At 43.5% G+C, this 244,499-nt stretch overlaps 3 protein-coding genes and 2 long non-coding RNA genes across 19 annotated transcripts; 2 read left to right on the forward strand and 3 right to left on the reverse strand.

Annotated features, from left to right (window-relative positions):
- Positions 1-1,598: 1,598 nt before the first annotated feature.
- On the forward strand, positions 1,599-3,385 carry CEBPB (CCAAT enhancer binding protein beta). Its single transcript, XM_065849780.2, has one exon. It carries the CDS (start codon positions 1,875-1,877, stop codon positions 2,859-2,861), a length of 987 nt encoding a protein of 328 aa, XP_065705852.1. The 5' UTR covers positions 1,599-1,874; the 3' UTR covers positions 2,862-3,385.
- A 12,821-nt stretch (positions 3,386-16,206) lies between these two features.
- Positions 16,207-150,150, reverse strand: LOC136108152 (uncharacterized). 3 transcript variants are annotated; one of them, XR_011741621.1, is made up of 5 exons: positions 149,910-150,150; positions 145,002-145,145; positions 142,771-142,832; positions 22,064-22,281; positions 16,207-17,666 (listed from the first exon to the last, which is right to left on the reverse strand). It is a non-coding gene; the product is annotated as an uncharacterized lncRNA (long non-coding RNA). The 3 variants fall into 3 exon arrangements; XR_010652364.2 differs by lacking the exon at positions 145,002-145,145; XR_011741620.1 differs by lacking the exon at positions 149,910-150,150 and having other exon boundaries at positions 145,002-145,426.
- On the reverse strand, positions 148,113-149,896 carry LOC139829228 (uncharacterized). The gene is made up of 2 exons (XR_011741622.1): positions 148,490-149,896; positions 148,113-148,409 (listed from the first exon to the last, which is right to left on the reverse strand). It is a non-coding gene; the product is annotated as an uncharacterized lncRNA (long non-coding RNA).
- Positions 150,151-150,184: 34 nt separating the features above from the next.
- On the forward strand, positions 150,185-188,860 carry PTPN1 (protein tyrosine phosphatase non-receptor type 1). 2 transcript variants are annotated; one of them, XM_065849733.2, is made up of 9 exons: positions 150,185-150,394; positions 175,499-175,589; positions 176,962-177,062; positions 178,818-178,916; positions 179,550-179,687; positions 180,068-180,277; positions 180,939-181,100; positions 182,903-183,132; positions 185,655-188,860. In XM_065849733.2, exons 1-9 carry the CDS (start codon positions 150,221-150,223, stop codon positions 185,860-185,862), a joined length of 1,413 nt encoding a protein of 470 aa, XP_065705805.1. In that variant the 5' UTR covers positions 150,185-150,220; the 3' UTR covers positions 185,863-188,860. The 2 variants fall into 2 exon arrangements, with proteins under 2 accessions (XP_065705805.1, XP_065705804.1); XM_065849732.2 differs by having other exon boundaries at positions 150,186-150,394; positions 182,897-183,132.
- Positions 188,861-189,566: 706 nt separating this feature from the next.
- Positions 189,567-242,015, reverse strand: RIPOR3 (RIPOR family member 3). 12 transcript variants are annotated; one of them, XM_071815675.1, is made up of 27 exons: positions 240,952-241,195; positions 236,005-236,147; positions 233,321-233,401; positions 233,160-233,228; positions 229,331-229,433; positions 226,538-227,001; positions 220,213-220,341; positions 216,152-216,298; positions 213,068-213,146; positions 212,333-212,356; positions 212,150-212,203; positions 211,276-211,425; positions 210,772-210,835; positions 210,337-210,380; positions 209,528-209,653; positions 207,289-207,434; positions 200,348-200,477; positions 198,792-199,376; positions 197,997-198,136; positions 197,032-197,164; positions 196,173-196,281; positions 194,591-194,752; positions 194,270-194,428; positions 192,961-193,163; positions 192,631-192,714; positions 191,599-191,689; positions 189,567-190,553 (listed from the first exon to the last, which is right to left on the reverse strand). In XM_071815675.1, the coding sequence occupies exons 7-27, from the start codon at positions 220,311-220,313 to the stop codon at positions 190,453-190,455; spliced, it is 2,832 nt and encodes a 943-aa protein (XP_071671776.1). In that variant the 5' UTR covers positions 220,314-220,341; positions 226,538-227,001; positions 229,331-229,433; positions 233,160-233,228; positions 233,321-233,401; positions 236,005-236,147; positions 240,952-241,195; the 3' UTR covers positions 189,567-190,452. The 12 variants fall into 12 exon arrangements, with proteins under 12 accessions (XP_071671776.1, XP_071671775.1, XP_065706249.2 ...); XM_071815674.1 differs by lacking the exon at positions 226,538-227,001; XM_065850177.2 differs by lacking the exons at positions 226,538-227,001; positions 233,321-233,401; positions 236,005-236,147.
- Between the last annotated feature and the right edge of the window lie 2,484 nt (positions 242,016-244,499).

The raw sequence follows: 244,499 nt of genomic DNA on the forward strand, positions 1-244,499 counted from the left end.
GATCAGAATGCAGGATAAAGACACAGAATGAGGGAGTAAACAGCCAGAAGAACAAGCCCTGGCTCACAGCAACTTGCCAGTATTTGCACCCAATACAGATGTTTGTATTTATGAAGGTATGGGCTCCAACTACAACCTCCAGCCCCAGCTCTCTGGCCAGGCCCAGCTCCAATTTAATCTCTGGTGCATGCACCAAAGATTAACTTGGTAGATAAAGATGGAACTAGAAATATTTGAAGCCTGAAAACCTGTTAGAGTACTTTTGTTATGGAAAGAAGAAATCCTTTTAAAACATGAAAAGAAAAAGCAAATGAAAAAAAAAAATAAAGTCGTATGATCCACTGGCTAATTCTTGAATTCTTCCTCTTTTCAAAGTTTTGAGGTTTGAACATTATGGACAGTTGACTGTTTGAATCGTATAATGCAATACCTGTTCCTCTGGCTTAACGTTACAATATTTCCCACACCGCAGGATTGCTTCACATTATTCTAAGAGGCAGTGTCATTTTCCCTGCAGTGCTAGGTCTTCTTTACTGAGGCGAAGGACACTCCTACTTCCTTTAATTATATGTTTTGTTTTAAATTAATGTCCTTTATTCTGGGCATGAATCACCAGCTTGTAGACAGGTAAATGTGGGAGTAAGAGAGTGAAAATTTAAGTTTAATTCCCAAGGTGGGTGTCTTCAATTAAAACGGACATCAAGATTCAGTCTTCCTTCCCAAACTTACCCCACAATTCGAAAAACATTTGCATTCCATGTTTCTATGCACGTATCTCACTTTCCTTCTGAATCATGTCACATATGGTCTCCTCTGGTTTCAGCGCACAGATTCCCTATCGCTTGTGTACCCTGATAGCTGCACCATATCATGTAAAGTAAATACACCAAGACAAACCTTAAGGCCATCATCCCCGCATGAAGAGACGGGGAGGGGAGCAGGGTTTGCTGGGCTCCCTGGCTGCCTGCAGGCGCAAGAAGGAGGCCTGGAGCAGCGCCGTGCCCACTCCACTCGCCGCTGTACGGCTCTGCGCAGATCCCTATGGACACTTCTGCTCGCCAGTGGGATTTACGTAGCCAAGCACTGGACGGAGAATAACGGGATCTGTCTTTTATTTGCAGCTTTCTCCCCTGCCTTGGCAAAAGGACTTGGAAAAATCGCTCCTGCCTCGATTTCCCCAAGGGTAAAACGTGCCCCAGGCGGGATCTGTGCCCCAGGCGGGATCCGTGCCCACCTCCGCACGGCACCGTCAGCCCCAGCACCAAGTCCCGCTCTCGGGTGAAAAGCCGGAGCCCGGGCTGGCACACAGGCGGCAGCACCGCCCCGTCCCCCGTGTCCCCGCGGCCCCCCGGGCTGAGCGCGGCCCCCGCCCCGTCCCCGCTGCCCCGCACCTGCGGGCCCTGCCGCCCGCTGCCCTCCTGCCCGGCAGAGCCCGGCTTTATTGCGGCCGGCTCGGCGGGGCACCGCACCGGCACACCCGCCCCGGGTGCCTCCTCCGGGGCCGGGGCCAGCACTCACCGAGCGTGCAGCGTGGCAGGCGGCCAGGCGGTGACGCGCCTGTTGCTATGGGATCCACCGCCCCTATAAATAACTGAGGAAAGGAACTTTCCTAAGTCAGAGACTTTAGGACACGGGACCCAGAACCAGATGGTCCGGAGGAGCCGCGCCAGCTCCCGCCGCAGCAGCCGGAGCGGTGAAGCCCCGCGGCGCCGCAGGAGCTGATCCGGCCCAGGTGGGCAGCGCAGCCGGGGCCGTGCCCAGCGCCAGGGACTGAGGCAGGGTCCGGACCCCCCCACCGCAACGGCGGCAGCTTGATCCTCTGCCGGGGGGGGCCCCTGCGTCGTTTTCTCCTCCCCGCATCCCCCTTTGCTTTCATGCAACGCCTGGTGGCCTGGGACGCAGCATGCCTCCCCATCCAGCCGCCCGCCTTTAAATCCATGGAAGTGGCTAATTTCTATTACGAGGCGGACTGTCTGGCTGCTCTCAACAAGCTGCACCCGCGGGCGGCCGGGGGCCGCTCCATGACCGAGCTCACCGTAGGGGACCACGAGCGAGCCATCGACTTCAGCCCCTACCTGGACCCCTTGGCATCCCAGCCGCCGGCCCAGCCGCCTCCTCCCGCAGCAGCAGCAGGGGGCAACTTTGAGCCTCCCTGCAGCAGCGGCGCCGGCCAAGATTTCCTTTCCGATCTCTTCGCCGAGGACTATAAAGGCAGCGGCGGGAGCAAGAAACCCGACTACACCTACATCAGCCTCCCCCGGCACAGCCACCCCTGCGCCAGCCAGAGCCACAAGCCGGGGGGGCTGCCGGGCTGCTTCCCGCCCCAGATCGTGGAAACCAAAGTGGAGCCGGTCTTCGAGACCCTGGACTCTTGCAAAGGGCCCCGTAAGGAAGAAGGGGGAGCCGGGCCGGGACCGGGGGGCATGTCCTCACCCTACGGCAGCACCGTGCGCTCCTACCTGGGTTATCAGTCGGTGCCGAGCGGCAGCAGCGGGAACCTGTCCACCTCGTCCTCCTCCAGCCCCCCCGGCACCCCCAACCCCTCCGAGTCCTCCAAGTCCGCCGGCGGCGGCGGGGGCTACTCTGCCCCCCCGGCGGGCAAGAACAAGCCCAAGAAGTGCGTGGACAAGCACAGCGACGAGTACAAGCTCCGCCGGGAGAGGAACAACATCGCGGTGCGCAAGAGCCGCGACAAAGCGAAAATGCGCAACCTGGAGACGCAGCACAAAGTCTTGGAACTGACGGCCGAGAACGAGCGGCTGCAGAAGAAGGTGGAGCAGCTCTCCCGGGAGCTGAGCACCCTCAGGAACTTGTTCAAACAGCTGCCCGAGCCCCTGCTCGCCTCCTCGCCTCGCTGCTGACCCCCGGCCGGGCGGAGCCGCCGGTCCGTGCGCTGCTCAGCGCTTCTCTCGGGCCGGGGCGCGGGGGGAGCCCGGGGACGGGTTGGTTGGTTTGGTTTTTACTTTTTGTTGTTGGTTTGGTGTTTTTTTTGGTCTTTATTTACATGTTGGCGGAAGGTCCCTCCGCCGCGCGGGGACCCCAGCGGGGCCGGGGGCTGTGACCGGGGGCTGTCCCGGGGGCCCCGGGCGGGCTCCGCAGGCTGCTGGGCGCTGGGTTATTTAAAAGAGCGAGAGGAGAGCAAGGGCGAAGTGATGCAATCCTTTAAGCATGGCTGGGAATGCTGTGTACATGATGCAATCTCGTGTAACTGTCAGTCATGAATTGAGTAATCTGTTAAAGATGTTCCTACAGTTTTTTTTTTATTATAAAGAATAATCTATTTCTATAAGAAAATACATATGTATATTTTGGGATCTATGCATTCTTGCTACATTTGAAGCATTAATGAACAATTTTAATAAACTTTATGACTAGGTTAAAAACAGCAGCTTGTTTTGTTTTGAAGGCATGTTTAAAGTTAGATTAAATGCAGGGTTGAACTTTTAGCTGAATCTGGCTCAACGGTGTGATCGGGGATCAGGATTTCTATTGGTCTCTTGAACTTTCTCTGTGACTCAGAGAAAGGAAAAACAAAAACAAAAACAAAACCCCCAAGAGAAACCCAGCAAAGAGCAGAGCTGGAAGCTTTAGCCAGTTCTCGTTGCCTCATTTTATTTCCTCTAATCACTCGCTTTAGCTGCCGCTTGGGTGTTGTTTGGGGAGGAGGTGTTTGTTTTGGGTTTTTTTTTGCACTTCTTGCTGTTCTGAACGCGTAGAGCGAGATGTGCTATCCAAACCATGACCAATCTTGGGCAAGTAACGCCAAGTCTGAAGTTGGAGGGAGGAAGAAAAAATAAGGGAGGAAGCCTGAAATGAGTGTTTGTTTTTTCTTTACAGAGTTTCTATTCTCTAAGTTATGATTCAGCATTTCTTATGTTTGTAGTTTACAGGAATAAACATGAGAAAGTAGCGTTTCTGTTGGATGTCGGTAATTTCGGTCATTGCTCAGGAAGCTCTCATGAAACCCGGCCAGGTGAGAGGCATGTGAACAACTCCCTTACCTTTGCCTTGAGACATTTCTCTACAAGCTGCAGTCAGAGTTTCTCTGCTGAGAGGTGTTTGTTTCTGCGTGCATGTGTGTTTGTTGGGGGCAAAAACCAGATACAGGGGGGTGGCAGAGGAGGAGGAAGTTTGTAGAGGCCATAGCTTTGTTTTTGACGGAGCTGGGGCTCTGCCTGCCCGTGGAACACGCCGGTCGGGCCGTGTCCTTTCCCCGCTGGACGCTGCTGTGTCCAGTCTGTGAGAAGTGAACAGTCTCAAGCTGGTTACGTGGAGCAGTTGGGCAAATGATCAGCTCTTACTCAGCATTTTCCATACTCCTCTCGGGCCAAATTGAAGTGTTAAGTTTTTAGATCCAGATTCCTGGTGCCCCAGAAGAGAAACTCCTTAATCATCTATGCTCTGTTTGACAGCTGAACACAGGATGGGTTTTCAGTATTAAGATAGTGGACTTGAATTTGCTGCTGTACATTCCAATACAAACAGATTGCAGAAGGGCAAATATTCAATTTGTTGCTTATTTCTAGTGTTTCTTTAAGCAAAGTGTGTTTTCTTCTTTAAGAAGTGTTCTGCTTTTTTTGACACTGAAGCTCATAGCCTCCTGCAGGGGAATCTCCCAGAGCTCTTATGAAATCGGTTACGCGCTCCCGTTCCCGCAATGCCTCCATAGCTCCTGCTAGGAGCTGGGAAGTAGTACGTAGCGGAGTGTTAGTCCTGCTACAGATTTCACCCATCTGCTTTTTAATTCGTACAGTGCAGTTAAGTTGTTTTTATGAGACCCTAAGAATAGATTTTCTTGGGTGAGCGAGCTCCTGCACCAGCATGACTCAAGGTCTTGCAAGCAAGATAGACTTTAGATCTTGTCTTGACTGTCCCTCGTGACGATGATTACTCCAGCCTCCTGTGGCTGTTTGTTCTACTATTCTTCTAGTTACGAAACTTATCCACATCGTTAGATCCTATTTTCTTCTTGTGCTGTAGGCCATGTAATGTTACCCAAACTTAAAAGCAGCGTTCCCAGTCAGAACCCAGCGCTGCTGAGGGTGGAATTGCTTGGGGACTGAAGATGTCCTCAGATACATTTATCTTTCTTTCTCTTTCTTTCTTTCTTTCTTTCTTTCTTTCTTTCTTTCTTTCTTTCTTTCTTTCTCTCTCTCTCTCTCTCTTTCTCTCTTTCTCTCTTTCTCTCTTTCTCTCTTTCTCTCTTTCTCTCTTTCTCTCCCTCTCTTTCTCCCTCTCTTTCTTTCTTCCTCTCTCTCTTTCCCTCTCTCTTTCTTCCTCTCTTTCTTCCTGTCTTCCTCTCTCTTTCTCTTTCCCTCTCTCTTTCTCTCCTTCCCTTCCTCCCCACAGAAGTTCAGTTTGTGGGGGCTAGAAGGCAGGGTAGATTGAAAGATAACACATACCAAAGGTATTTATATTTGTTTAAATTACAGCCCAGTTTTGGAGACAGAGCTCTACCAGGCATGAATCAGCTAATCCCCGTCCTTAAACTTTGCCTGCCACAGTTCAGGAGAGCCAGGGTAGAGTTGCTGCAATTTAAAGAATGATGTTTAAATTACTGCTGTATTCCAATTTGTCTCTTAATTAGGATTACAGATTTCTTGTTCAGGAAGAAACCTGTGCAGCAATTAGTTTTTGTCAGAAAGATGCAAATACAGACAGAAAAACCAGGGACATGGATGCACCAGTTTTACAGCAGTCTCAGAAGGAAAAAGAATTCCAGAATGCTTCATTCATAATCTTGTATTACCCACATAACTTACATTTTAGGAGCTTTGTAGTGCTATTAAATGCATGAAGGTAATGAAATACCCTACTCTATAAACAAGCAAGTGAAAAAGCCCCTGTAATTAAAAAATGTCCAAGAAAAAGAATAGTCAGACAATATAAGGCACTTACTCCAGGAGTGTTTTGAATGTTCTGGAAGTTTATAAACAGCATTTCATTTGGGCTTTTTTTTTTCCCTTTCAAATTATTTATTATATTGACAGATTCATAAGGGTCTTCCTCATTACTACTAAAATAACAAGAGTTTTTTCCTGTGTAGAAATAAGTAACATCAAATCCCTAGCACTGACATCTCCTTTCCCAAGCGTCTAGCACCGTTTTACCATTTGCTAAGTGTTTGTATTCAGTTGCACTGCAAAAGGAATCATATGTATCATTTTCAAACAAAATATTTTAAAACACAACCATAATTTTGTTAGCAGTTCTTCTATCTAGTAATACAGTTTCTGACACTTCTGCTCTGCGCGAAGCCCATGGAACCCTATGTGGCTCTGACACCGAGCTGTTGCTTTCACACTTTTCCCACTGCCTCCTGTTAGTGCCTTTTGGAGATGCAGGAAAATATACACTTGTTTCTAACCTAATTGTTTCTCTTCCATCAAATAACATCACCCAAACTGCACTCATGCGTCAAAGGGCCATTGGATGGGAGACTTAATCACATTTCACAGAATCCCAGAATGTCAGGGGTTGGAAGGGACCTGGAAAGCTCATCCAGTGCAATCCCCCCATGGAGCAGGAACACCCAGCTGAGGTTCCACAGGAAGGTGTCCAGGCGGGTTTGAATGTCTGCAGAGAAGGAGACTCCACAACCTCCCTGGGCAGCCTGGGCCAGGCTCTGCCACCCTCACCAGGAAGAAGTTTCTTCTCAAAGCTAAGTGGAACCTCTTGTGTTCCAGTTTGAATCCATTACGCCTTGTCCTATCATTGACTGTCACTGAGAAGAGCCTGGCTCCATCCTCCTGACACTCCCCCTTTCCATATTGATCCCCAGGAATGAGTCCCCCCTCAGTGTCCTCTTCTCCAGCTCCAGAGCCCCAGCTCCCTCAGCCTTTCCTCACACAGGAGATGCTCCACTCCCTTCAGCATCTTGGTGGCTGCGCTGGACTCTCTCCAGCAGTTCCCTGTCCTTCTGGAACTGAGGGGCCACAACTGGACACAATATTCCAGGTGTGGTCTCCCCAGGGCGAGCAGAGGGGCAGGAGAACCTCTCTGACCTACTGACCACCCCCTTCTAATCCACCCCAGGTACCATTGGCCTTCCTGGCCACAAGGGCCCAGTGCTGGCTCATGCTCACCCTGCTGTCCCCAGGACCCCCAGGTCCCTTTCCCTTACACTACTCTCTATAGGTAATTTGATAACAGTGTGGTCATTTTCCCTCATTAAAATTCTGAAAAAGCCTTCAGATATTGAAATTACAACCTGAAGAAAATCTTTGCGCACCTTCTTTACCTACAGCCAGTGTCACTGATGAGGATGTGTATAAAATTCCAAAGTTACTCTCATATTAGCTAGTTTTCAAGCAATGTTTCAGTATCTGTGACCAGATATTGCTTAAGATACAATATGCCTTGTCTTGCAATTTTGCTGCCATTCACACCGGCACAAATTGAGTAAGCAAATGCTTAACAGTCAGAATTTCAGGGCAAACCTCATACACTAATGTGAAGTGCGAAGTAAAACTTAAACATGTGCATATAAGTTGAAAGGGTCTTAGTACCTTAATTGGGAAATTCAAAAAAAACTAGGAATATAGTTAACTACTCCCAAGGAAACACTTCTGTTTAAACTCTGAATACTTTTTGTAATCTATCAATAAAGTAAAAATAAAACCATGTGGCCAAAACTGTACGTTAAATATGTGAGGGAATCAGTTCTCTTTTGAGAGACACTTGATGAACAGACAAGTGAAATCACTAAAAGACCGAAGTTCTACTTAACTCTTTGCAACATAAAGCTAAACCTTGGTAGACACCCTACACCTGGATAATACCCTGAGGTTTTCTGAGGTTCCTGATTCTTCCACGTGAACTGAGGCTGTTTCGCCCCAGCCTGGGCAGATGAGCCGCACAATGGTATGCAAACACTTAAAGAGATTAGATACAGCCTCGGACTGACATCAGGATCATGTGCCATTTATGGTGCGGTGGGAGCCTGATGCAAAACTACACAAAAGTGCAAGAGAGTTTCTGTTTGGGACGATCCTGGGAGAGGCAGCACGGCTGCCCGGAGCAGCACCTGGGAGCTCAGGCACAGCTCTCCAGCTCAGAACAGAAATCATTCTTGTTTGATCTGTTGGAAACTCTGTCAGCAACCAAATAGCCTTCTGTCATCGTCGTCCCACCTGCTAAGTTGTTTTGTTTTGAATAAAAGGCTTTCCTCCCCTACTAGAAGTGTTGGTGGTTACATCTGTCTGGATATGAAAAACAATAGGGCTGGAGTTCCAAGTGAGGAGAAATGGGTTAATAGTACTGAAGCTTCCAAACCTTCCAACTGGTTGCCACAATTGCACAGAACAGTGCCAAATCTAACTCCCATTTGTTTTAAAATTGCCATGAATCTATAGAGTTACTATTAAAATTATTAGTAGAATAAATAATAATAAACTCCAATAATGTTTTCCATCTAATTAAAAGCTAAGGCAGAATTTTATCTACATCCAGTTTTCTCCCTTCCCTGCCCTATCTGCTTTCGCCTCTGGGATCCCTGTATCACACATTACACAGCTCCCACAGCACTTTCTCAGAGTTGAGGGTATTTAAATCAGAGATTTTAGTTAGGTCTCATAATTTCATACAATTTGCAGAATAAATCCTGTGAAAACTCACACTGTAGAGCGACTTGGTCAGCAGCCCTGGTTTTGATCGGCTCAAACACAGACACCTCTGTACATCATGTCGATCTGGGTAAAGACCTGAATTTTTGATAGAGGCTCCAAGATGCTACGGTCCCTGTCCCCAGACAAACCAAGCGCAATGGCTTCTTTGTTTTCTATAAATACCTTGGGTTTGCTAGTATATTGCAACAGCAGTTCGTTAAGCCCATGGTAAACAGCTCGTTGATGTTGCCTAGAAATTACAGTAATAGGAATCGCAGTCTCCTTGAAACAACACAAAAATCCCCCTAACACCTCACCTGCTGCATCCCCCTCCTCTCTCAGCTCACCTGGGATCTGGGGCCACAACAGTTTTGTGATATATTTTCTATAAGCAAGTGGAGGAGCTTTGGTTTGAGAAACAAATGTCATGGTGACACGATGGGAAAATATTTCTGCGCAACATGATGAAACAATTACTTGGCTGAAGTAATTCAGGAAGGGAATCACAAGAACAAGAGAAAGTGCCTGGAGCCGGTTGGAGAAGCAGAGGGAGAGCAGCGGTGGCTGCTCACAAAGCCATTGTTTTGCTGATGTCCCCAGTCCCTGCCATCCCACAATAACTCGGGGGTGGGTGTTTCTGACAGTGATTTCCACATGTCTCCAAGCCCAGGTGTCCTGCTCCAAACAGTGAAATAGATATCCTGTCTCTTGGTTTTTTTTGAAATACATAAGGCCAGAAAACAAATATAATTTACCGATACTTAAAAGTGTCTAACATTTACATGTGCAAGGAGCAGGATAAAATCACAGAATCACAGAATCCCAGAATGTCAGGGGTTGGAAGGGACCTGGAAAGCTCATCCAGTGCAATCCCCCCATGGAGCAGGAACACCCAGCTGAGGTTCCACAGGAAGGTGTCCAGGCGGGTTTGAATGTCTGCAGAGAAGGAGACTCCACAACCTCCCTGGGCAGCCTGGGCCAGGCTCTGCCACCCTCACTGGGAAGAAGTTTCTTCTCATATTTAAATGGAACCTCCTGTGTTCCAGTTTGCACCCATTATGCCTTGTCCTGTCACTGGTTGTCACCGAGAAGAGCCTGGCTCTATCCTCCTGACACTCCCCCTTTCCATATTGATCCCCATGAATGAGTCCCCCCTCAGTCTCCTCTTCTCCAGCTCCAGAGCCCCAGCTCCCTCAGCCTTTCCTCACACGGGAGATGCTCCACTCCCTTCAGCATCTTGGTGGCTGCGCTGGGCTCTCTCCAGCAGTTCCCTGTCCTTCTGGAACTGAGGGGCCACAACTGGACACAATATTCCAGGTGTGGAATAATTCTGTGGGATAACTTGGCATAACAAGATGAGTAGAACTACAGAAAAAAAAGAAAGAGTAATTATCAAGGAGTTTGGTTGCTTAAAGGAATGCAAGCTGGACCACGGCCATTTACACTCCACTTGAGCACACAGCCAGCTTGTGTGGCAGCTCTGTGAAGAAAGAGAACTTCTGAGCAGGATGGGCTCCTTGCTGTTGAGTTATTGATGAGCCCTCATGATGGCAGAAAATATTTTTGTGCTTGAAGTCAATAGTGCTGATTGTTGGGTTAAGCACTGTTCTTAACTTTAAGGTAGTCCTTAACTCCTTAACTGAAGGAGTAGAAGAGAAGGCAGAAGGTCTCTATGCATGACTTTAGCTGTTGGGTGCACAGTGTCCCTAACACGTTTACAGCAAATTACACAGCTGCAGTTAATGAGTGCAGAATGCTGACAGAAATTAAGATGCAAGGGATAAATACTGAGCTTAGCACATGAAACAAAGGAGACGGTTTCCAGTCCTGGCTCTTTCACCAGTTTATCATGTATCTTTAGCTTGCCAGTTAGCCCCTAAATATAATAGAAGCCATATACACGTATGTGCATCTCTAGTTATAAGTCCAGTTGCCATAACTGCAGGTGTATTTGCCTATTATATATTTAGATCCTCATCTTACATATGTAGTTCACTTGTAGCTACAGTGATTTCAGTGGAACTATTATTACTCACATGAGTGATGATAAATGCATAGATCTGTATTTACATGCATGTATTTACATGGATCTGTATATACATGGATCGGAGATCACAGTGTCTCTGGGAAAATGTTTGTGCCTTGCTGAGTTTTACAGCATGTGCCCTAGCGAATTCTGAGCACTGTCATTTCATGCATTTTCAAATTGGAGAGAGCCACCCATGCACATGGGCTGATCTGGCTGTCCTTCCTGTGCACAAGGAGATGACAGTGGCTTCAGGACTTTTGCATTTCCCAGGAGAAACAAAGCAGACAACAAAACACCTGACAAGTGGGATACTGCTTGTGTTCTAACAGCCACCACTGCATCCCAGTTCAACATAGTGATACTACTTGAGTGGATGTTATACCTGACCAGAAGCAAGAAATTGCTGAACACAGGCTTCGAAGTTCTGGATGTGCCAAGTGCTCTGCTGAAACACAACCTTCCAGAGCCCCTGGATTACACTGCTGGGATGCTGCTGTGGCACAGGCATACGTCCTGGGAAAGAAAACATGATAGAAAATCTGCCTGTCCAGAAAGATGGTGAATGAGATGCACTCAGTCCAAAAGGAATCCCGATTTCCTCCCGCTGTACTGAGGAGCACATCCAGCCTGCTTGCTGGCCAGCCTGGCAAGCCACGGCCGCAGAGCCTGGTGCTGGTACCTGGCTGCTGATCAAAGGCTTCTTGAGCAATAACCCACTCCACATCAGCAAGAGCTGCTGCCAAGAGCCATGGACTTCCATGGGCTGCAAGACAACTGATAAAGCAGTTGCTGAGAAAAGCAAAGGTGCCTGCATTGGGCAATCTGAACGCTACTAATGGCTACTGGAAAATGTTATTTTTATTTCAGTTCTGAAATTGCATAAGCCTGATTCACTAAATGCTCACAGTGACATGGTGTTTGAACAGTACTTGCTTTTTTTCTTTTTTTTTTTCTCTCCCAAGGCATTTTATTTATATTAACAGATGCTCCTACTTTACAGGGGAAAACCTCTCTTTCATAGCTCTTCCCCTGTCGATAACAAATACACGTCAATGTGCCTTTCACTAGAATTAGCTCCTGTGGATTTGGGCCTTGGGAGGATAAAGCACTCAGAAGAGGCGGGAATGATGCAGTCAAACCTCTTGTAATACTGTTCTGTAGGTTGCAGGGGATACAGTTCATGAGCGAGGCTGGCAGACTGGAAAGGGTTTGGGAAAACGCAAGAAGGCAGATGTTCATGTGGTGAAGAGGCCTTGTAAGAGGGAAGTGATACCAAACAGCACACGGTTCTGGGAAGGCTATTGCAAGCCGTGGCAGTGATGGGAACCGTTCCCAACCCCAGGCCAGGGGCAGTGAACTGTTTTCCCACTGACCTCATGGTAACGTGAAGTGAAAATTCTACTCTCGTGTTTTCTGCTAAGTTCTTAAAGCGAAAACCTCAGCAAATGGCTGCTGCTCCTGCATTAGTTCACTAGCAGGTGCTCTTCTGCACGAGCCCTGCAAGAGCTTTATTACCGGAGGTACACTAACTATTAAAGAGCCTTAAGCTTAACCTGGTATTTACCATAGGACTGTGCCTTTTTATTGCGCAGAGGGAGGAAACTCCCTTCTCAGCCCTCCAGGTGGTCCCTTCAGGGCAGGGTTGAGGCACATTGGCGAGAAGGGGTGGGGTTGGGTGGGAGAGGCTTTCATTGCTGCCCTACCTGTTCTGGGCATAAATTGGAATGATCAGGCTCTAAATCCTGCCAATTAGGCATGCTTTACTGGCATTAGAGTCAGTTTACTACAACAGGTAAAACTCAAATGTTTCTCTTTTTTTTTTTTCTTTTTTTTTGTTGTTGTTTTTTGTTTGTTTGTTTGTTTTTGTAAAAAGAGGAAAAATCCTTCTTTAACATGCGTAACCCCAGCGCAGGGGTGGCAGGGGTGTGCTCCACAGGGTACCTGACCCAACCCAGACAGGGCAGCGAGCTGTGACACAGAACAGCTTGGGGACAAACACCTTAACACGGCTACATCCCCCCTGTGTGTCGGGGAGCCCGCAGAGCCGGGCTGGAGGATGCACTCTGTGGTCCCCTGCAGTAACTCCGCTTTAGTACTCACGGCAGCATTAGATGTGGAGAAAAAAAATAGTGCTAAACCTTCCCTAGGCTCCAGCTGCCAACAAAGCTCCACCTGCTTGGGTGAGGAAAATGAGATGCTTGTGATAAGACTATGAAACTGCTAATCAAGGTAGTACCTGTGCTCTCAAGTTAGTACCTTCCTAATCTTCTGATCAACAGACTCCTATGATGGAGAGGGCAACATGGACCTCTCAGGCCTATTACTTGTTTGTTTCTGCAGACTGAGGCAGGCATTGCTGTTTTTCACACACTGCTCCCACTCTGAGCATTTTCTTGGTTACTATAAAGCCCAGAAATGACGGGGTTGGTTTTCTTTCTCAGAGAAAAGCTACCTTCGTAGCATGTGCTTCTGCCTGTGAAAATATAGCTATGCTGTGCTGCCACGCTGCCATGAAGCACGAGGATTCATCCTCACCTGCATTCGAAGAAGAGGGTGAAGAGCATCTCCCAACAGCCCTGTATTGCTTTTTTACGAACCGTTCTCACAACTTCAACATTTAGAGTCTGCTGGTCCAAAATAAGCATTTCTGATATCAGCATTTCAGACCTCTGCAACCCTCACTTGCTTCAAAACAGGCTTTGTTCTGAGAAGAGTTTGTCTGTCGCGCTTGGGTATGTGGAAGGTTTTTTTAGGAAGTGAAGAGGACAAATGGGAAAATTATTGTAGATGTAAAAAACATTTCATATTGCATACAGCTCGCCTGTGAGGATTGCTGCCTTTTACTGTCCTGTGTGCTGGGACGTCTGACGGCCTCAGCCTCCTGCACCCACAGCATCCACTGTACAAATCCAGCGCAGAACAGCCCATTTATTATAAACTCCTTTGTGAATGCAACACTAAGTTCTCCCTCTCCCTGCCCACCACCTTGTCTTGAGGGGAGAAGGGAGGTGAATGTGACCTCCGAATAACCACCTCTCTCAGCTAATTTGCACTCTCTTCCAGCCTCTCCCCCAGGACTAAACATCAGCTGGAGATGCCGGAGGGCTCTGGCCGCCTTACACAGCCCAGTGGAGCTGGCACAGGGCTGGGGCCGCTGCACTGCTCCTGTCCTAAGTGTTAAGCCCAGGCGGTCGCTTTTCAGGCTCTGCTGAAGAGACCCTGCCCAGCATTAACTAGGCAGGAGCGATGAACTAGTGACTCTGGAGTAAGGAAAGCAAAGTCCTGTATCTGACCGCGCTGCAAACTTGTTTCGGGATCTCGGGCAAGTTACTTCACCTTTCTTTACCTCTGTTCTTTTATCTGCAGAAAGGTACTTCCTTGATTTGGGAGAAGAGAAGAGGGTGTCTCAGGTATTATTTGTTTAAAAAACTGTGAAATACGAGATAAAAGATCTTGACAATACCATACGTTATTTAAAGTTTATACTAAAAGTTAAAAATATGAATGAATTCAGCAGGAAAAGTTTTCTGGTGAAAATGACTGGAAGCACCATTGTCCCTCACTCCAAACACTTCCCAGGCAGTGACATGACCACAAAAGAGTTTGGCTCATTATGTATGTAAAACAGACAGATGCTATTAGAAAGTAATTTTTTTCACCCAGTGAGCAGAGAAGCCTTTCCCTCATGACGAAATCCTCTTCAGGGGCCATATTTTTATAATGCCTCACACTTCTCAAGGTATTTGAAATCACCCTCGAAGTTGGATACTATCTTCCCTTTCTGCTCTGGAGTCTGAGCTCTGAGTTCACAGAATTTCACTGAGTCCTCAGTGTTTTCCTTTCCAATTCCCTTCCCTCTGACAGTATGTAATTCCCGACGTTGGTGGGTATCATTGCCGTTTTATTAAGTATGTAATAACACACTGTTCAGGGACAACATGTCATGATAACAAACCATGTAATTAGGCCTGATTTGTTAATCAACATGGAAAAGGACTAAATGGAGTTCATAAAAGCACCTCTAAGAGGCTGATGGAAACGTTTAAAGAAAAAAGAAGTTAGCAGTGTTTTGTGTCGTTAAGTATTCTGCAGAGCAGAAAATTAATTAGCACTGGAGAGAACACACTCTCCTGGAAAGCCCATGTGTGGCTCATTACATCCCGTTTTGCCCTCTGAGTCATCCCTGCGCAGCCACCGATTCCGTGCGAACAGGAGCAGCAGTGGGATCAAGTTTAGTGACTTACTCGTGTGAGTAAGCAGCCGTGGAGGGAAGCTTCCCCTTGAGCAGTGGCCAGGGCACCACTGGCAAAAGCTGGGGAAATAACTTTTCCATACAAAAAAATAAAATCACATTTGTGCATATTATTATTATTTATTATTACTTTTTTACTTTTCACTTTCAGAATTTTATTATTTTAGATGAAATGCCAGAAAGGTGTCTCCAGTAAGCTATATAAATCAGAAGACTGCATGTATCCCAGACTGGTGACAGGGCATCTGGTGCTTACTTGAAACCTTCCTGAATGGGAGAAATTGTCCCCATGAAGAAAAAGCACGTTGCCAAGATCTAAGCGAAACAGAAATAACAAAATAGTTCCTGGTGTGCTTAAGCCCCAAAACTGCACAAGCCAGTTACCAAGGCCACATCCCGCTTGGTCCAAGTCTAGGTGAGAGGTCATCCACGAATTAGGAAGCAAACTATTGAGTTACCAGCATTGCAGCAGCAGAATAAACTCTCTCCAGCTGACTGACTAAGACAGTGGGATCTCTCCCCCAGCTATTGGCAACTCTCCCCTCAGCATTAACCTTCATTAAGGTGGTCATCTCCAAACCAAACAATTGCACAGTTAAGTTACTAATACAAAAGACATCAATTAGATTTATATAAGAGTATTGCAAAATATTAAATAATAAAAGCTGTGACCAAACAACAGCAGGAAGATTCATCGCCCTACAATGCTGACTTCTCAAAGGGACCCAGCCGGGCTCTTCTGGGGGAATGACGCCCTGGCTGGTGACACCACTCGCTCTGTGCAGCTGATGTGGGGACAGGGGCACTGCTGGTGTCCCCTGGCTGTCTAAAGCTGGGAGCAAGGCTGAGCTGGGCACTTCACGGGGTGACTCACCAACTACTGAGATTTAAAAGCTTGCATATGCAAATCACTAATTAAACATATTACCATAGTCAGTTACCCAAACTGCAATCTTACTCGTATCTCCAAGTTCGGCATGCAATCACACCCCCATTTTGCAGATTTGCATTTGTGAGCATGGTTTCCCGAGAGCCAGGTCCAGAAATGACTCTAATAACCAATTTTTCCTCATGTAGTTCCAGGAAGGAAGACGAAGAGTGAAAGCATGCTGGGTGGTTTCCTCTCCTCAACAGTGATGGGCAATTGTACCGAACCAGGAACGGATGCGGACAGCTGGGTGACAGCTGAGAGGGCTGGGTGGTGACTTATGCATGCTGTCATTTAATCTACTGCCCATCTTTGTGACTCCTTCGACCCAAACAACGCGGATTTCCCTCTGTTAGCAAATATTCAGACACGGGCAAAGACTATGTGCCAGATTTTTACTTTATTTACATTGAATTACCTGAGATTAGAATCTGAACCTAGAAACTTTCTTTATACAGTTACAAATAGCTATATTATGCAGTTTTAAGGGGTTAAGAAAAGGAGGAAATCATAACCACAGAAGTCATAAAGGCAACTTATCCCAAGCCAAATAGTTTTGTTTCTAACGCAGGGCTTTAATTACAACATGTCATATAATGATGACATAGTGCTATAATAGGCAAATATAATGCATTAATCTGATATTATATTTTGGCTTTAACAATAGGTGCAGCGAACCAGCCTTAGTGGATAACTCATTCAGAACCTATCTGCACACTCCACCTAGATACTTATCTGCCTCTTTAATTAAGTGGAGGGAAACTTCTTGAGGCCATACCCATAAAGCTAGTCTCTGATGATAGCAGTTACTGGAAGCCTTTGGTAATCGCTGACACCCACGTATTGTGGTTAGTTTCCAACTTTGGCTCTTTCCTTCTTGTTTTGGAACCACCTATTTATCCCCTAGTGTAAACCCCCAGTGTTTTTGCACCAAAATGGGTACAAAAGACCTCCAGGGGCTTGTTTGAGCAACGTGTCAGGATATTGTCATTGGCCTCCTCAGGCCTTGAACCAGCCTTCCTAATTGGAGTGGTGAGAAACAGAGCTGTGGCAGATTTTTCACTTACCAGTATACTTCTGGAAACCACAGCAACAGACTGCACCAGCGAACGCGGCACGGCCAGGGCCAGCTTTCCGTAACACAGCTCCCCAGCCTGTCCTCGCACGTGCTCGTGGCAACCAGAGACAGTCCAGCAACAGAATTCAGTGGAAGCAGGATTGGGTCTCGTGAGATAAAGTCATCTTTCCTGATTCCATAGGTCCTATGCAACTCTGCATACATTGAAACCCACCTTTTTTTTTCTTCTTCAAACACAAAGAGTTTGTAGGATTTGCATGCTAAGCTAAAAATAAAATTTTAACTAATATATTAGTTCGGAAAAGGCGGTTTTCCGAGTTGAAGCATTCGTTCTCTACCAGGAATTTTGCAGGGAAACGTCCTGCTCTGAGGCAGCAACATACCAAAATCATAAAGACCAAGCTTGTAAACAGCATCTGAAAAAGCCCAGGGACAGCAACCCCAAGGCCATGGGAGAGGGCTCGGGGAGGTGACAGTAGCGTACAGTCAGTGCCGTGGTCCCACAGCAGAGCAAAGGCCGCTGACAGGAGGCCCCTGCACCTCAGTGCTCGCTCAGCCGTGCGGGATGAGCACAACTAATGCAGCTCCAACGGCTTACCGCCTCCTTTGCCTTTTTCTCTCCTCCTGTGGCTCTCTCCAGTACTCTCCTCCGATCCTTTCCAGTATGAAAGGCTCTGCTAATGACCTTTGAACAGATCATGTTGAGAATGTCACTGCAGAGCTCCTTAATCTTATGGTGGCGCCTAGATAATACGGTGATGGGTACTGAAATGCTGAAAAACAGACAGACAGATAGTTAGATAAGATTAGATATATAAGTAATTCAGTCATCATACAGAGCAGCTGACATAAGTTCATTTGTAAAGCCAACTGCTAAAATTGCTTTAGAAGCCTCTACATTTTAATTCTGCTGAAAGACAGACCTTTGATCTGAATTGTTTTGGTGGCATGAACATTATTTGAATGGAACCTCACCTGACCAGGTAATACCAGACTGGTCATTTCTGGCATACTATTGTCATAGGAGAACAGTGTGCATGCAAATCCATACCTACCGATAGCTCAAGGGCAGACAGATAACTGAGCATCATGGAACAGATATAGGCTAAAAGCATGAGTACCACTTCATGCTGATATGCAGAATGAATCATGGCTAATAAAAGGCTCAAAGAACCATATATATGACTACATGTAACACCAAAACACTTTTAAATTAAGCACGATCAGAAAATAAAAGAAGAAAAATTGACAGATAAGTGTTATTGTTTCTCGTTTTCATTAATATTTATTAATTGACACGGAGGGGAGGTGGAGGAGGAAGAGAAATAAAACAGACCTGTCAGATTCACTACTGTTTATAGACAGTTCCATATTCCAGCTCTCAGGTACTAGCAAAACACTGGGATGTTTGTACTGCATTAATTGCAGAGAAAATGATTTATATTCACACGTTATGTTTTTCTAATTCAGCATTAAAAAAAATTTCAAAGACACTTCCGAGGGCAGTTTATTTTTGAAGTGGGTTATTTGTTTTCACTCTAAATCTGAGGCCACAGTAGTATTCCCCACTATGGAAGGGATAAGAGAGTTATTATGGAAGTGTAGAGTTGGTTAGTCCGTGTGTTCTCCGAGTGGCGTTCACCCCAGCGCAGACGCTCCGCACCACCGAGTCCCAGTAAAGCAAGAACTGCTCAGGGCACGGATGAACCACAGATAAATGGTTGCATGTCTTAATTAGAGATGGTTGAAGCTCTCAGAAGATTCTGTGGTTGAATTAGAATAAGCATTCAAAAAGTTCAAATGGTAATCCAAGCCTCTTTAGTTTATAATGATGGAAGTCGCTCTCTAGAGCTGGCTTACTCATTCTGTTTTTAATATATCCTGACTAAAGCTGGGTTTGAACCACTGCACAAACAGCAGCTGTCACGAAAAGCAGTCCCATCCTTCATGCCCACTCAAAAGCAGTAATTGCAGGTGTGCACAAAATCCAAGTGACTGAACAGCAGTCTCCAGACAGCGCTGGCCACAGCCTTGTGTCCTTCTGTGACTCTTCACTTCTGCATAGACCAGTCCCTAAGGCTTGAAGGCTTGGTTTAATTTTACTGAACTGTTAGAATCCCCGTTTCCTTAACATTTGCGAAGTTTAGCCTCTTTTTGAAGGCACCTGGCTACTTTTGGAAGGTACAGTGAAGGGACTAAACTCCCAGTTCAAGCATCTCATTTATTTGCCTGCACTTTGGAAGGATCAAGGTCCAGTTGTCTTGTGAAACGCCTGATGTTACGGTGTCTCCCTGACCAGTAACCTGTCCCCCACAGCTCGTCCGTTATGGGATGTCTGAGGCCAGCTTTCCTGCACACTGGGGTATTAGAAAGGACTTTAACAGAGGAGACTGGATTCTCTGACCAGAAGTGTTCATATACAACATACTTAGAGCCCGTTTCCCCACTGCCTGAGACTGCGCAGTCAAACCATGGACTGCAAGTCCACAGGGCGTGTAAAATGCTGCCGAGCACATCTGGACAGCCAGGCTGCCCAACTTAAAAGCAATGGAGGATGAGGCCAGTAGTTACAACAATTGTACCTACATGCCTAATGTGTGCATGAGCCAATATCAGGCTTGCTACACATGTATGTAACAACTGCAGAGTTGCCCAGCTTGTGCATAAATGGAGTAGGTGCGCATTTCCCTTGCGCACCGCATGCCCAATATGTGTAAATCAAGCACAAAAGCTGCCATCAGCTGAGACAACCATTCAAAATCGGTATCTAAAAGTATTGCATACTACAGTGCTAAAGAATATTGGGTTAATTTTCAAGATTCCCAAGCAGCAAGCAACTCTTGGTTTTTGTTTGGTTTTTTTTCTGCGAGTCAGACCACTCACGCATTTCTCTTTAGGTTTTGGAACATGATTTTATGTACCAATTTTTTGAGGAAAATTGGTCAAATTGCTAGCTTTTGGCTGGAGTCTTTATCAATAAATCTGTAATTCAACATTCCAGTCCCAGTTGCATACAAAACAAAACCGGGCAGAAACTTGAACAGTATGGTGGTAGTTACACTGGAAGCACTAAAAAGGATTAAAAAGCCCAGTTCAGCAAAAGGGAGAGAAATAGAGAAATGTACTTTTCTGAATGTGAAATGTGTACTTTTGTGTTTGCAGCGATAGCAGCCGTCCTGCTTACAGCATTGTGCACTGTCAAAACTGAATGAATAATCGTAGCTAATGAATAATAGTACCTGTAAATAAAATCTTAATTGCAAAACAAAGGAATAATAAATAAAAGTTGGATTGCTTTTTTTTTTTTTTTTTCCTTTTTAATTCAAAACTTAGAAAAGTTCAGGTTGGAGTTTGGGGTGCAGATTTGGTTGCTGCCTTATCCCCTTTTATCTGAAACAGCTCGCTCAGACCTAATCTTCATCATCTAAACCACATCATTAACACACAAAATAAGTTTGGAGCAAGCCAGGTCCAAGCAGGAAGCTGCAAGTACTATCATGTCTTCATGATATTAGCCAGCAAAATAACTGTGGTTTCTTTGCCTTCTCTTTTTTTTTTTTTTGATTCTCTACCTTTATGTTTTCCTTGAAAGGGGCTTGTGGTTTTGTTTCTTCTTTGTGTTGGAAACGTTCAGATTTACCATGTCCCTCCCAAGGCGAATGCTGAGTTCTCCTGGACAGTCCCCACAGGACTGGGACCGGCTCGGACCCTTCGGACTGGGGTTTGCCAGTCAGAACCAAACCACCCAGCCAGAGAGCACCTCTCCCTCCTGGTCAGGTTTAAAAGAAAGTAGCTATGACTGCATCGTGTAAGGGGACTGGTCCTGCTGGCATGCCTTAGGCTTGTTCAGAATATTCCATCGGAATTGGCCGTCCTGAGAAAACAGACGCTCCTCTACTGCTTGCAGGATCCCAGTGGGTTTTAGGTGGGAACTCTCTACTAAGCTGCTCGGATCACAGCAGTCCTGGGCATGTCTAGACATAAATTTGCTGGGACTGGAAGAAATGTTATCCTGAGCAGGGAGGAACCTTCTGAGTTGTAGGTGCTTAAGTCCTCTTCTGCATCTGGCCCTAACTTGCAAGAGAGGAAGAGCCAAATGCTTAAAGGCAGTTTCCATTTTATGGCTCTAAATTATGCAAAAAACCCCTATGGACTCAATAATTTTGCACCTGCACCTGTATTGGAGGTGAGGGAGAGCCTCAACCAGGCAGGGAGAGGCTGGTTCTCTGCCCCTCCTCTGCTTTGTGGATTCAGAAGGGGAGAGAGGCCTTGTGCCAGCAGCAATCACAGTCCCCATGTGTCATCCACTCCTATGCAAAGCTCCGCGGTTGGTACACTGGGTGCTTGTTGGGCAATGGCATGGAGAAGGCTGGTTTCCTTGGAACACTTTCTGTTCATTGTACTGTTTCTTCCTGGCATTTCACAAACCACCACAAAGAAGATGACAGAAAGGGGGAAAAAAACCTTCTCAAAATGAATTGTGTGCCTCTTCCCTCACTATCCCAACAGCCTTGGCAAGCTCATAGGAGCCAGGCAGAGCTGGTCTCTGCTGGATGTTTGCACAGTTTTATGATAATTTGGGGGAGTTTGCATGATTAAATGGTGAAAACACAAGGAGGGAAGTCAGGACTCTCAGCCTTCATTCCTAGTCCTGCCACCAAGATCCTGTTTGTATTGGGATGACATATACAAACCCTTTTGGTTGCCCCATTGGCATGAACCTTGTTTTATGTATTTGCCGCTTCTGTTATTTCTAGGGTTATCTCAGACTCAAATCAAAACAATAGCAAAGTGCCCCAGTTTATCTGAAAAACAAATTATAAACCTAAGAACTATGACTGCTCTGCTCTGATGCAAAGCCTATTAAAGACAATGCAAAGATATCTGTTGACTCCAGTATACTTTAGATTACAGTGCAAGTTCTTTATAAGATGGACAAGAGAAAGAAGGTCAGTAGAACTCAAGGAAGTGGTGGGAGAACTACAATATATATTAATAGGAAGGAAAAACACCCTCAAGGGATGCTGGAAGCAAGACTTCTGTCAAGGCTTGGCTAGAACACACAAGTTTAGGGACCCAGCTTTTGCAGCTCATCCTAGAAAGAAAACAGCTTCCTGTCTTAACCTCTCAATCTGAGTTCTATATTTGTAATTTGCCATACTTTTCATACCTGAAAGAACATCTCAGTTCTGCTTTCATGGCAAAATTCCCAATGATTTCCTTGTGAGCATGGCACAGCTTGCATCCTCTCATTCTCTGCTCTCAGGTCATCTTCACATCCTTCCAGGCTGTGCGGCTTGACTGCTCCTCTCCCACTCACGCTCATTCTTGGTCTCTGTTTCTTTGATGCAGGTAACGCTTAACTCCATCTAAAGATGACATTCATTTCTGTAGCAAGCAAAACAGAAAAAGAAGACATTGATTCAAACACTGTCTTCTGCATCCATTTAAGACATCTCCTGCTTATAGGGATGTATTTTCTCCTTGCTTGTCATCATGAGGCTCACAGTCAGGTTCAGCTGTTCTCAGATGGGGTGTAAGGAGGAGAACGGGGCAGCTGGCCAGTGCTCACTGCCACACTTGCAGAAGTGGTCCGTAAAGGTAGCTTGTGATCATCCCGAAGCACAAATGAAAAAAGGAAGAATGAACCAAGAATGTGTTACTGGTTTTGAAAATGAGATCTCATGATTTCACTACATATCGCTGCAATTTCAGTGTTGTGACCTTCAAAACAGCACTAACTTTGTGGTCCGTCTCTAAGTACCTGCTTCCCTGGGTCAGTACCTACAACTGCTCTCTCTCTGCCTTTCAAAATCCTCTTCTAAATTAACAAAGTGGTTCACAAAATGGTGGGCTACACATAAAACCTGGAAAGTTTATCTAAAATCAAATTGTTACTAAGTGATTTCAAAGTCTTTATCAAAATAAAACCTGCAAAGATGCATGACCATGATCCAGTAATCACCATGTCGTCTCTAGTCCATCTGGTATCATGGTGTAAAATAGGGGAGCTTGAAGAATATGAACACTGATTATATAAGGAGGTGCTTTGGGCTGTGATCAGAGATGGCTCTTTCTTCCAAAAATATACTAAATTGGATTAACTAGCAGCAGTGACAAAAACGCTGTTTTGGTTCATAAGGAAATGCATGGATTCAAATATTTAATTTTGCTTTAAGAGTTTCTAAAAATATAACCAAGCGCTAAACTAAAATGGAAATTTCAAATCCCAAAGCTAAAACGTTTCACTTAGCAAATGCTAAATTTGTATAATTTGATTTGTTTGGAAGTTCAGGGTGACATAAATAAAGCCGTCAGTTGAAACTGGTTCTAGTTCACAAAACATTTCAGTTTGTCTAGATTTGAACGTTTTGGCTACCATTATCCAATGATAAATAACGGGAGTATATTACTGTACAGAAATAACGTGATCTCAGAATCAGGATTTCAGTATTACCGAACACAGGTCTATAATGGCAGCTTACTCAGTATTTTATCAGTTATATGTACAGACCTCCCAGCTGAAAGGTGGAGGGGGTACAGGAAGGAGCAAGTCGCACATTTTCATTAGGCCTGTCCTCAAAATGAATCCTAGGCAGGTAATCTATTGTTTATCCACATGACGTTTATGCAGAATATTTAATAGTTGCAGTTCATACTTTAAATTAAAACATAACATCAATCCAACAATTTTTGGCAAATAAAAGGCAGCAACGCAGTGTCAAGAATTCAAGAGGACTCCAATGTAATTTAAATGGTGTCGCTCTCAAAAGCTGGCAGCAAGGAGTGCATCTTTTCCAGCTGTTTCTATTAGAAGCTGATGTTTATGGTTGCTCTCAGCTTGGCAAGAGAAACACTCTTCTAAACATTTACATTTCACATTCTTTAGGACAGCTGAAAAATGTTGGCTCGCAGCTCCCCTCACTGCAGAGAAGTTGTGAGGAATGTTATAGTAGAACATTGATAGCCATGTACTTTTCTTGTTCTTTGATTTACTGTGTGGTAGTTTTTATACTAGTTGTGTTCTTGATACTGCCTGTCCTGATTGGGGTTTCACTCAAACAACATGAGCCTAGGTTTATTTTTCTAGCTAATAAAAACAAAGTCCGCTCATTTATTAATAATACTTTGTACCAATGTTATAGTCACCATTTGGAGACTTGCCCATCTGAATATATTCATTATATACTGTTGCAAAACTCCCCAGCAGAATCAGAAAACGAGCATTTTTAAGAGATGCAGCCTGTGAAGAGGGGTTGTTGTTGGCCTGTTCGTCTAAGCCACGCGGCTGTGTCGTGGTTTGCCTGTAACTCCGATCACAGCGTCCAGACATCAGCAACAAAATAATCCTATACCACAGAACCCCTGGTCAGCCCCTCTGCTCCAAGCAGGACGACGGTCCTGGCCGCTGCAGGGCACAGCGCCGCGGGCTCCCACCAACAGTGCCACTACAGCCAGTCCCCATTGCACAAATCACTAAGCTTATGTAGGAATCTGCTTGACAGATAAACAAATTGCTGAGTTACAACTGGCAAATGATGAAGTCCTAACCACTGCTAACTCCAAAGAAGGTCACTGAAAGCTGATGGTACCTAAGAACTACAAGATCAAATAAATACATGGCTGCATCCACACGAACAATTTTCTGTATGCAAACGGTCTCAGTGCAGTGTTGCAAGCAGCGGAGTCCCCAGCGGGACTGCTCCTGTGGGGACGCTCACTCACGCTCTGAGCATCCGCAGAATCAGCCTCGGTGCTGTGTGTTGGATGCTGTGCACTATCATCTTAATTCCGCTCACTAAGGTGTGTACAACCTCTGTTGAAGCACACGTAAGCCACAATCGCAGCGCCATCGAGTCTGGGCCATTTTGCTGTCCATTGAGGATGTGAGACTGATGGAAGCAGCTTGTTCGATAAAAATAAAATTTCCTGTATTCCTTGCTGGTAGTAGTAGCAGAGAACTCAAGGCAAGGGAATTTTACAAATTGTGAATACCAATTGTAGGTGCAAAGCCTTAATTGTTGTTCATAATTAGGCAACAATACAAACAATCTGCACGCATATAATGGCCTTCATTAGAGGAATTCAGGTAACCTAGAAAGTTTATTAAAATCTCATCAAAACACAGAGTTGTCACAGTATTATAAGGCGACCCCTGAAGCAGCCATAAACTGTTTTGTGTGGGCCATGGCAAAGCGCCCGGGCCGTGCGGCTCCCAGCACCCCGGTAGGAGCCAAACCCTGCGCCGCCGGGGAGCCCCGGGCCTGCAGTGCTCGGGAAGGTGCTTTGGTTCCGTAGGACGGAAGCTGGGTCTTGCTGCCTCACATCGAACTGGTTTGGGAATATTTGCAGACTCATGGAAACAAAAGACAATGTCTCTTGACAAAACTTTTTAGTGTAATTCTGTGCAAGAACGCTTTCATTCCAGAATAAAGATGACCACACAAAGACTGACTCAAAACTGCCAGCCTGTAGAAACTGAAAGGCCCATTTGAAAGTTGAGGGCACTTACAAAAAATGCATGTTTTTATTTTGCTTGTTGTTTTGTGTGTGTACATCCCCTAGAGCAAGCACCCAACCCCCAAATAAAGTCAGGGGGATCTCGAGGTACCAGTGACTGTTGCCTCACTTCAAGACAAGCACCCAAATTCAAATAAGGTCAGTTTAACCTCCAGATGCTCAATGACTCCTTTCCAGACAGCCATTAAAAATGAACTATCTTTGACGGGTTTTGAAGATTTTAGCCTAAGTGACTGTGACAGAGGATGAAGCTGAGGAATTCCTGTTCTCATAGACAAGTCCTCTCAGAAAAACTTATCAATCAATAATACCTATCTAGAGTAGCACATACAGGTCTGTACAGGAAGCCACGAACACATCACAAATTGTAACTTAGTGGAATCTGTGCATAACCAGCATGTTGAACTACACTAATAACTGTGTATACAGAAATAAAGGGAGCAGCTCAGAGTGGGTGGGAAGCAGCAGCCAGCAGGCTGGCTGGGAGGAAGGGAGAAATAATAAGACACCTATTTGCCAGGAAGGGCCAGCAGGTCACACACCTTCTGGTCAATTACGTCTAAACCCAGAGGAACCACTGGTAAAATATCCATCGCTGCTGGCTTTGGTAAAAGCCAATTAGAGACACATTTAGAAATATTATAAAACCTAATTTCTGGGGAATAAAAGTGTGCAGAACTTCAAAGAGTTGCCCAAAGAAGGACGGAACATGCTGTATTTTCAGGACTGGGACACGCAGGTCCCAGCGCCTCAGCGTGTGGACGTCCTTTGAGATTCAAGGGGGGAGAGCTAAAAACACTGGCCTCTGCTTGCAAAATTCAAGCCAGAATTGAAATAATATTTTACTTTCTATTTTACTTGTTTGCTTCCTCCCAGTCTAGTATCCGAGTGTTCAGTTTTAATTGTTTCTAGATAAACGCTTCACTAGGAGGCTCATCTGACGGTGGGGGTGAGGGAGATGGAAACAAATCCATGGTGTTACAGTTCCATGGAGATCGCAGACTGAGGCAAAGCAACACGTGTGGGTGACCCTGAGAACCTGCACCTCAGCACAGCTTCATGGGATTCTGCAAGTGGGAGGATTTTGTGCCAGGCTGCAAAGAAGCGGTGTCGGAGCTGGGAACACCAAGTGCCAGGCTGGCAAAGGCACAAACAGCCCTTTGGGAGGCACAGGGAGACACCCAGAGCTTCTCCAAGCCATGGTGCTGCACAACAAGCAGACCAAACTCACACCATGAGTTGGTGACAAAGCGGAAAAGAATCCAGACTGCCAGCTCCCCGTCCTGAACACCACATGTAGTCCTGCCTTCTCCTCTAGGATAAAAGCATAAGGGATAATGTTCTGAGAGCTTTCAAGCAGAAGTGTGGATTTTGCTGTTAAAAGGAGGAAACATTATCAAAGGACCAGAAAATTCCACAAAGTAACACAACAGTTACTATTGCAAAACACTGGGGGATCTCTTCTGTGGTATAGAGTTATTCAGCAGCTCAGATTCACAGCAGTATTTCTTCGTCCTTCACAGTCATAAATTCTTTTTCCTGTTTTGGATAAGTTCAGTAAGCTCAGCTCTTTTGGCTTCAGTGGGAGCCAGACCTTGCCTAAAATGTAATATTTTTATTGTCCTTTCCATAGCACATTTATGCTGTGTTTATCAGGTTCATGTCTTTTTTCATTAGAAGTTAATCACAATGCCATTAGCACTGCTTTAATGTCATGAGAATCACACTCTGTAGGGTGCATCCTATGACTGCCTCAAAAATCTCTCCCTGTGGATATTTTGTCTCTGTGAAATAGTCTGGTTCCAACTATTCATCTTTGCCAAGAAGAACAATGTTAGCAATTATTCCTACAGTGGAAAATAAGTCAGAGCAATCATTTGTTTTCTTGCAGTTGGTTGTACATATCCTTCATCAGAAGAAATAGAGCTATGAATTAGAAAAAGTTCCTTTCACCTTCCCAGCCTCTTCAGTTTGTGCAGGATTCATGGTATGCCTATACATCAGATGAGCTATTTTACCTGGGAGGTAGGAAATGTTCCAAGTTCATACCTGCTCAAGATGTAATTCAGTTTTATGAAGGAGACTGGCATAATGCCTATCTACAAAACATCTCCGGCATTATTATGTAGAGCATAGAACAGTTAACAGCGACCCGGGAAAAGAAATCAAGAATTTGAGGGCGGTTTTGCAGAGAGAAAAGATCTGTCATTAGTGAAAAGAAATGAGGTGAAATTACTGAAAGAACATTCCTGATCGTGCAATCAAGGAACTGTAGAACAAAACTCCAGGGCACAGCGGGATCTGTGAGTACTATGGCGGGGAGAAGGTACTACAGATACGTCTTCAGATAAGGGCATAGCAGAATTCAGTGTCTGAGCTCAGAAACCCAAACACGTTAAAAATACGATCAGTTCATGTTTGTGGATTGGAACATGAGTAGCTGCGGAACTTGGCTCTCAAAATCTGCTTAAACATCAGCTCATAAGAGTAATTTGGATGCGCCATTACCTTGAAGTTATCAGAAGTCAGAGCAGACAGATGCTCAGGTCCTGCACACAGGTACCTTCTGTGCTCACAGCCGGGAAAATCTGGCCCTAAAGGTTTTTTGCATTTATTTTTGACTTTTTGCAGCCGTTTTTGCTTTGTCCCCGAGTGGCAGAGGTGTTGTCCGAGGTGCTGAGTCCTCCTCGGGTCGCCGTGAAGGTGAAGGAAGCTGCAGGTGCTCCATGCCACTGAAAATCACGTCACTGGCTTAATCATCAACACAGTCTCATTAGCAAGACGTGCAGCTGGTATCCAATGAAATCTGAGATAGCAGTTGGAGCCCTAAGCAACCAGTAGTACCAGTTTTTCTAGAAAATTAATAAATGCAAATGTGAACAGTTCTAAATTCCCTTAATAAACAAGTCACCTGGAAAGACTTGTGGTTTTCATTAAAACAGAGAATATAAATAGAAAAGGAAATGGAAGTTCTGATACTTAGTGCCCAATAAACCCCACAATGTGGCCAAGCTCTTGCGCGGATCTCTGGGTATGCAATGAGGTAATTAGCAAACTGTCGTTGTCATCTTCCAATCACTATAAAATACATTTAAATGCTTTCTAAGCATGCAGCCCATTAGTGAGAAAGGAAACAAGTGCAACTGATGGGCTGGATCCTGCACTAACCAAGGCAAAGCAAAGCAGATAAACAGGGTTAAACTGCACAGCGGGCACAGAGGCTGAGAAGCTCCAAGGATGGGATTCTGTCCTCAGGGAGTGAACGAGACTGGCAGGGGACAAACACCCCCAGGTGCCTGACCAACACAGTGAACCTCCATACGTGTCCAGTGCCCATTCACACCCAATGATTTTGAGGCTAAGCAGAGGAATTTGAGATTCTTCAGTGTACAAAACTGTGTTGCACTGAATCCAGGTGTTTTTTCCATTCTTGCCGTATCCCCAGCACAGCAGCTGGCTGGACCAAACCACAAGCAAAAGTCTCGTGTGAGTGCTGAAAAAACTGTGCTCCTCCTGAAGTCCTTGCTCTAGGAGACGAATGTGGATTCCCCTGGAAATCTGCCCAGATCTAAACGCGGGTATGGAAATGGGTGTTATTGCCTGCACTCTGTGTTTGTGTTCAAACTCTCCCTTGCCTGCAGTTTCCAGATTTTTCCTACTGGAACTACTGTGAGATTATAAATTTAAAGGATCTATCAAATAATTAGGTATCACCTTGGTAATGAACTATGGATTGGACACAGGTCTCATAGGCTGAGAAAGTTTGAAAAATTATGCACCTGCCTCCAGAAGAAAAGGAAAAAGGACATATAAGGAGAAGAAAACTACTGTACCACAGGTATAATGTCTTAGCAAAACTAACTCATAGCGTAGATTGCATCCTGAATCTGGACCAAGAATAAGAGCTTCCCAGCTTCTGCAGAGGCCTAGACATGTGTCACCTCCTCCGTTCCCCACCAGTCTCTCAGGGAGCAGCTGGAACGTCCAGCCGCGGTTCCCAGCAGCGAAGCCACCAGGCGCTACCTGGGGAGCCTGGCCGAGCCCACTGGTGACGCTGCTTCACACTACTGTGCGGACTGCAGTCACAACCACCCATCCGACCTCCATAAAAATTAACTGAGTGGCCCTGTTCGAAGCATCCTGCGTCTTCCTGGAGCTGTGCATTGGAAGGGACTCTCTGAGTCATCCTCCTGATCTGCATATCCTTTTGCATCTTGGCAGGAACAGTCAGGAGCCATTGGAGCCAGCTAGCAAAGCCTCATGTTTGTGCTCTCCCATGCAAATATCTCTTCTCCCTATATATTAGTTACTGTGTGTGGGTTTTCTCTCTCACTCTCTCTTGCCATATGTGTGGGAGTTGATGGCATCAACTTTATGAAATCTCAACACATGCCAAGAACAGCTGGAGCAGTTGAAACAAGTTCTGGGTGAGGTGAGTTTCATGGGCAGGGACTGAAATGAGCACAGGTCCGGTGGCTGCTCGCCAGCCTGGAGTCTCTCATGGAGCGCAGGGCTCTGATTGCTCCCCGAGCAGAGTCCCCACGGAAAAAAGGATCTGATTTCATTTAGATAATGAAAATAGCAGAGATGGATCAATTAGAAGAATCTGTTTGCCAGAACAGACCACCTCTGCACCTCTTCCCATGACTGGTTCTTTATGTAAATATAACAATTTCATCATGAGTCCGAAGTAATTAGTAACCTTAGCCAGCATGTAGTACTCTTAATCTTCAAAACGCTTTACTAACATTAATAATCAATCACCACAACACTCTGTGAAGGTTACCATCTTAATCAATGGGTAAACTGAGGCACAAGGATTTAAAGTATCACAGCCCACCCATGGCAGCACTTCCGAGTCCCAGGCTGCTGCTCGGGTGTCACAGTGCGTGGCCGAGCACCTGATATGCTTTGTGATAAGAAGGAACAAACCAAGAGGGCATTCCAGGATGAATGGAATACAACTCCCTCCAGACTGCACACAGAGCAGAACCTGCTAATCACTGCCTGTTCCCTACAGGTCTCTGTGTTCCCAAACCCAGGACGTCTGTCCTCCCCTTGGAACACCTACACGCTTCTGTCCATCTTTCTGCGTGTTCCCTGCAGGCGTCCAACAGCATTCCTGATGTGACAGATACGCTCTGGCCTGAGCCTTAGCTATGACTCAGGTCCTTACATCTTCTTTTCTGGGTAATTTTAGAATATAAATAGCCAATGATACATCTGATGAATTTTAGTGTTATCAATTGTTTAACAACTAGCATTTATTCCTGAAGCAATTTACACATCTCCCTCAGAAGAATTTCCACCTTTTGCTTTAATCTCTTATACAGTGATATTTGAGTCTGGTTCAAAGTTTGGTCTTAAGTGATTAATTTTCTATAACCAAGATTTGTTTAGGCTAGTAAACACAGCTTTGAACTTACCAGTTTTTGCCATTAGTTCTACCTGGACATTTCCACTGGGTCACACGTTATTGCTTAGGTTTGTCATTCCCAGACAAACCTGGGGAGAATTGTGAAAGAAGCAACCTCCCTGCCCGGCTCAGAAAACGAAACTTCAACACAGCCTACTAAATGCTGAAATATGCACGGTACACCTGAAACAAAAGTTTGCTTTTCTTGAGGCTTCACCAGAGAGATCTGTCAAATGTGGCAGGCTGTCATTAAAAACCATTAGTCTAATCAAAAATCCCTTTTCTCTTATTTCTGCCTAGTCAGGTGAATATTAAATACTGGGTTTTCCGGGGGGGCAGAGGGGGAGAGAGGGGAAATCAGCATCTATGTGCATTCAAACACATGTATGAAGGGACAAGTACAGATTTGCCTTCCTGTACCTAAAGTATGCATGTAATTACTATGACTGCACAGGGAGTCATGAGACTTGTATAGCTGACTGGCCGCCTGCATGTCATTCGAGTGCTTGTCTCAATAGTGACACAGCTTGAGCACGCAACCCTGGCAGCCAGACGCATGGAAACACGCATTTTTCTGGCAAAGCGGACTGGTGAGAGTTGCAGGTCTCCTAAGCTCATGCTCCTCAAGAGTTCTGGTACCTGTCAGGACAACGCTTCTCATTGAACGTGTAGATTTTTGTACCTGTTCGATTGAAACTGGTTGCTTGTGATGTCTTAACTCCCAGCATCACCACCGCAAGTACAGGTACAACTCTCTCCTCATCACTCCCAAACCTCTTTCTTGTTTTCCAGAAGTGGAGGAGGCAAAGAAAAACCGTAGTTCCTTTGAGGTGGGAGCTCACCCCAAGGGCGAGGAGAGGGAAGCTGACCTCCAGTGCATTTACTGATCGTATTTATTTTTAAAGGCACTCAGCCATAAGCCTCAGCCTATGGCTCTGCTTCCTGCAGGCACACCCTGCTTGTGGCTGTGAAGGTACTCACTAAGCACCAGTAACACCCAGCATTTATATAGGGCTTTTCATCTTCAAAGCACTTCCCGAACATCGTTTAATTAATGAATCCTCACAGCCCTCTGTAAGGTATGCACAGTTATTACCCCCACATTTTACAAGTGAGGAAAACTGAGGCAGCGATTAGCTGAGGCAACACTGTGGGAATTGGGATAAGAGCTCAGGAGAGCTCAAGAGAGCCTGGACCCCCGTCCCACACGATTGCCAGGCTTCCTCGACGGGGACTGCAGGTGGTGCCTCAGCTCAGCACAGCATCTGGAACATGATCAGTGCTGACCCTTCTGTGCATCAGCAACACCTTTTCCTTCCAGGTTCACGTGGGTTTTGTGTGGAGATCTGGGAAATAAAATATATTCCATCTTTCAGTGTCAACTCCAGACAGGAGATCCAAAGAAAGGACTGAGGGTTCAGAGGAGGACAGCTTCTATTACCTATAGCACCACCTAATAGAGTTTTAGTGCCTTCACAGGATTTTTAAATGACACAGAAGGGGTACTTTCGCCCAGAGATCTCGAGTGCTCCATGGCCAAAGGAAAACGTTGCAATCCCAAGTCACAGTATGGCTCTGTGCAGACTGTCAGACCCACTCGGGCTTGGCGCTGGCTGAAGATCTGATGATTCACGACCCTCAGCCCACATCCATGAAAGTTCATCGAGTTTCACTCACATCCTCCTCAGTCGCTGCGGGTTCCTCCCTCGAGGAGCCGCAGGGTTTCCCGGTTCCCGGCTGACAGGAGGACAGGAGCAGACTTCCTGGCCGTGGTGGTAGCCAGCAGGGTGAGAGAGGGCACTGGTGGTGAGGGTTAAACCTGGATGGTTCAGTCTCGTCAAACTTGAACATCCGAGAGAACCTGCAGGGCTTGGTTCCTTTCCAGCCCTCCAGGGCTCTCACAGCCCTAATTATTATTGTTGTTGTTGTTGTTGTTATAACAAAACATTCATATACTGCCATAAAATACAAACTAGATAATACACGTTCCTTGCTTGGAGAGCTCAGGATTTAAACAGGCTGGACATTCTGAACTGCATCCCTCAAGAGAGATGGGGAAGGCGCAGCCCTTTCAGAGCAATTTCCCCTCTTGGTTCCATGCACTGCGCCTGGGCACTGCAAAGGGACACGGGAGGTGACACCAAGCAGCTGAGCAGGCAGCACTAGAGATACAGCATGTTCCTCCAGCTGTGCCCCTGTGTCTGTTCTGCTGGGAACGGCAGCTGCGGGAGGAAGATCTGTGGCTGGCAGGGGCTGGAGGGGACGGGGTTCATCGGGGGTGCTCTGCTCACACCAGCTGCAGCTCAGAGCTGGGACCTGCCGCTCGCGGAGCAATGCCCAGCCCGCTGCTCCTGCCGAGTTCTCAGAGGTGCTATCAGGGAATTTCTGTCAATCAGTTGATCAGCAACACTGCCTCCGTCTGAGCCAGATGCTGTGGTAGCACCTGCAGAAATGCAGCAGGAGCTGCTTCGTCCTGCTCCTGTACAAGACACCCATCCCACCGGAGCTATTTCAAATGCGCTGTTCGGCTAAACCGAGGCAGTGGAATCGTAGCGCTCAACAGAAAACAGGAGCATGGTAGTGCACAGTGGGCTGACGCCTTTGCACAGCTGACTGTGGAGAAGCACTGGGGAATCTGTGGTTTGTAAATGCTCTTCTGGCTGAGACTGAAGCTTCTCCCGCCTGTGAGGTCCCTTCTGTTCCCTCCTCACAGTGCTTCCCAGTCTAATCTGAAATGCCACGAGATACTGAGCCAAGGGAGAAGTGGAAAATGTCGCAATTCCTAGGCTGCACTTTGAAATGAAATAGTAATACTTGTAATTAATAATAATCTCTAATGAAAAAAAAAAAATCCCTGCTTATTCCAACATAGACACTTTAGGTAGCACTAGGGCGTCAGGCAGGCTTATTCAGCCTCTGGACAGACTCACCCACAAGGCCCAGCATCAACACGCCCTGCGTACACCCAGCAGCATTTTCAACAACAACTGCACCAAAACAAAACAAAGACAAGGAGCACTTCAGGTCTTTCGTGTCTCTACGCACAAGAGAGGGATCCCTGGCTGGTTTTCACCAGCTGAAGGCTCTGAGCCAGAAACTGTCCTTGCATCTATATGCATAACTCATAAAACAAACCAAACCAAAACAACCTCAGCATAATACATTTAAAATGAAGGAAACGTTTGTCAGAAGTGGTGCTGTTTCCATTCCCTCCAGTGCTCCATCTCCCAGCGTTCTAATGTTCTCTGACCATTTTGTGACAAATATATGGAGCATACACTGTCAAAGTTTTTGGGTGCTGACCTATCTTAGACCTAGCATAAAAACGAGACAATATTAAAAATACAAGCACACCCACTACGTTATTGTGGGATATAATGTTAATTTGCTGATTATTATTGAAGTCCATAGCAATTTTCATTGCAGAACTTAAAAGGTAATGGGGAAACCTCACTGGACACCCAGCATAAAGGTTCACATCACCCACTGCCTGCCCCTAAACCACAACACCGCTGCTACTTCTTCCCATTCCTTCTCTCCAGGCTCCTGGTCTAGTCCCAGCCAGGTTCTGCACCATCCCTGGGGGAATTTGTTCATACACGCAGATATGCTGCTCACAGTCTCCATCCTTCCCCAGCTGATCAGCCTCTTGGTGGCCCGTGGCTCCCAGCCTGCGTGTTCTCCCAGCTGGCTCACTGGCCACACCAGTGAACCCCGGCCTTTCTGCCCATGCCCTCCTTCCTCTGCCACCCTGCTCTGCCCATTTCTGGGCCGTCGCCAACAGAACAGCAAAGCATTCCTTGTTTTCCCATCTGCAGAAGGTGATCCAGACAAAACGTGTCATTTCTAAGCTACCTCCTCTTGTTTGATGCTTCCTGCCCTAGCAATAGTTGTCAATCAAGCAGAGCTTAATCTTAACTCAGGCATTAACTTGAACACAATTAATTCTTGGCAGCAGACAGAAAATGCTATGAGCCCCATCTCTCCTGATGGCGATAAGGCTGACTGTCAGGACAGGCTCTGCATTCACTCCTTGACTTTAGCAAGAGTTAGATCAAGCCCATACAGACTAATAAAACAACATTGTTGGCATTAGCAAGTGCAACTCTAATAAAAGAGTCAATTGATGTCTTGTCTCACTGTGCCAACCAGGATTTGCCTTGATTTACAGAGGTGGCTGAGATTTTCCTGTTAGTTTTCACGATATCAGTTCAAATTACAACTGGGAGAGAATAAAAAGCACAAATTTGAGACACGCGGCCTAACCCTAAGGGAAGGTGTTTGACAGACTGCAGCGTTAACAACAACCCTGTGGCCAGACATGTGCCAGATGGTCACCGGTGTGACCTGCTGCCACCCGGGTCAGCCTAACCTCGCCTGCCTTCCTCTGCCTTGCTCCCGCTGCCTCCTTGCACCTTCCGCGTGGCATTTTCAGTCCTGTGTTATCTCATTCCATGTATGGAGCTGACTTGTGTGGCTCAAATGAAACCTCGTTACCTTTGCTGGGGTTCACAGTGATTCAGGTTATGAGATGAGGTGGCCCGGGACAGACTGTCACCAGTTCAAGTTCAACCCAGGTTATCTTCATCTCCAGGTTGAGGAGCCAGCTGGGCCATCATTGTCCCACCCCGCTTCCTTCATTTTTCTGGCTATTTTTCTGTTGTTACCCTTATCAAGGGAAGAACTTAACCAACCTGGCATACCCATCTGATGTACAGAGCAGATTGCGGTGTGACTCAGGAGGGAACTCTTGCTCTGTTTTCATATATAAACACAGCCAGTGGACAAGAAGACAGCGAAAAGGGTACATGGTGCACCATGGAGATTGCAAAACCCTGGGGAGTCAACAGATTGGAAGGTCCCTCACCGAACAGGTCCCCATTCCCCACTGAAATGCCCTGTTCCTTTTTGATTTGAACAGCCTCAAGTGTGCAAAACATCTGAGATTCGTTAGGTTGTGCACAGGAATATCCATATTATCAAAACTCCTGCAAAGTCATATTCTATTAGCAGTATTCTGGCAGCCATCCTAAAGGAGTTATCCATTCACAAAGCAACACATTTGGTGACTGGTGTAAATTACACCACTAATTAAGCTGGAGCAAAGATTTTGAAAGCGATCCATAGGCAAAAACATATTCATATTACCCACCCAAAGAAAAGCATTATATGCAGATATATCTGACCCACGGGATGAAATGGCAAAATCTACCTAAGTGCTAAAATGATGATATTCAAGATGAATTGTTATAGTTCACCAGAATTATAACTTTTGGTAGAATGCTTGGTCAAACGGCCATCTCTTCCCACAGAAAACCAGGAAGAATTTTATTCTGCCCTATGCTGAGTGGAATAAATACATCACATTTCATTTGACTTGTCCTGCAAACACCCCAAGTTTGCATGGTGTATAGTGCCTTTGTGGATCTCCGAGGAGGTCAGGCGGTTGGTGCATTGCACACCACATTGTGCAAGGTGTTGCCTACCTGTAGTTTGCATATTGTTACAAATATCTTTTTCAGCTGACTGAAAAAAACCCATTGATAGAGTCTTAGGGATAAAAAACCTTTAGAACGTATATGGAGCGAAACGTCTTGTTAAGATTTTACAGTGAATAGTCTTGACGACGTTTATTCTAAAAGCTCTGTCTTGCTAAGATTCATATGGATAAAACCCGCACGTTCAGTTTCTAAATTAATTTTGACAAGGTCCAAATGAAGTATGTGCTTGCAATGAAACCGTCAAGTGCTTGGTTCATAGTAAGTGAAATTCTGCAAGCAGCAGTATGGCTTTTGCAGATAGTTACTTCACCTCTGCTGATACAACCAAAGTAAAGATTAACTTACGAAAAAGCTGTTAGGATTAGTCAGTGTTTTCTTTGGCAGAGCAATGCAGGACTGGCCTCAAAAATTAACTTGTTTGTGAAATTCCAAATATATGCAAATAAGTAATTTATCTTATTCAAGAAAATAACTAATTTATGAACACTTACGTGATCACAAAGATGTTTGGGAGACAGTTAATTCTCAAAAACAGTCTTTATATCTAACACATAGTATCTTATTTCAATGTATGAGCCAGATGTATGTGACACATCACATCAAATATCTCTTCTGAATAAAGAAACACCGAAGGAAATCCTATACTCCTTTCATTAAAAGATACCCTCCATGTCTCTCAGAAAAATCACTCCCTGTTACTTCCATAGCTCTTTCACACTGCAGTAGTATCACAAAAAGCTTTCTGTACTCCATCAAGGGTTAACGCTTAACACCAGGAACACAAATACAGTCTAACAGACTAACACCTTCATAGGTCTATTGCCCTTCCACAGACAGAGCGAAGTTTAAATGCAGTATTCCAATATTATACGATATGTGCCCAAGAATGTATTGTAAACAAGCATTTAGAACAGGTTCTGTCAGTGGCAACCATCCCCCTGAACTGAACTCGAGGTGGAAGTGCCAGGACAGCTGTACTTGAACTCCCATCTCTTGAGGAACAAGCCCCCCTGGGTTACACATCACACACCTTTTACTGCCTCCTTAAGAACTGAACTGTGGAGCAGCACAAGGAACCAGTGTTGAGATCTCATGTACTGTATTTGCACCTGGGAATGTATGTGTGGCTGGACGTTCATAAGCAGTTAATGTGGTAGAGCAGCCCAACGTGGTCTTTTACTACTGAATTGCTCTGAGATCTTGTTCATCTTTCAGTATCTCATTTGGTCCTTGTGTGGCTTGGGGAATAACACTTACCTGCACCACTGAAGCAATGAGGTCTGTAACAGTAACTATGAACTGTTTGATAAGAGATGCTACTGAAAGACAAAGGTGTATTATTGCAAAATGTTGTGGGTTGGCAACTTAGCCAGTGGCACTGTACTGCATCCAGAGCCCATTTGGCTCCTCACAATGAAATGAGAGTGGGGGGAGAGGAAATCAGGTCAGAGTTTTTGGCAGCCCCATCCAAGGTAAGCACAATCCAGCTGATTCATTATGTGCTGCAATCCTTGTTGGCAAAGACTCCGAAGTAAAGTAGCCTCCGGCCCTTTTGCAACTCAACCCCCGTGCGTGGGAGTTGATGCTGTACATTAGGGAGGGTGTCACTGGTGGATTAACTTCAGAGGGTGAAGGCTGGCTAAAGGATGCAAAGAACTTCACACAAGCGTGCAATATCAGCATGGAGTGTTCCCTGCTGAGCAGCCCCTCTAAAAATGTTCCTACCTCCAACAAGACAAGGAGAAAACCTTTTGAGAAGACCCTTCTGATGACTAATGCAATCTCCGTTTCGTGAATCATTGGCATTGGGATGTCCTTGTGGCATAATCAGAGCTCTAGTTATTATACTCATTGATAATAAAACAAGTAAATCTTAATGAGTTGTGGGAAAGGAGACAATAGGGCCCTCTGCCAGGTCTCATTTACCTTGACAACACGCCTACAGCCCAAGTACAAAGATCACTATTGTTTATCCTGGTATTTGCGAAGGGGCCAGACATTTCTTCTCATTTCACCCCATCTGATGGTACTCTCTTTATCTCTGCCTTAGCATTTCCAAGGTACCTATCACTGTGGTATCTCAGCACCTCAGCTTTAGTCCAAGGTTAAATTTATGTTAAATAAACCACTTGGACAGCCTTTGAAGGTGAGAAACTGATATACAGTTAAATAGTGGTATATCATTCAATTTATGTAGCGCCTCTTCTTTGACTAAAAGGACAAGCAAAGACTTTGTTGTTCATACTGTAAACAAATGCTGTGTATGATTCAGACACTAAGTAACCGGGTCTGTTAGCTCACTAACACAGCTAAGCCAGCCTACCGTGCCAGTAACACATGCCCAGCGTGAGCTCAGCTTCTGTCCCAGCCGGGCTGTATTTACACCAGGGACTCTTGTCAGCCCAGCTCTCTTGGTCAGGGTTACAACTCATCACACTACTGACCAGAAAAGCTACAGCAGTAGGATTATATAGAAAAGAAAACAGATTTGAGAAAAACAAACCTATTCCACCCAGCAACCTGTCCCCTGTGGGTAGTCCTAGAGCAACTGCAGCCCCTGCCTTGCTGCCGCTGGCTGCTCTTCCAAGCCAAAACCCAGCTGTGAACGGGCCAGGAAAGCTTTCACCTGGTGCATGCTTCATCTGCATCTACAGCCGCTTGGGCATTGTCAACGACAAAGGATTTTTAAACAGAAGAAAGAGATCTCTATCAAGCTATGTTTTTGTGCATATTTTTGGGAGGTGTTTAAGAAAGGCTCCTCAGATGCCAGCTGGATCAGGAAGAGCAGCCCCTGGACAGTCGGTGTCCAGCAGCCGGGCACTCGCTGGGCAGGACCCTCGCTCCTCCTCGTCCCAAACGGCTGCCACAATCACCAGGCTGCTACTTACAATGGCACGGGTGGCTTCTATGGGTTTTGTGCAGAAAGCATGAAAAGATATGAGTTTCAGCTCAGTGTGAACACAGGAACATTCTCGAATTTCTGAGAAGTTTGTCAGGATGGCAAAACACTTCCCATTGAGATCTGGAGATAAGTGCAGATTTCAAGCACGAAACAAAAGACAGACCCTGACATTTAGATCTCAGAGTGAGATCCTTGGGACGGCAAAAAGAGAAAAACATCTTTCTATTTGTGCTGTAACTAAATCAGATCAGTTGCAGATTTATAATGCTGAGTTGGGAGAGCATTAAAAATAGTCTTTTTTTCCCCTCCATACTGCCAGCCACAGGGAATTGTTGCTAAATTCAGGATTGTCTACTGTTTTCCTCTTTTAAACAATTTCTTCTGTTCTCACATGTTCTCGCCCTGTTGGCTTCTTCTGCTCCTGTCAGCTGGAGCGCTGCTCCGTGACTCACCGTGCAGAGCGGAACAACAAACCCTTCCTCGGGACAGGGACAGTGCCACCTCTGAGGCACGGTTGGGGCTGCGGGGCGCACGCCTGGGGCTGCGGGGCGCACGCCTGGGGCTCCAGCTCACAGTCCCCCTATGGTGACCTGAAGTTCTCAATGCGATGTTTCCACTGTTCCGATGTTTAGAGGCAAGTGGCGAGCAGTGAAGAGTGACAAAGCGAGGCACGCACAGTAAAACGGTGGCGATAATCACAGAGCAAAGGTCTCAGTAGGACATACAGAACTCTGTCTTGGTGGGGAAGGTTGCATAATCACGCAGATGCTCTTCCATCACATGGGAACCGACCAGTATAACATGGGAGGGGGGCCCAGCCCTGCCATTTCCTTCCTCTTTCCCTTAAGAAGTCCATCACTAGCCCACACTGCTTAAGGTCATTCCATAGATGGGAGGACTTTCTTCCTGCTGTATCTTTGTGTAAAGAATAATCTCAACTGTGTTCTTTTCACATATCGAAAACAATCATTTACAGATAGAAGACACTCAAGATGTAATAGTTGAGCAGAAGAAGGTCTGAATAAAAGGAACGAGGCTAACATGGACACAAATACATACTGACCCTGTCTGCTGACTTCTCATGGAAGCAATACCCTGAATTCTCTTTTCACTTGCATTGAAGTGAATCAAGCAGCTCAGATAAGATTACATGGCTGCAGAGCTTTCCTAAGTGACAGGAGAATCACATCCATTGTGTAAGCCAGAAAAATAATTTTAGTGCTCTCCCATGGAGCAAAATGACTTTCTGGCTCCTGCCTCGCTCCTTTCAGCCACAGGCAGCGAATGAACACACACAGTTTAACCCATAGTAAGCTTTCAACCCCCTAAAAGCTTCCTTACTCACTCATTACTGACACAGGATTCCCTTTGAAATCAGTCACCAGAAGCTGGTGAGTTTTACCTTTGCGAGAGATGAGTAATTAATAATAATGATGCTTCCCCACCTCATCTCTTTCAATACGCTGAAGGGATAGAAGCAATTTCTACATGAATTCCCCCCTAGGTTACTGATTTGCTACAGATCTTCAGTTTGACCTGCAGGGTGATGAAAAGCTGCAGTTTCATCCATAATCCCATCTGCTTTCTGCCAGCTTCTGCCAGGTAGACTTAATATACAGTTGTGTGGACACTCATGCTGTCACACAGGGTGTTTCACCTTCTGGAAGAAAAGCACCATGAGTTCAAATATTTTGAGGACCTTGTTCAGCTTTCCAAGAAGTTGCGGAGCCCTTGGAGAATCCAGCCATTAGCATCCCCAAAAGAGCTGCAAGGCACTGGTCACTTTGGCACCCAATTACAACTACAAAAGTCTCAGAATGAGAGAGGGGCTGCTGTGAACATGTGGCAAGTGTCAAAACACTGGAAATCTGCATCTGGCCAGTTTTGAAATTGGAATTATTGGTACTTAAGTCCACTTGTCAGCTGGGAGAGAGCCATAGAGCATTAGCACCAACAAGGCTTTTCTGGTCAAAGCAAAAAATGTCCTGACTAAGCCAGAGTAAAAGACCAGCAAAGAACATGAGGATCCTGAAAATCACCATGGGCTAGTGAAACCATGCAAACAGCTCCAAAAACTCCCAGGGGATGCAGCAAAGATCAGGACAGATCTAGGTCATTTCTGCTAATGGACGACTCAGACTTGGGCAGGATTGAATTATATCAGAGGTGATCGGATCATTCAGTGTGATGCTGTTTGCTCCACAGGGACAGATGAGCATATGATGAAGTTCAAAACTCATCACTGCTTTCCAGGGAAAAGGTCAATGTCTGACCAGGCAATGGGGTTGGAATTCAATTTTAGGATAGAGGCATCTCCTGCAGAAAGTTCAGCTGCTTGTGTCCACAGATTGAAACTTTATTCTTGAAGTCTTCTCATGCCAAATACATTCACCAGACTACGTACAAATCCTGAGTTGAGCACTTGCCAATTTGTGCGTGCAGCTGTAGATACATAGTGTGTAATTGCATTTGCCACCGGGGTAATTGTGCATGCAAAATTGTGCAATAAGTATTTTGTACACAAAGTCACGCTTTTAACTTTTTTCTTTTTTTCAAAAAGCACTCACTGAGCAAATACTCAGGTAAAATAGCTAAAATTACTAAACACTATTTTGACTTGCTTTAATTATAAAGTCACAGGTGAACTGCAATACTGTGCACTTCACTGACACAAAGGAGAGACACACCGCATCCCTGCTATGTCATTAGGATCTGTTTGTACAGCTTTTTAACTTGCCTGCAGAAAGATGGATTCCTTAGACAGAAATTAATTTGTCTGGAATCTAAAGCCAATTAAACACTGATCATAGTTATGCAGTCCTTGACTATTAACTTGCTATTTTTGAGGACTTATTTAATGTTATAGTTGGAGAAACCGAAGAAGAAACTCCGCTGACAGAGAAATCACAGCTATTTCACAAAAAGTCCAAACCTATATAGATCTACACCCAGAAACAAAATGCAGCACAACACAGACTGATTCAGCAGATCAAACGAATGGCAATGAATTTCTCAAAGAGAAGAACTCCCATCTCCAACAAGAAACTGCCAGACTGGACGGGGGTGTCATTACATCGCAAACCTGGACTCTCAGCGTGAGCTCCGTAATCCGATGCTATAAGTGTAACTACAAAGCAGGTGAACGCAAACTGTGTAAGCTCTGTTACCTGCACTGGCCCCAGCCGATACCCCTGTTAAAAGCAAACACCGTCAGGAAACAATATACCACGGCCCTGCGTCTGGGAACAGGAGCTACCACCCGGTACCCACAACAAGGCGGCGTCATCATGCAGGAGCAACCAGCGCCACGAAATGCAACACTGCTGAGCTCAGCACCTATCAGATGTGGCCAGGACATCATAACTGCATACTGCAGTACACAGCATAGCGCAGGTAACAATCAGAGTATCATTGCATAAATACACATACATCTATATACACTTACCTCTATATACACATACATCTACATACACACAGTATTGGCTGAAGGGAAGACCAATTTTGCTAAGCACAGAGAAGTGTTTTTCTTTGAAAATTAAATGTTGTAATATAAGATTCTTAGAGCAGTTAAAACAATCAGATACCTAAAAGGCGAAATGTCAACAAAAGGGGGGGAAAAATGTAAGTATTCCAGTTAGGCAATCAGTTCTGTCCTTAAGATGGGTAAGGTGGATTACAGGCCTGTTTAAAATCATAACTTCAAATGTCCCAGTCAAGGCTCCTCAGAGCTCAGGCCCTGTACCTGCTATGCCCAAGGAGTCTGGGATCCTTCTATATACGCATCCCGCTTGTCACAGACAAGATTAAGAGGCACTCTGGCCAGATATCTGCCTGTCCAATGCTAGGCAGCTCCCAGTTGCTTCCAGCTCTTGGGTTGCTACTGGACCTCTGTGTTTAAGCCAATATAAGTTAATAAACTGATCATAAGCCATGCAGAAAAGATACAGCCTTATCTTAATATCTGAGGTATAACTGTATCCAAAGGACACATTGCATTTAGTGCAGATTAAAGAATCCCAGTGTGGGTGGAATCAAAACTGATACCTTCCACTTTTGCAAAGAGTTTGATGTAAATGCAAGTAAAGTTTCAACAAAGCAAGTAGGGCAAAACCTTACTGTTCATCAGAGAACTGTAGTCATCCTGCCCCAGTTGGCAGCTCAGATTTGCAAAAGCTTTCCACTTGGCAGTATTATTTTGCCACTGGTCTGTAGAAAATGAAACAGCATTCCCTGTGATGGAAAAGCACCATCCATCGGTGGGCAAGCACCAGTATACACACAGGAAGCCCACGTACATAGAACCAGCTTCCTGCATAGTCACATGTATAACACACAACTTCCACCAAACACTGCCTTCCAAAGTCACACATAAAGTTACAGATACACCCATATTTATTCAGTGTATGCACACAAACATAGGCATCACACATGTTTATGCACGCACCTGTATAAACACACTTGTGTGCAAGCTCAGACATGCAGCATCCTCAGAAACACACATGTGTCCCATGGATATGAGCACACACCCATGGCTTGCTCAAGGCAGCACCGGGAGCCTATGGCAGCGCCAAACAAACAAACAGAACGACTGCAATGCCAGGAGCTGGCCCTGCAGCTGCAATGACCAGGCCTGTCCTGCGGTCCTTCCCTCCGGAGCGGGCGGGTGCCTGTGCGTGGCATTCAGGCTCAGTTAGGCACACACATGAGCCCAGGCTTGAGCCCAGCCAAACGCCCAGTCTCAGCCCACCCTGCACTTTTCAGCGGTACCATGTACATGCCTCGCTGCCACTCTTCCCTTCTCCTAATCCTTTCTTTCGCACACAGTTCTCTGTATCAGTCTGTTTCATTTTCCAAATAATGCATATTCACTTTTGTTTACAGCCTGGACACTGGGCTTCTTTGAGTCAGCCCCTATAAGCACCTTGGCAAAGCCAGCCCTGCCTTGTTTGTTTGTTTTTGCAGTGACTGTGTAAGGAATAGGGAGGGTGTAGGCAGCCCTACATGTCCCTTCGCCTCTTGTGGGTTTTGGTGCATTCCTTTCATAAATACCCTCTTTCAAAGGCAGGGGACAGGATGCTCTGTTTATATAACCATTGCTGCCTGCTGAGGCTCAAGCCATCCCAACACATCTCTGTCCAGCAGGCTCTTTCGAGGAGGTCCCTGTTTCTGAGGTTCCTATAACACGGACCCTGGGTAACAGCACAGCTTGGAGAGAGGCTGGAGAAGGACCTCACCTCCAACAGAGACATCAGAAAGACCTGGAGCTGGAATGGGACAATTTAGCACCTAATTTTCTCCGTCTTCACCTCAGCTGGCCCCTCAGACGCTTCAGGAAATGGAAGGTTCCCAGGGCCAGCTCTGTCTCTGCCCATTCTCATGACCAGCACCATTGCTGTGAAACCGCTCTTTCTCCTGCAGAGCTTATAGAGCTTCTCAAAGTTGCATCATCTGCATTTGCCGTGAGAAACAAGAGGACCAAAAAAGCCACCATGGTTTGTTCAAGTCCATTCGGACACCAGTGAGATCTGAATTCTGTCTCAGCTCCATTCACTATGTATGGAGCAGCATGCATTTGCAGGCTAAATCATCTTTAATTATTTGCTGCATCTCCTAAAAGACACACATTTTCTTTTTAACCCTCAACTCAGCAACAAGTTGGAATTCCATTCATGACCCAATACAAGCAAGTTTTCAACCACAATACCTTGGCTTGTAACTGCTATGCTCAAGATTCCCAGACGGTCTTCTAACCAGTTATTTCAGGACCACTTAAAGTCCATCATCAGATGAGTTCAACTCATAGACTTGATCTAAAAATAAAAAGCATCGATTCTCTGTATAGACAACGCTTCACTGAGAACAGCAGACACACTAAATCCAACGGGATTTCCGCTATGTGTTCACACTGTGACTGTGAAACCGGCAGAGTTGAAGGCAGCAGCACCACAAGCAGCTCCTAATCTCTGCACTAGACCAATCTTTGATGTTTAAGACATTTCCTTCTTCTAAAATAGATATCAATGGCAACCGAAACAACTACTTGCTTACAAATGGCATAATAAGAAGTGCTTCAGCCAGAAAAAAGAAATTCAAAAAAAGTAATTTAAAAAAAATATCAGTCTTTCCATGTCAAGCACAGACAGGTGGGTTAAAGCCCTTCAGAGTGTGGCATTGCTGCTTTCGACATGACCAATTTTCCTAGTGAAGTCTGCCAACCTCCTAGACCCGTCAAGGAATTTTTTCCAGTTATTACTTTTTCTGAATAAAAGCTTCCCAGGTCTTCATGCATTCAAGACCTATTTCCACTTCCTTTACTCACACCTTAAATGCAAATGTACCTTAACCTCTTTTGTTTTCAAGACTGTGCCCTACCAGTTCCAAGGAAAGGGTCCCAGGACCAGGAATTAGTTTAATTCCATAATCTGTGAAAGAAGGTGCTAAGAAACTGTTTGACTCTCAGTTCTCGTTCTCAATCTGCCCACTCGGACTGCTCCTCACTCTCCTCATAAATGGACTGTGGACATGCACCTATGTCCACTTCCATTAACGCATTTAATTCGCAAGCCTCACACACATTCCAGCTCACCACACCTGCGTGGTCTTTAAATAATATGCTTAGTGTAATAACACAATCAGATTAAAACCAATAACTGGATTGCAGAGGTTTTGGGAACCCTGGGGTCAGTGGGAAGGGATGACTGTCGTGCCATCTGTTTCAGCCCAGCAAAGTTGCCTTGGCGCGTATTCTGTTATTGCGCCTCTTTCTGGAGGCAGGAGCGGGCGATTATCTGCTGCTTGGGTTCTCTTTGTTGCCAGGGCTGCATATGGCAGCACTCAGGCTCTGCTGAGACAACCCCAACGAAAAGCAGCACCAGAGGTCGGCCCAGCCTGTTCCGATCACAGCAGTTCCGCAGCATCCCCCAGGTGCCCAGAGCAGCCTTCTGTAATCACAAACATTAATAATTATCAACTAAACCTACCTATCATTTTCTCTCTTTTCCATAAGAGCTGTTAGCCAAGTCTTACATCCCCACACAACTGTAACAGCCAAACACTTCAGGAACTGAATTTGGCACTCCAAAAAAGCCCATTTTACAGTAACAGAAATTACTTTCTTCCATACCTGCAAAATACAGGTACAGGGTTTAAGGCAAAACTCCACGTCCATCTTTCTTTCTATGCTCGTAATACTCTCTTGTCACATCTCTGATACAAACATTCCAATGACTGCAAAACAGAGGAGCTATGACCACAAGAAAAAGGCTGATTTACACAGTGAGATATTTTGATTACTAAGCAGCTTTTAAAATCTGCTTTAACTTTGGATTCTTTGAGTCCCAACTGGTTATTTGTACTGTTGTCCCCTGCCCGTATTCTTTGACCTTCTGACATACAGTTGCTGCAGTCTGTTGCATGTGTCCCCAAGCAGAAAGCAGATTGGATAGAGATTAGATAACATCGTGGTGTAGGGCTTGGGTACTTCTTTTTTTTCCTACCAGTTTCCTGTTGATAGAATCACACTGATAAGGAGTTTAGTTGGTAGCTGAAGTATGAAACAGCAAAAGGCTGCCTTTTAAAAGACATGTTCCAACTGGGATGTAGATGAGGCCAAAAGATAGTTCGGTGTGTAGCTGTGCTCTGGTGCTCAGACCATCAATGGGAATATCACACAGGAGCAATGAGGAGTCAAGGGGGATCAGTGCGGGTGCACATTTTCAAGCCTGTTTATGAACACGGTTAAAGAAACGCTGCAGAAACAGCGGAAGCTATTTGAGGTATTACTTCATTCTGGCTATATCTTACCACTTTCTTTCAGAAAGTTATTGCTCCACAGTGCTTTAAGGGAAGATGAGTTAGCAGAACAGCGTGCATTTGTCTCATCTGCTTCAGTACAAAGTCATCCAGGTTGCCTCCAACTATCACAAACAGCTTAAAGTGAGGTGGCTGACTTTGCCCCAGTTGGTCCTGCCAGCTGAGTTCCAGAGGCATGAACGGTGGCAGTGATGTGGGAACAGCTTGTGGGCAGTGATGTTTTACATTGCCACAGTTCTACCTGCTATGATCATGCACAGATCCAAGGCCCACGATGCTAACATGGCTTGGAATAAACCTCAGAACAAACCAACTGATCACCCGCACTTCAGCTGGGAGACTTTTGATTTTAAATATCTGGACCTACTTGGCTGAAAAGCTACTGGCTGTATAGAATCTGAAGGTTCATCTTCATCTTCCACAACCTGCAAGAGAAATGAAGAACTACCCGGTGTTCTTGCCGTTAGTGGTTTGTTGGCATCACAGCGTTTTTCAGTTGTCAGGAGGGAGGCTGCAGTTTCCCAGTCTGCGGCACAGCAGCCCCGTCCCTGCGCGCTCGCCGTGCTGTGGGTTGTGCAGCTCTGCTGGTGGCCACAACAGCTGAAAAATCCCTTTGGGTTGACAGTTCAGTTTACCCCATAACCATGGAGAAAGGTGTGCTGATCCAAAACAGAGGCACGGCAAGAACTGGGACAACGAGCTGAGGGCAGAGAAGTGGTCGTTGAAAAAACGGACATGAATTCACAGCCTGAGAAACAGATTGTTCTGGAAGATCTTGATAGGAAAGCTCAGCAAAGAAAGGGTCGGCCTACACATGCAGCTCGCTCTAAGGCAGAAAGGAGTCGCAGATATGAATTCGGGGCTGTGCAAGCAGCAGTACAATGTAAAGCAGATTTTCTTTGATTAGCCATGGCCTCTAATCTCTCCCGTGCCCCCCTGCAGCGAATTCCAGAGTTCAATAGCCCCCAGTGGACTTTCCTGTTAAGGCTCAAATCATTAAAAGTATTTGTTTAGTAAAGGCTAAAGCACTCAGGTCCCGGTGCCTGAGAGCTCTGTGAGGTTAAATGTTGTCAACCTTTTGAACGCAAGCCCTATTCCATATGGTCTCAGTGATTCCCATATGGAAACTTTCTCTCTAGGCTTCACCCTCTACCCCAGCTCATTTCAGGAGTTAATGAAGCTGCTTGGACAAAATGAGCGAGCGTGGTCCTAAACACAATTCAGAGCATGGGCTTAAGCCTGTGCCAGAGCTTGCACACCCGGTGGAGATGTGACCAGCGAGTCTTGTCTGACACCCAAAGAGGGATCTTCAGCTTCACGGCAATGCAGTGTGCAATTCTGCTGGCCAAAACAGGTGTAAGACAGAAAAAATCCTGATGCACCAGGCTCTCTGTCAGGTAACTTTCTCAGATGTGAAATTTCACATTTGAAATCGAGGATTTACACTGCCCTAGGACCAGGTTTCTTTACCCCAACATTTTCTACTGATGATGATGTATTCCACATGAACCAGCAAACACGGTATAAATATTGCAAGTGTGACCCACATCAGTTTTGACTCAACACTGTTGCTTAGGGCAGAAGGTGTTCAAAGACAGGAAGGATCAGTTCCCAGTGATCCAGGATTCAGTTTGTCTGTAACTTCCAAAAGGACGACAGAACACTGCTAGCTACACCCTAAAGGATATTCCTCACCTGGCCTCATCTCAATTTCAAAAGTTACTTCAGTGAAATCACCATGAATTAGTGAATAAATTCACATTCCTGAAAAAAAACGGAGGCTTTGAATAGAAGCTGAACAGGACACGGGGCAGTTGGAGTGTGCACACCTGCCCTCAGGGCGATGGAAGGAGACAGCGGGTGGGAGCAGCCCCAGGCTCGGCGCTGGGAGCCCGCGGGGGTGCTGGTCCCCGTAACCTCCCCGGGGACCCGCAGAGGGTCCCTGTGTCCCCTGCTTAGTGCTGCCCAGGAGCCAGAGATCCCGAAGATCCCGGCAGGTTACGGGAGATCTATTAGTCTGGAAGACCCAGCTTGAAATAGTCCAGTAGAGCTCTAGCAGTCACCTCTACTATCACAGATCCCCAGAAGAGGACAGGCGACAGCCCCAAGATCTGAGGAGCTGCAAAGATGAGTTTCTGGCTTTCAGCTCTGTCTGTCCGTCTGTCCGTCTGCAGGCTCCCGAGGAGCCGGGCGGCTGAGCTGGAAGGAAATCAAGCAGGTTTTCAAACCTGCCTGGCAGGCAGTGAAAATGCTACCTGGTTCCTGTCGGTTTTGCAGAAATGTCATACTCCCCCAAGTTGAGATCAGCAGGAAATGCTTCTCCTTTCCTGTGAATGTATTTGAGATTTCAAACACTTCCCTGGTACCTACTTGCAAAAATTGTTGATGACTTTCACAAACTGAAAATTGAGGGGGAAAAGAGATAGGTCAATTAAAAAAATTTGCTTCAAAACCAGTTGTTTTTTTTCCAAGACAGAACATTCATTGAAACCAATTCTGCACCTCTGAATACTTTCATTTTAAAAATCTGACATATTCAGATGAATAAAATGTCCTGCTAAATAACAACTTTTATTTTGAATGTCTGTCCACGTCATTTAGCTACAACTGAGCATACAGAAAGTTATAAAAACTGGGGGTTTAGAACTTGTACCAGTATTTACGTACAATGTCTATGATACTTGCAAGTAAACAACCTTGAAAGTCTAGACCTCACAGAGGTATCAGACCCTGCAGAACACTTTGCTGGCACTTGGACTTGTCTATAACCAGCAATCCCTTACTAAGAATTTCACATTGAGTATTACCTGGAAAAACAGCTGAGAATAATCCACTGAAGGTCTCTCTCACCCCAGCGAAGTAGGAAGGATTTGTTAGTCATGACCAGTTTCTTTCTGTCACTTTGCCAGGTACCTGGAGAGGCCGCCCCGCTCCACGCCGCAGGGCAGCGCTGCCTTCCAGGCTCCCGCTCTTCCAAACCCTCAAAAATCAGGCTCCAAACCCTCCTGCCTGGCTCGCTTATATCCACGGTAAGGCAGGGGTCTGTAGTGGAAAGCGCTTGCTATGAAACACGCCTCACTGAAGCTTACAGCAATTCAGAATTCCCAAAAAATGAGGTCAGAAACAGAAATTCTTATTAGATTTAAAACCAAATCCGAGTGGTTACATTTAGACAGGGAGACTGTGGTATTAAAGGAAGGTAATGTGCCCTCACCAGGAGACACGATCAAGTTCAACTTCAAGCATGTACATGAGAGAAATTACCAAAGAAATACGCTTTTAACCAAGACCTACTTTTTCACCTCCTCTCCAGCTCAGCCCTGTGAAAGTCTGGAGTACAAGCTAGCTTTTACCTCCCTAAAATATCAGTATGTCTTTGACCTTTACAAACTAACCAAGAAAACAAACCACAGTGTCACAGGCCACGCTTAAACAATGCTTGGGTTTGATCCAGTCATTGCTTTCTGTTTGAGAAGGGAGAGGAGTCGCTGCAAACGCACCAAGCAGCCGTGTGTGTCAGTGCGAGGGGCGCGCACAGCGCTGCCACCAGAACCACCTCCCAGCACACACATGGAAAAGCCGCTTCTCTCTATGACTTGTAGTGGTCACCTACACAAAACAATGAAGCAGCTAATTGTTTATTCTAAAGGGCAAAAATGAGGGTGATGATGTGGTACCCAAAGAGGTGTTACTTGTGCTTCCTAGTCTCACAGTTCTGGTTTTTATCTGGTAGCAATTTGGTACGAGAACCGTCTGAGAAAGGGAGCACCACAGAGCTGGTTGTTTCAGTTGGTAGCTGCAGAAGAGTGACTTCATTGACGTGTGGACAGAACTGGGCTCTTCTATTGTATACTCCAGGGTGGGGTTTTTGCTTTAAGCAGTTGGGGAGAGGAGGAATTACCTTCCAGAGGGCAACTCAAAAGAAATGTATTTCTCTCTGTATGGGGAACCTGACCTTTAGTTCCCAAAGTGGGCACATAAATCTGGGCAGTTTCACATGACTACCTCTCCTCTAGTCATCCTCTGCTGATTTTTGTACAGTTTCTATTTATGGTTTCCTGGATGTGACGGACATCTTATTTGATCTTCTGCATAACACAAGGCCACGGAATTTCTCACGGTATTCAGTGTAATAAGCTCATCTTGACAATGACATGGTGGCCGCTGCGTAACATTCAACAGAAACATGTTTAGAAACACACAGCTAAGGTTCCAGGTGCCTGAGGAGTGGGCTGTCCAGAAGCAAGAACTGCCCACAGATGGTATTTCAGATGGTCGGGGCAGACAGAGCTCAAGGGCCATTGCACAGTCCTGTCCCACACCCACCGCAGCCTTGGGAGTGGACACTGCAATGCGGTCATCGTAATCCTAACGTGGGTCACCGTGGGGAAGCATGAAAAGATTCTCTCAATCAAGCAGGAATAGGCATATAGCATTGGGAGAGACACACTGAACCCACTATCCAGAGCAGGATAACTGCCTGTACAAACAAAGAACAAAGAAGCCTTCCAGAACAAGTGGGGCCCCAGGCACACGGAACACCTGGTGGTTTGGCATACCATTAGAGAGCTTAGATAAACAGCTCTAAAAGTATTCTGGGACCAGGGAGAGGATTCCCAGAATCTCATGTGGCATTTAGAAAGGGATCTTGTGCCATATGTTTGTGTCTAGGGAGACAAAAGTCGCCCTTTCCGAGGGGGGACAGGAACACTCTTCACAGCCGACAACCCGCGCCTGCTCTGTTCTACCTGCAGCGCAAGCAGGGCTCGGCTGGCAGCCAGATACACGGGAGAGATGTTAAACATCAAAACACAACCGTTTTAAGTCAAAAACCCCACAACATTCAAAAGCCAAAACGAATCTGAGCAAGCCAAAGTAATTTGTAGCCTATTTGATGGTGCTTTTACGATTACCATTACTGTTTAACATTTACAGTGTGGCAGTGGTGACAAATAGGTCTGAAAACTCACTGTGCAAACTAGCTACTGTGCCAATAGGGACATATCGGGATGTCTTTGGAGTCATATTCACCCATACGTACATGGATTGCAGGAGATGGTAAAAACATTAACAAGTCAACAAAACCTGGCTCAAAATTACACCCTGAAACCTCCTTCCAAGACGCATACGAATATCAGTGGACTTTCCAGGACTTGTGGTGCAATCAGGTGTTGGTGAGCGGCTGGATTTTGAAGTGGTCAGCTTTTCAAAAAGGACAAAGTGCTCGTCCATCAGCAAACAAAATAAACAAGGCAAAAGCTAAGGCCAGGCTTAGCGCATCTGTGCCATCTGCCCGCTCATAGGGCTGAGCTGGCTTCACCACAGCGGAGCTTTGCCAGGCTAAAACAAAGCAAGCACACAGCTTACGCCGTTCAAGAGGTGTTGAGTATGTGCCCTGCATGGCAGGTACTGCTCCCTGAACGCCGGGCTCACTGAACTGCGCGGTGCGAATGCAGGGCAGGGCAGCGAGTGACAAGAAAGGAGCATGCTGTGGATAGAGCTAACAAGAAACAAAGGGCTAGAGCAGCTGAGAAATGCCTCAAGTGCAACGGGTTGATTCAGACAAACAATACCAAATCTGAGGGAGAGTGAACTCGGGTTTCTGTTCCAAATAGTGAGTTATACTGGACAAATACCTGAGCTGAACTCTGCCTCAGTTTCTGCTTGCACGAAATGGGGAAAAAATCACCTTATAGCTATTTGGATGACGTGTAAGTTAAGTGTACGAGTTTAAAACACAGTTACTTATATTAAATAATTCATTCAGCCAGCCTGTATGTTGCTATTTTCTCCCCACCTTGAGCTCATAGAGGAACATTTTGTAAAACTGGCATCTTGAACAATCAATAACCAAGTTACCCATAAAGTCTCGATTTCGTAAAAGATCGTTGAGCTTATTGATAGTTGGGGAAGGCAAGCAGAGTTTGTTGGGGAAGAACATGTTCGGGGATCAATTTCCATCCTCGCCCGGCCCATATAAAGTTCAGGTTTCCCTGAATTTTGTAGCCAACAAAGAGACCTGTCGAGAACCACAACCCTTGGGGCTGCATAGGAGACACCCATCCAAGTCTCGATGGTGAGCACAGATGAAGAAAACCTCTTTATACATGTTTGACTAACATCTGTCCACTGTCTTAGTACATGGAAGCAACTTAGAAACCACAGAACATCCTCATTAAAAGGAAGGTGAACAGAAAAGCCACCACTTTTTTTGCATTGTCCCTTCTCCTTCCTGCAGGTAAATGTACAAATGCATGTTTTATACAGTTATTCTGCAATGGCGAAACTCTGGGGAAAATATAGACCATACCCTGGGTTCTGAAGGTCAAGGTATTGGGATCACAACATAGCCAAGAAGAAAGAATAAGTAGGGTTTCTTACACCAGCTGGTATCTGGTGTCGTCTTCTTACATCAGGGCAAAACCTAGACTGAAAGGGAAAGCACAGGGATCTACTCACAAACACAGTGATTGCCCCACAAACACGGATCCTCACAGCGAAAACAAAAGTGGAGTCCCCTCCCCTCCCCTCCCCTCCTCAGGAGATGACTTCATGTCTCTGAGAACTGAGAAACTCCTTACTGAACAGAAGCCTTGTCCTAATGGCACCACGTCACACTTTGGTGGAACACAGTCACACTTCGCTGTTACGGCAGTCGGGGGACCCACCACCTTCGCCCCCGCTTTGCCTGCTGTAGCTAGCGAGGTTTGCTGCCCATTCCACACGCAGATCTGAGCTGGGATGGGATGCAACTGATGCTGTTGCTTTCTTATGCTGATCCTCATAACAGACAACCCCAGCTCACTGGGATGGAGACCGAACTGGCCCAGTGCTGCTCAGAATACATCTCCCTGCTCCTCTCTCAGCACCATTCATTTCTTGACCCAGACCTCCGACTTCTTCACATGCTAAAAAATTACACAAGCAGTTGGGAATTCTGTTCCCTCTGTGTTGCAGATTAACCAGCAGCACCCGCAACTATGTGCTCAGGTAGATTGTCATCTATGACATGACCTTGGGATAAGGCTTTGGTGGTCTAGTTTACTGAGGAGAGCTGAACTCTAACTCCGCTATTGTCGTTTGGCTCCCCAAGTCTGCTGGATCTGAACCAGAAAACACTTTTACCAAAAACGACCTTGGAAAAAGCATTCTTCCTTTATCCGGTCAAGAGAAAAGCTAGAAAACCAATAAAATTTTTGGAATGAACCATCACTAGGACACTTCCCAGAGGCCAAATGTGCACAGATGTTACACATCTGCACAACCCAGTCAGCCAGCCCTTCCAGCAATAGCTATTTGTTGATAAAGTACTACAATTACAAAACCAGCTTAAATGATGGAGTTTGTTCTCTTTGATCAGGTTTCACTGCTTTGTTCTAGCTGGCTGTTAAGTCTTCCACATATATGGGCATTTCTGTGGGATTATTTTCTACTTCACTGAAATAGCCCATTTTCTAACCGCCAGGACGGTTTCTTTTCTTTCTCCTGTGCGTTATTCCCAAAGCAGGCAGTGATCTGAGTGAATAAACAAGCACTAGCATTTTTTTCTGGGAGGAGACCAAAGAGCTAATGGCTAGACACTTATAGGTTTCTCGAAGCAGAACTGAAACTCGCATTATCACTGAAAATCAGATCGTACCGGCAGTGATTCATGCCTCCATGCTCAATTTAGAGCTCCCTGTCTCAGATGAACACTATAATTGCCAGGTTGGACGGGTCTTTGAGCAACCTGGTCTAGTGGAAGGTTTCTCTGCCCATGGCAGGGGGGTTGGAACTAGAGGATCTTTAAGGTCCTTTCCAGCCCAAACCATTCTATATGGGCCATGCTCCCCCACCTTTGCAGCTAGCAAGCATCCAAACATGCCACAGAAACCACCACCCGCGGGATATGAGGCTGGAGATGAGGAGGGCAAGGTCAAGCCTGGCAGTTTGCTAGGACGGGGCTTCATTTCACGCTCTGCAGAAAGACACACGCTAATCACAGAGCACAGCGTTGTACTCCAAACGTTGACATGATTCCCATCATAAACAGATATGATCTTCCACACAAAAGACTTTTCCAACTTCCCACGGATTGATTTCTAATTGGAAAATGCAAGATTTTATATCCTTTGCAAAACCCACCTGTCAGCATCAGCTCTGAGCGCCCTGGCAGGACAGGCAGGCATGCCAGCACCATGCCGGAGCTCACAGGGGTCTTGTCACAGGAGCTTCATTACTCATGGAGGAACTGTAACATTTTTATGCCCAAACACTGGAAGTGATGTTTTGTACTTGTGTAGGAGTTCCTAGAGGAATTTACTGGGGTAGAATATCTTAGGCACTTCAGAAAGTTCTGTACTGTTTTCATCTAGCCCACAAAAAATTAGGCACATAAATTTGTGAAGTTAAGAGGCTGGGGTTGAGACCCGATGAACTGTTTGAATGACAGTCTGAGAAATGTCTGTGTGCAAAGGGTAGGAACTACCTGAAAAACAAGTTAAAAAACGCAGTATCAAGAGTTTAATTCCATGTTAGAGCAGAGTTATGTGTTGGCAAGCGGCCCATATGGGTCTTAGGTTTCTGATAAGGAGGAGAACGGGGGAGACCTGCACTGGTATCCCAGAAGTAGAACAACTGGCTGGAGAGAAGAAGCTGCTCAGATAAATTGGACCCGCAACCCCTCACTCTGCTGAGACGCCTCAAGCCAAGGCTGCCTGACACGGGAAACTACGGCCCCGCTGCACCGCAAACAAAGGAGCGAAAAGGCCTCGGGCTGGGTCGTGTCTCATGAAAAGGACAACAACATATTTGCAAGCTAAACAAAAAAAAGAAAGAAAGAAAAGAAAAAGGAACAAGGAAAAGTCAGTTCACCCGCTCAACCATCCCTTCCCACAAAATACTAACAGTATGGAGATGGGGCAAAATATGTTTATTTTTAGTGCTGCTGTTTGCTTATAAACTGCAGCTCCCACAAATATGGTGTCTCTTTTTTTTTTTTCAGAAGAACCCCCATACATATGAAACTTGCTAAACTTGCTTCCCCTTTGGGTCCTGACATGAGCAGAAACTTCAGAGATTTGGAAAGATGGATTGAAATTCTCTCCTTTCTTGAAAGGACCTAAACTCGGAGTCCAGAGGATCTGACAAATCCCCATCTAGACAGCAGTGAGCAGAACTGCTGGATTTACTGGGACCTTCAATACAAAATGTGTGGTGGAGAGCTAAGGGAAGAATGGAAGGATTAAATCCAGATGGACAATGAAACCCTACTGACACTTATCCTGTATCCAAACCAGCGCGGTCAGCAGGACAAGGGCAGTGATCCTTCCCCTGTACTCTGCACTGGGGAGGCCACACCTGGAGTATTGTGTTCAGTTCTGGGCCCCTCAGTTTAGGAAAGAGATTGAAGTGCTGGAGCGGGTCCAGAGAAGAGCAACAAGACTGGGGAAGGGACTTGAACACAAACCTTATGGGGAGAGGCTGAGGGAGCTGGGCTTGTTCAGTCTGGAGAAGAGGAGGCTTAGAGGTGAGCTCATCACTCTCTAGAACGACCTGAAGGGCAGTTCTAGCCAGGGGGGGATTGGGCTCTTCTCCCAGGCAGTCAGCAATAGGACAAGGGGGCATGGGCTTCAACTCTGCCAGGGGAAATTGAGGCTGGAGATTAGAAAGCAATTCTGTGCAGAGAGAGTGGTCAGCATTGGAATGGCTGCCCAGGGAGGTGCTGGACTCACCGGCCCTGGAGGTTTTCAAACTGAGATTGGACGTGGCACTTAGTGCCATCATCTAGTAAACGGACTGGAGTTGGACCAAGGGTTGGACTTGATGATCTCTGAGGTCTTTTCCAACCCAGTCCATTCTGGGATTCTGGGATTTACTGGGACCTTCAACACAAAATGTGTGCTGGAGAGCTAAGGGAAGAATGAAAAGATTAAATCCAGATGGACAATGAAACCCTACTGACACTGAGGGATGCAGAATGAAAAATCTCTCAAGTGTTCAGGTTAGTCTGGAGAGGGACTCACTGCGGAACTGAGATGAGGAGATGAGATGGTCTTCAGCAGCAAGAACATCAGGCACCCTTGGAGGGAGGAGGAGGCTTCTCAGGTGCCACAGGGAAGGATTTGCCTGAATTCTGGAATGATAATAATGCCATGGGGGATTCTGAAAGAAACAAGCTGAACTCTAGCAGGTCCCAGACCTGGGTATTAGGAGCAGATTACACTGAAACCAGTGTTGCCACAAATAGACACACGAATGAATGAGAAAGAGAGGAAAAGAGATAGGCCACAGCTGTCCTGCCAACCTTTGCTGTGACCGAAGCCGTGCATGTGAGCATGGGGAAGGGATTATTGGGCAGACCCTTACCAACACCAGAGTGTGAACAAACAACAGGGTGTCCTCCTCACCGAGCTTTCCCCACCCACTGGAGAGCACAGTTTCAGCCAAGAAACTCAGCTCCGTGTGTGGCAGCATCCACCAAGTCACAGGCTGTATACAGTTGCCCTTCCTTCTCCTTTCCATCTGCTGGAGGCCGCTGCCTTCGCTGAGAAGCCTTTTCCTTCCCTGATTTTTTGAGTTGCTGGCCTAACGTTGTGTTTTGGTTTGGTTTGTTTTTCCTCCCAGTGAAAATATAGCAGAGGAGCAGCCCAAGCCTGACCATGGGGAAGAGGTGTGGGCGTATTACAAGAAACCTCTGTGAGACTCAGACAGTTCCCCCATGACCATGAATCTCCCATGTGACGGTTTCCAAGGGAATACAAAGAAGAAGGTCAGGCGGTAAGGGGTGGGGACTAATGATGAAAATTGGGTTATCGAGGTCTGTGTGGCTTCCATGTGTCTTTTCCTTGGAATATCAAGGGAAGGCAGAGGGAAGATGTACTGCAGTCTGCTACCATCTGCCAAGGCAAAAGGTTCTGCCTGGAGCAGGCGCAGGAAGAATTCCCCTAAGGATGAAGAAAACAGCTTACCTGTAGGAGATCCTAAACCCAATGAACGTGTGCTCACCTCAGTGCTATTGCCTCTCAATGCTCGGACACATAAAAGGAAGGGGGGAAAGGCAAGGTGTGTCTGGCAAAACTGCTACTGCTATGCAGAATGGAATTGAGCACAAAGAACACACGACTGGAAAGCATTCTCACATCACTGAGTCAGGCTCCTGCTATTACCGGCATCACAACATATGCGAGCTAGCTGAAGACTAGTCCTGTATGCCCAGGTACACTTTAGTCCTATATAAATATATATTGCTCCTATATACTCATCAGAGGTCAATTAGTGGTCAGGTGTAAGGACACCACTGCCTTTCCTTTGAGCCCCCCAACAGGAGTGAGAAGCAGTGAACCTGCAGGGCGAGGAGGAAGGATTAGGATTAGGGGGCTCTGAGTGCAGGTCCAAAAACATTGGAAATCATACCCAGCTCAATTTCTAATTTTAGTCAATTTCTGAGGCCATCAAACACAACATACTATTCTGCTCACCAAACCACAAATTTAGGAAGTGGCTAAATCCTGAGGAGAGCACGATACTGCTCTTGTCCGTGTATCCAGCAGTCACACGTACAGCAGGCCGTGGGCTGGGCGGTGGCTTCTGTGAAGGAGCAGCACCAGCAGATGTTACTTACCACGGTCTCATCCCTTCTCCTGCCCACTGCTGGAGTTCCAGAGCAGGCTATGACTAGCAGATATTAGAACTCCCTTATTTGTTTATCTTCCCTTTTGCCATCCTTCAGAACACTGGGAGGGAGGCCACAAACTCTGTCACCCTTACCAATAAATGGCTCTAGAGTGCCAATGACCTTGGGGCCCAGCTGATCTAGATAAAACTGGAATGAGACAACTGGAGCAACTGGGAAAGGCATCATCTGTCATCTTTGGCTTGGGTTTGTCCTGAGCCAAGTTATGCAAACAGCTCATGATCCGAGGCCAGTGACAGACCATTACTCACAGGCCGGTCTCTCTCAGCGCTGAAGCCTGAACTCTTCATTCCTCATCTGCTTTGACAGTTCTTTTTGGTCACATAGAGGAACACTTTGCCACAGGATACTACCATAGTCAGAATTCTCCAGCATCCACACATTAGATACACGTATAAGCGTTAGAAACAGCCTCAAGTCATTAAGAAGAAATAAAAATATTACTGTTCTGCTACAGCACTTACCACTTTCAAGCTAGAGAGACATTTCCTCTTTCCTACTGGGGTAGCTTCACTTTTACCACAGGGTAAAAATAAGCACACAAGGCAAACCACAGCATAGATGATATGCAGCAAGTTCACACCTTACCTTACCTTACCTTACCTCACAGTAACATGTTCACATCTCCATACCCATAGAAATAATTATTTTTAATACTCCCTTAGGAATTTTTAATAATACATTATGCTGTCTAGAAGTTTAAAATAGGGTGATTTATCTCTCTGGTTTAATATGAAGAAAGCCTTTATGCTCAGTGTGTTCCGACTTTCTGACAGTAATGACTACAAGGTAAGTGGTACATTTCAAATACCTCAGTGGCATCCTGCAACGGAATTCTGTGACCTCCAAACAACTCTGGCATTCAAGACATTTTTTTTTTGCAGAGGCAAAAGCTACTTCTAATTAATTCCCCGTGTGGATGCTAATTTGGAATCCACTTTGGAAGTGAGCAAAATTAATTTGCATCACAACACTTATATCCTGGAACAGCATCCATGCCACTGAGAACAGCAACCCATTTAAAATTCATACATAGACTTAAACCAAATTAATGACTCTGTATAAACGCATCATTTTTACTCAGCCACAGGGAGGAAAAACACAAACAAAACCCTACAACAAAAACATAAGTTGTTTCCCAAACTGTTTTCACAGGTAACTTTAACCCTTTTGAATTAGTGAGGCCGGCCACGTCTGCACGGGGCAACAAGAGTAGTGTGGGCAGTACAAACTTGTTGACAACCGTCCATGCAGTCCAATCGCACCCTGGAGCAGCTTCACTTATTCTGGTCCTGGGCTTCTCCTGCTCAGCCCGGTTGTGCTCAGCATGACGCCGCAGGCCCTTTCCCAACTGCAGCCATTCCCATTTCGACACCGCAGCGCCGGACCCCTCCGTTCCAGTTGTGCCCACGGCTGTGCTTCCCCACGGAGCCCGCCAGGCTGGCACTGCAGCACCCATGGGTGCCGGGCCCCAGGGCACACGTAGCCCACTCAGCTGGCTCTTTCTTGGCCCCCCGTCCGTGGCGAAAGCTAAAGTTAAAGCTAAAGTCAGCAGCGGGGGGGGGCGGGGGGGGGGTTAGCAGCAGTCGGCCCAGTGGTGCCTGTGTGAGCCCAGCCCCGTGCTGGCTTTTTTAGGGGATTTCCCTCAGCCCAGCTCCGCTCAGCTTCTTGTAACCAGAAACACATGACTCTGAGTGGTGAGGCTGCTTACTGTTACTGCAATTAAGCCTGTTGGTAACTGGGACTGCATCACCTAATTAGAACAGCACGAAAAGCAACTCCCTACAACGCGACGCCCAAGGCTCAGCCGCTCTGGCAGCCGGAGACAGCTGCGTTTTGCTTCCAGAAAAGATGGTGTTGGCGTCGCAGCTGGGGAGCTGCATCCAGACCTGAACCCTCCCCATCTCCCTCCTCCACCTCTCCAGAGGGCCAGGCTGAGGGCATCGGAGGTGAAAGAGTGTGGAGTGGGCTTCCCTCCTCCTGTTTTTAGGAATGGAGCTGAGCAGAGCCTGTGTGCATGGGCTGGCAGCGGCTGGCACAGGGTCTGTGTCCCCCAAGGGATGCGCTGCTGGGGGCTCTGCTGTGGTCCTGCTCCAGAGGGGACCCCACAGCCACGGTGGGCTCAACGGGGACCCCACAGCCACAGTGGGCTCAGCAGGGACCCCACAGCCACGGTGGGCTCAGCAGGGACCCCACAGCCACGGTGGGCTTAGCGGGGACCCCGCAGCCACAGTGGGCTCAGGAGGGACCCCGCAGCCACGGTGGGCTCAGCAGGGACCCCACAGCCACGGTGGGCTTAGCGGGGACCCCGCAGCCACAGTGGGCTCAGGAGGGACCCCGCAGCCACGGTGGGCTCAGCAGGGACCCCACAGCCACAGTGGGCTCAGCAGGGACCCCGCAGCCTCGGTGGGCTCACCGGGTATTGCAGCTGTGCTGGCGCAGACATTGATTGCGGTGATACACCCACACCTCAACATGGCAAAGTCTGTGGAATTCAAGAGTACGTGTATGCACACACACACACACACACAGAGTTCATCTCTCCTGGATGCGCATCCAGCCCCTGCAGTTGCACGCTCACACCCAGGCTGGCACTTGCGTTCTGCCCCTTCCCATCCACGCAGGATGGCAGCGTTTGTTACTCACCGGAAAACACGAGTCACACATGAGTTCTGGGGCTTTTTGCACTTGTCGGCTGACATCCCCTCCCTGTCCAGACGTGGGAATCTGATGGTACACGTGCTTTCACTTTTGCATTCGACCAACCTACATTGTAAGCAGTCACTTGGAATCACATTGCTTTCCCAGCTGATTTTGAGTCCAGACTTTCAAAACCAAAACAGTGTCTTAATACTTCCAATGGCCCTGCTGATGCCGCATGTGTGCCATCATTCAGGCAAGCCCTTTTACAGAAACCTGCTGTTCTCGTTACACTGATCCTTGACATCAGTTCTGGCTTGGAGCCCGATCATGATGAAAAAAACTATTGTGAGTGTGCCTGCAAGCGTTCGCGTTATCACAAGGAAAGCAGGATGAGGAACAGTTAAATCCAAAATCTGTTCATACTCAAAATGACTGGATTAAGGCACCTTCCAATACTGCACAGTCCACATCTACCGGATCACGAGTCTCGGATGTTCACACGAACATGTGGAATGAACCGCTCGCATAATCAGCTCATCTCAAGTCTGCACAATGGTTAAGTTTAAATGAATAGTAAGCGAGTTAGTAATAAACTGAAGGAGTAGCTTGTTTGGTGACAGTCTGTAACTGCCATAGCTTGGAGCGCTGCAGCATTCCAGAGAAACGCCAGCACAATGTGGGAAGAAGAAACATCTATTCAGCTGGGTATTGTGCGCTCTGGGAGCTGGCAGGGCTTCAGTGCTTGGCAGGAAATGGGAAGAAGAGTGTTAATTTTCGAGTAGTGTTTCCCAAACCATTCGAAAAATCTACCGAGTCTTGCAGTGCAGGCAAATTTCCATAGCAATTCAGGAGCGGTGGAGCTTCAAAGGCAGCCCCTGACCTGAGCAAGCCTCACATCTGCATGTGCCAACAGCACTAACACATACAAAACACAGGCCCAGGTCTTCAGAACTGCATGCTGGCTTTTATGCAGCCAGTATGCACATAAAATTACTGTAATTGTACTTCCATATGAAAGGTATGTACTAACCCTTCTAATTTGTATAGAGATCACTGTTTAATTACCTGCACTATGCTATAATCTAACTTCAAGAAAAAAAAAGTGCTATAACAGTACACACAGCCATCTAAACATTTGTATATAGTGCTTGTAAACATGAGTATTAGCTGGTATATTCAGTGTATGCAAAAAAAAGTAAAGAAGTCTAGGGTCTGCATAGTACTGCATACCAAAATTAAAATAAATTAGTACCCAAATGGAGCCTGCTTTTACAACATATTTATTGTAGGGAGAGTTATGGGGCCTGTGCCACTCAACATCTCTACCTTTTTTTGGTTTTTTTTTTTGTTAGGGAAATTAAAGCTGAAGTAGAGGACACCACTTTTCTTGGCTGGGAAAACATCTCTGTTGTTTTGCACGATAATTCCTACCTGCAGTCATACCCACACATATTAAGTAGAGAATTTCTCTGGTTTGTACAGAAAACAAAAGGCATTTCTGTACTTTACTGTAACAGCTCCATGAAGATACAAAACCCCAGTAACTGCTGATGTCACACTTGGCAAGGCTTGAATTAGAAGGTCACTTGTTTCAAGGTGTGACACTGATGCACCTAAACCACACTGTGGAAAGAATCCCTTATTTTAAGCCCTGCGATTGATACTCGAGTGTCCAAATATTAAACAACCACTTTCTCTATAATCTTTTGGCTTTCTCATCTGAAGTGCTCTGAAACATTCAAGGTGTTCCACACCACTGCGGCAGAGTCACCATGGACAATCTTCTTAGTCCATTCTCAGCACCGAGAGACAGCAATAGGCTCTCACACACCATTCCCAGGCTGCAGCTCTTCTCCTGATGCTCTTTGTTAGCTATTTGGGAACTGAAGGGCAAGGCTGCCTTTCCAGAGCCAGTGACACAGTTCCCACTTCTGAAACGTAAGAAAATATGTATTTTCCATACCGGTCAGTGCTAAACCACAGCACGTCCGATATCCTGCCTCCTCCTGCAGCCCCACACCCAGCCCCTCAGACATCCCCTCGCTCCAGCACCTCTGCTATTGTGCAATGGCACAGACGGGGAAAATAATTCTTTCTTAACTCCAGCAGCTGAACTCTTTGCACTCCACAGCATGAGACTGGATCATACCATTCATTATCTTATCTTCCTCAACTACACATTACTAATGGTCTAAAAATTAGCCAGGCCTTCTGTAAAAATCCACCCACTCAGCTGGTACCTTTGACTCAGTTGAATGGCAGTGTTGGGGTTGACACAATCAAAAACCCCCATATATCTCCCTAGCACAAAAACAAAGCACATGCTTACAGAACCAGTTGATCAGGGACCAATTTCTTAGTCTGTATTTGTACTGCGTCCAGCATGACAGAGTTCTGTCCAACATCTGGGACTCCTAAGCACCATTATAATACATACAGATAATTTAAATGCATGCTTAGGGGGACCGGAGGGTGTTCTCCAGTCTCCACATACAATCATATATGACAACTGGACTTAGCAAGATGCTGACAGCTCCCAATCTGAAGCTCAGCCCTCTGGACTGTGCTGGGAGATAAAGATGGTTTGTGTTCTAGCAGCATGCAAAACTCATCGTTTTTTCGAAACTCTAAGCTGCAAAGGAGTTCATTTCAAACCACAGCCCTTCACCTTCACCTTCAGCAGAGCCCCGTGCGGTGAGCAGGGAGCTCAAGCATAACCTAACACTTCATGATCTGTAAAAACCAGGTTGTTCTTTAGGGCCAAAAACTTAAACAACAGCTCTAACACCAGCAATTAAATACAGCAAGGATTTAAAAGAATTACTGTATTCAGCACAGTTAAATAAAGAAAATATCTAAGAAGGCAATGAGAATAAAAGGTTTGACACTGTTAGTCCTGACAGTGGTTCTCCAGATGTTCCCAGGTCCACTTTAAACATTGTGGTGGCACATACAACAGAAAAAGAAAAAAAAAAAAAGAGTTGTCTACTTTGGATTTGATATTCATGGCACGAGAAAAGCTCAAACACTTGGGCAAAAATACAGCAGTGCATAAAAATCATGTCATTTCAGGCAAAAAATGCAACATCAGATGTGTACATCTGATTATCCTCTCAAAAGTATGGTTGCAGCAGTTACCGCAAACCAACCATACGCAACTTGAACCTCTAGAGGGGGAAAGGTTTCTCATCTTGCTGAGAGGTCCACACGAAGAGATGATTAATACGCCAGAAAATCCCTGGGGTCCAGACGCAATGTGCAAAGAAACCAGGCAAAGGAGGAGAGATTCCTCCAGCACCTTCTTCTTTTGCTAAGCCTGGCTAATGTCTATGTGTAGAGGGCAGTCTGCCCCTTTCTACCTTTTTGTTTAAAGTGAAGTTACCACCTTATTAGTCTCTCATTTAGCAGAAAGAACAGTTTGAATAGGCTGAAAAACTGGTCTCTGGAATTGCCCCCAGGCCTCTGGGTAAGTCACACGAAAGGAATGGGTCTGCAGATTGCTTCACTTTGGACAGAGATACCCGTCATTAGCTGATGCTGAACAACACCCAAACTGCTGTGTGACTGATAAAGACGTCCAAGATGGTAGGTGAGGGGAAAGGGCAGGGCCTGCGCTGTCTGGACAGGGCGGTGGTTGGTCCGCACTGATTTCCTGTAACCCAAAGGGCTCCACTTCTCCTTTCCTTCTCACGGCTTTCATCTAACAGGAAAGCGGCTTCTCTGCCTTGTTTGGACACTGATCGCTGAGCACAGCCCAGTTGCATAAAACTTAAGGGTATCTCTCGTACCTTCATCTGCCCCCTTGCTCATCAGATGTGTACTCATTGCCTCTTTTCCTTCCTCTTCTTCATTTCCTTGCTGTTGCAGAAGAACAAACACTAAGTGAGTGGGGAAAGAGTCCAGAAAGGAACTTCAGACAGGGAAGCATCCGATGGTCCCTCTGCTATGGCTAACATTTACGGAACCTGCTGTTAAACAGAGATGAAGTTTCTCAGTGCAGTGTCATACATCCCCTGTTGCTGCCTATTACTTAATCTTTGCTTCCTCAATTGGCACCCAGAGTTGGGTAACAGCTTTCCTGAAGGTGGCAGAAGCAAGGAAAAGATAGCACTTCAATGATAAAAATAAAAGGTTCATCAACAGGGACTTCGACCCACATCCACCAACGAAAGAAAAAAGAAGCGGTCGAGTAAGCTCCAGTGAATGTGAACTGGATTCAGCAGAACCAGCTCGAGTCTTGCACAGACTCAACCCTTTCAAGGGGCTGATCCTCCTCTTACCTGTCTGCCTTCCCAAGCTCTCCAGACACAAACACGCAAACTTCACAATTAAATGATGCCATTTTTTCCATAAGTGACTACCTATTTTTTGTCAGCTCCACTTTGGGACAGTTGGCTCAAGATGGAGAGTATCAGACAACCACGGACAGGTAATTTTATCCTTAAAAAACTCCACCAAGAACAGGTTCAGCGGCCTGTTTCTTATCACTGATGATAGCATTATGTTATTAAGGACCAGTAAACAGCTGACATCCTTTGTGCTCCTGAACGGAGATTAAAACTTACCAAAAGTGCTTTGACTTGCAGTATGTTATTAATCCATAAAAGTGCTATGTGCAGGTACAAATGTGTCTGATGCAGTGGCTGTAGAATAGGAAGCTCCAGGACTTTCCTGGGTGACATGAACATTCCAGGCAAAAGTGGGTGTTTTCCTTGGTCTATTTGACATTCAAAATGCCAAACCTATTTTCCAGATGAAGTATTAATTTGCTTCAAGTCCCAATCTTAATTCCACCAAAGTCACACTTGTCAAATGATTTTCACCAAGAGAGCGGGGAAGTATGAAAACAACATTTAACCACCTAGGAAGCAATAACATGCACTTTCCTGTGTAGGTTAGGAAGAACAACCAAAAAAATCACTGAAATCCTACGTGGTATTCCCGGGACTCTCTGCTGCTGCCTGCTCTTTTTAGGTTTTCTGTTTACCATCTGACCCTTTTTTTTTAACTTCCTTAGCTTGTTTAATATCAAGGCACTGAGCCTTGGAGGTATTTAGCATGGAGAAGCTAGAGAGCAGTGTGCTAGGGAAAGGGATGGAAGGAGATGCAGCCCATGCAGCCCATGCAGTCCTCCTGTGGCTCCGTGTGCTGTGGACGTGCTGGTCCAGCTGTGCCACGGTTGGCACATCACTGCTCCCCACTGAGCAGGCACACAGGCTGCTCTCTCCTCGTGACTCTACTGTGAATTTTGTGTCTTTTAGGGCAAGAAGAAAAGCTTGTTCTGATAATAGGAGTTTCCACTTCATATTTAGAAGAAAACTGTTGTTTTCACAAGGTTTTCCAGGGCAGTGCTTTGCAGCAAGGCACTGAAATGCTGAGGAAGATCAAGCGCATGAGGTGCACACTCACTAAGGACACAAGCAAAATTTAATTCTTGGCTTTGGAAACACTTGAAGAAAGTGCCGCACTAGAATAGTGGTTTGAAGGACAAGTTAGCTCCTCTGTGACAACACAAGTCAATGAGGAATGGAATGGTACGTTCCCATATGTACACACACAAAGGAAAATGACTGCCAGCAGGGTCAGCATCAAGTGGCTATTGAAAATAAAAAAGAAAGGGTGAATTTTGACCAGATGAGACAGAAAACATTGGAACAGGGTTCATTATTCAGGCCAGCATCCTCAGTGAGTGTTGAGGAAATGGGGAAAGTGCATCTTTAGTCTTCTCAGAACTATGGAAAGGGAAATTCTGAAAGCGCCTCTTCTCAAGACTAACAGTACTGGACCCTGCTCTGTGGAACAGCCCCTGGCTGCCAGCAGCTCTAGGCAGAAGAGGAAAGCATTTGAAAGCACACAGCTTTCGGTTCCTTGCACTAATTCATCAAGAATTTCTTCTCAAGCTTTAGAACTTAGTCTTATAATGGTTTTTATTAGCAAACTTGGAAATAGTGGATTGTATAGAAGCCAAGGCCGCAGTAGAATAAAATAAGTCTTACCAACAGGACTAAATATGAAGTACCCCTACAAGCCAGACACATCGCAGAGCAGGTGTTCATTATTTTTCTTTGGCATGTATTTTTTGAGCTATGAGACACCTTCATCTTCCTGACCCCAAAGAGACAGAAGAACAGAACACACTGTGCCTGCTGTGGGCCAAGTCCTCTGCCGACATAAATCAGATCCTCTCCATTGAAACCAACAGAGCTGTTGCCACTGATGCAGATTCGGACTCTGACATCTCACGCTGGCCTCTCACACATCTAAGACTTGGGTTCCCTTCGATTCGCCCAGCTTCACAAAATAACACAGGTCTAAACAGTTTATAGTCTACAAGGAGGCAGGATCAGTTGCTAATGAGGAAACTACACAAGGGCCTGTGGGTTTTTAAATTAATTTTTAGATTTAGAACAGATTTTCCCAATATTTGACTCTGGGGACACAGCAGTTGGCAATATAACTTGGAATCCAATAAAACTAATCCTTCAAGTATGCGTCTCACTGACAGATTCAGTTGAATCAGTATTGCCTTTAGAATAAGAGAACAACAGAACAAAAGATGTGTATAAACTCATTATTTCCTATACAAACAGGTGGCTATTTTACCTCAACGTCAGCATAAAGACTTCTTAGGCTTAGAAACACAATACACAGATATATTTGTTAAATTCTTGTTGACCAAAGAGGAAGCTGCCAGATTGTTTGTACTTTTATTATTGCTTTTGAAAACACCGAGATCTTGCTTAAGCAGAAGTCGAGTCTCACTTTGAGCTACTGAGAGTCATGCTGCCAAGAATATGAAAAAGAAGAATTACATTTGTGGACAGATATAAGATCTAAAGTGTTCTGGCCTGGGAAGCAGACTGGAAGAGATGGGAAGAGGTCGCGCTGCTGGTCCCGGCAGCGCCGGTCGCTTCTGTGAACGCCTGTTGGGAGCGGAGCCGGTCTCTCGGTGTGCTGCAATCCTTCTGGCATGGTCTTGGCAGCATGTCCAGAGCTATTAATTAGCAGATTACTCACCAGTGGAACCAGGGCACCCTGTAAACTGATGCCCCATTGACCCTGCTGAATTAATTTTCCATAAATAAAATGCAAACCTCACAGATTTTACTGGTCTCCACAGGAAAGGTTTTTTCCCTTCGTTTTCACAGCTAAAGTAACTATTCAAAATGGTATAAAAACACCTTAGCCGGAAAAAAAAAAGGCTGAAAGTGGGTCTTACATAGATTCTTCCATATCACATGTATGTCACTGAAGCAAAGTATCTTAAACACTCAGGCGTTTGCAGGCTGCTGTAGTTTGCTTGCAGCCTTGAACGTTAGAATCCAGTTTGTTTAGAGAGGAAATGTTGACAAGGACACTGGGATTTGCTCCCTGTTTATTTAAAAAAGTAAAAGAGGACTTTTAACTTCTACCTGAAGGGCAGACGGATTGATCTTGCTTTAGCAGAGCGTCTACAGAGCAGCACATACAGCCGAGCAGCACATTCTTTTTACTGCATTGTTAATGCAGCACGGGATACAAACCTGAGCAAAATTTCACTTATACAAGTGGTGGTTAATTCTTTGCCAACAGTAATTAGCTTCTGTAAAGAGTTTATAACACGAAACCACAAAACAGTTTTATTCTGATGAAACGGATGGGAAAATCCATTTGCGTCTGTCCGTGCGATGCGAGCTCCCAGGCTTGGCAGGAGAATTGAGACGCAGACCTTGAGGCCAAAGGGAAAGGATGCTCCGCTGAGCTACAGAGCAGCTCCATTTGTAACACTCACTTGTATTACCGCAGCAGCTCCAGCCCCAGTCCAGGAGCCAGGCTGCTGATATTATGAATACAAGAGTTAAATAGAGGCAGGACCTTGCCCCCAAGCATGCACAGTGCAGGGATCTGATTTTGCAAACACTGGCACTTAAGCTAAGCCTTTTGTATATTTATGCTAAGCAGACTGCTGTCAAAATTAGGTGAAATTTTACAGGACCAGAGTTTTAGCCAATTATTAGTAAAGGAGGTATTAATCAATAGTATCGATCTTAAAAGAGCAGAGAGTGTATGCTTAACACTGCACATGGGACTAGTATTCATTTCAGTGAGACTACATCCATTAATAAAACTAAATAAACTGTTCCTAGTTCGTAGGCGTGGATGAACATCTGCATTCATATTGAGCATATGGGAAAATAATATGGATTCTACTCCATTCTCTTTCTGGCAGCACGTAGAAGCCCCTGTCCAAGTGCACTCCCCTGGGCAGGATCTGCGGGGTGTACGAGCACCCCAAAGGCCGAAACCCCAGTGCTGGGCTGGGCAGTAGCAAGGCGCTGAATAACAACTGAGTAACAGCAAGGTTCGGTATTTTCAGTGCAATCACACAGAGTAACAATCTGCCACGCTAAACAAAAGCATGCTGAGGTTATCTGGATAGACCGTCCGGTAACAATGAAAGCGCAAGAGTAGCTGGTTTCTTTAAGTATTGTGCCTTTGAATGTATTTATGCATCAAAAGCGGGGGAAGGAGTAATTGCAGCAAGTGCTGGTTTACCTGTGCTCGGCTAAAACAGCTTGGTCACAATAGCAGCAAAAACGTGGCAATGTGGGTTTAACAGCCAGAGAGTATCCACTCAGAGTCTTTCAGAGTTTGTAATCTGGTTACTAGCATGTTAAAGACCTCTCAGCTGCCTTTCTGTGGCTGTTATTATCCATGCTAATTAGATTAAGCTAGCAGAGATAATTTTGCACATGCTACAAGCGCACATTAATTCTCCTGGGTGGAGTACGAGTATCCAGGGGATGGTGTGAATTGATATCCTAAGCTCAGATGGGACAGGCTACTTCAGCCCAGGAGCGCAGAAATAAGGAGTCGAGCAGTTCCACGACGGAGGGGCGCACAGCAGCCCATCTCATAATGTTGTGGAATAAGCCCTGTAATTGTAGGAAAGAAAAATCTTAACTGAAAGTTGTAATAACTTTGCCATAACTTCTGGATGTATGCATTTTTCTTACTACAAGAAGGAAGTGGGCAGTGTGGTAAAGTCAATGTATTATTAACTACTCCGGAGGTGTGGGTTCATACTTGGTTTTTCCTGGCCAACCTCTATCACCAGCTCTGTCATCCTATTCAAATTATTTCCCCTCCTCCTACTTTTGTTTCTTTTCTCACTGCTTCTGTTTCATTCATTCATTCATTCATGCTGTAGTTTCTCTTGACATGTTTTGAACAGTACATAGCAACAGGCTCCCAGACTCAGTCTGGGATTTTGGGCATGATGGTAGTAGAAATGCACTAATTCAAACTTGATATTGTTGTTGTTTGGAGTACATGCACTCCCTGCCAATTGAAAAGAGCAAGAAAACAGAGCTTTTGTTTTTCTACAGCCTGGTGTGTCTCAGGAGAGGAGCAGGTGATTAGATCCTTGCATTCTGTACTAGTGCTCGGAGCAGAAAGATCGCACTTGAATACTCCTCCTGAAGACTTGCACCGCTGTTCATGGGACAGCCAGCTCATCCCTGTGCTTCTACACACGGTCAAAAGGAGCACTGCACAATCATTCTAAATTGGTCAGTGTGGCAGATGTATGTCAGCTGTAAACATTTTCTGTCCGACATCCACAATGGCCCTATAAGCTAAGCCTGGAAATGACTTTACGTGACAGCAACGGGGCAGACAGAGGCTGGTCCTGGGCTATTGGTCATTGACTTGTTGCTATCAGACTTTACTAACAAGAGGAGGCACTGGTACCTTGTTGTTCTGAATCTACTGGAAAGTCATTAGCTGTGATTCCAAAGCCAAAACCTACCGCATTCCCTTTTAACATCAGCCAAGCGATTGTGATTAAAAAAGATGTGTAATCAAAGAAGATTTAACAGGAAACTGAAGAGAACCTCTAATCAGTCTAACCCTGAGCTTTATTGCACAGAGAAAATAAAACAGAAAGGTTTTTATCCTTGGTATGTTCTAAACAGCCATTAAATCCGGTCCCAGTGTCACAAGCAAGCAGATGAGGAAAAGAGGATAAGAAGCTGCAAATGAGTCCCCAAAGGTACAGAACAGGCTCCTCCCGTATCTTCAGCTTCCAGGAGAGAGGGAGGGCCCGTGCCCTTATCCTGCATTCTGCCTGTGGGGAGGGAGCATCTTCAGTGCTGTCCCACAAAAGGAACTGCGCTCATCTCCTGGGAGGGATCGTTTTGCCTGTCAGGGAAACATCAGGGTCAGCTCTGGGGAACAAGATCATCCTGCGTCATTCCAGGGAGGCTCCTCATTTGGCCCTCAGAGAGAGGGAGGCTCAGCCCCCTGTCCTGCAGTAACCTCCTCCTTCCCGGGAACAGGAGCACACACAGGCAGAAATCACCAGCCTAAGCACCGATTTCTGTTCCAAAATCATTACATGTTTCCCCAACTTAAAAGCTTGAAATAAACTCCGTGGAGCCACCAGGTTCAGATTCTGCAAGATAAGGGACCACAGACCACGTACGGGCCTGTCTCATGATGTAAATCCAGCACTTATGGCGTATCCCTGTTTCTTGTTGCAGTTACTTGCTGAAAATAACAACAACCAGCCCAGATTCTTTAAAATAATTTCGGAAGAAGCAAAGAGGAGACTGACGCTCAGCAGCCCAGCACCGCTCGACCCGTGCGGTGACCTCCCAGGCTCGGCAGCCATGTAAGCCCCGTCTCACAAGGAGCCATCGTCCCCGCGCCCAGCGCCGGTACGGACGGTCACGCCGGTTGTGCAGAGTGGGCTCCTCGCTGGATTAAACATTATACAGCAGGTTCCAGGGCACCTACACATCTGTGCTGCTTTGTCACGTTGGTGGATTCCAGTGTGAGTGCCCAAACTCCAGACACTCGTTAGGGTTGCCCGCGAGTCAGTCCTCTGTTGATCGCCACTGTGCAGCGTGTGCTGAGGACGTCACTGCTGCATTTTCACTATCCTCTTGCTAAAATGTTTCACTGTGCTTTTGGGATAGATGGGGAATGATGCTGAAAATAATTTGAAAGGGAAAGGAGGCTAAAATATACTGTTGCAATGTTTCTGAGTAAATAAAGATAAGAGTGATGGAAGTTCCTCTCGCAGGCGCGTTAGCAAAGCCCCAGCAAGTTAGTTTAGCAGGAGAAAATTGACATGGAACGGAAACAAGACATTCAAAGCAAGGATGTGCTTTAACTAGGCACAAAGCCCAAGTTACTTAAGAAAAAGAAGCGGAGCTGGTTCCAGAGTAGCTAATTCATTTCTCCTTATCTCCCCTTGGCAGAGCGAGCTGTTTAAAGACCACTTGACGCAGGCCTGCTGTTCCTCCCCTCTCCCCTCGCTCGAGTGCCTTGCAGAGAACAAAAATGAGGTCTGTTGCAAGGAACTCCCGCTCCCCACGGGCTGCAGAGAAACCAACCACAGTTTATTGGGCATGTGTGTGACATCCCAGCGCTCCGAAGCGCAGGGCGGTATTGGCACTTGCTCTAAGTTCAGCCCTATGCTAAAATATTTGCTGGAATACATTCCATTTGTGTGCTGGTAAAAGACCTAGTAAACACAGACACGCTGTCATAAAACCACTCTTCAAGTATAACTTAATTTGCTTAGCAGAACTCAACTGACTACAAATTTTACCACCTGAATCATTATTTTGTGGTTTAAGTACGTTACAAATTTCAGGGAGATATTGAAAACAACAGGTCTGATATCTGCAAGGTATAACATATCTTCTTATTCTCTGGTAGTTACACTAATTTTCTTAGCAGTTCATTTAGTAGAACTAGTATTATATGGACAGAGATACCAGAACATCCTGCTGGACCATTTTGTCATAAAATGGTCTATACTGGTCTATACTGATATTTAACACGAAGTGGTTCCAGTTTATTATACTGTGTCGCTTAATTTCCAAAACAAGCTGGAGTGCAGGATAGGCTCAGGCCAAGCTGGGAATCAAGCTGGGTTAACGTTGCACCTAGATTCTCAGCAGCTATTCCAGGTCTGACCTCTGAGCTTCACAGTGTGTAGCACTGCTGACCAATGTCTTTTCTGTAATAACTTCAAGCTCAGTCCTAATTATCAGCATAGACTAAAGCTGCTGCTGTTATCTTCTTCCTCTAGCTGATGTGTCTGAGGGGATCCTCTGTCAGGTCACCAAGGCCACCATCCCCTTCTGCCTCCCCAGCTGTCCAAATGGAACATCCCTCCTTTCTACCTCCTTCTCCAGCCACCCTGTCCCACCATGGGCAACCTCTGTTCACTTCTTGCTGCAGTGAATTTCCAACAACCTCTCAGGAAACTCTCATGTTCTAAGCTCCTCGCTTATTTTTTTCTCCATTATCACCTTTTATTTTGTAATCTCACCAAACAGCAGACTGAATCTGCTACATTTGTCTAGTAATAAACTGAGTGCATTTCCAGGATTAAATACAACTGAGTATTTATAATCACCTAGGACACGATTTTCAGCATCTTAAGAAAAACAAAGTGGTGGTTACCTCTGAGTTACGACTTAGAGAACTGATGGATTCTGCTACAAAAGCAGCATCCGCGAATGACTCCTCAGTGGAAAATCTGGGTTGTGAGCTTATTGCTAGCATCTGCTACAGCAATGGCAGTGACATTTTAAAATACTCAACTCAGTTGGTAAGTTACTATTTTAGAGCAGATGTATAAATTCAGCACACTTTCATCAAAACCAGAGCACGCATGTAGCAAATTGGAACTTGATGTCAGCGGTAAACATTTGTACAATGAATACAAACACGCAACACGAGAGTCGTGTGTCATTCTCCTGGTAACCCAGCGCTGGAGAGGCCAGGGACAAGAAAAGCTTTCGTACTCGCTTTCTCGACTGAAGAGACAACTTCTTCTCTAGAAAAAGGCCCATGTGTGCAAACCAGAAACTGACAGTGAACTCGCCATCTGAGGTCTCAGGCAGGCAGACTGTTCCATGGTGATGAAAGAGCTGAACTGTGTTTGTTCAGTCCTACAAGCTCTGAAATGTATGGACTGGTAAATGTAAGCAGGCACGAAATCTGTTCAGCTCCATGTCAACCTCATGGCTGCAGTGTTTAGTGCCAGGAACGCTCAAGAACACTCCAGAAGAACACTCCTGCTCAGTTACAGCGCAGTGAGGGACAGGAGCAGCAAACGGCACGGTCACAGAAGCCTCGCTGCAAAACAGTTAAAAATACTTGGGTCTCGTCTTTTCAAGAATCGAAGGACTAGCTGTGAAAGTTGGTATTGACTTCAGGGAACCAGGCTGTAAACAGCACGGCACAACTGAAGGTGAGGACAGTATAATGTATCTGACGGGTACAAATCTCCCACATGGGCAGCATCAGGCGAGGTGCTTGTCAAAAAGGCATCTGCAGCTGTTCCCTTTTCAGGCTGTTTACTCTACAGGAGGATTTACCATCTGTGCAGCACAACAATGCACCCCCAGCCATGGGTGGCTGTCAGATGCAGCCCGGTCTCGTGGCTGAAGCACAGGACAAGCAGTCAGGAGATCCACATTCTATTTATTGCCCTCTTAGTGGCTCCCAGAGCCAATAAGGGGAAATCACTTCACTGCTCTGTGGCTTGTTTTCCTCCAAGATACTACTTTACCTTATTAGTGGTACGAACACCCATTGTTTGTGTTTATAAAGCGCTTTTTGTTCTTTGGATTGCAATGCTAAAGCAAAACAAACCAAGATGTATTTCCACGGGATTTCTAAAGCTTCGGGAATAGCAGCTCAACCTGTTTACTGCAGCAAAGTTAAAGGTCCATACACTATATCACAAACAACTCCAAAGCAGCCCAAAAGACACCGTGCTTCTCCCTCCACCAAACTTAGTAGAGCAGAGATCTTACAGAGATTGTGGCAATAAGAACACTAGAAATACACGGCAAAAGTGATAGATCAGATTTGTTCAGAGGTGAGGCAATAGAAATCAGCACAAACTTTGGGGGATTTTGATATTCTGCCCTGAATTTTTCAGCTTCTTAGTGGCACTGGAAATGGAATGGCATGAAAAGTCAAGGTATCATACAATCATAGATAGTATTCCTTTATATAATACATTTTCTCTTCAGAATAAATCTCCTAGAGTTTTTTTTCTAGAGCAAAGCGCTACAGCTGTGCAGGGCTCAGCACTTCATGTCAGGTTTCTGTGAAAAGCACCGAGTTCAGAGTGTGCAGTTCCCAGCGCCACTGCGCTCTGCAAGCACAAGAACTTCACAGCTTGTCCCAGCAGAGTCATATACAAGTGAGCTCTAGTTCGCTTAAACATTTCAAGAGTTTCCTGGCTTGCCCTCACTCTGGGATTAGCCCGGAGTCTATATCAAAATTAGGAAGGAGATCACGCAATGAGTCTTCACTGATAACACTTTGCTAAAGCCTAATGAAGTTGCTTAACAAAATGCATTTGTGGAGTAAGGCTGAGTATGTAGGATAAAAGTGTTGGCGTCTCACTAGGATCCACGGTGAGTTGTGTTTGTCCCACTAAAATAACACAGCTGCCAAAGAACCATAGTAGTAGAATTCACATTTTCTGAATGTTCTGCCTTCCACTGATTAATTGTGAGATCAGTTCTACTCCTTTCCTATCTCAGTGTGGTTGGTTGTATATATAAGGAAAACAATCTAGCCATTTTTGTGTTTTGTTTAAATTTTCCTGTTGTTATTGAGGCCTAAATGATCTTGTTTTTGTTTCTACTGCTCTGTAATGAGTCACTGGCTTATTTAATTTCATTTTATTGTAATTGTTATCTTTTCATTATTGTTTTTTTCCAGTCAGTTACTCATAAGACCACAAGATATAAACAGGACACTGTTGCTTGGACAACTTCTGAGGGTCATTTTTTTTCCCTGTCACCCAAATCCAAGGCAAGTTCTGAGTGGTCCTCACATCCCAACAACTTTCACCTCAGTCCATGTATATTTTCGCATGTCACGTTTCCATTGATCCTTATGTTTTCCAACTAAAAGTGTCTGTCTGGTTTGGTTGTTGTTTAGAAGCTTTCTTGGGTTTTCTAATCCTGCCTGATCTAAAACTTTGCAGAGACAGAAACAGATTAGATTTTAGTGATAGAAAATCAAGTTTAATTTTATATAATTTCTTCTGCAGCAAACAAATTTTGACATAAACTGGGTTTCAATTGAAAATCTGGAAGAAATAGTTACCCAGTGGAATGTCAGTTTTTCCTTTGGCATCTCTCCCATTTTCATGTGAACTTCATATTTGGTGGAGTTTTCTGCAATGACTCTTTCTTGCTAGACTTCTTATCTTTAACCCGATTTCCTAAGGAAACGGGATTTATATGGTTGTGCTGTGTTTGCATATGTTCCATACATGAGTCTCTTTATCCATCAATTCTTTATAATTTCGAAGCAGCTGGCAGCTTTCCACCAAATCTGGTATCATGACAGAGCTCTAAATTACAGTAAGATTTTATGTTTCGCTGTAGTAGTCAGAGATTTTATTAATGCATCTATGAAGGGAAAAAGCTTCAGTAGAAGTGACCTTGTGTTCAACACCACAGAAAGCAGCTGAGCGAGAACAGTATATGCCCAGCGATGGGGAAACGTCCCCCTGGAGCTCACAGCCACCAGAGCACTCACCGCGGGACACGGGGGCACAGAAACCCCACATTCATTAGTTCCGCTACTTTTGGTACTTAGTTTCCTATGAGGCCAGAAATCCTCAGAAAACTATGACACTGACTGTTTATAAATATGGAACATGTTTGATTAGAATTGGTTCATATTTGGGGGCACAGAAATTATTTAGTGCTCTTGTCTAAGATGATTTGCAGCTTTCAAGCCGTATCCCCCTTGTTGGTACCCAGGGAACTAACAGACCTACAAAGACTTAGACAATTTCAATCTATGTCAGCGTGCCTTTGTTCCTCCTGTTACCTGTGCCACCTGAGAGAAGCTGAGATGTCCCAGTATTTGCCACAATTACACCTTCCAGTCACAGCTTTGGACATACTCTAAAATGCAAATTGTCTGGCATGAAAAACGTAACCTCTGAATATCTATTTGCAGCTTTTACATGAAGTAAGTTTATGGAGTATTCTGTAGCACCACAGAACTTCAATGGCCTCTCTAAATAATCTGCAATAGGCCAGAATTATTGATACAGATGTCACAGAATTGCTAGAGGTATTGGCCGCTGTCCTGCAGCGTTCAGCAGATTGGATATGTCGTACTTCAAAAAGCTTTTCTGATGAGGAACCTTGGAAGAGCCATGACAAGTGGTGGTGATTCTTAGGTAAAGGCTTTGGTAAACTCCAGGTATTGTAGAAGTGGCCCTAGAGATGAACGAGCAGCGATGTCGTGTGAGTCAGCAGCGAGCAGGCACCTCCTGAGGGGAGCAGGTACGGGCTGCTGGGAACGACACCCAGAGACAAGAGCTCCGAGTGAACTTCTGACCAGCCTGATCACCCAGAGATTTGCGGCCGCTTATGCAAGAGTTAACGCCAGCTAACCGAACTCGGATTCCAGCCTGGGTAATTCCGTTCTGCCTCTCTAGAATTCCCCATTTATTTCAAACATGCAATGCTTTTTCACTTCCTCCATTAAAGACTGCCAAGCAGTTTTGTGTGTTTTGTTGAGCACTTTGCTGTGTTCTACCCCACAGGCAGCTAAAACCCCCAGTGAATGACCCAGTGCAGAGCTTTGCTGCATTTTATACTACCTGTTCTGTCTGTTCATATACAGAACAGCTAAACATTTTCCATACAGAGTTGCGGTTTGTAGCAAAGAGCCACCAAAAGCTGACACCAAGAAGGTTTTGTCCCCTGGACAGATCAGTAGAGTGCGAGACAGATGTGACCTCTAGGTTTAGCTCTTCTCTTTATCTTGAGGAGCAACCTGGTCGTGTTCCTTCATGTTCTAGTAAAGCCAAAAAGCACCTTTATTTTACTTCAGAATAAGTTGGCTTGGACCCTTAATTTCTGTGCCTCAGTGCTTGTCAGTAACAGAGGAATAGCAATGCTCATTAATGTCTCATTAATATTTACTAGAATGGATGCTTTATGGTCACTTTCCAAGGGAGATGTATTCCTATTTCCCATTTCTGCTGACACCTAAATTGATAAATGAACAAATCAATCAATTTATACCTTACACAGTGCTAGCCAACTCATACTATTTTATGGCAGTAAAAGGAAACACAGAAGTAAAGCCAGAAACACTGATTAAAAGCATGTCCAGTGAGACAGAACCGCAGCTTGGTCTACACAAGTGTGTGGTAGAGATAATGTAAAAGCAATTACTTAGGCCAAGGCAATTTACTGAAAAATCATTTTTTACTGAGCAGCAACTTACTCAGTTTACACGCTCGCTGCCAGGAAACAGAGCCAATTAGTGCCACTTACACGGGGACACGGAGCCGTGGCCATCTGCCTGCTGAGACTTGCCCCGTGTCTTTCACTGTGCCACATGATTCCTGTGTCAATACGAATACCCTTCCCAGCCTGTTCTCAGCAATATGTATCCTGAATGATGACCCTGCACTTTACTAACGTAATAAACTAATGTGGAATTTATATATATATATATATATTTCATTTTATTTTTAACTGTGCTATGTGACATGCATACACTAGGCTTTACAGTAGTGTGAGATATATTGGTGTACATCTAGCATTGCTCCTCTGATTTCCGAATTGCCACCAGTATAACTGAGGCAAGGATTTAATTCTACAATCACCGTGCACTTCCCGGACTGAAGTTCAGCTAACCCTGCAGTTTACCAACAAACTGGAAAGGTAACTGAAAAATAGAAATGATGGGTGCAGTCAGGTTTCCTTATCACGGACAACTTCGAACTAGCAGTGACATCAAAGTCAATTGGAAGAAAAGATAACCCTCGGTGCTTTTTCTGCCATTCATAGGATTTCTAAAGTCAAGTAACACTGACAAAGTTTTTGTAACAAAAAAGTAAATGTGTAGCCTTTTGGTTGCAATTCAAGTTCTAATAAAACTGTTTATTGAACTCCTTGACCCCTTCCTGGAATCCGCTTGAGCTTCCCAGAACTTTGTGTCATGTGGTTCTCGGTCATTAATAACGAAGGATGACACAGCAGCTGAGACGCAGCAGCGTCTCTGCGCGGGAGCAGGCGCCAGCGCCGGCCCGGAGCGCACAAACAGCCCGGAGCCCGGCCCCGCGCAGCCGCCGGGGCAGCGGCAAAGGGCAGAGGCAGGAAGTGATTCATCGGTACAGTACAGCGTGTGGGACACGATCAAAAAGATCCCAACCTTCAGCTGGGGACGAGCACAGCGCTGGGCAAACGGCTCTGGGCTTCATCCTGGATATTCGATCCATCCCCGCTGTGTTTACACTGAGATCCTCCTCCACCAGCCAGCTGTGCATTAGAAGCAGCATCTGGTGCTAAAGAGGGTCAGTGAATCCAAAGACCTCTCCATGCGCGGCTGATCTGTTCTGTCCACCCACTCAATTACGTTCATAGAGCCCTTCTGGCTTTTGCCTGGAAATCTTTGGCTTTCGAACTCGAGATCTCTCCAGCAGTTCTCCTCCAGCTTCTGGACTGCTTTACTGTTCCCTGAATCTGCTCAGTCGTTTCCCTGCCAGCTCCCAACCCCTCAGCCCTCCTGTTCCACCCCGGTCCCAGGGCTAATTAATCATCTCTTCTTATGACAACCGGACTGTAGCTAAGAACGAAATTCTGAGTGGCCGTTTGCAAAGGGCAGAGCTGTTGTGTCTGCTGCAGCAGATACATTCTAGGTACATCCCGCCTCACCAGTTATTTGCCTAAAAGAACAGAAAAGGGCAGGGATATTGCTGTACGGAGAAGCTCATCACATTCTAGTGTGAGATGCTGCACTTCAGCTACAGTGGGATGAATGAGGCTCATTTTGAATTGATTCAAAACTCATATTTTTGCCAAATTTGTATTTAGTTACACATATTCTTCTCCTATAAACCAAATAAAAAACCTGTATAGACCTGTATAGGTTTAATTTTGATCGAGTTCATTGCAGTGTCAATCACTCTAATTTCACCAGAGTGGCTCAAAACTCGCTGTAGGAACTTGGGTGTTGAGGGAGAGGGAGAAGAGAAAACGGAAATCTCAAATTAAGTGGGAAGTAAAACATCAAGTCAACTTATGGTGTTTCTTTCCTTTCCATTTGTGTCCTAAGCTGCCTCTGCTTACTTCTCCCCAGTTCTTGCCATGTATTTATAATGCATATTTGCAAACACCATTGCTCTGTTCAGTTAAAGTTCATTTGTTAAGGAAACAGAAATGTCCCTGAATCCCTGGAATGAACTCTCCAGTACCTGAAGTCCATTATTATCCTCTGCTCCAAGCACCAGGCATGCTTTGACCCACCTCCTCAAACACAAAGGCTGCATGAGCATGGCATTTTCAACACAAACGGGTCTACAGAAAGAAAAACATCTGCCTGCAAGCCCTGTTCTCACTCCAGGGAGAGGAGGAGAGAACGAACCGCACGTGGCAGCTGTGACTGGTGTTGCCTTACACAAGGCTGGGAGGTGACAGGACGTGTGGTGGTGGGACCGGTATTGACACAGCTCCAGAAAGGACCACTCATTTCAGAGAAATAAAGGGCTCATCTGGACAAGGAGATATTTAATATTTTAGTAGATCTCACTAAGTTACTTTAAAACAAGTTAACACATTCCACATTCCACACCCTGGTCTAGACAAAGCCTAGAAGCAAGGCAAGCAAATGAATGACACATGGAGTAAGGCCTGCATCAGGGAGGAAAGCTGAAGGGAGGCACTGGGAGAGACGCAGCACAGAGCAAGAGGAAGACAATGAAATGGAAAAAAAGAACGCTATCGTTATAATGAACAGGACCAGCTGAGCTTTCGAGGGGTGCTCTGCTTCCTAATCCATAACACATGCTGCTCCTTAACTCCAGTTGTTTGTTTATTTGTTGTGTGTTTTTGTAAAATGAATCACCCTTAGAAAAAAAACGTGGATTTAAATTACAGAGGGCAAAATCTCATTGTACGTCAACTACTCTGGCAAACCCCATAGGTGGTTCAAGAGGAAAAGCTACTTGGGAATTTTCCGATGAAGAGTGTCTCTATTTTTTTTTAAAGTAAAATTACACCATACTGAGCCCAAAACTTTTCATGGGAACGTGGTATTGGAACTGTCCTATTTTGTATAAATATTAAATATGCACTGAATTTGGTCTCCCACATCCCACAGAAGTAGTCTGGCCATTGTGGCTCAAATTTCTCTCTTCATTTAGTTCCAGTGATCTGCTGAATTTTTAATCAAAATAGAATAGCACAAGAAGAGAACCCTAAAGCAACCACTGGTCTGGTGATTAACGCCCTCATGTTAGACTCGGGGCATGAGTTCTACCTCTGGGTTTGACTTAGGAAATCTCTCACATCCCAGCTAATTGGCGATTATTTTGGGGTAAAGCTTGTGTGTTCTTCAAGGACAATGTGGGAAGGTGAACACGGTGATGGTGGCTCCTACTGAAAGCTCCTGAGGACATTGAGCTTTAGTCCTTCATGGCCAGGTGGTCAGACATATTTTCAAGTGACCGAAACAGAACCATTTCCTTGTTATGTTAGTGCGTGAATGTTCTGCCGCGATAGAGACACATTCCGGTCACATAACCTAACCAGAGCATTACTGGTGCATGACTGGATCATCAGAGCACTGGAGCCAGGCACCGGGCTCACCATCTTCTCCCTGAGCACGCGTGTCCGCAGGCAAAGAGGCAGAATTAGGCAGCAGGACACAGGAAGCATCCAGGAAACTTCACTTAACAGTTAAAACATCTACGTGAATGAAGCCTTGAGCCTGTTTTGCTTCAACCAATGTTCCACTCAAAGTATGACTCAACTTTTGGGGGCTGATCCAAAGCCCACTGAAGACAATGAGAGTTTTTCCATCGACTTGAGCAGCCTTTGGATGAAGGTCTTGGTCTTGATCCTGAAAGCCTGACTCACATGAGAAAGACTACTCAAAAAAACATCAAATCCAGAAATCTGTGTTGAGATTGTACCCAACCCTTTCCTAGGTAAGCATTCCAATTTAAACCAATGAAGCCAATTTAGGCTGATTATCTGCTCATTATCCTGAACTTCAAATAGCATTTCATGATCATAGGTATTTATGAGCATAAATCCTTGATCCTACACTTCCACAGAAGTTTTCAGAGTTTTCATATTTCCAGAGCTGATAAACTGTTTTTCTTCCCTCTTGACTTCATTTTGTCTAGGAGTGTTACCGAAATGTAATTCATGAACGATTTAGTATAGACGTCAGTATATGCTACAGAGTTCACGTTAAAGCCTAAGGTCCGGTTATACGTAAAAGTGTCTTCGTTACAGAAAGCTCATTGTAATGTAGGGAAAATAAATGTGACTTACTTTTAGTAGCTAACACTTTCACATGCTGTTTTTTGAGGGCAGGGAGTTTTTTGGTAGAAGAGGTATAACCTTTCTCACCTAGTTTTGAAGATATACCTTATTATTTTTGACCAAGATGTCCTTAAACCCCACTATTCAACCATTAAAGAGTAGAAAGACCAAACAATGCAACATTTGGGCCATGCAACTTCCTCCACAAAGGCTGTATAGCCAAAGCAAATACCGTCTGAAATGATTCTATAAATTCCTATGCATTAGTCTGTACATAAACATAGTCCGACTGTAGCTCTTTGATGGGACAGTTCTCCATTGTGACACCTGCCTTACAAACAGGCAGCGGCACACCACAGTGTGTAGCAACATCTCTTGGATGCTACTGATCATCGGCTCAACTCAGCACGTTTGTTTGGTGCCTGAGAAAGCTTTTCATACAAATACTGTTAAGCCCTTTTCTTCAGTACAGGCTATATAGTATGTAAATAATATTTGATGGTCCTGGTGGAGTTACAACACACAAAGTGTTTTTACTCATATGGTTTGTGTTAACTTTACAAGGGAAATACAGCATATGGGGAAAAGGATTTTTGCTTGTATAACCACGTCTACACCCTGACTGCTGCCACAGAACTGCCTTGGTTAACACACAGAATGACACGGCCTCGATACGGAGATACAGAGACCATAGCAATACATAAGGAGTGTGAACGGGGGGAATGGAGATACAACAGCTGTCACAGCTTTATCTTGTAAAGTTTAACCTTGCAAAGCTGTGCCGCTTCATCTTTAAGCACAGCCCGAACCTCAGATTGCCTCACAGAACTGAGGGCTCCAGGATCCATAAACCTTGTTTCCCAGGATAATCTTTGACTTTTGTTCGAGTCTGTTATTTCCCACTTAATACCCACCACTTTTAAATTGGTTATTATTACTTCTTATTATATTTGAAAACTTTAAGAGTCTCTTAAGAAGCAAAAAAGGGAACATAATTAAAGAAAAATGTAGAGAATAATCCCAATCCAGTGTGACTTTACAGATGCGACAGACAGATTCCTGCCCTTGGGGAGGGAGCCAGGAAGCTGTGGTGGGCCAGAGCTCTCAGCAGCGTTCGACTGCAGCACGTTCCCTTAGGACTGGCTTTGTAAAACACACGCATACAATAACCATTCAGTAGCTCCTGCACGCCAGCTCTGTGACGTAGACTGTACTGTTGCTGTGTTTCAGTTAGGACAATCTTTTACATTATTTTGATGCTAGTGTAATACAACGGATATTTATTTGCTGGATTTAAAAACAACCATTAACCTGCCATATGACTTTAGACAAGTTACTCGTGTGATGTTTTTTGTCTTCTGATAGCCTTGTGGACCTTTAGTTCTTCTTCTAATCGTAAATAAAAGTATAAACAGTAATGACAAGAAAAGGTACAATATGAATACTGTACATGGAGAAGGAAGGGGGTAATACAACACAATCAATTTTCAAAAAGCATCTGCACCCAGACTTGATGCACAATCAGACTAATTTGATATGTATGGTTTCTTTTGCAGCCTGTTTTGAGTGTTTAACTATTTTGATTGGTTTGCTAGATCAGTCCATACACTGTCATTCCAAGTAGTAAGTACAAGAACAAACTCCATCTTTAAGTTAGATTACTATTAAAAACAAAGAGATTAACACCACACTCCTACCATCGACTTTGGTGGGTACGGAGTTCATATAAAGCCAGCATTACTGCATCCTGATTGGTACAAAATTTCATGTGCTGCACTGAAGACTTAATTATAGTTTATCATCATTACTTAAGGACATGCACAGACAGTTCCTTGAATGCCAAATCACCTACTCAGTGGGCTATGCACGACAGCCAGACGCGCTCTATAGTATCTGTAAGACACCCTGATCATACAGTTGATTAAAGTTCAAGCTAGCTTTCAAAATAGAGCGTTGAGACTGAAATGTCACTTATCACGAAGAGGGGATCTGTAAAAACACAAATGGAAAGATAAGGAGGAGGAGACTGGAAAGCACAAAGGGTCTCCCAGTGACTCCCAATGCTGGAACGACCCTCACCCGAGCAATCCGAGATGGCTGTCTTGCAAATAAAAAGGGCAGTCAACGGGAAAAGATCATGAAGGGGAAAAATAAACATAGAGAGCTCAAATGAGACTGATACAGAATGCCACGCACTAGTTGCTGTTGGTGGTTGGTGTCTGTGTGACACATTCACACCACGGCAGGGTGGGTGGGGCTGTTTTGATCCTTCCCTGATTGACGTTAATGACATTCCTCCAATGGCTGTGGCTTTCCTCATACCCCACCCAGGAGGGGTCAGAGGCCTGAGGATTAATGTGAAACAACACATCTTTAGTCAAGTTGTTAAACGATGCCAGGTGCTTGCTCTGATGGCCTTAGCTAGTCCAGCGCAGCCACAGCTCCGGCTGCGCTCCCAGCAGCGTGTCCCGCAGCCGGGATCCACCGCTATCTGCCTTGGACGGCAGCAACATCTGGGAGTGTGGACACAAGCCCAGCACAGTGTTGTGAATCGGCCTGTTTATTTGTGTTGCCTAGAAGCCCCTTTTACAGATCAGGAGTGTGAGTGACGGACATAAAACAAAAGCCATGGAATGGTTATTTACCTCTGTCGCTTTTGTTCCGTCTGCCTTACTCTGCCAGTGAAAAAAAGCACCAAAAATGGAAATGGGCGCAGTTCCACTGCCTCAAATACAGCAGTGTAAGGTCTGAACCAGTCCCCCCGTCCAGATTATCAGAGCATCCTGCAAAATCAAAACCTTGTAACACGCTGATCTCTGAGCTTCTGAGCCCAATTCCCAAGGCCACCGAAAACCTTCAAGTAACAACCAAAAAAGAGAACTGCAGCCTCTTAAGAAAGCAGTCCATGCAAATACATCGCTGGCTTTGCAAGCCGATGTTTCCAGATGCTGTGTACCTAAATAAGAGGTCACACTGCTGTGCTTAACACTCAGAAAGATCCCAGGAAAGCTCATGGCAACTGCTAACGCTCAGAATTCCTGAAAATCAGAATATTTCTGTGAAAAGCCCCTAATTTTAGGAATTTCAGTTTATAAATAATTGATCATGCCACACCTACATTCAATAGTGCCAATGAATGCAGCAAAATCAATGCACTGAAGACTTGCAGAGGCTGTTTCATAAGAGCTCTGCAGGATGTCTGTGAAACCTGTATGCCGTGGTATCCACGCCAGCACCGCGGCCCGGCTGGCGGCGGCGTGTTCCGTCCTGTTCTTTTTGCCACCCTTACAATCTCTCATTAGGATCAGTAACAACCCTGTGGAAGCCAAACACAGCCTAGGCTGGGTTGTTCCAGTGTTTCCAGACGTGTGGCACAGCAGAGGGCTGCAGGCCTGGAGGAGGAGGAGGAGAGATGCCTTCCTCTTTTCTCCCATGTGCGCACAGAGGGGATGGCTGAGCCCACCCGGACCGTGAAGAGCTGGAGGCCGGGAACTGCACGCTGGCTGAACCCGTGTTCTCCCCTAGCAAAGACAAGGGATGGGCATTTTAATGGGAGCCACGGTAAGTACCAAGTGCCATCCACACCGAGCCCTGCACAGACCACAGTCATGCAGACCTCGAGGCTGAGCTCACCTCATGCTGGCAGGTACATCCTTACCTATATACACAACTAGGAATCTTCCAAATACAGAAACTCCTTTAGGATCTGAAAACCTGGCTAAGGGTGTGAGTGCAGATCTACTTTTAGAAAGAGAAACATTCACGTGAACATAGAGAGAAGAAGGCAAATCTTTAAATTAATGAAAACATGCTCTGAAAAGGGGAGATTAAATAGTGAAAAACTTTCATATAGATATTCTGGATTAATTTCCTATATAATATTTTATAGAAGAGAGATCCAAATTAGCCTTTTAACAGCCTGTCTACTTCCAAATTTTGCAAGAACCATTTCAAGTGTTTTTGCATTTCCCTGGTGACCCAGTCACACATATGCATTTTCTCAGGATTACAACAGCGATTCCTTCTTGACGACGGTTCTATTCTGTGCTTTATATTAAGGTTGAACATCGAGGCTCAGAATGCTCATCATGAAAAGAAGAATAACAGAGTAATTAGTGGTTGTTTACAGAGCACTGAAGTTGCTGATCAGCTGCTGAGGATAAATACCAGACAAGAACACACTTCGGAAGAACAAAGCCCTGAAATACTTCAACACAATATATTTCCCTTAACATAGACCTTTGAGGTCACAATCTTTTCTGAAACAAAATGTCTCCCATACAGAACACACTCATTGTCTATGTCAGGCCTTTCCAGAGGAAAATGAGGATGGACACGAGCTTCCCTTGGGCAGCGGGGCTCTCAGTGTAAGGCGCCGACTGCACCGCCACCAAACACCACTTCTGTGCAAACCGTTCCAAGAAGCAGCTGTGTGTGTTTTCACTTACATCATGTCAGTTGATCGTGTTCAATCAATTAAACTAAACTCAAAAAGTAACAGGGGAATTTTGTGTTCATGCATATATTTAAGAAGAAAAAAGAGTTTTTATTATCATTTCTGTGCTAGCAGGATCTACAGGCTGACCAACGACCGGGAGCTGCCAATGACATGTCACGCACACAGGCAGTGCTGAAGAGCTTCAGGCCGCTTTCAGACACACCATCCCAAGCAAAAGGTAGAACAGTTGACAGATTATTATCCACAGGTTATAGCTAGGCAAAATGAAGCACAAAAAGCTAAGTATGTAGGAACACGACACTCTCTCTTTAATTTGTCTTTGAGTTTTTAGTTGTGCTCAGGGTGATGTAGATCTCAGAAGAACAAATTCCAGAGCAGAAGCAGAGCAAGGGCTTGGCATGCCTTCAGATTGTATTGCTGTATGGGCAGGAAAGACACGGAGCACTGAATAGGTAATTTAGCAAGTGTGTGACCACAGGGGGTTTCCAGCTCTCCTGACATCGTCTGCAGTATCTGAACCATAAGACAGTATTTTCGTTTTGGGGCGCAGTCAGACCGCCTGCTCTCCATTCGAGCACTGTGCTACATGAGACTGAAAACACAAATCATTCACCTCCAGCCCGTGGCTTGTTCTGCACACCACAAATCTTTTCTCTAACATCTTTGGTGGAGTCACTTCTAAGCTACATCGATGACAGGAGACTTGGGGGGTTTGTGAACTGCCTCTTCTCATTGCTTTGCAAACCTGAGTCAGTCACAGAAATAAGAGAGAGACAGGAAAAAATAGCAAGGGAGAAGTGGTTAAGGCATTCCTGTGTGACGCAAAAGGCAGTGATGTCAGAATTGGAGACCACAGACACCTCTGCCAAAATGAATGGGATTCCAGCAGGCTCCAGCTGGTCTCCCGGTTTGTGCATTCTGCTTGTTTCCTGGATACCAGCAATTCCCAGCTGTAAACTGAACAACGTTAACCCCTTCCCTGGTGTGCGTTTCCAGGCAGTCACTCAAGGGGAAGTTTTTCCCTTGCTGGTGAAAAATTCCAATATTTCATAACCGGGCATCTTGTATGAATCAATGGCTAGTTCAAAAATGACCCCCTGACCCCAACTGTCTGGGAGAGCCACCAGAACAATGAAAAAGAGAAGCCTTTATGCAACACAACGTTTCTTATCTGATCCTTCAACTGCTTCCCTGTGCCCTTGAGTTCCATTCCCCCTTCAACCATGTGACTTAACTACCTTGCCCAGTTTTCTAGAACCTCCTTTTTCCTTTCCTATTCTTTTTTCTTCTTTTTTCATTCCTCCTTCAAGCTCACTTTTCTTTCCTATCTCTGGAATGAGAAGATGAGGCACGGCTTTAGCTCTGAACCTACACTGGGAATGGATCTGAAATCCTGGGCCTGACATACAACTCCCAGAAATTTTTGTGAGGGAAAGCAGCCAAATTCTTAATCTAGTGGCTGATTCCCTCCTGGCACAAACTGCAAACCTAAGTTTGGATCTCAAGCCCCTGAACTTCCCGAAAGTAAAAAACTAGGCTGAACTGGCCCTCCCACTGCTGGGAGTGAACAAGATTCTGAACCCAGGCCGGATTAAAATAAGCAAACATCTGATTTATTAATTGCTATTAATCAAATTGCATTTCAGCTGCACGGGCAGGTCCCAGAGCTCTTCTCTCTGGGTACTGACTGAAAGAATAGCCGATGAAAAATGTAACACAGGCTGAGACATCGGAGCAAATCTCATGAACGGAGTACTAACCTTGAGAGCTGAAAGTACGAGTTAGTTTGAAAACTGTTGTGCATTCAAGTAGTGAAAACACAAACACATCAGAGCGAGTTAAAATACAATTATTACATTTCTCAACAGGGAGAGGATATGCTTGTCCAAAATGTAAAAATTTAAAGTAGCTCCATATAGAGCTAAGTTCCATTTCTAACCTGATCAGCAGAAACGGTTGCTGCTGGCACCCCGAGCCCCCTGCACTCAGCACCTTCTCTGACGAGAAACGTGGGTCAGTGACTCCCAGGCACTCAGCTCGACAGCCCCGCTCCAGCCACGCTTCACCGCGCTGGGGACGGTGAGGGACGACGGACAATGGGTGAAGGACAAAGGACGGGCACTGGCGTCCCAGGGCCCGGCACTGCCAGGCCAGCAAACCACCTCCGTGCCTCAGACTGCCTTAACCAGCTGAGCTTGAACAGGGCAAAAGTTGGGTTCTTCCTACTTCCTTTCCAAGTTTTGAGCTTTTATGGTTTGTGCATTCAACTTTTCTCTACTAACATGAAAACTGATAATTCTTATATGGCTGGAGAAGCTCAAATAGAATATGCAATGTAGAAACGCTGATCCTGAAACCTCATCTTCCTTGGCCAGAGGTCAGATCCCCATTCACAAAATGGGCCCCAGCCCCTGGAGTGTATCACAGGACCAGTTTTGTGGAAGCCAAGCACAAAGATGACCCTTCTGGCAATGCCAGAGAAACTCTGGGTTCTGCCACTGCTGCTCACCTTCCATAAGCCGAGTGCAGGCCAGCTCACGGTAAGGCTGCAGTACAGTTAGACCCACATTTTTCTTTTCCGACTGGTAAAACACTCTGCACTGGCCCCTTTGATAAGACAAGAGCCAGTAGGTGTTATTCTGTAGAACATTTTATCCACACAGATGGATTATTTACCACAAGCTAAAGCAGGGGGGAAGTGTAATTCCACTCCCTGAAGTCTTCTTCAGAAATAATAAAGGTGAGTTTTCCTCCGGCAAGAGAGTGACACAAGAAAGAAGGTCAGTAAACTTAGCAAAACAAAGAGTGAAAAAGAATATCATTCCTGGCTATGAATATATCAAGAGGAAAATAGGAAAGGAAGGAAAATAACAGTTTAAGCTAAATATTAGTCCTGGTGTAAGGGCAAATGGGCATGAACTGACTACTAATAAACTAAGGCTGAATATTGGAAGACTCCCAATCAAGTCAATAATCTGATTCTCGGGCTGTCCAACATGGGAGCAGCAGAGACCAAACCCCTAGTTTAAGGATAAAAGTGTTAAAGTAGCAAAAACAACTGTATAACGTGATCCTTCTGAGAGGGCACTTAGTCAGCATCCCAAGCAGCCCTTCCTAGGCCTGTAGTTCTGAAAGTTTCCCTTTTCAGCCGCTTTAGCACAGCAGACAAGCATTTCACTTTCATTTCACTTGCAGTCATGTTTTCATTTCTGAGACCAAAGAGGAAGAGGAGAGGTTGTGTTGCAGTCCAGGGGCTGATACGAAACACTCAGCCAGTTTGGCTTGTATTCCCACCTCCTCAGTCTCTCACTCACTAACTTCTTGCATGATACTTGATCATTCTGTTTCCACTCATTTTGACTCAGTTTATACCAGGTCAGACCTAAAAATAGATACATACCTTTATTATTTCTACTTCAGCAGTGCTGCAGAGCCAAACACTACATTTCATATGGAATAAAATACCCATCCTCCAAAGTATTTATTACTAGGTATATATAATAAGCAAATATTGGGAGTAAGCGTAAGTCAGAAGTAGTTGATCCCAATCAATGTGATGAAGCCCCTTATTAGCTTTGAAAAGATCTTTAGGATCTTTGAATCGAGACAAGTGACATCAAAGAGGCAGCTTCAATTATTTCTACAGGGCCTCAGGATGCACATATATAGCACCAATAGTAAAATACTAAAAGTAAATACAAAACTATGACAATGCAAAAAGTATAAAACTCTGAATTGTTGAATCACAGAATAATTTCAGATAGCAGAGCCCTCAGGAGGCCATTAGTCCAGCCCCCCACTTGCAGCAGGCCGGCTGGAATCACCCTGCACAGCACACATCTCCACAGGGCAGTCACACCTTGTCAACCCTACGATCGCCAAAAAACTACAGTTCTGCTCGGCCTCGGCAGCCCCTCAGCCAAAGTTCCTGCGATATTCACCGTGATGTTCACACAGACCTCTGGGTTTCCCAGCTTGGGAGAAATCGATTTCATTTGAGTCTTGCTCTTAAAACCACTGGTTGTCCTATGATAATTATCAACATGGAACCGCATAGGAAGATGCTGCAAAAGGCCAGTCAGATTAGTAGTATCAAGCTGTGTTAAAGAACAGCCAACCCAGCACATCATTATTAGTCACAGCAGAGATTAAACAAACCTGCTTGGCCTCTTTCCCCTTTGCTTTGTACTGATGTTCACAGATAAACCTATGCGGGAGAAGCTGGAAAGAACTGAATGTCCTGTGGGAGCTCTTATCAAGACTGGGGAGTGAATAGCGAATAACCACTCAGCAAGTCACCTTCTCAGTTTAAAAAGCAGCCTGTTGTTTTAAAGTATGTTAGTCATCAACAAATTGGCTGGAATGTTCTTCATTCCCTCAGTTCCCCCTCTCCACTCTCCCTGTGCTGGGATTAGTTAGCTGTTTTTCCTTATACTTTTTTCATAGACAATGCCAAAAAATCTTTTGCCTGTTTTTAGAATCTAACTTGTGTCATCTTGTTTGGAAGGCTAACATACGTTTGTTCTAGCACACGTCTCTTCTTCCTCCTTTGAACTGTAAGCTCTTGGGACAGGGACTTTTTCTCACCCAGCACGTATCCAGCACCAGCACAACCATCTCCATGGGAGCCTGCCCCCCTTCCTGGCACACACACTAACTCCAGGCTACACGGGGATTGCTTCTGCAGTTCGTCAGCACTGGAAACAGGCTCAATCCCTGGCAGCTGGACCCTGGTCAGAAAAGCCCATCGCTCAGGTTGGCCCAGCGTGTCCCAGCAGTGCCTGGCCGGGGGGCGGGATGGAGTTCTGCCGGGCTCTTCTCTCTACACTCTCACTTGTGCACGAAGATGCAAAGACACGTTTCCCAATAGAACACTCAGACACGTTTTCATGTTTCTGTTATTTACAAACAATAGGGCACATGATCTACACAGGACTGACTGATCGAGGCCTCTCTTAAAATGCGGATTAAAAAATACAAACATCAGTTTGTGACATACAGCCAAGCTGACCACAAACAGCCGGACAGACTCTTCCCCACTGCACTGCCCTTACTCCAGCGATTCCAGGATCAGCTTTGCTATTCCCAATTCATTCTGCCTTCGACTCCACAGCAGTAACACTTTCTAGCCTTCCTTAATTTTTTACAATTCCCTCCCCTTCTGACCTTCTTTCAGTTTAAGGCAGAAGAAACTAAAACCTCATTTTTCCTGTATTCTGTCAGGATGCTAGGATGCCCTATATTGTTAGTAACTACTATTATTAATCATCTATAATTTCAGAAGTACGGATGGTTTGCTTTGCAAGTACAAAACATGGAATCAGTTGGGACAGTAGGAGGTAGGAACTTAGCATACACCTCAACTCATAGTTCATATCATGGCTAATTCTTCAGAATAGCTTCTCATCAACACCACAATCACTGAGATACAGCTAGATAGATAGATAGACAGACAGACAGACAGACATTTTTTTTTAGTTTGCCAATGCAGTTATAGCATTTGACTCCAACTTGATCTGAGGATCAGCTCCTCTTAGGGAAAATGCCGCCACTGCCCTCTCCTGTCCTTTCCTTGTCTTCTGTTTTCATTTCTTCTTTTCCCAATTTTTCATTAACTCTGTACCTATCATCTTCTTGCGGATGTGACACAGAATAACGCCTAGGAAATTTTTTATGCATTCTTCTTTGTCGTATTTCGATTCAAGACACAAATTGCCTCTTTTCTGCATTCATTTGTACGGCACCCAGCACAAGAGCTCTTGCCGGGGCACTGACAAGCAGCAGAATGTGCCATCCCCTCCCGTGGTGCAGCACAACCTGCACAGCTCTCCAGCTCTCGCTTCTCACTGCTGCTAAAATCAGTTCAATGCTATAAAGTTAGTAGCACTAGGCTCTTATTCTTCTGGCATTTCATACCAATATCTACTCCTGAACACCTCTTTACTAGGTCACTGAAGAACTGTGGGCAAGCCTGTGTGCTTTGTGGGCAAGAAGAGCATTCTAAGGGTGAAGACAAGATCTTACCCTCTGCGTATGGCGATTTAGCTGTTTGCACAATGAGGTAAAACCCTGTCGTTTTGGGGGAAAAACAAACAAACAAACTGTCCTGGTTTTGTTAAAAACAAGTTTCTCTTTTAGTGAATTTGCCTGAATTTCATATCAGCTGCATTTTCCTGGAGAACCAGATCCATGTTTTGGTGAACATAGCAATGGAATGCAAACTTATTGATAAGCACGGATGGACATCTCGCGAGAGAGGCAGCGAGAAAACAGTGACCAAGAAACTGACCAACTGTGTATAACTTTCCATTTACGTGAATGCTTCATATAAAAGTGGGAGACCATGAGAATCTCGTCCCTTTTTTCCCTTTTCCTTTTCCCTTCTGCTTATGGCGACATTAGGAGAGGACCTTGCTGGTCGTCCCTGTGAACTGAGGCCCAGTGAGAGACTGAATCCAGCTCCGGTTGGCTACAGAGTCTAATCCAGGACTTTGGGTGCCGGCTCTGCAGTTGCTGAGACTTTCCAGATTGGTTTTGTATATTTTGTATTATTTTCTCTATTCTTATCAGTAGCATTAGTAAAACATCTTTAACTTTTCCAGCTCTCTTCTCTCTGTCCTTCTTTCCCTCCCGATTGCCTGTGCTGAGTGGGAAGGGGGGAGAGGGAGGGGCAAAAGGGGGAAGTGGGGGGAGTAGAGGAGGTTAACAACACATGTGCCAGGGTTTGATTGTCACCCCGCAATCATAACCCTCGACAACAAACAAACAACAAAACTCAAACCATTTTGAATATAGAATCAGCCCAACTGATTCTGCTCCTGCTAAACTCTTGTAGTGAGACAGACAGTGAAGTCGCTAGTTCACCATAAACGCCACTAAGACAGCAGCAGGCAGACAAAGTCCAGGTAACAACCCAGTTCCCCTGCAGCTCCGCAGGCCCCTGGGAGCCCCGGCCAGCCCAGAGCACAGCACGAGGTTCTTTGAAGCAGATTACAGGTCCAAACCAGAAGGGAATATTATGGTTCTCCAATTTGACCTGAATATGGAAGCTGTCATTCTTCTTAAGCCTAAACTAACACATGCATTCTTGAAAGGTTATCTAATCTTACTGTAAATGTTCAAAACCTGGTGAAGGTGTTGCTGTGCCCGATAAACAACTACAATGTTTAATTACCTTCACTGCCAGCAACTTGTATATTATTTATTTTAAGGGTTTTTATTTTTTTTTTTACTTTTGATTCTAGCATGAAATCTTGTCATATCTTTGTCTGCACAACTGAAACGCCCTGACCATTGCATGTCTTCCATTGCAAATATCTACACAGGGTGGTCAAGCAATTTCTAAATTCCTCCCTTTGAGATGAATTTAGCTTCCCAAATTTGTTTACCAGCTACTGGATTGTTTTTGTCTTTTCAGTCCCCCTTCGGGATTTTTGCATCCTGCTTTGAATAAGCAGACATCAGAAGAAGCCATTGTGTTTAAATAATAGCATTATTAACATGGAATCATTTTCATTTTTCTGGAGGTCTAATGGCTTTGTAAGCCATGAACAACTGCTCAACTTAACATGGTAGCCTGGCTTTTCAGTCAGTCCTGTTTCCTGAGCCTGTGTGTTTAAATGATGTTGTTTTGGGGAGGTTTTTCTTTTCTTCTTTTATTCTTCTCAGACTTGTGTGCTATATGAAGAGACTCTTCATGAAAAGCTGCAGAACAATCTCCCTTGGCTTCTCTCCAGTTCCTAGAGGTAAAAGCAGTGTTATTCCATAAAACTGACAAATAATCTTTGCCAGATTTTTCCCAATTAGAGCCTATCAATCTTTATAATGAAGTCCTTTATTAGTCCATAAATGAAGTCCAATTATACCTCACCGGGAAAAAGGAGGGACAGGTGCTTCTGCATTCATTCTATGAACACCAGTAAGGTGAGAGAGCTTTGTTTTTAACGGTCTTAACTCTTTGTATGGCGCAGCTGTGTTGCAATATGATAACTCAGGATAACTGACCCAAGGGTGATTGATGACCTCCGACCATACCCATCACCCGGACGGAGAGTATACCCCATCATTTCTAGTGCAATATGCTCCAACAGGTTTTTGGCACCATATAAAGCCAATACCCGTGCAAAGGACAACTGAAAGCATCAACAGGGCAGTTAGAAAATTCTGCTGCTCAGTCGCCACCATGCTCTTCATCAGCAAAGGGAGCCATGGCCGCCTGCGGGGCAGAGGTGCGGTCAGAGGGGGCTCTGCCCTCCCCGGTACCACAGCTCTGGGTGCCATGGGACAACCGGGGCCGTGGGCTCCAGCAAGTGCCCACGGCTTCCCCGAGACTGGCCCGGGACTGGATTTCCTGTGCTCCAACATTCATATTCTAAGGTTATTTATTAAACACATTGTATCCAGAGAGTTTTGTATCTTCATTGTCATATTTTATGTGTAGTATTTATTTCAATGGAGATTGTTCCATTTCGCAATTATTTTCCATCAAGATATAGAGTTACAAAACTTTTTGTGACTATCTTGTGTTCTGTCATTGAACGTGATTCACCGCTCTACTAGTACAAGCCATGATTCATTTGGTCTGTGTTTCTTATTATGAGTTATTTTAGCAGCTTGGCTGTCCTTAATCCATCGGGATTAGATTTGATTACAGAACTAATACACTAGCTGACTATAACCTGTCACATAAAACAACAATCAACCCTCATATTGATAGTGTCGTATTTTATTTCAGTTTATTGAAAGACTACAGTGCATTTTTTCTCACTTTGTGTGTTGTATGCGTCACACTGGAAATAAAAACATTACATTGCATGTGTTATTAAAACAGAATTCTTCTTCTTCTCTCCAATATTCAGAGAGAAAGATATTTCACTGCAAGTGGAAAGTGTTCGGTGTTTCTAAGGCCACAAGTCGATATTACATACATCAAAATGAAAATTGCCCGAGTTCCTCCGGGACTGCAGCAGAGTTGCATGCTAGCCCTCTTCATCTGGACCACACATCTGCCAGACAAAATTAAAACCAGAATTTAAGCAAGTTGTAGCTCCCCAACTATGTAGCTAGAGTTTCCAAAGCGACAGGATGTTGCGTCTCGTCCCTGAAAGCTGTCCCCACCTTGCTGATAAATCACAGTTCTGTACATTCCATCCCATGATGTCCAGTAGTTTGACCAAGAAAATCACAGCAGGGAAACCCAACTTGGCTTCTGGCGACTACAATAAAAGTTGCTGCTCACTGGCTGTGAATGTGCATGTCAAAACGTGTACTACATACGGCGTCTGTGTGACTAGGTTTCTCCTTTTTAAGAAACTAAATATAGATTGAAATGCACTGGGTACTTTATTGAGGCAAAGTAAAAGTGTTCTGGATCAAAAATGGCAATGGAATCGCAAACATATAGCTGTTCCACTGATACGGTTGGATTTCTATTCCTACTGGGTGAGTAAAAGAAGCAGTAAAAGGGAAGTGGTGATGTGCAGGCAGCTCATGTGTTGTTCACAGCCTCATGGCCAGAGTTTACACGAGACTACAGGACTCAGCGTTCTAATTTTTAATGATTAAATGTAGAAGAGGAAAGTGATAGATTGTGTATTTACTTACCTTAGCAAGGGTCTAACAGCCTGGCTTACCTGCTTACCTGCTCAAAACAGTTTGTAACAAAAAACTGAGTTACTCAAGAACTGCTGCCCTAGCAAACACACTGCTGCAACTAAGAAAGGTGTTACACTGCATGACAGCACATCGGGGCCCTGGGCTCTGTAAAAGGTCTGGAGCAGCCTGGATTGCCTTTGACCAGGGAGCCTCAGGAAGGAATGTCTGTACTGAAACAGGAACCGAACATCTCAATAGTTTCATAATTTTGACAACCTACTTAGAAGCTTGAGCACTTTCACAACAGGACTTTGAAATCTGGGCCACAGAGAGAGGTACCAGGTCAGAGGTAACTACAGTGTCCCAGCTCCTGTAATTTCAAGTTTCTAAGAAGCCTTATGTTTTCGCTAAACAATACTGGTGTGGGAAGAAGCAGCGTAACCCAGCGGATCGCATACCAGGGTGGAAGTTGGGAGAGATGTAGGTTTACGGCTACTGCCACCACTGAGCACAACTGAACACGTCTCCTGCTCTTCTAGCCCCATTTCCTCTCCTCGTATTCTAGCAATGAAACAGATGATTGTTTCTTACTCAGTTTTGAACAATGACAAACGTCCTGCCTGAGGACATTCCTGCCTGAATCAGCTGGGGACTCACTGGCATCACAGGACCACTGAGCGAGTTTAATACTAGAGAGGTTTAGCTTTTCCTTCTTGCTGGTAGCCCAGCAGAAGCAGCTGTTCTCCCCACAGCAATAGCAGGGTACAGCTGAGTGGGTTTATCCAAAACAAACAACATTTTGTAATACAACATGCATAAGCTTCCCTTTCTCTTGCCTAATAAAGCAAGCTCAGACTTCATGAGGTTTCCCACTCCTGCCAAAACAAGGTGTTTATACTGGGAATGTTTTCATTTTGTGCAGAATAATGGCAAGACGGTTAAGGGGGTATTGGACCGAAGTGCTGTGTTCCTTCATGACACGACCTGTGCACTGCAGCGTCACACAAGAGCCTGTGAGTAATTCCTACAGACTTCCATATGAAGAGAGAATTTTAAAAGAATCTTCTCATCCGCCAGCACTCTAGGCAAGACTAAGGCGTTATGTGGAGAGGAAGCACACCCATAAAGCAGTCAAAGGATGTTGGGTTTAATCCTGCTTCTGCCATAAACACTCAGTGTGACTTTGGATGAATCATTTCAATCTATTTTTTATTCAGTTTGTTATGGACTCCTGTGACAGCCAGGATCTGTTTGATTTGTTTTCAGTTTATGTGTTATTTTCCTTTAAAGAATAAGTGACTAGGTCTGAAGAAATCCCACGGAGGGAGCAAGAAAATGCTTCTTCCCTTGAGGAGAAATTGAGACTGGTCTGGGACGGAAGCTTCCAGACCAGAAGAAAGAGCCTGACAGACAAATGGGAGCGAGACAGTCCCAGCGAGGAGACGCTCCCGGGAGAGCCCATTGAGCAAGAACGGGGCCCAGAGGTGACGGGCGAGCCCCGCGGGGCCACTGCCCACACAGCGGGCACGGGGACTTGTCTGCCAGTTCTTTTTATTTCTATCCTGTCTTAGCTAGTTATTTGGAGTCTTCTTCATTTAAAATGTGAAGTATTTAAATTTCTATTCTAACACAACTTGGCTTTTTTGGATTTCTTTTGTTGCCATTAGTCTGGGTCACTTGGTAACAAGTTCAAAAAAGTTGCCATAATTTACAGGGTAAGCCCAAGGATTCATTAGCATTGGAGCCACGTCTGAGCTCTGCAGATGAAGGAGCCTGACTCCTCCGGCCTCTGCCTCTTCTGGCGGGTGTACCAACACTCAGTACTGTTCCTTATAAGAAACAGGAGCTTGTATCATGATCAGAGTCTTTGGTTTTGCTTTATTTTCTCTGCAACTGTTGATTATTGGTGCTGGTTTTAATTACTGAGATGACATGAAAAAGTTGCAAGCAGTTTCAGACAGAACGGAGCTGGAGCTGTGCTGGGGGTCTGTGCAGGCTTTAGGAAGCCGCCTGTCATTGCTCTACTTTCCCTTGCTCTTGAGGTCGATGGACTTCCAATAACATGGCTTGGAGCATCCAGGTATGGTTGCCTTCTCATCATCAGAGATAGAAGCCAGCATGTCCAAAGACCTAACAGAATTAAACACTCTAGACACGCAAAATAATAAAGTATTTGTAGGCCAGCTGATGTTAAGTATTTCTCCATGAACTTCAAGTAAATATTCCTATTTAACTGCCTGTGTGAAGTAAAATCTAAATGTCATTTTAGGTGAAAGAATGTAGGCTAGAGGGAAAACCTTTATAAATGCATAAAACCAGACATGCCCACTAAAGTAATTTGCAGCATATAATGGTGAACCGCAAAACAGGCACAGCAGTTTACATATGAAGATGTAACCTGAAGCATAAATAGTTTGCAATAACAAAGAGAGTTGATATCACGCCTACGTCAATATTCCTAGAGGTGTTGGTCCAGCAAAGAAGAGAAACAAACTGAAAGGAGATGCTGACAGCAGAAAGCATCAAAGTCGAGTTATCCAGAGGAAAAAGCCAATTTGACAAGTTTTCATCACTGATGCCAATGCCAAAAGAGTCATCATGTATGAAATATGCAAAATAAAAAAGGCCATATCTTGGCTATCCAATGATAGTACCTGACAGGGAAAGGGCTCTGTTAGGACTAATGGCCAACCTGTATTACTAGATACTTCATTTCAATGAATTGCTTGTTTTTCTTTCCCCAGCTAGAATACCACTCCAGCTACTAAAACCTGTCTTACTCCGAAACCCAAACACAAACCAAACATGATTTCACTACAAAATAAAAATCACACTGTGATAATGTTTTTTTTTTTTTATATTCATTTGCTCTAAATATTCAAAGAAACACATTTTATTTTCCTAAGAGTTCATGAAAAGAATACAATTGGATTTCCACATGGACAAAGATAATTTCTAATTAGAAGTAACTCAAAGGTTTAGGATAGCCTGGGCTAGGTTTACCATGTGCTTAAATCTCATGGAAGTGAACTCTATATAACTTTCTTACAATTAAGCACATGATGAAGCGCTGTCCTGAGCAGCTCAGAACACACTTTGGTACTTTCCTGAATCCGGGCCATGGTCTGTGGGATTTTCTTTCATCAGCTGGTTCCTAAGAAGGTGTGTACACGTAACCGAACCTTCCCCACCGACACATCTGTCAGCAGTTATGAAAACTGGTGTGTAACACTTCACAACACCTGGATAAATAATCTTGCACCGTAAAACCCTTCAACTGTCTTTACTTTATACACCACAGGTGATCGTTTATTTTCTTTGGCACTGCTCTGATTACAGTGGAATCTTGCTATAAACTAAGAGAATAACACTTAACTAGGTTAATTTTTTCCTGAGAACTTTTGTTGGTCCAGACCTGAACCAGCTTCATTGTTAAGTTCTTCCGGAACACAGAACGTTTTGGTTTGTGTCCTTTTAAATGGCCACGGGAAGCCACATGGCATGGGTACTGTGTCTAGGAGGGAGTGTGAGTGTGCGTTTGTGTATCTACCACACCTGACAATACTTCCATGGCTAAGATACTTAACCTTATATTAAGTATAAAATTAAAGTACTATTTTCTCTCCACTCCTTCGACTGGTTTTGCTTTAATTCTATTCAATTCAATTTAAGAGAACTTACTGTTTCATCACTGGGACTCCAAGTACCTGAATAGTTTACTTGCAAATCCTTCATCTGGAACTATCAAGCTCTAAACTGTCTCCACTTCCTCCTCATGTTTAATCTATTCCCACATGACCGCCTCCCACTCCTTCTGAAGTTACCAGCGCAGTTTTAACGAGAACAGGATCTGTATTTTAACTAAGTACACAAGTCAACCTTTGAGCAGTGCCAGAGATCTCATGCAGATCACACTGGGACTGTAATTTTTACTGCCGTATTTTCCTTTAATATAGAAATATCTATTTCCTTTTCCATTTTAAATTCCACTTTACCTTGTTCTGTCCTCCCTAACTGAGGCTAATGAAGCCTTATCTTAATATTCTTGATCTTGAATCACTTCTTATTCAGTGCAGATGCTAAAGCTACCACTTCCTACACACTGAAAATAAGACAGGCCATGTTTGCTTCGTAACTGGCAGAGATTTTGTACTGTTGTATATATGTACATAACAGGCTTTTTCCTGCTTGCCTGAGCAACTTTGCGAGGGATCTTAAGAACTGAGCGGAAATAACTACGACACCAGCTGTTACGTGTCCCTCAGGGAACGTCAGCCAAAAAATCACGGTAGCGGAATAGCCACTGGACATCTCCCAGTCTGGGCCATGTGCCATGTCACTTATTAAATCATGTGTGCTGAACCATCATCCAGGCGTTTTCAGGAAAAGTGATGTAAGGCACAAAAATGCCACATGGCAATAAAGATGATATTAATCCCTTAGTGTTTGGTGTGTGAGACACTTGTAAGTGATGTATTAATACACTATGTTGGAAATTCCTGGTTTTCAGCAGAAAAAAGATTGCAAAATCCTAAATTGGGTACTGGCTCAGATTTGAGGCAAGTGTAGCAAGGAAGCAGCATCCTCTAACAGCCTGAGGGCTGGCTGGGGCAGACCGGAGGGCTGTACTTTGTGCTGCTGCTTACCCTGTCACTCAGGCTGTGCGCCCCAGCCAGCGCCCGGCTGCACAACTGTCGTTCAGCGTGTGCAATACAAGCCCTACGCAATATGCTCTATTCTAAAACCTCACTTCCTTCGCTTTTACAAGGGAATTTTCTCACAAAGTTCTTGAAGGTTTGGTTATCTTACTCATTGATAATGATAACAGTGGAATACATTCTTAACTGGAGTAGATGGACAGGTAAGCTGTTCAATATCTCTAAAGAAATAAACCGGCAGGAACTGCAGAGGACCTCTGGAGGCTACGTCGCCCGTTCTCCTGCTGAAAGCAGGACTATCATCAGTGCTACATCGGCTTGGCTGCGGTTTTGTCCAAGTCTTGAAAACCTCCAAGGATGGAGATATCACAGCCTGTCCAGGTAATGAATCCTGAGCACCTTGTTGGTGAAAAACTTTTTACCATGTCCAGTTTGAACCTCCCAAGCTACAATCTGTGATCATTGCCTCTTCCTACGTTGTCTGTCACTACAGAAGAACGCGCCTCTGCCGTCATCACAACCTCCCTTCCAATAGGTGCGGCTACGAGACCCCCTCACCATCCTCCTCTTTGTCAGGGTCAGGTTGATATACAGTGAATTAGCTTTGCAGGGAAGCCAGCTTTGTGTCTTCTCTGCCCGTTGTACAAACAATCAGTATAATTCAAAATATGGAAACAATAATGAAATAAAACATGTGGTTTGTGGGCTTAACATGTGAGCAGCAAGACATCCTGCCCCTAGGTACAGGTGGGCTGCATTGTAAAGAATGATCGGCAATTATAATCCAACCAGGCCTAACTCAGGTTTAGAGTAACAGAAGGACGCTTTCATTTGCTAAAATGATTCGTGGGAAATTTCAGCTTTGATGACACAGCATTTTCCAATCGCACCCAGCCCCTGTGGCAGTGAACCCTTCTCACGTCACACCCCGCCACGCTCCTGCGGTCAACACGGGCAAAAGAGGCAGGTTGGGTCTGAGGTTCTACCTCTCACAGCTTGGAATGTGATGTCCCGAGCAAGCAGGGAAACCTTGAGCAGAAGCTACGTCCACCATGACTCCAAAGTCCAGCAAAAGCACTGCTCTCCACACACAGCAGAGCCCCAGCCAGGCTCAGTGAGCCTGGGAAAGCGGCATGAATAAGGACCAGCTCTTATCGTGTAAATTAAAGTTAGTGAATGAAACCACAGTAGGGGCTGTTATTTCTTTCTCTCTGTTAATCTGAAGTATGTGGCAAACTGGATAGAGCCTGAGAGAATAGGAAGGCCAAGAAAGTGTTTCCTTTCAGCGGCTGAGCTTACTGAAAAGCATTTCTGCATTCTCCGTGGCAAGCGTGCCAGCAGCGCTTCCTGGCCGGTTATACCAGGTCCCCCAACATCACACTGCTTGATTTCCTACTCGCTCCTTTTATTCACCAAAGTTTCACACTGAATGCTGACAAAGAAACACCAAAGACCACAGAAAAGGAAAAAAATAGAGCTTAACATCTGTAGCTATTCACACAGCATAGAAAGAATAAACCTTTTAACTGCACCAGGGGGCTACGTTAGATGGCATCAGTCTTTCTATTTTATGCACGCAGTTTAATAATGAAACTAACCCAAAGTTTACAAGAAAAGGCTATTGTGTTATTAGCTCATCTGATGTACTTAAGTCCTGTTACAATTTTTTCAAGTGCTTTTTAAAAGACTGAACACTGCGAATACACTGTGTAATCAGGCAGGATAAAATACCAGCAGGTTAAGACTGCATTGAGATCTTCTCCAGCAGCTGCTTGGAAATCGTTCCGTTTACCAAAAACGATTCTCATTTTTCTGCAGCATATAGTGCAGTAATCTGCAGTAATCTCTAGCTTTCTGTGCAATCCATCTACACCCCTTTCAAAGCCATTTTTCCTGTCCAGCAAGCATCAGAGCGGGGCTGCTGTTAACAGCACGGCCAGGGCTGCGCTCTGGCCAGAGATCCTACATTCTTCTGGCACATGGGTATGAAGACAGCATGAGAAATTCTAGCTCCTCAAATCTGCAAATGATTTTGTAATGTCAGAAGCAAAATCAGAGCGAAACATCCAAAGAAGTGACCTCAGGAGAATTCAGCTGCATCACTCCCTGTCTTCACAAGCATTTTATCATGGAATTCGTTACATTCCAGGTTTTTACACCACAAGGGATCTGAGCTGATACTTAGAATACTTGATTTTTTTTTCAGCAGCAGCACTATTAAATGTAGGAGCATCAAAATAACCAACCCACCAAAGAAACAACAAAAAATGGCAGTTGCTGCATAGAAATAAGTGTACTGTAATTTCTAATGCACAAAGTGGCTGTTAACGGTAGCTATGAATTTCTCCACAGAAACACATATCACAGCTTGCTTTCTGAGTAAAGATTTCTTAGATCTCTTATTCTTTTATGCCAAATGGAAGCAAAAACCAAAACCTTCTTGATTAATTACAAAATAGGTCTTGGATAAAATGAAAAGAACTACTGTTTATTCTTTTCTCAAACACCTTTAAATGTGGGTTGATCCCCTTGCACAGCGGGGAACGTTGGACTGTCTGACAGGTGCTTTCACCTGTTATTCCTATGGAACTGCGTAATTCTCATGAGATCTGGAAAAGGAAAGGACGAGCAGTTCAGTCCTATTGGAGAAGGGAAATAGTGCAAAGTAACGTTCAAAGTAACGACTGGTGAAACAGGGGCTGCGAGCAAGTAAAGGAGCAGGCACTTGCACTTGTATTTTATCCATTCCAGCTGAGAAGTGGAATGAATGGATTGTACAGCGCAGGGGAAGATAAACACACAAAAGCAAACACTCCCCTCTTAGCTCTCTCATTCTGTCAGCTAAAAATTTCCATGAAATTCTTCAGTCATCATGTCTTAAGGACAAATACACATTCTAAGCTAGAGTCCGATCCAACACGATTTGTACTAGTCAGTATTCATTATTGCACTTCTGTAACAGATCAGAATGCCTTTCATTCTGGAAATATTTTACAGCAAGGGTGAAAGCAGCAAAGCAGATCCTCAGTTAGAGTAAGAACACCGTGCTCCAGCAAAGTCCATAGAGCTGTGCTGCTTGACGGGCGGAAATGTGGCCACCGCAAAGATACCGTTGAATAATAATAAGATTTTCTTTTTTATACAAGCTATGAGACGACTGAGATCATGATCTTCTAACAGATACGAACAATACTTAAGGATACATCTGCAAAAGGAAGCCATGCAGGCTGATGAGCTATTCCGAGCGTGTGGAACAGACTTGATGATCCCTGATCTTCACTTTCAGTGCCTTCACCCCATGAAGTGCTGCTACTACCTTAAAAGATAGATATATAACATTGCATATATGTGAGTCAGCTAAACGCTAAGGAAAACTATAAAGTTTTAACTTCAGTGCATGTAACCAATACAACATCAAAAGAACTGGATGAAGAATACTGACGTCCCTGTTACAACAGTGCTGTACTGTAAATTTTGCTGAAATATTTCAAGAACGTAACTTTTTTGCTTCCATATTGCTGGAAACTGAAGATGTGAAAGATAATTGTGCATTTTGGGCATATTCCTGTGCAGGGGTCTATGCAGAAAAGGGAACTCTGATGATCCCAGCATCATCAATCCTGGAAAGTCACATTTCTTCATTTGTTTCACAGGAAAACTGCTGCAAAATATTTTCAAGACAAAAGGCTCTATTTTTGTCGTTATCTGGGTCCAAATAACATGTTACACAGTGTAGGGTTTTAGCTTTTGGTGAGAAATATTCCACCTATTCCATCAAGGTAACTGTACAGGATCATGCTCCGAGTGCTCCAGCCTTGCTCTTTGTGTAATTCATTTAAAGATTGTTTTCCAAGTACCTCTTGGGCCATCACTATAAGGGGTGAGAAATTCATTAGAGAGTAAATTCTTACATGCTGTTGTTGAGTTTGGGGTTTAGCTGTAACTAATTGTAATCAGCTGAACAAGACAAAATCGGTATATAATGCAAACCAGAGCCTGGCAAGGAGGTAACAGGCAATAGGGTCAAGCAAATATAAAACCAGTGTGAAACTGACAACCTAAAGGGTTAAACAGCAGAGGAGATGTTGATAAGGCTCATCCCAAACCTGGGGCTGGGGAAAAAATGCTCGGATTTTTGCGGCAGATTCTACTTGGATGAGTTACTCACAGATCTCCTGTCGAGGGCTACTGAAAGCATTCTGAGAAAGCACCAAATGCAACTGCTAAAAACTAAAGGACTAACAATCTAACTGGGACCTAAGATTTGCTTTCACCTCATCTAACTGCCCTCAAGTGAAATTCTGCAGAAAGACACTATTTTCTGTGCCGTATGCTATGTAAAACTTGCTTGCCTGCTTGCAAACCTGGCAAACCCAGTTACATGGAGAAGTATTTCCAGAGGTTCTGCCGTTGTCCTGTGCTGGTTCTATCCATGTGCCAACAGGCTGAGTCCTTGTGTCTCCTTCAGTTTCTTCCCTACAACACATGCTCTGCCCTCCACACTCGTGTGAGTTGCTACATCTTTCCTTTTACGAAATTACATCCTTCCTTTTAAGAAATTTGAGCTCAAGCGCTGGCTTGTCAAAGAAGCCGCGGTTAGAAGTACACAGTCCGTCACAAACCGCTCCCCCAGTAACACAAGGTTGCATCTTTCAAGTACGATGCTCTTCAAATCAGCCTCTTCTTCCCTGTTTCTGGTATTGATTCAGGATGTGGTTTTGCTCTTATCAATTCCTCCATCCTATTACGTATGGTCCAACCAGTCCTCTCATGTTGATTGTTTGTACAATCTTTACAAAAAGGTTTTGCTGACGGAAGGGGACCTTTCAGTGTCCTCTCTGGTCACACCTATGTGGCCTTTCTGTCTGCTACTATTTACAAGCTGCTCCAAACGCGAAAGAGATCTGGTTCTCTGACAATCAACCCTCTTGTCCCGGTGCCTCCTGTCAGTGCTCCAGCACGCTGAGAAAGGGATTCCTTCTTGTCTGCTCCACTTTCATCATTCATCTCTTGGATATATTTACTGTTGACTCAGCCTTATATTTATCTTATTGAACATGGAGATCTGTTTCTAAATTAGACTTCCCCTCAAGCTGTTTTCCTCCCTTAAAAACTCCTTTCCTCTTCTCAAACACTGGCAAGAACTCCCACTGACTATTCTCTCTGATTCCACGCTGAGAATTTTCTAATGGTGCATTGCAACCACACTTAGTGTTTGCACAAAGGCAATAGATGTGTATGTCAACAACCATAAACTTCAGGTGATAACATCTTTTGATTTTCACAGTCTTCTTATCAACACACAGTATTTGTCTACTGACCTCAGAACTGCTTTGTTGTAAACCCCAGCAGTCGGTCACATTTCTGCAGTCTGGTTTATGTTTATCATGTTGCTGGAATTGCATTGCAGCTGGCTCTGTAATTTAGCCAGAAGCACACTGGTCATGGATTAAAGACCAGAACTGCCAATGTGGGGCTAATACCACTGACACCTTCTTTCGCGTTTTGTATTCACTGGTAAAACCTTGGTTTTGGTAAAACCATGTTACAGATAGCCGCATCTTCATGGGACGTTCCTGGACTCCTGGTCATTGTGCCTGCTGCTGCTTTATTTCAGGTGACAAAATATGACAGAATATGATGATTTCCCACACATTTTGTATTGCTGCTGATGAAACAGACATTAATATTTCCACTTTCTAGGCTATTTTCTATGGCACACATGCTGGAACACAGTAGATGCTATAGGATGAAGCTTCTAAAAGGTCCTTACTGCAGTAAGATTCACTGAGATCAAATCTTACACATGCAGTTGAAATATCTGTACCTAATTGTCGAAGGACTTGGCTGCAATTATACATCAAGATAAACACCAGGACAGGAGTCTGAGGCTGAACATTTTGAACTTTGGAAGGCAGCGAAGCTGAAACTTGGGTATATAACTAAATGTAACGTCACCACCAGGGAACAGCTGCAGAAGGCTGGAAACGGGCCAGCGGCTGTGAGCTCTGTAATTACAGTGTAGGGCACCTGTCATCGGTGAATCACAGTCCCCTAAGTGTGAACGTTCTTACTCTGCCCCAAGTGAAACACGTTTGTTGAAGCCATCGGGACAGCAGTCGGGGACCACGGGTATTTTTTCTCTGGTTCAGTTTAGTTTCCTCTTTGTCTCAGTTAGAAGGGAAGAGCTTCCACTTCCATACCGGTGCATTAACCAGTCCCTAATGACGGCCAAGAGCTTGGCACAGCGTTAGCGAAGCCTCCATTCTGGCTTTCTCCAATGAGAAAGGGATCAACCCTGATCATTAAACAAACGATGGTCACAATTAAAATCAAATAACATGTCTTACAGCACAATCACAAGCATCCATTTGTCCTTGTTTGAACCAATCCTAGGTAAACAATTAGAGCATTTGGCGAGGAAGAGGGAAAACAGCAAAACAAAACTGAAGAGGCTTCTTGCACCAGCAATTTATAGGCACAAATCTGATGAAGGAGAGCCACAGAAAGCCTCCAGGGAAGGCCAAGGCAAACCCAACAGGTCACAACAGAATGAGAAAAAATTCATAGAATGCCGTGTGTCTGGTGTGCCTTTTGATTACATTTGCTGTTCTCGCTGTTTGCATCAGCTTATTTTTAATTGCTGGTTGCTGTGTTACTGTGGCTTCAATATGATTTCCCACAAACCAGGATTTCACCTAAAAGTCTTTTTAAGCAGGCAAAGCAGAAGATATTCTATTATAGAAGAAAGAAAAGGAACGATACCATTTTAAGGAAAGGTCTTTCAGTAATTGAAGACAAATGAAGTGTAATTTGGGTGTATGTGAACTACATGTTAAATTATATAAATCTAAATTGTATGAACCCACATGTATAATGAGAAAGCTGTATCAGAGATCAGGATTTAGAGCGTTGGGTACAGTGTGTGTATAAATATCTGTAGATAGGCGTGTATACAAATATTAATATATGCATATCTACACACACCGTATATATTTAAGCAGATATCTGATGACACTTCAGAAACCTATGCTACTTTTTGTCCTTCTGTATTGTCTTAAATTCTGCTTCAAGTTATAACAGTGCAAAGAGTGGATCATATTGTAATATAGGTAATCAAGAACAGACCCTTGCTCTGAATGTCTGTTGCTTGTGATAGCTTTTAATACCATCCTGAAGACAGTAAAACAAAAAGATACATATTGCATCAGTATATCTACTTATACTCTTCCTATTGTTGCAGGTGAGTTTTCAGGAGTGACAGGAATTACTGCAGCAATTTGTGAAGAGGTAAAAACGATACTCAGATTGTAGGCAATTACAAGAATGATGCAAAAGTCAGGAAATTGAGTTTGTTCAGCTCGTAGTTTTGGTCTATCTGCGTTTTGATTCTTAAAACTCCCCCCTCGCCTGTCCAAGTATGGTCAACTGCCAGCAAATCCGGAGGAAGACAGAGGTGTTTGTTCGCTCTTCTGTCTGCGTCTCAGCTTCCAAATCTATCCCACAGCCCCGGTTTCCCAGCGGTTCTGCTGTCCCCCATCACACGCTCCTCTGTGCCTCGCTTGGTTCCAGTAGTCCCCGCCACAGCAGGTGTTGCAATGAGGATGAACACAAAAAGTGATCTCAGAAAATCTCAGTAGGGAAGAGGAGAAGGGAAATGGCCTTGGATTCTGTTTTTCCTTTCTCTTTTTGAAACAAAGTTCCCTTCTGGATGGCAAAGATCCCAGTCTGCCTGTCCTTCCCAACCAGCTGGGAGTTTACCCCAGGTAGGTCTGATACACCACACAGGGCAAAGCTTTAAACACGACCAGTTTAACCAGGTCCAGTCAAATCCCGGCACTCACAAAACAAGAAAATAAATAATGAGCATTTACAGCAGTGCAGTTCTAGAACATTCCCTGGTCTAGAACTCCGTGGATCACAAATGGTGCTGCCGGAATCTCAAACCACCATTTATATTCCAGACATTGAACGTACAGAGTACCTTCAGAAATTTCCCTATCACCGTTTCCATCAGTGTAAATAAATAATGCTTGCAAGAATAAAAATTAAATAAACAACGTTAAAAATAATTTGCAACACATTCTGTGCTAACAAAACCACTTATTTAATTCACTAAGGAATGCAACCAGATGAAGAATGAAGACATAGCACATATATGACTCAAAGCTGATGGAAACAAATTAGTCAAATGAATACTTGCCAGTAGTATTCACCCAGCTCTTGGCCAGATAATTCCTGATTTTGTCCTCAGATTGGCAATATTTTAGTGTTTATTTCTAAACACGATGCCCCAGAAATGTCCAGCCAGTTCTTGGACATGAGCTACTTTGACAATGCAGCTTTGGACATGGAAACAATCCTGCACGAGATCTGTTCAATATGTGACATACACAGCAGGAGCACATTGGCTTCTGCCCAGAAAATGCGTATTTTGCCCATCTTCAGCCAAACCCTGTTAAACTCCTTCGTAAGTCGTATGGCTACTGAGCAACAGAGCGGCCTCTTCTGTCATATAAATATAGAAACTAACAGAAAACCTCATTTTTCCTTTAAAAGAAATCTAGTGTTCATGAATGAAAGGTAATAATTCAAGTCAATCTTACAACTCCAATTACAGAAGGTAAAGAACAAAGACCCATTACTGCTGCCGTTAAAATATCTTAAGGTTTTAAATCCAACCAAAATATGCCGAGCTGGGCCCTTCCAACTGGAGAAGGGCTGACTCCCTGTATTAATCCCTACGTTTGGCTTTATGCTCCTGGTGCAAGAACAAGTCTTGACAGTGGGCTCGGCTGCCCCCGCTGCTTTGCTCTCCTGCCGCCAGCAGGCCCAGGCACGGATTGGTTTTTGTGTACCAAGGGTGGTATTGATGGAAACAAACAGTTGAGGCTTGTGGGACAAGTTCTTCAGGCAGCTTATGGGAAGGTGCTTGGGATTTTCCCAGTTCTCTTCCTCCTCGTGGTTGGGAGTCGGCTCCATTCTCAGCAGAATTTCTGTTAGATTCGATCCATACCAGAAATGCTAATACTCTGCCTACAGGAATTTGGAGGTGGCTTGTGAGACTTATTATTAGATCTCGATCAAAACATGGCTGCTTTGGTAATTTAAAGTCAGATGTTTGTTAAATTGGGTTTTCCCTTTCACCTTGTTAGGATTTCTCTCATTGTAATTCTTTTAGCTGTCATTTCCTCAGAGATAATTCATCCTCTCCCCAGTGAAACTTTTCACATTATGCATTATTTACACCTTTGAATTGTTTTGCTATGAACTCCAGCCTGTAGTTTTATTAGTTCACATTCACATGACTCAAAGACAGAAAGGGCCATCCCTCTTCTAGTCTGACCTTATAAACCAGGGGTCATTTGGTATTACCCCAGTAACCATTTTAATGAGAGCAGTAATGTTGTTTGCTGCAGCGAGCCTTTGAGAAGGGTTCCCAGTGCTCCTCAGACGACAAGTCATTGCGAATCTTCCTTTGCATTTGAGTTTGTTCCAATGGTCAACAGTCACTGGTAAAAAAATGTCTGATTTCACCTTTTACTCAGTTCTTATGCTTTACGTTGCATCTTAAATATTCTGCTACTTACTCTTCGTTCCCTCTAAACTATACATGGTAAACCATTCATTCCTTACATTTTTTTTTTAATCCAAGGATGATTTCTGCAGCACTTTTCTAAAAGCTTCTCACAACACCAAGAGCTATTCAAAATGAAGATACCAGCACTAATGGTATATTCCATTCACAGAGACATTTCTTTTGTACCGTGTTTGGAATCTAGAGGAATAACGTACCACAAAGCAAGAGGGGTAAGTGCACACCAACCAGGCAGCTTTCGAATGTGCTGAATATCCCAAGTAGCATGGAGCAGTAGGATAATCCAGATGTCCCCACATCTGTTCCAGCTGATCACACACCATATGCAGTTTTCCTGAATGCTCACCACAACTCTAGTTACAGCCCTTGTGTAAAATGTTGCCCATACTTAAACACAGACAAGTTTAGAAAGCAGTGGGAACAGACATTGTACTGGTGTGGCCAAGGAAAAATCTGTAAATGTTTAAGGTGCGTGGAGGAATATCTGAAGGACACAGGGAGATCAGCTATTTGACCCCATAAATTAGACATGCCAATAGAAGTATTAGATGCTATTCTGGGGTGATAACCAAGGTGACACTAGAGAGGTTGTAAGCACTGTATTCACATACATATATATCAGTCCTTTGTTGCCTGCTCAGACCCATAGAGCGAATTCCAGTTTAGAGTGTGATCACAGACTAAGCTGAATGCAGACTAATGGGTATGAGGCAGACGAGAGACTTTTTCGTTGAAGTAAATACTGCATCAGTTTCTCATCACACCACCACAGCCCCAGTGTACCCGAGGATAACTGGCTGTGCCGGCTGTGCTCTGGAGCCTGCAGCGGGGCATTACCACACGGACACAACGCTGCCCCCAGAGAGCAAAACATCTACAAGAGTGCACGAAACCGGAGAGAGAGATGCAGAGCAAATGTTTGTTTCAGAAAGTTCTGTTCCATTTTATGCCACAAGGCCACATTGTAAATAAACAGTGAGGACAAGCCAAGGCCATCATTACATGAGTAAAAGTGTATAGAACTGGGTATTTCTATTCATGACCTTACATAACATCACCACCACCACCCCCTCCAAAAGAAGCGCTGCAGCTACTGCTCAGCAGCACAGCTGGCAGTTACCCCCTGTATGGTGTTCCTGTTTTTAATCAACAGATGTTTTATGAATGCTGGCTACAATGCTATTCCACTCCCCAAACTCTAATGGATGTTGATCTTCTAACTGTGGTCAGCAAATGCTACAAAACTTTCCAGCCCCCCAGGACCATGAGGGATGAATCAGCAAAGGAGAGCATCTGCAAGATGCCACATTGCATTTTGTGCTTTCCTCTGCTATGAAAACGTCAAAAGAGCAGGAAAAGCTTAATGAATCTCTTGTCTGCAGTGGTGTGAGGAGTCGAGGGCCTGCCGCGGGTCTGCGGAGTGCTCCACAGCAGCTTCCCGCTGAGGAAAAGCGGCTCCGTGGGGATGAGTGTCCCAGCTGTGCCCCAAACCCACAGGGAACAGCAGCAGCAGGACTCTCCAAAGACACCGACGTGATTTATGTCACCCAGTGCTGTCATATGGCACAGTTACATGGCATGTACAGTGTCACATTGTGCTATCGAACTGTTTCAGTAGTTTTTTGGTGAAAAAGCAAAGGATGTTATTTCCATATGTTAAGTGAAAGAACAGCTCAGGAACTGCAGTTCTGCCTAAAGCCGAGTATTTCCTAAGGAAGAACCTTTGACACAGACACCTTCAGGTATCCAGTACATTCCAACTTTGTAATCTACTTTCATCTGTTCAAATAACCTCTTCCACTGAACGCGCAAAAATGTATTCAACCCACAGGGATAAAAGTAAAGCAGCAAACACTTCAGGAAAACAGATTTGTTCCTTTTTCTTGATTATCAGTTTCAAGGCAGAAGAAAATAGACCAGGAATGAGATTAGCATGGAGGAAAGGAATTCAGAGAACCCATCGCAAGCCCCTGGTTGCACTGGAGAACTCCGTCTGCTCTCAAGTGAGGAGGGACTGAGAAAGGGGTGTCGACTTGGATGTTTTGGAAGGACGGAGCAGCTGCTGCTGCCGTGCAGACCACGTGGATAACCTCGGCCATTCGGGCAAGGTCACATTCAGAATCACTAGAAGCCAGGCTTAGAAGAAAGTCCAAAAAATCAAGTAAAGTGTTAAGATGGGACTGCTTTCCCGTTTACTATCATATTGAGAGAGGTCGTGTGGAGACAAGCTCATTCCAGCTGCTGAGGTGCTTGTCACCGAGCCTGATTATTTACCATTCCTACAGCACAGTATTCTCTGGCAGATGTTTCTCTTTGCTTTGCCCCCCACCCCCTTCCCACCTCCAACAAATTTCCTCTTTTTCACTGAGAACACAGTATCCCACGTTTCCAAGAGCTAATGATTTACACTAAACAAACAGGAGCATGTCACTGAAAATCTTATCGAAAGACCCAAAAAATGCCACGAACACGTCATTGTTGTATGATTTGGAGAATAAGAGATCTGCTTCAATGTTTGGGGCTTTTGGCTCCAACTGTGACCTTAAACAGAGATCACATCGAGTGGTCAGATGACAGCAATGCTGCATGATGCACAGTCTTCGAGAAGGAGCTACAAGCCCTGCCATTTTCCGTGGCGCACTGCTAACCTCAGTAGCCCTTGCCCAGTTCAAGGAGTGCACTTCATTTTATTAACAGCCAACTAATTACTAAATGTCATTTCCCAAACCAAATAAAAATGAATGTTTCATTACGAAATCATCATCACAAGTGTCATGGTTTTTAATCAAGTTTCACCTAGCTTTGACTCCGATCGTCCTGATTAAACTCACGTTAAGAACCTTTGCGACTGGCCTGGAGCTCAGTCTAAGGGAAATCTGAATCTAAGCCTCAGATCAAGATACTCACAAGATTCAGTGATGTTTCACTAGAACCCAGATACACGCGAGGTTTAAGTCGTCTTTCTTCGTTAATGCTCTCTACCAACAACATGTAGGTTGAAACTAACATTAACAAAAGTGATTCGGCTGTTATTATGTGCATGCAATGACTAGAAACTTTTCCTCTGTTTTATTTGTGGTTCCCGTGATCAGATGATAATACATATAATATGGACTAGATATATACATAAAGAAAACACTAAGCTTGCATAGTTTCTCCTTTCGTTCCACTCTTCAGTGGTATCATGAGCCTACACGGTCCCTCTCTGGTACAGCGTTTCTGTGTCGATACTGATGATCACATCCTATGCCATGGGAACACTGGGCTTCTGGACAGATGTTGCCTCAAGATTTACAATTTTACATCAAAACAATGCAAACTTGAAAGGTTTCTCTATGGGTTTTATGTGGCTTCACCATTTTGTTTCATTCTCTTCAGGTTTTCATAATGAATCCTTAACCCTGGTATGTGAAAATGCAGCCAGATAAACAGCTGGAAGTCAGTATTAGCTGTCAGAAATGAAGTAAACAGAAATATTTGTAAACGTGTGTAAGTAATCTTGAAAAGCCAGCTCAGACTGTCTGTATATCTCATACATCAGTCTATCTCGGCTAATGAAATAAACACTTTACAAAAAGCTAGTTAGCCAATCTACCAACCAGAACAAACCAACCAACCAAACCCCCACACACGAAGGGCAAAAGACAGCTAAAAGGTTTCCATTTGACAGCACTAACAATCCATTTCAGTCGCTTGCCCTTCCCTGTGGAGGCAGTTCGAGCTTCTGGCACCTTGCTTTGACAATTTTGGTTCCATCCCCAAATTATTTCTAGATGGTTTTCCTTGAAAACTTATTTTATAAATCAAATACATTAATGTTAAATGACGCTCTGAGCTTCTAGCTGGTTGTGAAGTACTTGCAGATAAGCTCTTGCTATTGAGTCCATAAAACTAATAATACTCATGTCGGAACCTTATTGAATTCATTTATATTTTATTCATTTATAACATCTGAAGAATTTCTATTTTCCAAACCAGGTATCCTGGTTTGCTTTGCTACCTTTGGGCACATGCTGGCTTGGACTCCTGGGTGTGATGCACACAGTATTCCCTTGAGCGGGTCCATTTCTACAGAAAAGGAAGTCCACATTCCCCCAGACATTTTTGATGGCTAGCATCTTTATCACTAATAGGATGAAAAGTAACCATGAAAACAGACTAATTCCTGGGAAGACTCATTTCCTGTGATAACTCAGCACACAGCCTGTAAGTATGGTATAGTACACATTGCAGACACAGTGCTCTTGACCTCTATGACTGGAACAGCTGAGTATCCCTCAGTTCTGGGCGGGATGCAAGGTTCCTTCAGGATGCACAAATAAACCATCAATTCAGGGCAGCTGCCAACTGAATCAGGTTACTAAAGCTTGACTCACCGCACATTCGATATGGATTAATGCACACAAACAGAAAATGAGAGTATGACTCCCTCATCAGCTGTAACTGCCTTTATTTTGCAGTCTTGATGTAGCACTTGAAAGAGGTGGAAGATAGATCAGAGTCTTCTACACATTCTTGTAGGACAAAATGTAATACATTACATGCACCTGCACAACTAGACTGCACTTGCAGGAACCTCTTCTAGACGTTTCTATTCTGAGCATATTAGCAGGTCAAAAGCACATACTGCAGTTACTTAACCTGATCTACTATGTAAAGTAAGCTACTGGATTTCTTTGAATTAATGCGTCCATCAGTAACTGCAATTGAGGTTGAATAGATCTAGTTTAGAAAAATATTTCTAGAACTGTGCAGGTAAAATAACCTAATAAAGTGCTCGGTAATGTTTTTAACTGTTAAAGATGTTTCTTATTGTTCATTGAGTATCTGACCTCAGAACCTGACACTGATTCATATTGAGTATCATATCTATAGTAAGGAGCCCTAAATCAGATCTGAGATGGCCTGGGGTATGTCAAACAGGTAAAGCTCACTTTAGTCCTTTTCTTAGCTTTGAATTCTCTGGCTTTTTTCAATCTACAGCTAGAACAAGAATGCTGACTTTGTATTACAGACACCTTTAGCCTCAGGAAGAGAAATGAGACCAACTGTAGGCTACAAAATAGCTGTTCAATGAAGACTACCATTGAGGTAATAACTGGCAGCTGGATTAGAACTGACGAGCTACATACAAAAAAGCCGCCTAGTCTGCTATCAATACTACTCAGCTAGCTGTTCTCCAGCAGACATCTTACATTTACTCTGTGAAAATATTCTCCTTCCTAAAACTCACTTTGGAAAATGCTTATTTATGAACTGGCACAACTGAAACTGGAACAGGCAAGTTCGCAAGCTGACCATAAAATTGTCTTTAATCAAGAAACTAGCTGAACTCCATATCCAGGGCATACTCATTGCACCTGAGACAGACAAGAGAAACAATTTTAAAGCCACATGCCTCTTATGACAGATAAGCATTTCACTAGAAAGAGCAATCTAGTGTTTCCTTCCTTTGTTCCAATTTCAAACCAGAGCAACACCAGCCCCCAGCTGACACAGCTCCTGCGCTGCGCCTGTACCTGGGTTCTGCCTCAAAAGGATGCCACATCTGACCTCCCTCCTGGGCAGGAAACTGCGCGATGCTTCTTGTGGTTTTGAGTGTCAGATCACACTCTTGGCAATAGAGCAAAGACATGGTGCATTTACTTTTATTTTTTTTTCCAGTCAATGTCCTATTTTCTGTAACAGGGCAGCTGAACAGCTTTACAGAACTTCTGCACTGCAGTCAGAGATGATTACAACGTGAGTTAGCAATTGCAATGGGAAAGCAGAGGCATGAAATTCAATACAACTCCTCATTTGCATACATCCACCAAGTTCCCAGTGTGCTTAGACAATCTTTTGTAAAGTTTATGCTGCCAATCCATCATTGCTGTTGTTTAAAAGTAGCTTAAGCAGGCCTGTACACGTTGTGTTCGTGCCTCTGATATAGTGTAGACATACCCTCAGGGCTTGTTTGAATTAGGATTTCAGTCGTGATTATAGCTGAGTAAAGTCCAAGCATCTAGTGTAGACATGACCTAAAATCGTGCTGTGCTGGCCTGAATTGCTGCAGTTGTCCTGATACAACTCTACCTGCTTGTAAAATGTAGAGCCAGTAACAGAGCATATTGGACATAGTGACCGCTAAAGCCTATTGCAGCGTGGCCTGAGCAGGGACTAAGGTCAGGCCAGCCACCTATGAGTGGTTACAGTGGGAGTTTATTTGGAATAAGAACCACTGTATAAATGCTGACAAACTGGCTGCTTGAGGGGTTTTTTGCTAGAAATAACTTCAGACAATATATTTGGCACCAGATTACTACTCTGCATTTTCTCATTTTCAGAATAAAATTTCAGAAGTACACCAGCATCACACCCTTCCCCCTTTGCTCATAATTCAGTGGAAGAACACTCACTAGTCGTGCCATGTACAGCTCATTAACTTTGTCATTTATGATGCCTCCATGAGCCATGGAACATGTTCAGATTTCCTGCAACACGTAAAGCAAATTCCCCTCTGGAGTGGCAGCCTCCACCAGAGAAGAAAATGCAGAGGATGAGGGTTTGGCAATGCCAGATGAAGACTGCACACAAATCCATGAAGAACGGACAGTATTCAGAGTGTGATCTATAGACAGCAAACTTAGAACACATACCCTGCTTGAATAGGGGTGGGGATTTTTGGCAAATAACTAAGAAAAAGCCAAACCAGTCTAAAAGAAGAAAGAAAATACAACAAGAAAGCCACCAGTTAAGTACAGAGGTACTAACTTCCTAACTATTTGAGTCACATTCTCAGGCTGAGAACTGTACCCTTCTATATCCTCATAGTTCCTCATTTCTCTGAACTATGGCCCCACTCCTATATTATCCCTTGTTGTTACCTCCCTAAATCCCATATTCCTACCTTTCCAATTCCACACTTCTTGTGTCTGAAGAGAATTCCCTTCCCACAAAGACAGCTCACAGTGTATCCAAGGCTACCGCTTCCTTTAGAAGCTATTCTAGCTAATGCACCTCAGCTAACACGCAGTTTAGCTTTTTCCTATGCCTGTAAATTTATTTTCACTACATATTGCTGCTGTTAGCTTCTGAATTCTGGACAGGGCCTCCACATATCTAAGTCAAGGATGCAAGCTGAACCCACCTCTAGTATCCAAGTTCTCAGAGTCCTGGTACCACAACTGTCTGCACATTTAGGACAGCAAATCTTCATCTACTCAGTGGGATATTCTGAATATCCCCCCACAGTTATATTATCAAATGAAACTCCCTCATCATATGTTTTGTGCCAACTGCCCTAGCTCAGCTCATGCTCAGAGCTGTGGCAGTAATGAGTTCAGTGTCCCTTCCTGCCTCGCTCCCAACTGCTGCTTTCTGTCTGTGCCGCCCTCTGTGCTCCAGAACAGGACACGGAGCAGCTACTGGTGAGGGGCACCATTCCCTGAAGGGACTCTGGCAGCAGCTGGGGACACCAGAAGGGTGGGAACAAGTGACCAGGGCAGGGCAAAGGAATCAAAGACCATGCTTTCCGAAGCGAGCAGCGCTGCCAGAACATCGTTCATAATCACTGCATCTCCAGAGTCATAAGAGGACAAGTTGTGGGGAGCAGCTGAGGATCACCATCGCTACAGGAAGAACTCTGTACAACAGACAGGAGAGCTGATTTTTCATTGCAGACTTCTCGATCCTCCTTACAGGTGGCAGAGCAATAAAAGGACCACCAGAGGTAGAATGAAGCATAAATCAGCTTCCTGGAACAAAACACTCTTTCATATACAATCCCTATGCAAAAGTCTCCAGCTAACTCCTCTGAGTTCTACCCAGGACTGTTCCGGATTCTGAATTTCAGGGAATTGAAATGGATGTTAATCCTCGCCTGCGTGCCAGCTGCAAAGTCAGCATAACTGAGGCTAGAGCCCCTTGACCTCTCTGCCTCAGCCCCAGAGCTCGGTCATTGCCAGCCAATGACCCTGAGCTATGGATTCAGAAGAAGAGCTGGAGCACTCTGCAGAACATTCCTATGAATCACATAACCCAAAAAGAATGTGGTTTTACAATCTTTTTTACCAGTGGGGGAAGAATTTACTGGCACCAAACCTCGAATCCAGATGTTTTCATCAGGCATGATTTTGTTTTTCTTCACTTTCTGTCATGACATTGAATACTGCCTACAGTTGCATTAAATTAATGCAGTTACAAACAGGCAACATTCCTTACACATTTTAATCTACTTTGCAATATGCATTTACTTAGTTCCAGCAATACCACGATTCACTCTGGCATCATTTCAGCGTAATAGTTTAAAAAGACTGAAACTAAGCTAATGGTGTATTTACAGCAAAGTCATTTTTCTTGCATTTTCCCTTTATGTAAGCCCTGCTGGTGACCGCATATAGATGTGCCTACACATACAAAGATTTATAAACTCAATAGCCATTTAAAACTCAATTAAAAATGAATTCTTGTTCCAAAATTCAGAAGCTGGCCAGACTTAAGTAGATCTGACATACCAGAACAAGTGACAGTTGTAGGGATTCCTCCTATACAGTAAAACATATATACTATGGCCTGCAAGTTCAGCCCTAAGAGAATAAGCTTCAAATTCCATTTCAAGATCGATCTGCACTAGTAACATTCCATAGAAAATCTTCTCAGGACCCCTTACTGAATAGGCACAAAATGACCAACCAAAAGACATCTAATTACCAAACTAAATTAATTCACAAGTGCTGGGGAAAATGTATGCAAATAGTCCATAGTTTTGGTTCAGCTAGTAAAAAGTCAGGAAAAATGAGCTGATGATAACTAAATAAGTTCTTTCATTTGTGTAAGTGGTAACAAGTGGGAGATTCACTTCCAAGCAGACTCCTCATCTTGTCCACAAGATGAATGCACGGGCATCCTTTTAATTTCACAGGGTAAAGAATAAGTATACAAGATGAAGAAGATAAGCTATCTAAGATCTGCAAGTGAGGCAACTGCCCACGTATTACACATGGGAACAAAGAAACCTCGTAAGAAAGTCACACATATCTGCACAACGGAATCAATTAAAATAAAAATGGATATGAATTGCGGCTGGTTTTTTTTCATGTATTCTTGCCAATATTGGTTTTCTATGAAAAGGTGGTTTTTACCAGTGGGTACTTACCCACATATTAACTGCACCTTCTTGGACAGTTACATAAATTGTCAGGCATCAAGATGATAACTGGAAGATAAGCAGCATAATTGGAACAGATAGTAATGTGAGCCAATCAAGTGATGAGATGGATAATAAATTAAAAGCAACCCTCATTTTAGAAGGCTGATAACTTGTCCATCTTTCATTTGAACTACTCAGCTGCACTTGAGTATGGTTTGATCCAGTTCAAGATGAATTCTGAAGAAGCAAGTTATGGAGCAGGTAACTGCTGCACCAACCTTTTGTGGCATTCTGTAGAAGATGTAACAGATATAGAAGCAGTATCGTTTGCACAGTGATGTAAATCTACCCTGTTTTCTCAAAGATACTGAGAATGCAGTTGTTTCGATGGCTTCCTCCAACAAGTTGCAACCAGTCATTCATGAGACAGAAAAAATAGGCCTTAATAAATCTGGTGTTTATGCAGAAAATAACTTCCCTATTATTCAAGCTGTACCCTGGCTGCTTTGGGAACTGGTCTGTGCTTGCGCTAAATGCACTGAGTGCTAATAAAAACCGTCTTGGATTAGAAATAGGACTCTTTATTCAGCATTCCAAATGGAAACATTCAGTTGACCGAACAGTTCATTTAGCGCTTTGATTTTATTCAGAAATATTTTTTTCCATTGCATGCATTCATGAACTGGCAAAGAACTACATCCCAGGATTGTACAATAATAATAATAATAATGTTTCATTGCTGTTTCATCCATGCCAGCAAAAACTATCTCATAAACAGAAATATCCACAATATACAGTACAAATGGAAGCGTCATCATTTGGCATGCGCTCAGTTGCATCATGGCCTACTTTCCACCACATTAGGATGCCTGATGTATTTGCTGTAGTGGGCAGGGAGAGTGAAGTCAATTTCCTTGAATTTAGCCTAATCTAAACACGAATTTTCCATAAATGCAACATTCTCTATGAGTTTCATGTATGGGTGACAGATCCAGCACCTTCATATGTATATAGAAAAATTTAACCACAACTTTTCCATCATTATGTGAACACTGAGTTGATAGGGTTGTCGATTAGTGTGAGGTAGAAGAGGCAGAGGTGCTTTCTGCTCCTCGGCTCAGGGACGAGGTGGCAGCCACGTGCACGTGTCGCAGCACCTCGCATTGTAGTGCCCTGAAACACCGTTTCTGTGGGTTGGCACTTGGGCATTTCAACACGCCACACAGCAAGCAGTCACGGCAAATCCCATTACACAAAAACCTCCCAAGAAGCATTACTGTCAGAGACTGAGCCCCAAAAGGCAGCGTACCTTGCAGAGTGACTCAGTCACTACGCCGCCATCAAAGCATTTTACACTGCTTAGCAGGTCCTTGTTCGCAACCTCAGAAATACGGTGGCCAGCGAGATTGGGAAGTGCAGGGTCAGCCTCGCAACAAGATTCAGGAGGAATACATGTCACAGTCTAGATTTTGTAAGTCACTAATTCTCAGTACTTCTTTCAAGCTCCAGCACAGGCCTGTGTGGTTCATCAATGCACACAAACCGGGATTACACAAATCGCCCTGGCAGGCAATTATCACGGGCATCCAGGCTACAGAAGGACGCTGTGACTGTATTTCGGAGGAGTGAAGCTTTGAAGTTGATACTCCTTTTCAAATAAATCTCAGCTTGGTCCAAAAGAAGAGGTAATTTTGGCTGACAGGAAAGAGATAATTTATTATCCCTGAGATATCTTCACGGAAAATTTGAGCATCTAACCAAAAAAAGTGCAGGGCAGATAAGACTTAGCCCTTAACATGAAATGAGCTGAAGGAAAATGGTAGAGGAAAACACAGAGAGCAGCTGAACATGGCCAGTGAAGGCCCAAACGGCAGCAGCAAGAGTTGCAGCAACATTTCAAAATGCCACCAGTGGACTTGTTCAGACTCCTTTTCTCATTGAAACCTTGTCACTCCAAAGCAACTAAAAGTATCTCCCAGCTTAGGCAGGAATATTCTGAATAAAGTTACAATGGCTCGCTTTACCATGTGTACCTATAACCACTGCTATTGCTCTCAGCAAGCCCTGTCAAACAGCATTTCCAGCAGTACACCGACTTCTAGAGCCTTGAGTTACACAGTGCAGTGAACTAACTTGTCCTGTTTCAAGCAAGAGGTCCAAACAGCATCATCTCTATTGGTCTCTAAATAAACACTAAATTGACATCTTGAAGTCAAGACAAAACCAAATGTTCATGTATCAATAAAAACAAATATTCATGTGTCAATGTAGCAAAACAAAATTGGGTGGGAAATATGTAAATATGTAAAACCTGAACACAGACTGAAAACGTGTGATCGAAAATATCGCCAGCACCCATCTGTTCTGAGACGGATCTGCACTGTAACTACTTCCAGGCTAACTAGTTTGCAAGCCCTATAAATACAGCACAGATCACCACGATGACAGCAGTGGGTATGAGCACAGTTGGTGGGTAAGGTCACACTTGGCACCAGACCTCGGATACCCAGCTGCTCTTCACTGCACCAAAACCCTTACCAAGCATTTTGAAAATCACCCTGTACTTGCGGCTCAAGGAAATCTTCCCAATGTAGCCCTGTGCTCATTATCATCCTGTTTCTTAAACATTCCCTCCCTCTCAACCTGCGCCCTTTCTCTTCTCTTCCCAGAAGGTACACACCTGTATAACTCTTCAGATAGAACAGCAAAGTAAACAAGCTCCGAGCATCGTGACGGAGCTCTCAGGGTACAGTATGTTCAGCGCTTGCCAGCTCTGACAGTTGACAGGACTTATTTTGGACACATTTGCTGATAAGGATGAATGAGTTTGTACATTCCTGCAAAAACTCCGCGTTCCATTAATAAGCACCTGAGAGGAATGACTGGTCTGGCAATAACCCTGCCACCCCGTTCCACTCCTCAGCTTCTCGATGTACATATTCTAGAAAACTGCCTGGTTATCCCATCAAGATCACACAAATGCTTTGCTTGAATATCTTTGGCGCATTCTCTGGCTTAACACAGAGTTAAAATTTTCATCTTAAAGTGGCATCTGTCATCAGGAGGGGCTGGGAGGTTGTAACACATTTCAGGCATATGCTTTAAGTCTATAAAACTCTCATGCATATATTAAATGACTTCCCATTTTTAACCACTTTATGGACAGGTAGTTTGTGTTTCCATTACATAACTGATATGAAGAGGTAGTAGTTTGAATTGCAATCCCTTCTTTTACATCTCTTATTTCGTCTTAGGCCTTCACAGTGCCACTTCAAAGGAACTTTGATTGCAGAGGAAGCAGAAACCTCCAAAAGTGAGATGTAAGCAGAGTTTGAAAATGGTATTAACAATACCAGTATTAGAATTGACACAGAAAAAAAGGGCCTTATTTCCATGTCACAGTTTTCCACTAAAATTCCTATGTGTGGATGACGTTACTGAATTGACGTGAAACTTGTTATGACTGGAGATAGGTTTGTATTAAATTAATCAAATAATAATGGAACAGCTCCTAAGAACCGGTAATAATAAAGAATACCATTGGGTGGCAGAGTCAAACAGACACGGGGTCCAGCAAGTGTCATTTTTCTCTTTGATCTGTCTGCGTATCCAACACAGACTCCGCAGAAAGAACTAACTTACACGGTGAAGAGATATGCCAAAGACCGTGAAGAGAAGAACAAGGCAGAAATAGTTCATTCAAAATCACTCATGAATTCAGTGGTAGTCAGGAATAATCTTGAATTGTTTTGCATTACACGCTCGTGACACAAAAAAAACATCCACTCGAGATGAAAATCTAAACACTAATCTGAGTTCTGAAATTCCTGTCTTTGGAGATTTTAAAATTAATGCTTATACAATTATTATTTGGATTACCACGCACATTTGTGTGTTCCATTTACATCCTCTGTTACTCAAAACATGATACTAAGATTGGAAGGAGCTGCTGGACTAAGATAAAGAGACTTTAAAGGACCTTTCTGCATCCAGGAGTCAGTAAGTTTCTACCACATTTCCCGTTAAATGTAATGGCTCAAATTCTGTTCCATTTTTACAACAGGATTTGTATATGATTAAGGACTCTCTGACTGAACAAGAAAGCCACATTTTGATCTGTTAAATGCACAGTTACCCAAGTAACATTCCCACCGTAGGTACAATCTGCATGAGAACTCTGCAAAGTCCTCAAAACGTCGAGAAAAATCTGTCACTAGAAGAGATTATGACTTGTGCAGAGGAACCGGGTGAGACTCGGGCGCTGCGCACGCTCTGGCGACCAGCCGGGCTCTGCAGAATGCGCCTGGCACACCTCACCGCCGCCCTCCCAACAGCGCTCAGTGCAACGCCCGCCTGTCCCCAGGGAAATGGTTTGCCTGAGCTCCTAAGTCTCATCCTTTTGCAGACAACACCTGAGCAAAACTTACTCAACAAGGTAAGCAAAACACCCACGTTAAGCCCATTTTTATTCCTTTAGTAAGAGATGGAAAAATATTACTACTGCCAATGCCTCTGTTTCCTGGAAGAGGGTAGCGAAAAAAGACTTTGCAATATATCATCACGCACCTTTTTGTGGGATCGCTAGTCAGATATTACACATACAGAAAGAAGTGGTAAAGAAAGTAGAGAAAACCTGGAAAGAAGCCAAGCAAAACACTATAGTCCAAACATTATTTTACACTACGCAGACAAGGGTAAACCCAAAAGATCATTAACAGTGCTTTCAATAAAAGCATTTCCATCACCTTTTGCTCTGCTTATCAAAATGTTAGTTCCACAGCTAAAATGCCAAGACATGACATAAAATACATCATCAGAGACAACAGGGCAAGGAGAGAGGAGAGGAAAAGTCATTTTCTCTGAATCTGCAATGCAGTTTTGTTCCTGGGGCCACTGGCAATGGTGTGCGTTCCCTCCCCAGCTACAGCTTGGGGCTTCCCCTGCCGCTGCCCTCCAGTCTCACCCCATTCACACAAGTCCCCTCTTAGTCAAGCACATTTCCAACTCTCCAATCACTATACAAATGACTATGCCAGCAATACATTTCCAGTATCAGGCACTTGAAGGATTCCGCTAAACTAAAAAACACTACGAAAAGTCAGCAAGACTCAAAATAAGCTGAAATCTGATGCCCGCTCTAATACAGAAGCACGTATGGTTAAATGGTGGAGCGGGTCCAGAGAAGAGCAACAAGACTGGGGAAGGGACTTGAGCAGGAGACCTATGGGGAGGGCTGAGGGAGCTGGGCTTGTTCAGTCTGGAGAAGAGGAGGCTTAGAGGTGAGCTCATCACTCTCTAGAACGACCTGAAGGGCAGTTCTAGCCAGGGGGGATTGGGCTCTTCTCCCAGGCAGTCAGCAATAGGACAGGGGGCATGGGCTTCAACTCTGCCAGGGGAAATTGAGGCTGGATATTAGAAAGCAATTCTGTGCAGAGAGAGTGGTCAGGCATTGGAATGGCTGCCCAGGGAGGTGCTGGACTCACCGGCCCTGGAGGTTTTTAAACTGAGATTGGACATGGCACTTAGTGCCATGATCTGGTCAATGGACTGGAGTTGGACCAAGGGTTGGACTTGATGATCTCTGAGGGCTTTTCCAACCCAGTCCATCCTGTGATTCTGTGTAATACCAGCAACTGCCTCGTGTATCTGCTGATGTTGTCAGGGTTATTATAATACTGGCATACTTTACGGATGAGAAAATGTAGGTTGCAGTCAAAAGTGTGCCCAGTGTTGGGTATGTTAATATTCCATTCATTATGGGCACAAAATGAAACATGGGAAATTCAACTTTAACATAAGAAAAAGCTTTTTTACTGGCAGGTGGTCTAGCACGGGAGCAGCTTGGCCTGTGAGGGGCTTGTGGAGTGTCTACTGTCAGAAATATTCAAACTAGACACAATCCTGAGCAAACTACTCTACCTTGGTCCTGTTTTGAGCTGGGAAGTTGGACTCGATGACCCCCAGAGGTCCCTTCCAGCCACAAATATTCTATGATTCTATGACTCCTTCACAAAAAAAAAAAAAAAAAAAAAACAGCAAACTCCTACCTAAGCAAATAATTATGCTGATTTTACAGTAATTAAGTAATATTTACTAAAAGTGTGCAGAAGATTGGGAAATCACAAACATTAAACAAATGCATATGTTTTTTTACTGTAAGTATATGCATCATGTCTTGAAAGTAAGAGATTGCTGCAGCAGCAGGAGGAGGTACAAGATGTACAGGTCTCAAAGACAGGAACTGTTCCTCATCTCAATTTTCACTCATTATCCATGAAATATACATTTTTCAGCAGAGACTGTAAAAGCAGGACACACATAATTACACGCTTCAGCTTTTCATGGGACCTGCCCAGTTAATTTTTGCACAGTTTGTTTAAGCACATAAGTGTGTGAGGTTCATGCGGTGCTAAGAAATGAATGTTACACTGACTGACCAAGGGAGGAAAGAATTCTGATCTGGGTGACAGAAGGTGAAACAAAGATGCAGGGACACGATCCAGGGCAGAGAAACTGAATTGCTTCTGGTGTTGTGCTCCTTGGACTTTAACTGGGTCCTTGCAGAACTCTGAGTCACTGGGACCACTCCACTGCACTGATGGAGAATTCCAGAGTCCCAGGAAGACTCTATAGAATGATCTCTAATCCTGATGTGGTCTAAAGATAAGATTTTGACAAAAGGCACTTATAGAATAATATATCAAACAGAACAGGAGTTCTGTCTCCTTTACGTTAAGGCCCCTTTACATAATTTAATTTCTGTAGACCCTTGCCTTGGAACAGTATAACTGAATTCCTTCTCTTCATGCTGCCTTGCCACACGAAAGGAAATCTTCCTGGACAATGTTACTGTAAGTAACATTGAAATGAGTGGTAAATGAAGTTTTCTATCTCCCCCTCCAGCGGTTTTCTCTAACGCTGATGAGCTCACCTGTTACTCTATTTAAGGTTCAGCTGCTTATAAGCTGCAACACAGAATTTTCACCAAGCAGCCACCAATGAAGAGTAACGTACCACACTCAGCCTTTCGAAAATCTCACACTTTCCATGGGGATTTTGCCAGTTGTGTAAGAGATACAATTGAAAAACAGAAATAAAGATGTATATTGACACTCGTAAACACTTTAGCAAACTGAAAGTGAGCAGCACAAGATAAAGTAATAATATTATCATCCTTTGCAAGTGCAAATTATGAGACAATGTAGAGTTAACAAAGAAATCTCAATCAACTGTCTCTCTTAAGACATGTTGCAAACACTTGCATTTCTTCTTTTCCCAGCTCTGCAGTCTCTGAAGGACACCATAATTTATTGTCTCAAGCTGTATTTGGAATTTAGTGCCTGCAAAAGCTTGTGAAAAAAAGGGTCTGTTTGTTACACGAAAACGAAAACATGTTGTGGTTTCACCTCAATTTCTTTCCTTCTCCCCCACTTCTAAAGAGAGGAGACAATTTTAAGAATCAGGAAATGTAAACAAATAACATACACAAAATTATACAAACACAAATACAAACGAAACCAACTCCTAAGTTAGGAAAAAACTGGAACTTGTGCCGGGGGTAGAGTATGCAAAAAGTGGTGATTTGTTCAAGGGTAGAATTTTGGCATTTTTCTTTAACTTCAAGTAAATAAATAAGACAAAGAAAAGGCTTTTCATTGGAGTGTTCTGTGGTGCCTGGGGCTATGTACATTGGACACTGTTTGCAACTGTTTTCATTTAGGGATGAGTGAAGTGGTTCAATTAAAACATGAGCAGTGCTGAACCTTTGCTGTGAGTAAACCAGAATATTTCTGGGGAGGTTCAAGGAAGTCCAGTTAATTGTCATGATTTACCTCTTTGTACTTATGTGTTGTGACACTGTCTAGATTCAAAAGTGCCACCATATAATCCAGTCCTATTATATTGTGCTTAATTCTGCCAAGCAAAACAGTTTGAATTGGCTGAGCTAGCAGCATGGAAATGGGGGAACGAACCCAAATAAAATGTGAAGTTCTGAGGTCCAAAATTCCCACAGCCACTACTGTGCCCTTTAGTTCTGTGGGGGAAAAAAAGGTGCTGCTGCAATTTCTAAGGAAAGAGCACTGGAGCATTCAAGTCTCCAGCTAGGTCTGCACCACAGACCTCCAGAGGCAAATACCATGTAGGTGAGAGGTGTGGGGAGGTATGCACGATGTGCTAGAAGCAGCTCATAATGCAGGAACAAATCAGTAAAACAGCACTTCAGCAGCAGGACTTGTTTTTCTCTGGAAGGATAGTTACTTTATATTATGTTTCCCTGCACTGCTCCAGTACAAGGTACCTGCGCTGGACCAACGATGCCAGAAGCACCTTTGGCTCTGTGGCTGAGGAGAATTTCTGCTCCAGTAAAGGTTTGTTCTTGGAGTGTCATCTCACCGCTGTGCAGCCAGGTACCGCAGCCAGCTACAGCCAGTGGAACATCCTCCTCTGTTCTGAAATCCAGCTGTGATAGAATCATAGAATGTCCTGAGCTGGAAGTGATCCACACGGATCATCGAGTCCTGCTCCTGTCCCTGCAATGACACCCCCACAGCTCACACCATGTGTCTGAGGATGTTGTTCTGTCTCTTCTTGAACACTGTCAGGTTGGGGCTGTGACACCTCCCTGGGAGCCTGTTCAGTGTCCAGCACCTCTGGGTGAAGAACCTTTTCCTCATGTCCAACTGACCCTCCCTGGCTCATCTTCTGCCATTCCCTGGGTTCTGTCACTGTCACAGAGAAGAGCTCAGCCCTGCCCCTCCTGCTCCTGCTGAGGAACCTGCAGCCCATGAGCTCTGCCCTCAGTCTGCTCTGCTCCAGCTGAACAAACCCAGGGACTGCAGCTGCTCCTCATACAGCTTCACTCCAAACCTTCACCAACTTGCTGTTCCTCCTCTGGACACTCTCCAATAGCTTTATCTCCTTTATCCTGTGTCCCCAGACCTGCACACAGTGAATACTCCAGGTGAGGCTGCCCCAGCGCAAAGTAGAGCAGGACAATCCCCTCCTGCTCATCTGACCGTGCTGTGCTGGATGCACTGGGACACGGGGCCCTCCTGGCTCCAGGGACACTGGTGGCCCATGTACATGAACCAGTTGACTGAACATTATATGGAGATTCCTGGCTTTGAAGGAGACAACTACAATGTGAATTGAAAAATCCATTCATTCATTGACTGCTTCCCAGCAGCATTCCCTGGCCTGGGGCCAGATACCATTTGACGTCACAGCTCTAACCAGAACATAATGTGCTGGCACTGGGACAACAGTTTCACTATGGAAAAAAACAGCGACAAGTAGAAACTTATCACAGTAGCTGGGGACAATGACTTAAGAGAAGGAGATTGAGGGCAAATCAATAAATTAAAGGAACTATAACAGGCCTAATATTTTCCTTTTGTTTTTCTTCACAGCACCTTTTTAAGTTAATACTCATCTTACTAACCCAAATAGCACACACAGCAAAAAAAAATGTCCTTAGAGGCATATTACTTCCCACCCTACTTTTTGTAGTAGTTGCTGAAGTATTACAAAAGGTGCATTCTTTCATGTTTTTTACTTTAAATTGTTTGAAACAAAATAATCTGAAGAATTTTTGGCCTGCAACAGCTAGCGTGGTATTCAAAAAAATCTCAGTTCTGTTAATCTCAGTTAAATATTAAACAGGTCTTTAGGCAGAGACTGAAAAAGTTCGCAGCATTAATACGCAAAATCCAGAAATCAGTTTAAGGACACGGTAACAACCTTTCCAGTCTCTTCATAGGCACAACTGAGGTGCTGGGGAAAAAAATGAAGGCCAACAACTTTCCAAAATACCACTAAGCAGGGAAAAAATAAAAAAAGATAATAAAATATAGACAATACAAGGAAATCTTTGCACAGCAACAATTAAATTGGTGTTGCTGACATGAATTTCGAATGCGAGACTGACAACCCCAGCTGTATGTTTGGCACTCATTGCTGACCACCTTTTGTTTCCCTCACAACATTTCATTTCATACATTACAAGGACACTTTCCCATCACTCCACACCATTAATTTCATCTAACAAAATGTTGGTTTGTTTATTTCTTACCAGATACTTTGTACCTGCAGACCTACTTCCTTTCTAAATTAAGTAACTCATTTAAATTTTGTCTTCAGAGAGTTTTTTGTGTAGAATATCTGTGCAGCTCAAAAGCAGGTATCTGATTTATCAAATTCACTGCTGGACAACAGAACATCTAGAAACAGGACCAAAACATGTTAAGCAAGTCTGATGTAGACTGCTACTCATTTACAATTTGTTTTATAAATGTGCATGGTGAATATTTTAGAAACCCACTGAAGTATTCTTACAAGCTCTACCATTCTTCAGAATGCTGACATTTCAAATGACGTTGCCTTCAGTCCCAAACTTTGATACTTGAACTCATCCAAGTACTCAACTTCTGCACATGGCATCCAGTGCCCAGGTTTTGGAAGCCAAGCCTACAATTTATGTCCAGCACACTAAATCAGATTTTGGCTCAACCCAGTACCCTGTACCTGGAGAACTTTGAGGACAATGAGAATACAAAATCACAGAATCCCAGGATGTCAGGGGTTGGAAGGGACCTGGAAAGCTCATCCAGTGCAATCCCCCCATGGAGCAGGAACACCCAGCTGAGGTTCCACAGGAAGGTGTCCAGGCGGGTTTGAATGTCTGCAGAGAAGGAGACTCCACAACCTCCCTGGGCAGCCTGGGCCAGGCTCTGCCACCCTCACCAGGAAGAAGTTTCTTCTCAAAGCTAAGTGGAACCTCTTGTGTTCCAGTTTGAACCCATTGCCCCTTATCCTGTCACTGGTTGTCACCGAGAAGAGCCTGGCTCCATCCTCCTGACACTCCCCCTTTCCATATTGATCCCCAAGAATCAGTCACCCCTCAGTCTCCTCTTCTCCAGCTCCAGAGCCCCAGCTCCCTCAGCCTTTCCTCACACGGGAGATGCTCCACTCCCTTCAGCATCTTGGTGGCTGCGCTGGACTCTCTCCAGCAGTTCCCTGTCCTTCTGGAACTGAGGGGCCACAACTGGACACAATATTCCAGGTGTGGTCTCCCCAGGGCAGAGCAGAGGGGCAGGAGAACCTCTCTGACCTACTGACCACCCCCTTCTAATCCACCCCAGGTACCATTGGCCTTCCTGGCCACAAGGGCCCAGTGCTGGCTCATGCTCACCCTGCTGTCCCCAGGACCCCCAGGTCCCTTTTCCCTACACTGCTCTCTAATAGGTCATTCCCCAACTTATACTGGAACCTGGGGTTGTTCCTGCCCAGATTCAAGACTCTACACTTGCCCTTGTTCTATTTCATTAAATTTTTCCCTGCCCAGCTCTCCAGCCTGTCCAGGTCTCTGGATGGCAGCACAGCTTCCAGTGTCAGCCACTCCTCCCAGCTTGGTGTCCGCAGCAAACTTGCTGACAGTCACTCTATTCCCTTGTCCAAATCACTGATGCATATATTGAATAATATAGGCCCCAGTACTGACCCTTGAGACACTCAATGCAGGCTTGTACAATTTGTTAGAAACTTGAGCGCTGATTCTGAAAATCCTTCTGAAATTCTAAAAAGCACCTTCGGAAAAAAGAAATCGGTGTTCCAGAATCTTCCACAGAATGGATCATTAGCTGAGCAGTCCCAAAGACTGAGCTGGTAATGTGGAACCAAGGCCTTCATGAGAATTTTAATAGCACCAAAGTCTTAACCCCTTGATTCTTTTGAGAGTTCCAGTCACTGATACCCAAAGTTGTGTCATTCCAGCCATTGACTTCTGGAAGTCTATAGGAGAAATTTCCTGAACTATCTATAAATCGTATGGTAGTCTAACACGGAATTAATTTTGGAAAACGGAAGTTTTATTTGGCAGTTATTTAAAATGTCATCCTCAAGAAAATCTGATGATGATGTCCATCACCTTCCTGTTTGTTGGAGTTCTTGGGCTCTTCACAGAAAACACTGCGTTTCAATTACAGTGGTGCTTGAGGCTGCTCAGCAAACAGCCCCAGACAGCTCTCTGGATTTCAGTGCCTTTTCAAGGGCTATATTCCTGTTCAGTTCAAAACTGGAAGGACATCTTGAGAAATGAGCTATAGTACATCCTTCAGCCATTTGACGCTAAACTAGAATCATGCACGGTACATTGCACATACATTCCAGAAGCCAATTTCACCAATTTCTTTTGGCCTAGGTCATGACCAGACTCACACCATTAGTAAGCAGAGTGTTCAAATCCCTGTTCAGCTGGATATACCCAGTCTTTAGAGACATGAAGTGGAAAAAGTTCACAAACATCGAGTTTTGTTGAAATCTGGAACTACTTAGGCTGTAATTAGACAAATATGGACAACAGCATACCCACTCTGCATGGAAAAAACATCCTGCCTGAAGTACAGATATCTGTTCCATGGAGAGCTTCAACTGGGGTGCCAGTGTCTCATAAATCTCTCATATACATTACTTTCCTCATTACCTCTGTAACCTGCTAATTAGCAATAGAGGCATATTAAACTATGCCAACTGATAAAATTCTCAGTGATAAAATTCAGTACTGCTAAAATACCATCCTGTCCAGTCATGGGACATTCTCTGTGATGGGAGCTATAAGCTACACCTAGCTGCATCTAGAAATGTATCCATTAGAGAGAATTTTTGTCAAGTCACACCAGCACTGAGAATTTGATTCTGCTTTCAGAAACGCTGGTCTGAGTTCAAAGCCCACAACCCCAGCTGGGCGCTGTTTGTGCGGGTGCGCGAGTGCTGGTGCAGTCACCCACGCTGTGCCCAGCCAGCGCCATCACTCCTCCACTCACTCAGCTGGTCACTATCACCATGCTTAGCACCTTTGCTCTTCTCCCCTCCTCACCACAGCGCCGATCACATTGCCCGACGTGGAAAAACAAAGTATTTCCTGCCAATTTTACATTATTTCATCAAGGCAAAATTAAAGGTAGTTGTGAAACACCAATTTCCTAATGTCATAACATCTAAACCATAATTGTAACATTCTTTTTCCGTACCCTTCTTAAGTTCTTATGGGCTGCTCTTAGTCTGAGCACTAAAAATCTTTTCAAAGTAGTCACAGATTAATATCTTAATTTGTAATTGATACTCTGCTAGCTTCACATCTTATTAAGTTGCTTGTATTTGACCAGTATAATTACTGAGCATTTACCATCATTTGGGCAGTGGCACTGCATTTCGCCCATGCCCGGCCTTACATTGATAGGAGCTGCCTCGCAGGAGTCAAAACATAAGATCATTCACAAAACTTGTTCAATGCAACATTTTTCACAATCCTATGGACTTTTAAGCTCTAATCCAAAATCCTGACTTCACCTCAGCTGGATTCTGCCTGAGAACAGTCTGGATTTTCTCTAATCCCTAAAAAATTGCTCTACTGAAAAAACAATTGGTTGGATGCAGCTTGTGAAACTGTTAATTTGACAAGTTCTATGATACTTGGAATAATTTATTCCATGGATTTTCTCTTCTTCATGATTTACTTGGGATCAATGGCTTATGTGCAGAATGTGCAAACCTAAACACAAACAACCCAAATCATCTTATTGTCCAAACACACATTTTTTGGTTTTGGGTGTACACAGCCCCACCTATTGCAACCAAGGATATAGTGCCAGGATTTCAAGTCATTAGGTGGGTCACGCATCCCATGGCATTGCTCATCTGGGTAACAGATGCAGGACAAACACGGGACGCACATATCGCAAAGCAGGATGAGTGAGACCAAGATGCATGGTAAGATTATGCAAAGGCTAAAAGCCATTGTATTTAAACTACTACTTAAACTATTTCCGGGTGGACAGAAAAAAGATATCTGAGAAAGATCTTGAAGTACCAACATTTAGCTGCGTTCCACACTGGAACAAAGAGAAGAACATGAGCGCACAGCCCATGTACAAGCAGCCAAATTTCCAACAGCCATTTCTTTAAGGCGCTTCTCTGAGACACGGGAGACCAAACACAAAGTGCCTGTTGTGAGTGGCAGCGCCAGCCACCGGACTTCTTGATTTGCCAAAATGGAAGAGTCTCTTGTGTTCTCTGACTACATTTTCCATTCTGGATCTCAGGAGTTTTTTGTAACAACATGCCCACGAGGGTTTTTCTCTTCTAACAGAACAGCATTTTCAGACAAAGAATGTTTGGCTAAAAGGTTCTCAACCAGTACTCAATCATTCCTCTTACAAGCTTAGCTATGTATTTCCATTTCAGATAAGGAAAAACCAACCTTGAACAACGGACTTTTGTGATTCACTGAAATATTGCATGGTGGGATATATTTCATAGATCTGCACGTTTCTTTGCTCAAAAATTTTCTGTGGAGACACTGCCTTTTCCAGCACTTAGAACTACACTCTGGCAGCAGAGATTTTTCACCTCATAAAACAAGATGTTCTAATATTACAAAATGCTTTGCTGTAGCAAAAATGAAGTCCCTTGTTCCATCTTAAAAGCTCCTTGTGAAAAAAACCCCACCACACCCAGCAACCCCGTGCTAATATGACTCTGAAACCAACTGTAAATTAGTTTCTCTAAAACTTTATTTTTAAAATGAACATTTATCTGATTTTGCTGACTCTGAAGAGCATGCACAGTCATACAAAGACCTTTCAAAAGGCATTTTGTTTGTTTCTCTTTTAGAGTTCTTGGCAGTTTTATCAGAACAAATGAATTACTGCTTTAAGGAAATCATTGCCAAAGTCTCCTAACCTCTCATAAAGACCCAGTTTCATTTTCATCAACATCAGCAGCTAACTGCCACAAATGGGAGCACATTACGGGGGCAAAGAATCAGTAATTTTGAATTGATTATCAAGAAGAGAGGTGGAAATTCACACAACTGACTTGTGCACAATAGACTGGATAGCTGTCCTTGCTTAATCCACTGTCGACACAGAGGGGCAGTATCCTTGGAACACAATTCAATGCATCGAGCTCTAAATCGCCAGCTTTCTCTGTTTACTGTACAGGTAATTAAAAACTGAGTATGTATTTGGAATGGAATATGTGCCTGTAATTAGGGAATAAGAATGGTGTTCAATTCCATCACATAAAAGCACAGGCTGATCAAAAAAAAACCCAAAAAAGAATATTTATAAACAATAATGTGCACAAAAGCCTTCATAGAGAGTTTATACTGAATATCTGTATCTTAGAAACAATTTATCGTTGTATGGAGAAATTATCACGGCCTGTTTTGTGAGTTGTTCTTGGTATTTGTCAATGTTATTTTATGTTGGAAGAAATAAATGTTTGCACAATTTTATATGTACATCCACACACATATATATAACCGAACTGACAGTCAAACCTTCACCCAATTTAAACCTGTATCAGTGAAGTTCTCTTATCAAAACATAGTCTATAGGTAATAAAACCTCTGCACTACATCATCTGATTTTCAACTTGGCAATAAACTAATTCTTTGCGCAACCGGACACGGGTGCTATGTCGATCAAATGCTCATGATCCACAAGTGACAAAGCAGGTTCTCGGTGTGATTTGGGTCAGTAAGTGGCCAGTAAACACCCAACAGTGGCATTTGGTTCTTCCTGCGGGCAGTTTGGCTGCTGAATGCCATCCCCATGAGCCTATACTTTTGTAGCAAAGCACACATGTGGTGCACCTAATGAAGCATTGTTTCCTTCTTCACTCTTTCATTCTCTTCCTTTGGGAAAACAGACCTTTTCTTGTTGTTATTCTTTAATAGCCCAATTCTTATTACATACTTAAATGAGGAGTAACACTATTGGAGTTGATTCAGTTACACAAGTGTAAACAGCCTGTTAGAAAAGGGAACAATTAGTCGCTTTTTTTTTCTATCCTGTCAGATGTGAACCAATATTCTTGCAAATCACAACATTGCAGCTTTTAGTGTGGAATATGCAACAAGAAAAACAAGCAAATACTGCATAGCAGCTTAAGATATTCAAGTCTTTAAATAAGATCTAACATGAACAAGCACCGCACGTGATTTATTGATTATCACTCAGCACAAGACAGGCCTCAGTGGCAGCTGTTTCTATATTAAGCATTAGAAGGACACCCCTGTGATATCTATTACAGAGGCGAGAGTTTGCATCCCTGTCTCCATTACGAAAAGGATCAACATCGGTTTTCCCAGCAATCTCCCCATGCATAAAGCTTGGGACAAAGAATTGGAACTGATCCAGCAAGCATCTTCCAAAACATACTGTACTATATACAAAGCCCACAAAACGTAAAGCAGACACTCATAGCTCTGCAACGAAACCAGAGATTTCTGAATGGCAAGTAGGAAAAATGTTGTCTGTATACACAAACCAAAGACTTTAAAACTATCACAGCTTTGGTTTATCCTTGACTTTCTAATGTGCATTTCAGATTTCAAAGGGATAATAACCTGTGCTCCTGTAGAGTTCCTGTATCAGTTATTAAAGTCCTGCAAATAATGCAACTAAAATAAACTTCAGAGCTGCACGCAAGCACTACTCCCTCCCTATGTTCAAGTAACCGTTAGCAGTTCAGAAGCGCATGTGGACTCCCACCCTGCATTGTCTTTTATCAGCTCCATAAAGGCTCCTGCCATTTAATTTCCTATTAAAGTTCTACTCCAATCTACAAGAACGCAATCAAGGCAACTAAAAATGTAATACTAGGTCGTACCTTTAACCTCCACAGTGATTCAATCCAACACATTTTACTACAGAATTGGCACAGGTTAAATAATGACTTCATGGTCAGTGACTACAGCTCAGCACCCGGACAAGAACGGGTGAGACACGGCGATCCTCGACTGCGCTGGCTGATGCGGCTGCAGCGTAACCGACACTGGACTTGGTGCCTCCACAGCACCTGCACTGAGAAGCGATGCTACAAAGAGCTGCAATAAAGATTCACTATCAAAGACTTAGGAATTCGAGGTTTGTTGTATAAGAAATATTTACAAGAACTGTTTACAGTGATTCAGATTTATATTTATGCCAGATTTTTGGCGCATGTACTTCTGGGTTTTACTGAACTAGTGTTCACCATCAGTAAAAGATCAGACTCGGGGGAATCTGATGATAGTTTTAACTGCCTGATCCCTTGGGTGGAGGAGAACAGATTAATCTTTTCATCTTGTTTCTTATTTATTGAATACTATATTTAGCTGTGATGTTTAACAGCACAGTATCTTAATATGTAATAGAGGAACATGGCAGATAAGGAAAAAACGGGTATGTATTCCATATTACATTTGAAATAGACAAACTGATTTTCTGACGTTAGACTGATTTTGCAAACCTGTTAGGCGTATTCTTAAATTCAAGTATATATCACACAGCCAAATACTTTGCTGAATCTTATCTTGCATATGAAATTGAAATTAGTAGCGAATGAAAAGCTTCCAGAAGGAAGCAAAACTAGAAACTCCAAGTCTTTGCCGTGTATTTCATACGTGACCTCTTCATATTTAAATTTTCACTAAACAAGCCAGAAAGGAGCAGCTAAATCTACATCACAAGTATTCATATTTCTTCTGATTTTGTTATTTAATTTCAGATTTTAAAATTAAAGTTATCTTCAGTACATCAACATTTTCCTGTCTCCTGATTAAGCTACAAGGATGCTAAACACAAATCACCGGGTACATAGAATTTGATCAATATTACTGCACCATCCAGGTAACAAGAATTCTTTCCAAGACATCTAGCCCAGACAATATGGTAATGTTTTATTAATTGTTTTGCAATTTAGTTCCCAGCTGGATTCAGACCTTCAGTATACCAGACATGATCTCCAAAGACATTGCATTAATATATAGTTATCCTGCTTTTTTCAAAAGCATTTATAATACTTGGGAGTCTGAATCTTTAATTTCCAAACAAATTTCTGGTATGTTCACATCACATAAAGGGTAAATACACTTCTAAGACTACGCAATTGTGACAGAGCAGTAGCACCGCAACCAGGAACGGGATTGCATCACCTCTCTGCCGTGATTCAGCAACCAACACGGGGCAGGGGGCAGAGCTGACCGGGGTTTCACTACACTCAAGTTGTGTTGTTCAGAGCTGCCAAATAACACATCAGTAGAAGTGCGCTGCACCACGGTCCTGCGTCAGGATGGCACCTCCACCGTTCGTATCAGCACCTGCTACACACTTGTCTTTTAAACTTCTTAGTTAATAGCTTTTGAAGATTTTATCCCAAGCTAGAGATGCTTACAGCTTACAGCATACAACGGTGACAATTACACATGCCAGTTGAGAACCTTTCCTACATTTGTGTCTGTTAAAAATCTTTAAAAGTATCCTAGTAAGATAGTCATTTGAGAAAGAAGGGTAACAACAAGCAATGTAGAATATATACTTACAGATTAAATATGCCTGCCTATATTTCTGAAAGTTTTACTTCTGCTGTAATGCGAAGTTAAAAGAAGCCATCTTAATACAAGATCATTCAGCCCAATCTGATATAAACTATCCTGCTGGGAGCAGATACTCCATGGATAATGGTGGTTTGCGGTTTTTTTAAGAACCTTAGGTACATATTAGTTTTGGTGGTCATGCAGACCTGCTCTCAGAGAGGTTACTGTGACCCATTCATATTGATCTACACGCAGATAGGAGTGAAATGTTGACATTTTGTAAGTGCTTTTATGTTTTCACAGACAATATTTTTCATAGAAACCAGAATAAATTGATTTGGTTAAATTTCCTCCAATTTTATCAGTTACAAAAAAGAGATTAATTACTGCTGGAAGAGCTTTCATTATAAGTAAGGAGAATTTTTCATTTGATCGTTTAGCAAGAGCACCCAGAAATGAATTATATGTGGTACGCTCACGGCCTGATGCCACAGACAAAGTAACTGATTTTTAATGAAGCTAAACGTGAATTTAAGTTCAAAATGCATGTAAGACTGTTCCTTCCAACTACACAAGCAGCTGCACAACTATGCTCACATTCCACATCTGCTGCAGGTCCTCACTAACGTCTGTATGTGCACATGGCAGATAATACAGTAATATTCACCTTCCTAATGTGTTTGCAAACCAGTCTTGTGGACATTTTACGTATGGCATTTGGATGCTAAAAAATTGCATATGAAAATAATTTTGGAGTATCACTTACAGTTATTGGCATAAAAAAATATATAATCCTTCAAGATATACAGGCTAATAATTCCACTCATTTTAGCATTGGAAAAAACCTCATTTGAAGATGTCTTCTTCAAGAACAGAGCTACAAGCAGAACTAGAAATAAAGACATATGTTTGTCACTAGGAGAAAATAGAAAATAATGAAGCTACTGAAGCACTGGAATAAAATGTCTGAGAATATCAGAAAATCTTCCATTTAGGTCTATTCAGGTTCATCTGAATGCTTCCACTCCCTGCTCCAACACTCTTTGTGCCTTTGGTATCCTTCTGCCCAGCTGATTTCTCAGTGGTGCTCACATTGATGGTTAGAAAGAGATATCCCTATAGGTACTATAACGGAAGATCAATGCTGTAAGGTACTAAGCTGAGAATGGAAGATGTGTCTGGAAGAAGGTAATGAGAGGCAAAAGAGTGGAAATTCATTGATTATTCCCTGCTTTATCTTGAACTCCTTGATACATCCTGCATTCTCTTCCCAACAACTCTGGCCATACATCATCCTCCCTTCCACTTCCAATATACTCTGTAGAGCTCAGCTTGAGAATCTCATAGGCAAACATTTAGCAGAAACATCCCTGTAGGTGATCTCTAATTTTACCTCTCAAGATCTGTTCCAACAAAGTTTTAATACTATTCCCCTTTCACGGAATATAAAGCCAAATTGTGGTCAGTTTGTAAAGAATACATTGGAAAAATCACAAGCCGCAAGTTTTGCCCCAACCCTGGTTTTCATAGGATACATTAAGAGGCTGAACATGGGCAACACATTGTCATAATTCTGCAATAAAAATGCCAAATGTATTATCGACACTCCTAAATAAGAACAGAAGCAGACAGATCACAGGCAGAATACATAGCAATGTTTTGATTTCATAACAAAGCTTCAACTTCTCTCTCATATATACTTGAAATAAAATTCAAATACCAGATTAGAATTCCTTCTTGAAGCCCTGCTCAATCCACTTAAAACTTGTTCAAGAAAATGTGTTTCTCTATGCTACCCTATACAATTCACACAACAGGAAAGAAGTAGTAAAACAGCAACTTGCACTTTACCCTTTTTTCTTAATCACAAAGCAGATTACACATAACAAAAGGGACAGGGCTGTATCATAATGGATTATGACAACCAATGGATACTCTGTACCAATATTACAGAGTTGGGAAGAATTGCATCTCAAGGCACAACCACTCTTGGAGCTTCCTTTGGAACAATGGTGGTGACTGGTCACTAAACGACAAGCTATTTCAAAGCATTAGCCCTTGTACCTTTTATAACTCATTATATTCAATAAATAAGGTGTTATTAGACTGAAAGAGAATTTTACAGACACATTACTATCATTTCCATTTCAATGCTGGGTTAAGTTAGCTTGATGGTTGGGTTGAGAATATCTGATTCAAGTGGGAAGGGCAGAGGGATAGAGCAGGTAACTAACCTCTGAACAGCTGGACAGATGTGGGTGAAAGCAGAGGTACCTCTCCTCAGACAGCAAGACAGAAGGGAAGTTCACAAAATGTTCCTGAAATGCTAAGGATTTTGTTGTGTCTGGATCAACAGTGCACACTGTGAGGGTTCACAGGATTTCAGAGACCTTGGAGTACTGCACACTCCAAGCTTTCATTACCTTTTCTTAATATTTCAAAATATTAACAGACAAAGAGCTGAAAATTCAGTTTCTGTTTTACACATTTCAGAAGGCATTTTTCAGGCTTAATAGAATCAGGTAACTAGCACACAGTAATGACAAAGCTGTTCTCTCATTTATAGTATTGTTTCATCTACCTGTTGCAGTCAGATAAATACTGGCCCCTGGATATGGGCCAGCAGCTCTCCAGCACCACGATTATGTATTGTGTAATTTCATTGTCATTTGAGAAAACAGCATATATTTCCAAGAGGATTTCAGAACAGTCAATGTAGGTTAAAACATTCCCTCCCCAGTCCCACCACCCTGTCCATTCTCCACCCCAGCACCTCCTCCTGCACACGCACAACTTCTCCCTTCTGTTTATTTTTGGTTTTAAACATTCTAAGCAAAAATTGACTTTGGCTGCTCTTCCTGAACTCTGATGTGTTTGCACAGATAAGATTCAGATAATCCGTTAGAAGAAAGTTTCATAGGTCCCTTTTCTCCTAGCAGACAGTCACCAAGGCCAACCATGCACTGAGGTTTATTTCCCCTGCAGCAGTATTTTTCTGGCTTGCCCTCTTATCAAATCAGGCCAGATTTGAAATTTTTACTATATCTGACTTGGAAAAAATACTTCTGCTGTAAGATACTTGTTTATACACAGTGCTGGGGAAATACAGTGCGTAAATCTACCTGCTGTCATCCCAAATGTGGTGCTAGTTTCTCAAGAAGTTTTATTGAGCTCTGTTTGGACTAAGTGAAAAGGAGTCGACCTGAGCTCCTCTTCCTTTATGGGAAATAAATTAAGAGCAATAAAACTCATACACTACAGCAGAACTAAGACAGGCCTCCAGAAATAACTGGTCTTTAGAGCATAATATGGTTAAAATGGACATACTCTTATTTTTTCCATTTAGAGGCTTACCTGAAACTAGAAGGCTCTCATTCTATCACTAGGTAAAAAGAATTTCAGAGCACTCTTTCCACATAAGGCATTTTCTGCCACTACAGTGATCTTACTTATGTGTGGTGTTTTGGCATATGCAAGTAGCCCCAAACAGAATAATTTCAAACATGACCTTATCTTGATTTGAAACACAGTTTACTCTGAATCATTGAAATCGTAGATTTAGTTATGGTGTTTCAGGTGAAGTCTTCAGCGGCAATACTGGCTTACAGTATTGATAGTTGTCTGCTGTAGTGTTCCTGCCCCAGCGCGTATGTCTGTTGCCGTAGAACAATTGTGTCTGTAGCCATGTGGTTCGCTATAGTGAAGACCTGATCTTGCTTAAAACTAACCCAGAAGAAAAACTAGGGTTGTTTTTTTTTTTTTAGATGATGAGTTTCCAGCTCCATTTCCAAGTGCAGCTGCACAAATAGTTGGGCTGGCGCAGCCGAAGGGTGGAACACCACAGAAACCAGCGCAGGTTGCAAAGGAAGCGAAGTTGGGGTAACACTGCTGCCAAACACTTTCTCTGGATGCAGCCTCAAGTCTACTCAGCAGTTCATGTCCATAATCTCTTAGCTTCAAACTAAATGTACTGGCTGCAATGAACTCAGAACCAACTGCAAAACCCTACAGGAAACTCAGGTAAATTTGCAACTGGCTTGCACTGAATGCTGTGCTGTGGTTGCAGTGATACCAATGACATAACTGTCTCAATAATAAACTAATGGTGTCTCAATAGCCTAAATTTAGGTTAATGCTTCCTTGCATATGTGAAAACAGCAGCCACAACTTTGCATGATCTACAGACATTCCCTTGGACACTGGTGTCTTCAAATTGATGTGAAAAATATTTATGCTTGCAAGACTACAGGTTCGCAGACTTGAACACTCACCCATTCTGTAGCTGTGGCATACATAGATGAAGGCAATTCCAAATTCAGATATGGCATATCTGCTGTAAGGAAAGAGGATTATTTAAGTAAAGGGGTGCTGAAAACATTATCTCATTAGTATAAAACATTGCATATAGCATAAAACAGTTGGTAAAAGCCCTGAAGTAAAATACCCTATAATCACAAAACCTATGCAAAACATCTTTTACAACAGCAGAGAGCACACAGCACCCAAGTCCTATATGACAGAATCAACTGCATTTTGACATGTTTATTTAGAAAACAAAATAACCCGGCAAGATTTCAACACAGACTTCCCCAAATCTAATGCTGCAAAACTAGCTGCATCTCTGCAAGTGTAATATTATTTCATTAACATCACATTAGCCATAAAAAAGTCTGCCCGTTAACTATTTCCCCAGTATTTACTGTTTGACCTAGAATTCTCATGAGGAGTAAAATTATGCAGAGCTGTGATTCCGATGAGCAGTAAGGACTACAGTGCCATCCAATGGTAAGATGGTTTTCAGCAGCTGTGACTTCCTCACAAATCTCTACCTCTAGCTGCTTCTGCCACCGCATGACATTAAACGCGTTCTGAAAAACCCGTGAAGTCTGAAAAATATCAGCTCAAACTTCAATGTATAGATAATAGATAGATATCCCTTCTTTCCTTGCCACACATAATTCTGCAAATTATTTCGAGGCAGTAAGTGGAGTTTTTGGTATCCTGATCTGTATTTGCAACTTCCTTTATCAAATTGCTTTGAACTATGGAGAATGGAGAGAGGATATGAAACATGTTTGAGTTTGGACAAGCATTTTCCTTTTTTATGAAGTGGAATAAGAAACAAGATACAATCCTTTCTTTTGGATTCTTCAAGTTCCACGTTCTAATGGAGAATTTACTAACTAAAAACCCCAAATCAGAGTATATTGAGATGAAAAAGCAATGTGGTCCGCGTTACCTGGGTCGGAATTATTTTGAGGAGGGACTGCCTTCTCTGAAGCACAAAAAGGGTTGTCCTGAGATCACAGAATATTTTCAGTTACCTAATCCTCCATGATTATAAGGATCTAAGTCACCAGTAATGCTTTTAATATTTTCTGTTGTTCACCTGCAATGCTTTGCAGGTTTTGCAACGTTTAGTATTTTGTAAGGCTGATCATAAATTTCCTATAGGCTGTTAGGAAATGTTTTGCTGCCCTGAATCTGTGTGGAGAGTGCAATTTGAGGACTAAATATCTATTAAGTGGTTGCACATATTTGTAGGGCACAGCTCTCTATGATCGTAGAGGCCCTTTTCAGCCCATATTCTTAACTGGAATGTATTTTACACCTTCAGTTTCACCAGGACAGGCATCCAGAAGTGTGGAGCCTGTTGAGTCCAATTCACTATTACAGTAAACAGGTATTCAACCTGGCTTCAACTTGAACTATAAACCCAGAGATTCATTTACTCTCTTTACATTGCAAGCCAGGACTGGCAATATCATGAAAACAAACCTTCTCATAAAAATTCCAATCCAGTCATTCCCATTACCTATACTATCCCAATCATTGCTAGATTGTGTGATAAGATTATTTTTATTAAATTTGTACTGCTTCCTCAAGATGGAACAAGTTCAGAAATCACTGAAAAAAATCCTTCAAAACAAGCCAAGCTATGCAAGGTCAAATTTCCCTGCAGAATCATTTCAAAAACTGAAATATTTTACCAGTGGAAAAGCACATCTTCACAATGAGGAATAGAAAGGAACAGTGTAAATAGCTGGATGACTCAACTCTTAATAACCTTCCATTGACACTTGTTGCAAAGCTTTCAAAAATACACCAACAATTTTAAGACCCTATACTGAAGGAAAATAGAATAGAACTTTAATTATAACTTAATCAAATGGATCAAGGACAATCTTTTCATCCTGCTCTCATGCAGAGCCTAATTTAGAAAGGGCCAGCCTATGCATGCTACAACATTTTGTGCTAATGTTGCATTTTTCATAACATGCAAAATGATGGTCATAGTGTCCCTATAGAAGACAGCAGCTGCCCTAGTACTTGTTCTGGAGCCGACACACGAGCAGCTGTGACACACAGCAGTGCTGCAGCCTTCCGCAAGGACATCTGCCCGTGGTTTACATGGCACATCTACCCAGGCTCTAAATTTCAGCCTCATCCTTGGAGAATCAGCAGCAGTGCAATCAGTAATGCAGGATATTGATGTAATTACCGTTAGACAGTCCATGGCAGAGAGGAAGACATTTGTTTCATGACATGACCAGCTCTGCTCCTCCCCAGTCGTCTACAGGAACGCTTCCAAAAGGAGACACCGACTAAACAATTTCAGTATTTCCTTAACTCCATATGGTATTAACTACGGAAGAGAGTGACACCAAGAGGTTACTTCTAACGGTGCAGACATCTCTTGTTGCTACAGGTAATTTCCTCTGCCAATAGTCCCTTTATCAGAGATCATTTCGAGGCCCCGTTGAATTACTACGGTTTGAGGGGAGGTCAGCGCCATGCGGTGAGTTAGGCGGAGGTAAGCGGCTACTGAGCGCCATGTCACCGTGTGACCCGTGTGAACGCGCTGAAGCTCCCCTCAGGCACTCACGGTTCCAGGGCACAGCCGCTCGGTGACACCGCAGCACAGCCGTGCGACAGCCGCGCGATGGCGCCATCCGAACAGGCACACCAGAGTGACGTCATTTCCGCGCCCCGCGCGCTGAGCACGTGACGGCGTTAATGAGGCGATTGTGTTCATGTGGTGATTGTGCCAGCGGCGCTTGCTCTGCGAATGGACGCGGGAAGAACCGGGCAAGATCCAGAATCACTTTTCTGCAGCACTGCAGATGCAAGGTGGCTCTGTCCAACCAGATCTCCTGCTAGATGTACAGACATACACCCATTAAAACCTTTCGTACTCACATTGTCATCCCTTCAGCTGAAGGAGCTGTCAGGAAATAACCTGGATCATCTTTGCTTCTAGGCACAGAAGGTGAAAGGCTGAGGGAGCTGGGTCTCTTTGGAGGAGACTGAGGGGTGACCTCATGAATGTTTATAAATATATAAGGGGTGAGTGTCAGGAGGATGGAGCCAGGCTCTTCTCGCTGACAACCAGTGACAGGACAAGGGGCAATGGGTTCAAACTGGAACACAGGAGGTTCCACTTAAATTTGAGCAGAAACTTCTTCCTGGTGAGGGTGGCAGAGCCTGGCCCAGGCTGCCCAGGGAGGCTGTGGAGTCTCCTTCTCTGCAGACATTCAAACCCGCCTGGACACCTTCCTGTGGAACCTCAGCTGGGTGTTCCTGCTCCATGGGGGGATTGCACTGGATGAGCTTTCCAGGTCCCTTCCAACCCCTGACAGTCTGGGATTCTGTTACCAGTGAGACAGCAGCTCAACACTAATTCTACCACCGTTTGAGTCGCACTAGCTAAGTCATTTCATTGCATCTTCTCTGATAAACTGTGAATGATTTCTGACACCAATATACTATTATAGCATTCCTGTGCAGTGCCCAGCACAATATGAATCTTTTGCTAGATTACACAGTCTCCTAGGTCACCAGCCTAAAACTCGGAGTCTAAAATTCTCTACCTGAACTCTCAGAAATACATGAACTAAAATATTTACTAGTTTTGTATTTCTGCTACTTCCTATTGTAGTCTCTCATCTTGAGACTCCACTAAGCATGCTATATTTTTTAAGTTCCACTCTTAACTGCAGATCTCTTCAAGGAGCTTTAAAGTTAGGTGACCCTGAATATTAATTTGTGTATGTAACCTTAGAATTAAAATACTACAAGCTAATGTATATGTTTACCAACAAAATCACAAGTTAGAACATACCAGGCTTGATCCTGATCTTGCATATAGTAATGTAAACCAAGAATAATTTTATCACATTAAAACTTAGGCTAACATCACAACAAAATCAGTCTATTTACACTATCTGACAATGTCCAATTGCACTGAATTTTGCTCATGAATTTACAGGCACTTCAAAGTAACCAAGGTATAACATGTGAATCATTAGAGTCTTGTGTGATGTTGGAATATTAGTGACGGGGAAATCAAGATACAACTGAACTTTCTCCAGTAACAATCCTGGATGTTTAATTACAACAAAAGAGAAAACCAGAACAAAGAATGGCTAAGATGTAACACCAAAAGGACATACTAGAAGATCCAAGCCTGAGTTCTGTTTCACATAAGATTGTATTTCTGCTCAACAGAGATACAAATATATACAGTGCAATATCATTGTGTTGAATGTGAACAACAAGCTTCCCAGCTGTACCCTGGAGATGCAGCCTGCTAGAACTGGCTTAATGTAACTAAAAACTTGCATTCAAAAATGAAACAGTGAAGGAACAACATGTATCATATTTGCAAACACTTTAATGGAGATTTACGACATTGGCTGTTTTAAACTAGGTCATCTCAAAATGCTGAATACTGTTACGAGAATGGCAAATTAAAGACTTTAACATGATTAGAATGAATAAGTCAGTTTATGGCTTTCAAATGAATTCAGAATAATAGAGTTAGTTTCATTGTTCTGCCAGTGTACATTTTTAAACTAAAGGCCGGGCTGTTTCACATTGCTCTGTGGGTAGCAAGAGCCTAGTATACATTAGAGGACAAAGAAGAACTACCGCAGACCCCTACAGCTGTTACATATAAAAAGGTGGGGGGGTGTTCTCCCCTACTCAGCAGGAGGCATTTCAGAATTCTCAACTTCAGAATGCACTTGATGGTTCCATGAAGTGGCCTATGTGCCCTTTACATTGCTCTAGCATTAGAAGGTTCCAAAGAGATTAAGCTTATTATTTCATGTAAACTAGCATCTAACCGCATTGTAAGGATCTCAGTTTTTTAGATTCAGATGCCATTGCATGTACTCTTGTTGAAATTGTTCATAAAAACAAAGCCAAAAGACTTCAAAAGCATATGCACCAATTAGCTGTGCTTTTCTGAAATAGGAGTCACAACATGTACCACTGCTGCAAGTTGTTTACTTCTTTTGTGTAGGTAGATATAGGTAAAAGCAAATATTCATAACGCAGTCTATCCCTTCCAAAATTTCCAGTTATTTAATATTTCATTCAACCAGACTGACACATTTTAAAATGTCACTGGCCACACATATTGCAACTGTGATAGACAGAGTTTTATGAAGAAATGTAAGATACGCTGGCAATTTTTATAGTCTTTACTGGGTTACTCTGTGAAATCTTCAGCTGAATATCAATTTGTTCAGGGCAATATATGAGTTTTAATCATTCAAGGCAATTATTTCTGTGACAACAGTACACAGCAGAATATATGGCTGATGAATCATTGACTGAAGGACTTGTACTGATTTTATTTATTACACTCATTCAGGTGATATAAACATAAGAGAGCGTATGCTATCTTTCTTTATAAAATGCTTCCACACCTGCAGTAATTCAGCTGCATTTAGCTGTAGCATCACAAGCTTTGGTCTCTTCTCGGTAGGATCAGCTTTATGCCTGCACGAAAAATGGCCATCCACTGGAACTGTGCTTTGGTGACATTACAAAGATTCGCCTCTCAAGTATGGAATCACTGAAACAGCGCATGACTCCCCACACACATTCATAATTCATCACCCTGAAATAACAGGGAAAGGGGAAAGCAGTTGTTAAATTTGTCTTTATGTCCCCAAATCCAGCAGGTTAAAAATTCAACACCTGGACTCAAGATAAGGGTAGCGCCTCAGAGCAGCCAGATGGGAAAGAAGCTGCAGTCACCATCCATCACTTTTAGCAATAAGGAAGCAGGTCTCAACAGGTGGAAATTCTTTCATTCATGGGACTAGTACTGCATCTCCCTACCTACAAAAATCAGGTCAAGAGAAAGTCCATGCAGTAACAAAGGCAAAAAATCTTTTTAATACCATCTGCTAATGCCTCTATGCTACATGCAGCAGCTGACTAGAGAATAATGTTCCACTGTTTACCTAGGTTAAGTCGCTTAGCCTGTTCCGACACTTTCCACAGTTTGCTTTTACTGTGGGTGTTACTATTAACTCTCCCACAAAATTCTGGGCCCCTCAGCTCACATCTCTGACTAGTCCTCTCTTCTCAGACGGCATCCATTTGCACGTCAAGTAGCCTAGTGAGTCCCAAACTGGGTGGCATTCTCAGGCTGAACACTGGAATGGAGCCCCTTCCAAAACCTGCTCAGTTGAATGATTAGGAAAAGCAATGGAAGAGCTTCCCCTAGCAGGAAAAGCTGAGTGGTGCGAGGGCTGCAGCTGAGCCGTGACATACTTCTGTCTTCCATGACATTGATACACTTCGCCCTTTGAGAACTCGACCAGTCTCACTGAAGTAATCTAACAAACAGAAGCTGACTGACAGGAGAAGTAAAATTCCTTGCTTTGCAAACAAAGTGTGCTCTAGCATTATACATGGGATAACTACATCCATATGTTTGGAACGGCTGCTCTCGAAGCTCAGGAAGAAAGATGCTGGCTCTCTAATATGAGATGGGTACGCTAGAACTTCATTCGGCACTGCCTTATGAAAAGGGTGCAATAGAATGACAAATGTTTACCTCCTGGGATAGGACTACATAGCACTTTGATAGTAATGGCCATTTCAGAATAGTAATCTAAGAGCCGAGGGCAGATGACGGAACTCCATTTGGAGCTTGTCGCATCACGCATTCCTTTAAATCAAAGGGTACGGGACAACTGACAGAAACATGTTTCATTCAGCAGACTGTGTAAGAGCGAAAAATAAACTCTCCATCTTCTGTCTACAGTGAGAGAGTTACAGTTGTCTTGCCCAACTCTGAAGTGAGCACACGTACACCCAAGTACCCCGTGCGGCCAGGGCAGTGCCCTGCATCCAGGCTGCGTTTTCCTTACAGCCCTGGGCACTCAGATGGCTGCCTGAGAATTTTTAAACATTTCCGACCCTCTTGCCGCAGACAAAGTGCTGGAAAACACCACTCGAGCCCTTCCTCAGGCTCAGAAACCAGATGACGCCAGCCCAGGGCCCAGAGAGCTGCTTCCCCAGCCAGATCCCGTCGCCGAGCACAGGCCGGGACTCCCCGCTGCCACCTCCGACCTGCGGCCCGCCAGCCCTACCGGGGCCGCCCTACCTGTCAGTGCGGCCGGGGCGGGACGGCTGCGGTGGCCGCGGCTGCAGAAGGGGAGGACGCACCCGAGCCCGCCCCGTGTGCCGCCGACAGCAGCTCTGAGCCGGCCTGTCGCCTCAGGGCCCGAGGGGCCAGCAGCCCCCGGCCCCGGCGCTGCCTGACGCGGGCGGTGGCCCCGCGGCCGCTCCACAGCGACCGTTACTTCCCGCTGGCGCCGCTCACTGCCCGCTCCCCATCTCCCGCCGCCCCTGGGCCGCCCCGGACGTCGCGTCGCCGGGGCTGCGTAGTTCCGGCGGGGAGAAGGGAGGGGTGACATGCAGAGCAGGCAGCCGCGGCCTCGGGAGCAGCTGGAGACGGAGCTGCCGGAGCGGCGGGCGGGAGCGGCAGCGGCGCTGGGGTGCCAGGCCTGGCGCGGTGTCCCCACCATGGAGATCGAGAAGGAGTTCCACCGGCTCGACCAGGCCGCCAGCTGGGCCGCCATCTACCAGGTGAGGGGCAGACGGCTGTGCCCCGTGCCCCGGCGCTCGGGGGGAGCGCGCTTCCCCTCAGCCTCTCTCAGCCGCCGCCCGGCTCTGCCCTCCCCACCCTGCGGCGTGTCTGTGCCCCCGCTGCCGAGGGCCCAGCGCGGGGAGCGCTGCCCGCCGCCTCCCCGCTCCCTGCCTCGGAGCTCTCCCTTCCCCCTTCTCCCTTCCCTCCCGCTGTGCCCGGCGCTGGGGGCAGAGGGAGGCCCCGTTCTGCTGCTCCCAGCGGAGCAGAGCCCCTCTCACCGCCTGGCGTGGGCGGCGGCGCCCCGGGGACCCCGCTCCGCGGCGGGGGCGTCCGGCTGCACCCGGGCGGGAGCGGGGCTGCAGCCGGGGGTACGGGCGGGAGCGGGGCTGCACCCCCGCCGAGCGGGCCCGGCAGGAGCTGCCTCCGCCAGAGCCCCCATCCCCGCTCTGCTGCTCGCTCCGGGTTCCCTTGAAGCTGAGCATGGACATAGATCCTTAGTAACCATTTAAAACTGCCCCCCTTCCTAACCTTGAGGGGTACATCTAACTATCGTATTTGTGGGGTTTTTTTTAGCAGAAAAAGATGGGCAGCATTGCATGCATGTAGCTTTTCAGTCACTTTAACAATAGAACAGAGCCTGAAAAAAGCTTGTTAGTAATACTTGTGTGGTTATCTGGTGCTGGTTTTTATTATTTAGTTTACTGCATTTAGATGCTATTTTGGTGACATTTTAGAAAACCTGTGTAGCAAATGAGAATGCTCATAAGAATATTTGCTGACTGGATCCAGCTTCACACGTACAAGCAAAAGGAATTAGGACTTTTCTCCTTAAAACATTCTTTGTGCGTTTATCCAAAATGAAATGTAAGAGAAGATGAAGTACATGAATGGTTGGGTGGATGTGTTCAGTCAGATTGTCAGCATTGCTGTAAAATCCGTTTGAATGTTTAAGCTGGTAATGAGTTTTAAGTTTATATTTGCAACACAAGTTGAGCTTTGCTTCCCTATCAGTGTGGATTTCTCTGGCAATAGACTTTTAAAAGAAGAGTTGAGTTTTATAACAGTGAAATAAATGAACTCCAGTTTCAGAATCACAACAGGCAAGTTTTAAAAGTAGTAGCTTGCAGGATGAGCATCTCCATTTTTTTGGCACATAGAGAACAAGCATGCAATTTTGAGCATGCTTTTCCGAAGGTCAGGTTTTTGTTAGAGTATTTAATTTCCCGCAGAGTTTCAGTGCTTGCTAACTGTATCAGTTGAAAGTCATGTGCATATATGACGTTATGTTTTCGCTAAACTGTTCTTGACGATTTGGTTTGTTGCAGGCTTAGTGCTCACAAAATGATTATGAGTAACATGGCTCTATAATGGAGATGCTGTATTTCTACGGATACTATTTAATTACATAAGTGAAATGTGTAAGGAGAATGAGGGACTGTGGCGTATTTTTAATGTGGGATCAGCATTCAGTGATATTTTTGTCCTGCTTTCTTTGAATGACGTAACTCAGTAGCATGCTCAGACTGTGGCACAGCACGAGGTTTCATTGAGGACTAAAATTCAACCTAAAAAAAAAAAAAAAGAGACTAAAGTGATTCTTTGACTTGTATCCAACTATTGACAAGCACAAGAGGTGGGGTTTTGCTTGTTCTGTCTTTTTTATTTGTTTTTTTTTTCTTAAGATTGATTAGTAACTATGTGCATCTATGTCATGTAACTCAACTGCATCCTGCTTTTAAATATCAGCTGTTGAAAATGACATCTTGGCAGATCATGTACATCTGGAAGAACAATGTGCTTCGGTATAATCCGTGCTTTTGATGTCTGGGCTGTGATATTAACAATGCAGTTTTCCTACAAATACCAATTTTTGACTGAAGAATGGAGTAAGTAGAATAATATATGTTATTGGTGCTGAAAAGTCTTCTCCCAAGTTAATTGTACCACAGGCTTCCAGTATCTGGGTGTCGAGAATGTAACGACTGAACTCCAGAAATGCTCACCCGTATTCCGAGTGAAGCATAATGCAATTTACTGACAGTCGCTTCCTCTTGTTTCTTGGCTAAATCTATTATCTAGAGATACAGAACTGCACGGTATCTAGGGGAGGAATTATGAATACTACAGGGAGACTTGTCTGGGATCCACGTGACTTTGAAGGTTTAAAATTGTCCGGGCTTCTTTTTTTTTTGGGCAAGGGGAAGCTATGTTCAGCTATGATAATAGTACAGTTGTCAAAGAAAAAAAATAGGATTACTTCTTTTAAACATAAATAATTGCACGATGGAGACAAAAACATTTCAAAATGAAGACATTGTGTAGGTGATTCTGTGACAGTCGTGTCTCAGGCGCTGCATGCTTAGCATAACTGGTCTCTGCTGCAGGGTGAACGCTGATGAAGTTCTCCGTGTTTTGTTGGGTTTGTTTTCTTGCATTTGTTTGGTTTCTAAGATCCAATAATGTCCCTTAATTTCATCTAGATTTCCTTGCTACATGAACTATGAGATCCCACAAAAATTTTTCAGAGACACAATGGATAAAAAGGACTGGTCTGGTTCTGGCCATTGGTTTTATTGTAGAGAAACATACTTAGAAGATGCCTAGTAAAATAAGACCTGATGTAGGCATAAGATCATTCAAATTAAAGTCCTCCTCCGGAAAACCATAAGTTAAAGGAAAATGGACAGCAGATTAAACATGAGCTTTGCAATGTGATACTGTGGTAAAGGTATGCAACAGAAAACAAATGCTTAAGGGTAAGTGAATGATACGCACCCTGCATAAATATCATTAGAAGCATCAATAGGAATGAAAAGCATTCACTCTGGAGATGTCACAACAAAAAAACAATAGCCCAAAGCTAAGAAAAGCACTCTTTAGGCTTGCTGTTAGAGCAGGAGAGGAAAAGAGGTATTTGTCCAGAATATCAAAGGAACATTGGATTTTCATTCGCTCACAGTGAGTGCAATATCCGATTTTCATAGCAATTTTACATGCAGAAGTCTTTCAGGATTTTAGGAGGTATCTTAGTTTCTAGCTTCTTAGGTGTGATGATAGATAGTATCTTGAAAACACAACCCTCAAGTACAGGTAGAGTTGCTTCTAGTGTTTATATAAACTAGATAGTGTTGACGTTAGTATGTTGGCTAATGATACTGACTTTGATGTGCTTATCAGTAACAGTAAAGACACCTCTTAATTATTTACTGAAGTATCATTCAGCTAGAGGTCCCATACGGTGTGGCTGGAGGCAGAGCTGACTCCTGGTTTTACAGAAACATCTCTGGGGACAGCTCATACAGTTTGCCATGTGAAGGCAGCAAAATTAAACTAAAACGTGCACTCTTTTCTAATGTTTATAGTCAGTAGAATATAAAGTAAAAGGAGCTGGGTACAGTCTAGACTTTCAAATATGTTTGCAAGTGAGTATTCTGAAAACAGAGCTAACTATACTACTGTGTGTGCTCTGGAAAGCTGAAGTGCAGATACAGTTTGGTTTGAGGCTTGCGAGAGACATGTAACTGTTCTCAGCTTCTTTATTAATTTTTGAGGGTATTTTAAGCTAGTATTAATGTGAATGTTACTTTTTTCCCCAGACTTCTCTGAGCTAAATTAAAATCCTAGAAATTATGGAAGTTAATAAGCTTTACTCAGATTATGGGAGGAAGATAGAAAACTGTCATGGATATTTTGGATCTCTGTCAAGAGAGGAAAGCCATGGGAAGATTTTTATGTATTCACTGTCTCTGGACAAATATTTGTAGAATATGTAGATAGATTTTAATGTGGAGAGTAAACTGTGAAATGGTTGACCCTGTAGATGTATAATAGTGTGGTTGTGTTATGTATGAAAGTAAATGAACAGGAAATTCTGCTAGTGTTTTTGGTTTAAAAACTGCAGTGAGGGTTCAGACTTTGTGCTGCTGCACTCTGTAAGATTTGGGTCACTCTTTTGCTCTGGTGCTAAAAAACTTTAAACTTCTTTGCAGCAGATAAATTGTGGCATGAGCGTGACTTATTATAAATGCATCTTTGTGCTTTATTCTGCCAGTTCTTGCTGCTTGAAAGTGCAGGTCTCTGCATGCATGCCTTGCCACTTCTTAATTCATGCTATGTTGATTCATTCGAGGCTTAGCTTAATTGGCTCTGGTTGTGGAAAGCTAGTTTAGAATGATGGTTTCAGGGAGTCTCTTTTGTTCCTTCAATACAGCTAAAGATAGTCCATGTTTTCCAGTGCTCTACAGCCACTGAATCTTGATACGAGTGTCTTCTGTAGAAGGACAGACAAATGATGATGAAGTAGCCAAGTCTCTGTGGCTTGCAAAATCAATATCCTCTCTGAAAAGCTGAGTTTACTCTCAATGGCAAGTGACAGTGCAGTGGTTTGTGCCATTGAGGATGTTTCAGGGTGCCCTCCTGCATTGGTTGGTTATGCTAAGTTTTTCATATCAAGACCACTTGTGTCTACTGATGGTGAATTTGAGATAGTGCAGGTCCTGTTATATGGAGCTACTGAGCCGCTTAGTTTTGCTTGTTTTTCAGAGTTTAAATACTTGAATCCAAATATCCTGTGATAGCATTGCTGTAAGCAGAGCATTGGAAAATGGAGCGTGTGACGGCTTATTGTTACGGGGATACCATTTGCTAATGGTTTTACTGTGTTCTTTCACATGCTACTTGCTCCTCTTTCTTTGCTCTAAGGGTATGTATATATAGAAGGAAAATGACAGTTAAGGAGAATGCAGTGTTGGCCACATGCCAGATGATGTTAAATTCAAATAGAAATAGCCCTTATAAGTAGAGAATAAAGTGTGGTAGTGGTAGACCGAGTATTTTTGAAACTAAAATAACTTTATAAATATTCTGAGTAGGTTTGAATTAGTTCATCCTATAGTTAACTAAACACTAAAATGAAATCTTTTCTTGTAATACTTGCTTTGCAAATGGACTTTTTCCAAGGGTTCTCTTTAGCTGAGACTTGCTTTACACTGAAGTATCACTGCTCGTTCCTTGTGAACATGTGAATCCTCAGGTTTTAGATTAGTGTCACTAGCATGACATAATAATCTATTTGAACTGTGAGTTTAACCTCATTAAATATCTAAGGATACTGACTGGTTCCTTGAAATTCAGAATTCCTGTATGATTCATATTATAAGTCTTTTAATTAAAAGAAAATGGAGGAGGAAAAAAAAATCTGTCAAAAGGGGTAAAAGCTTGAAGTCATGCTGTTGCTTGTACTCAGTGAATGTGAGAATCGGGTGGGTTGTTTCAGTCACCAGATATGCCACTGAATTTTTCTCATAATCAAATGAACTAGTTTTTCTCTAGTCTCACCATTTGCAAAATGAGATTTATATTCAACACAGTGTTAGAGAGCTTGGTGGTTTGTTTAACCACAAAATTACTTTTCTACCTTTTGTAGCACAGAAGGGAAGGAACAAAAAACATCTACAGTACCAGTATTCTGTTACTGGTATATTAAGTAGTTTTCTGGTAGGGTTTGGGGTTTATGTGTTTAGGTTCTTTTAAAAAGCACTCGCAGATTGGGTTAGCGCCATGGGACAAAAGCTCAGCTCCTGGAATGCTCCCGGCAGCTCAGCATCTCAGGAGGATTTGCTCCTGTGACCATCGTCTGCCTTGCAATTTTGTTGTGCTCTTTTGCAAGAGAGGCCTGTTGTCCAGCACTGCAAGGGTTAACTGCTCTGCATGGGGTGAAAGCTTCTCAGACTGGGAGTAGGAGGCTTATTAATAGCAAATTCATCAATACTTGAAAATTGAATATTGTACCGTAAACCTAACAAATTAACAAAACAAACAAACAAAACCGCAGCCCCTTGGCTGAAGTGGTTAATTAGAATGTTCCCAAGTCTAGGATTTCAGATTAAAGTTTACTTAATTCTGCTTATTTCTGAAATGCTGATTTGGAAAAAAGGTTTGTAGAAACAGAGAGGCAAGCAAACGTTAGAGGATCGACTGAGGTTTTGTGTCGCCCTCCCTGCTGATCTGAAGTGCTGTCAGTGTTCAGACATTTTACAGAATTACATAAACATTGTTATTTTAAAAATATTAGACTGAACTAGAACTATTAGACTAGAATGTTTGTATCTGCACCTCTGGAAAAGTGTGTCCAGCATCGCTGGCAGAGGAAAGCAGTCCTAGCCAACAATGTGTGCATTTATTCCTAAAACAACCAACTTTATGGAAGTGTAGAAACAGATTTTGTGCAGTATTCAGAATTAATAATATAAACTTGATCCAATCCGTAAGCTTTGATGCTTACAGTACTTACCATTAAGATTATTTATTATTTTCTTTAGTCATTGGTCAACTTGTTTCATGTTGATTTGCACAAGAAACATGCTTCTGTTGATCTTTCTGGTGCCAGTAGACATGCCCTTGCTGGTTTGGCTGGGAGAGGCACTTGATACAGCATCAGAATGCCTTTGTGTGCTCACTTTGTAGATCATGGAGTACAAACGCCAATTCATTTTCTACCGAACCCTGTGAATTTAGATGTGCTTTTTCTCTCACCCACGCAAAACACAGCTAAGGTTCAACAGCTTCCCTATCATATTATGCTAAGAAAAAGTGATAAATGTGGTTCTTGGAAATGCATGTGATTCTGCTAATAGCGATAGCTGGTCTACTTTCGAATTGTGTTTGTGCTTTCTGCATTTGAGAAAAAAGGTTCCTAGGAGAGCAGTGAAAAATGTGGTGTCCTTGTTGGAAAGGAGAATGAGCATCATAAGAAACTTTCGGAAAGGTTTTTAATTTTCTTTATTTTTCTCTTATTTCTAATTCTGTAGATTCTATTTCCATATGCTTTCACCTTGCACAGTACTTTATCCTAACATATGGACTGATAAACGTATTGTTTCCACAATTTTTATTGGTCGTGGAGTTATGAGCTGGTGAAGAGCAACTACTTATGGAAGCAACGTAAATACAGGCAGCTCACTTGAGAGCTCTGTGGTTTTAACTGTTGCAGCTAGAGTCTTTGTGTGTTTTTCAGCTCCGTATGTCTCGGCTCTTGGTTGTTGTGGATGCTTTGGGAACACGTGGTTCAAGGGGTAAAAAGCCACCTTGAGCACTGGGGGTGAAGAGATCAATGATGAGGAGATTGACTTGTCTCACCAGCTGTTAAGAGATTGGTAAATCAGATTTGAATCGTGTGGTGTGGTCTTTTTCCTGTACTTAGAAGAAAGTTAAAACAGTTTTTATGTAAGTAGAGATAGGAAATACAGCAACTACAAAGCAGGTTTTGCATTTTACCAGTATATATGCACTTATAGACAAACTGCCGGTCTGAGCGTAGAGCTGTGCAGATCTCACTGCAAGCAGAGGGAAACTGTCCCCTATGGGCAGAAAGCTCACTATATTTTTTGGACTAAAATAACTGCTTGTCAAAAATACTAGTAAATAGTACTATTTTGAACATAAAGTAGCTGTTCTGTTTGTGATCTTTCAGGTGCTTTTTCTTGTCTCTCAAGCTCACAGCATTTTACGCTGCTCTGTGAAGTGCTTGATTCATCGAGTACTTGATGCTGTGAGCCGTTCTACAAAAGCCACTCTGTTTCTCTGATTCTTTATATTTATTTGGAACAAGAACAAGCGTTCTACACATAAAGATGAATGTTCCCATAACCTTCTTCCCTTGTGCACATTTGAAGGAGAATTGCTTGTTTATATCATTTCTAATCCCACAGTAACAGGTTACAGTAGCATAAACAGTGTGACCTTTTAATGTGATCACAGGAAGTAAAATGTGAAATCTATTTTAAAAAAGCATCTTCGACTAAGGAAGAGTATACTTCCTTTTTCTGACGGGAAAAATAACCCGTACTGGTTCAGAAGATCTCGATGCCATTATACTTTTTAAGGCCCATTTTTTCCACTATCTTCTGTACAGTCATTGCAGCGGCACGAAGTGGAACTGAACCTGCGCCATCCTTGTGCAGAGCTGCACATCCTTGCTCTGCATTGCACGGGGATAAATGACTAAAGATGAGGCTACTGGAAAAACAGAACTCTGACACGTGCAAGAGCTTTTGGTAAGAGGAACTTCTTTTGGAAAGAAGGCAAGGGTGCGTCATTGGAGCAAGAACCAGAAAAAGGCTACATAGCATACACATATACAGATTTCAGAAATTTTCTGAATATTCCAGAAATCGAAGGAAAATGGGGAGTGTTTTAACCAGCAAAGGATGGGGGCGTGGACAGTTACCCAACTTTCAAAAATGTTCTTGTTTGTTCCGTTTACAGTTTAATTAAGTTAGAAAACAACGTTGTCACTTGTTTCTCAAACTTCTGATGCCAGAGAATTTTCACATTAAATCACATTTGCTACCTAGAACTGCACAGTGCCCAGTGGTGTCTGTAGGGTGACACGAACAAGAATCTTGTTTCAACTTGTACAGTGTTTTCCTTCCCAATATTGATAACTTCTCGGAATCAGCCTCAAGAGTCTCATGACCAGAGCAGTTCTGCCCTTGGACTGTTTCAAAGCTGTGGTAGTAAATAGGTGAAGGACAACACATGTTGGGAACCAGCAGACTCATCTTCTTTATCCTTGCACCTTACAACCTTAGCTGTGGTTGAATTGGTAGTGTGCTGAAAAATGCAATATCGAGTGGAGGGACACTGGTGGTTTGATTTGTTTGTGAGCAGTATTACATAGATGGCTCATGACTGCTTTCCCTTTAGATTGCGATTGCTTTCAGTTCTTGTGCAATGAGCACCCTGATGCCGGGCAGCTGGGCTGTGGAGGGGTGTGTGGGGTCTGGCCCTGGTGGGTGCTGAGCAGGGGCTGGGGCCGGGGGGGCTCTGAGCAGCCTGTTACACACCGCGGTGCACTCGGCTGTGCGCACACAGGCTCAGCACAGAGCCGTTTGGGGGCTGCCCCCAGGTTCTGCAGCTTGTTTGTTCCGTGTCCGTCAGGCTCGTCTTGTTTTCAGCTGAGGTGAAAGACTGGAACAGGAGGTTGAAAATATGTAAAATCTTTACAGCTGCTAAATTACTGGATTTATTAGCCGACATGAGAGCATTAGTGGAGAGGTCTAATCTTACAAGTCTTTTTAAAGCTTGTTAAGAAGCAGGCAGAGCAGAAAGACTTCGTGGAAACTACTGACTAATGCCTTATTTGTCATCGATTTCTTGTTTATAGCTTGTGTAAAGCTATACAGAGCTTCTGTTAGGAGCCGAGTCCATTATGCTGGGCTTTACTTGATTGCTTTATACAGTCCAATCTACAGGTTACTTTGCTGTGACTGTCGGACAGCAGGAAATTCCTTATTTGCTGTTGTGTCTGCTAAGTTGGCTACCACATAAAGTGGGGATTTGGGGCAGTAAAACTGGTATGTGCTTATTATCTTTTTTAGGAGTAGCTAAGTAAGTTAATATTACTACGTAGTTAGAAGCAAGCACTCAACCGTTTATTGTTTTCATGTAATGATGTCTGCATCTTTAGGGTTTTCTTGTACTACAGTCTTTGCTAGTAATGCGTTCTCCATGTGAAACTATTTCTCTACACACAAAATTCTATCTTGGAATGCTCAGAGAAAAATTATCTAATCTTCTAGTAAGAGTGCTTTGCCCTCACCACTGTTTAAGAGGAGGTACTTTTGTGTGATTCTAATAGTCAAAAACCTTTAGTTGTGGATCAGTGCTCAGAAGCCCTCGACGTAACAGTCTTTGGGGGTAGGGGAACGAAAGGGATCTGATGGGGTGAAGGGCGTTTTAAAGGTATTTGGAAGTTACTGCGTTTTATCTTGGTTTTTTTCCGTAAGTGTTCCAGACATGTGCTAAGACTGCAAATGAGAGTTTGAGGTATCCACCAAATGGTAAAGGATGGTTAGTCAAGACGGATAACTGAGTGTGGCTGACAGCAAGGGGAATACGGTGAGCAGGAGCCTGGCGGGGAGCGCTGGGCCGGGCCGGGAGGAACCCGCCGTGCTGTTCTGAGGGGATGCTGTCGCTGGAGAGGGAGGTGTTACGGCAGTCGCATGGCTTTGCTAAATCAATTGGCGTTCTCAGAACGAACTATTTTGAACTAGCAGTATTAGTAGATGCGTGAAGTGGCAAAACTGTTTCTCTCATCTGATCCAGGCAAACTTTCTTTCAGTCACAAATCTGTTTCATTAGCACGGGGAGGATTACATGGTCCTTTGAAGGCCTAGCTTGTTGAGTTTTGCAGGCTTTTTCATGCACTGGAGTCCACAGTGCTAATCTGTCCTGCACTGGGATGTCTGAGGAAGCTCGTCGTGGTTACCTGATGTGCCGGTTTAAAACTGACGGTTGTTTTTTAAACCCTCATTCGCTTTCAGATGGGGAGATGACCTGTGGAGCGGGGGCTGAAAGCTCTCCCTCACTGCAATGACAGTTAATACAGTCTCTGGTAGCACAGATTGGTTCTGTCAGCGTCATAAAGTATTGCTTTGCAGCTTGGAGAAATAACAAAATACAGAATACATTTTAGCATTTAAGGTCTGGCTGGTTTGGGGTTAAGGGAGGGGTTGTATCCTTTCCACAGGAAGCTCTCGAGCTTGTTGGCCATAGGTAGATTTTCTTACACGTTGTCTTTTCTGAAGACATACTTTTATTTACCTTTCCTGCATGAGAAGTAAAGGCTTATACACACCAGAAATTCTACTTGTGATGAGTAAAATGCAGTATCAATATCCACTGTGACTAGAGACTTAATATGCATTAGTATTTGTGTGTGAAGGGCAGCTAGTAAAGCAAAGCACTTAGAAACCTACCTCAGATCTAAGTAGCTTAACTTCTCTGAAATGTCGGTTCAGTGAATGCTGAATCTCTGCTGTCAGCATTTAAGGGTTAAGTTTCTCTTTCCAAAAAAGTATAGATTTTTCTCTTTGTTTTGTTTTTTTTTTTACTTAGAACAGTTTACTACTGTGGAAGTAGTTGCGTAAACATTCAGCTTTAAGTGCAGCTTGTGTTAAACCTTGGCGTGGCGCAGGGGTGCACAGCCCCTCTGTCCCAGAGCCACGTGGAGCCCGCACAGTCTGTTCTGTCCCCTCATTTCATCAACCAACACGCCTGTGCTTCTGTCACGTGGGCTGTTGAGCGCCTGGCAGGTGAACAGATGTGTGGGCTTGTGTTTGGGGACAGAGGAAATGACACCTGTATTTGACTTATCCCCAAAACTGTGTTGGGTCCCAAGATCGTGAGCTGATCACCTCGGCTTTAGGAAGCTCTAAGTTTTAATATTAAACTAGCGTAGCTTAGATTGGTTTCCTAGACGCATATTAGACAGTTGTGAGAAAACAGGAGTATCCTAATTCTGCTTTATCTAACATCTGTTTTCAGCAGTACTGTTTGTTCCTAGCAGGTTTTTGTGTGCATTGCAGTAACTTGGCAACCTGTAGGTTGCACCATTCCATGAATTCAGTGTGCTTTTCACCATCGCGAAAATTTTCCTTTCCAAATTTGAATATTATAAGTACGGCAAAGTGAGCATCTGCGATTATACCATGTTCGGCAATCCCGGCTGAAACAAACTGCTCATGCAAATTTGCAATCCGGTGTGTTTCTTCAAATCTCAGTCCAAAAGTCTTTCCTGAAATTATGTTAAGAAAGGATACTTGTAACTTTTTTCTGGGAATAGTAGTTAAACAGTTACAGCTACTTAAAGTTCCTAAATACAGATTTGGGCAATATGCTGGAAAACATAACCCCTGAAAATGTGATTATTTGCTGCTTGTGTTGTTGGAGCAGAGCTCGTGTTTGGCCTTTCGCTGCAGGCAGAGGCATGACCATGGTTTGTGCAATCCTGTTAATTGTACATTCTCTGTAAACTTGAATCTCCTTATGTTAGAAATGGTAAAAAGGTTTTGGTAATGGTGTCATAAGTGTGCTTTGGGAGAATGAATCTTCAGTTCCATTGCCTGTGTTCTTATTGATGGCCAACATTCTCATGCCATAGATTAGAACTTGCTGGGATTTTGTATTATACCATGATTTGTAGGGAAGAAACAGAACACAGGAGGGAAACCCACTTATATTATGGGGCTGGTACCTGTTGTAACGCATGATTCATCATTTTGAATGAACAGGGTTTATTGATACTAAATAAATCTAAGCAATTCCCACTCACACTTTAAACTTCAAAACTGCATCTTAAGCAAGCCAGTAAAGCAGCGTATGGTACAAACATCTTCAAGGAAATGAAGTTTACCACTAAATAAGATGTAGAAACCTTGTTTTTTCAATAGGTAATGCAGAGTTCACAACTCCCTATTGAACAATCCTTGCTGCTTCCTTCCCTGGGTGTTTTAGTTCTGCCTCCACGTGTGAGCTCAGAGCTTGGAGAATTTTAATGGAATTAATAAAAAGTTGAAAATATGGCTGTTGCCTGCCCTGTGCTATTGTAAATACAAAAATAATATGACATGGTCTGAGATGTTTATGTTACAGTAGTTTTTCATAATTGTATCTAGAAAAAGTAGATTTAAAAATATGCTTTGACCAATAGATTTCAAGAAACTATTCTCTTACCTTTCCTATTTATAAAAATACTGATAGAAAACCTGGCATAACATCTGTAAACCGAAAATGTGATGGCTTAAATGTGACTTAATTTGTAAATGCCAATTTTAAATGCACTGTGATAATGCCTGTTGCTCCACATCATTTGTTTTTCATCACCGAAACACCTGTTTCTGCGGAGTCTGCCGACATGTGGTGAATCTGGTATAGAGCCACCTATGTCTTAATTTTAAAATACTGGGCTGGATTAGAAGGGGGTGGTCAGTGGGTCAGAGAGGTTCTCCTGCCCCTCTGCTCTGCCCTGGGGAGACCACACCTGGAATATTGTGTCCAGTTGTGGCCCCTCAGTTCCAGAAGGACAGGGAACTGCTGGAGAGAGTCCAGCGCAGCCACCAAGATGCTGAAGGGAGTGGAGCATCTCCCGTGTGAGGAAAGGCTGAGGGAGCTGGGGCTCTGGAGCTGGAGAAGAGGACACTGAGGGGTGACTGATTCATGGGGATCAATATGGAAAGGGGGAGTGTCAGGAGGATGGAGCCAGGCTCTTCTCGGTGACAACCAGTGACAGGACAAGGCGTAATGGGTTCAAACTGGAACACAAAAGGTTCCACTTGAATATGAGAAGAAACTTCTTCCCGGTGAGGGTGGCAGAGCCTGGCCCAGGCTGCCCAGGGAGGTTGTGGAGTCTCCTTCTCTGCAGACATTCAAACCCACCTGGACACCTTCCTGTGGAACCTCAGCTGGGTGTTCCTGCTCCATGGGGGGATTGCACTGGATGAGCTTTCCAGGTCCCTTCCAACCCTTGGCATTCTGGGATTCTGTGATTCTGTTAATTCATATCCAAGCATGCTCAACGTTGGCTTGCCGCTACTTCTGCCATGTAAATGCAAAGAAACATTACAGAAAAAATAGTGATAAGTCTCTAAAATCTGAATAATCTGTTGCTGTTGCATTTGATATGGTGACAGTATTGTGCTGTGAAGGCTAATTTAGTAGGTTTCTGAGAGGGAAATAACCTTTGGAACTCTTATAATATGCAAACTAATTAGGGGTTACAGTGAACACAGCTGTTTCTGCCAAGCTCACTAAGCTAGGAATTCAACTTACTATTTTTAGGCAGCTTATAATGTCTCTAGTTCTCAATGGTACCCATGTTATTAATTAAAAAAAAATTCTTAATGTGCGTTGATCACGCTGAATATCTAGGTAAAATAAACATTTTTAGTGCAACCTGTCCGTTACTTTTTAAATTGAACAAACAATGTGGATATACAGACACAACGGAACGCTTCAGGTGGCACGTGGGCTGTGTTAACACTGAAATCGTGTCCATCACTTGTATGAATTCAAACTGACGCTTCCTCAGAGGCAGAGGCATGAGCCCTGGAATGAATTAATTGTTGTTTTCTGGAAATCGTTTACATAGAATGGGTCTGGCATACATATTCCCCCTTTTCTTGCCCTCCAAGAAAGTTGCCTTTCTCCCTTATACAATAATTTCTTGCATGTTGTTGTGTGCATTCTAGATGCTTTTCTGTTGATCCCTGAGATACTGTACAGATCCTATAAAAATTACTATAAATTCTATCCTGAAACCTAAAAATGATTGCAGTTAACTGCACTTCTGCAGACTATGAAATAACTGCACTAATAAAAATTTCGAAAGCAGTGCTGGTGGAGCTTATTTTGTGTAAAGTGCTTACAGTTATATGAGATATTATCTAGATTAACTTCAAAATTACATTCTGAACTGGTTTATTTTTCCTGGTAAGCTGTACTTGGTGCCTTTGGCAACGATTACTGGATAAGCAAGAGCTTTCCTCAGAATCCGTGTGTACGGAACAGACATAACCTCATGCAGAAATTTGTTGCTTTTAAAAAAGGAGTCAGTCTAATTTTAACATAACATATGGCGAGCTGGTGTCTAAAACTGCTTTAACTGACTACTTTCTAAAGGCATATATAACTAGTTTAACTTGAGATAAGAATTAAGTCTTAGCAAAACTACTTGAATTCCTCTTTGCTTCTGTTAACACTAATAGCTTGCTTACTCTGTCCTCTAAATTACAGTAAAGATCTGAATTTACTTTCAGTCAGTGTTGAGTGTAGAAGATGACGCTCGCAAATGAATCCCATTTTCACAAAATCCTGTTTTCGCTTCTGGTTTTCATGATGGTAAGAGACTTTCAGACCAACTCAAATCAAGAAAATAAGAACTAGGCAAACTCCAGAAGTCCTGATTCCTAAGTAATATTCCTCTTGTTTCTGGTTTTATATCGTGGTGGCAAACAGGCCATTGACGGTTCATCTAGAAGTGCTTTTGTATTTAGAAAGATTTTATCACCAAAGCTGTGAAGGAAACGCATGATTTCCAGGCTTGGCTCCCGTGGCTGAATGGTGTCCGCTTCCAATGACGATTCTTTATTCTATAGCGTTAATGATGGGGTAGGGAAGATAATGTAAAACTTTCTTCCCTTGCCTCTGGGGAGCAGGGAAGACAAAAGCATTCCTACAAGAGCCTAAAAAAATTGCTTGGAGAAATAGTCTCCCTTCTGAAAGGAGAAATCTATAGTTGTTCCAACACAGCTGTCAGCCCAAGAGCCCCACAGCGAAGTGGTTGGATTCCTAAAATGGAAGTGAGAAACATTGACTCTTAAGTTAGAAACCTAATGAGTTCGAGCATAGAGGACGAAATCTAATCCGCTTGGAGAACACAAGTAGCATGCATAATAGCAACCGAGAGGTGTCTCCTGACCATCTTCAATGAGTGACTTCATTAACCGGTGCATTTGCGTTTTTTGGGGACACAATTGGCTATTGGGAAGAGAGGGTAAATCAAAATGACTAGCCTAGCATAAAGGCCTGTCTCTTTCACATTGAAACCCTTCAATGTGCAGCAGTCCAAGCTGATATAAATATTTATTTTGGAATGTAATGCCAGCAACAACAACAACAAACCTGACACTGGAGCATCCAAAGGACAAGGCAGTGATGTGAAAACATGGATGGTATTTTCCTTCATAAGACCTAGAAGGATATTTTCGTAACTTGGAGTCTCTAATGAACTTGAAAGGATTATGTGCATGCGTATTCTTACATACAGCCTATTTTTTTCCCTTTGCATGCAAATTCTAGTGCTATGTTAACAGCATAACAAAAATGAATAGGTGATAAATCTCAGAGCGTACAAATTCTCCTGCTTTCTCTACTACTCATTGCATGAACTGTGGTTTCGAGGAGGTGCTGCAAGGTGCCAAGTCAAGTTGGATTTGTAGAGCTTGAAAAGTGAATATGAGAACGATTCTGGAGCACTTCAATTCTTGTTCGGGGAATCAGGGCCTGTTCTGCTGCGTAATGTGTGGGTATCAAATCAAACTCTGAAAAACAGAAGTTCTGTATTTCTTCTCTGTACCACCAGGAGACTTTAAGAATGTGTGTTTAATGTATGCTTAAACTGCTGATAGACAAATGCACAAATGTTGGTATTTCTTTAAAAAAAAAAGTAAAAACCAAAAAACCTTTGTAGTCGTATTTTGTTTCTTTGAAGTATTTGTCCTGAGCAAAATGACTGTGATGTTTGTCTGTGAAGCAGCTAAAGTGCTGTGCTGTTTGTTTGGCTTTTAGTCAACATACTTTCCAGGAAAAGGTGAAAGGACACAAATACCACAGACGAGTTTCGTTTGTAGTTCAGTAAATGTGAAGTGTATGTTTTCACCTAAAATGAAGTCTCTTTTTAAAAATCTTTGCTGAGGCTCGGTAGAAAGACTCCAACTTCAGCTCCTTAAATGTGCAGGGCTGCTTGCTTCCAGACTTGGGAAGTGGGATATTATTCATCATGACCACCGAACTTGTTGTGTGCTTGGATGCTCTGGGTCCTTTGGTCACTGTAGTAGTTGTGTCACAGTTCACTCGATGAGCATGTTCATGATCTTCCCAAACAGCAACAGCAGATCCCATACTAAACAACTGCCGGGAGTCTCTGTTTAGGCAGATTATGTTGTCCTATGTTACATATGTTGGTACAATACCTAGTACCTTAGTACCATCTCCAATTCCTTGTTAACAGTACTAATAAAAACGCCAGATATCCTGAAAATGTACATTCATATTGGTGGGCAGCATACTCACGAGGTCAAAAATGGGAGATAAGCTGAACAGTTCTTTACTGATTCTTTTTCCTTTTAACTGATAAGAGCTTGAATGTGTTGCCTGCTGAGGGCACTCAGGGTGGTAGTGATGGAGCTGGGCCTGGTTGCAGGATATCAGCTGGATCCAAAATGCTTCATTGTTGTCTTCCAGATGCCAGGCCAAGTTTACCTTCTGAGCAGTAATTCAGTTAAAGGGTCTGTTTATTTTTAAACATGACAAGAAGTCAGCAACTGTAGTTCTATTAGCAAAGACATGATTTTAAAACACTCAACCCACTCCAACAAACAAACCAACCTACAACTCAGAAATCCACAGGTGCCTTTTTGTTCTGTTGTTCCAAATTAATGAGACAGTTTGTCAGCGTGGGGAAGAGCAGTGGGGAAAAGACAACTTCAGACGGGTTGTCATACAGCGGACGGGAATGAGGAGTGTGATTATGAGCCAGGTTTTGTCTCTGTTCCAGAGCACAGGCTCTGGTGCCCCATACCTGAACAGATCAAGTCACACACGCCTTTTGTGTGAAAGGAGAGGATGGCGAGTTAGGAAATGGAACTGTGAGCCCGTGCTCGTTTACAGGAACATTCTTCTGCTTCAGGGTTTAAATGTGTTTGTTTCAATGTACAGAAATCAATTTACAGGAAGTCGGGCTCGACTGATTCACTTTCTGTGTATCGATTTCTGCCCAAAGTGAAACTTCTGATATTAACAAAGCATGGGGTTTGTTTTGTTTTTTTTAAAGACATCACTTGAAATGACTGAAAATAATAAAGCCTTTTCTCATATTCTTGAAGGTTGTGGTTTTTTTAAAGGTGAGATTTAAATCTGAGTGACAAGTATTCTGGGTAATTCCCGTAACGGTGATGAAGTTTACAACTGGTTTGTGCCTATATAGAACAAGAATTCTCAGTGTTTTCCTGTCTTTATTTCAGTACCTTTTCTTCATCTTCTGAAAATAAATGAGCCGATGCCAGGTAGATAACCTGTTGTCAGGGCTCCGAGAACAGGCTGTCCAGATGTTGGTCATGGCAGGTAACGAACCACCACCTGATGGCAGCTCCTGAAAGAGTGAAAAACTTAGAGGATAATACTAAAGCTTATTCCTTCAGTCTCCGATTCTATTCTGTTAAGATATAGGGATTAACAAGACCTTTTTTTTCCAGCTTCCCCCTCTTTGTCTGCTGCTTCTGGTTTTAATACAAAATTAATTTTCACCCTTTCTTTTCCTTAGTTTTAATTCTGCAGCATGTAAAACAGCATATAAAACTTTCTGAAATTAGAGGAATTAGGGCGAATTGTTGTTTTACAATGAAAAGGTAGTAGCTATAGATCACTTCAGATTTTTGTTTTAGAGAACATCTCTTAAGACACTACGCAGATTAATAATTCAGGGATGCGTTAGAGCTCTAGTGCATTGAAATGCAAAAACTTTATATGGAAAGTGAAATATTCTTCAACTTGATTAACAAAACCTCATGCTCATTGACAAAATCCTAAGGCAGGCAGAATTGCTTGACGGCTCCAGTTTTAACCGAATCAAAACATTTACTGAGCACCTTTACTATTGAATAGATTTAACTCAACTAGTGGTGGTTTTTATACCCCTATTACTGTACTTACCGTGATTCATAGAAAACTCTCCTTAAATCCTTTCTGTCAATATTCTTCTGTAACTGCTCTCAAGCAGCTTTTATTGCTCTTCCAAACGGTGTAGCCCTTGTTGTAAATAAATGATCATGGATTGATGATCGCTTTGTGAGTACTTCTAGTTACCCAGTCATCTTAAAAACTTGCCAGAGAAGTAGGTTTATCCTCTTCACGTGCAGAATATGCATGTGCTCTCTAAGGGTTTTCAGCTGTCGGATTAGCGGGTTAAATTCAGAGCAAAATCCAGGTTTTATTTTGCTAATGGTAAATAAGGATGAAGTGGGTTTCCGTAGCCTGATGAACACAACGTCATCCTTCTGACAGAGCTTTTGGATAAACCTGTTACAGATTAAACCATGTCAACATGGCATTGCCTTCTACTATCTTTTGGTAAATAGGATCCTGGCTACCAAGAGATACAGTGTCAATTGGCTGCTCTTAAACAGCTAGGAGGAAGGTTTTAAGTTCAGTTTTATTGTAGATTTTTACAGAAGAAATTCTATCTCTATAAGCCAGATATTGAATTTTTAAAATAAATTGGAAATTCACACCCAAATGCCACCTGTTGTACTGCTATTAACTATGCCAACTGAGGCAATTAGCTTTCAGCTAATTCCAAGCTGCCCTTGTTGGTGAAAAGGGGGCACTGAAAAGCAAGATTATTACATTTTATTATTTATTATTTTAGTTGGATGAGCTCATGTATTTTAGGATTAAATGGTGATAATGGATTATGTGGGAATTCGGGGTGGTAGTACAGTCTTGCTTTCTTAACATGACCCGAGGTTACTAACAGCGTATGTAGAATCTGTGAAAGGGAGCAGGGGATTCTGAGTATAAATAAAAAATTGTATGGTTCCTATTTTGTGAAGTCAGAGCTCCCGTTGAGAGACTGTAAACTCTGTGCTGCGGTCCCAAGGGCATCTCTTGTCCTTTTGTTTCCAATTTGCAACTTGTGATTTGCAGCTTGTCTGAACTCTGCAAAATATCCTGGTTAAGCAGCACAGTGACCTGGTTTTGCTGTGAAGAGGTACGAGAAGCAGCTTTTCTCACCCCTCCTTCACCTTCTAGTCCGTACAGTTTTTGTGTCCTTTTCCTCCCCTCCGCACCCGCCCTTGCAAAGCCTGCACACGTGGTCTTCACCTCGTTGTTGGGTTTGAGGGTTTGCGTGTGTGTGGCGGTAGCTCAGCCGTGATGCTGTTAGGTGGCGCGTGAGGTGTCAGAATGAAAATATTAGGTAAGTAGGAAAGGAGGGCTGTTTATAGCCACAGTTGTCAGTTTATGGAGCCTGGAACACCCATTAGGTCAGGAATCACACATTTTTAAACTCAAACAAAACCCATAGTGCAAACAAATGAAGGTCTGGATTTGCTGAGTTCCTTTGGAGTTGCAGAGCTGTCTGGGCTGTCAGTGCACCAGGCTGAGGTAAGGTTAAACCAAAACTCCCTCTTTAGAGACCTCGAATGTTTGGGCAAATCTCATCTCTGGGATGATTTTTGTTATAGGACAAGAGTGACTGAGTTAGAACCTCTTGACACTTTAAAGAGATGGTGGTTTATTTCCTGGCACTGACTCTGTTTGATGATAGAGATAGTAAAGCTTTTCTTTTGCACAGCAGCTGTCAAGAAAAAGCCATTTAATCTTCTCAAAAATCTCTATCCTTCCCAAAATGTCTAAGATACGCTTCTGGAGGAGATTGAATGTCTGGGTGGAAAAACAGAGATGGATGTGAAGAAGAAGGGAACTTGGGTTGTTTTCTTACACTGACACTCCTTTCGGTTGTTTCCTGTTTTGGCAGTGAGTACATGGCTACAAAACAGCAGAAGTGGAGTGTTGCTGCCAGCTACTCTGAACTTCTGCTGTTATGGGTCATAAATTTCAAGGACAAACTGTATTTTGAACTTACTGAAATTTGAGAAGTCTCATGTAGTTCTTTAACCTAATATTAGAGTGGAATCTCTGATCGCCCTGGCTCTGCTGCAACCTTCAAAACAATCAAAACGAAGAAGTCAGTTTTTACTCATTGCAGATGGTGACATTGAAGCAATACAAGAATTGGAACAGCTGAGTTCTGTAGAATTGCAATGATTTAATCTACAGCAATATCTTCCTTTTGACAACAGGCAAAATAAAATGGAAATGACCCAAGTCTATGACTTTGTCCCTTCTGGAAGTGTGTACCCAGGCTGTAAGAACCATGCAGGTGCGAGTGTTTAATTGGGCGTTTACAGCATGTGTTTATCTGCCGTGATGAAGTGGGTGCAATAAAGTACTACAGGAATCACTTTCATAATTCTTACATTTCTACAGTTAGGCACGTTTAAACTAGTCAATGGTGAGAAACAATCTATAACACTTGCTAGCTGCAATGAATGTGGGCCCAGAAAAAATTAATATGCTTTCCCAAGTGCTGATATGATTTAATAACATGGTCATGCCCAGTTTACATTCTCCCGAGGGGTTATTTCCGTGCCTACAACCAGCTGACTGGTGTCAGAAACGCTGCTTACGCTGCGCTCCGCAACCTGTTCCACATTGCCCGCATAGTGCTGAATTAGCAAGGGGCTTTCTAGGAAAACCGTGTTGCAAGTGTGTGATTTGGTTTTTTTAAACTGGTGTCCTGGCATTGTTGAACTTTAAACAAGCCTGTCCATTTCCCTCCGTGCTGCTTGACCTCAGGATGAAGCTCAGCGTACCAGCCCACTGGCTTTTTTTGAGGGAGATTAATAAGCAAATCAGTACTAGCATATTTTATTTGAAAGTGAAACTGATTAATGTTCTGTGATATAATTCTCCGTTCATTTTTCTGATCTTGTTACCTGCAAGTTACATCCTCATTTCTTGTCCTTGTCCAAACATCCTGATATAAAGCTTAATATAGGATAAGAACTCCCATCTTGCTTGTCAAGGTGAATTGAATGAGCAGTTGATCTGTGTTGCTTTAAAGATGTAAATCTTAGCAAAGAGTCACTTCACTTCTTCTCAGTGACTCAGTTTGCTCTCTTACACACTGATTTTGAAGACATTTTCCCATTTGTGTAAAGTAGCTGTTTATTATGGATCCCTTAGTCCTACCTGTTTTTCTTGTGGTCCTCTATACAGTCTTCGCCACCTCATAGAACCGTAGGGTTATTTCCATTCTGAGATGGGCCTGTAGTGACACCTCAGAAAACAACAGCTTTCACTTGACTTTACTGTAACTTCTTTTCTTACTCTTCCACCTTTTGCAGCAGTGTCATCATTTTTTTTCCAGTGCTAGACTTAAGAGGAAACAGTCTTTTTTTAAACTCTTAAGCTAAAATTACTTTTTAGGTCATTATATGCTTGTTGTGAATTGCTTTCATTAGTGTGCCTGCCTCAGCAGATAGATTGCTGTGCATTTCTGTAGCCCATGATAAGATCTTGGCAATCGCCGCTTCCCTTAGGAACAGAACTGTTAAGATGACAGTATATCTGTCATCCCTTAGTCTGAGCTGCTCCAGAGTTCATGGTGTAGTAGCACTGTGATCAAACCGAGACCTGCTGCCAAGTTCCCCAGAAGCCTTTCTCTTGAGTCTGGAAGTCATTAGACTGGACATCTAGATTGTCTCTGGAAATAGTGCCATGCAGATCTATGGAACTTTGCAGTGGGCTTGAATGACTGATGTCATGAACACCTCTTTGTGTGATCTTACCTGATACTTACTTGAAGATTTTGGGGTATATCTGCTCTTTCTTTATCTCCTGTTGGTGTCTGAACAAGATGGGGAAAGGGCAGGGAAATGTGCTGTTGTGCTCAGAGTTCACATGCGGCAGCTCCGGCGTGGTGCAGTGCTAGTGGCGAGGACAGAAAACACTGAGCAAACAGGAGCTGACGGGCCTCGGGCTGCAGAGTGGTTACAAATTAGGAGACTGAACTGAGGGTCATTTTTTGAAGGCTGGGAGGAATGGGAAGAAGGGACCATGGGCTGCAGTGTGTCACTGCTGCTGGGGTTCTGGCAGGGGAAGGGAGGAAGGGTCCGGCATTGTGGTACAGAAGCCTGTGGGCTGAGAGCCACTGTGAGCACCTCTTCGTGATGAACATCTGTGGGACCCTGGAAAAGTGAACCGACCCCTTTTGTCTGAACAACACAGCCATCTGCCCTTGGGTTGTGTGTCCGTCCTTTGTGGCAGGAAAGGTGGTGCTGTCAGGCCAGGTGGAACCTGGTCATGCAACAGAGGGCAACCTTCTCCTGTAAAGCGCTGAAGAACCTCTTATTCCAGTCATCACTACTGCGAATTATCAGCGACAGGAACTTTCCATTTGAAGCACAGTGCTTCAGCAGACTTCCTCTTTCCACCCCTGAAGTTTTTGGGGGTGTTTGCCCAGGGTACCAGGCTTAAAACCAGGAGATGAGTGACATGGAATGACTCATGCTCAAAACCAGAAGCATTTGACTTTGGAAAACTGACTTCAGTCCTAGCCCTTCCTCTTTAAAGTTTTATATTGCGCGACCTTTTAAATGAAATGTCGCGCTTCCTTTTTATATGACAGGATCTCTTGCAGTGTGACTATGAGCGTGATTCGAGAAGGTGTTTCGTAACTTTATCAATCCCTGTGTCCATCCACTCGCTTCAGTTCACATGACATCACTGGCTTCAATGTCCTCATAGCATAATAATGCTTCGCATGAGTCTGCTTTCTCCAACACAGAGATCCTGTAGTAGTGTTGTTGACGTGTTCTGAAACCACCCTAACACCTGTGGGCACCAGGACTTACGTGACTCCTGCAGTGACCCATAACCGGGGTTTTGAGGAAGGCACAAGGAAGCCTGTAACGCAGCCGTTTTGCGTAACTCGTCACGAGATCGTGTCCCTCTGATAGTTTTCTCTGCTGAAGGCCATCTGATTTCCACTGAAGTCAGATTCATATCCTGGAAGGGATCTTAGATTTTTTTTGAAACCCCAAACCACTTTTATCCCACATTGCTGAGATGAGCATGAGCCATCTTTTCAGGCGTGGATTTGAGCACGAATCCCAAGTGGTGGGGTGGTTGTGTTGCCCTTTTTTTCTCTTTTTTTAGCGCTTAAAAAAATAACATATGTAGGCTCTGTGGGAAATACGGTTAGAGATACAGAAAACCATTTTTCCTGGTTCCATTTTTGCCTGCAGAAAAATAAACACCTGGAAAATACAAAATCACCAACTTAGTGTCAGACAAATTTATGCAAATGTCCACTTTAGCCGCCTCGTGTTTGAGATATTAGACTGTGCAGTCAAGATCACATTCTCCAGACTGCATTCTTCATCAGCAGGAATATTGGCAGCCGGGTGTTCAGTTATAAAAAGATAGCAGCAGATGTCAGGGCTTAGTTCAGTGAGGAGCCGTTTCAGAATACTCATTTTGAGCAGGTACATGTAAAACAGAACTCATCCCTTCACACGTAGCATTCCATGTAAATTGATACATGTATGAATAATGGGTAGTAAAAGATGAAGAAGTAACAAGCTGCAGTCGATAGCCCGTGTAAAAAATCTTCAGCGTTGTACATGATTCTTTATGCAAAACAGAGAGGAAGAGAAAAGCGCTTCGGTTTGGCCTGCGTTGTAGGGATTAGAGTTTTGAGGTGGTGTGAAGTCCTGCTCTGATGCTGGAAAGCCACCACAGTGTGGACCAGAGCCTGAGCTGACTGGAACCGTTAGCAGAGGAGTGCGGTGGAGTGTGCGTCAGGAGCAGCCCAGCGGGTGCGCTGACTGCGTGCAGAACCCTGCTCGCTGCCCACAGCGCACGCGGGTCAGCACCCTCCCCAAATACACCTGTGTCTGGACAGATAGCTTCACATTAAACTCTGCTTCGTTTGGTTGACTATATTTAACAAAATTAATTTCATCCAATGAAAGGGGATGAATTGAGCTCAATAATTAATTTTTAGTGATGATTTTTTTTTAGTGGCCTCTGGGCTAGGTTCATTTGTTCCTTTCATGGATGTGCTCAATGTCTCTCTTAGGATTCCTTAAACTTAATTATGCCATTGAAATATCCGTTCTACAGTAAATCCATTCCTTCAGTTTTCATTAAGTTCGGCTAAATCTAACAGCTTCACCCTGAAGTTCCTAGCACTGTGATTTTTAAGAATAGTGTCTTTATGCAGGATCTATTTACAACGTGAAGTTGTTTCTACAAATTGGGACCGATGTCCAAAGACAGCAGAATTCTTTTTATTATAACTTTTGAAATTTTCTCAGGTAGCTGAACTATTACGTGCATCTGAAAAAACCTGAAAGAAACCCTAATTATATGCTTGAGATAATATATATGTTTTAGTTGAGCATGTGAATTGGATACAAATAGCGTTCGCCATTCGCAGCTTTGTGGCATCTTGTTGATAACAAAGATGTAAGTGATCACCGCTCTATCGGTGAGTTTGGTGCCAAGGGGGGTTAACAAGTGTTTTTTCTATCACATTGAACGTTTTCTAGTTGCTGCTGAGTCAGCAGGACAGTCGATATTTTCACTGATAGTGGAAACAGTCGTTTAAAGCAGTTTATATGGAAGTGCTTTGGGGCAGAGACCCTGCTCCATCAGGACTGTAAAGGCACAGTGTCTGGTAAATGTTCTGCTACTTTGTTCTGTGAGCTATTAACACTTTAACACACAAATAATGTTACTATTGGATTCTTATAAATTTAAACTCAGTTTTTAAGTTGAAGCCCAAAGTGTTTGCTGTCCAGACCTCTCCCACACACGGAGATGTGAAATCAAATGGATATTTGTCTTAAAATAGCTAATGGTATGATGATGTTCAATGGGTTTGTATCTAAGACTTCTCTCTTTGTTTCTTTCAGGACATCAGGCACGAAGCCAGTGATTTTCCATGTAAAGTGGCCAAACATCCCAGAAACAAAAATAGGAATAGGTACAGAGATGTCAGCCCCTGTAAGTACGCCTTCTTTTCCATTGTTTGCAAAAGACTGTTGACCTCTAATGCCTTCTTCTAACAGCTAAATGTTCTTTGTAAGAACAAGATTCCTGTTAGATATGCATCCAAGACAATTCTTTTTGTTAATATATTTATTTACGAGATAGATGTCACAGGATGCTATTAATCCCGTACTAGAGCAGCATACAGTAGATTCTGGTTTTGTCAGCAGAAATCTGAAGAAAGGAGCTTGCTTTACCTTCTTATGCTAGAGAAGAATGGTGGCTGAAGTAGCATTAATAAAATCGCAAGTATCCTTTCTAGCACAGCGTGCTGACTCGAGCATCCTCCTAGTCAATACTGCCCCTGCTGGGAGATGCATAAAACCCATGACTGCTAGAAATAAACCCAAGCTAGATAAGCTAATTGGCCAGAGAAATACTAGTGTGAGCCCTGTGTTTCTGAAATGGGTATCATTACATACTCAGGTGGATTCTGGCAGGAAGTGCATCCCTGAGCATGTGTCCTCTGTCCGAGGCACAGTTCAAAGGAAAGAGTATTATTGCAGATCAGAAAAATGGATACTTAGTGTTTAAAAGTTGCTGCAATCTTTGGTGCAATTAACTAGGAACAATAAAGTGGCACAGTTTGCTCTACTAAGCAGTTCTCATGTTTGGGGTTGTGAGTAACAAATGGTTCCCTTTTGCCTGTAGATAACGCTGCTTCCAATCTGTTTCGCTTTCTTGCAAGTTGTGGGAACTCTTGTATGTGGTTTTTTGGTGGTGGTTTGTTTTTTTTAATCCTGAATGGAGCAAGCTGAGACTAACAAAAGAGCGATGAAATTGCATTTGCTCTAATTCTTGAGCTTTGATATTCTTTCTGTACCTTAAGCTGTGGTTGGGTTGGGAACAGTAGCTAAATGTCTGCAAGAAGAAGAAACCTCTGTCCCATGTGGCCAATATATGTTTAGGCAAACCTTTAGCAATCTTGAACAAGCTGGGTTTGAATGTTTAAGCTGCAGAAGATAAGCGATTGTGTAATTAGACTTATTTAAAAGCAGTAACTCGGTAACTTTACAAATAGGTCAGCGTGATCTGGTTTGCAAATTCCTGTTGTGATCACTTCAGATGCAAATATTTCCATTCTTGCGATGTATTTTGGAAAGCAGCATGCAGCGTGTTGGCTGCCCTGCTCTAGTGCTGTTCTTGTAGTACCTGTGTTGTGTTTCCAGAGTTACAAGGACCAGCAAACTCGTCTGCACTATCTGCAATTCAACTCCTCTCATTCTCAGGACAACTCAGCTTTTTTGATCCTAACATCTGGTGAGGTTGTGCATGGATTGTGCTGTGTTGCATATACATTAACCAGTGTTTTCTAATTATGCTGCAGTTGATCACAGTCGAATTAAGCTAAACCAAGGTGACAATGACTATATCAATGCTAGTTTGATAAAAATGGAAGAGGCCCAAAGGAGCTACATCCTTACGCAGGTAATTGCTGGCAGTGGATAATAAAAATCATATGGTGATTGGAGTTGTTTTTCATGGGTTTTCTTTAGCCTTATTGTATTTGTTTTCTTGATTGCAAAGCTAGTTAAGTGTATATAAACATCTCTGTGCATATATTAACATACACATAGAACAATTTTCTAGAAATACTACATATTTCTTACTGCTTTCTGTCAATGCTGACTTTTTGTGCAGTATTTCGGCCACTTTGTGTACCTGACTTTAGCTCCATCTACGTTAGAAGATAACATGCTTGTAGTAATCTGCTTGTCGGCTTATGACAAGCAACATTTTGATGTGGTTGAAATGAATCACGCTTTTCCTAGATGGAAGGGCAGCACAAAGGCTTGAGAACACCTGACCTTCTGTTTCAAATAAGCAGTATGCTCCACCACGTAATTCTTGTTAAAAGTCTTTCTGAAAGTGATGTCATTGTAGTATTTGCAAATAATGTATTTCCTAATAACACAGCTTCCAAAAGGTCTGAGTTTGGCAAGGCTGCTGCTTCTGCCTGTGTGTGAGAGAGGAAAGCTGTGAATATGGAGAAGGGAGCCTGCGTGGGGAGTGGCTTTTTTCACTCAATCTGTGGATTCCACACCTACCTACATAACAAATTTGAAAATACCTGGATACCCTTGTTGTCTTATCCTGAGCGCTCGTGACTGTGCCAGAATTCTCGTTTGCCCTAATGTTGGGTTCTCTGGAGATTGTTCTGGTCTCTAGTCTTGGCTTTTTTTAATCCCTTCCTCCCACACTTTAGGTAGACTGGGATTCATATTTTTAAGCAGCAGCTCTTCCTTCCCATTTCTTGAGAATAAAGATAAATCTGCCAAGGAAGAAGTGGAGAGTACAGTGTTCAATACAGAAGTAATCTGTGCACACAGCTCTGACTCCACTCCTTCAGGACAGGGGAGGTGGAGTGTAGGGTAGAGCTGTAGACCTGTGTGTGGAATAGTCAAATGTGAGCTCACCAGTGCTAGTTATCTGTTCCGCTCCAGCACTCCATGGATTTAAATGGCTTTATTTCAGTCCGGTCATTCTTTCTGAGGGCCCTGGCAGTGGTTTTGTTTGAACAAAGTGATGCGTAGCAAATATCAGAGACGCAATGGTGCTGGTTGGTGTTGTCCAAAATTCAGAGCAATGGTTTTGGAGTAAAAAGCAACAAAGGAGCATAGCAGAAATAAAAAGATATCAGCAAACCTACTTTGTGAGTAGATGGTAGTCTTTAAAAGGAGCTGTTGTCTTGTTCAATCCCATGGCAGATCCATGAAGATTCTGGAAAACCGTGAAATTGTTGCTGATCTGGCGTTGTTTCTTTCTTTCAATGTTCACCCGCTCAGCCCTGGTAATTTTCAAGTATTACGAGTAGCAGTGACGTATTGCAGAGCAGCTCAGCACAGGTGTCCGTTCTGCTCTCGGTTGGTCACTGAGGGTCTGTTCCCCATTCTCTGTGCACCTTTCCGAAGAAAATTCTCTCAGCATTTTTCGCTCCCAGTTCTCACAAATGAGATTCTCTCTCTTCCTGTTCTGTATGGGGGCAGAAGATCAACTGTGCTGTCCTAGGTAAATTCATAGTGGGAAAATGGAACTTTAAGCTGTATCACTGCAGTTTTTACAGTTTGAAATGAGAAGCTGCTTTTTACTGGTTAAAATTCGTTTCCTAGTGCAGTAACTGGGGAACTTTGCACTGACATGAACAGCAAATAACACTCATTTCTGGGGGTTCTGTCTCTGCAGGGACCTTTGCCAAATACTTGTGGTCACTTTTGGGAGATGGTTTGGGAACAGAAAAGCCGTGGAGTTGTCATGTTGAACAGGGTGATGGAAAAGGGATCCGTAAGTACTTACTTGTGTCCAACTGTGTGTTTGCTGCGTGTTTATGGTTTTCCTTTAAAATAAAATAATTTAAAAAAAACCCACCACCACCACCCAAAAACAAACCCAAAGAAGAGGGTAATTTTATCTGAGAATATCTGCTCTTGTTAACGTCTCTCTTTTCTTTTGAAATTTAAATATTTGACATCAGGATCATATAAACAAAATGCAGAATTGACTCAAATTCAGATTTGGGTGGAGTGTTTTGAGGGCTTTTGTACTTAGGAAGTAATTGGATTTTTTCGTTCGTTTGTTATTGTTGGTCTGACACAAGCTGAAGTAAATGGTGGTGTCGGTGATTTTGGTTGCATGTAGGAGAAAGAGAGCTCTACCCAAACACAGCTCTCCGCAAGCACTGCTGCTTTCACAAGGTCAGTTGGGGGCAAAATAATTTGGCCCATACAGAAGGGTCGCTGAAGATGTGTTTCTGCATCCTGAAGGCAGGCAGATGTCCTTCCCACTAGAACTGCTCCTCCTTATAATAAAAGCAGATGAAGAAATTGTCTCACAAGAAAGTGTTGTGTTTAAGAATGTTTATCCCTTACCTTTTGCACAAACATAAATGATATATAAACGTCTCCTGTTTGTTTTTAGGTAAAGTGTGCACAGTACTGGCCACGGAAGGAGGAGAAAGAAATGTTTTTTGAAGATACAAACTTGAAGCTGACTTTGATATCTGAAGATATAAAATCATATTACACAGTACGACAGCTAGAATTGGAAAACCTTACAGTAAGTACTGAAACTACTACCAGGCAAATTTGCAGTCTCATTTGTCATTTGGGTTTTCTAGCTTTTGTAAAGCTGTAGTGAAGCAGAGTAGTCTGAGTAGCATACAAAGCTGAGGGGGCACTTGCCTCCGTTCTGGGTAAGTCAGAGTTATTTTCAAAGAAAATAGCTGAAATTTTTCCAAAGATACAAATTTGAAATTGACCTAAAGATACAAACGTCCAACGTCTAAAGCCGTGTGTCTAAGTACATAAGTGACTGTTTACTGGGAAAAGGAACGAGGAATTGTATTTGCTGGTTAGAACATGGTTATAGGCAATTGTACCTTGAATACTTTGACTGGTCTGTCCTAGCTAAAAGACTCCCTGAACGCTGTTTTACAGACACAGGAAACCAGAGAGATTCTGCACTTTCATTACACCACGTGGCCTGACTTCGGTGTCCCAGAGTCACCCGCTTCGTTCCTCAACTTCCTGTTCAAAGTGCGCGAGTCGGGCTCGCTGGGCCGCGAGCACGGCCCGGTGGTGGTGCACTGCAGCGCCGGCATCGGCCGCTCCGGCACCTTCTGCTTGGTGGACACGTGTCTGCTGCTGGTGAGAGCTGCTTGTTCAGGATGGTGCGCTACTTCTGAACGGTTCTTTTGAGGAGCGGTTTGTTGTAGGCTGGCAAAGAGCTGTGGGGTGATCTGTGTTGTTCCTTGCTGTTTTCCCGTTACGCATTCTGGTTTGGGAGCGTATTCCAAGGCAGATCTCGTTCTGAACTGACCATTTTGAGGCTAGAGAAGAAAGTCCCTAGTTCATCAAGTGGTTTGCAAAGATCAGCTTTCCCATCGTAAGTAATAGTGTGAACCAGCCTGAAACAACGCAAAATAAATCTACAGAGTCAAGCTTGCCAATGGGCAGCGGGACATTGTCCTGCCTTTGAGATAAAACTGGAGTTCTCTTGGTTTTACTGTCACTGTGTGAACAACTAATACACAGATGTCAGGCCTAAGTTAAAGTGTGCTTTTTTTCCCCCCCATCATTATATTTTCAGAAGAAGAAGTCAAAAAAGGGAAAAACATAAAATAATTTGAAGACCCAGTATGTTTTCCTCTCTTTGTCTTTTTAAAGACCCAATGAATAGCTGATACCAGTTTTTCATTAGTATATTAATTCTGTAATACGAAGGGTAGTCTGAAGGCCCTACTACAAAATGAGTCGCCGTAGTGAGTCTCATCAGAACATAATGTGTGTTTCAAATTCTTATTTTCAGATGGACAAACGGAAAGATCCTTCTTCTGTGGACGTTAAACAGGTTCTCCTGGAGATGAGGAAGTACAGAATGGGACTCATACAAACTGCAGATCAGCTCCGTTTCTCCTACTTGGCTGTTATTGAAGGAGCAAAATTCATTATGGGAGATGCTTCAGTGCAAGTGAGTCTGAGTTGCTGCTCTGCCCGCTGCAGGCGCTGCTGCTCTGCTCTGCTCTGCCTGCTGCAGGAGCTGCTGCTCTGTTCTGCTCTGCTCTGCCTGCTGCAGGCGCTGCTGCTCTGTTCTGCTCTGCTCTGCCTGCTGCAGGCGCTGCTGCTCTGTTCTGCTCTGCCTGCTGCAGGAGCTGCTGCTCTGTTCTGCTCTGCTCTGCTCTGCCTGCTGCAGGAGCTGCTGCTCTGTTCTGCTCTGCTCTGCTCTGCCCGCTGCAGGAGCTGCTGCTCTGTTCTGCTCTGTTCTGCTCTGCCTGCTGCAGGCGCTGCTGCTCTGTTCTGCTCTGCCTGCTGCAGGAGCTGCTGCTCTGTTCTGCTCTGCCTGCTGCAGGAGCTGCTGCTCTGTTCTGCTCTGCTCTGCTCTGCCTGCTGCAGGAGCTGCTGCTCTGTTCTGCTCTGCTCTGCTCTGCCTGCTGCAGGAGCTGCTGCTCTGTTCTGCTCTGCTCTGCTCTGCCTGCTGCAGGCGCTGCTGCTCTGTTCTGCTCTGCCTGCTGCAGGAGCTGCTGCTCTGTTCTGCTCTGCCTGCTGCAGGAGCTGCTGCTCTGTTCTGCTCTGTTCTGCTCTGCCTGCTGCAGGAGCTGCTGCTCTGCTCTGCCTGCTGCAGGAGCTGCTGCTCTGCTCTGCTCTGCGCTGCTCTGCCTGCTGCAGGAGCTGCTGCTCTGTTCTGCTCTGCTCTGCTCTGCCTGCTGCAGGAGCTGCTGCTCTGTTCTGCTCTGCTCTGCTCTGCCTGCTGCAGGCGCTGCTGCTCTGTTCTGCTCTGTTCTGCTCTGCCTGCTGCAGGAGCTGCTGCTCTGTTCTGCTCTGTTCTGCTCTGCCTGCTGCAGGCGCTGCTGCTCTGTTCTGCTCTGTTCTGCTCTGCCTGCTGCAGGAGCTGCTGCTCTACTCTGCTCTGTTCTGCTCTGCCTGCTGCAGGAGCTGCTGCTCTGTTCTGCTCTGCCTGCTGCAGGAGCTGCTGCTCTGTTCTGCTCTGCCTGCTGCAGGCGCTGCTGCTCTGTTCTGCTCTGCTCTGCTCTGCCCGCTGCAGGAGCTGCTGCTCTGTTCTGCTCTGCCTGCTGCAGGCGCTGCTGCTCTGTTCTGCTCTGCTCTGCTCTGCCCGCTGCAGGCGCTGCTGCTCTCTTCTGCTCTGCCTGCTGCAGGCGCTGCTGCTCTGTTCTGCTCTGTTCTGCTCTGCCTGCTGCAGGCACTTCTGCTCTGCTCTGCTCCACTCTGCCTGTTGCAGGGGCTGCTGCTCTGCTCTGCCTGTGGCAAATGTGTGGCATGAACAGAATAGAAACTTACTTCAAATTTCATGCTTAAATTTCAAAAAAGTACCCATGATATAACAGGGCGCCTTGTGTTCTTTTCAACACCGTAACTGGGGTGTAGACTGGCTGCATCAATTTGCCTTTCATTTTAGAGAATAAAAATTTACCAATATGCCAGAAATGTGTTATGATTAACTCTTAGGAGTTTGTTTTATGGTAAGCAGAACTCTAGCAACACGGATTCTATTTTGTACTATTTAAATTTTCCAGAATTAGATTAAAATCTCTTGCATTTATCTCTCTTGTTTTCTACGTTAGGTTTGGAGTTCTTGTATCTCGTTTTCCTTTTTTTTTTTTCAATGCAAGTGAACAGCCACTCTAAGAATAAATGAGAAGGTAGAATATAAAGCCCCTGCTGTGTTAAGGTTAAAAGTTAACAGAGAAAAAATAAGTTAACAATAGAAAAAATAGAGGAAAGCTTAACAGGGCTTTTTGTTCTCCGAAGGAACAGTGGAAAGAGCTCTCCAACGAAGACCTGGCCCCACCACCCGACCATACGCCACCACCTCCCAGACCACCAAAGCGAACCTCGGAAATGCACAACGGAAAGATGCACGAGCACACGGAATTCTTCCCCAAACACCAAGGAGCAGAGGAAGAGATGAGCTGTTCGGTCAGCGCTGCGGAAGAGGCGGTTCCAGATGGCAGAGCTCACTCGTCTGTACCACTCAGCACAGACAGGTAATTGATTTTGTTTCCCTCTTGTCACTGCCCAGTTGGCTCATGGTGTTGAGAGGCTGTAAGATATTTGCTCATGAATGGCATTTCATCCAGAAGGGCCTTGCTTGAATTACTGAGTCTTTTCAGAAAAGGCCTGATGCTCGTGTTCTTTTAAGTTCACACCTAAGCCAGGGCGTCCTGCGGGATCCTGCCGGAGGAGAAGCAGCAGCACAGGGAGGTGATGCGGCCTGGATTTACATGCAGTGTGTGTCAAATTGCGGAGGAGCAATTTCACTGCTTATAGAATGGGACTAGTTTGGGTTGGAAGGTTGGGGTGGTGTTAGTCACCTAACTGGAAACTAGGCCGACCAGCTTTAGCCGCACTTAGGAATGTGGAATTAATTGCAAGCAAAACTACCTTTGATAAACAGTGTAGAGGGGGCTCGTGACCAGAGAACTTTTCTAGCTGTCATTTTAACCTGAGCTGTGAGCACGGACAGATGTGCAGAAACGCTCCGCGCGCGGTGAGCACGGACAGATGTGCAGAAGCGCTCCGCGCGTGTAGAGCACGGACAGATATGCAGAAACGCTCTGTGCATGGTGAGCACTGACAGATGTGCAGAAACACTCTGTACATGGTGAGCACGGACAGATGTGCAGAAACACTCTGTACATGGTGAGCACGGACAGATGTGCAGAAACACTCTGTACATGGTGAGCATGGACAGATGTGCAGAAACGCTCTGTGCGTGGGCAGCGGGGAACGCGGCTCCTGCCGCGGCACCACTAGATGTCACTCCTGGTTTACGGAAGGGAGTGGGGCTGGTTGAAATGCTGTGGGTTGGCTGGTTTTATTCAGAACTCCCAAAGGAATTTAAAAAACTCCCCTACACCTACCAGAGATAATCAAGGGAAAGTTCCCCCACTAGATGGTCTCCTAACAAGACATCCTCAGCCTCCCATAGGAAAACTGGACTATAATACCAAGCTTTAGTGCTGCCCGCAGAATTGGAGCCTTTTCAGCAGACGCAGCTGGCAGACCGGGGGTGTTTTATGTTATCTGAACCCCTGGGGGAGTGTGTGACTCTGGGAACCGGGGCTGGGCGAGCGGTGTTTCCAGCCCTCTGTCTTCACAATAAACTGCTCTCACACACAGAGAGGCCGAGACCTGAGCTGAACCCGTTGTCTCCCTCCAAATTCTGCTGGGGGCACGGAGATAAAGTGGAGAGGGCTGGACTCCCTGCTTAAAGCAAAACAATGTTTTTATCAGGATTTTTCTTAATTAGGAGAAATTCTGGAAGTTAAATATACGTTGCAGCGGTAGCACCTCCCTCTGTGTGCCCTTGGTGACAATACAGTTCTGTTACCAGGATGTTTCCCTGGGATGTGAGATGCCAGCTGATGCTTTCCATCCCTAATGAAGAGTATGGATTTAAAGCTGGTGTCTTGTGTCTTCTCATTAGCTGTATAAGTCTGAATTTCTCAGTGAGTGATTTCCTGGAAATCCTTTACACAGTTTAGTGTAAATGAACACAAGAAATGTCCGGCTTTAAAGACTTCAGAGTCTCAGATTAATTTAATTGATTATAGTCCCTTGTCTGAGGTTGGAGTGGAGTCATCCTCTGGAACTGCCTGTCTTCATTGGCTGTAGAGCCGTGCTTGGACGAGACATCTCCGTTTTACCTCGCTCAAGTGAAATCCTCCCTGAGGCAATGATTCAGGCCCACTAGAGACTTTGAGTGCTGAGCTCCCTCAGTCCGTACCGGCGCAGCTGCTGCAGGACCAGCTGCGTTGTGCTCAGCACTCCTGTCCTCACGTCTGGGACAGTGAGTGTAGAAAGGGGAAAGCCTCAAGCACGGTTGTTTTCCTGCCCGGGTGTTGTGGTGTCTGGGGTGGAAGGTCCTGGGTTCTGTAGTCGATCCAGCAGATGTGTAGGGAGCCCCGGCAGAGCTGCTCCCGTGGTTCCTCCACAGCACGGCGCGGCTTTGCTCTCGGAATTCAGCTGAAGAGCTTGTGCAGTAGATGCATGAGCTCCTGCTGGGTTAAGAAGCCTCTTTAGGTGTCACTGCACGGCCAGCGGGATGGGGGCCCAGTGTCTGCAAACAAAACCGCGTTAGCAGAGCGTTAGGGGTGAAGAGCTCTTGCAGTGCATTTCGCCACTCTTGCTGAGTTCTGGCCGCACAGGCAACCTCAGTTCCATCATGTTGTGACTTGTGCAAGCACTCGATTTGTAGAACCTGAGCGTTCTCCTGACCCAGTTCGTGCCGTTCACTGCCCGCCTCGGCACAGGCAGCAGGTTTGTGATAAGCAACTGACACAGGTGGTGTCGAACACCAAGTCACTTATTCATCAAAGGGCACAGAATCCTCCCAAGCACGGCTTTTGATGACAAACACTGTAATTTAATAGCCAGGACTGTATTAATTAATGATGGGCTTGGGTTCATCGTCTGCCGCAGCTCCTGGTACGGAGGTTTGCAGCCCTGCGGGGGCTGGTGCGGCCGGCGCTCTGCCGGTGCTGAGTGTTTGTTTCTCTGTCCTTAGCACTAGTCAAGACACTGAAATCCGGAGGAGAACTGTTGGTGAAAACCTGCGTCTCTCGCCCCACAAAGACGAGTCGATGAAGTCGGAAAACTCAGAAGAGGATGATGATAGCATGGTGACGACTTGGAAGCCATTCCTAGTGAATATATGCATGTTCACGTTCCTGACGGCAGGAGCTTATCTCTGTTACAGGGTGTGTTTTCATTGACGGACGCGCCAGCGAGATCGACCCTGCAGCAACACCGACTTGATGGGTTTGTAATGAGCTTCTCTGACAGACGCTGATGGAGGCACGTGCGCCTGGTCTCGGTGGAGGTAGATCTTAGGGGGAAAGGCCGGAACTTTGGGTAGGGCTTAAAGAGAATTGATGCACTAGGGTTTTATCCAGCCCTGTGGTCCCAAGAACATAATATTCTAATCTCAGGGCCTTAAAATATTCAGGAGTAAGCAGAGAAAATGCCAAATAGTCTGTTTTCCTTTTATTTTTTCTTTTTTTTAAACTAAATAATAGAATTACAACACGTTGTTGTTTTTAGCCTTTTTTAAAAAGCCAGTTCTTTTTCGTTTGTTTCAGAAAAACTAGGCACAAGTGAAACTTGCGTGTACTCTCCAAGTGTTGTAACCAAATCCATCACTTACATTGATGAGTTCCCCAGAACAAGAGAAAAAACGCCACATACGTGAAGAATGTAACTTTGGAAGGGGAAGGCGTGGGTGGTGGGGACGGGGTTGGGGTTGGGGTTGGGTTTTTGTTTGGGTTTTTAACTTGCTTCGTCATTAAAGACTGAGTTGTGGGCAGTGCCTGTGGTATCGATATATTTAATCTTGGCATAACTGTTCTTAAAGAGCTTATTGTTTTACATGTGTTTATAGAAACAGGCTTCTGCATTTGCTCAGGGTATCCCGACATGTCAAGCTCTTTTTTATTTCCTTTATCTCCTCATTGACTTTTGTTGCACTCTACTTGCACATATGCCTATTTACATTGCACCATCCTTTGTAAAGCTGTTTTTACTTTTATATTCTGGGTTAGGAGAGGTTGAGGGGAGGGGGAGAAACAGGAAAAAGAAATTCAACCCGAACCTGTCCACCAGCATTTCGCAGCCGTGCGGTTGGCATTCAAAGGACCAGTGCTTAACCCTCATCATTTGGAATGTAAAAGGCAGTTTCACTGGACGTGAGCTCCACGTGAACAGGAAGCGGTTCGGTCGCCCAGAGCGATCGCTGCTTCCTTGAGCCACGGCCAGCTCGACAGGAGACGCGTTGGTCTGCGGAGGGATCAGTTGGCTGGCGGTGCAAGCGGTTGTGTGTTCTGCTTTTCTTTAAAGCAAAGATTTTAAAATACTGGCTTTAGTTTGGCTTGAGATGCGCTTTTCGGGGCGGGTGGGCCTGGCCCGTGCCACCCCATCCCCGGCCTGTTCCGCGACTCGGATCATGTAAAGTGCTTGTAAATACGGATTTGGGTGCATTGGTAGAACTGTGACTGGAAGTGGGCGATGTCGTTCCACTTGTTAGTACCAAATTATTAATAGTTTAAAGAATAATAGCAAAGATTTCTTTGCTCGCATCATGGGGCAGCGGATGGGAGTGAAGTCACTACGGAAAGGCGTAGTGATTGAAACTAAACCATGACAGCTGTTTTGCAACAGTGTTACTAATCAGTTCTCTTTATTTTAAAGGCTTTTAAATGTATAGCACTTACCATTCTCAGTGCAGACATGGCTATGGAGTCTCTTACGGACGTCTCTCTCCACTCCGTATTTATTTTTGCTGTGGCTCTTCCTGCAGTGAATAACTTGCTGAACTGGGGCGAGGGAGGTGGGAGTTATTTCTATTTTGTGTTTTGCTAAGCTTGCATCAAGGGCTTTTCAAAAGTACAATAATAAATCCTCAGGTAGTACTGGGAATCAATACTTTACCTGTGAGACTGTTGGTCGGACCAGTACTTGAAAGGAGGAATGTTGTAATCAGTCAATATTTAGTTATATTATTGGAAACATGAAAAATGAGTATAGAAAAATGGTAATATATAATGGCTCCTCTGTGTATTTAAGATACAGTATGTGATTGCTTTGTCCCCACTGTTCTCTCCATCATCTGGTAGAATATTGTTCTAAGGCAACATTTGTACCCCATTTGTATTAAATGCATGTGAAGTCTCCTCGTGTCCTGGTTGAAAACCATGTGCTTGAAAGGTGAAAGAACCTCCATTTCTGCTTAACTGATGTGCCCAAATTATATTTGCATGACCTGATCATTAAGTGGCTGTGGTTCCAAGGGACGGACTGATTTGGTGTTTATCACAAAACGTACTCACCCAATACCCGGCATGACTTCAATTCCTGCGGCCTCGGTGTAGCGCGGGTGTTGCGCGTGGTTCCTTTCTGCTGAGTAAGCGTCGTACAGACATTCCAGAGGGTGCGTGGGCCCTGTCCACACCTCCCGCTGCTCCCGGGGCCTTGCGGGGGAGCAGGAGCTCAGGACGCAGCCGGGGCTGCGCAACCGCGGGCTCGACGTGCCGCCCCGTTTCCAGACAAACGCTCTGTAACGTACCGTTCCCAAGGGGGATACTTTAAATCTTCGGTTTGACAGGCAAACAAAGCGTCCTTCCTTTGAACCCAGAATAACTCACTTATTCTAACAAGAGCAACTTTCTGCAGCTGAGAAAGGTTTGAACACCCCCTTTCTGCCGCTGGGCTTCGCTGGTAGCTGTTTGAAGCCGACCGTACGTTGTCCTGGCACAGACGGGAATAGCCCACGAGCCCGGGAGGTGTGGAGGCTCAATACTGAACTGTAAACATTTTTGTTCTGATGTCCTGTATATGTATGTAGTAGTTTGGGTGTGTATATACAGTAGCGTTTCAAAGTGGGTGTATTGGTTAACCTGTTCTTGGAAAAATGGACAAATATCCATGTTAAACTTGTTAGAAAGTTAGTGAGCTGCTCTGCTATATGCCTTAAGCAAATATTTACTCATCAGGTCTTTCTTTTTTACAGATTGCCATAGAAGAAACTTTTTTAAAAAAAAATTAAAAAACAAAAAGCTAAATGTTTTGGTATAATACATTTTCAGGTATCTTGTCTTTTGTGTAAGCCGCTGCAAAAACCTCACAGGTTACAGTAAAATTGTACAGTTTTTCAATTTCCCATACGACTTTTCGGTTCTCATTTTAGTTGTAACAATAAAATTCTTTTTTTAAAGAACATACCCTACCTGAGAGTCTTATTGTTCCCTGTCTTCCAGAGGTGGAGCCCCTGGCTCAGGTTTGGAATCATCTGCAGCCCTGGTGGTGGTTTGGTGTGCTTGGTTTGCATTGCTGGGGACTCCATAGCATACCTTGTTGTGTTACAGCAGCTGCAGCTGTTAACCTGCCCTGTTCTTTGGCTTATTTACCTTTTTGTTGCTATTTCTAAGGAAAGCTCCAAGCAGAGGAGAGGCGCGTGAAGAGTTTGCAGCAGTGTGAAGAGGCAGCACTAGAGCTGTGCTGGGTTTTTGGCGCTGTCGGTGTGTAACACCCACCCTGACCCACTGTGTCCTTCCCCATTCCAGGGGAGGAGAGAGTTTCCCAAAGTAGAACTTCTTTTCCCTGCTTTTAAACTGTAAATTAAAAGCAGCATTACAGCACAGATGAGCAGCCTGTAAAGTTCCACTTTGCTATGGCATAGCATGACCTGAACACCGTGGTCTTGCCAGTCTGAGCTCATCCCAGTAATGACCTGAACTGCACATTTCCAACATGAACACCAGAAGAGGAGCTCAGGCTGGTTCACAGACAGACAGAGGAGCGGTGCAGGACACACTGCAGGTCAGGCCGGGATGCGTGTCAAGCATCCTAATTCCCTTTGAGGCTTCAGTGTCTCGTACCCGTCCCCTATGCTACAAGTACAGCAGTAGGAAGCACTTGCAGGAACTTGTCTCTAATGTTTTATTAGAATTTTAGAAAACAGTATGAAATCCAACAAATAAATACTGAATAGAAAAGTAATATATATATAAAAAATATATATATACACACAAGTCAAACCCTTTCAAGTATTTTACCTGAAGCCAGGCTTCCCCATATGGCTATGCTCCACCAAGTTAAAGTATTGAGTCAGGAGCCTGACAGCGGGTGTATGATAATGAGAAGTCTTGATCTATGACTAAATGAATAAATTCTAAAAAGAACAAACAAAACAACTTATGCAGAGCTGTGCACACATCAGCCAGACCTGCACACGGCAGATACAACACATCCCATCCTGCTGGGAACTGAGGACGGACACTCGGAGCGCGTCCCTGCCAGGCCTCGCTTGAACCTGCCCTCAGGTGGGATTACGAGGAAAATGGCTTTAGAAGTAACCAGCTCTCCCTTCTGCATCTCAACTGTACATGGAAGAGACACCACCAAGCAATGCTGCTGGATTTTCCTAATGCATGTGGCAGTTGATGTAAATAAAATAGTTCACAGGAAAACAGAATATGGTTGCCTTACTGGAATTATCTGCCCCTGCTCCAACTGTGGGATGGGGATTTTAACTCAAGTGACAACCTGGTTCTGTACTCTCTCCTGAGATCCCAGTTTTAATTTGTCCAGCAATGATATTCCATTGTGTGCTATGGGGCAGTGAGAAAATATATTCCAGTCTGCTTCATGTAGACACCAAACTGCCCCTTTGGGAAGAACCTGTACCCTGTGGGGCACAGCGCGTCTGTCACAGGGCACAAGTGAACCAGACGCTGCTAAACAAACCCAAATCCTCAGGTACCCTTATGTGGCTGTGAGGAAAATGCAATTCAGTTCCTCATATTCCACTACTAAAACACTGTGATTTCAATTTCAGCCTCTTGCTGTACAGTTTCTCTTAATTCACAGCAAATCCTGTCCATTTTCTCAAAGGCTTGCCGTCCTTTGTCACCTGTGAAGAAAGAAAATACATCCCGTGCTGAGGAAAAGAAATCAGAAACACCCTGAGAAAAGTGATACTTCAGAAATATTCTGTTGTGACCTCGTTCAGAACTAACAAGAACTTCCAGCAGTAACAAACACATCTGAGGGAACAGGGCTCCAAATGCCACTAGAAGCCACCATGGGAAATCAGACCCTCTGTCAACATTTCCACGGGAGCAACGATTTGGTGCATCACCGTTGGAGAACGGGTTTTGTCGTACACATGAGTCTGTGAAGCAAATCTGGGGATCTCCAGAACTAATGTGACTCTCAGATGAACAGGACATCCCCTCCAGCAGCTCCGCATCTCGGTTGCAGAGCGCAGACACTTCTGTGCCCTCAGGAGAAGCACAAATACTGCACAGTGGCAAACTGGGAGCCCTGATATTCCACTCATGCCACTGCAGATCTCCTGAGGTAGGTGAAGTGATGAGTAACGAACCTGTATAGAACCATGTTGTTTGTACTCTTTAACGCTCCGGTATTCAGAGTGGAACCATTTGAAGAGTAGGAATATCAAAATTAGAAGCAACTACTCAGTTTGTAGGTGGTTAGAAAAGATTACCAGACCTGAAGGGTCTGTTATTGTTCTGATATATAAAAGACCTCCAAAGCAGCTCAGCTGATCTCAGAGGTAGAAGAGGCTTTTGTTGAGATCTGTCAAGTTCAAGTGTCCTTCTTACAAAATCTCGATGAAATTGCTGATGCCAGCAGTACTATTAGGAAGTACTCCAGCAGCACAGTCAGCACTTTCGGTACTTATCTGCCTCCTTTGTAAATAGTTTAGTGGTTCTTAAAGTGCGTTATCCCACGGTAATCTCCACGGTCTGGTTCTACAAACTGTAACAGGAGCCTTCAGTTACTGCATGTGGTGTGAAGTTTATCTTAAGGGTATGAAGCAGCCGTTCACAAAACATTTCCATTGTCCTAGAGGGGCTCAGGCCCAACTTCCGATTCTGCACTATTTCGCATTATTTTTTTTATAAATCGATGAAGTTGCGTGACAGACTCACCGAAGGACAGCGTTGTTTCCCTGGCCGCGTTCCTGACCTCCTCCACCTCAGACTGGCACAGGTGGGCAACCTGCTCAATACTCTCCACACCCTGGTTGAGAATAGGAAAATTGGCAACAGCAGCTTTTCAGCAAGTGTTTCGATGAACATGTTGCACAAGGTAAACACACGACCTCCCACCTCTTCTCGCATCTGAATTCTGCTGTGACCTCTCTCTGCTCCCCCAGCATTTCAGCTTGCAATTATTTGTTCTAAGCGTGATCTCACCTCCGCTGCTTCCCCTCCTGGTTTGGAGTGTGAGGGAGTGTAAAGGTTCTAGGGTGCAGTTTGCTGCTGCAGTACCGTTAAAATAGCGTAAAGCAATCAGGGCCTTCACTGAAAGAGTCAAGGCAGGTTGTACAAGGGCAACATTTTGCTTTGCAAATATGACTGAGAATAAGACTGATTTGTTGGGCCTATCTTGCGACTGCCTGTTTGGAGAAACTGTGCTCATACTAATGCTTTGTGTGCAAACTAATGTACTGCAGACTCGTGGCTGTTGGAAAGCTTTAAATCCGTCCTGACATTTTTTTAGAATAGTAATGCAAATGTTACTTCTATGTTCTGAATATAATGAGCTACTGTTAAAAAGAAGATGAACTGATTTAAGTTTAAATGTTTAGAGTTAAGGCTGACTCTATATAGAGCTGACTCGCCCATTTTCCTGCACGCTGGATGTCCCCCAGTCAGCCAGTGTCGTCCTGCACCACTGACAATACTGCAGCAGATAGAAAACGGTCTTTGTGCTGCTGTGCTGTGCCTGCCAGATCAAATGGAGACACAGACGCCTGCAGCTCCCTCTGCTTGCTGCCTTTGAGTAATTACTTTCATAGTCTGGAACTTTGGCAGCCAAAGAGTTCATTAATTCCAAATAGAAGGAAGCTGAAAAAGTAACCCTAACAGCTTAGGGGAAAAAGAAAAAGCTAGATACAGTTTTGCATCTAGCAATTTTGGCCAGACATGCACAGTAAAAATAGAGCTGTAAATACTTACTCTGAGATTTTTCAGGGCCAAACATGCAGCTTGCTGAAGTCTTGAATCACAGTCAGCTAAAACATCGGTGTAAAACAAGAGAGCCTGGAGGAAAAAGGAGAAAAAAGAAAGGCTTTATGAACCTAAGCATAATCAGGCACTCAGACTGACATTAACACCTTCTTACGTATCTTCAGCGGAACAGAGAACCCAGACAAGTCCCTTGAGCACTGATGCAGTTTAGTTCTAGTTGACAAAGCGCAGAGAGCACAAAAGTGCTACCCCAGGATTAAACAAGTTCTGTGTATTTCGGTGTCTCTTTGGAGAAGCTGTAAGAACTGCGGCCGTTACCTTTTCCCTGAAGTTCCTGTGGGCCGCGGCGCGGGCCAGGACGGACGTGGCCGCTTTGCTGACGCGGTGGTTGTCGTCGAGCTGTAAAATCCCCAGAAGCCGTAAAGTCTGGGGCAGGGGCTGGAGTTTGTTCAGTCGCTTTCCTTTCAATTTTTTAAGAGTCTTCAGCCGTCCAGGGCATTGCAGCTCCTCAATTAGCATCACTGCAAGCGAAAGGACTCAACTTCAACTGACAAACAAAGACATTATCAAGAGAACACAATCTCCTCTCTAATTTAATCTCCTTTAGCCACACGCAGTTATTCACAAGGTTAATAAGTAGCCAAGCACAGCAGGAAGCAAATCAGGACAAGCGCCCCTTTGACCATCCTGTTTTCTTCCCCCTCATTGTTTCATTTCCTCCTGTGCCAAAATTGTCTGACCAACGGAGCAGAGACGATTATTTCACAACATCAGTTCACAGGATGCAGCGGAGCCCTGATCCTCATAGGACCCGCGTGCACCGAATACAACGTACGGTGCAAAAGAACTCCCGCACCTTCAGACATCGGGACAAGCGGGCTGATCTTAAAATAAGGAAAACACAATCAAGCAAAACGCTTTTAAACATCTCTGAAAGATCTAGCTGGATTGGTCAGAGAGAAAACACTCCAGCTTTTTAAAAATGAGAAATCAGGCACTGGACTGACAGTTTAAATTCAAAGAACATTCCAGGTCCTTCTCACTGACTCGCAATGCACAAGTTCTTAATCCCCCACCAGATGAGTCCTCTACAACAAAAGAAGACTAAAGATGCAGCCAATAGCAGGAGTATTTTTTAAATAATTCTTTTCTGATACAGACTAAATTAAAGTACTTTCACATGTTGGATGAGGCTTCAGCAAGACACTGGCTACCTCATGCTAGAAAATGCACGTTAGTAACCTCTGAAATTTTATTGCTATCATCTCCGATTCCAGCTGCACCAGTCACACAAAGCTACAGACATTTACTCCGTCTGTCGGTCTGGCTGTGGATTGCTGCCAGCTTGGTTTCTGCTTTAACTTCAGAATATCACAGAACCCACTTTTTAGGGCACATCCTTCATACCTCTGCTTTGTTTCTACCCGGTTAGACACTGGCATCAAGCATGTTTTTCTTGTTATAATTTAAATTACATCATCATAAGGGGAATTAAAATGGAAATAAATTGTCAGTGCGATGGTTGGGCTGTTTTCTGCTCTCAAAGTACATCTTGAGCAGTAACCCGGCAAGCAACAGCCAGCGCTGGGCTCTGGGGCCAAGCAAAGGAGCCAAGCACAGCCATTACCTTCTTTAGCAAGTTTGCCCAAGTGTTTCTCCAGGCTGGTAATGCGGTGTTTCTCCAGGTAGCTATAAAATTGGAATAAAGTAACCGGCTCTGTTTGGAGGTACAGAGAGGAGAGCAACCCGTCACAGGTAACAATCTGCTCCAGCAACCTCTGCAATACTGGAAGTAACACACAAAAGAAAGGAGAAAATGAGAGGTTGGTTAGATGGAAGCTGTTTTTTAAAAAAGAAAACACAAGTTCTATTTTTTTCAATGCACAATTTTTATCCGTGTGATAAAATGAAGTCAGTGGGGCCTTGTGTTCAAGGAACAGACCGGTACCTGCTTCTAACTGACGGGGGTATTTTTCCTTCACTTTAAGCGTCAGTGTGTATTTCAGTGCATGGCGGAATCTTTCTGCTGAAGCAAGCAAGATGCTGCCCGGCTCCGCGAGATCGCTCCAGGTTTTCAGATAGTGCTTCTTCTTTTTAGCCTTCTGAATAACTGAAACAAAAAATCCACATTTCAAAAAGTTAGTGAGCCCGAGCAGATTTCGGATTTTATGTGAGAATCAGGCACCAGATGGCATATCTAGAGACGCGTCAGCATAACTTGCATTTGCGTTATGTGGATGGCTTTGTTCAAAGCAGGAGATTTGCTGCCAGTATTTTAACATCTGCAAGTATTGATTTCACCAAGCTTGGGCTGAGCTCCTAGAATGTCATTGTGAGACCTGAATGGGATGCCTAGCAACTCTTCTGCCTCTCATTATTCATTTTATCCCAGCATCTGAGTCAAGGTCCAGAAGAACTTTCTGTGAGTTTAACTGTTTCCACTTCTAACGCAAGAGATGGGCCATTTCCAACATCCTAGAGACCCTGTCTGATGCACCTTCCCAAGTGGAGAACTCTGAACCTCACAGGCTTTCTTCCATCAAACACTTCACAAGAGCACTTGAAGCAATACCCTGTGATTTCTCACTGTCATTTAAACCCTGTAATTTCACACCCTCACCTACAGAGATGTTGAACTCGTGTCCTGCATTTAAGACTCCTACACAGTCCTCATCCCATCGTGCCAAAGGCCCTTTGCTCCAGGGAACAGCTTATTCTCACATCCTTCAGGATAAAATCTGTCAGCAAATGCTTCCAACTAAAATTTACATCCCTGCCACTATATTTACCAAGATGAGAACAAAGCCCTTCAAAATCTCCCATTGTGCCTTTATCTCTTTGTCACACCCAACAGTCAACAGAAGGATTTAGTGCGGGAAGACCTGCCATGGGAAAAACTGCACACCAACCTTTGCTTCCAAATGTGTGCACAAGTTGGGCTGCTTGCTTACTAAAGTAAAAGCACAGATTCGAAAGAGGATTTTATTAAGGCTATTCTGCTGTTCTTTGACTGAACCTCCATCACCTATAACATCACTGTTTCTAAGACGCACCAGTTCAGCTCCTATTTCTTTGAGCTGAACTTCTTCAAATCTTTTTCTTCCTTGCAGGAAAAAAAACCCGAAGGAACTATGAGCCCTTTTTTTTCTAAGAATCCCAGAATGTCAGGGGTTGGAAGGGACCTGGAAAGCTCATCCAGTGCAATCCCCCCATGGAGCAGGAACACCCAGCTGAGGTTCCACAGGAAGGTGTCCAGGCGGGTTTGAATGTCTGCAGAGAAGGAGACTCCACAACCTCCCTGGGCAGCCTGGGCCAGGATCTGCCACCCTCACCAGGAAGAAGTTTCTTCTCAAATTTAAGTGGAACCTCCTGTGTTCCAGTTTGTACCCATTGCCCCTTGTCCTAAGAGCTGTTTTAATTATGTGAACGTTTGTAAGGAATTTAGAATGAAACTGTGATGTGTCTGGAGAAGCTCAGTGTTACCTGTACCTCACGTCTCTGCTGTGCCTTAGAATAACGCAGTTACTCACTTTCTTCAACAGACATATCCAAGACATCCCCCAGGACTCGCGTCTGCTCTGATACTTCTTCCAAAATGCTCTCCTGGACCACTTGGGCTACATTGGGTGACCTCAGTTTCTGAAATGCAACATGCTTATCTTAGCAGCTGAAACAAAGGCAGCACCAAGCTCAAGACAAACAAGTTTCTTAGACTTGAACTGCCAGAAGTCTGTGAGAAAACACCAGCTGCACTCAAATAGCCTCTTTGCCCATCACAGCATGGACAGGTCACTTCTGAGTGCAAAGCTGCTCAGCAGAATAGGTTGAGTAAAGCATATTACGCTGGAACAGGCTGTCCAGCATTTGACATTCTTCTCTGTCCCCATCCATTGACGACTGCAGCAGATCAACACCAACGGCTACACCGTCCCCTGCTGCACACCCTCATCCCAGGCAATACTTTTGAGGACAACAATGTGCTTGAGTACTATAACCGAAATTGAGGATTGAGGTCTCAGAGGGAGATAAGAACTTTTTCTTGCTCTATGTGCTACCAGTAGTAGCAGTTTCTCATTAATTAAAAAAATTGATCACCTGTTATTGATGCATAATTCAACCCAAATCTGTCCCACTGCATTAGCAGCCTGCTTTGGCCACAAAGGTGTTATTTAGAGCTCCAGCAAAGCCCAGAGGCTGAAAAAATACCTAGCAGCAACATTTTGTATGACACATTCTGTGCATACACATGTACACATGGCATTTTTGGGACTCAATTTCTATTCTGAGTCTTTCTGCTCCATAAAAGAACCAGCTACATATCCACTTCTGTCTGTAACCAGAATCAACAATTACAACCAGTACCCTGGAAACCCACAGGCTACTCCTTACCTGCAAAAGACCTTTGCACAACTTCAGGTGAGTTATCAAGAGTGCGTCTAAGTTGTCATCGCCAGTAGTTACGTCCCTTGCTTCTGTTCCTGTGTCACAGCTCGGGGACTGAAGCGTGCTGTCATTGTATGTACTGTTGAGATGAGGGAAAAAGAAGTTAAAACGTGACCTCAGCAGCAAACGAATGTGAAGATGTCCAGTCTCAGCAGCAGCCTTCAAGCAAGGCGCAAAAGTACAAACCAGGTAGCATTTAACAGAGAACACCATTTTTTAAATCACATTTAAGACATTTTCTAAACAAGGACTTTATTTCTACAACTCATTCCAGAACAACAATAGCAGATCAGGTGATCCCACAAAATCCCATTTTGGAGAATCGATACTAGGAAAATCAATACACTTCAAATAACGTGAACTGAGTTGCTGGATCATTTGCAGTGTGTCAACTGCAAAAGCAGCACGCAGAACAGACAAATCCCTTTGTGTTCTCCCAGTTTGATGATACCGCGAGTGTAGTAAGTCTCCCAGGATCAGGTTTGTAGCTCTGAAACGTAAGTTTCAGCGCTACACAACTTGCAAACTGCAAAATGGAAAGCAAGAACAGGGAGAAGAGCTCTGTAAGTCACTAGTAGCTCTCTCCCTCACTAGCGCAGGGCTGCTCAGCATCACCCTGATAAGCCCGTTTCCCGCAGTCCCACGCGTTAGGCCTTCTCCCATACCCTGCAGGTATCGCTCTGCAATGTTTTCTGTAAGCTCAGTTTAACTTTCCTGCTATTTCAATCTGGTAGTTATTCCGAATTATGAATCTCAGAGTATTAAATAAAGGTTTCTGTGCTGGATGTTTATACAAACAGCTCTGCGCAATCGTTACTTCGCTGAGTATCATGGATCAATAAGTGTTGCTGGGATCAACTCTCATTCCCCCTTTCCCTTGTCTCCTGTAACGCGAGGCTGCAGATACATACCCGATACTGGCTGTTCTTATGCTTCCAAATAACGAAAGCTCATCAGCACTACAGTCGGCATTTAAAAAGTCAAAACTTTCCAGTACTGTCTCCACCATCAAACTTTCCATAGAAGAATGTTTGTGATGAAGTGTCTTTAGCTGTTGAACGAATGAAAGGTAAAAGATTGTTATTTATAGTTATCAAGTCATTTTGCACAAGTTCTTTGCTGTTTTTCAAATCATTCCTAATAACAAATTGGTTTGCTTTTCTGATTTCATTTTTAACAGATCAGGAAAGTCAGCTCTTGGTACTGCACTCTGATCCCAAAATAAGATTGCTAACTGAATTCAAACTATGCTTCAGTACTTTTGTCTGTCTGTCCGTGTCTTTAGATTCCCATGCCTGTTAAATTTGGTACAAGAGCTGATTTTCTCAGTATCTTTCACCCCTCAGTGTAATTGTCACTTATTCCCCATTTCAGATCTAGAAGTAGCAATCTTGGGGCTCTGTCACATTCCAGTGTAGCATCCAAGAACTTTGGTATCAATACTGGATTTCATGGGGTGTGCACACAGCATTTGAAGGCCACCTCTGAGAGGTGCTGTGCAGCACAGCGCTCCTGCAGAGCTGGCTCTCCGAGCAGCTTTTCCTGAGCAGTGCCTGACCTCTGGTGGCCAAGCTGGCTTTGTGGGAACATGCCATCGATGCACCATTAAGTCAAAACCACCACAGGGTCATGGAACTTCTACAGTTTCAGGATTCACAGGGGAAGCTACAGCTACACCATCTACCAAGAGTAAAACACTACCATACCTTTAATTTATCCCTCAGGGATGAAACCTGGTATTCCAATTTCTCCAGCTGGGCTTTCCCCACATCATGTAATTTCAGTAAATTTAACACTTCAAGAAGAGTCTTATCAATTGACTTTGTACATCCATCTAGTTTCAGGCTATTTGCAGCATTTGAGCTTTTCTGACTAATGTCTTCTTGCTCTGTCAGACGGCGATTTCTGGTCTGGTTGAAGGAATCTCTGCTACCTTTGTGACGATGCAGAAAACTAGATGGGTGATTTGGAAATCCATCCACACATGGAGTCTTCTTCAGGATATCTAGAGTTGTGTGATTTGGAAGAGGCTGCTGTTGTTCTTCAGCACTAGACTCTTTAATAATCACTGATGGCAACGTCCTGTGGTCCAGAGCTGGAGTTGTGTTTCTGGATTCTGTCCCTTTCTGATCCTCACTGCTGAACGAGTCTGCCTCACTTGTCTCTGCAGGATTGTGAGTTTTGTTCCTTCCAGGCACATGAAAATCACAGGCAGCCAAGTAGCTCAATATGCTGGGGGTTTGAGCTTCATCACTTACATCCCCTTGGTTCTGCCTTTGCTGCAAAACAGACTGCAGCAAACAGATTTGTAAGTGAACACATACATAACTGAAAAGCATGAGACACCATCTAAGATAGAGAACTGGGGTTTCCTGTTCTTGGAAACACACAAACTGATCAAAACCACAGGGCTCTCGTGCACAAAGGAGCTGGCCAGCAGAGACTGGACAGAAGAAACTATCAAAACAAAGTACTAAGAGCCTACTGGATGAAGGAAGCAGAGCAGCAGTGACTGTGCTTCACATCTTTCAGATGAATGTTACCAAGACGGCTAAAAAAATGGTTTCTGGAAAAAGAATCTTGCCAAGCAGCTGTCAGGTCACATCAGCTCAGGACAGGATGTGAACATACTGGTTGGAAGAAATGTTCATGTTTAAGAGTCCAACATACCCTGTACAAATAATAGACCTTTCTGAAGAAGACTGCATATTCTGCTGCCTTGATGAGGCAACGCCAAACCTGACTTAGACTTGATGTTAGGAAACATACACATGATGTTACCAGTATTTGATATGTATGGCAGAACTCACAGGATCACACAGAACAACCATTAAAACAAAACCCTCTTGAATGAATGAGAAGGGATGGGGTTTTCTTTGCCCCTGGGCTCCACTTGGCAGAAGGTGGGGTGAGGAAGAGGAAGACCTGTTTCACAAGGCACCTCTATGGCACCATCCTGCTCCATGGCTACTGACACAGGTCGGTTTCTAGTTTGATTCCCACTGCAAACTGTCACAGCAGATGCCCACACCTCTACTGTTCTGCCTGCAAAGAATATTTGGCATGTTTTTTTCTTGTACAAAATCTGAAATGCAACTCAAAAGAATAGGGGTTAAAAGAAAAAAAAATAACAAAGCCTCAAAATAAACTGCAATGGCCTCGGAGTGCTATGCTTCCACATTTCTAATGTTCTTCAATAGTCTAATCCAAAAATTGAGTCCTAGGTCCATCCTGTGTGTTTTGCTTTCCTTGGCGTACTCACCAGGTAGTATTTCTCTCTGAAGCTGGGAGTGTTTGGGGGGGTCCAGTTGTACAGCGAGCTCTTCCTGCTACCCACCGAAAACTTGGCAGTGCTTCCAGGTGACAGAAACAGGTTCTCCGTGTCAAAGGGGCTGTAGCAGAAGACACAAAGGCCCAAGTGTCAGTAAGTCCAGAAAGCACAGCGTGAAACAGCTGCCAGGATTTGAACTGCGACATTTAATAAACAACACAGGGAATGAAAGGAAAGAGACTGCCTCTCTGCCCAGTATCCGTGATTGCACCAGCAGAGAAAGAGGTAGGTGAAAAGGTTGCCTATTTTACACGGAATTCTCAGCACCCTTGAGACAGAGAGCTGTGCCACAGCCTTTGGAAGACGAATCCAACAGCCCCCAAGCCTGCAGTGCTCCCCGTCCTCCCACACACCCCGCGCTGGCAGGGGCAGAACGGGCTGCCTGCTGACAGCCACCGACACACCGCACCGGGCAGGGAGGAACATCGTACGTTGTACACGTAATCAAGGAAAACTGTCGTTAACTTCCCTGCTGCAGAGCACACACCACCTGCAAAAGCCACTAAAAAAGGTTCATTATCCTTTGAATATTAATTTGAATTTTCATTATCCTTCAAATATTAATAAACAACGCCTTTGGCTGACGGAGGAAGCTTGTACAGTGGTATATGACAAGTTATGCGGTCCATATAGTCGTGGATGAGTCCAGTTGTAGCCCCAGGGGACACTGGCTACGGTCTACAGGAGTTGGACAAGTCCTGCTCTAAAGTCTTCCCAATTACCTACCATTCATTTCTCAACTGCTTTGCAATGCAGTCTAAGGAAACTTTGACAAACTATGTCCCTTGACACAGCTCAGCTGACCAGAAGAGGGAAAACATACCGAAAGTTAAGCAAAGCAAGTTTTTCTGTATGTTACTTTTGTTCCCTACTGATATGTCTTGTAGCACCAAAATAAAGTTTGTTTTTCCACTTAAATGCTGGCATTAAAAAACCAGTGAATTCTATGTAACAATTCTACTCTCATAGAGAGGAATATAATGACCAAACAGCAGGATAAAGTCAGCTGCACTTAGCTGTACAATATAGAAGTCTGAAAAGATCCAAACAACAACGAGGACTAATTAATTACAGGGAAATTAAGCTCTGGTCTGTAGCAGAAATTGAAGAGCAGAGCTCCAGTTCTCTCCAGCTTCTCGTGTTGCATGGGGACAATTCTCAGCAGCATCCTGCAGCAATCCAATGCACCACTGTCCTCCTCAGCACGGAGGGAACGCTCTGTGAGCTCGTCTAATACAGGTTAATTGGCTAAATTAACCAGTATCACCCAGCTGGGGCTCATCAAACAGGCCAGTTCCATGGAGTCACATTAACAACCATCTGTATTGTCTCACTATGCAAAAAATAAATCAGGTTTCTGACAGTAAGAGCCTGTTTGCCAAAGCCTGCTATGCTTACTGATGGAAGCAAATTACTCCCATCCATGATGTTCCTTTAAGAAGAGTCACAGGGACTCATTCCTCAGATTTTTCATTTTTAGCTTTTAATATAGCAATGCAGTAATGCAAAGTGACACTTTGGAGGAAAGGGATGGGAATAACAAGCTAAATCTGTTTTGCCTCTTTAACAACTACTAAAACCCTCTAGCAAAATGCAGCTATTCAGCTGCCCTCCAAACAAGAACACGCGCTCTGTTACTGCAAGAAAATGAGAGTGCAAACCAAAGGGTGAAAGAAAAACTGAAGTCTGCTCTCAAGCATCTATTATCTCTTGGTTGTAAGCTCTTCGAGCATGATCCATCATCTTGTTCCACATTTGTACAGCAAACAAAACATCATGCTGCAAGAGATCTACAAATCCATCTCTCTCAGCATCTTGACATTGACAGAAGCCAGTAGGGGATATTCAGGGGAAAAGCATAGGAAATAAGTCAAATATAGTAGGCTTTCCCCAGACACATGCTCAAATTTGAGGCAATCCATAGCTTACATCTGTCATGCACCAGACTTTGCAAGCAGACTATTGTCTTTAATTGTCACATGCTTTTCCTTAGTTAGTCTGGTCACCTCCTGAAATCATTGAGAGAAAAATCTCTGCACAGGTCAGGAGTGTGGAGAAATTTAATTACTTAACTTTAAATTGTGGAAAAAAGTGCTCTGACTGGGGGGACTATCTGTGCCTGCACTGAGAGAAACAGTGGCAAATCATTTCCTTCCCACATTCCCCACAGCAAACGTCTATAAGCCTGTACAGCGTTATCCATCAATACCTTTTCAAGGCTGAAAAATTCTATTTAAAAAAAAATAAAATGGAAGCAGCTCCACTTTTCTGATCATCTTTGTTGCCCCCATTCCATTTCTACATTGCCAAACGCACTGATTATGACCAATGACAACATTGGCACTGAACACACAACACTACAGTGCCATCATCGCCAAGGCCAATGTCAGCACACATAACTCTCTTTTAGCTTCCCCGAGCACCAGTGCAGGACTTCAGTGCTCAACCCTAAAACACATGTGTCCAGCCTGAGCTTGAAGGGGTTATAACTCATCAGAGCTCACGTTTCCTAGGTTGAACCTCCCATACCAGCAGCTTTGCACCCACATAGGGTCAGCGGTGCCTCAGCCAGCACTGAGCGTGGACTCCCAGGGAGACACCGTTTCGTCATAAGCACCAAAGCTGTGGAAGGATGGAATACTTGAAATTTCTACCATTTCCCTCATCCTGCTGCATTTCTCTGTTGGGTGTGCAAGGAGGACACTTCTTGGTTTATGTTCAGAGGAACACAAGTAATCAGGCAGAGCATATAAGAGCTGAATTAAATCCAGTCTTCAGCCCCAGGGGATCCACCCTCCTTCCTCCCACTGCCAAGACCATGCCCTCACCACTCTCCATGTATTAAACACCACCAGGACAGAAGGGCTCCTGGTGGACAGACCTGTTTGAATCCCATTACTAAGCCTGTGAATCCAGACTTACATTAACAAAACAAAACATTCTGGTCGACCATTAACAGAGATTTCTTTCCCTCCCCCACTGAACACAGGTGAACATGCCCATACAATTTTAATAGTGTGATTGTTGTTAGGTTTCTTCTCCTCATTAAAGCATAAGAAGCACTGGCATCAAGGTTAGTACAGCTTATCACAAATCTAAGCTGTGAAACACCACTTCCACCAAGAGCCCAGAGGTGCACTGATGGACCACTGTCTAAAACCGCCTGCACCAGTAACTACCTATTCACAGAAGTTTTCATCTATAAGAGCAAGACTGTCAGTAGTTTTGTACCAAGAAAAACCCAGACTTTCTTTTTTTATTCTCTTTTAAGGTTTTTTTTTGTTGTTTAGTTGTCTGTTTTCCTCCTCCTCCACAAACTTTGTGAGCCAGGCCAGCACACACTCAAAGCGGGCAGAAATGACAAGCGTGGTTCTGTACGGATGGTACCCTCAGATCTCAGTACGGGGTGTTCACTGAAATTCTGAAGAGAGAACACAGGCTCTCTCTTTGTCCTTCATGGGAGAGAATTCAGACTGCTGTTTAGGTTGGCAAAAAAAACCAAAGTCTTCTGCCAAACTGGCCAACAAAGCCGTTTTGCAACAGGCCCCAACTCATTCACACTCCTCATGGCATAATCCATAAAGGAGCTGAAGGAACTTTTGTCAGAGCCCAGAAGACTAGTGGCCTGTTTAAAGAATATATACATTTGGAAGTGGAAGACTGATCTGCACTTGGATTTCTCACAAAGCAGATCTAGACTGAAAGCTTGCCTCTCAGGGGAGTCTGCGCAAATGAGATGGATTTGTTTAGTTATTCTTAAATCAAAGGGAAAAGCAGCTGTTATTTTGAGTGCTCTGTCTTTGCAAACAGAAACACCCTGAGTTATCACCATGCAATTTCTCCTTTCTGTAAATGACTTCAGCAAACAGGCTGTCAAAGAGAAGGAGCCTGCCAGTTCTGTGCAGAAGTGCTCTGAAGAGTCCACTTGGTACGATACCAACACATTTCACGGAACTTAAACACAGCAGAGACACGCAGACGGAGATTTCTCATACACTGAAAAATTCCAAGTGGGATTAACTCCCAAAGCCAGCACGTCACCACCAGCCCTGCTCCCAGCTCAGCTGGGTGACGCTTGTCCCAAATGCCACAGAAATGCTCATCTTGCCAGTCAAAAGCTGCGCTCCGAGCTGCGAGCTACTGCAACAATCCAGCGTCAACACAAGTTAAATTTATATAGTGTTTTTCTAGAAAATGTAGTCACAAGTAGAATTTGCTTTGAAGATTTAGGCTATTATCTGAGAAACTATGCAATATTCCAGAATAGAAAGGGATTTTCCTCATACAGTCATTTTGGAAGAACAACTTCTGTGCATAATTATTTACACAAGTCATCAACAGTGAAGAAAGGCAAGCAAGTAGATCCAGAAAAAAGTACAGGAAGTGAATCTATGAGGTGCCATTTGAGTGTGTTAAGAAAAGGTTTCTTCCACACTCCACTACGAGTGTGCCGCCTCTCAGTACAGTGCTTCCCGTGTTAGGGTAAAACCAGAGTTTATACCTAGTTCAATAAAGGAAGGCTACTTCCTTCACCACACAATTGTAGCTTCTGAAGACTTTAGGCTTGAAGTCAGTGAAAAAGGACTTTCCCTATAAGAAAAGCATTTCTGCAAGAAGAATCCTTTCGGTTCTGAAATTGCATATAGAGTTTTTGATCATTATATATCCAGATTAAAGGCAGTGCAAGTTTTGGTGGTGTGCGCTTGTTGCAAAGTGAGACAACAAATAAAGGTATCAGACTATCCTGGGGATGTTATAAGAGCCCATATGCCCTCCATGCCCCTTTTCTCTCCTCCTTTCCTCTATACTAAAACATGTGAATGCCAAAACAACAGAATATTTTAATTTGCCTTCATTTTAAAGGGCTGTCATTTCAAAAACTACTGAAAAAAAACAATCTATATCATGCAACTTGCACCATCCTCACTCCAGTTTTTGATAACACTGCCATGAATGTTTCTGCTTTCAGAGTCCAATGGGAATTCACACATAAGGGCACAAGTAAGAGGAATTTTCATAGGACACAGAATGCCAGATCACAGCAAGCTTCTGGAATGAGGCTTTGTTGCTCAGCTAATTAGTGGCTCAACTTCTCAAATAAGAAACAGAGGCCTCGAAAGTCTCAGAGCAGCTGCAGCACCTCAGCAGAACAACACATATACTGATGCCCATTGTTAGATCTCCGGAGGACAAAGTGTCATGACCAGGTGCAGGCAAAACTCTGCTGTGCGAGTTTATTTCTCATTGACTTAGAGCAATACGTGTGTGCGCTTGAAAAGAATTTTCAGATGCTGTTAGCGAGACTCATGTTTTGGCCCAATTGCACATACAAGACAACAGTAAATTTTGAGAACCACAGGGTACACAAAAGACATTCAGAAAATAGTATGTTGATCAATAAAGATTTCCCCCCCCCCCCAGTCCCAGAAATGCAACCTGAAAACTTTTTTTTTTTTCAACAATTCAACAGGAATTTAAACTGAAAAGCTTTGTGGTGTTTCTCCTTTTGGTGGCTTAAGAGACCATGGCAAGGTTTAAGTCAAATGGTGCTTCCAAATGTAATTAAAAGTAGAAACAGGATATTAATTCCGATTGTAAAATAGGTTTGGTTACTTTTTCTTAGGGGCAGGGAAACCTTTCTCTTACCAAAAGATCTGTTTGGCAGACCACACACAACACATACAAGCTTTTTTATTTTGGGGTAATTTTGAAGAAAGCAAGAAACCAACATGGCCAGAGAAGAAGAGTTATATAAGCCTGAGTCATGGGTGAGTCTGGCCTGCAAGGCAAAGCTTCCTGTCCTTCCTAATCTGAACACTCTTCAGTTGCTGCTTTTCTTATAGAGTGCCTAGATCCATAAGTCATCACAAAGTGGCCTTCCAAGAAGGTCCTTATCTTGGAGGCACGTTCAAATGCCTCTTCACCACGCCACATTGGGAAGAACTGAGGGATGCAGTAAGCCTGGTACAAAAGTACAAGTGAAGAGTGTCCATTGTTTAATTGGGCACTTCACTGAGGCGGCCAGATTTAACCCCTGGATAGTAATAAAAGGAAACGGGTTGAAAACCTTTGTTGAAGACTCTTAGTATGGACCTACAGTCCCAGAAAGCAGAAATAACAGTAGTGTCTCAAATCTACGGTGGCATGTCTAGAGTGCAAAAGAAGTTCCAGTGCAGCATCCACAAAAGTGAGAATTTGCTTTTAATAACATAGTAATCCACTACAAAAAATGTACAAATTATAAAACAATTTAACAAGTCATATGTTCCATGAAAATACTCAGCGATTTTAAAAGTGCATCTGCAACCAGGCTTCCCTGTAGTGCACAAACAGGCTGTGTGTCGATAACTCTAATCCTAGTGCAAATATGAAGGTGTCAAGTCTTTGGGAAAGCTCCCTTTTTAGCAAGTTGTGGTCTTGTAATGGTGATTGTCCTAAAATTTCAACTAGAGTTTTCATTGTGCCTAGAAGTTGCTATTTGCTGTTTCTTTTCATCATCTTTAAGATTACTGTTCATGTTTTATAGATGCACATACATTGAGTGGAGCTAGACTTGAATGTTCATTCTGAAGCGCAGTAAACTCAGTAAAAGTCTGCTGGTGAGCCCATGTGGCCATGGCTCTGGTAACAGCAGCACAAAGAACCAAGGGTCACAGAAATAGCTTCTGTGCCTCCCCTGCTCCCTGAGGACCAGTCCCAGAGTAAGAGACCAGCCCAGGAGCCAGGGCTGCTGTGAGGAAGCATGTGGCTGCTGCCTATCCTGCCCCTGCTCTGCAAATAGAAAGAGGACTACAATGTTGAATGCTACTAAGTGACATAGAACCTTTATTTCAAATTTCTAGCTCCAGTTTTTTCATTAAAGCTGTACTTACTTCCAGAGGACCTCCAGCTGTAGCTTGATGGTGCCCAGTTCAGTTATATCCACAACAATGGACTGAGGCTTGGTTGTAAAGAAGTTTATGCTGTCACATGTCACAACACCAACTAGAATAGTGGCCAGTCCTCGCAGCTCTGTCACCTGCAGGGACAAACATACCAATTTTCATCTTAGCAGACACTCCTAAGTCATGTTAATGGAAAGGAGAACATCCCAAGCTCACATCTGCTCTGAGGCTCACAAACTTAAAACCTTGATACTCAATTCTGGGCTTCTAAACTGTTGAGAGCCAATGTCCCACAAGGACTACGCCACAGATGGCTGGAAAAAAGGAAAGGAGTTACACGAGTTGGAGAGCAACAACTGTTCAGCACTTCTGACAAGAGAATTTGGTAGACTATGAATTTAAGAAAAATTATTTTGAAATTTGGAAATTCTAGGTCTGGTATACATACAAATACTTGCCATTTCTGTAGACAAGCTAGACTGCACTATATTAGAACAACGCTGTTAAAGTATATATTACAGAGAAGTAGATCAGCCTACCTACACTAGACTATTGCAGCTTTCAATTGCCTAAAGGATCTGGGAACACAACTCTCTGCATCCATCAGGACCTTTTGACTGTCCTCAGCTCAGCTGTGGACCCAAATCAGAGCTTGTAAGTGGCAGCTCTTTGAGTTTGTTATCAGTGTAGTTACAGGCCTGTGTTTTTTCCATCCTGGCACTTTGCTTCTTGAACTACTTAAAAAAAAATCTTTTCAAATATTTGCTATAAAAACACACTTCCAATTGAAGATCAAGGTGTTCTGGAAGCACAAAGCATCAGACTCAGAGAATTTTAGCACAAGTGCCTAAAAAGTCCACTTTGGGAATTAGTTACATGCTTACATCTCCTTTAAGGGCTGGCAAAAGTTTTGTTGCTAGGATCCTCTTGGAACACTCTTTGGCACTTCTCAAATATTTTTTTTTCAACCTACATATTCATAGTGGGTGAAGATTATTAAGTACAAAGTGGAAAGAGCAGGAGGGTATGGAGAACTTTAGTCAGAAGATTTTCATAAGCTGACAAAAAGAATAAAACTTGTCTTTGTCATACAAAGTAATACAAGTTTTTACAACTCTTACGGGAAAACAGGGGTCTGAATTAGCCTCTCACCTGATCTTCATTGTGCAGTGGCAGCAAAAAAACACATTATAAGCACATTTCCAAAGGCTGCACTGGCAAGATGCCAAAGAGTCTCTCCTATGTAACCCAGTTGTTGCTGCCAGATAGGAGGGGAACATTGCAATAGCTGCTTTCAGACAGCTGCCAAAACTTGAAGCCCTGCACTGGCACAGTTTCCTGGTAGAATAGGATCCAGCACAGCCTTCCATCTCAGCTCTTTTTCGGTTGACAGGAGTCACGCTGCAGAGTCCAGCCCACGAGAGATGCCAGACTGCAGTGGAAATGGTGTTTAAGGATCAACTCCACCTGCTAGGTAAATGCCAGAAAGAACACCCAGGGCAGCCACACAAGGTTCTTTATAAAAACTACAAGCTGCTCCCGAGGGGCACCCACAAGGTGGTGTCTACGTATCACCGGCCACTAGCACTGGTCCCTTGCTGTTAAAGATACGACCTCTTCTGAGGGACTTCAACAAAAGAGTGTCAGAACTTCACAAGAAGATAAAAAGTACAGTTTGTCCCAGCATATAAATGCCTATGATTCTTCGCAGATATGGAGCATCACTGGAGTAAAACGTGATGAAAGAATCTGCAGTGCACCCAGATAAATGGCCGTTTCAACTACACATTTGAAACATACACACATTTTTTCCATATACATATTTCTTTTTCAATGGAGAACAGATGTCCAGGTACTTAATATTTCACATGAGTGACATATAACGTATCTTTTTGTCTCCATATCTAAACTTCACTCTAGAAAATCCCAGATATTGATCTAGGAATTTCAGGTTAAAAGCAAAAGAAAACTAAAACAACCACGTATACCAAACTCTGGAACACAAGGAAGCAGATGCACTGATACAGTTACAAGTGCCTGGAGCCAAGGTAAAACAGAAGTAGATGTCTGTTCAGCAAACAGAACATTGATTAACTGCTATCTTTGCATGGCTAGGGAAAGAAAACTACTTAAGAATTTTGACAAATGCTTGGTAGCCTAGCAGGTAAGTAGTGTGGCAGAAGACCTGTTAACCCATTGACTTCAATCCAACCATTATACACCACACCTTGATTTCAAACTTCTCATGGAGATTGGGTATAAAAATCTTCTCTTCCTCATCCCATGTTTGGCTGTCATCAGTCTCAATCTTGCCTTTCAACCTCCATTTCTGGCGCCCCAGTCGCACGAACACCTAGAAATCATGAACAAGAAAGTATGTTGGGTCAACATATCCCAGAGCATTCCCTTCAGTCCACAGGCCTCATGCTGTTCCAGTACTGCAGGTGCAAAGCCGTTCCTTTGATGACTATACATTTAAGAACTTGGCTAAAGCTAGAAGACTGGAGGTGGGAATTCAGGTTGCTGGTTTTAACACCTTAACTCAGTGCCAAATGACACATCCCACCCATTCTAGAAGAACTGTAAAACTATGTTGCATAGCAAGGGTAGCAGCACTGAAATAGGAGGCACACTGGAATTCATTTGGAACTGTTACAAGTAAGAGAGCAATCCAGCAAGATACAAAGATGCATTCAAATCACGTCAGGGGCAACCTTCCAAGAAACAGGCAGCAATTGTTACTTGATTTGGGGCAACTTTGGAAGACAAAGACCTGACAAGTTGGTTTTGATAGATAATCGCTGCCATATTTTAAATCCTCCCATAACACTTGAATCCAATCTTCCCCTCCTCTGTCTCAGAGAGCAGAGTAATTAGCGGATATGCCAAAGCACTGTTCTCAGCAGGGTAGTGCATGGTTTTATCAGAGGCTGTTTCCTGCTCCCCTTCTATATGTTGCACTCTTGCTCTCCTGTTCCTCTAACTGCAAATTCACAGCATAAAATAAAGGACAAAATGAATTGCTGCATACTGCACCTCGTACTGGTCCCCTGGGCAGAGACGTGCAAACCCCACCAAGCCTGAAAAGAGAAGGAAAACTCCTAATACTTGATTTTTACAATGGCCCCACCGCCCCAGCTTGCAACAAATAAAGCTACTATCAGGGTAACACCCTCTTACGCTCAACCCTGTGCAGAAGCTGTGCCACCAGCCCAGGACACTCTTACGAGGAACAAGCTTTGAGCTGAGGAAAGAAAGCTTGTGAGCTTTTATACTCTGATACAAAATACCAGTGCAGATTTGGTTTACAGCACTGAAGCAAACACGTTTACTAAAACGCTGTTCAGGGCCTAATCCAGAAAGCCAGTGGAAGAAACTGACACCGAATAAACGCACTCAATGGATCAGATCACTACATGGGAAACCCAAAATCAATTAGTCAGCCTTTAAGGAAACAAGAAAGCAACGTACCTTTCATCTTCAAGTGAAACTCTCCCAAATGGACCTCCAACGCCCCTTCTATAAAGCACATGTCCTAGAAGAAAGACTGCACAGTCACTATGACTGGGAAGCCACCTTCCCCAACACACCATCTTCTTATCTTTAAAGGACGAGTGGAGCTCGTTTTGTGGAAGTAGCATAGCTTATTCATTATTCTACTTTCATCCCATTATTTCCACTGGAATTCATAATGGATCCCAGAATTAAAACAGAAATACAAAGCTTTTTCACTTGTCTTTGCGAATACATGAGCACAAGCTGAGGAGCGGCAAAAGAAGGGCATAGAATTCAAGAGCTTTGCCTGCAAGGTATTTATCTCACAAGTTTCAGTTCACATTATGTACCTGTAGTTCATTCACACATTAGGTTTTCAACATGCACCATTAAAATAAAAAAAAAGCCAACAGCAAGTCCTAGCACATTTTTTGCTATGGAACAGTCAGGTCTTTGTTACATGTGTGTAGTGTTTCCTACCTCTGTGCACTCTTGGAAGTTCTTGTAAAGCTCCACAAGGCTCTCTCTGGATGCTTTGGTGGAAGGAGACAAGGAAAACGCGTGTTTCATATTCGCAGCCCCATCACGCAGTCTGCACTGGATACAGTAAGTTTCATAGAGTTCTTCTACCTTTAAAATTTGGGAGGTGGGGGAAGAACAAACAAAAATTACCCTAGCATAGTTTTAATACGTTTTGGAAAGGAACATCAGCAGTCTTCCCTGGCAAAAATAACAATTAAATCCCATTATTATAGTATTGCAGAATACTGCAACTCCTGCATTTTACAGACTTGAGTGCAACAGTTTGTAGACATTGCTGATAAAAAATGCATGGGATATTGAGAAAAAACTTGCTCTGACTTGCTCAGACTAGAAGAAGTAGAAAAACACTGTTTATGGAAATATTACTGTGGGAGCAGGAAACTGATTCCCTCAATATGGCTTAAAGCACCTACACCTTTATCCACGTCAGAGGAAAGATGCGATTCCTTTGGAAGCAGACAGCAGAGAGCAGACGTGTGCTCTACAGAGCTGCCCACTGGGCCCCTCGTGGGAAGAACACATCAGTCTTCCCACAGCAGCATTTTCTGAATAAACTCAGAGAGACTATGCAAACTGGTTTCACAGGCAAACTCAGGTTGGGTAGCACCCAATATTCAGCCTGAATAGAACCATTCAAGAGCACAAATCAATAAATAAAACCCCCCTTCCTGCAAAAAGAGCAGTTACAGCTTCCAGAAAGTAACCAGCATTATTCACCTTCAGATGAATTATAATTAAAGTGTTTTCTATTCAGATAGTTTGCTTAGATAGCAGCATAAGCCTTACACATACAAGAGAGAAAACTCCTTACCTTGCTTATGTGGAACTCCAGTTTTCTGATGTATCTCTCCACAGATCGGATTTGCTTTTGAAGAGGGGAAAGAGGGGGCGACTTGAGAAATTATTTCCTAAACATGATTTTAAGTAACACAGTAGACACATCATCAGTTTTTCCTCCCCTTGCAACATTCCATCTCATCCTCACAAGTCTTACCTTATCCAAGTCATAGTAGAAAGCCTGAAAGAGAAATAGTACAGGCTGAACAGAACAGCATATGTATTTGTACATATTAACAATGCTTTCTTATTCGCTGCAAGACTCTGTGTGCATATGTAAAGTTACACTAAATTAAGATGCATTGTTTACTACAAGGAAAAAGTCCAACATTTTTAGAAGTAGTTTCATTTTCTGTACACTGTTGGTGGGTTTGTTTTCACAGATGCTTGAAATGAGACAGTAAGTCTCACCACCAGCTGTAACAAAGACTTGGACATTGGTCACAGTACATGGGAGTTTCTGATATTTTTTTTAAGTCTAGTTATTATTTCCCAAATGTATGGCAAAGCTGGATCTGCCAATTGTCTTTTCATCAGCATTTTTGCTGAAGGTATTTCTAGGGAGTTGCTATTACAGGACACATTCACCAACTATTAATAAAAAAGCTCAAACTTGATCACCATTTCTGTCCATCTAGAGTCACGTCCAAATACTGATAACTAAACGAACACAAGGAGATACCATCCCAGCTGGACATTGAAAATGAGAAATCACAATTTTAATTCTCACATCAAGAGCTAACTTGCTTGGTAAATGTCTGACTGTGATGCCTTGATGAATCTCACCTCAGTGCTTTACCTGGAAAACTCTTGGAAGCCCTAGATGCAAGAGAACCTTCATTTCTGCGACTTTTTAATGTTAAATACTTAAATGACTTTAAAACTATCTTACCAATCTGGAGTTCCTTTTTGTATCTTTGTGTCGACCAGAGAGATAATCCAATTCAGCCTGATGTGCTTCCAAGTATTCACTGGAGAGAGGAAGAAAACCCAGAGTTACATTATTCTGGTACATTCATTATAACACCTCTCCGAAGAATTTTTCGGCAGAATGTTACAAAGCAACTCCCTTCTCTAGAAGACTTCTCTTGTTTTGCTACAGTGCAGTTCAAGTAGGCCACCACTGCTGCATCGGGCACATACATGCACACGCTGCACTCGGACATTAATTATTTCTCATTTTCCTTCATCTGAAATAGCTCATTCAAGTGAAAGGCTTCATTCTGGGAACAGGAGGCAAAACAAAACAACACTGTAGAGCTGGAAGTACTAAAGGCAAGAGGAAAGGTGGGATGTAGGAGGAGAACAGCAAGTTCTAACACACACATAACGCAGCTCATACATCTCCTTTTCAGATTTTTCTATTCCTGTTTGGCCTTCCGGAACCTTTTCTGCAAGGCAGAAGACCAGCTCATCTGTTGAGCAAGTCTCTTACAGTTACTGAGGAACAAAAATTCATCAACCAACTTCATTTCACAAAGTCAAAGAACTGCAACATGAAACACTTGCACTACAAACCCAAGCTCACAGAAGTACTCCACATGTAATTCTGTGTTTTAGCAAACAAAGCTGAATAGCACCCTCTAGAATGCTAGACAATTTCTGAACATAGCCATTACTTTCTCCAGAACAAGAACTATTTTGCAGGGTGTGAAGCACGTGGTGCCAATTGGCTTCCGCAGAGTCGCTGGCATGCAAGTGTTGCCCCTTAGGAGTTCCCACAGGGACTTAAACTATTTCTGCCGAGACGACCTTCTTCCAACTTCGCTTTTAATACAGAGTAGACTTAGGTAACTTCTTCCTCATATGCTAAAGATGGAACAAAAGTCACTCGCTAAATACTACAATACAAGACAGTCTCTGAGCAGTTAAAATACCTTCATTTCAGATATCTGCACTTTTTCACATTTGCCTTGATGCATCTCATTTTTGGACTGTTACAAAACCCATTCCCCCAAGACAATCAGTGGCTCCAGCATTCACCTGGTTGTTCTTCACACTTGCCTATTAACAGCTCAGTGCAGAAGCAGCCATGGCTGGTGGCAGGAAAGGGTTCACTTGACTTTTAGAAGAGCTTCATCACTTTTAGATTTAAGTATGCTGGAATTGCCAGCTTAATGGAATGGTACCCAGATGGTTAACAGAATAATGAGTTATTGGAACAGCACCCAGATGGTTAACAGAATAATGAGTTATTTGCTATAGCTATAAAGAAACAGGCACATAAAACACGTTCTGTACTAAAAATTTAAGTCACTCCAGCACCAGGCAGACTTAGTCTGCATTTACTTAAAATTTGGACTTTGCATTGCTATTTGATACAGTTGTTTTCTGTAGATTACTTCAGTCAATTAGCTAGATACTCAGTTTTGGCAGGAATCGGGTTATATGGCATTCTCTGCAGAACTGGGAACAAATTCTGATCCACCTTATGGTTTCTCCTTCCTAAGCTCTGATAAATTCTAAACTCTGCAAAAACATTTGGTTTCATTATTCGTTTTAAATACAAATCCACTAATAAGACATTGACTGATATTTTTAGGGCTAAGACTTAGTCTTTTATTAGAATAAAACTGTGACACATCTGAGTTTACAATGTATTATTACAGCGTATTTTATGTTCTTTGCTTAAGAAAATAAACTATGACCAGAATTAATACAGTAGCAAAATTCTGAGGGCAGCAACAACGTACATGAAAGAACTGTAGAATCTATTAGAAAGGACTACAGAGTTTAAAAATGCAAGGAAAGATATTTTGTCTTCAGATAGTCGCTTCAGGGTGTAAGTGAAGTTCCTGGGATATTAGACTAGACTCATCAACAATTTAAGATGTATTTTTATATTATAAGATTGAGGACTCGGTTAAAGTTAGACCAGTTCCAACCACCGACGGAGGCAAACAGCACTTACCACCACTTCATTTGTGGTCTATAACACCAAGAGACCAAGCACATCTATGTTTTATTTGCCATTTCAGCACTGAATAATATCAGTGTTCCTATGAAGTAACCACCAGCTTCCTGAAAGCCTGAATACCCTAAATTCCAATCGCCAGCCCATCCTTTGATCTCTTACGTGTGTTGCATGCTCCCCGCAACTGCCAGATGGAGCCAATGGACAAAACTGGTCTTTGGCCTTTGCACTCAGATCTGTACTGAAGCAACACTGACTGTGCAGTCAACCATAAGAAAGACTCTGAAATAACGCTACATTTAAAGCAAGAGAATGTTATTTACATTGCCATAAGATGGAGTTATTCTACAGCTCTGTTTCATCACCTCAAGTCAGCTGAAGTTTTTCAGGTGAATCTGTTTAGACATTTCCCTTACAATAAGCCATCCAGAGATGAAAGAGGACTTTTGAACCCCAGAGTTTAATTCTATTCGAAAACAAACAAACAAATCACACACACACACTAGAATATCTAACTCTTTAAGTGTTCTTTAATTAGCATAGAGAGAACAGACATTATTTATGAACCAGCCTCCCCACTGTGTCCTAGCAGGGCACACCCTCACTTTCCGACTTGGTTTTATGTCAGTTTTTTGAGTCTAAGCAAACTTCACACAGAAGCTTTCTGCCAGCGCCCCCCAGATCTGGCTGTCCCATCCCTCCCCAAGTCTCTGCACGATCCGCAGACATCCTGCCTGCCACTCTGCATGCTCCGAAAGCCTCCCTGCCTTCAGAGAGATTAGTTGCTCCCCAAGAGATGGAGAATCTCCCCACAGCTCTATTTGCCACTGACTTTTTAGAGAAGTGTAACCTAGGAACAAACAAAAACATTAGAGCACTTTGTTTGTTCGCTCTCAGACTGTCAGAGAACAAATAAAACTTGTTTCACAAGATCCCAAAGCCAACGTCTGCTAAAGTCACTACATATGTTTAGAGATGCCAGATGTAGACAAAGAACAGTGATACACAAACTTCAGCAGCGTGACTAGGTAAGGCAAATTATAATATTTTAAAAGTCCTTACTTAAGTCCTTTCTTCAAAGCTTCAAAAATTTTCTTCACCTGCAGCGGCTTTGGATCCCAGACGACAGCCCCCTTCTGCAGGGAGTTATAAGCCTTGGGGGGTTTCAGTGACATTCTCGATCTCACTGAACTTCTGCCGAGAGACTTTCTGTGGAAAAAGAAAATAGATATGAGAAAGATGCAAACCCCATCATCTGGAAGAAGAGAGATGCCAGACCCACGAAGCTTCCAGGCTACAAGCTCCACACCCAATTCCATATAACTTCACACAAAAACACAAAGCTCTTGGAAACACTGAGAAAACTTTCACAAATAATATTAAAAAGTCAAGGCCCAGCCCTAAATACCTAGTGCAAAAAAGCTACAAGCCTTCTGTGACTTCAGCAACAACAAATTTAAGTAAGAAACATCTCCTTCTCCAAGCTTGACACAGACTCTGAGAAGCCTAGTGCTTCTCCTATCCTTTTTAAGTAAAGGAAAATTGCACAGGTCCCCGTTTCTTTGGGAAGGTGGGAGCAGGCACTGAGCAAGAAAAGGAAAAGCTCATTTTCATAACAGGTTAATAACAAGTTCATTTTCATACTGCTAGCAATTGCATTAACAGACACAGCAGCTCACCAAGGCTCTGCTTCTGTGCGCACATTCACACCAGTCGCTGGGTCAACTGCAGAACTAGTCAAGTGAGCCCTGCTGCAGGACAAGCTCATTCCCATTCTGACTCTCACCCACAATTCAGGAAAATGAGGCAACAAACTTTTGATCTGCTCAAGGTCTAGCTGATAAAGGTAGCATAAAAAGCTTTTAGAAACTGCTATTACTTTGCCTGCATTCACCATTCATTTAAATGATGGCTTAGAGCCCTACCATGTTCCAGAAAAGCAAGCTACCAAACCCAGATTGCATAAAATACATAATCATCAAGTTGTTTTCTTTCAGTGTCTAGCACCTCACTTACTTTTAAAAGCACCTACAAAACCAACATTAAATACTGTTTCTAACAGAAGTCCCCACGCAGGATTTTTGCTGCTAATCTAAAGAGTTAGAACACCCAAAGCCATTAATCGTATCTACACCATTTAAACCATAGAATAAACTCTCTGCAAACAGCTCTTTCACATTGTCAGATTTCTGCTTGGCTTACCTCTGTCTGTACACTCCTCTAAGCCTTACTTATTTTTATATAGTTTTGTTAACACTCTCTGTAAGTCACCCCCCTAAACCAACATTACCTACAGAAGTTTCCCATTCCATCAAGCCAAGACAACTGGTCACTCCCAGAGAAGCTTTTCACCCTCTCTGCAATCCCCGTCCTAAATTCAGCTCACCTGGAGAAATGATCAACTTCAACAGGCTCAGTACTTAGGCACTGGCTGTTTTAAGTTCTAGGCATGTGACTGAAGGCCTAATGAGATTATTGAGCTTGGTGATTAAATCCTAGGCCCAGCACACCTGAGAGCTGTTCCCAGTCCTATTATAGAAACCTTCAAGTAACTACTGTAATTATCCTAATGCTAAATTTCTATTTAGCTCCATTTTTAACACATAATCTGCAAAAAAAAAACGATAAAATTAAGTGTTGCCAACAATTACTTGATGTTTCATTTCTTCAGCCCAAGGATTATTTTAGTTTTTGATGATGGCTTAATGTAAAGTATTAAATAAACAAATCAGTTGGAGCTCAGGTTACATATAATAAGAAGCATCACTGTTAAATTAGAAACCTACATTAATATTGTTTTATTTTGTAAGATAATGAATCTTCGAGTACTCTACACAAAGCAAGAGGCTTTTAATGGGCATAATACTGGAAGGGACAGTCCAGCCAATAACAGCAGTTGAAAGAGTCTCCTAGAAGGATCATCACTTAAAATTCTTTCATGCAAAGAAGGTAATAGCATCCAGTTCCATGCTTTAGATGAGTACTCTAATTAGCAAGATATCGTTTGGAAGATACAAGATAATTCTATCTTTTGAAATTAAAAGGACCAAATTACTCCTGGGGTTTGTTTATTTTTTGAAAGGAAAATACTTTGATATCTACCTTCAGAGTTTTGGATTGCAAATCCTAAATTCAGGAAATCGTTTCCCTTCAGCTAAAGCACAGCACCCAAGCACTGCGGACGGATAGGCTGGGGTTTAGAACTCCCGTTTGCCTCAGTATCTCCCGCTGACTCATGTGGCCCATCCATACCCAGCGCACTGATGTTAAGAATCCCATTTTCATACATTTCATAGCAAAGCGGCTGACATGGGCCTTCAGGAACAGCAGCTAAAAGCTCTGCTGCTGCTTTCCCTTGTGAACTTAATACATTAAGTATCAGATTTCCCACTTTAGAGATAACAGTAACAATATTTACTTCCTGTGGAGACCTTTGTCAGGAAAAAATGAAATGGTGTGTCTGACTGGGAGCCTCAAAGGGAAATTGCTCAAGAAATACAAAAGTGTATTTAGCATCTGCTTAAGAATCTCCATGTGGACCTGATTTGTGTGTCATCCTTCGGACAGACGCGGCACAGGGCCCCTGCAATCTCCTGCTGTGTTTTGCAACAGTGCCTGAGGGAGAGATAAGTTAGGAAAGGGGGATTAAAGAACTTCTTCGCTATGCTGGGGAAGGCTCTTGGGTGTTCAGTGGGCTGTGACTGATTAGCTAGTACACAAATTTTCCTTATTGCAGTGATTCCTGAACAGAACTCTCTGTCTAAACACTTAAATAATGAAAAGCAACATCATAAAAATGCAGAAAGAGAGGCATTTGGTTAGAAAACCTCTGCAGCTCAAAGTAACAGAATATTCTTCAGCGACACACGGACTCTCTGTTCAGAGCATTCTTATCCTGCTGGACTGTGCATTTGTTGCAGAAACAGCTGTTCAACACTTTTCCCGCTAGATCCTTTACCTGCTAGAACTCCCACTATGTACTTGAGTTCAAGTCTGTTTATATAATTTATTGACTGTTTTTCTCAAGATATCAGCTATTGGTGATCTAAAGATGTCCGATCTTTGCTAGCTGTGATACTATTTTTCAGCTTCCACAACAAAATTATTCAAATGTGAAGACTTCTTGGTTACATCACAATCATGCTGGAATTTCATTTTTGCTCCTACTTTACCATGCTGTGTTTAACTAGAAAGTTAAGTCAGTCATTTGTTTTTTTGAAGACATATTTATGACATAAGTCAGGTTTTTTGAAGCACAATACTTTTAGAGGCCTACTTTCCAATACTTCTATATGATACTGCTAAATGATTCACTTTGTTGTTATTCTAGCATGCACCGGCAGTCGGAGATTAATTTTCCATTTATAGATCATATTTTCTAAAAGCGCTTAACAGGCTATACAGGGATCACTAAATCCAGAAAAAGAATACGAGTACTTCTAGTGGAAAAGCTGCGCAGTTATCCACATAGAGCAATACCACACAACAACTTATGATAAGCAAGAAGGGAAAAACATTAGAGGATGGTTTAGCAATTACGGAGGTCGGCTGAAAGCTGGAAGACTTGACTGCAACCTCAGCTGTTCTATAGACCTGCTACTGGTAGCAGCTACTTTGCAGTGGCCTTCTTGGCCTGTTTGTGTTCCTCCCTCCTCTGCCCTGTGGCGTTGCCAGACGCAGCCCTTCTACTCACGTAACTCTGCTCTGCTTAAATAACTCCAGGAGAACTTGAGCTGGGTCCTGCTCCATGTTTTGCCAGGATTCATCTTTTTAAAGGTCTGTGAGACTTTTAAGAACTAGAACTGTTTGGAAGGATTTAGTCAGAAAGCACCGGTTACTATTCAGCTGCTAGCAGGAAGGGTCACAAGTCTTCGTTTTTCTAGCAGGAATGGACACTCCGAACAGTCTGACACACAACCTCTGAAATCCAGCCACCTCTCGACTACAGTGTGTATAGCAGAACCATAGTATGGTGTGAAGTAAAGCTTATCAGTGAACCATGACAACACGCAATAAGAAACAACTTGTATTAAACACACAGATGCCCTAAGTTAAAAATACATTCACAGTACCCAATGTCGGTTGCCCAAACGATCAGGTGCTTTTCTTTTTGTGTTACTTACGCTAATTTTCTGCTTTGCACGGTGCTGAATCCAGTGAAGGAACAACTCCTGCTGATACCACCCCCATCACCAGGAGAGACAAATGTGAGTTTGACCGACATGATTGCCAGTCAGTAAGGCTATCGGCTTCTGAAATAAACAGAAAAACAGATGAGTCAAAACCTTCTTGGCAGTTCAGGCTTAGACTTGTGCTGCTGCAAGTGCAAAGCTGCATGGAAGTGGAAAGTCAGAATAACAGACCGTAGATTAAATAGAAAAAAAAGACTTGTCTGCTATATGCATTTCCTCTGTTGCCATCCACAATGCAATTAATAAGGGGCTGAATAGTCTAAAATGAAATCTCTCATGCCTTCTTCAATTTCTGATTGATTTTACAAACTCACTATGTAAAAACCAGAACAGCTTCAATTCACCAGCTCTCTAATCTTCTGAATTTTTAAAAAACCTGTAATTGTCCCACTGCTTAAGGAGTTCAGGCCAACCAGTGTATTTCCAAATCAGTATGGATGCCAGAGCAATACTTAAACTCCAGACTTAGTCAGGTCCAAAAAGCAGTTCCTCATATCTGTGCACAGCCACACTGAAGTCAGAGGTAGAATTGGCTGAGTGTGGTACTTAAGACCAAGGCAGAAGTCTGGTTTCAACAGTAAATTTCAAGTTCATGCTCCTCCTCTGGCAGGATTTCTCTTGGATTGCTCTCTTCTGTTTTCCATCAGTCAACCTCTTTTGCTTTCTGGAGAATTGTGTTCTCTGCCATATGTCTATAGAATCCAAGTTACAGTATAAGTAACAGACCTATCCTTCAAGCAGCTGTAGAAAATCACCCAGACAGTTAATATACAGAAAAATTCCCCTCCTTCCCCCTGCAAGCTGGTGTAATGTAAACACCACAACTGAGTAAAACTGAGCAAAACAAAAAGATGGAGTATCTATTTGTAGAGAGAAGTACAAATTCCAATAAAGACCTCTACATGGAGATGCTCCATGCAGAAGTTTGTTCTTCGTCATAGAATGTGCTCTGAAGAACAGTGAGCTCTTAATCTATCAGCGCAGATACTGGAAAGAAACATCAGCACTCAACCCCTAGGCCTGACACTAACCCAGCAGCATGGCTACAATTGATCAGACCAGGAACCCAGAAATGTCAGGATAAGACTCTTCCTGGCTCTGCCACTAACTTGGAGAGCAATTCAACTCAATGCTCTTCTAGACTGCATATAAAGACCTGAATGGCTGACCTAGACTTCCCGAGGGGGTGAGATTTGAGAACGTTTAGCTAATTCTGAGTTAGTGTACAAGTACAGGGAATTACAGTAAGTGACTACGCTTTAGGTCTCATTATCTCCCAAAGCAGTAACAGAAGTTGTCACAGATTTCCACAAGCAGAGATCCTGCACTGAGACGTGGCTGTTTCAGCAGAAGCCGCTCAGTCGCTTCCCTGGGCTGAGCTCTCAGATTCCCGTTTCTGTGCCTGTTCTACAGGCTGTGCCAAGCTCATGAACTGTGAAAAACAAACAGAAGATTTTAGAGCAAGATGTGAAAATGACAAAGTTGAGCCAGACAGCTACTTGCTTTGCAAGCTACCTGGTTTGTCAAAAGAAGTGTTGGGCATGGCTAGGTATTTTGCATCTCAGTGCATCGAAGTCCACGTGACTCCACAGCCTCAGCAGTACCAATAAAAATCTGTTACATGGAAAAATTTAGGCGTATCTTAGTCACCTTTTAATCAAAATCTACAGCACTTATGTTCTCTTGCTTTGAAAGTATTCCTCCTTAACACCCTTAATCAGAGATTGTACTTGCATCACAACACAGCTGAAGTTTCGAAATATTTTCCATTCTTTCCTCTAGTTTTCAGATGCCTATGAGCCTGTGAACAGTCACTCCATCAAAAGGATCATTAGACTGAAAAAAACATGTAACTTACTGAAAAATGTAGTTGCATAACAAGCTGTTAAAGGAAGAAATAAAAGGAATAGCCTCATGTCTATTGACCACATCCCTCATCAAGGCTAAGCCAGATTCCCAGGATCTCTTCTTCAGCTCTCTAACCTGGGAAAGTTGGTTCATGAGTAAAAGGGAGGAAGAAAGTGCAGGAAAAGCTTGTCTAATTTTATAGGACTCCTAAAGCCTGCATAGCATGAGCCTGAAAGCCTTTGAAGCATATAAATATGAAAGAAACAAAACCAGGCAGACCCTTAACAGGGAACAAAAAGTAGAAAATGGTGAGAAGACACTCAAAGAACAAATTTGTGGTACTGAACTCTAGATGTGTAGAAGCTGGAAATGCACAAACCTCCCCAAAACTCAGTTGGTGAAATAAATAAATTGCTTAAATTGCCTAGACTTGACTCTGTTGCCACATGTTTGTTGGTTTTTTTTTAAATGAAATATAGCTCTGGACTTCAAGAAGATACACAGTTGCAAATGAGTCAAATGAGAGAAGAATTGGACTTCACTTGTGCATAGCCGTAAGCATTTAAAAATTCTCATGAGTTGTTCGTTTGTTTTGGTTTTTTCACTGCACAAATCTCAGGCCTCGAGGCCACTGACCGTGTCATGTTCTGCTCTAACAGCCACATTCACAAGCAATTCACAAGCACATTTTCACAGTTCCCTCCCGTAAGACTGAAGAGAATCTAAATAATGCTAGAAAAGCACCAGTAAAGAGGTTATCTTTCCCACTCTGAAATAATGTCCACAAAGTCAAATACCTCTTGGTACACCCCTGCAGATATATTTTTTGTAGCAACCTAGAAACCTTACAGCTCACTTCACACGTCTGAGTAGAAGACCATAAGAAGGATGTCAAGACAACATTTTATTTGTAAGAATGATTTATAAATGCGGTTGTTTAAACAGAGGGGCTTGCTAGCCAGACTGTCTGTATAAAAGTGCTGAGCTCCATTATAACTGCTCCTGAGAAAAAGCATCTGGGCACATCTCAAATGTAAGTCTCCCTTTGGGCTAGAAATAACCCAGACAAGGACCCCCAACAAAGGCGAGTTCAAATCTCTCTTCCAAGCTGTAAGCTCTGCTGTGTGGGCCACTGTCTCCAACCCTCGAATGACAGGGGTTATACCTGGGGACAGAGGCGCTTCCGCACTTTGAATCTTCCCCAAGAGCACAGAACCCGAGCATGCAGCTAGCGAGGGACTGCACAGAAATATCAGCCCAAATTGGAGGAGTCTATTGCCAGCAGCAATAGAAACACCAAATTAATAGAAAAAAAAAAAAGAAGTCTTGAAAAAGTCTTATAATGTGTGGTAGACTTAAACTGACCTCCAAACTGCCAGATACTAATCTACTCCAACTTTTTAATATGTGCAGTTTTGTAAGACTGAGATTTCAGGTCTTGGAAATGTATTTTTATTAGAATTCCAAAGAGTGTTTTTTCCAAATTAAAGGAATATGGTTGTTCCTATTTCAATGATGTGCCAATGATTTGCCATAATAGACTATTAGCATTCGACCATCAGCGTTACCAAGTGTCCAGGCATGTAGGGCCAAACATCTGAGCTTCGACACAGCCGTGAGTACAAACTGCATGTTCTGCTTTGTCTCTGTGGGTATTAGGATATTCCTCAAGCCAAATGACCTTCATCCTCTGCAAACAAAAAGCTGGTGTCTGTTTGTGTTTATAGCTAAACTTTTCCAGCCCTAGTCACATATTTAATTGTTTCTGAGCATGATGGTTTCAACAATTTTATGAGGAAAATATGACTCACTGACTTCTTGCAAAATATTCCTGCTTATGTTTCGTACTTTAAATTAGTAGCCACATTTTTCTTTTAACATCTCCAAGAGGTTCACTTAAACTTGGTGAACTATTGCTAGAGTAAGGTATTAATGTTTCCTTAAAATGCAGAGTGTTCCAGTTGTGAAGGGCCAGTTGGTTAAGAGACACACACTTGCTTCTACAAAAACTGTCTACAAAAACTGTGCCTGATTCCTGTGTCCTTCAGCTGTGGACACACACAGAGCGACACCCAGGCGTGTATCTCAGTGCCCACTGCTCATGGGCATCAAGCAGCGGCTGCCCAACAACATAAAAGCCAGTTTGAAATCAAGTAAATTATTACTTGCTATTGAAACTAAACACAACTGAACACAAACTATCAAATGTCAATCACTTCAGTGTCTTAGGATCATGTTTGTGATTCTGTATATATTATGTGATCATGACCATTCATCTTATACTGCTTGACGCTAACTTTCTCCTCACATTTTTAGATTATTGCTGTTATTTTTGTACATAATTTTATTTTAAAATATTACATGAGCCTTACTTCAAAGGACACCAGAGCTATTCTCTCTTCTAGTTGTAGAAACTGAACAGAGTCGATTTCATTTTGTATTAACAACACAATCCTTTTCTCAATATCGGATGTGCTCAACATCTCATTGAAGGGACTGCAGCCTTGACCCTAAAATATGTGGCTTATATTTGTGCTTATAGGGAGAATCCTCTTAGTAAGTGGATTTCTGCTTGGCATAGTACACAGATTTTATTGTAAGGTAGCCACTTAGAATCTCTGTCTTTTTAGAGCATAGTTTTATAAAATTAACGTCAGCTCCATGACAGCCAAACAAATTTGCCATTAATGTATGTTGGTTCTATACTGTCTCTCCTGAAACTCAGTGTTCACTGTACGTAACCAAAATCTGTGGTGATGAAGTAGATGAACATTTACGGGCTTCAGAAACACTCTCTGGACTTTAAAATTTTCTGTGATTCCAACTAATCCTCTGCTGTTTCACAAAAACCTTTAAAGGTGCTAAGTTACTTATTTCACTTCCCTGAATTTATGATAAACTCCACCACAATAACTGTTTTGCTGCTACAACTGCATCTGTATTAGGGTTTTAGCTGACAGAAATACATATTGCAAACACTTAAGCGGCCAAAAGACAATCCTAACACTGGAAAATTTCCAGCAAAAGTCAAATTTAAGACATTTTGCAAACTGCGCTACATTTATCCACCATCACATTGATGTGATCACAATTATTTCTCTTCCTCTCCGTTATTTCAAAACTCAAGAACAATGAAATTAACAAACACTTTTGGATGCTTAGGATGGGTGGTATCGATTTCAAAACACTTGCAGCAGACAATGGCATTTTGTGACACTGATAAAGAAAAAAATCAGATTTCCACAATGTATTGCAATACGGTCAAACATTCTGAACAAAGTCTTAGGGCGGATCTAGGCCTGAACCACTGAAACCTTTTGTGATTTTAATGTACCCTGGAAGTGGGTGGAAATTTCTAGACCTTGGCCCTTACTTTGTAGCATTGGACATGTAAAGTATCCAGGCCATTAAAATTCATGAAACTCCTGGGATGTGATAATAACATGGCTCAGCCCTAATTACACTAAAGGTAGATGTAACGAAGGCTGAACAAAGAATGAAACGTGCATCTTGTGTACCACACAGTGTCGAGTCCACTGGGAAAATACACACTGAATTTAATCTTTGCTCTTTAGCATTCTTTAGAAAAACCATTGACCTCAGTACCAATGCCTACTCTGCTAGATAAACATTCCAAATTTATGACTAAAACCCTTTAACTTTTAAGCATTTTTGTTCAATTACACAAACATTCTATTTATACTGTTATTGGCAGCACTAAGAAAAATTTCTCTGGTTATTTTTCTAGAGATGAAATGTCATTTGCATTAAGGAGAGAGAAAGTGCCCTTGATACTACATGTCGGTATAGCTATTTTAACGCAGCATTACACCCAAACAGGGAACATTTCTTCAGATCCATCCTTTCTGTGGAAAGGACTCACAACACAAGGATTCACAGTAGGAAACCATTTCTACCAAAGACATACAGTCAGTTACCGTGCTCTAAAGCCCACTGGATACAGCTGTCCAGAGCCATGAACTGTCATTCTTCCACTCACATTCACCAGATATTCTGCTGGTTTAAGACTGAGCAATGTGAGCAATTACTTAGCAGTTTCACTGCAAGTAGAAAATTTTGCTTCCCTACAAACCCGTGCGTGGGTTCCACAGAACCTCTTGGCCTAAACCTGTTTAACTCAAGATTATTAGACAGGTCCTTTACTTTGCACCAGACTTAGGTCTGTTGGGTTGTATTTTCAAAATCTCAAATGATTTAGGAATATAAACCCATTTTCAAAAGTAATTTAGGTTCTCAGGAGTTAGTTCAATTGATTTTTAATAAGAATTATATTCACAGCTCACATTATTTAGAAAGATGGGGCTCCAGTGTGTACCTCATTTTGGTACTTTTGAAACCTTTATCTAGGCAGATTCAACTCTTAAATATATATTTAACTACTACATACCTGACATAGTTTCCTCCTAGCCATATTCAAGCCATAAAAAGAAAATCAGATAAATGGCTTTGATCCAAGTTATTGCTTTAGTCATTAGGCCCTTCTACAGCTTGATGGCAGCTTCTGGAAATGAACTTGTGGAGCCCAGGTTTCCTATGCAGCAGTAAATCTCCCGAGCAGTCCCCTCAGCCAGCTTCTCCTGTGCTGGAGGTGGTGTCTCTGATGTAACCATCTCTAGTGTAGTTCTTTGAACACAGGACTCAGCTTTCAAGTCCAAGATGACCTGTTTTTCAAGCCTGTGATTCAAAACGTTACTGTATTTCTAATTAGTTTTCATCTCAGCATTCAGATCCAAGTTCTATTCTCAGTGACACTGGTGCACATCCAGGGGAAATTAATCTGCCATTTATTCCAGATTTCCAGTAGAATCCCAGCAGCAAATGTTGGCCCATACTTCGTTAATGACCTGGAAACTATTTTTCAAGACATAATTTTGTGGTCAATTTGGTACCTCCCTCTAGTGGCAGCAGATATCAAACAGATGAAGCACAAAGGAGACCTTGTCACAGATCACACGCTGATGTATTGTGCCTATTTCTTTTATGGAAATTCACTACTTGGAATCAAAGTTGGCTGTAAATCCCACTGTAACTTACTGGTACTGTTGTAATAAGAAAAGAATCAGTTACTGCAAATAACCAAAATCCCCGTTTAATTCCTTTGCCAGTATGTGTCATATTCATGTAGCCACACGTAGTTTCGCCAGGCTTGCCTGGATCTCAGCTCTCCTAGTTGCTGTGAGTACTTCTGCACTGAGTTTTGCTTTCCTCTTTAGGGGAAGGCACAGAACAACTCACCCATTATCAGCTGATTTATGAGTACAGGGCTTGCTGCTGCCTCCTCTGGTTTCAATTTCAAACTTGATGACAAACTTGCAAGCCTGAATCAGAGATTGAGGAATGTGGCAGGCTCCACACGCTAGCCTGACTTGCAGCTTTTTCAGCTTGGGGAGAATTTGGGTCTGCAGTTAGCTACAATATAATGAATACTTGAATTCCTAACAAGAGAAGAAGCAGATGGCACCGAGGGAGAGCAATTTACAAGTGATGAACAGGCTCTTCCATTTCTGACAAAGGCAAATATGCCCGGCAGCAAGGCCCTGAATCCTACCAATTCTGCCCTTGAGAGCTTCCTCCTTCTTAATTGGGAACCCCAAGGAACATTCTTCTGTAATACATATCTCATTCACCCTGTTTTCCTCAATCTAGGCCTGAATGTATGTTATAGACAGACATTAGGTGTGACCATGTCTCCATCCATCGGCTAATGCAGGAGCCTCCTAAAAGCTTATTTCCAGGTCATTCATGAAATAAGGAAGGTCCTTTATCTCAGCCTTAGGGCTGTAGGAAGTCCCAAGTCTAAGCTTCAATAGAAACCAGCATGATGGATAGATACATGTTTTGATTATTACACTGACAAGGATACATTAACCAAAACAGATGACAAACTTTCAGTTAACAATGAAATTTGATGTTCACGGTATGTGGGATGTATTTTGATATCTTCAAAAACAGAAGCCTGTGAACCACAATATAATGGTGTGTGTCCCAGGGCATGCTTCTGAAGTGGGAGAAACTCGCTGTCATTTAGCTGTCTGATCAAGAAAATGGTTCATTTATTAAGAACTAAACCATTAAGTCGACTTCCTATGGTTTGTTCTCATAAATATTATGAAGACAATCTCGTGCCACAGAAATAATGAAGTTGCTAAGTTATGATCAGTATCCCAAAGAACACTGGAAAAAGAAAAGAAGTATACAAAACATCATATAAGAGGGAAATAGGAGAGATAAAAGGTTTATGTTTTAAAGCAAAGTTTTAATGCTGAGTAGACACAGATTTAGTTTTTTCAAAGTCAGTATTTCCACTATTGATTAGTGAATGTTTGTACCTATCTCATGACAGTGAAAAAGGGTGTATTTTTTAGAAAGAGATATCAAAATCAAGACAATTTAGAATGTCTCTCATGGCCAACTAACAGCCGAAGCACCAAAAATCTATTTGTTGTGTTTGAACATTTTATCCGTGCTGAGTTTATTCAATATCTTCTAACACAGGCTCGAACTCATTATATTTTCTAACAAATTAGGGCAGCTGTCATAGTAACCTAACACCATGTTCTATACTAATGTTCCCTTTCTGTAGGCACTCCCCAAGCATGTCAACCTTACCTGTGGAAAAAAACAAGAACCTTTGAATATATGTGGATATATCTGTACTTTCCTCTTCATTTCTTACCAGTTTCTGATACAAACTCTGACATTCCTGCCCCCCATTTTTTATGCTTTTCATTGGTTTGGGTTTGTTTTTAATGAGGTGAACTTTGCACAGCCCAACTCTAGCTCCTATAAAAAGTGTGTCTTAAATGGCCAGATTTAGTGATTTTTACATGAAAAAAGGCCTACATACTAACCACACTGCTGTACTTGGAAACAGATGTTTTACTCCCTTTAAACTGAATTAATGAGGACAGGAATATGGAACAAATACGTCAGGAAAATTTCTGCCGGGATTTTGAATTTGGAGTTATGGAAAGAGGAGAGAAAAGCCTGCTGCTTCCACACAAGAGGAGGAGAGAAGGATGGTAAATCCACTGATGATGAAAATTCACAGTGCTACAGTAACTTAAAGGCTCTTCCACTTCGCAGCCCTGTTCATCCCAACACCGGTTCTCTCCACTTAACGCACACAATTACAGCACAGAGACCAGGCCAGACCCTCAGTCTATTTGAACTGCCGTACCTCTGTTCAAATCAGCGTATTTACACAAGTCCAGGCTTTGGCTCTGTGTCTCCTTTGCATTTATCAGGTGCGAAAGGACTCTAAATCACTCCTCTCAAGGCTTCTGTAAAACACAAAGTAGACCAATTATTTAGGATCAGATATTGTGAAGCCCATAACTTCTGACAGAAGTCTGACTAAACATGAACAAATTTTTAAACTAATTTTGCCCATCAGCATCTTCTTATAAAATAAAGTGTCTTCTGCTGCTAGCTAAGAAATAGATAAGGTTTTTAGGACCACCGCTTCCCTGCCTAATCTTGCGCCCGTCAGAGTCACCGGGAGCATTGCCAGAACTTCAGAGAGAGCACAAACACGACCTTTGGAGGCATGATTTGGCGCTCACACTGGAAAAATGCATTAGTGACTGGCTTTCTATAGAAAAAATGCATCAGGTTTTCCCTCTTGTCTGTAACTTAAGCTTCTTTGCAAGTTTCTTCTTGATTTGTCTTGATATGCTCTTCACCAGTACGTTCCCTTGCAGTACAGAGCAGGTTCCCTACACTAAGCCACAGCAGCAAAAAATAACTGTGCTGCATAAGGCTTTGTGAGACACAGTCATCACATACAGAGGAAACCGGGTTCAGTGGGGCCCTAGTTCCCCAGGGCACTACCATAATATAAATTATTAATAACAAAAATAAACATTGGCTAGCTTGAACTTATCTTCATTCCCTTAGAGCTTATTTTTGTGATGGAATTAGCTAAATAAAGCCCACTTGAAAGAATGCTTAATTGCAAACTATCCAAACAAAACAAAATGGAACTAATTGGTTCTTAAATATTAAACATTCAAAAGGAGATGGCTTTGGAAACAGCTGAAAGACTAATGTGTATTAGGATACATATGGTGAAGCGAGCAATTAAGCAAAATGCAGTCTGAACTGGACTACATGAACTTTTAAACCAGATATTCAAGCTTTGTCAGTCTGGTTCTGCCTAGAAGACAGCTTTGGATTATTTCAAGCCTAAACAGAATTACAGCAATACTCTGCCGTAAAGAAGAGTCAAACTTGTGTACTGATTCCAGACATAGTTTGCCCAGGAAAGACTACAAAATCTGTAATCATCACGACTCCATGGAGTGCCGCTTAAACCTATTTCAGCCTAGAAAATACAGCTTAGCAAAGACTACTGTTTGAAGTGTTTTTCCTAAAGCAGCTGTTTTCCTGGAAGATGTGTAGGGAGAGCTCACATACCCAGTTCTGCCAACACGTCTCCGAAGGAGCGTGGTGCTGCCATCCTCCAGATTAACTGAGCGCAGATCCACCTTGGCCTTGAAATTCCTTTCTTCACCTCTGTTTTGTTACTGTAATTTAGTTCAAATATTTCACAGTCACCAAATTGAAATAATTTATTTGGGCATATGAAAACTCCTTTTTGAAATTCACTAAAGGTTAATACTAATGACATGACCACGAGCCAGCAATGGGCCCTTGTGGCCAGGAAGGCCAATGGTACCTGGGGTGGGTTAGAAGGGGGTGGTCAGTAGGTCAGAGAGGTTCCCTTGCCCCTCTGCTCTGCCCTGGGGAGACCACACCTGGAATATTGTGTCCAGTTGTGGCCCCTCAGTTCCGGAAGGACAGGGAACTGCTGGAGAGAGTCCAGCGCAGCCACCAAGATGCTGAAGGGAGTGGAGCATCTCCCGTGTGAGGAAAGGCTGAGGGAGCTGGGGCTCTGGAGCTGGAGAAGAGGAGACTGAGGGGGGACTCATTCATGAGGATCAATATGGAAAGGGGGAGTGTCAGGAGGATGGAGCCAGGCTCTTCTCAGTGACAACCAATGACAGGACAAGGGGCAGTGGGTGCAAACTGGAACACAAGAGGTTCCACTTAAATATGAGAAGAAACTTCTTCCCAGCGAGGGTGGCAGAGCCTGGCCCAGGCTGCCCAGGGAGGTTGTGGAGTCTCCTTCTCTGCAGACATTCAAACCCGCCTGGACACCTTCCTGTGGAACCTCAGCTGGGTGTTCCTGCTCCATGGGGGGATTGCACTGGATGAGCTTTCCAGGTCCCTTCCAACCCCTGACATTCTGGGATTCTGTGATTCTGTGGTGCCACACTTATTTCTTAAATCAGAAGTAATTCTAGCAAGACTAGATAATGATGTCTCTAATGCGACTGGAATTTGTAAACACTAAAAAAACTATTTCTACATTAGAAATTAGCAAAAAGTAGCTAAGTTATAAGCAAAATAACACAGTGAAAATAATGTTTACAATTAATTAATGGTAGAAAAGCTATTTTTCAGAGGACCACTGTGTGCTGTGACGTGAAATGGGACTAGTGGTAAGCCACGGAAAGTGCGCTGCCTCATCAGCCACATGTTTACTTCCCACTTATCAACAACCCACACTACCAAGACTTCTGCCAGAGATAATAAATTCCTGGAAATGGCAGACTCTTCTACATCACCCAGCCCAAGCACAAGAGAGGTACTCACTGGAAGGAGAAGGCAGACGTTACTGGAAGTGCTAAGCAGAAGTTGCTCAGTAGTAGGATCAGCTGAGACCAAACCACTTTGACATTTAGGCTGAAAGCTAATCTAATTTTAAGGTGCCTTGAAATGTTATGAATATCATCAACAAACATGGCGAGAGTTGCTCGTGAAAATGCATTTCAGTTTTGTGCACACACGAAAAAAATCAATCAACTCTCTGTCTCAAATTTCTTCAAAGACTTTGAAGCCAATTGTTTGTTCCCTGAGGACTCAAAGCTTTTACTGCAGTTAGCAGTCACATCTGCTTAGTGTTTCACATTTTTCAGCATCACGAGGGGTTTCTCCTAGACCTTGGACTGGTTTACTCTGCATCTATGTGTAAGTACAACAACAAAACTCCAACAACAGAGATAACTGAGGTCTTCTGCCAGTGTGTTTCTACTGCTCTCCCTAAAAGACACAGGCGATCCTGGCAAAAGGTGTATTCTATGAATATTTTTGCCAGCACAGTTAAATCTTTACGAGTTTCATTTTTTAATGTTCCTCTTAGTTCTCACAGCTATGGCAGAAATTTTGTAACATAGATCTATACAGTTACACAAGAAAGCTTTGTTGTTTTAATACATGTAGTATAGTTTTGAAAGGTATTAGTAGTCCGCAGATAATCTAAAAAAATCCTTTGATGTGAACACCTTCTGTGTAACTATCCTACCAGCACCTCGCCGCTATCAGAATATTCATATTTGTTACTACAAAAAGTTCTAGAATGAATGGTACAACTTGGCAAGCCTGTGCTTTCTATCAGTGCATTTACAACTATCCCCCAAACTTAAAACAATTAGTATGCACAGATGCACAAGTTTATTGTGCACTATAACTGCTTCTGCATTTGCATCTTTTGTTAATTCAGCCATGTTGGTAAAAGAAATCATTTTTCACAGACCTCATCCAATTCAGCTGAGGGAAGGAATCTGTAATATAGACCAGGATTTAAAATCTGTACAGAGGGGCTTGTTATTTGTGGCTTTTTAGATACTATAAGGACTTCGCTAGTACAGATGTACTGCTATGAAGCATCAGGGAAATTGTACTGGCATACAATGCTGCCATAACAATACAGCAGCAGGAGCTTTTAAATCATATGGCTATGTCATTTAAAAAAACCTCAACTGAGACAAAATTATAGCAGTACTACATTTAAGCACAGAACAAGGCTTAGTATGACTGCATGGCAAGAGTAGAACAACTACAATTCTCAGGTTACAAAAAAAGTCCCTCATGCCTCATAAAACAAGACTCATTTTTGTGATGTAAATTGACTTCGTCTGCGTTACCCAGACTCCATTACTTACCTATGAGCCAATTATAATTGAGACCACTTTTGCAGAATAGGATTGTGACACTTCACAAAACCGGGAACCCTGTAAGAAAATTCTCTTAGCTCCTTTTCAACGTGGAAGGAGTGAACTGTAATGCAAACATACACAGACTTAAGAGAATAAAGAGCTCTTACCCAAGAGCAAAGAGCTAAAGACTGAAGGTATCAACCAGTTCACTGTACATTCTGATCCTTAATTCATCAGCTCCTACTGTCCTAATAGAACAAACAGTCACCTTCAGAATGTGGTGTGTAGGGAAAAGCCAGCCAGGTTTGCATTAAGTTATCGTTATTAGAGCTCCATAGAGATCTAACAGAAAAATGGATGGCCAAATGCATAGTCTATATTCACATAGCTGTTGCTGGATTGATAATTTAAGGAGTTCTAGTGATGGTTGAGATCACCAGCAAAGAACTTTAAATGTCAGGACAACACACAGGCATGATTTGTGAAAGAATCATCACACATCTCGCCAGATGAACCTGTGCTGAGGGCAGCAGTGTCCAGAACGCTGCCAGTGCTCTGAGCACACCAGCCATACGCCTTCCCATCAATGAGGAACCGCGCCTGGCTGGGCAGGCAGCACGTACAACAGTACGTCCCTGTCATGTTCTATATCCCCTGGCAGTTTTCCCACCCTTGCAATATGATCCTCAAATGATCACTGCATGGATCATAGATCTCATGAACTTGCATTTGTGATCCTCTACAGAATGGTCATTGAGAGTGTACAGACCAGAGAACTTACTGGCCAAAAATCACCCTTGAGTGATCTTCAAAATTCAGAAACGGCCATTCAGATATAACATATGCATGTCGACGAATGATTCCAACAATATACTAACTCAGATTCAGAATTAAATCCAGATCTTGACACAGTTACAGCAGCAATGGCACACAGTGCATCCAATGTTATAATAGAAAAATGCTGTTTCGCTCCATATGACTTGGCTTATTCAAGAGAGATATTTTACAATAAGCTACAGTTTTATTGTATTGTAAAGATAATCTGACAATTACAGGTCAAAATATACTTGCTTATTGCCTTAAATGAAATGAAGAGCAGTCAAATTAATACACATAGCGGGGAAAGATTCATAATGTGTTACTACAGCTCTGGAGGAGACAAGCTAGGCTGGGCAGATGAAGAAGTTCTGTCTGGACTGGAGATCTTAGCAGAAGATACTGTGTATGTTCTTATCCCAAGCCTTCTCCTGCAGAGCACATACTTCTTCGACTTGTGGGTTTTTTCTTGAAGAACCCAAGCTCAAGCAATTTTGAAATACTTTGCACTGCTACTTACTTGTTTTGCACTCACTTCTGATGTTTGTTTGTTGGCAGCTGGGATGCCTGCACTGTTTTGCTAAGGTTATTTAAATTATTCTTTATTTGTTAACAAATTACATTGCTTGCACAACACATCGGCATGTGAACACTTCAGAAAAAGGGAGGGGCACAACTCAGCCTCACTGGAATTAGGAACGAGATGCAGTGACTTCAGCAGTTACACAAAGGCTGGCTCTATTGTTTCAGCGGGAGTTGTGGCTAATTAAAGTAGTATTCTACATGCAGAACCCTCTTCAAAGGTGGCGTTACTTCCAGGATCACTGTGTGGGCTTCCATTTCAGACAAGGCATAACAAAAGCCTAGTGACAAATCTTCATTAAGTCTGGACATATACTATCATACTAGAAGCACGAAAAAGGCACACAGCAATGTGTAGTTATATATGTCTACACAACAAGCATACAGTGATGCTGAAGCTGTGATGTTACTGAGAGAATTAAATCGATTCGTTTTTAGACAGGATCCATCCATTTTAACGGTACTTTTGTTTCACCTTCCATTGTAAAAAACAAGTAACCAACTTGCTACGAATCAGTTATCTTCAAAACTTCAGAAAAGCCTGGGAACTTTCCCTATAGATCAAGTCACATTTTCACTCACAGTTACACAACACGTACTCTATTGTAATAATTGCACAAACAGCTGCATATGCATTTGAAATACCTCTGCGTGTCAAATCTTTCTGAAAACTCTGGGCCTACTGTTTTAACTTCACAGATCTCATCAAACAAAATCCTTCCTGATAATTCAGAGAAACCTTCTAAACTCTTCTTGTATAATTTCAATTACATAAGGTAAAAATTGCAGACATTCAGCCCACAGATAGACTGAAGGTTATTTACATTATATTTTGTCTGCACTACTAGAAATATAAACCCATTCAGGCTAACACTTCAGCAGTAAACACTAGGATTTTAAAGTACACTGAGGTCTTTGAACTGCCTCCCTGTTGTTTATCTGTTCAGTTCCAGTATTGGAGAATGACTCTTCCCTCTTCAAGTCTGTGTCAATTTAAATAATAAAACAGAGGTTATGTAAGTGCAGAGAATTATGGAAAAAATGCAAGTGGAAAGTACATATTTCTAAAATGCACTTGAATAACTCACATGCAGCTGAATTGACATTATCCAAACTTTCCAGTCTTATTCAATACTGGATTGAAACCAAGCACGAGAAATTTCAGGCCCAAAGGACATTTTTAAGAAAACTGTAAGTATCTATATTTCTAGTTTACAATGTCTGTCTGGGAAAGCTCTACTGCCTAAAGAAAGACTAACTCATCTTCTCATGGGATCAAACAAAAGGGGTGTGAACTAATGAATGGGACATTCAGATCATTTTACAAACATAAGGCCTGATTTAGCCCCAAGAAGAACCAAACCAGAAACCTGGACTCAAATCTCTGTGGTCTTCTAGGGAAATATGGACGCCAACTCAGATCCAAATTTCACACTGAAAGTTCATTTCCAACCTGTGCAGACACAAGCTCTGGGCCTGGCTCTGCATTCCTTCCACACCCACAACTGGAGTTCTGCCTGAATCAGGAATGCAAGAGAGAAATGAATTTCTTATCTTCATGGCAGATCTTGTTTGGTGATGCACATGCCTGTGAACCTGCCAAAATTCAAATGTGTGACTCAGTATACAGTCTAATTTCAAAACTGATGGGTTTCAAAAGATTACTCTTGTAGGACACTTAAAATAAGGTCAAACTATTTTCATAAGCGTATCTGTTCCCAACTCTAATATACCTGGATATATTCTGATACTTCTGTTATAAGCGATTTCATCAAAGGAAAAGTGAAGATCTCAGATTTGAATAAAAAATTAGTATCAAGGGAAATAAATTACACATTTCCAAACCGAGGGACATTTAAAAGTCTGGCTATATGAAAAAAGATTTTTAAAAAATAAATTTCACGGAGGGAAAATAATAAACAAAACAAGCAACTATAAAACAAAGCTTCTTGGCATAACACCATATGTTCATTACCCTCCAAAATCACAAGAGTAGCATTACTCATATAGATGCATATGGTAAAATATTTCCACCACTCCAAAGAGACATGAACTTCAGCCTGGGTTTTGATAAGATAAACGCAATTACGTTTCCTTCAGCTATGTTTCCACCCAGCCTTCCTGGATGTTTTTCTCATTATTTCACCCCAAATGGTGTGCAAAACAATAAGATACAGACATCCTTTTGTGGTCAAAAAAGTGAAAAGGGAATATTAAGGTAAATGATGTTGTATTTTGTTCAGACAAATATTTTTGTAGCAGTTGACAAAAAGATATGATGAGTAGAGTATCCTGTGGCAAGTATTCTGAGAAAAAGTAATGCTACCTAAAATCAAGGGCTTTGGCTGTTTAAAGCTTCCAGGGCAAGACTGAAAACAAAATATTTCCTATATACATTCCACCTTTCATCAGCATGTCAATTGTAGTAAGTAAGAATGTGCTATTAACTCTCAGCATCAAAATCTGGGATAATTTTATCTAGTCAAATGTTTCCTTCCTTTCACAGAAACAACAATTCTGGAAATCTATTCCAAGGCAAGTTGCAGGTGAAGCTAAGTCAATCAGCTAGCACACTGCACACTGCTCAAGAAAAGAGCTTCTAAAAGTGAGTCAGGATTTAATAAAAAAGTCTCTAAGGTACATCACTTGTGCCCATAATAGAATATTTTTCAATTTTCAACCCTATATAAAGAATTTTAAAATGCTAACAGATGTATGAAACAAAAAACCAAAATTCTCCCCTAATCTCTGCTGTGCACGTGTATAACACACACAGGAATCAATGAGAAGCTCTAAAACACGAATGTTGCTTTTACATTTTCCACTAGAAAGACAATTTGCTCCCAATTCCTTCTCCCTTTAAATTGTTTCTGTGGCAACACATCTGGTACTATAATTCTGGGCCAGAACATTAACTATCCTGAAAGAAGAAAGTTATGTTGTTGTTCTGGTCTGCAAGAATGTGAAATAGAGATCTGCAAATACATGTAATCAGATCACCCTTTTCACCTCCATAGGCACACGGAATATTAGCTACCAATATTTACGTATAGTTTAGAACGACAAGTTTAAGAATGTTTCTACAATGGTTAGAGAAAACTCTTGTGGTGAGCACACATTCTACAAGCCAGCTTTTTTTAAACAAAATGACGAGTGCTTTATTACTACTGGCCCTACCATATGAAATAAGTGAGGAAAGTATTCAGCTAAGAGGAACAAGGTCCATTCTCTGAGCATCAACAGAACCCTCCCTATGTAATGGAGAAAGATCGATATTGATTTCTTATAATCTCCCTAGTACTATGTAAATATTACTGTATTGTGACCATTTTACAGATGAGATATGTCAGAAGCCCTGAAGGCCAAAATTGTCTGAAGAGTCTGTTAAATTCTGATGCCTCTATCATTCGTGATTCGCACTGAAACTTTGAGTCCTTGGCTCTTGGAGCTCTTGAGGATCAATGGATTTTACTGGTCTTACTTGAAATTATAGGAACCTGCTGACTCTTAATGGAAGTCTTGGACATCCCAGCTTGAGCTGCCAGCATTCTCCGAATTCGTAGTCTGAACAAATCAGTTGTAGAGAAAGGAAAGAAAAACAAGACTAAAAGCTTACAGCCCCAAGTCAGTTTGTTTTCTTAATCACTAATAGTCCTGACAATTCAGTTGGAAATCTTAAAGTCATTCTGTATGACTATAATCCAATGACAGTCATTATGGGTATTTTACTGTGCAACTGAGACTGACCCCTCAAGATATAAACTCTACCCTAGATGTTAATTCGTGATACAAAGGCCAGAGCAATTTGCAAGGGCTACCACATAACTCAGTCTGGGCTAGCAAGAGTTAAAAAAATAACGAAAGTGGATTTTTGCTACTCCATCATGCAGGTCAGGGATGAATTCATGGAAAGAACATATCTGATGATTAACAAAATATCACTGACACAGTTACTTTTCCAATAATAATTGCATTTTAAGTTCCCCATGAAACAAATTTTATTATTTAATTTGAAACAGCTAAATTCAAACCTGGATCAGTTACACATAATTTGGTTTGCTAACTACTCTTGCAGTATTTTCTGTATTAGTGACATAGAAGACAAGATCACCTTGGTGTTCTGATCCTCTAAATTATGAATGATTAGATGTATTGATTGGCTGAAAATGAAATCCTTTCCCTAAAAAGTTGAATTGAATATAAATGATGGGTTTGAGGCATTCTGTCTTTGGAGACATACTGGTTTAAAGCAATCTGTGCGCAGGGAGAATAAACTGGCAACCGAAATGGAAAAGTTGAAAAAATAGACAAAACCTGGTATTTCATAAATACGTGTGTCCCTTTTGCACTTCTGGAGGCGCCACCTCACAATTTGAATTAAACCCAGCACCTGGAGCACCTCCAGTCATTAAAGGTCCCCTGCAAGACTTGCTGTCTGTATAATTTTGGATCATCACCAGCCAATTACCTTCCAAAATTCAATTCTGGCCAACAAGAGTCTAGATAATTCAACTCTGTCTGTTCCCTTTTTCTGAGCCTTTTGGCTGAGACTGAGTGTGTGTATTTAACTAATATTAAACCTACAACTTTACATAAATATCTCCTTCACTTCCAATCTAGCCTTTCTACTTATTTCATCCAAATAGCATAATTAACAAACCTTCTGGGACAGTTCTCACTCTCTAGCTTTACCTTGTACCACTTTCTGTACACAGAACCTCTGTTTCTGTCCTGGTGCACTATAACCCCCCTTACCACTCCTCAAACCCCTGAAAAAGAGACACATTAAAATCAAAACTTTCCCTCCCCATTGACTGAGTCTGGTTTCCCTTTCTAGCCATAATGGATCTATTCCACTTCTCGGGTTCTTTATGATGATATTGCAAAGGAGTATTTGTGAAGGAATTAGCTGTGGAAGGGAATAAAGTGATATTGGAGGATCTGCTATTACAGGGTCCCAACTGCCTGCCTGGATTGCTCCGAAGGAACCCAGCGCCAGAGTGAACATCGCAGAGTAACTGTGCTGCTGCTTTTTGTCTTGACAGAAGGAAATAATCTCACTTTTATACTGCCCCTTAGGGAATACCATTACATAACTCACTGTTTGGCCTATATTTCCCCATTCTTGGCTCCATGTGGTTAACAGAAATAACCACAACGTTACTGACTGACTCGAGAATCAAGCACTACACAGGGACACAGGACCTGCCCTTCCAGGGAAGCCCTTTAATTCCTGTAAACAGCATCCAGACTCTAATCAGAGGAAAATTTTACCAAGCTAGTTGTTCACTACTGTATTGCATGTGTTGTATCTCATACAAGTGCCTGTCTAGACCTGGGGCATAAAGTGGGCTTGGCCTGCCATTCAGTAACAGCTACAGCCCATTTTGGCAAGTTTGTGCAGCTTTTCCTGCACTTCTACATGTGGTGCTTATGTCATCCCCTCTGCAGAATTCAGAGCAGCAGCATGTAAGCGATTAACTGCACAAGAAATTAATACAGTAGTGAAGAAGTTTTTAATACGCATGTTCCTTTAGACACATCTTTCTCAGACATATCTCTCCATTCAACACGAAGTGTTCCCTCAGGTACATTTTACATTGTTTACTACTCTTACAAATTAGTTTCCCTTGCCTTTTTTTTAATTAAGGTCTTTCCAAAAAGAATATGTAATGCCCCTCATTAATAGGTGTAGCTCCCGTTTTACAGCTGTGAAAACACAGGTAGAGATGGATTAAGTCTTGATCCCAACAAAGGAAATGACTGAATCAGGAGTTCTGAGTACTGGTGCTGTACTCTGACTCTGGTTCAATACTCAAGAAAATGCTCAAGAAATATGTAACCTTAGTTTTCAAATTCCTCCAGGTTTCTTTGGTTGATGAACAACTCAATTTCCATATGGCTCAACTTATTTAAAACACTTTTTAAAAGGGAAATTAAACTCTGTCTGAAGCAAAATGTAACTGGGCTGTGACCCAAAACCTCAATTCGTATTTATGAGCAAATAAAATGTAATCTCCATGCAGACAAAAAGAGTTCACTAAAATATAACCAGCCCATGCAATGACATCTCCAAAACACAAACCCTACAGGATGGCATAAACATTGTCCTGCTCCTTTTTTCCAGCAGTTCCAGCCAAGCGTTCACATCCCAGGGGGTTCCTGGGTGTTTCCTGCTGTGAATGTGTTTACCCCTGGATAAAAAGCTGCTGCCCCTCTTTGCGCCAGAGCAGCCTCTGAAGGAATATCAGCATCCTTCGGAGCTTGCCTTACAGATACTGTCTGCGGACTCCTAAGGAGCCTACCCCCCCTATAGGTGACATGCACCCCCCTGTAGGTGCCATGTACTCCCGCCATAGGTGCCATGCCCCCCTCTCGGTGCCCTGCAGCTCTCACCTACCGATGCGGTGCCGGAGCCTCCCGTTGTCCCGCGCGTCCCGGTCCCGTCTCTCCGCCGGGTGCCCAGAGCGGCGGTCCCGACGCGCCCCTGCCCCGCACCTCCCGCCGCCGGGCAGGGCGGGGGTCGCTGCCCGCGTTCCGCCGGCGCTCAGCGGGGCGGGACAGCGCTTCTCCCCGCCCGGAGCCGCAGCCGGCACCCCGCGCTCCCCCGGGAATCCCCGGCGGGATCCGCTCCGCGGTTCTCCGCGGCCAGGTGTCCCGTACCTGCCGTGCGGCTGGCGGGGCGCGGAGCGCTGTTCCGCGGCGCGGGGAGGCCGGGCCGCTGGGAGGGCCCCGATAGCCGCCGCTTATCGCCGCTGCCTGTCACCCAGCTGGGCTCCGTTTCCAGGAAGCCGCGGCTCCGGAGCGCTTGTTTGCTGCTGGATGTCGATGGCCCCGTCCCGCTCGCTGCCTCCCTCCCTCCCTCCGACCCCCCTCATCCTGGCAGGGGGGCTGGGAAAGTGTAGCGCTGCTCCAGCACATGCCGAGCCTGCGGTCGCGGCCCGGACCCTCCGCTGTTCATCACGGAGCATCCCAGGCGCCCCCTTGCTCGCTGCAGCTGTTTCACTCCAGGCCCCACCGCGCCGCAGGGCAATGACAAACCGGGGACACACGGCCCTGCCCCCCTGCTTATTCCTTCATTCCCTTGCTCCCCTCAACTCTTACTCCCTCACTTCTTCCCAGGCATTTTCTCCTGTGCTCAGATTCCCTCCCTTCCCATCTTCCCCATATCCATTGCTCTTCCCTTACCCTGGTCTCTCTTCACCATCGCTTTTAAGGCTCCCTCCTCCTACAAGCTTCAGTCTTTCCCTAATCATAATCTTTCTTGTATTGCCTCATCCCTTTTTGTATCCCACCCTCCCGTAGGTTTTCTGTGATTTGCCATGTCGTTGACTCCTTGTCAAGCAAATCACGCTCAAGCCCCTTCTGCTGCACCCACTACTGACCTCTTGTTGCTTCTTCAGGCAGGTACTGTTCCTCCAGAATGAGCTCCCTTCTACCAGCTTTCTAGACACCTTCCTGATAATCCTGGCAAAAGAAGATGTGAAATTGTGATGTAGCAAGCAGGCTGACATCCTCCCAACGCCTCCCCACACGAACCCACACAATTGCACCTCTTTTCTTTTGAACAATGCCTTGCCCGGCCTTTTGTAAACACCAACACACAACCGTGTTCCTGCCTTGGGCAAAGCACCCTGGATTACAGTATGTCTCATCTCTCTTCCATTTTCCCTGATGTTTTTTATCATCATTTCCCCATCAGGTTGGCATGCTGAATGACTGACAGCACAGGAATCCAGACACTCCCCATCAGCTGACCATGCGGAATTTGGACATGCTCTCACGATAACTTTATTACTAATAGTGTTTGCTCCCCTCTTGACCATATTCAGTAATATCTAGGACACACACCAGACTCTTCCATCCTGTTTCAGGAGGATAAAACACAAACTGAAGTTCTCAATGCACCAGATGACCAGAGATCCCATACAATAAACTGTTGGAGCATAGTTATTACTTTTGCAGTACTTTATGAAGTTGATTAGGATTTGGATTTTTCTGTGAAAGTCTTCAAAGAGGCAAGGGAAGATCTCTTGCACAGTTGAGTATGTTTTTAAGATGCATGAGGAATTGACACACATGGAAGTGAGAGCAGTAAGAGACAAAAACAGATGGGCTGGTGGACTTGGCTGAGCAAACAACTCAGGCACTTTAGGGTTTATACATATTAGAAAGCATAGTGCTGAGATGCAAGTAAAAGTGGATTTCATGCCAGATCTGGAAACTGATTGGGGTTTGGAGCACAGGAAAAGGCAATGGTGATACAGCACGGAGAGGCTAGTATCAGAGCTGGTGTACCTAGCAAGACAAACAAGGAAGTGCAAATACATGGACTTGTACAGGTGAGTACAGAACATATGCTAATTATTGTAATGCTGATCTTGATTTTGGTAGGATTTTGGGGGTTATGATCAATCACACTGGTGGCTTGAAGAATCCTACACTCAGTAAATATAATGCAGCAGGTCAAGATCAGAAAGATGGGGACAGACTCTTTAGCGGGGCCTGCTGCGATAGGATGAGGGGTGATGGTTTTAAACTAAAAGAGAGGAGATTCAGGCCAGACATAAGGAAGAAATTTTTTACACTGAGGGTGGTGAAACACTGGAAGAGGTTGCCCAGAGAGGTGGAGGATGCCCCATCCCTGGAAACACTCAAGGCCAGGCTGGACCGGGCTCTGAGCAACCTGATCTGGTTGAAGATGTTCCTGCTCACTGCTGGGGTATTGGACAAGATGATGTTTGAAGGTCCCTTCCAACCCAAACTATTCTAAGATTCTGTGTTTCTAAGATGTAGCCAGCTACGTCCTGCCCCTCTGCTCAGGTTTTCCAGCCTTACAGGACAGCCAGCAAAGCTGGATGTGTGCTCCAGCCTCACCCACCAGAGTGAATGGTGTCACACCAACTCATGCAGCACAGGACTATGCTCACACGTGGACTGGGAACTGTAGCCGTTGCAATGCAGACTCATGTCCTTGCGTGGCAGCTCCATAACAGGGTGGAACACAAGGGCTATTTAAAATCAACTGAACTGGATTTGCAGGAGGACATTTGTCAGAACACTAAATCTCTGCAGGAGCCCTATGCAAGCTGTTGACCAAAAAACCTTTGCTGTTACTGTCATTTCCTCCTAAACATGAGATTTACTATAAATTTCACAGACAGGAATCTCAGCTAAAGCAAATGATCAAGGTTTCATCACTCCTGATGCAGATGTCCCTATTTACTTCAGTGGAGAGGCCTTACATGTTTTTATTCCAGTTTATTTTTTATGATCTTCATTTGCTGTGTCTTCATCTGGTATATTTATGTGGCTGGTGCTTGGTTTTCATTATTCTTAACTGCATTTCAGATTATTTGCTCTATGGTTTTGTTCACATTCTCCTTTTCCATGAAATTCTAATAAAACACTTGGCTACAGATTTTCCAAATTGAATACTGATGTTTAGTGCAGCTAATTATGTAGCAGGGTTCAAAGTTCTATAATGTAACAATTTACATATTCTTGAAAACAATGGACACAAACATACAAATTATTGTTACAAGCTAGTTTCATATTCTTCTGGAATTTCCTTTAAAAATATATATGCTTAGTATTCTCACGCATATGAAAAGCAATAAATACTCCAGTGTTGGCATCGTTATAATATATAAAAAAAAACCCCAACAGAGTCTGATGTGTCTTAGACCTAAAGGGACATTAAAAACATGCTAGCACATTTTCTCCAAGGATCACAAAGCACTTCACAAAAGCACAAATTCAGCCATACAACTTCAATCAAGTAGCATGCCAGTGATATACAGAGATCATTAACAATTAAATATTCAGGATGGCTGCAACAATATTATACATCTAGTGTTTTGGCCTCACCAGTGTTCTGGCATAAGCAGATTAAGTATAATCTCACTGTTTAAGTACTGAATTAAGTAATTTCTGTTTGTTTTCTAA

The sequence above is a fragment of the Patagioenas fasciata genome, chromosome 16, assembly GCF_037038585.1.
Source record: "Patagioenas fasciata isolate bPatFas1 chromosome 16, bPatFas1.hap1, whole genome shotgun sequence".
NCBI classification, from domain to species: domain Eukaryota; kingdom Metazoa; phylum Chordata; class Aves; order Columbiformes; family Columbidae; genus Patagioenas; species Patagioenas fasciata.

Coding starts and splice junctions, on each gene's coding strand:
- PTPN1 (XM_065849732.2), top strand. CDS start 150,221: ATGCAGAGCAGGCAGCCGCGGCCTCGGGAGCAGCTGGAGACGGAGCTG. Junction 175,590..176,961: donor GTACAGAGATGTCAGCCCCT/GTAAGTACGCCT, acceptor ATTATGCTGCAG/TTGATCACAGTCGAATTAAG. Junction 179,688..180,067: donor TAGAATTGGAAAACCTTACA/GTAAGTACTGAA, acceptor GCTGTTTTACAG/ACACAGGAAACCAGAGAGAT.
- CEBPB (XM_065849780.2), top strand. CDS start 1,875: ATGCAACGCCTGGTGGCCTGGGACGCAGCATGCCTCCCCATCCAGCCG.
- RIPOR3 (XM_071815679.1), bottom strand. CDS start 220,313: ATGTCGGTCAAACTCACATTTGTCTCTCCTGGTGATGGGGGTGGTATC. Junction 207,435..209,527: donor ATGAGAAGTTTGAAATCAAG/GTGTGGTGTATA, acceptor TTGTCCCTGCAG/GTGACAGAGCTGCGAGGACT. Junction 196,282..197,031: donor TGTGCAAAGGTCTTTTGCAG/GTAAGGAGTAGC, acceptor GTTGCATTTCAG/AAACTGAGGTCACCCAATGT.